The 264,151-nt window shown below is 42.0% G+C and overlaps 2 protein-coding genes across 2 annotated transcripts; one reads left to right on the top strand and one right to left on the bottom strand.

The window, feature by feature from the left end:
• The first annotated feature begins 50,146 nt into the window (after positions 1–50,146).
• On the top strand, positions 50,147–68,076 carry LOC147451053 (uncharacterized). Its single transcript, XM_086520008.1, has 3 exons — positions 50,147–50,734; positions 66,973–67,349; positions 67,533–68,076. Exons 1-3 carry the CDS (start codon positions 50,453–50,455, stop codon positions 67,690–67,692), a joined length of 819 nt encoding a protein of 272 aa, XP_086376134.1. The 5' UTR covers positions 50,147–50,452; the 3' UTR covers positions 67,693–68,076.
• A 3,933-nt stretch (positions 68,077–72,009) lies between these two features.
• Positions 72,010–176,266, bottom strand: SPY (Tetratricopeptide repeat (TPR)-like superfamily protein). The gene is made up of 17 exons (XM_086520006.1): positions 175,773–176,266; positions 124,528–124,689; positions 124,253–124,428; positions 124,103–124,178; positions 123,704–123,832; positions 123,490–123,609; positions 113,374–113,442; positions 113,210–113,291; positions 112,987–113,081; positions 112,838–112,902; positions 112,079–112,277; positions 111,802–111,996; positions 111,623–111,717; positions 111,403–111,538; positions 111,108–111,325; positions 73,376–73,503; positions 72,010–73,221 (listed from the first exon to the last, which is right to left on the bottom strand). Exons 1-17 carry the CDS (start codon positions 176,226–176,228, stop codon positions 72,776–72,778), a joined length of 2,847 nt encoding a protein of 948 aa, XP_086376132.1. The 5' UTR covers positions 176,229–176,266; the 3' UTR covers positions 72,010–72,775.
• Positions 176,267–264,151: the final 87,885 nt, after the last annotated feature.

Here is a 264,151-nt window from a genome sequence, read left to right as displayed (position 1 = left end):
CTTTGATAAAAACCTAGGTTTAGTGTAATCTCACTTATAATTTTGACATTTACTATTTTATATGTGAATGTGAGAAAACCTTTAGAAATTCAGTGTAAAACCTTCATGTATATACTCAAGATACTCTCATAGTTCAAAAGTAGGTTTACCCAATATTTAGAACTAAGTTTATTTGGAGTATTATGGAAGGCTACAATGGTAGAATGTCGTTTCTTGAAACTTTATTGTTAGTGTCAACAAATATTGTCATGGCATATTGAGGCCACATCACTACAGAGTGTGTCTAGTGCACACGTGGCAAAGAGCAACTTTGGGAAGTTTGGATCTTTTATGGGGGAACCAAACAGTCAAACTTTGGTTACATGGTGAAGTTCTCTTCTAAAATCTACCCATCTTACACTCCCATTTTACGTTTTCATTGAAGGACTAGATATAGTGAGCACATGAGAGGCAATCAATCTGATCGTGCCTTTGTGTTGAACGATTACGAGAGAACGTTGAACTGCACATATAATGCCCGTTAGGTTGCCGACTTTGGCTTTTGTGTTTGATTTAGTTCTAACGCTCTAAACCAAAGAGTGTTGGACGTTAGGTTGCCGACATTGTCAAACTGGCACAGCAGCTTTTGCAGAGGGTGTTGTCGACTGCTCGCAGTGGATTTCAACCAATAAAGAACTTCCCGCCATTTCAAACGGAGGCGTTAGGATTGAACGATTCCTCACCTTCCTTAAGGATTCAATCATTGGAATCGCTTCACAATGGGAATGAGACCCATCAACTTTTTTAGCAAATTGAGCGAACAGCGCTCATGCGTGCACTACAAGAGTCTACCCTTGATGGGGAGTCCATGCTACGAAGGCATATGAATGTGAAAGTCAAGCCACAATAATGCGAGATTCAAATTGTGCGGTGAACGACTTCAAGGTTCATGTGGAAAAACATAATAGAGAAGTGGGAACGCGCATTTGACGTAGCAAATCCTTGGCGGCCTCAATGCATAGGACAAAGTGTAAGGTGTGAGCTTTTTCCTAGAGTCACTAGAGTATGAATCAAGGACGAAAAAGGTGGAATTATCCCACATGTAGTTGTGCAAGACTGTAGAGCTACTAAAAGCTCCTTTATGAATAAACATCTATTCCATGTTTGCATTACATCTCTCTTGTTCATGGTGAGCTTGTGATGGGTTAGCAAACTAATCAAGATTGTGTTTATGAGTCCAGGTTAATCTATCTTGGAACCTAATTCGCTTGAGTGATAATCTAAACTACAAATGTTTCTCTTCCATCCACCCTAGCTAGCACGATCCCATTCCCATCAAGTGGTATCAGAGCTATGGTGTGCTAACTAGGTTTGTTCTTATGCATTTGTGAGTTAGTGATTAGCATCTCCATTAGAGTGATTAGTATTTCTTAATCTTATTAATCGTTGCTTAATTACCACTTGGGTACGAGCATGCTCCACTACCCTTTGGTAATTAGGTGAGGAGGAAATTACATTTAGTTTTTTTGAATGCTTGCATAATCTTTCTTTTATTAGCCTTTGCACTTAGTAAGGTTTTTGCATAATTTATATCTCCAATGAATCCCTTCAACGTCATAATCTCTTTGCATTAGAGGTGTGTGTGCATCGGCATTATCGAGAGCTACCTAACGACCATTTGTTTGCTCTAATCAGGTTTCGGCTTTGTACCTAATTGCCCAATAAATTTTACAAGATTAGTGGTTCCATTTGCTCTCTGGAATTCCTTTCCTGTAGAAGCTTACAATTGTGTGTGTGTGTGTGTGTGTGTGTGTGTGTGTGAGAGAGAGAGAGAGAGAGAGGGGAGCATTTAATGCTCAAAAGCACTTTTGGGAGGAAGAGATTCATAAGTTCTCAAAGTCTACCTTTAGAGCACATGGGAACACCCTATTTATAGGGCTTTTACCATTTTTTTGAAGGGCCACATGCCCACTGGGTGGACGTGGAGGGGTGGATAGACATGGAAAAGGCTCCCAAATTCCAACTTACTATTCAAATCGGGTCCAAGGGGGGTATTCCCACGCCGCTACCCGGCTCTAGGCTATCCTACCCGAACTGACCCTGGCCTGCTGACCCCGGCCTGCCCACGCTTGCCCACCGCCCGTGCTTGCCTGCGTTGCCTGGTGAATCATCCCGTGCAAGGGCACCTTCTCACGCCACCAGCCTTACCCTTGCTCCTCTAAGCTTAAGCCTCTATTGGACCCCATTCCTGAGAGCAAAGGCATAAAAGCCTCGAGCCTACAAACATAGAGGATATTCCCACGGTCAGGCTTGCAACATAGCCTACCATCGGCTCCACTAGAGTTGATACTTGCAGGTAGGACCTCTAAGCTCTTGAGCCCCAAACACCAAAGGCTCGAGCACTTCAAGGATTGAAGGATCCACAAGTCGAGCTTCTCCATGAGCTTCAAGAACAAAGGCATCAACAAAACTTCGAGCATTCAAAAGCTAAGGGAGTTCAAAGCATCTTCAAGGCTTCAATTTTTTAAGGCAATTCAAAGCAACCAAAGATTGTGAAGAGGAGCTTCATGAAGTTCAAAGGAACTCTCTTTCTCTCTCTCTCTCTCTCTCTCTCTCTCTCTCTCTCTCTCTCTCTCTCTCTCTCTCTCTCTCTCTCTCTCTCAACCCTAAAATTTTGCAACCAAGCACAACAACTTTTGCAATGTATATCGTAATCCACATTTATGGTGATGATTTCATAGTCATGCCCGTGTAAAGAGGTAGACACTAACTAGGAGAGTCTCCTAAGCTAAGACCCCTCTATTAGCACGATGGGGGAGAAGGGAATAAAATTAAATGGGGAAGGGTTCCGCACATGGCAGACGAAGCTTAGGGGCCACTTGATGAAGAAGACACTATGGGGAATGGTCAAAACGTCACTATATAAACAAAAGGGAGTGCATACTAGGTCATTTAGTGCACAAGCTATAGAAAAGAACGAGCAAGCACTAGGGATCATTATCATCGCACTTCATGATAACTATGTTCACTTCATTGATGAATATACTAGTGCACATAAAGCATGGGTTGTTCTCGAAGAAAACTTTGGACCTAGAGCTAAAAAGAGTAAAGTGAGCTTGAAAAGACAACTTTACAAAACCGCAACGTATAAAAGAGAGGTCATAGCTAGCCTTGTGAATAGACTTAAAAGCATCACAACCCAGCTTACTTGCATACAATGTAATATACAATAAGATGACAAAGTGGTCGTTCTTTTAAGTGCACTTCCACCCTCCTATGACCACTTAGTCACCATCCTTAAAGAGAAAGAACCGGGTCCAGCATTGCAAGACGTCATCAATTCTCTTCAAGCAGAACAAAAGAAGCAAAAGGGCACATCAACACCATCACGAGGAGCCTTTGTTGTATCATCACCGAGAGAAGGGTATTCATCATCCTCATTATCAAATGTAAAGAAGTGGTATGATTGTGGGAGAATGGGACATGTAGCGAATGATTGCTACACTAGCAAATCTTGCAACAAATGTGGTAAGAAGGGGCATCCTCCTTCTTGATGCTTACTCAAGTGGAGGCAACAGCAATGGCAATGGCAGCAACAACAACAGAAACTACAAAGGCAAGAAACCTGTCAAAGGATCAACTTGTGTAGTGGAGGATGAAGAAGAAGATGAAGACCAAGGTGAGAAAAACCTAGTCTACTGCAACGATGTATTTTGAAGATTGTAACCTCTCTAGTTCAAGGGGAGGATTTTTTTTCATCCTTAGTGGATATGCATTGACATCCTATGTGGATATTGTGTCATCCTTAGTGGATAAAGAATCTTCATTGATTGTCTTAGTCCAAACCTCAATGGAAGGATTGTAATTTGTCCTAGAGTCACTAGAGTATGAGTCAAGGAGAGAAAAGGTGGAATTATCCCACATGTAGTGGTGCAAGATTGTAGGGCTACTTGAATAAACATATATTCCAAGTTTGCATTACATCTCTCTTGTTTATGGTGAGCTTGTGATGGATTAGCAAACTACTCAAGATCGTGTTTATGAGTTCAAGTTAATCTACCTTGGAACCTAATTCACTCGAGTAATAATCTAACCTACACACACTCAATCGTGTGCATGATGTTTCTCTTTCATCCACCCTAGCTAGCACGATCCCATTCCCATCACGCAGCAAGCTCTCGCTCTCTTTATCAGCAAAACGCGATGGTGGGTTGATCTCAAGGCCTTCCATAAGAAATATAACCATGAAACCATTTCCAATTCTTGATGTTGTGCCCTCTTTTTCAAAAAATCACTATTAGCTCAATGTGAATGTCTTTCTCGAGCATGCTTTAAGAGAGCCTAACGCATGTGGGCAATATGAACCCACTCTAACTTACACACGATTGATAGGAGTAGGCTAAGCGGGTTGGTTGTTTGAGTTCGAGCCATGAGATGTTGAGTGCAAAGATGCACCCCTTATGGTAACAAGGTTAAAGTTCACTTTACTTTTCCCTTCCTTTAAACAAAGGTATCTCCCTAGATTCTACCTAAACAATTGCTTTCAAAAATTGTGGCGTCCTTATTTTTGATGCGAAGTATTGACTTCTTGAAATTTTCTTTGATATTCAGGCTTATACAAAGATTCTTTCTATTTAAGAGACTCATGTGGGGTGGACCTTCACTTTTGAAAACATGCTATGTGATGAACCCTAGCCAAGTTTGTTATGATGTTTGCTCTAGCAGAGGTGCATGAACTGGGACAGGCTTCAAGCAATCTTGCCATGGGACAGGATCGTGGTCTTTAGCTACAGCGGTGTCAGAAATGGTGGCTTGGCTACCTATGGAGAGTGAATCTGTTGTGCAAATGAGTGAAGGTCATTCGGGGAGGATCCCTTCTCATCTATGCCCTTCTCCATGGGTGGCCTCATCACACCACCTATTTCTTGCTATGGGGTTTGGTGGAAACCCTCTCTTTGCAATGGAGAGAAACATGGTCACTTGTGTTTGGGGACTCATCTATTCTACGGTGCTCTAGTTCACACATTGGTGGCCTTTGGAGGTTGTGGATGTGGGTTCTCTTGGTGGCGGCAAGCGACCCATGGTGGGCTTCCCCATCCCCTTGGCAACATATATTCAAGATGCAATGCCTTGTTTCTGGATGAAGAGCTCGGCCTCTCATGGGCTGAGGTGGAGTTTCATGATGTCTGGGATTACAGTGGTTCATGATAGATCTCTTGACTTGCTTCGGTTGTTTCTTTCCTGATTGTACGATGGATATATGGGGGCAGGGTGATAGCTCACTCAACATGGTGGCATCCCTTTGTAGGTCTTTCCTTTGCCTTCATTGCTTTCCATAGGGTGGATCCCTTGTTATCCGTACTTTGATATATGGTAGTTATGTGATCTGTTTGGTGGTTGTTGATAGGGTGGCTCCCTTGTTAACCATACTCTATGATATGTTGCCGATGTTTTGTTTGGTGGAAGTTGATAGGGTGGCTCCCTTGTTATCAGTACTCTATGATATGCTACTTGTGTTTTCTTAATGCCCAAGCTTAAGTGGAGCAGGGCTCCTTTTGTAACTCTTTTTTACTTCTATAATCTCAGTAAGAGATTGTGTGAGTATTGCAAAAAAGGAGAAAGAGTCATTTATTTCATTAACACTAGTCTTGTACGAAGTGATCTATTTTTTAGGATTTGAATAGAATACTAAGAAAAACAAATAAGCAAAATTCCCTTTGAAGGCCTTTTATAAACTAGTGTAGTGTTTGTAAAAATTATATCCTCATACTTTAGAACTTATCATCATAAAAACATGGATACATAAAAGGGTTCTCTCACAAAATTGCATGTGATGTTCTTTTTTTAAAAGCTGTTCAAAGCTTGCTTTGGCTAGTTTTACAAGATTGCGCCCACTCACCTACACCCACATGTCTTAGGGGTTGAATCATAGTGGGTGCACTTAAAGCCCCTCACCTTTACCACTAGGCCAACTCCCCTTGATGTGATGTTTTAAAATGCATTCTATGCTTCAATTTAATCATGGGCCTATAAAAAAATAGTAGACTCATTATTACATAATTTTACAAGTTTCACATGATAGAAAAAGACTTTGAGGTTGTATGAAATTATGTTAAGTTTCTTGCATCCAATACACATCTTTCGTTTAAAGCATGCTTGAAATAAAGTGTTAAGATATGGAGCGAGCTTGACGGAGTTAGCCTAACGATAAAGGCAAAGGAATCTAAGCGTGCCCAATATGGTTCAACCTCTATGGCATGTGGGTGCGTATGTGTGGACACAATCCCATAAAAAATAACTGATGAGATTGCCCACCAAAAAAAAAATGGAACGAGCTTTTTTTTTTGGTACTGCCCGTATACCACTCGTGTTACCCTCTTTGACCATTAAATCCACCCATTGTTCTCATCCACCCTCTCTGCCTCCACGACCTCCACCCACCACCTCTTCTCCTCCCTATCTTACCCCTCCACCACCATATCTCTTTCACTCACTTCTTCCCTCCCTTCCACTCCCCCCCCCCCCCCCCCCCCCCCCCTATCTCTCTCTCACGGGAGCCCCCTCAATCGCACCACCCTATCCTTCTCTTTCTATGTATCTCTCATGCTCTCTCTCTCTCTCCCCTTTCCTCTGTATCTCTTTTTCACTTACTTCTTCTTTCTCTCTCCCTCCCTCTCTCTATTTGTCACACCACTTTGAGAATGACTGCAGTAGTACTTATACTAAGTGCTAGAAAGTAATATGCATGATCTTTGATGCTTGCTTCCTATGCATTCTTAGGTAGCGGATAGACTAACTAAGAAAGCATGGACACTACACATATGCAAATGGTTTAAAAGATGGGGAGAGGGTGCTTGGGTATGTATGGACGATTTTCAAATTACACTCTTGCAAGATTTCCAAACTAAGCTCAAAGTAAATGGGTGCAAATTGGAATACTACTATTCATAAATCAATTTGACATGTTGGGAGCACTATGTGACAAAATAAGCATACATGTAGCCATATGTATCAAACTCACTCTCATGTAATGATGTAGTATTGCTTACTTTCATACTGAATCATACACACTAGCCATTAAAACATGGGGATAGAATGGGATGCCACGAGTTGCAAGGATATGTCATGTAAGCTGAAATGTATGGAAAATGAGGTACATGCATTGATGATCTGCCCAAAGTATGCACCCATACGTGCAACCTTTGACATATGTTGAGGGACTCTTTCACTAGCTCTTTGCCAACACTACCTCCTCAAAGTCGGGTGCTTTCATCACTTGCATACTATGCCACAGAGAGAGCTATCTCTCTGTTGCATACTATGCCACAGAGAGCTATCTCTGTCCCGTACACTTTGATTGACCAACTCATATAGTTACCCCTTCCTCCACACGAGGAAGGCGACACCTCTTGTATGTTTTTTCTTGGTCCCATGGGTCATGTTTTGCCTCCTGTGGACAATAATAATCTCTCTCTCTCTCTCTCTCTCTCTCTCTCTCTCTCTCTCTCTCTCTCTCTCTCCTTGTTTCTCTTCTCCCCTCTCTCTTTATCCCACGTTTCCTGCACCAATGTTTAAAAGCACAAAGTTCACATCAAACACAAGCAATTTTCTCCTACAAATGCATGACGCAACATGCGCTTGGGCTACACTACTGCCTTTGAAAATGGATCTTGAATGATTTGCAAAGGGACCTTGGTTATTTTGAAAGTCCAAAAGTTTGGTGCATTGTATTCTTTTTATGTCCCTTATGTGAAAGAGAATTCCATCTATGTTGCCAAGCTACCTTATGTATTCTTTTTATGTCCCTTATGTGAAAGAGAATTCCGTGTATGTTGCCAAGCTACCTTCTATTAAGTTGTAGCATAGTCGGCTTCGTCATATGAGTAAAAAAGGAATGAAACGACTCTAGTATTTGGACTATTTTCCTAAAGTTAAATTATTCTTATTTTAATTTGAGTGAGCATTGTATATATGGCAACAAACTAGACTTACTTCTTTGCCATTGAATAAAGAGTTAGGAAACCCTCTAGACTTGGTACAAAGTAATCTATGTGGGCCTATGCCTTATAAGTCTCTAGTGGGGGCACTATATTTTGTAATGTTCATAGATGGCTCTACCTTTTGAAGAGGAAAGATGAAGTCTTTTCTACTTTCCAGAAATTCCTTGTGCTGGTTGAGAATTGGTCAGGCAAGAAGCTTAAGGCTTTGCGCATTGACAATGGGGGAGGATATGTCTCCATAGAGTGCAAGGATTTCTATAGCAAACAAGGCATTGGGTGGTTGTACGTTGCACCATACACACCTGCTTAGAATGGTGTGGTAGAGCTTTTGAGTAGAACCAAGAGGCACAATAATGCTATCTATGGCAAACTTACCCACAAAGTTTTGGGGAGAGGTTCTTATAGTGGTTTATATTATCAATAGATCACCTAGTATGCCATTGAATTACAAGATTCCAAGGAGATGTGGACTAGCAAGAAGCCAAAATATGATAGACTTCGTGTATTTGGGAATGAGGAATTCTCACATGTGCCTAAAGATATACGCAAAAAGTTTGACCCCAAATCACACAAATGCATCTTCATTGCTTGTGGTGTCGATGGAAACAATGTGGATCACTACACTAAGTACATGGCATAGACAAATCCATCATAGTGAGAGTCGGGTGTGGCCAAGGAGAACCCACCAGAGGAAGAGGTCTTATCCAACATCCCCACAGACAACAATGAGATTCTAGAATGGTTAGAGGGAGCACCTACCCTCACTATTTTGTAGTCCTCATTGGGATGGAGAAAGACACATGTATTGAAGAAGTAGAGTCTCTTGGTCTCGGACACTCATCACAGGCCTGGTAAGAAGTCTCCCCTACAAGGGCAACAAGAAGAAGATTTAGACCATGAAAGTGACACAGATGAGTCTTCCCTGCCCATAGGCAAGGCTTGGACTGACCCCACCCCACCCCACCCAAGAAACAACAGACTAGTTCAAAGAAAAGTAGAGAACTTCCTCCAGGATGGTCACAGGAGCACGCACAAGACTTTCCCATTGATCAGAGTTTTGCTCATGATGTGGACGCATTGACCAAAACTAGCCAAGAGGTAGCTGAAGAGTGAAACCCAAACAACTATCCAAACCAATCAAAGAAGCAACTTAGGTACTGAAGAAGAGCTCAACCCAGTATTGTTGGCTACATGGCTCTTGGATCACCCCCCGTTACTAGATTTTATGGTTTTTCTAATCACTAGTTGGAAGGATGTCTTTGCCTGGTCATACAAGGACCTCACAAAACATAACCTGAATTTGCTTTCAACTTGCTCGCACTGCCTTGCTAGCTACCTGATCATATCGATGCTCCGCCCGGACTGCCAAACCCTTTTACCTCATTCTCATCCCCTTAGCGTCCTTCCACCAGTGCCGCATTACCTACAACCTCCCCTCTCTCTATCTAATCGCCCCCCTCTTTCTCTCTCTACTCACCCCCTCTTTCTCTCTCTACTCACCCTCTCTCTCTCTTTCTAATCATCATCCTCTTTCTATCTCCACTCGCCCCCTCTTTCTCTCTCTACTCGCCTTCCCCCTCTTTCTATCTCCACTCACCCTCTTTCGCTCTCTACTCCCCCCATAACTTGCTTTCGCCCTTTTCTTTGCACTACTTGCCCCTCACCCCATTTTCTCTCTCTACTCGCCTCATAACCCGCCCCTCGCCCTTTTCTTCTCTCCACTCGCCCTTGTCTCATTTTCCCTCTCACCTCGTTTTTTCCCCTTTGCATGCACCTTCTCTCTCTACTCGCCTTCGCTTACTCGCCTCTATCCTTTGCACTCGCCCCAATTCTCCCCCCCTCTCTCTAGTCGCCCTTTTTCATTCTCTCTCTAGTTCTTCTCTCTCTTTGCTCGCCCAAACTAGCCCGCCCTTCTCCCCATTGCCTTGCCCTTTCTGGCTAGCCCGTGCCTCCCTCTCATCTCCCTCGCCCTACGCGCCAACCGCCTCACTGCCCCTTTGCCTCACCCTTTCCGGCCCGTCCCTTCACCTCGCCCTTTTTGGCCAACCCCTTCGTTGCCCCTTTGCCTCACCCTTTTTGGCCAACCCCTTGGTAGCCCCGTCACCTTGCCCTTTTCGGCCAGCACTTTCCAGCCAACCCCTTTCCCTCACCCTTTTCAGCCAGCACTTTCCAGCCAGCCCCTTCGCCTCCCTCTTTCTGGCCAGCCGAGCCCGTCCCTCTCCCGATCGCCCTTGCTCTTTTCGGCCCACCCTCGACTCGCTCCCCATCTCCCTCGCCCTACTCTCTAATCGCCTAAGCCCTCGCCCTACCGCCTCACCAGACGAACCTGCCTGCCATAGCCCCTTCGCCCATTACCTTTCCCAACCTCGCCAACCCTTGCTCACCCTCTGCTTGCCTACGGTGCTCGCCTGCCACCTTCACATTCGAGTTCATGTGCATGAGCTTCATCACGATGCCAAGGTTCAAGGTCGCCATGGAAGATTTCTAGAGAACGGGGCTAGGTTGTCAAGTTGGTAAGATCTCTACGTGGAAGGTTGCCATAGCCATGTAGTGCTCTCTCTCTCTCTCTCTCTCTCTCTCTCTCTCTCTCTCTCTCTCTCTCTCTCCCCCCCCCCCCCCCCCCCCCCAATTGTTTCCCTCCCCCCTTGCATCGTCATCTAACCCTCAATTTCACATTGCAATGCTCAAATTTCATAATTGATCAAGCATAGACGAATGCATGCAACTTAATTTCTCAAAATTTAATCCTAATTTGACATAATCAAGCAATGCACGGACTCACAATCTTGTGCACATCCTCTGACTTGATACAAATATGATGGTATCCACTCTTAACGTCTATCTTGCTCAAAATTGCAGCGCCCTCTACTCAATCAACAATATCATTAATCCTTGGGATAGGAAACCTGTTCTTGATGGTATTCTTATTCAACAAATGGTAGTCAATACACTTGCACCAAGAGCCATCCTTAATTTTGCACTAGAAGCACTAGAGAGCAAAAGGGTGAAGAACTAGGTTGAATCATCCCTTTTTCTAACAACTCCTCTACTTAGCCCATAATCTTTTAGTTGAGCCGCACTAACCTTGTACGGAGGCCTATTTGGTGGGCTACAACTTGGCACCAAATCTATTCGATGATCCTCGGGCCTCTCCGATGGCAACCGAGACGGTAATGAGTCAGAAAAACAATCATTAAACCCTGGCAAAAATGATGACCTTTCTTTATGTAGCACATGTAAATTTGACTTACACTTATCTAAAACATCACATGCAAAAATCAAGTACACAAAAAGATGATTTTTAATTAGAGAAGTGATAGTTGAAGCAAATACAATAGTAGGGACAGACTTCCCTCTAAGCTTTACATCAAGGATGTGAGTTTTGCCCCTATGTTAAAGGGTGATTTTTTTGTTGAAGACATCCATCACTCCATGTATACAAAACATCCACGAGATTCCAATAGTGCATTGCACCCTTCCAGTGGCATGGTAGAGAATTCCTATGTGTCCACATATGACTGAATATGCAGACACAACTTTCCAATGATAGGAGTATCACACTTTGAGTGGCCAGGACATGCCAACCCTGCCTCTGCTGTGTGCCCCATTTCTTTAGCTTTGATGCCCAACTTGATGGCCAACTCTTGTGTGATAAAGTTTTCTTTAGCACCTTGATCAAAGAAGATAAGTGTTGCCTGGACTCTGACTTTACCCCACACTCTGCATAACTCATCAGCATCTGAGTTTGGCCTATCACACCTGTTGGGTTTCAAGCCCAAGTTTGTGGGAACATTCCCCATGGCATGCCAGTAGAGTTTGCATAAGAAAGGGTGGATCATCCTTTATATGTAAGGTTTTTCCAACTAAAGAATAGAAGCATTTTTGTTTGTCTCGACCTCTTTCTCTTCTCATCTTCTTCTTTTCTGTATGTTGCATCTCCTCTAGCTATGGCTCCTCACCTTCACCCTCCCTAGGGAGTCTTGGCCTTCATCAACCTAGGTGGTTTTGATCGTAACCACCATCAGAAGATTCGCCATGGCCTAAAACACAACCTTCGACACTGAAGCATCTTACAGTCTCGCTTTTATTGGCGACTCTCGAGAAAAATGTCATTGTTGTTGTCTTTGTCTGCTACAGAGTTCAAATTTTCTTCTATTTTTACAATGCTTTAAAAGTATCTACCTCCTTTGGCTTTAATTATGAGCCTATTCACACCCTCGATGCTCGATGCTCAGTTGTAGATCGGCAAGTGGTCTTGAAGGCTTACTTTCAAGCTCAAGAACTGTAAATTCCATATTTGCAGCAAATCGGCAAGCCTTGGCTTAGAGTTTAAAAGACACAAATCAAACGGTATCACATCTTTAAAATATTCTAAAAACGACTCGCATTTTTCTCGCTAACGACGATGGTGTGGAAAATCCAATCGTATTCGACAATAGTCTTCAACATCAAGCTCTTATACCGATTCACTATGGCATTGAAAGTGGACAAGTTTAATGGATCTAGTTTCCACACTTGGCAAATAAACGTAAAAGGCTATCTTATGCAAAAAAAATTATGGAGTTTCGTGAAGTCGCTATCAACCGATGAAGCAGGCACATCGGTTGCCGTTACAAGAGCATTATCTGTAGAGCAACAACGCAAGCAGATGTATTATTCTCACATCTCTCGAAGATTACTTCATTCATTATTTGGATGACGTTCAATCTTCAAATACCAGGATAGAGCTAGGGAAGCTTTTTGGTGCTTAAGCTAAGTATTGGATGATGAGTCTAAAGATGGAGTTGTACTCTCTTACTATGCATGCTGACAAAAACATAACATCTTTAGCTAACAGACTGAAGAGTGTTAACACTGAACTTGTGTATGTTGAAGCCCCAGTGCCAGAAGAAGATCTCATAGCCGTTTTGTTAAAAAGTTTTCCCGATGAATTCCATCAAATTGTCACTGTTTTAAAAGAGAAAGATCTGTTGCTCTCCTTGGATGGTATCATCAATTCATTGCAAGAAGAAGAAAAAAGGGTATCTCCTACCAATTCTCCCATTATTCCCAGTGCATATGCATATATCCCCTACCATTTCTTTCGATACTCCCAGTGCTTATGCAATCAGTAATCGTGCTTCTATCTTAGCTTCATCTCGACCATCCATTGGTAGCTAGATTGTGTGCCATTTGTGGGTGCAACGATCACCAGACAAAGTATTGTTTCAAAAAGAATCCTTGTATTCACTATAGTAAGACTAATCATCCTTCAAAAGAGTGCTTCAAAAAGGGTAAAAATCATATTCATGTGGTTGATGGGGATACATAATTCCAAATACTTTCAACTGATAGTGATGTCCTTTAAATAAACTCCTTTTATGTTTTCCTAGTCAAAAATAAATGGTACGGGTTAAAGACACTACCACACACACATAAGTGGTAAGACCTCACAAAAAAACATCAATTTTGGTTCAAGTTGTATTTTTATCCAGCTTCTCATGAGGTTATTTGGTACACCTTAAACCCAAGGTTTGGTAGTCAACCAAAAACTCTATTTTTTGGTAGCTAATTTTTGACCTACACCCTATCTATGCTTAAGGGGGGGTTCACTATCATACCATCGAGTTATAGGCATACGAAAACCCTTGATTGTGGGAGAACCTAAAACTCATGGTTCACGAGTACACAAAAAACTCGAGATATCACGAGAGTGGTGTATCTAGTTCAGGCTTGAGGGGGGATTGTTTGGTATCAAGCCCAAGTTTGTGCGAACATGCCCCATGGCATGCAAACTATCGATAGAGTTTGCAGTTGAGTTTGCATGGGAAAGGGTGGATCATCCTCATATGTAAGGTTTTTTCAACTAAAGAATAGAAGCGTTTTTGTTTGTGTCGACCTCTCTCTCTTCTCATCTTCTTATTTTTTGTATGCTACATCTCTCTAGCTATAGCTCCTTGCCTTCACCCTCCCTAGCTTTTCTCTACATTACCCACCATATCTGGCACTAACCCAATCGTGGGTTTGGGCTTCTTCCCTTTCCTGTCCTCTTTGTCCTCGGAGTCAATTGGCCTCCTCCTTCGAGAACAATCTGCAGCAAAATGGCGAGTGTGCTCACATATCAAGCACAAAATTTCAATTTGGCTCAAGTGGCAATGCAATTAGGACTATCCCTAATAATTGCACACACATTCAATGCATATTCAATAATTAAAAAGCATTTAGGTGTCCCAATTGACCGTCAATCGTTGAAAATCAAGTGGTCTTGAATGGACACACATACACACTTACATTTTGCGCATTTTTTTTGCAATTGGCATATCCAATGAGTGCAATTGCCTAACACACACATCAATTACATGATTGCAAATTCACATATCATAAATTCTCTCAATTTTTATACATACACACACTCAAAATTATGTTCACACTTGAATTTTATAGCAATTTTTTCCTTTTTGGCGCTTAACACACACACACACACACACACACACACACACACACACACACACACACTGATCTTTACACACACGTGAATTCTTGTTGGAAATTAAACCACACATATGATTCATTAGTCAAAATTGACCATTAGTTTCACTCCAATTCAATCAAATTAGGCATTAAGTGTAGGTCTTTAATTACACGCCTAATTTTAGTAAGTGATTAGCACACATTGGAGCTACATTAATCAATCACATATTCAAATGAACAAGTTAGTGCACTCACATTATAGCCATATATAACGGCTATTCAAATGGAGATGGTGGCTCTACTTATGCAAGGATAAGAAGTAAAGATGGAAATCGGCCTTTCCAATTTCTCACTGTCTGTGTGGATCATGAGAGAAATTGTGACATTTTTAGGGATCATCCATGTCGACATGTGATGTTGTTTCTACCAATTGTGGCATGCAAGATGGAGAGAAAGGAGAAGGCGAGGGGATGGAAGATGTGGCAACCGCTTCTCTCAATCTATGCTCCCTTGATGCAGCAGAGAAAAACCTTGCTCTAGAGCCCGATCAATTTTCTAGCTAGCGAAAGCGTATAGAACCCGCTGCAATAACATCACATGGGGAGGATGCCTCAAAAGTTATTTTGCAATTGCCATAGCTTGTACATCCTACTATTATGGGTGTTGTAAGCTTGGTGCTTGGTTCAGAGGGCAGGCACTACCAAAGACCAGGCAAACCGGGTAGGGCATACACATTTTTCACATTGAAAGGACTTAGTATTCTATTACAATGTTTTATTGTTGCGAGAAGAAGCATGGAGAGGAAAGGGGTAAAGAGTTAAGACCAGATTGATTGCTTATAGACTGCATGCCATTGAAGACTCTGGCCAATGCTATAAAAGTTTCCTAGGGAAATGGTGAACTGTGAAACCAAGATTTCTTGCGGCTTTCTACTTTGTGGATTTCTACGTTGTGAACTATGCACAGAAGCATGCTCGTATCTTCAAGATTTTGAAGATTTGTCATGTTGATTGAGGTATGCAGGTGAGTTGTAGGAATATTTGCAAGTGTACCACTACAAAGTTGACTGATCAAGCAATGCTACATGGCTTTGAAAAGCTCTTGCAAATTGCTTAGCCCATGGAGAGAGAGTTTGTAGGATCGATGCGCAGAGCAAATGACGTGCTCATCAGTTGTGCTCCATGTGAGTGAGCCCACCAAAAGACTAGTTGGAGAACATGAGGCAGCAGATACAACATTGTTTTGGTAGGACAAATAGATCATGACAAGAGAACCTATATCGCAGTAATTTCATTGGTGTAGTCATTTGTGTGTTGGCTAGATGGGAGAGGTATCCATTGAGTTTGCTTTTGGCAAATGTCCAGTCAACAAGTGGATTACACATCACTTACATGAGTCATCGGTGCTACCTCCCTAGCCTATGTGCTCATCACAAGACTGATATGAGGCTGAAATTTTTTCTTGCCTTAGTGACCAATGCTTTCTTGGTCGAGTAATGCATTTGTACTTTATTTGAAAGTACACATCCTAGGTCTTCTTGATCTTCTAAACTTGTAGTTGTTTTAGAGATGGTTAATACGTTCAAAATTGAGTGATATTCTTGCATTTTTTCTTTGGATCGTCCCCTAGTCAAAGAAGTGAGTAGGAAGTATAGCTTGTGGTTTGTTCAATTTGCTCAGTTGCTTGCTTAGTGTTGTACTTTTAGCTTCAATAAATGTGTTAGGCTGAACATGTATGTTCGATAAAGGGGTCAGGCAATGTGTTAGGCTGAACATGTATGTTCAATAAAGGGGTCAGGCAATGACGATGCAACCAAAGATGGTAGGTGCTAGGAATGGGCATAAGCATGGTATGTACGTGGACACGTGTAAGCCTTGGCACAAAGGATGTACGAAGGTTCAGGACAACTAAGGGGATCTAGAAATGTATGTCTATGGTGGTTTTTAGGCCAAAAAGACTCCACGTAGGATAAACAAGTGGATGGATCAAGGTGTCCAAATGCTAGAAATATGTGGCAAGATGTGGTTTTTGAGGTGATTTTTAAGAAGGTATAAATGTCTCCTCAATCAAAGCTACGATGTGCAAGCTATTGTAGTTTAAAGATGGAATGCTTTGTAGATCCTTGTCGGGTTGGGCAATTGCTGATGAATGGTTAGGACTGAAAGAAACAAATAGACTTGAAGTGCTTGAGTGGTGAGTACCAATCTTTTAGAAGTGTCAATCTGAGTCCAAATGACCAAGTCATGGGCCGATGGAGTTTTCAAGAGGGTCAATTTTGGTGTGTTTTGATTGCCTCAATAGGCTTGCCATTCGTGATCTTTTGGGGCTTTCCAAGGTTCTCGAGGATTGTATGTAGTTATGAACTCAATCAAAACTGATGGCTCATTGATCAAGATCATGGGCATGGAGATATCTCTAGGCAAAGGTGAAACAAGTTGCAAGGGAGAGTGTAGCATATGACTTTTTGCAATTTTGGCACTGATGGTTCAAGGTCGCAGGGAGGCCGAAATGTGAAGCAGACAGTATGGATTGAGCCCGATAACTGAGGCTTTTGGGATGAATTTATAGCAAGTCCATAAGGCAAGGCAAGTGAGCAGGAAACAGGAGCAGTCCAAAGTTAGAACAAAAAAAAAGTTTTTTATAAAGTTTTGAGTGGAGGTTTTTGAAGGACTTTGGGGGTGATTCCATGAGGTAGTGCCATGTGGCATTTTGAGTAAACCCACATGGGGTGCCTTACTCAAGAGAAGCACAATATATATCTAGGATGGTACCTATGTCATTTGCAACACAAGGGAGAGAAAGAGAGCTCCCATGGCTTGCCCTCCCCCTTCCCGCTAGTGGCCCTAAGGACGCCGCATGGGTGGTTTTTGGCAGCAATGGGCAGTCCTTGGTGCAATGGTGGCACGTGGCTGGTGGCCCACAAATATGGTGATTCCATTGTGCCATACTTGGTGGTGCTCACACGTGAGTGTGCCCACGAGGCTTCCACCCTTTTATTGAAGATAAAGTGCTCCAAGCTTGGGGGTAGTAGCGTCAAGCGCTATTGAGGTGTATGAGGAACTCTTGTGATGCACCAAGGGGGCACCACTCTCTCAAAAAAATTAACTGTAGTAGGCAAATGGACCACTGGGGAGGGAGATGCCAAAAATGAGAAAACACCTCTAAAAAGGTTTTAAAAAAACAATTTGAGGGTATTTTGGAGGCCAAGAAGTGCTTTTGGACAGGAGCGCCTCTCAAGACAAGAGTAGAGTTTGTGAGAGTGTATGGTGCCTGTGAAGGCAAGAGAGAGTGTTTTGTTGAGGCTAGCCATGTCAATGGCACTCTGAAGCAATGTAAGTGTTTCTTTTGATCAAGATCAAGCCTGCTTCGCCCCATTTGCTGTTGATTTTCCCCTTCCCCCCTCTCTTTCTCTTCCTCTCATATTTGTTATGCGATGTTGGATGTGGATGTGTGTGCCCCTTGAACCAGCAATGTGTGTGTGTGTGTGTGTGTGTGTGCGCGCGCGCAAAGACAATGAGTAAGAAGTGTTGTGTGAGTTGGAAGTGTCAAAATCAACCATAGGGGTGCATGTGTGTGGTGTTGTGATCTTACAGGTAGTGTGTGTAGTGAAAAGTGTGCATGTGACGTCTTGCTAGTGTGATTTGTACTTTTTGAAGGTGTTTTTGAGAGGACAGGGGTGTCGTGAATACCCTGAGCTATATAGAGGCAACTGTGTGTGTTTCGAGTGTGTTCCCCATTCTGCCTCTCCATTGCCTGCAATTTAGTAAGATTTAAGGCCCAAACACATAAACAACCAGGTGAACTTTTTTGCTTTTGTTTCTCTTAGGTTTTAAGTTGCCAAAATAGGCCAAAAAGCTACATTATGCAAGCAAGTAGAGGTCTAGAGAAGAGCATAGATGGTGATTGGCCACATAGATAATCACATTCTCAATGTTAAAAGCTACTCAAATCTTGCAACCTCCTAGCATAGCTAATTTGTATCACCGGGACTTCTGGCTTTGCAAGCCCAAGATAGATCTTGAGGAGAATGACCTCTTTGACTATTGTAGACAATGTCATCGTGTCAATTGCATCATACCTTGGGGGAAAAAATTTTAGGTAAGAAAGAGAGAGCTATATAAATATTGGTGCAGATTGCATTGTCAATGTCAAATCCCATGCACTTGAAGTTGTACAAATACATTGGAGCCAACTCCACTCTTGGACACATAAATCACTAATTACACTAGCAATTATTATCATGCATTCTTTAACAGCCTACTAACTTTCCCACTTTGTTCCACCCACTTTTGCCAACTCTAGCTACACCAAGGGAGAGGCATCTTCTCCATTGTAGGTAAGGCGATAAGGTGCACTATTGGTGCTTCTTGCTCACAAGCAAGGCATAGAGATGCAAGCAAGTACCAACTTTGTGACTACAATAATGCTTATAAGAGCTCATCCCCTCACACCATGGCGACTTATCCCACTTGCATCATGGAGCTTGGTAGCATTGCTAACCCTAGGTATAACAAAAGGAGGACTGACTCTCTCTCTCTCTCTCTCTCTCTCTCTCTCTCTCTCTCTCTCTCTCTCTCTCTCTCTCTCTCAACCTTGCTCACTTCAATAGCAGAAGAGGACTCCTATTCCCATTAAATAGAATCTAGAAACTCTTATGTAATCTATGTGAGAAGCTCCCAAGCTTGGTATTAGAGGGTGATACGTTGCCTCTTGTATACCTTAAAAGTTTGTGAGAACCTATCAACACCAACAAGTGTTTTGTATCACGTTTAGAAAGGCAATGAACTATTTATGTGGAGAAATAAAGCTCTAAAATTTTTCCACCTCAAAGGGGAGACAACATTATAAGAATTATAAAGCCCATGCATTTTTTTTTTAATCCCATCAATGCGTGGATCACGTACTAGTTTATTAGATGATGGAGGTATCCATGCGTCAAATTCTACTTTCCATTTTGAAGGCCAAAAAGAAACTCCCCTTTTCATCCTAGCATTTGTTGCACCAACAACTCTCAAACTTGAAGAGTGACACCTACTTTTTAATTTTGAAGGCCTTAAAGAAATTTCCCTTTTCATCCTATTCATTTTGAAAGCTTAAAAGAAACAAGGGCATGTTGCGGGACAAGGATGGGAGTTCTATGCGAGGGGGAGCTCCCTTGGCTCATCCCTTTCTCCTCGTTGTCCCAATTTTTTTGAACCGCAAGCTCTATTGGAGCCTCTTCTTATCAAGGAAGAAACACTACACAAGCATGTACAATGTTTTCCACTAGGGCAAGTGGATACGTGCAGGTGTGTGAGACAAGAGAGAAGTGGGCAATGCCAATATCAAAGGGTGATCTCTTCTTGGCCTACCCCACCATGGCCAGGATCAAATGCAAGGTCAAAACCCCTTATAATTCGGGCTTAATGTTATCGACTCAATGATGGGATGGTGATTAGGTGAGAATTAGGACTCTTTTTGCTGGCTCTTTTGCAGGTCTTAACTACCTCGCTTGCAAAATGGCTTGGGGACATGCAGGGACCACCTTAATACTAAAAGTACAACATTGTCTTGCATTACAGGGAGCCACCCCTCAGTGAAAACATAGTAAATTCCAACTACAAGGAAGCCACCAAGGCAGCCAACTACCACCGAGCCAAACCATGCTCCCATAGAAAGGAAGAGTGAAGACAAGATCAAGGACATACCCAAGAACTCCCCTTTTCATCCTACCATGGATTGGGCAAGCAACCCTCAAATTTGAAGGGTGACTCTACTTTTCTTTTTGAAGGCCTTCAAGAAACTCCCCTTTTCATCATGCCTATTAGTGTTGTTTTGAAAAAAATACATTACCCACAAGCTTCCCCCCCTCCCTCATCTTTTTTGGCTTCCTTGACACATCCATTTTGGGCATATCGTGCAATCAACACGTTATAAGAGCTGACCTTTTAAACATACACAGATCCTCTCTTCCTTGCTCATGGCATATGCACATACACAAAAGGCCTCATGTCTACAAGGTGAAAGCAAAGGTGATTGCATCCACAAAACGGCCTTACCATTTAATACATCTACCCCGGCATGAATTTTCATCTACACGAGAGAGAGAGAGAGAGAGAGAGAGAGAGAGAGAGAGAGAGAGAGAGAGGAGGGAGAGCAAACATGTGTATCATGGGGCAAGTCACTCTCACGACCCCTGATATTTATGTATAGCATGCGATGCAATCGGACTCACAACAAAGGGGAGCACGAGACAACAAAAGAGGAGGGTCATGGCCCACACAACAAGTGGAATACCATGCAAGAAGCTCTAGATTTGAGGACGGGATGAGAGCAGGTATAAACAAATAGTTATGGCACTCAAAGGCATGTTGGTTGAGAGAGAGAGAGAGAGAGAGAGAGAGAGAGAGAGAGAGAGAGAGAGAGAGAGAGAGAGAGAGAGAGAGAGAATCTTTGTGGATTCTTTTCCTCTATTATTTTTGACATTTGTGAGGCACCTAATGGAATGGAATACAACTATTCTTTCAAATTTCCTACAATTTTTTTGAAGGTTAGCATTTTCCTAGCCCATGAGAGAGAGAGAGAGAGAGAGAGAGAGAGAGAGAGAGAGAGAGAGAGAGAGAGAGAGAGAGAGAGAGAGAGAGAGAGAAGGGGGGAGAGAATCTTTAAAGATTCTCTTGCTCTACAATTTTCAATTGTGGGGCACCTACTAGAAGTGCATATGACTTATTTTTTCAAATTTCCTGCAATATTTTTGAAGATTAACATTTTCCTAGCCCATCTCTAGAAGGGTAGAACCTCTTAAAAGTGTAAGACTGCATGCCTACAAGGCGAAAGGAAAGGTGGTTGCACCTTTGAAAGGCCTTCCATTTAATACATCTACACTAGCACAAAGCCTCATCTTTGCCACACACACACACACAAAGAGAGAGAGAGAGAGAGAGAGAGAGAGAGAGAGAGAGAGAGAGAGAGAGAGAGAGAGAGAGAGAGAGAGAGAGAGATAATTAGGAATGTGTAGCATGGGAAAAGCCACTCTCATGACCTAGCTAGTTATGCACAACATGGGATGCAGTCACACTCACAACAAAGAGGAAGATGAGACAATGGAAGAGGAGGGCCACGGGTAATGCAACCGGTGGAAGACCATGCGAGAAGCATGAGATGTGAGGATGGAGAGCATGCCTAATGGGTAGTTGTGGCACTTAAAGTGGTGTTGATATCCCTAGAGAGAGAGAGAGAGAGAGAGAGAGAGAGAGAGAGAGAGAGAGAGAGAATGTAACATTTAATGGCCTAGTAACTTGTGTGTAGCGAAAAATAACATGAACATAGTGAGCATTTCATTAGAATAGGTTCCAAATGAGCATAGCAAGAGTGCTTAGGTGGAGAGAGCAACAAAAAGCATAACACCTAGTTAGACAGCATAAACAATACTTCAAAAGAGAGAAAAATTAAGCTATTGACAACAATTGAGGACCGGATTTACATGGAGCCGGTCCCCCCTTCAAAAGTCTTTGTATTATAGGTTTCCCCATCAAGGGAGACATTTTACAATACTATCCTTTGTGTTCCTTCAATAACTAGCTAGTGCAATGAACATGGAAGCTTCAAGCACTAGCAAACACTTTAAAACACAACATCAATTCCCTCACGGTCTCAGATCCAAGACCTCACACACCTTCGAAGATGGTGAGAGCTAGCGGGGTATGAGAGCAGATTGAAAGGAAGAAGGAGTTGTCTTGCGAGAAAGATGTACATCTACCCTTGGCTCTTGGTTGGATTTGCATCACAAAGCCAAGAGTTGTTGGTGTAGGCCTCCCTTCTCACAAGCTTGGAGCATGTGATAAGCTTTCCATTAAAGCTTGAGAAGGAGAGAGAGAATCTTCTTGCTTCACACATGAGCTAGTGTGAGTGTGTGTGGAATAATGCCTTGAGAAATTCAGGCCCCCCTCTCTCTCTCTTGGTCGACCCCTCTTCCATTTTACTCATGCAAGCACCCCATTGGCCCATGCCAGGCTTAGCCAATGAAAATCGAGAGGCATAAGTGGTAGCCTTCTGACATGTGTCCCCCTTTCCCCTTTTGTGAGAGCTTTAGGTAATTAAGTAATGCAACTAAACTCTCATTGGACCCCTTTGTCTCCTGGCCATTAGGAATCAGGCAAGCCATTAGGCTATTGAATGCTCATTGGACCCCTTGGGAGACTGTCCAATAGTCTTCTAGAGAGCTTAATTCTTATTGGTTCTTTTATTAAGTGTTTTTAAATGAATTAAACTCGATTTACTCTAGCATTATTCTCATTGGTCCACTTCCATGGCCATCCAATAGGATTTGAGTGCACCTTGTGGGCATCTGGGCTAGGGAGCTGACATGTGTCCCTCATTCCCTTTGTGCAAAGGAAGCTTGTTAGTGTGTGTGTGTGTGTGTGTGTGTGTGTGTGTGTGTGTGTGTGTGTGTGTTCTTTCTCATCCCCTACTTGCAAGGCTCGCCCCCTCCTATGTAGGAATCATTGAAGACTTTTTGTACACACACAAAGCATCCAATTTTCGTAAGCTTCACCATTGGACTCAACCTTTGAATTTTGGAAGTCTTAATGGGCTGAACCTTAGGGTCTTTAAAGCCCATTGTTGCACATTGCTCTTTTGCAGATGCCCCCCCCTTTGAATCCCTATTTGCCCTCCTTTGGATCCCTATTGTGGACGGCCTGCTAGCTTAACCAATATTCTAGCTTTTTCTCCCCTGGTACTTCCCCATATTAAATGATTAGTTTAACATGAGAAAATCATTTAGGAGATTAGATATTAGTTATTATCACACACACACACACACAGCAAAGGCGGCACCATGGCATGTAGCCAAGTGGTTTTATAACACTCTAGACAATGGCTGTGTGAGTGATGAGTGCAAGAAGGTGCAAGAAGGAGAAGATACATACAACATGTGGTGGAGCACATGATGAGAAGAATACTCTTTGACTCCTTATTGCTCTATTAAACCAATACGAGAATTATGTTGGTAATGGGTTAGTGGTGTCCAACCTAGTTGGCCTAAAACCCCAACAATCTCTCACTTGCAGGCTAACATGGCCCAAGTGACCTATGCATGTACAAACTTGCACATTTGTGAAGCATGTCTATGGTGTCATTCCACAATCATCATCTCAATGAAATGTGCAAACCACTCTAAGGCTAAGCTCTTTGTAAGAGCACTTGTAGGATTGTCATGCGTATGGACTTTGACAAGATGGATGCATTTGCCAGCCAATATATCTCGCATCACAATATACGTGACCTCTATATGTTTTGACTTCAAGTAAAACATAGGGTTCTTAGCTAACACTCTAGCACTTTGACTATCACAAAGCAATAATGGAGTCTGATGAATGCCAAGATCTCCCACTAGACGAGCTAACCATATAGCTTCCTTGCTAGCACCCAAAACTGTAATATACTCTGCCTTTGTGGTGGAAGATGAATGCAATCCTAGAGACATGACCTCCACAAAAATTTTTCTCTAGCGAAGAAGAATACACAGCCACATGTGGATTTTTGTCTATCCAAACATTTTCTTGTTCTCTAGCGAACAAGAATACACAGCCACATGTGGATTTTTGACTATCCACACAACCCGCACAATTTGCATCCATGTAACCCACTAGGGACGCATCGTTATTTCTAAAGCATAAGCACTTGCTTGATGTACCCTTAAGGTATCACAAAATGTGCTCCATTGCTCCCATTTCTTTTTGTTAGGATTTTGTTAACCACTCCCACTGCAATCGGAATGTTTGGTCTAGTGGCTACCATGTCGTACATAAGACTATCCATTTGTTGAAGAGTATGGCACCTTTGCCATTTTTGCTTTCTTAGCATCAGATTTTGGAGCATCATTCTTGGTAATTTTTGCATATGCTTGCATTGGTGTACTCAATGAAGCCTTTCCCCCTTGCATATTAAAATGTTGCAAGACTTTGTGGATATACATCTCCTAAGATAACTCCCATAATCCACGCTTTTTGTCTCTCTTGATATTCATACCAAGAAAGTGATTTTCATCCAAATCTTTCATAGCAAATTGCGTTCCTAAGTAATTTTTTAGGATGGAAATCTCATCCTTAGACTTCCAACAATGAGCATATCATTGACATAAAGTATAAAGATGATTAGCGATTGTTTAGCTTCGGAGTATACAAACAATGGTCTTCTTGGCTCCTCACATAGCCTTGAGATTGCATGTTGTCAAATTCTTGGTACCACTACCTTGATTCTTGCTTAAGGTCATACAATGCCTTTTGTAGTCTATGCACCAGTTCTCCCCTGATAGGCTTGAGAGTTTTAACTTCAAAACCCTCTCGTTGCTTCATGTAAACATCCTCTTTTAGATCCCGCGAAGAAATGTCATTTTCAAGTCCATTTGGACAAGTTCCATGTCCTTAGTAGCTACTAGTTCAAGCACAAGATGTAATGTAGTCATCTCTACTATTGTAGAAAAAAACTCATCAAAATCCATGCCTTTCTTCTGCTCAAATCCCTTAGCAACCAATCTAGCCTTATACCTAGGCTCCTGATTGATTGTCATGTAGTTCTCTTATACACCCATTTGCAAGGCAAGGCTTGTTTTCCCTCTAGCAATTCTATTAGTTCCCAAGTCTCATTTGCCATAATCAATTTGTATTTTGATTGTGTAGCTTGATCCCACTTCACGCTATCTTCGATCTGAGTAGTCTCTTGGTAGCAGGTTGGCTCTCCATAGTTAGTAACTAATAGATAGTCTAACCCTCACTTAAAATGCTCAAGTGCATGAAAGTTCTTGAAGATCTCCTCATTGCCTACTGACTACTGGATATTGCTCTCTCTAGAGCACTACCAGTGGTAGGAACGTCACCATTAGATTGAGTTGTCGATATAATCTCAATTGGCTACATCTTCAAATCTAAATTTTCAATATTCAATCCATCTTTTCATTGACTCAACCTGAAGAAAATCCATCTCCCTTTTTGCACAGTAGCAGCATGGTCCTCCATGTCTACCTTGAATCATTGCACATCAAACAATTCTACTCTGAATTCTCTATCTTCAATTTGGAAACTCTAGCTCCTTCATAGAGTGGTATGTCAGCTTGATGTTTCATATCATCATAGATAATCCATTTTTAGTTCATGATTGTTTCAATCATTTTGTCAAATTTTGCCTCACACATCTCTTGCTTGAATTGTTGCTCTGTGTCATCACTCTCCAAGCTTGATGACACTTTAAACAAAGCCATGTTTTTCGCTTGAGCAGATCGCATATGAACACGCTTGTAGGTTGTAGGATTGTTGTATGATGTCCATCATTTGAGTCTGAAAGAATTGAGGACTTACAATTTTTAGTACAAAGTAAGTTCAATAAGTGAGAAAGATGTCTTTTACTACTTTCATTCACACTTATCAATGAATTGCAACTGGGAACAATTTGATCTATAATTGATTAATTGAAGTCACCATATTTGCAAGTATGTTGTTATGCAACACGTCACGCTTGACGCACAGCCTATTTGCAATGATTACAACAAGGGCATGAAACCATGGTCGAGAGGTATGCATCTCGATTGCGGATGGTCCAACACCATCATCCCTACTCATAATAATTGTAAACACAACCGTAAACATAAAGTTAATTTCAAACCTAAACTTGACTCAAAAAACAATACATAACCCTAAAACTAAACGTAATCTTATAAAAAACAAAAACAAACAAGTATATGCATTTCCCTTTTCACTATTGATGGTTTGGGCAAGCCGTACATGACGCGCAAAATTCAAACAGCAAGAGGGCAAGCCGTTTCTAAAGTCCCTTTGCGTTTCCATGAAAAAAAGTGAAAGCAGACTTCAAAAACGGCTTGCTCTCTTATTGTTTTTGGTTGCTGCATTGTATTTGACTCGCCCTCTTGTCGTTTGCTGGTTTTAGCAAGCCGTAGAGTTCTTGTTAGCACAAACAGCTAGAGTTTGTTTGCATTTTTCTCTTAAAATTGCAAGTAGACTTCAAAAACGGCTCGCACACTTGTCTATTGATGATTTGGACAAGCCATATGCAAAGCAATAAAGTCAAAAACAACAAGAGGGAAAGCCGTTTCTAAAGTTTATTTGTAATGTCATGAGAGAAAATGCAAACAAACAATCAACCCATAGAAATTTGGTGGCATTTGCAATCTCGTATGGTACAGGGCCTTAGAGACTATTTTTTCCCATTTCTAGTATTGTCAAATGTTGCATGCTCCCTATGAAAGCAAGGATGCTCCCTCTGAGCTAGTTCTTGGAGAGTAGGAGCCATTGTGTTTCAGTGTAGTTCGAGATCTGAGTAGGTACGAGACCAAAAAGTAAGTTGTTATTTAGAATGAGAAATCTCAATTTGGAAAATCGCCCTATCTCTTTAAAAATATATCGAGTGTATCACATCTCCAGGTTCAACAAACACCTGACCTCAGGAGCTATCTCACCATGAAAATGATTGAAGTTGAGGTCCACTGCATTGAGCTTGCTGCTGCAACTATTAGCGAGGGCTACTGGGATTTCTCATACAAACCCATTAGGTTAGGGCCCTTGGGGAATTCAACTAGTTGGTAGCCTCGCATGGGCAATATGGTGCAAAGGCTAGAGGTGGTTGAAAATTTGGGGAGAAACTATTGGGGCCCGTGTCTCTTGAGTAGGTTAGTACCTGCACATTCTATTAGGGCTGAGAACATCAAGACCTAGAACGATGGGCACACAATGTAGGAGTGTGTGGTGTCAAATGGAATGAATGGCGATGACAAGGGTCAAGCCTAATTGAACCCAAAAGGGGGTCTGGTCTGCGAGGTATTGTCAACTAGAGATAAGAGTAGAGGGGTTCTAAGGAGTGAACAAAAGGGGCACATGTGGCATGCTCATACAACCCTGACAAAGAGGGGTGCCAAGGCAATGAAAATTGCTTGCAGTCTCCTGCTGCACCAAAAACAAGGAAGGTTGAGGCAAAAGAGCCTCCGGAGGGCAAACTAAGGCCATAATAAGAAGCCTTCCACTAAATTTATTCAGTCACTCAATGTTGCTCGATGTCATGCTTCTATTGCACTTCTTTGCAAATGCATATGCATTGAAATGTCTCCATTCCACCCTAGTTCCCCTTGCTGCAATTATCTCTTCCTCTATGCCTGAGGTGGGTAGGGTTGTGGTTTCTAGGCTTTATAAGGAGGACATGTAAGTCTTTCATCCCATCTTTATGTTTCTTATCTCTAGGTTTTAAAGGCCCTTTTGTCTTGTCAAGCATGTTTGCCTACCTTGTATGAGCTTAAGCTCTATGGGTAGCTTCCGATGGCATAGGGTGGGCTCTATTATTACAGGTTGTTGTAACTCAAACTTTCCTTCTTTGCTTGAATACACGTGATGCACTTTTTGATTGGAATCCCAGATGCAGGCTTCAAATCTGGTTCCATGCATGGTTCTGGCCTCAAGCCTCTTTTGTTTTCCCTTGCACATGTGATCAATAGGTTCCTTGGGTAGTGAGCTATTGTTATGTGTGCACCTAATTTCATAATCATGTATTTGAGATACGGGTGTGTATGATGTGGTTATGAGCCTAGTCACATGCTCTAGGTCATGATAATGGGATGCACAATGATAACACTGAATTGTTGGCCAACTTCTTTGCAATAGAGTTTTTTATAGCAAGTAACCCACTTTTACTGTCACTTTGGTTGACTAGCGCAAAGTTCGCCCAGTAGGGGTGGTGAAACAGGTTCTGATGGTAGTCGAAGACTTCACTTTTGTAGCTTCTTACAACATCAATTTCTCACGTGGCATGGTTCGTCTTTTTTAGGTGCTTTGCTATCCATAGGCTTCACAACTCAGTTGGTGGTACGTCATTGAAGTAGCCCCACAAAGTGCACAAGTCTACGAGGGTTACAATCTCCCATCATAAAAAAATGCAACAAAAACGTAGAGAAAAATGTAGAGAAAAACGCTCCAAAGAATGTAGAGAGAAACATAGACGAGATTGATGAAGACATTGTAGGGAAAAATCAAGAGATAGAAGTGAATAATCCAAAGGATGTGTCTTTAGGAAGAGGGCTCTTCAAAATATATGGATTTATATTGAGTTGTGCCAAGATGAGAGAGAGGTTGCTTAAAGTGCAAATACATTGTGTTTGAAACACTAGATAACTAAACATGTTTATGTTTAAGTTTAAGTTCAAGATTACGTTTCAATAATAAGCTTAAAAGGTTGATGCAATTTAAAGTTGTGTTAGTTTCTCAGAGTTCAAAGTAAGATTTTCAAATTGCAGTTTACAAATCTATTATGCAGGCCTTGTATACACTCTTCATTGTTCACACACGTTCACACATAGGGGGCCTATGGTCAAGGGGCATGGAGGACTTTTTAGCATCTCTGTCATACCCACACAAAGATGATATGAGGACATTCACTCTACCCACCTCAGGGCGTTTGCCCATCACAATTACCATCCTTAGTCCCATCACATGGTGTTGGGACTTGACACCGACCTTCCCGACCTTCACACCCACCAATGGTGGGATGGCAACCACCACTACTAAGAGATAACTACGTTGTGGTACAAGGTACACACAACCTACAAAGAGTCTAGAGCCATGCTCAAGTACTGGTGACTCCCTATTATCAGGAGATGGGATGTGGTTACACAATTTCTTATGAACACATGACCTACAAGGAAGTGCCAAGTGACCATAGGCATACTCATGTCAATGGTTGTGCACCAAGAATGAGCCAACCGCAGGAGAAAAAATTTCTATGAGCCAATAGACATTGATGCTCATTGCTAATAGAGGATTTCAAAAGAAAACATATCCACCTCAACTAAATAAAGCCCAATGACCAAGAGGACCATGTTTAATTGTGAAGGTGATCACTTTCTAAGAGACTATATGCAAAATGAGATTGTTATAATCAACAAATTTTGTAACGAGTGCGGTAAGAATCATTTGATACATGATTGCCCCATGCATCCTAATTAGAAAGTGGATCAAAGATTTGACTAGTGGACCCTATCAACATCATCATGATAGTGCCAAAAAAGTAAAATAAAGTTTCTAGTAAGATTACATGAAGCAAGAGGAAGTCTTGGAAACCAAAAATGGAAAGAATAGAAACAAAAAGACAACACAAAGAGGTAGCTATCACAAGTGCGTTTGCAAAATTTGGAGAGCAAGTTGATCTCCCTAAGGAACAAATTCTAGAAGATCGATGTTGGGTAACAAAGTCTTGAAACCATTGGATCCTCTTTTGTGAGCCTATGAAGCAAGATTGAACAACAACCAAACTGTGAAACAAAGATGCATCACCTATCTTAATCCAACAGTAGAGAAGGAGAGGTTAAAGGTTTGTAAAAAGCTCACTAAGATAGTACAAGCACCAATAGAGCCTTTTCCATAGAGATTATTGGCATAAAGGCTGTAATGGTGGCTCACTGCATATGACTAACCCTACTCAATCTAACTCACATTACTACTCTCCTTCTTACACAATAAGGAAACACACACACACACACACACACACACACACACACAAACTGATTCCATAGTTTGGTTCCCCCACTCCTCATCTCAATCTCTCCTCATTAAAACTTATGGTTGACTCTGAGGTCAAGCCTTGACTACTTGCCTCCTCTATTTATCTCCTCATGATGAGCCTTGTGCAATACTATCCTTTCCATCCCTCCGCTGAAACCCTTAGTAATACCTCATTTTGGCATGCAAATTAGCTCAATACTCGGTGGTGATGGTAAGATCGATAAAAAATGTCTTTGTGGGAATTTTCCATTTCTTGCTGTGCTTTTATGTTTTTGATGTATGGATTAGCCTCACTAAATGGCCTCCTGTGTGAATCTAGCATATTGTATCTTATGGACCAATGGTTAAGATTTGTTGACAGTTCTGGCATGGTGATATTTCCTTTGGTATGATGTGACGTTTCTTTCTCTTAAGCTTATGGTTTAAAAAATGCTTTATTTTGGTTTTCCCAAAGATATCCCATTCTACTCAATCGTTGTTTGGTAAAAAAGTCAAGTAGATCTTACCTGCAAAGTTTTACTAATTGGATGATGTGAGCATAGCCTCTTACACTACAGATTTGCCTTTAGTGGGGGTGGACAACTTCAAATTTGATGTTTGGATAGGATGGGTTTATACCTCCTCCAATCTTCCACCTCTCTATCTAAGGTGAGAGATCCTTCATCCCTCACTTAGCCTTTGGTTTGGTTCATGGAGAGAGAGAGAGAGAGAGAGAGAGAGAGAGAGAGAGAGAGAGAGAGAGAGAGAGAGAGAGAGAGAGAGAGAGAGAGAGAGAGGAAAGGATCTTAGATCTACTATAAGTTTTCTCGTTTGTGGCATGTGGTTAAAGGCGTTACTCCTTTATGATCTAATTGAAAACCTTATTCTTCTTACTTCTCCAATCCTTATGGTGAATTTGTTTTAAGAAACTAAACCTTAAATAAGTTTTTGAAAAACAAAGAGGAATTTATAGTATGTGCTACATTGTAGTAATGGGGCCTCTTTCTATCATGATAAGACTAAATTTCATGCTACTGATGTTTCCTTATTGAATAAATTTTTCCTCCTTATATAGATTGGACTATTTGGTGTGGGTTTTACTTATGAATTATTGTCTTGGAGAGAGTTCCCAACTTATACAGTGATAATTGTGTTGAGGCTTTAGTTTTTTAACTAATATTTTGATTTTCTAGACCATGAGGAACTGTTGGCTCCTTGCTCTATAGAAGGATGGTTTACATATATTAGAAGCTTTAATTTTACTGATTAGTGTTGGTTGTTGTAATTCCTTTTGTTACGATGACAATAAAATCAATTTAATGGATACCGACGTGGTTATACTTCTTTCCTCATTGTCTTAATACTCTTTAAAATCTATTACTCTTTTGATACTTGCACTATTATCTACTCTGACACTAGTGCTTTTATTTTTTTGTTCCTTAGTTTTCAAAAAACCTACATGATCTTGCCATCCAAAGCTACTTAGGTACCTCTTGCTGGTTTATGCTCTTATGGACCATGCAATTTTGCTCTTACCCAAATATATACCTATGCTTTGCTCAAAACTAAGCCTTTGGTATTTTTGAAAAATGCTTTGTGAAAAAATGAAGGGCTTTGGATTCTACAAGATCTTTATGACTTTTAATTCCTTTTGACTGGTCCAAAGTGATTGATTCTACAACAATGAAAATCTGTTGATTTTAGCATTTTGGGCTCAAAAGAGTTAGTGCAATTTACTTCATATAAAAACACAAATTATGTGTGTTTTAGGTCACCTTGCTTTTAGTAAGTAATGCCAGGCTTTTGATAAAAAATTGGCTACTTGATACACTTGGTCTTGAATTTTAGCTCGATGCACTTATGCCCCTAGGGATGGAATATATGAGATTGGATAGAAACTCTAAAGTATATTTTGGATTTCTTTTCTCAATATCTGGTTTAACTGGATGGATGAATCACAAGGAGATTTTGTAAATTGCTTTTGAGCTCTTTTGTAAATTTGTAACACATTCACATATTTGTAGTACTTGACTCACATTTAGGAATGATAAATTGGTTTTCCATAAGGTTGGATGACAATAAAATTCAAAGGACGTTTTTTCGTGGGTAAAAGCATTTATGCATACGTTAATGTTGATAGTTGGCTATTGCATCATTTGGTTCCACTCGTACTCTTGGTGAGTTTGAGAAATACGGCAAGACTGTATACCTTTGGCTTATAATACTGTAGTGCCTTAAGGTTTGCCTAAACATGCAAGCCATTTATTGCTTCTGTATAGATTTGGAAAGAATAAAAAATTTGATAAATTACTAGAAAACAAGATAGTTACCTAAAGGGGTGATAAACTTTTGTTTTTGTAATAATCTCTATCCAGTTATCTAAAGCCGATTGTCTTCTGAATGTTATGTTCTTTTTTGTATATGTATTAAGTTTATCACACACACACACACACACACACACACACCCCTACATCACATGGGTAGTCAAGACAATCTCTCTCTCTCTCACTCACTCACTCACACACACACACACACACACGGCACTGGCATGTGTGGCTTAATAATGACACACCCTATACTTTGGATTCCCTAGTACTAAGTATGACCCACTTGGTGATTTTAAAGGCCTTCAAATCTCTCACCTCCAGTGGGCATATCCCCAAATCGGTCTATCTAAGCTGCCTCTTAGTTTTTGAACCTAACTACCCTGCATTATAATATAGTAAGCTTAAAATTTTGTCAATTTTAACCAATGCTTAATAATACCTTGTCGACTATTAACTTTAAACATATGCGTGACCTTCCCTTCCTCTCCCTTGGGCTCATTTGTTTGATGACCATTGGCCCTCTAAATTTTGCACTTCCCTCAAAGTGGAAATCCTGATGTTTGCTATGCATTAATGAGCTGGTGAAAATTGTGTGTTGTGGAGTGCATTTCTCTCTCCTCTATAACATGATATGATCTGAGAATTCTTTGGTTTGCTATGGTTTGGATGTCGTGAGGGATGGTTCTTTGCTATATACCATGATCTCAAATCTTTTAACTGATTGTTCTAGTTATGTGGGAATCTCCCCCATGAAGTATGCATTGGTTGCTTCGACAATAACTATTTGCTAAACACACACACACACACACACACACACACACACACACACACACACACACACACACACACATATCACTATCATCTGCTATCTAACACTGGTACCCTCACTGTGATCTAGCATATTCTCAGCATAGTAAAGATGTGGTTTTGTCGTATGGGCAATTGCCATTTCCATGTTTTATGGGTTTAAACCCTATGGGAACCTCATCCTTGTCTGAATTATATGGTAGAGGGGGTAATTATTAAATTCCATAATTGCTTCCCCAATAACCGGGTCCTTCACTACTTGCTACGAGGTATTCTTCATTTTTCCACACGGCTATTTTGGCAAAACCCACGCTGGTTGTCCCTTGCTCTATACCCAACCTCTGTCCTAGCATTGCATTTCAACTCTCCTTTCCTCTCTCTCTCTCCCTTCCTCCTTATGTCGACTTCTTGCCTAGCCTAATGGGCTGCCCCTTGGAGTTCTTATAGCTATGTTCCTTTGAGGCCTGCATGTAAGCGCGATTCTTGGGACATGGAGATCTAATCAAGTGTGACATTGTTGTTGCCCAACTCAACTTCAACATGATGATGCTACCTGTTGTGCGGATCTCGAAGCGGCTAAGAAAGACTCCACCGATGGGTTGCCTACTTAACTAATGCGAGGGTTATTTGCAAACTACAAGGAAGGGTATCTGTTGCTACCCAAATGAATTGATGTTGCCATATAAACATGTGAGAGGATCTCTTTTCCCTTGATGTGCTTGGATGTGTATTTGAATATGTATGAGAGCCATTGTATTTTTGCCTATTGATCTCGATCTGCATTGTGATGTTGATGCCTGTTACCTCACATGTTTGATTCTCATACTGTCATTGTTTACTGTTGTAAATCTAATGACTGTGGTTGATGAGGTTGGTTGTGGTTTTGGTTGAACTAACACTTTAACAGAATTCAATATGGGATGACTACTATGTCCAAAAAAAACCTTGGCATACAATATCAATTCTAATATATGATATTTGTGATAATTTGCATATTTTATTTTGATAATTTTTTAGTCGCAATCCTTTGGAGAGCCATAGCTACTAGCTATTGCATATAGTGTTTTGATGTTGTAAATAAATGATTATCTCATACATTTTACTGTAGTGATCTCTAACATAGCTTAGTATTTGGTATAAACGTGATAATATCACGTTGGCATGACCTAAACTATGGGTGTAGATTTGTTGTTATATTGTGGCCATCGGTTATTCAAAACACTACCTCTATGCTGACTGGGTTTGGTTTTTGCTATAATCTCTGATCTGATAGGCATCACATATAGGCGGATAGGAAACACTACTTTGATATGTATTTGGTTGACAAAACTGTTGCTTTGCAGTTTGAGGCCGAACTGACTCTAATGGTTTCTACCTTGATATGTATTTGGTTGACAAAAACTGTTGCTTTGCAGTTTGAGGCCGAACTGACTCTAATGGTTTTTGAATAATTATTGTGCCGAATGATATGGTATCTTGGATTATTTGTTGTAGGGTTCAACTTGATAATTTTTATTGAGCAAGCTTAATAAAACAGTATGGTGATTTTATCACTCAGCCCTTGTTGTTTACTGTAGGGTTTCAATAAAATATTATGGGATTTTATCAATCATCTCATGATGATCTACTATAGGGTTTAGGTTGTCCCACTCTTATAAATTTTTCTTGATATTGAAGAAGGAGCCTAACATCAAGTCTAAACTAAAACTTACTATTGTGATTACATTAACATTATAGTATTGGAGCAATGATTGCTATGGCATTATTGTGTTAATCCTTACCGGGGAGCTAGTTTTGGTCTTCATAGGCTGTGATACTAAAGGAGTTTGACCTGGATCTAGTTTTGACAGACCGGATTAACACTTGGGGATGGAACTTTGTTTTGTACTGATTTTTTGAGTATTACTAGTCTCCCTTATCTGCTCGTACAAATAGACACTATAGTTTTGTTTTTGAAGCTATGACTTATTTTACTTATACTTTACTTTACTAGTTTTGTTTATACTTTGTTGATTCTACTTATACTTTGCTTTATTGGTCTCTTTTGCTGTGAGTATTTGTCCAAGGGTTGGTGTTTTTCTATGACTAAACTTCACCATAAGGCTTGTGATATGGATGGCCTGAGTAATACAAGGCTAGGGCAGTTGCCTTTTGCCTGACTATAGTAAGATTTCTTTAAAACTGACTTAAATGATGTTCTTTATTGATATTTCCATGGTGTGAATACTATACCCGGGCTGCACCATTGGGGTTGGATGGGGATAAGGATGGCATGTGTGCTATCTAAATCCTGGCTGATGAATGTTTCTCGACTGCCTTCTTGTAACTTTAAACATACTGTAGACCTTTAGTAAACTTAGTGATTGGATAATATTTTCATAGACTAGTAATAAGATTAGTGATATTGGACTTACACTCGGGGGATGGCTGCTTTGCCATTTTATGATATAGTCTTTAAAGCATGATATGGTTTTAGTAAGAATTTGATCCTTACCTTAGGCTCAAAATTTGGTATTATTTGCTCGTTATATCTTGACATGAAACACATTACTATAGCGGTGCTGATAGATTTGGTATCTTCATATTTAACCATTAAAGGGATTAGCCTGATAAGTCGTAATTTTCTTAGGAGCTTTACTTATTGGTTGATGCATCTGATAATTTGATGTAAGATTATGTCATCTCTGGCATAAGGCTTTTGATATGGTTGGCCTATTGTGACTCTTTTACTACCTAGCTTGTATTAATGATTTTGACTAGGAATGATTTAACATTTGTAATTGTTACCATATACATGTGGTAGTGATGTGTGTGAACACACTAGGACTGCAGAGGCATTTTTCCCCTCTTTAGGAGGGTTTTTCCCCTGTGCATTGTATATACGCCCATCACTCTAGGGCTATCTATCTTTCCATTGCACACTAAGTAAAACACTCTCTATTGTGTGCCTTAAGCTTCCTTTGTCTTCCCCAAGCTGAGTGTGTTTTCTTGCAACCCTAATTGCAACAATTGGTATCAGAGCAGGTTGCGTCCTCCCGGGCTTAGTCGCTAGCAGCTCTAGCACTCGCCTGCTCACTTTCTCCGATTTCAGTGAGCTTTGGCAAGCGTTCGCGTGCTCAACTAGTCAAATTTTTTATCCGGGCTCATTTCGACCTCAGTTTTCACTACAAGCAGTACTACACAAGCTATTTTGTCATTTTGTGCAGAATTTTTGTTAGTGTCATTTTCTGTAGAATAGGTGCCTTACAGTCTTCTATGATTTGTGCTATATAGCACGTGTTATTCCCGCTTTGTTTCTCCTCTTTTTTTATAGTTTTCACATCAAGTGCAGCATTTACCATGGCTGACAATGACACAGATGTGTTCAAGATGTTTGCTGCTGAAGACAGATTGGATGGGGACAACTACCCTATGTGGGCTTACATGATGCAACGTGTTCTTGTGTCAAAGGGGGTTTGGAATATTGTGCAGGGCATTGATGTGCTTCCTGGTTCTGAGGATGTAGATGATGTTGAGGATGTTGCAGGTCTTGCTGCAAGGATTACTGCTGTTAGAGTTGTTTTGCCTACGGTAGAACAAGCTTGTTGGGATGTAAAGGATACGCAGGCTCATGCATTGATTGCATTTTCTGTGAGGCGCACCATTACTCCTCACATTCGTTCAACAAAATTACAAAACAGGCTTGGGATATTCTGGCAGGTCTTTATGCAAGACGCAATGAGGTAAAAATTGCATTGCTATGTAGTAAAGAGCTGGAGTCAAAGATTATGCATGAGGAAGGTGATATGGACACTTTCCTTGCTGGTGTCAAGGATATTAATGAGCAACTTATTTCTGTAGGTGAATTCATTTCAGACAGTTCCGTTGTGCAGACTATTCTTGATGCCTTGCCAGATTCTTACCAAACTTTTGCTAGTACGTAAAGACTCATGACCCAAGGAAATCCAGAAGTTGTCAAGTTTGATGCATTGTGCACGTTGCTGTTGCAAGAGTCACTTTCCATAAAAAACATTACTAGACTGCATGCAGTTGAACAGGCTTTTATTGCTATTCAAAGAAAGGGTGGTAACAACAATGCAGCCACTTCTTATGGTTCTTTTGCAAGTGGAAAATCATATGTTCCTAATGCTTCCGTTGGCAGAAATTCGTTTGGAAATTCTGGTGATAAGTGCAAAAAGAAGATGCGTTGTGATTATTGTAAAGCTAATGATTACTTGATTAAGTAGTGTCCTAAGTTGAAGGCCAAAGAGGCAAAGAAGAAAGAGGGTGGTTCCATTGCAAATGTTGGTTCCACTACAAATGCAGCTATTGTTGAGTCTTCTGTGAAAGGTGACTATGATGTTGATGTTGATGCAGAATGGGCTTTTAATGCAGATGTTGGTTCCACTACAAATGCAGCTATTGTTGAGTCTTTTGTGAAAGGTGACTATGATGCTGATGTTGATGCAGAATGGGCTTTTAATGCAGAGTCGACTTAGCATCCTATTGTCCATGATGCATGCATGTCATTTGCTGGAGATTCACATGTGTGGTATTTCGACAATGGTGCTACAAAGCACATTACCTCACATCCTAAATTGTTTACCTCTGTCCCTCATGGGAATTTAGTCACTTGTGCCAACAATGCCTCTTATCCGATTCAGGGAGTTGGAAAAATTGTGCTTACTGCTGCAAATGGCAGTTCCTTCACAGTTGTTGATGCACTTTATGTACCTGCGATCAAGAAGAGTCTTTTGTATGTATCTGCACTTGCAAGACTTGGACTTGTAGTCAAATTTGTGGATGACAGATGTACAACTCATGATCTTAGTTTTGGTGATGAGATTGTTGCATGTGGCCTCTTGTGATGTGGGTTGTATAAGCTCAGTTTGTATGACAAGTGTGGACAAAATTTTGCAGATGCAATTGCAGATTCAAGGGCCATTTTAGATGCAATATTGTGGCATGCACGTTTTGGGCATCTGAATTTTGCCAGTTTGCTGCGTTTGCAGAAATCTAATATGGTTGCTTCTTTGCCCCCGCTTGAAGCACCTGTCAAACATGTTTGTGAAGGCTGTATTTTGGGTAAATTGCAGCATTCTAAGTTTCCAAAGGATGGTTCAGTTAGGGCCACATGCAAGTTGCAGCTTGTGCATAGTGATGTTTGTGGGCCCATGGAAACTCCGTCCTTGGGAAGTTACCTTTACTTCATGAGCTTCATTGATGATTACTCCAGGCATGCATGGGTATTTCTGCTTAAAGCGAAGTGCGAAGTTTTTATGTGCTTCAAACAATTTCTGGCTATGTCTGAAAATGTTTCGAAATGTACTATGGGCACCCTCCGTTCTAATCGAGGGGGGGAGTATATGTCTCATGAATTTAATGCATTTTTGGCTAGTCGTGGGATAAAACACCAATTTACAATGCTTTATATGCCTCAACAAAATGGTGTTGCTGAGAGGAAAGTAGGTCACTTATGGAAATGGCACGACGTATGGTCAAAAGTCAAGCTTTGCCGCATTCTTTTTTGCTTAAGGCCATCATGTGTGCCACTTATGTACTAAACAGGTGTCCTATGAAAGCTTTGCAGTCTATTACTCCATATGAAGCATGGCATGATAGAAATCCTTCTATTGAGCACATGCACATTTTTGGTTGTTTGGCATATGCTTTGGTGCCACAAACACAATGCAAAATATTGGATGATAAGGCTGTCAAATGTATTTTGGTTGGTTATAGTGCTGAAAGCAAAGGTTACAATTTGTATCATCCACCAAAAAAGTGTATTTTGGTTTGACGGGATGTTGTGTTTGTGGAAGATTCAGTTCAGCCCTTGTTGTCATGTAATAGAGACAGTAATGTAAGCTCACATGACATTTATGACGCTTTGTTGCCTCTTTTCAGTGGTGGAAATATGAATGTAAAGTCCAATGAGACAAATGTACAGCCTATGGGGGTTTCTAAAAATGTTATAGATCAACCTATTTACTGATGCAGATGTACATGATGTACTTGTTGAGGAAAGGGCTGAAAATGAGCAGGCTAGAGGTATGCCAAAATGGCTGGTGCATACTTTGTGTGACAATAAACTGGATGCACCTTTGTCTAGTCGTACTCATTCAGGTTCTCACCATGCATCTTATGCATCAGATTATTATGCTTTGGCTGTGTCTAGCCTACATATAAAAAGGAACCTTTGTCTTTTGATGAAGCACAGAATTAAAAAAATTGGATGGCTGCCATGCAATCAGAATATGATGCACTTATAGAAGATGACACATGGACTTTATGTGATTTGCCTCCTGGCAAAAAGGCCATTGGTACAAAATGGGTTTACAAGTTGAAATGCAAGCCGGATGGTGAGATCGATCGCCATAAGGCTCGACTTATGCAAAGGGTTATGCACATTAAAAAGGCATATATTATGAAGAGACTTTTGCTCCCACTTGTCGTATGACTACTATTTGTCTTCTATGTGCATTGGCAACTCATTTTGGTTGGGATGTACATCAATTAAATATTGTTACTACTTTTTTGAATGGTGACATATTTGAGGAAGTTTATGTAATGCAGCCTCGCGGTTTTGTCAAGAAAGGACAAGGGGACAAAGTGTGCAGATGTAAGAAGGCTTTGTATGGGTTGAAGCAATCTCCTTGTGCTTGGTATGAGAAAGTTGACGCTCATTTGGTCAAACGAGGCTTTCGTAACAGTCCAACAAAAAGCACATTGTATGTAAAGCGTGAGGGTGATGTACTTCTCATTGTGGTTCTTTATGTAGATGATCTGCTGATCACTGGACCAAATGAGAGACATATTGTTGAATTTAAGGCTGATTTGAATGCTACTTTCAAGATGAAAGATTTGGGGCTGTTGCATCATTAGTTGGGTATACAGTTTAAGCAGTGTGATGTGTTGGAATTAGGGTTGCAGAGAAACGCACACAGCTTGGAGAAGATGAAGGAAGCTCAAGGCACACAATAGAGAGTGTGTTACTTAGTGTTCAATGGAAAGATAGATAGCCTTAGAGTGATGGGCGTATATACATTGCTTGGGGGGGAAAACCTCCTAAAGAGGGAAAAAATGCCCCGGCGGTCCTAGTGTGTTCACACACATCACTAACACATGTATATGGTAACAAATCCCCCCTGGAGTGATGGGGTGAACGAGAGCTGGCACATGAGTAAAGGGAAGTGCCATGCCCTGAGGACATGATCAGTCCACAAAGAGTAACCCAAAGCTTTGCGGAAAGCTTCGAGCTTCTCACGAGACAATGCCTTTGTGAAAAGATCTGCAAGGGTTTCCTATGTTGGCACATAAGCCAAGCTAATCTCTCCTACCGAGAGCCTCTCCTTGACATAGTGGTAATGCACCTCAATGTGCTTTGTGCGAGCATGAAAAACTAGGTTCCTCGCAACTGCCAATGCGCTCTGACTGTCAATGTAGATAGTACTGGCAGTGTCCTGTCCAACACCCAAATCAGCCATAAGCGTGAGCCATACACACTCAACCGTAGCTATGAAGATTGCCCTGTACTCAGCCTCACAACTCGAAGTGGCCACAGTAGGTTGCTTCTTGCTGAACCATGATATACGTGAACTACCAACCATGAAACAAAAACCACTTGTGGACACTCGCGTGTCAAAACAACCAGCCCATTCTGAGTCCGAGAAAGCATGTAAGTTTGGCTAAAATGATCCCCCCTTGGGATAAAACAAGCCAAGATGTAAAGTGTCATTAAGGTAGAGGAAAATCCTCTTGACAGCCTACCAATGCTTAGACCCTGGGCTATGCATAAATCTGCTGACCTGTAAGACTGTAAACTGAATATCCGGCCTCGTGTTGCATACATAAATGAGGCAACCAATAGCAGTTTGATACAGAGTGACATCAGCAGGATCACCAGCATCATGCAGACTCAACTTCAAACCTGTCTCCATGGGAGTGGCAATAGGTTTGCAATCCTCAAGTCCAAACTTACATAGCAATGTCTCTATGTAACTTTTCTGACACAAGGCAATACCACCATCACACTGCTTAAACTGTATACCCAAGTAATGATGCAACAGCCCCAAATCTTTCATCTTGAAAGTAGCATTCAAATTAGCCTTAAATTCAACAATATGTCTCTCATTTGGTCCAGTGATCAGCAAATCATCGACATAAAAAACCACAATGAGAAGTACATCACCCTTACGCTTTACATACAATGTGCTTTCTGTTGGACTGTTACAAAAGCGTCGTTTGACCAAATGAGTGTAAGCTTTCTCATACCAAGCATGAGGAGATTGCTTCAACCCATACAAAGCCTTCTTACATTTGCACACTTTGTCCTCTTGTCCTTTTATGACAAAACCGTGAGGCTGCATTACATAAACTTCCTCAAATATGTCACCCTTCAAGAAAGTAGTAACAATGTCTGATTGATGTACATCCCAACCAAAATGAGCTGCCAATGCACATAGAAAATGCACAGTAGTCATACGACAAGTGGGAGCAAAAGTCTCTTCATAATCTATGCCTTTTTGCTGTGCATAACCCTTTGCAACAAGTCGAGCCTTATGGCGATCAATCTCACCATACGGCTTGCATTTCAACTTTGTAAACCCACTTCGTACCAATGGCCTTTTTGCCAAGAGGCAAATCACATAAATTCCATGTGTCATTTTCTATGAGTGCATCATATTCTGATTGCATGGCAACCATCCAATTTTTTGAATTATGTGCTTCATCAAAAGACAGAGGCTCCTTAACATCATGTAAGCTAGACACAACCGAAGCATAACAATCTGATGCATAAGATGCATGGTGAGAGCCTGAACGAGTACGACTAGACAAAGGTGCATCCAATTTACTGTCACGCAAAGTGTGCACCAGCCATTTTGGCATACCTCTAGCCTGCTCATTTTCAGCCCTTTCCTCATCAAGCACATCATGTACATCTGCATCAGTAATAGGCTGATCTGTAACATTTTCAGAAACCCCCATAGGATGTACATTTTCAACCCTTTCCTCATCAAGTACATCATGTACATCTGCATCAGTAATAATAGGCTGATCTGTAACATTTTCAAAAACCCCCATAGGTTGTACATTTACCTCATTGGAACTTACATTCGTATTTCCACCACTAAAAAGAGGCAACAAAGTGTCATAAATGTCCTGTGAGCTTACATTACTGTCTCTAGTACATGACAACAAGGGCTGAACAGAATCTTCCACAAACACTACATCCCGTGAAACCAGAATACGGTTTGTTTGCAAATGATACAACCTGTAACCTTTGCTTTCAGCTATAACCAACAAAAATACCTTTGACAACCTTATCATCCAATTTTTTGCGCTATATTTGTGGTACCAAAGCATATGCCAAACAGCCAAAAACACGTATGTGCTCAATAGAAGGCTTTCTATCATGCCATGCTTCATATGGAGTAATAGACTGCAAAGCTTTCGTAGGCACTGTTTAGTACTAAGTGGCACACATGATGGCCTCAAGCCAAAAAGAATGCGGCAAAGCTTGACTTTTGACCATACATCGTGCCATTTTCGTAAGAGACCCATTTTTCCTCTCAGCAACACCATTTTCCTGAGGCGTATAAGGCATCTTACATTGGTGTTTTATCCCATTACTAGCCAGAAATGCATTGAATTCATGAGACATATACTCCCCCCCTCGATCGGAATGGAGGGTGCCCATAGTACATTTCGAGACATTTTCAGCCATAGCCAGAAATTGTTTGAAGCACATAAAAACTTCGGACTTTGCTTTAAGCGGAAATACCCATGCATGCCTGGAGTAATCATTTATGGAAGTCACGAAGTAAAGGTAATTGCCAGAGGACGGAGTTTGCATGGGCCCACAAAGATCACTATGCACAAGTTGCAACCTGCATGTGGCTCGAACTGAACCATTCTTTGGAAGCTTAGAACGCTGCATCTTACCCACAATACAGCCTTCACAAACATGTTTGACAGGTGCTTCACGAGGCGGCAAAGAAGCAACCATATTAGATTTCTGCAAACGCAGCAAACTGGCAAAATTCAGATGACCAAAACGTGCATGCCAAAGTTTTGCATCTGAAATAGCCCTTGAATCTGCAACAGCATTTGCAAAATTTTGTCCATGTTGTCATACAAAGCAAGCAATACAGCCCACGACACAAAAGGCCAGATGCAACAATTTGATCACCAAAATTGAGATCATGAACTGTACATCAGTCCTCCACAAATTTGACTACAAGTCCAAGTCTAGCAAGTGTGGATACATACAAGAGATTCTTCTTGATCCTAGGTACATAAAGTGCATCAACAAGTGTGAAGGACCTGCCGTTTGCAGTAGTAAGCACAATCTTTCCAACTCCCTGAACCGAATAAGAGCTATTGTTGGCACAAGTGACTGAATTCCCATGAGGGACAGACTCGAGAGAGGTGAACAATTCACGATGTGAGGTAATGTGCTTTGTAGCACCACTGTCGAAATACCTCACATGTGAATCTACAACAATTGACAAGCATGCATCATGGACAGCAGGATTGTAAGTGTACTCTGCGCTAAAAGCCCATTCTGCATCGCACAGTCTCCTTTCAGAGAAGACTCAACAATGGCTGCATTTGTAATGGAACCAGCATTTGCAGTTGAACCACCCTCTTTCTTCTTAGCCTCTTTGGCCTTCAACTTAGGACACGACTTGATCAAGTGATCATTAGCTTTACAATAATGGCAATGCATTTTCTTTTTGCCCTTATCACCAAAATTGCCAAACGAAGTGCTGCCAGCAGAAGCATTGGGAACATAAGTTTTACCACTCGTAGCAGAACCATAAGAAGTGGCTGCATTGCTGTTACCACCCTTTCTTTGAGAAGCAATAAAAGCTTGTTCAACTACACGCTGTCTAGTCCTGTTTTTTATGCAAAGTGACTCTTGCAACAGAAATGTGCATAATGCATCAAACTTGACAACTTTTGGATTTCCTTGGGTCATAAGTCTCCAAGTACTAGCAAAAGTCTGGTAAGAATCTGGTAAGGCATCAAGAACAGTCTGCACAAGGGAACTGTCTGAAATGACTTCACCTGCAGAAATAAGTTGCTCGTTGATAACCTTGACACTAGCAAGGAAAGTGTCCATGTTATCTTCCTCATGCATAATCTTCGACTCCAGCTCTTTACGCAGCAAAGCAATTTTAGCCTCATTGCGACTTGCATAAAGACCAGCCAAAATATCCCAAGCCTGTTTTGCAAATTTTGTTGAACGGATGTGAGGAACAATGGTGCGCTTCACAGACAACGCAATCAATGCATGAGCCTGCGCATCCTTTACATCCCAACGAGCTTGTTCTGCCATAGGCAAAACAACTCTAATAGCAGCAATCCTTGCAGCAAGACCTGCAACATCCTCAACATTGCCTGCATCCTCAGAACTAGGACGTACATCAATGCCCTGCACAATATTCCAAATGCCCTTTGACACAAGAACATGTTGCATCATGTAAGCCCAGATAGGATAATTGTCCCCATCCAACCTGTCCTCGGTAGCAAACATCTTGAACACATCTGTGTTGTTGTCAGCCATGGTAAATGCTGCACCTGATGTGAAAACTACCCGAAAATAGGAGAAATGGAGCGGGAACAACACGTGCTATATTGCACAAACCGTAGAAGACTGTAAGACACCTGTTATGCAGAAAACGGCACTGACAGAAATTCTGCACAAAATGATGAAATAGCCTGTGTTGTACTGCCTGTAGTGGAAACGGAGGCCAAAATGAGCCCAAATAAAAAATATGAGGCAGACTTAGCTCTACGAGCTGTCCCAAAATATTTCGTCGACCTGTGAACGCTCGCCAAACTCACTGTAATCAGAGAAAGTGAGCAGGCGTGTGATGGAGCAGCTGCCGACTAAGCTTGGGAGGACGTAACCTGCTCTGATACCAATTGTCGGAATTAGGGTTGCAAAGAAATGCACACAGCTTGGAGAAGACGAAGGAATCTCAAGGCATACAATAGAGAGAGTGTTACTTAGTGTTCAATGGAAAGATAGATAGCCCTAGAGTGATGGGCTTATATACAATGCTCGGGGGGGAAAAAACTCCTAAAGAGGGAAAAAATGCCCCGACGGTCCTAGTGTGTTCACACACATCACTACCACATGTATATGGTAACATGATGGTGGTATTGCCTTGTGTCAGAAAAGTTACATAGAGACATTGCTATGTATGTTTGGACTTGAGGATTGCAAACCTATTACCCCTCCCATGGAAATAGGTTTGAAATTGGGTCTTCGTGATGTTGGTGATCCTGCAAATATCACTCTTTACCAAACTGCTATTGGATGCCTCATTTATGTATGCAACACAAGGCCGGATATTCAGTTTGCAGTCTCACATGTCAGCAGATTTATGCATAGCCCAGGGTCTAAGCATTGGCACGCTGTCAAGAGGAATTTCCGCTACCTTAGTGGCACTGTACATCTTGGTTTGTTTTATCCCAAGGGGAAATCATTGCCGCCAGACTTACATGCTTTTTTGGACTCAGATTGGGCTGGTTGTTTTGACACGCAAGTTTCCACAAGTGGTTTTTGTTTCATGCTTGGCAGTTCATGTATATCGTGGTTGAGCAAGAAGCAACCTACTGTGGCCACTTCTAGTTGTGAGGATGAGTACAAGGCAATCTCCATAGCTACGGTTGAGTGTGTATGGCTCAGATGCCTTATGGATGATATGGGTGTTGGACAAGACACTGCCAACACTATCTACACTGACAGTCAGAGCACATTGGCAATTGCGAGGAACCCAGAAGATAGTTCTTGCCATTGATGATTTTTATTTTTTTTTAATGCTCTTGTGTAGATAGTTCTTGATGCTTGCCACCTTCTTATAGACTCTTTTCTCCAGAAGTAGGCATGTGACAAAGGGTAAGGATAATGCAAAAGTTTGATGGTCTTGTCTATGTTTTGTTGCAAGAGGCCCAATCAAGAAAAAAATGGGGCTAAGTAGCATGATGCTACACATGTATGTTTGATTGCTCAAGAAAAGAAGAATGCCACTTTTGCCACTTCTATTGGTAGCATACCTACCCTTGTAATTCTCGTGATAAAGGAAAAAAGAATCTGAAATGTAATTATCGTGAATCAAATGATCATCTCATCAAACATCGTCCTAAATTTGAGGCTAAAGAGGAAAAATGCAACCATTGCAAATGCTTCTTCTGATGTAGATTAGGCAAATGTTGTGCAAGGTACAAAATACACTTTTGGTGTGCAATGTCATTATGACCCATCTAATCATGATGCATGTATTGCAAAATCTTTGGATCATGTATAGTACTCTTACAATGTGCAAGTAAGCACATTACATCTCATCTTGATTTGTTCAATTCTCTTGAGACTCCCTAATAGGAATACCATCGTGTATGGCAACAACTGCTCTTAGCCAATTCAGGTAATTGGGAAGATTGTGCTTATTGTTAGATGGCACTACTTTACAATTTGGATGCTTTGTATGTACCTAAGATCAAAAGAATCTTTTGTTTGTGTTTTGACACTTGCAAAACTTGGTCTTGTAGTCGAGTTTGCGGATAGCAGATGTACTACGCATGATCTTAGTTTTGGTGATACTATTGTGGCATTTCAGGACAATGTGTAGTTTTTGATTCAAAGACAATCAAATGAAAACTCTAGCATGTTCGTTTAGGTAATCTTTATTTTGTAAGTTTCATATGATATGATTGCTTCATCGACTCCTCGTGAGGAATCATTGAAACATGTATGTGAAGACTATATTTTGGGCAAAATGCAAGGTTCTAAGTATCCAAAGCATGGTTTTGTGTGGCCTACTCGCACATTGCAGCTTCTACACAGTGATGTTTGTGGTCCAATACACACTCCTTTTTTGGGAATCATTTATACTTTGGGGTGTATGCACTAAAGGCAATATACAAAGTATTTATGTGCTTCAAGCAATGTGTGCTTATGGTTTAAAATGTATTTGGTTGTAATTTGTGCATCCTTTGTTATGATCAAGTGGGACAGTATATGTCTAAAGAGTTCAATGCATTTCTGGCTAGTCGTGGGATATCTCACCCATGTACAGTGCCGTATACCCCTCGTCCAAATGGTTTCCTAGATAGAAAAAATAGGTCACTCATGAAGATGGCACGATGTATAGTCAAAAGCCAAGCTTACTAAACGGGTTTCCCACTAAAGCATTGCAGCCTATCACTCCATGGAAAGAAGCCATCCATTTTTTATTTGTGTGTACTTGGTTGCTTGACTTATTTTTTTGGTACATGAACAAACATATTGAAAATTACACGATAAGGTTATGAAATGTATTTTGGTTTTTTACAGTCCAAAAGGAAAAGTTTACAGATTGTTTTTGTGGAAGATGCAGTTCAACCTTGTTAGCATGTACCAAGAAGACCAATATGATACGTTGTTGCCTCTGTTTAGTGGTGGGAGTATAAATGTAAATCATAATGAAGCACACGTGTGGCTTATGCGGGTTTCAAATGATGTTATAGGTTAGCCATTTTCTTATGCAAAATTTTCAAGATGTAATCAACGAGGATAGGGCTAAAATGAGCAAGCTAGAGGTTGCCAAGATGGCTAGTGCAAACCTTGCATTACATAAACTAGGTGCACCTTTGTCTAATCGTACTTGTTCAAGTTTTCGACATGCCTCTAATGCATCACATTGTTATGTTTTGGTTGTGTCTAGTATGTATGATGAGGAAGGGCCTCTGACATTTGATGAATCAAAAATTTAGAAAATTGGTTGTCTTTAATGCAGTATGACGCTATTGTGAAGAGTAGCGCATAATCTTTGTGTGACTTGCCATCGGATGAAAAGGCCATTGGTACAAAGTAGTTTTTTCAAGTTGAAATGTAAGCCTGATGTTAGTGTTGATCATTATAAAGTTAGATATAAAGGGTATGCTATGGGAAAGGGCATTCATTTTGATGAGACTTTTTCTCCCACTTTCGAATGACTATTATTCATAGCATTTGTGCATTGGAAACTTAAAATGGTTGGAATGTACATGAGTTGGACATAAAAACTATATTTTTGAATGGTGATTTGCATAAGAAAGTGTATGTATCATAACTTCATGGTTTTGTTCCAAAAGGGCAAGAAAATTCCGTGTGGCTTAAGAAGGTATTGCATGGTTTGTACATAAAGATTCATGCTTACTTGGCTGCACATGGTTTTTAGAATAGGCCAATCAAGAGCACTTTGTTTGTCAAGCGTGTGGAAGATATATATTTGATCATTGTGCTCTACATTGGCGATGTGTTGCTCACTGGACCAAATGAGGGACATATTGTTGATTTTTAGGCTGATTTGAATGCCTCCTTTAAGATGCTAGATTTGGGGCTTTTGCATCATTATTTAAGTATACAATTTTAGAGGTTGATAAGGTATTTCTTTATGTCAAGCAAAGTATATTGAGACATTGTTGCGTAGATTCAACCTTGAGGATTGCAAGATTATTGCTACTCTCATGGAGACAAGTTTGAAGCTTAATCTTCATGACACTAGAGATTTATATCACTCTATTAGTAGCTTGTTGGTTGCCTTTGTTATGTATGCATTACAAGAAGGCAAGATGTTCATAATGTAGTTTCACGGGTAAGCAGATTTATGCATGGCCCAACATCTATGAATTGGAAAGTAGTTAAGAAGATCTTTTGTTACTTAAGTGGCGCTATTTATATTGGGTTGTTTTATCCCAAGAGGTAATCATTACTACTTGATTTACATGCTTTTTCAGACTTAGATTGGGATGGTTGCTACGATATATGAGTGTCCACTACTAGTAGTTCTGTTTCATGCTCGGTAGCTCATTCATATCTTGGTTGAGTAAGAAGTAGCTTATAGTGGCCAATTCTAGTTGTGAGGCAAAGTATAGGGTAGCTTTCATAGCTATGGTTGAGTGCATTTGGCTTAGATGCCTTTTGACTAACTTGGATATTCGACAATGATTTGTTGTCACCACAATCTCAATAATAGTAAGAATGGTTTGGCTATTACCAGGAACCCACTTTTCCATGCATGTGCCTACATAGAAAACCTTGCTGATATTTTCACAAAGGCTTCGTCTCATGAGAAGTTTGAAGCTTTTCACAAAGCTTTGGGCTTACTGCCCTTTGTAGATTGATCATATAGGGTCTGACACTTCCGTACACATGAGTGCCAACTCATGTTCATGGCATCATTCCAAAGGGATTTGTTATAATATTATGGTAGTGATGTGTGTGAACACACTTAGGACCGTTGGAGCACATTTTTCCCTCTTCAGAACGTTTTCTTCCTCGGCCCTGTATATATCCCCATCACACTAGGGCAAAGCCTTATTTAGCAACGCACTCAGTAATGCTACACACACACGCGTACGTAGAGAGAGAGAGAGAGAGAGAGAGAGAGAGAGAGAGAGAGAGAGAGAGAGAGAGAGAGAGAGAGAGAGAGAGAGAGACGGATATTGAGGAAAATATGCAAAATGTGTGTTGATACTCCTCAAAAACCCATTAGAGATAATGTGGGGGAACATAGTGCATATCACACGGTGTTGCTCAATTAAGGTGGGGTACATATTGCATATCGTACGATTTTGTTCAATTTGCTTTTTTGTAAGAAGACTCACTCTACCCCAACTCCTTCTAGGTACGTACTGGGTACTTTTATTACCCCAAAATCTCCACAGATTCCCTACGTTCCGTGCCTTGCTATGTAAGCATAAGTAATTAGAGCACCCACATAGTGTAGAATATGAGGCAAGCTCAATTATGAATGCCCTTTCAATTTTGCAAATTGGAAGGAGACAAACTTTCTATTAAAAGAAAATAGAAGGCGAAAATAACTGGCCCCCAAAACCCCCTCCTCCCCCCCATCTCTTTCTCTAGCACGCACGCACACTCTCTCTCTCTCTCTCGAGTACGCCATGGAGCGCGACCTTGCTGTCGTGCGCTGTCTCTACAACGTTTGTGGCTACGCTCCCCGCCCCGTCATGAGAAGATTTCGAACTCCTACAGACCGCTAGGAAGAGTTTGTTGTCCTGCTCTAGCCAACTTGCACCCAAAAGTTTGTGCTTTGCAAGGTGTGCCTCAACTTAGAAAAAAAACCACCACTCCATCTCTACGCCGTACCGCTACTGCCTTTGCGTTCTGCCTTGGCTCTCTGCCTCCGCGCGAGCTACCAGCCACCCGCAAGTCGCCTGATCGCCCACCATGTTCCTCTCTCTGCTCATCGCCCACCACGTGCTTGCTTAATCAAAGACTCTAATGGGGTATTTTCCAAATCGTGTACTCGTACAAAATTCAAATGCAGCGAGGAACGGATAGAGGGTATTCTTGTGCAGCTTTTTGGCGACTTGCAATACCAAGGTACTTAGTTGACGAGGGATGGCTTTGAGGCGGACGTGGAGTGTGGGTTTACGCTCTGTGTCACGAAAAGCCGCACCTGTCGGCTACGAAAGTAGAGATTTTACTTCGTCATTCTCATCCAAAGCTAATGCAGACGAACGAGGCGATGAGAAGAAGCAGAGGAAAAAGAAACCGAAGAAGGGAGACGATAAATCTCTTCTAAAACCATCTAACTCCTTGGAATCGCATCCTGATTCTCTACTCATCAAGTCTTTAAAGAGGCAGCTCAAGCAAGCCAAGGAACTTACAGACAAGTTCCAGGTGTAGTCCTGTTCTTCTCACTTTGCTGATAAGCTCCTTTGGTTTGTTTTCTTGCTTCCTTTTTGTCTTTGTTTGTTTTACTTTTTGTTCTTGACTATGGCAAACGAGACAAGGATCATCCATTTAAAGTATCCCTGCTAAGTGTTTGATGCAGGTTCAAGTAGTTTCCGAGTTTTGGTTGTTTGATTGGTAATGGGCAGTAACATTTACCAAGTTGAAGTCACATTTGTTTCTGGTCATTGCGAAGATTGCTTAAAGCACGGATGGATTTCATAGTATTGCATCATATATTGGTACCATACATGCATTCTGTTTTGTTCTGTTCAGGTTAGCAATTGACAGATTTTGAAAGGAAAAACATTTATCTCATTGAGGTTCATGCTCTCTCTCTCTCTCTCTCTCTCTCTTTTATAGTCACGACCTGCTAGATCAAAGAGATCATTCCTATGAAGAAAGTTTTCAGGAAACAATGATGAAAGTTTCTTTTCTAAGAGAGTATGTTGTCTGTATAACAGAAGAAAAATGGGCTAACCTTTCTATCGCACAACGCGAGATTGGTAAGCACACTAATGAGTACAAGGTCTTGAGTTCCTGTCCCATCAGATATATCAATGTTGGCCTTTCAATTGCTCCTGAGCGGTTAAAAGGTTCTCCTCTCAGGTTTCTCTCTTTGTCTCTTTGTGTTTTCCTGAATTCCCACACTTAATACATATTGAATGTTCCAGTGTTTGCAATTCTTCATGGAAACATCGCTGAAACATGGACCTTACAACACGTTTTTAGTAATGTCTTTTATTACACTAAGCAACTGTGTTTGTGCTGGGTTGCTTTTGATTCGACACTTGAGTATATGTTTCCTCTAGTAGATTTTTATGAGCATTGCAAATAGATCTTGTTTAAAAGGAAATAAAACAAAAAATGTGGCTACTCTGCTTTTCTAGATTAAGGCTTATCTAAGCCTGGGGAGTAAGCTTGATACATATTGGTGGGCTTATTAACCTATTTGGTAGACTCTTTTTCAGTTGGGTTAGTTTTTGGGTTATGTGAACCATATGGCATCAGCGCAACTCGCGGACGTTTCTTGCATTAGGAATCGACCCTTTCCCTTACTTCCAAGTTTTCCCTTGGACAAGCCTTACATTATGCTTATCATGTGGGATATCTCTCTCTTAAAGCTTACAGGATTTTCTTTGATTGTTTCTAGCTTTCGGAGCATCATAATGCTCCGCTTATTGTACCTTTTTACTGTGGGTTTTCCATGTTTTGAGGTTTCCCACTTGTAAAATAAATCATGATTTACCCAAAACACACACACACACACACACACACACACACACACACACACACACACAAAGAAAAAGAAAAAAAAGAGCAAGGGAACGCGAGCTGAAAGAAAATAAAACAAACAAGGCAAAAACAAGAAGGCAAACAAAGAAAAGCAAACCCGCCCATTAGCTTGGACGGAGATTCGCCAGGTTGAGTAGCTTTTGCACCTCCTCGAAGACCAGCAATCATGCTTTGATGTAGGGCTCTTTGCTTGCAGGGTTCATTCGGCTAACGCAAGACAGGGGAGCCCCTCCAAGTGGTCTACATTGCACGGAAGAGGCCATTGATGCAACTTAATGCTTTGAGTGTCCAAGCACCAAACAAGGTGGTGAGGGCAATAACCATCTGTATTGGAGACGTAGCGCACCATAGCCTGCATTGCAGGAAAAAGCCACTTAAGCTGGCCGATAACTGAGGTAGGTAGTAGAGCAAGCAACACGAAGTGAGGGAAAGTCGTAGCAAACCACCCTCGACACCATGATCTTCACCATTTTCGAAGTGCAAGTTCTGATGATGAGCAAGCTCGGGGGAGGAAGTAGAGGCAAAAGAAATAGTTGAAAACTGACCGCTTAGCTAGTGGCAATCAGATTTAGGGTGGCAAGGTTGAGGTAGGGGCGGGCAGGGCTAGATAGCTAGGGTAGTGCACAGGCAAGCGGGTTGAGCGCCAGGCTCCAGCAGCTAGGGCATAATGTAGTCTAGAGGAGCTTGGTTGTCACGCGATGGCTGGAGCTCGCAAAGCAGCACACACCACATAACAACAATGTGGGAAAGAGCAGTCGTGGTTTTCGCGCGAGGACAGGTGTCACAAACTGTTGACGTGTCAAGCCAATGAAGACCTAGAGGGTTAGGCCCTAGCCAACCTGCCAAGGACATAAATCCTAGCAGAAGTAGAAGAAGATGAAGTCCTCACCAACTCACAAATCCTCGCTGATTGGCCTATTATTATAATAGGGTTAGGATGAAAATCCTAGCCCCCAACAACTTATGGGACTTTGTTTGATGGGGCCTAAAAATAAAGCGCACACACACACACACACACACCAAATTGCGCTTACATGTCGATGACGTGGCTGCTGTACAGATGCATGCATATTACGTTGACATGCTGACGTGGTCATTGTACAGACACGCACATTATGTGGCATGCGTTGACATGCTGATGTGGCAATTTTATGGATTTTCGTCTCTTTCGAGGCTGTCCCTCATGGGAATACAATCACTTGTGCCAACAATGCCTCTTATCCGGTCAAGGGAGTTGGAAAGGTTGTGATGATTGCTGCGAATGCCAGTTCTTTCACACTAGTTGATGCACCTTATGTACCTGGGATCGAAAAGAACCTTTTGTCTATATCTGCATTTGCTAGACTTGGTCTTGTTGTGTAATTTGTGGATGACAAATGTATAGTTCATGATCTCAGTTTTGGTGATGAAATTGTTGCATTTGGCATTTTATGACGTGGGCTGTATAAGCTCACTTTGTATGCTAAGTATGGGAATTGTTTTTGTAAATGCAGTTGTGGATTCAAAGGTTGTTTCAGATGCAAAACATTGGCATGCACGTTTTGGGCATCTGAATTTTGCCAATTTGTTGCGTTTGCAAAAATCTGATATGGTTGCTTCTTTGCCACCTCTTGAAGCACTTGTGAAGCATGTTTGTGAAGGCTGTATTTTGGGTAAGATGCAGGGTTCGAAGTTTCCAAGGATGGTTCAATATTACTCCAGGCATGCATGGATGTATCCACTTAAAGCTAAGTCCGAAGTGTTTATGTGCTTCAAGCAATTTCTTGCTATGGTTGAAACTGTCTCTAAATGTACTATGGACACCCTTTGTTTTGATCGAGGAGGGGAGTATATCTCATGAGTTTAATGCATTTCTGGTTAGTCATGGGATAAAACAAAATGAACAGTGTCGTATACACCTCAACAAAGTGGTGTTGCTGAAAGGAAAAACAAGTCGTTTACGGAAATGGCACGAAGCATGATCAAAAGTAAAGCTTTGTCACATTCGTTTTGGCTCGAGGCTATCATGTGTGTTACTTATGTACTTAACATGTATCCTATGAAAGCTTTGCAGTCTATGACTCCTTATGAAGCATGGTGTCACAAAGTGGTGATGTGGCTACCGACAACAGAAACCCTAATTTCTGCCAGAAACCCTAATTTTTGGAAACCCTAACTCTAACTGCTGGCTGAAACCCTAAGTGGTTGGAAAATCCTAAAAGTAGGCGCCAATGCCACGTGGTACCAGTGTATGGATATCCGGAAATCACGGAGATGCTTTTTCTCAGCCTAGCGACGCAATTTTTGGCATGCTTTTGGCTACGCAAGGGAAATTGAGAGAGAGAGAATTTGCTTTATTTTGCTTTCTTGAGAGAGAGAGAGAGATTTCTTTTGGACTGGAAGCTTTTGGGGCTCTGCTTTTGGGCATCTCTTGTAATCTTTATATACGCGGTGAGGGCCTCACTTCTCAGAGCATGTGGACGCAGAGTCTAAGAGTGAAACCCTAACCGCTCTTTGTACTTTGACATTGATTTTAATACATAAAGAAATACTGAAAGGGGGGCCAGTCTCTGGGGCCAATATCTCTAGGCACAGAACTCCGCCGGGCCAGTGCAAATCTACGGTGATTTGTGAATTGTTTTGACGTGGTTATTTGGTGCTGTGGTGATTGATTCTTGACTTGGAGTGTGCAAGTCTGTTACAGTGGTATCAGAGCACGGCCGATTTCTCTTCTACGGGAAATCCGATGCCTAATTTTTTTTCCGCGGCACCTATGGCTTCACGCAAGGATCAATCGACTCCCTCTGCATCTGGAGATGCGGGCAGGGATCACAACAAAGATTCCAGCAGAGAGTATGCTCTGCCTCGGCCTACTCAGGCGGAGTAAAGAGAGATGAAGCGTCGTCAATTGATCGGCGATGCAACAAAGATGATGCTCAGTTTTGCGAAGGATCCGAAATTGGCAAAATATATGAGCGAGACTTTTTTCAGGAAGTGCATGCGCAGTGGGGCAGAAAACCACTACACCACCCCTGAAACCCGCTCTCAAGAAACCTTCTGATCACAAACAGTATTCAGAGAAGGAATTACAAGAAGTGGTTGATGCATAGATTGCTCAGCTTTTTGACGCGCAAAAGAAAGCCAAAATCACGGTAAAAAGCAGAAGAAAGGCACTGACTTCCGGGGATATTTGGATCGTCAGTCGACATTTGACAAGGCAAAGAAACAGAAGAAGCGTGTTGGATTTGAAGGAGTACCCAATTCTTCTTCTTCTTCTTCTTCTGACAGTTCTTCTAGCTCTTCAGATTCGAGCGAAGAAGACAGAAAAGATAAAAAGCGAAGCAAGAAACAAAGCTTCGGAAAGGGCAAGAAAAAGGCAAAGAAGGCTAAATCTCGCCCAGAGACTGATAGTTCTACTGAGGACTCGTCTACAGACAGCTCAGATTCCGATGACGGGAACTTTTATGCGAACAAGAAGAATTTTTACAAAGCCAACCAATATGACTTTCCCGAAGATAAAATCAAGAAAGTCAGAGAGTTTAAGGAAGGTGGCCACTCGATCAAGTTTGATACTTTTTCAGGATACTCAGATGCTTCGAAGGCTTTGTCTTTTATACAACAGTTTGACATCGCTTTCACGGGAGGACGTTACTCAGAGCACTCCAAGATTCGGAGAGCTGCCTCTTATTTTAAGGGGAATGCTCGTACTTGGTGGTCCACGCTTCTTTTAAACAAGATTGCGCCAGTTAAATGGCTGAAATTTAAGAAGCTTTATATCTTCTTGGTTGACGCAAGAGTATGAACGAGATATATGAGTTGCTTGGAACCATCTTCGGATGACCAAGAAAGATACAATCAATGCTTACTGTGAAAGATTCTGGAGCTCTTTTCTACCCGCCTCTTCATTCAAGAAGATCTCGTTCAGAGAACAGATTGAGCGGTTCACCTTGGGTCTACCTACAGAGATCCGAGATCACTGCTTGGAGCAGAAGTCAGCTTCTATTCAGGAATTGTTGAGTCATGCGAAGCGGGGCTTTGCCATTCACTTTGATAGTCTGACCTACCTCACAGATGTGGCCATGACACAACGAGCTGAACAGACTTCTCGGAATGAAAGTAGAAAGGAAAAGAGCAACCAAGAGAAAAAGGATGCACGACCCAAGCTTACTTCTCAAGAGCGAGCTCGATTCATCCAGGAGGGGAAGTGCTTTGGATGCGGGGAACATGGAACCATCTCCGCGAAGTGCCCTAAAAAGGCACAGAAAGAAGAGAATGATAAGGACGACGACAGGCTTGAGAGTTCGAGAGCAGCTGAGGAACGTGGACAAAAAGGCAAGATGAAAACAGGACTGGTTCCAGATTGTGTGGGTACCGATCCCGACACCATGGACGAGAGTACAGAACTTTGCCGAGCTTGGGGCAAAGTGAAAGATCAAGAGGCCTTGATCTTCTTTGATGGGGGAGCCAAGGCCAACTTCATTTCACCGGAATTGGCGGCGCAGCTCGAGATCACTCCCGATCGGATGGGACCACTTGCGGAGGCAGTTCTAGCGGCATCAGGCAGGGACATAGCCATTACACCTGTCATTGGCAAACTTCGGTTGCATTGTCAGGGGTATTTGGGGCATGAGGACTTCTTCATAATGCCTTTGGAGGGTTGTGATGTTCTCTTAGGGATTCCCTGGTACCACAAGAACAACGCCGTGGTCGAATATCAGGGGCGAGAAAATCGACTTTGACTACAGAAAAGGGCAGAACAGTTGTACTTGATATTAAACTAAAGGGGGAGTCTGTCCCTATCTGGATGATTACAATCGGAAGTTTTAGAAAGCTATACTTCCAGTAACTTCCTATAGGTTTGTGCCATTGATAGAACAGATTGAAAAATACTGTTGTGGCCTACCTGAAGGATTGAGAAAGTATTGTACGAAGACCAAAGTCACTACTTTGACGCAGCTCATCGAGGTAGCAAACACTGGCAATGGTTTGCTCAAGGGAGAAGATTGTGAATTTAACACTTGCGTCAAGGCAGGATCAGGCAAGAAAAATTCAGCCAAGAAGCACGTTCCCAATGAGGCTCCTAAAGGGACTCAGGAGTCAGCCAATGCAGGGAAAGATAAAGCTACGGCTGAATCAGAAAAGGGACGAGCGAAGAAATGGAAAAGACGTTTTCCTCGCAAGTCAGAAGAGCAAAAGAAGGTCCTGAGGACAGAGAACAAATGCTTTATATGTGAGCAGCCTGGCCACATTGCTTACAATTGTCCTACAAAGAAAAGGCCAGCTGATTCTGATGACAAGGAAGACAAGAAAGGAAAGAAGCCCATGGCTGGTCTAGTGCCAGATATGGTGGGCGATAAGCCAAATTCAGATGCAAGTGAGCTTTGCAGAGCATGGGGAAAGGTCAGGGATCAAACAGTGCTTATCTTCTTTGATCCAGGTGCCAAAGCCAACTTCATTTCTCCAGAATTGGCTTCAAAGTTGGGAATCAGACCTGAAGAGATGGGGTATACAGCAGAGGCAGGTTTGGCATGTCCTGGCCATACAGAGGCTGTGACGCCCATCATTGGAAAGTTGCGTCTACATATCCAGTCCTATGTAGATGCTGAAGAATTTTACATCATGCCACTGTACGGATGTGATGTGTTGTTAGGTATTCCTTTGTTGTTTCGTGTACAAGGAATCACGGATGCCTACAACAAAAAGATCACTGTACAGAGCAGGGGAAAGACTCACATTCTGGATGTAAAGCTTAAAGGAGAGTCTATTCCTACTGTATCAGCTTCTGCTATTACTTCTGTAATGAAAAAGCATCTTTCTGCGTACTTGGTTTTTGCACGTGAAGTGTCAGATTGTGATGAATCAAATTTATCTGTGCTAGATAAAGAAAGGTCAATGTTTTTACAACAGTATAGTGACTGTTTTTCCGATTCATTACCGTCTCAATTACCGCCAGAGAGACCCGAGGACCATGCGATAGATTTGGTGCTAGGCAGTAGCCCACCAAATAAGCCTCCATACAGGGTTAGTGCGGCTCAGCAGAAAGAGATAATGGGCCAAGTACAGCAGCTGTTAGAAAAGGGGCTGATTCAGCCCAATTCATCTCCATTCTGTTCTCCAGTGTTGTTGGTGCAGAAAAAGGATGGCTCGTGGCGTATGTGCATCGACTACCGTGCACTGAACAAGAATACCAACAAGAATAAGTTCCCTATACCTAGAATTGATGATATTATGGACAAATTAGAAGGAGCAGCTATATTTAGCAGGATAGATCTAAAGAGTGGGTACCATCAGATCCGCATTAGATCAGAGGATGTGCACAAGACTGCTTTTAGAACGACGTTTGGCCTTTACGAATTTTTAGTGATGCCCTTTGGTCTCACAAATGCTCCTGCTACGTTCAATAGGATGATGGACAGAATGTTCCGTCCACACCAGCAGTTTGTTGGTACATTCTTTGGTGACATGATAGTCTACTCAAAGAATGAAGAGGAGCATAGGCATCACTTGGCCATTGTGTTCAAAGAGCTACGCAGTCATAGGTTGCTCACCAATGCAAAGAAAAGTGAGTTTTTTCTGGAAGAGATTCACTTTCTGGGACACATTGTCTCAAAGGATGGTGTCAGAATGGATCCTGCAAAAGTTGAAGCGATCAAGTCATGGCCAAATTTGAAGACGGTGCATGATGTCCGAAGCTTTTTGGGACTATGCTCCTATTACAGAAGGTTTATCCGAAATTTCGCTGAGATTGCTTCACCTTTACATGCTCTTCAAAAGAAGGCAGTCACCTTCAGATGGACACAAAAAGAGATTTCAGCTTTTAATCTCTTAAAGGAAAAGATGACTTCAGATCCAGTCATTGTGTTGCCAGATCTTAGGAAGTCATTTGTGGTCCAGTGTGACGCCTGCGGTAGTAGCATTGGTGCAGTGCTAATGCAAGATGGCAGGGTAGTAGCCTATGAGAGCAGAATTTTGCAAGGGCCAGAGATGACCATGCAGGTCTATGAGAAAGAGTTACTGGCTGTGATTCATGCGCTCTTAAGTTGGAAACACTACCTGCTAGGTGCAGATTTCGTTGTCCAAACGGATCATTAGACCTTGCGATACTTCTTGACACAAACAAAGTTATCTGAGAAGCATATGCGATGGGCAAATATCTTGTCCATGTTCCATTTTCAGATTGTGCATGTGGAAGGCAAGAAGAATGTTGTGGCTGATGCCTTGTCAAGGAAGCCACAAATTTCAGCTGTGTCGATTCCTTATCATCATGAACTTGATGATATGAGAGAACAATATGCAAATGATGAAGATTTTGCAAGGGTCTTCGAGCAACTAATGGATGGACAACGTCATGAACACTATCTTCTTAGAGACGGGTTCATGATGATGCATGGCAGATTGTGTGTCACAAAGCCATTGCGACGCAAAGTTATGGAAGAGAGTCATGTCTCACCGTATGCAGGGCATCGTGGTATCGATGCTACAGTTAAAGCGGTTGAGACATTCTTCTATTGGCCTACATTGAGAAGGGATGTGGATGCCTTTGTGCGAGAATGCCTAATATGCCAAAAGGTCAAGTTTGACAGGCAAAAGGCACCAGGGTTATTGCAACCACTACCTATTCCAAATAAACCATGGGAAAGTATTGCTATGGATTTTATCTTTGATCTTCCGAGAACGCAGACAAGAAACGATGGTATTTGGACCATTATTTGCAGATTCAGCAAACATGCTCATTTTATTCCTGTCAGGAAGAAGATAAAGCCAGATCAGATGGCACGCTTGTTTATGAGCAATATTTTCAAGTATCATGGCATGCCACAGTCGATTGTTAGCGACCGTGATCCACGCATGACAAGTTTGTTCTGGAGAGGCTTGTTTGAGAATATGGGCACCACGCTCAAATTCTCTTCGTCATTTCATCCTCAAACAGATGGGCAGTCAGAAGAGGCAAATTCTATTGTCCTAGATCTGCTGAAGTGCTATGTGTCAGAGCATAAAGGAAAGTGGGAGGAGTATTTGCCATTGGTGGAGTATGCATACAATAATACAGTGCATTCATCAACTGGCAAGGCGCCGTTTGAGATAGTTGAAGGTGGCAAGAAAGTTCCTCCGATATTGCATACAAAGGACAAGATATTTGAAGCAGATAAGTATGTTCAGGACATGGATGAAATGTACAAGAAGGTCAAAGTGGCCTTAGAAAAGACTCAGGCAAAGCAAAAGAAAGCAGCTGATCGTCACCGTCGTGAAGTGGTATATTCACTTGGTGATTGGGTGCTTTTACGCTTTGAAAAGGCAAGGTTAAAGAAGATGAAGGGCAAGGAAAGACTGTTTCCAAAGCTCAGCATGCGCTACTATGGGCCTTTTCAAGTGTGCGACATAATCAGTGATGTTGCATATAGGTTGAAATTGCCTGACAGTTGGAAGATTCACAATGCGTTTCACGTGAGTCTTCTCAGACCCTAGGTGGGTGATATGCCAGAAGATATGCCAGCTGAAGATCAACCGGAAGTCGAGGAACTTGACGAGATCTTGGTCCCTGAACAGATTTTGGCACGTAAGGAAAGGAAAGTGAAAGGCAAGGTTGCTAGGCGTTACTTGGTAAAGTTCAGAAACTATCCACCAATGGATGCTAAGTGGATGGAAGAAGGTGAACTTGCAGAGTCACCAACTGTGTTATCACTTTACCTGGAAGCCTTCGATTTGCAACCTACCTTGACCCCTTGTGTCAGTGTGACAATGGCTTCTGAAACAAATGATGTACAAGGTATTTAAAGTGAGCTCAAATGAAATACCTGTTACATGAATGTTAGAGCTGTACAGATTGTCAGTTTGGCAATTGCTCTTATGGAATGTCCAAAAGTCTTGTTAGTGCTATAGAAGTGAGTATTTCTTGTCAGTTTGTCAAGGATACAGTGATTGCTTCTATTAAAGAGTACATGTGTAACTGCATTCTTAAATTGTCGGTTTGGGTATGCTCGAAAGTGTTACGGGATCCAACGTGTACTATAAGACAGTGGCAAAATGTGCAGCTACCATTTTGTCATTGGAAAGTTAGTGACTCAAAGCAATGGCAGAGTGCGCAGCTACCACTATGTCATTGGGACAGGGTTCACACGCAGGCAATACATGAGTCGACGAGGTGTTGAATACACCAGGGTTGACAATGAGCATGTATGTGTCGTATATGTGTCGACAGGTGTTGAATACATCAGTGTTGACAGTAAGCATGTACGACATAGATGCAAACGAGGATGTTTGAGATTTCAAGAGGGGGGTATGTCACCAGCGTGTGACTACTATCTATCCTTTTTGTTGATTTCTTTCTTATTATCTATTTACTTTCACTTTTTGGAAACACCCCTCGGGAAATCTAATTGCCCTGCATTGCATAGCTAGTGTGGAACTGTCCAGAGGGAGTCCAGGCCTGAGGGCAAGAGAGCACTAAGGTTGGACAAGGACTATGGTTAGCCAAGTGTGGTCATTGACTAGCCAAAGTGGAATCCTTTGCTACAGAGGCTACATTTCAGTTCTGGATGTGGCCGCAATGTACAAAGAGGGTCGGATGACCTAGAAAGATACAATGGCAGCATCTCCTAAAATTTAGGGAACTGCTATTTTGGGACCTGAAAATGTCTTCGCGTCATTACGTGCAGTTTGACATGGGGATCATTTTGTTACTCTGTGGCCAAGTCAACAGAGGCTGCAGGTGAGATATTTTTAGACCGGAGGGTCTAAAGCGGGAAAATGCACAAATGAGTGACACTTGGCACTCTGAGGCCAGTTTACTACTTATAGAGAAGGCAAAAACGTGATTTATAGCTGGGAGGCTCATTCTGCAAGTTCCTGTCACAGGTTAAGAGCTATGGAGTGCTTGCTTTCCCTCCTATGTACAGTGCGGTGCCAGGAGTGATGCCCTGCACGCTACGCACTGCCCTCTCTCTCCCCTTTGGCAGTATGTTATGCCCCTCTAGTGGGCTTTTCATTTGACCAATGTACAGTTGTGTGGGTTCATGCGCGATTGCCGAGGCAAGAGCCTCTTGCACAGGTACTGGATTAGCTAGCGGCTAATCCCCCCGCAGGTACAGGTGAATTCGGAGAGGTTTCACGCCAGAAATCTCGTCCGATTCAAAGGGCAAGTAGCCCTACAGGTGCGGGAGCTCGAGGACTTGCTACGGATGCGACCGGCACGCGAAACGGAGCCCGAAACAGTAAATTACAGCCTGCTGTGTATTTTTGCAGGTTTAGGGTTTTGGCCCTAAACGGACCCTAATACCCCCAGGAGGTTCGGGGACGCAAGGGGACCGCTGTACAGGTGATCTGGCGCATTTTCAGGGCTGAAAACAGAGAATTCAGCGTGCTGCAGATTCTCGCCAGGTTTTGCAAAGTGCCCGTATGCGTCGGGAAAGTCGGCCAATGCGTGGGAATACTGACTGTGAAGGGTTCTAGTACAGTTATGCTGCCGAAATCGGGCTGGAACAGTGGAAATTCAGCCGAGTTTGTGCGGGGCAGCTTGTAGGGAACCATAGCGTTTATTCCCTCTTTTGAACAATAAAGAAATACCGAAAGGGGCGCCTAAGTTAGGGGCCAATCTGGTGTTGGTCTTCTCATACAGGTGCATTCTAGCATCTGTATCCCATTCCCCTCTCTTGTGTCACTATAGCGCAGGTATAATAGACGACTAATAATGGGTGAAAGCTAAATCAAGGTTTAAAGTAAAGTCTACCGCCCTTTTTGGATTGAACAGGCCGGTTACACTGACCATTTCTTTTCAGTTTAGTAGCACACAGGCTACGGGCAGCAGCCCCTACTCGCTACACCTTCACGCGGGAGACGGACTCTGTATACATAGCCAGGGCGACCTCTGGAGGAGCTTACTACTAGCATAGACACTACATGATGCAGCAGCAGAGGCATACCCACATACCCAGCCTGAGCAGAGACGCCGTTCGGGGAGCATGCCCCAGAACAGTTGGTATGATGAGGAATGCCGGGACACTAGAGCTAGCCTTCAGAGGGAGGTGCTTTTGGGGGACATCACTCATAGGCAGTCACAGATTGACTTCCGACGCCTAGTGCGGTGGAAGAAGAGGGCATTTATGGCTTGCCTAGAGCAGGCATAGTTACGCGGAACGGGAACGGCAACGGGATCCCCGCGGAACAGGGGAACGGCTAGGGGTCCGGAACGGGAACGTCGCGGAACGGGAGGTATAAAAAACACCCAAATAGTGCAATTTTTAGCTCCTTGTGTTTAAATACAAGGAGTATTAGAGTGCTTTGACTCTAATACTCACAAAAAACTCGTTTTGAAGACCATTCAACCTTGCTATGACTAGATGATGAGAGAGAGAGAGAGAGAGAGAGAGAGAGAGAGAGAGAGAGAGAGAGAGAGAGTGAGTATAGCGGCTTAGTACTTGAGAGTGAGAGGGAGAGAGCTTGAGCCTTGAGGGTTAGCTTGTGAAGAGAAAGGGGGAGGGGGGTGCATTTTATGAGTCCTTGAGGCCTTGCACACTTTCAAAAGAAGCCCAAACATTTACTTCAATTTTTTCAATTTTTGCCAAATTTGTTTGTAGCCGTTGGCCGTTCGAGGGGCATTCCGGAACGGTCCGGGGGCGTTTCGGAACGTTCCGGAACGGCCGTTCCGGTTTGCATTGGCCACCCGGAACGTCAGACATTCTGGGACGTTCCGGAACGTTCGAGAAGGGAACTGCCCCCCTGAACGCCGGAACGGGGTCTAGGGGGCGTTCCCCGGTAACTATGAGAGCAGGATCTATACCAGCTATTCTTGAGTCAGGACTCACGTGAGGCGTGGAGGCTCTTTCATGAGCACTCCCCCCCCCTGCCACATCACGTCTACAGAGGCTTGGGGCCAATATGCATCATCTTTGTACACAGTTCCTGAGCAGCCCCCCCTTCCTGACCCCCCCCCCGATCCATGCCCACACACGTGTTCTCTTCACCGCTGAGATGGTGAGGAAGGCCATTGACAGGATGAGGACTGGGAGAGCATATGATCATGATGGCTTAGTGGCTGAGCATTTCATGCATGCCAGAGATTTACTAGCAGAGCTTCTAACAGTTATGTTTAACCGTGCCATGTGTGAGGGCTTGTCTGATACTTGGAGCCTATCTACTATTTACCTATCTTCAAGTCGGGAGACCCTATGGAGCCTGGGAACTATCGCACTATCATGATTGGACACACATTGGCACGGTTGTACGCATCTATTCTTGAGCAGCAGCTGAGTAGATTGGCAGAGAGGGAGCGGATACGCGCAGCCAGGCAGGCAGGTTTCAGGAGGGGTTTTTCTACTCTTGACCATATCTTGACACTCAGAGCCATCATTGAGGAGGGCAGATCGCGTGGGAGACGGATCTATTGCAGCTTTGTGGATTTCCGCAAAGCATTTGACACAGTGCCCAGAGCTAGATTGATGCGCAGATTACAGCAGATGGGAGTACCCACAAAGCTCATTTGGGGGGTCATGGCATTATACAGGTTAGTAGTGGGGCATGTACGCACCCCAAAGGGTCTATCCACACCGGTTTACTCCACTATTGTGTTGAAGCAAGGCTGCCCGCTCTCTCCTACTCTATTTGGTATGTATGTAGATGAGGTTTCTGACTACATTGAGAGAGATGGTGATAGAGGTGCATAGCTGGCAGGGACATGGATTCCACTATTGTTATATGCTGATGATACTGTGTTGATCTCTGACTCTCCGGAGGGGATGCAACGTCACTTGGATGCTTTGCATAGGTTTGCCCAAGAAAGTGGTTTGTCCGTCAACCTTGGTAAAACCAAGGTCATGGTATTTAAGACCACCCCACAGTGGATCAGTAGGTCAGCGCCCGCCTTCACATACGGCCAGGAGAAGGTGGAGTATACAGATGCTTACACTTACCTTGGAGTGGTTTTTAGTGGGCCAGCATTTTCATTGAGGAGGGCAGCAGAGACTAGATTGACTAGAGCCCATGCAGCATTGGGTAGATTGGAAAGGATGTGTTCACAGGTTTAGTTTCAGGAGCCTCGGACGAAGCTTTGGCTCTTTGACACTTTGGTGGCTTCTGCATTGCTTTATGGAGCTGAGATTTGGGGACCTTCACTGGATCATCACGGGAGGACAGGCCGCAGTGATGGATGGGGGGACATGGAGAAGCCTCTGGTCTCTATGATCTCGCGGCTCATTAGAGCCAAGGCTTCAGTACCACGTGCTATTGTACGAGTAGAGCTAGCTGCCCCCCCACTGGTGGTTGAAGCGCTCACCAGATCTGTCTCCTTCATACACCGCATGTGGGAACTTCCCAGAGACAGATATGCACGCCTTGCACTGAGTCCTCTCAACAGTTAGCCATGCAGGGAGATATAGCCTGCTGGTACGGGGAGATGACATCATGGTTTTAGGCGCATGGGTTCAACACATAGTAACAGGGAATGGCCGTTTTCAGGTCTCCGTTCCCCGTTCCCATTCCAAGTTCCCGTTCCGAATCCCCGTTTCGTGTTTCAAACGCGAGTACCCGTAACAGGGAATGGCTGTTTCCCGTTCCCGTTCCGGTTTCCCGTTCCTGGTAACTATGGAACTTCAGCATAGACAGATTGCCTCCCTTCCAGTACTCAGTGGATGCGCCCTCTCTGACTCTTACACAGTCCGAGATCACCAGGCTCATTCGCCAAGAATTGACTCAGCTAGACACCAAGAGGACATGGATACAGCCAGTACAGGAGCTGGGCACGAAGATGGCTTTCTACAGAGAGCATCTCCTCCAGCTTATGGAGGATGGTTTTGTGACGAGGCCCAGATACATGGACACCCACTTGTCTCATGGGATATGATGTGTTATTGGCCAGATACGCACATCTTCACACCAGCTGCGGATCGAGATTGGGATATACAGCGGAGTACCAGCAGAGGCCAGGACATGCCCCCTGTGTGACATCGAGCCTGAGACAGAGTTGCACTACACATGCCATTGCCCCGTCTACTACGAGATACGAGGCCGCTTCCATTGCTTGTTCAGAGAGGGCTTTGGACCATTCTCTAGAGTCATGCGGTACGAGGATCAGAGATACCTGGGTTTGTTTTTGCTCGAGCTGCGCAGACACAGAGAGAGCCTGATGAGAGGAGAGGCTAGCCAGTCTCAGAGACAGATCACAGACTTCTTTAGAGCTGCCACTGGACACCCGGAGGAGTTACTACCACAACAGAGCTTGTCGCTTTACACTGGAGGCATGCTGATCGACCAAGCGACTGAGCTGGGGAGATCCAGACCCCCATGACTGCGGAGGACTACACAGCATCGACCGAGGCTGCATCAGAGGATTCGGGTCACTTTGGCTCGACATGCACGACGCCCGGTCAGACTACTGACCATGGAGGAGATTGATGAGATCCGCCAGCGACGGATGCTGGATCTCCTGTGATCTAGCTATCCCAGCTAGCTGTTTAGCTGCTTAGTCCACACTTAGCAGTGTAGGATTCCATAGTATTTTATTTTGTCATTTTGTCATCTTGTTACTCGTGACTTTGTATCAGATCCACCACATTGTAACTTTCTGGTCTCGTAGGTCACTTTGGCCTTTTGAAGACGTTAATATAACATTTCATTTCATTTCGCTCTCTCTCTCTCTCTCTCTCTCTCTCTCTCTCTCTCTCTCTCTCTCTCTCTCAGTGCTTTGTGAAGTTTGCGATTGTCCTGTCCCAAGTCTAGTTTGATCAGGCGTTTCTTCTTTGTGTTGATACATTATTGTGACAAGCAGTTGGATGCTGTCTGTAGTTTTTCCTGTTTGTCTATGAGCATAGATGTGGCCCTCTTGTGGAAGGCTTTTTTCAAGTAAATCTGTTTCCTGCATGCTTATTTACTCCTTTCTTCAATCTGCATTGATTGAAAGGGACTCTTGCACACTGTTTCAGATAGAGGTGCGAGGTTCATTCAAACCTTTCGAGGTTGTGCCAAACGATCGTGCTAGTGATCTCACGTTGCGCAGGGTTATTGGCAACGAAGAAGTCTTGGTGAAATGCCTTTTAGACCTAGAGAATCCAAGTGTGGAAGGTCATGTGGAAAATGCTTCTGACAGTGATGCTGCTAGTAGCGAGGACTTGGATGACCTCGGGATTTCACGTCGTGTAATAATGAATGTCCAGATCTCCAAAAACTCTTCGAAAGAGGACCAACCGAGAGTAGCGTTTGTGTGTTCATATGCAAAGGGTGAACAAGTATCTATAGATGATATCGCATATTTTGGAGAGTCAGTTGCTAAGGATTATCCATACTCGGGCCCTTATTTCGCGTAAGCTTCTCTTCTATTTAATGTGGTATCAGAAAGTATTTGATTGGAGAATCTGACAATTTTTATATCTGAATTCACTTTGTCATCCTTCCTAATAGCATAGCAAACATCTAGACCATATTTTTGGTCAAAATTCTTCAGTTTTTGGCTTTAACTGGTGTTCCTCCTCATTACTTTTTTCAGAGATTTGGACAGTAAGTTGAAACAAGTCTTTCAGAATGTCATCAAGACTAGAGGGATCAATTCAAGCCTTGCAGATACAATAATGGAGCATTTAACTGTTCAGTATCAAAATGAGTATCTTGACTGGCTGAAAAAGATTGGGGAGTTTTTGGTACGATGATTTTTGTTAGGTTAAGCCATAAATGGAGGGTGCAGTGTGACTCTTTATCTGAATACAAGTCTGTAGCCTGTGAACATTAGATTAGAGAGCAATCGATATGATGAGCTGACTTTCTATGGTAGGTTGGATACTCTTGAAATGTGCGACGCTGGCTGTCACTAAATATAAGCATCTAATGCAAACAAGGGACAGGATCTCAAATCTTCACTGTCCTAGTCCAAAGTAGCTTTGCTGTTTTGCTGGTTGTCTGCCAGTACTCTGAATTAACTTTTCTTCTGATTTTGCGAGGAAATCAGTGCCCTTTGTACTGGGGGCATAATTTTCCATTGAGGAATTCATGTCCTTTTCTTTTATACATGCTGCTTTCTTGGTTCTTTTGAGTTACTTTTATTGACGAGCTGGAGCATCGGCAATTCGAGTTGAGTTCTATCTTTACAAGCAGTATGGTAGTGTGGAATATCTTGTCTTTTGTTGTGTACATGCCTGCTCATTTGGTGCTTTGGCATCAATTGACTTGTTAGATTCAGTGTTGGTATTGTAGAATGCAGAATCAAGGTGTGTGTTTGAGGGCCAAGTCGAACCTTGTACGTGTAAAGCTTCAACATGAGATTTAGGTATATCCTTGAGCTCTATGGAGTCATCAAAGAAGTACCTCAGAGCAGCATCTTTCCATCTCTGACGGTGACATGTTGTGCTTGCTAGACTGATTATCTGCTGGTAATACTTTTGTCTTAAGTTATTTGTGGGATACAAAACTTGGTGTGGCTTAACGAAAGGAGTGCAGTTTCTAGGTGGAGTCTTTGCACATAGCATCCATGTGTTCTTTGGGTTCTAATTCACAAAATCTCTTTGGTATTGTCCAAGGCTCCTTGCTGGCTCGAATACTTTCTTGCTCTGCAAGAAACTACCAGCGTACTCATCTTCTGCACAGGAAAGAATGTTTTGTACTGATAAAAGTAACCTAATTTTGCTAGTACAGGAGATGTAAAGTGCTCAATAAAGTGCGTGCGTGTGATGAAGCAAAAGAGAACGAGAGTGTGTGTCTTATTAAGTGATGCTCTAGAGGATGTAAAAGGTGCAATTACACTAGGAGCTTTGCCATGCCATTATGCTACAGTCACTATTCTAGAGGAAAAGGGGAATTTGCATCTACACTAGAAAGTGAATCAACTCTTTACAAGATGAAGAGAGAAAGCATAGGAAAGAAGCAGAATCCAATGCAAGGGAAGTCGTCTACCTAACCTCAACATCAAAGGCCAAGTATGACATTGTTTTTGGTGGAGGTTGGTTCTCAGGTTGGTTGTGGAAAAATGGTCAAGGGTGTGCGCCTTGTTGTATTGGTATTGATGATATTAGCCTGGTGGTGTTTCTATGATGCATGGATTGTTCTATTATGGCACTGTTTGCCTTACACTATTGCACAGCCAGCTTATATCTGCGGTATCCGACTTAGCCTTAATTAATTTTCCCATTTACAATCTCCAAATGTTGTGTCTTCACTACTCAATTGTTTGAGCTCTTTATTTGCCTTGCTTTCCCTCATTCCAGCCCTTGGGCTTGGTTGATTGTTGCCACATGCACAAGCCCTTGCTGTATTGTTCTTAGGCTATAAAGTGAAGAGTTTCTTTCCTCCGCAAAATGTCACTTTGTTGGGGTTTCATAGCCTGTCAGCCACTTATAGATATTTTTTGTTAGTTTCTTCTTAAGCTTGAAAATAGCAACATTGGATATCCTTTTAGCTTACCCGTGTTGGTGTGTTCCAAAGGAGTTGGTTGACAGTTTAATGATGGTCCATGAATAAACAAAACGGGTTACAAGACAACATAAAGCACGTACTTAGATGGTTGTATTTGCAACCATGAAAAGCAGAGTTTTACAAATCTCTCTCTCTCTCTCTCTCTCTCTCTCTCTCTCTCTCTCCCCCGATAGTTCTGTAAGTGTGGGCTGTCTTCTGACAAGGGCTGTATATTTTTCCACTATGCTCTCATATGCAAGGCACTTCCATACATAGTACGATCTCTGCATACCTTAGTCTTTGTCATTGACTGTGAGATGAAACCACAAACTAAATGTGGACATGTATCCTAGTTGTTGGATGAAGCCATCCTTTAGAATAGTTATGAAGCGATCTATGTGATTCTACATCTTTGATGAAAGAGGTTGCCTAGATGTACCAAAGATGTTAGAGAACCTGGTTACTCTCACTAAGTGAAAGTGAATAAATGGTGAGTCTTGGTCGTATCAAAGGTGGAACTTCTCTTTATGCAGACCATGTGTGTCGAAGCATTAGGTCATCTATGCGTACCCTAATCTACTTACCTGCCTTTGTGAGTTGCTTGGATGCCTCAACACCTTTCTATCCTGCTATAGCTTCCTAAGTGTCTAAATGAAACATACTACTCGAAACATAGCCTCCACTCACATGGAGTGGTGACAAGCTCTGCTCCACTTTCACTCACCATGGAGAGACAGGTTGTGGCCCGTGGAATACACATTAGTTGACCATCTCAGTTGGCCCCCCATCTATTGTGAATAGGAATGTAAAATGGGACCCTTGGTCTCTCCAAGGTTCATTATGAGGCCTCTACGCGTGTAACTTATCCAAAACTTGTAGATAGTCCCTTCTATGACTCGGATGCTAAGACAATACTTTCAGTATATAGCATAATATGAACTCCAGTATGTGCCAAATTCACACATAAATTGGAGTACCTGCCAACTCCACACTCTTGTGTGAAGGTGCTTTGATATCTTTAGGTAGAGGTTAAACACAGTTAAAGCGTACACACCAAAAAGTGCTTACAATGGGTTCTGAGTTCCCTCGTGGGCATCGTACTTGGCTCGTCACATGCTCACTACAAGAGTAGATCCCCCAATCATCTTTGATGACACATCATAAACTTGTGGATTGCTTGCTACAAGAGTACATTCCTCAATAATCTTTTATGGCACATCGGCTTGTCATGTCAGAACTGTGCCAAAGCTTTGTGCAAATCCACTAAGCAACCTTTTGATCGTCCCACTTTTTTGCTTGATCAACTAGAGCAAGAATGTGGCTGGTGAAGATTGTTTTAAACTGATTGATGTTAGAAAAAAACTCATATGAATTTGGGCTTACCTAGGGTTTTTAGGCCCTTGCTCTCTGCACATGAGCTCAACTGTGCCTCTTACACACTTCCACAAGGTTTGGCCAATGTGTGGCCAGTTGCCCCCCGTCAAGAGTACCCCCCAAACTTGTGCATACGCACAATGGTGTGCCTGGTCTACTATGGTAGTAATCCATTGAAAAGAAGGCAATGAAGGGGGTGAGGGTGCTTGTAGCAGATATGAGGTGCTCACCTTGCATACTAAGTGCTATATGAGGAACAACCATGCTACATGCAGCAAATAGCTGTCTATACCATCATGGCTGTACTTGAACTCAAGACCTTTTGAAAGAGAGAGAGAGAGAGAGAGAGAGAGAGGATGCAATTAACAAAAGAAAGGACAACCACCATTTTTCATAAGAGTAAGCATTGCCAAAGCTCTTGTTGTTTAGCTTGTACTGCTCACTAGATTCTGGTCTCCTTTAGTAGTCATAAATTTGGCCAATTGTCTCCTAATTACCTTGCGTTGGCAGAGTCTTCTTTTTTGTCTTTGAACGGTTGGGATTGAATCTTTGCTTTGTTTCGGAATTCAAAGGCTTTTTGTACAAAATGGTCGAACTCTAAAACAAGTATGTCTTTTTATTCTGGAGGGGGCAAGTCAATATCTGAGATTTTCAGTAGTGACTTAATTGTCTACACACCTTAGCCATTCTCAACCATCAATACAAAAAGCACTTTAGGAACCACCGCAATGCTATCTCAATATGTACGTGTATCACACACAGACAAAACAACTGCATACAACTTTCTCACGTGTAAAAAGTGTAATCATCAAATAAAGGGGCTTAGAACCTCCGTATGGAAAGCCTGCTAGTGTCCATAGGCACAATGCATCTTTTACTCGCACTGACTTTTGGTCAATATTTATTTGCCTACTGCCAGTCCTATCCCCCCCAAACAGGCAGCAACTTGATCATACTGCTGATTGACAATTGGCCCCTTGAGTTTCTGCTTTCTGCTCTTTTGTACCCTTGCTAGCTTGTGCAATCAATAACCCATGGCTTCAATCATCTCCATGAGGCTCCCCTTTTCAAATGCACTCAAACATGCACGCGCCTCTTAGTACAAAAAGCTGCAGAGCCTCTCAAAGATCATATACTAAAATCCTCACATGAAACAGCTGGTACACATACTCACTTCATGATCGCGACTAATTTAGCTACCTTGACAATACTGCCAGTAATACATCAGTTAGTTTGCAGAATAAGTAGTTACAAAGAATGTCAGAAATATATAGAAGGTAAGCGACAGTATCTCACACTATTGAGGCCACTTAGCAATGACCCCTTATAATGAAACCAAGTAATAAGATGGTGAATACAGTTGAAGCAACTGCTCATTAAACCTTTTTAATGAGACAATCAATAAACAAAGCCTCGATAATTGCAGGCCTTCCATATTTGCTTATCCAGGCACTCCAGTTCTTTACAAATATACCCATCTGGGCTGGGCGGGCAATGTTGCCCAAATCATTAAAACTTCTCAAGGTGATGTGTGTATATGTAACCTTGTGTTAAAAAGTGTGGTAAAATCCATCTCCACCCTTGCAGCCTAAGTAACCCCCCACAAATATCGGGTAAAGAGAAAGGCCACTGCTTTTTTTGCATTGGGCACAGGCGCTATAGCATTGGAGCCATGAAAGCCCTCTCTCAACAAATCCAGGCCTGTCTAGTCACTTGAGTTTCAAGCCTCAGAGGATCAGCAGCATGTACTGTGACGTAAGTGGAGCATGCTCTACAACTTCCTCTTTGTGTAGACAGTTGCATAAGAAATCCAGCAATCCCTCTTCAACCTGATACACACTGAGCTATCCACCTTCGAAAGCTCTTTGCATCCAGCTGGTTAGCAATGACTTTCAGCATCCGAGATTTAATGCTGCAAGTGGCTCTTCCCACATCAGGAAAGCATGTAGTTGTTAGCTGATCCTTGGTAAGGACTTAACTTGGCTGGCTGCGATTAGTTTTAAAACCTGCAACAACACTAGAATCTTCAGGAGTTTCTTCGGGTGAGATGGTAGATGGCTGTTGACCTGTGGCACATGCTAAACCATTTGGAAGACTGGAGGTGTTGAAAGGGAGCTCTTTTGAGCTTGTATCACTCTTCAGGTCTTCAGTTGCACCCCTTGCTGATAGCCTCTCATCAGAGGATTCTGATCCCCTGGGCCTAAGTAAAGAGGGTACATCCCCTTTGCAGTATCTACGCCATAGCTTTCTATATATGCCTTCCAAATTTTGTACAAAATTGTTGCCATTGCAAAGGTATGACTTGAGCATACGCTCCCGTAAACTCATTCTTGTATTGGCAAGCATAGGTGTATCGGATGCAAGATCTAGCGCTTTGCTCACATATTCATCTTCACTTCTGGCAATAAGCCTCTCCAACCCTGTCAATATTAAGAAAAGAAGATTCTTATCACCTTTCAAATCCTGGTAGGGCAGGAGTATCACAGGAGATACTGCAATGGACGTGGGTATCTGGAGTTATTAAGCTTGCATAGAAAAAATTCTCAAATAAAAATCAATCAAATGTTGCATTACCAACTTGATGCAAGAGGGTCACTCCCACGTTGTTTGCATGAACGGTCCCTGCCATGGTTACACAAGGTACTCCCATGTAAAGAGACTCGCAAGTGGTAGTTGTCCCAGCATATGGAAAAGTGTCCAAACTGTACAATGATGTCAAAGTTACAACACAAAAGTTGCAGAGTATCTTGGAAGTAAAGTGGAAACAAACAGGAAAGACCAGGTGTTCTACATCATTTGATTCTGCTACTACAAGAAATCCATTTGTGCTCAAACATACTGTTAGGGGTGGGGTATCGCTTGGCACTAAGGATGCTTCAAGACTCAGAAGTGCATGTATGCTACTATGTGGCACCTATCCTGTCAGTGAAAACATAGGCTGCTTCCCACTCCCACTTAATTGTCATTTGCTATTACCACGGCTGGCTGCACAGCTGGGCAATCTCCAAGCTGTCCCCGCCCCTGTTTCGTTTTGTTTCCTTTGTTTGCTGCTTGCAAAGTGATGGTTTTTGTTTTCGTTTGCTTTTTGCTGATTGTTAGCTTGTTGCATGCTTGCAGTGTTATGTTTTGTGTTGTGGATTGCTTTTGCTTGTGGAAGTGTGCGCGCGTGTTTGCATGCTTGTCAGTGTTTTTCTTTTTGCTGATTGTTAGCTTGTCGCATGCTTGCAGTTTTATGTTTTGTGTTGTGGATTGCTTTTGCTAGTGGAAGTGTGTGTGCATGTTTGCATGCTTGTCAGTGTTGTGGACTTGTGGTGTGGGTAAGTGTATGTGTGCTTGTTTTACCGCTTGTTCCTTGCTTTTCCCATTTTTGGGATTTGTGAATGCTTGAAAATGAGATGATAGGAGGATCGAAGGAGGGTTCATGGTAGCTTCAAGGCCTCTTTCGCAACCTTTTGCCCTGGCAAATGCATATTTCTTGCAATTTGCAGTTCCCACAACCCTCTTTGATGCAAATATGGAGGCTAATGCAAAAATTTCAGCTTCAAGCTTGGGGTTAGGCTTTGGTCTCAAAAAGGCAGACACTGCTTTAGTTGGTACCCGTCACAAGCTTGGGCACCCCAAGTCGGGAATCTGACACGACACACCACAGAATCACTTAAAATACTTCAAAACTGTAAAATTTGAGTCGACACGCCCCGGCGTAGTTCTGAGCACATAGGTATTGGCCCCAAAATCTGGTGCCCCTTTCTATATTTCTTTTTATATTAATGCTTGAGCAAAGTACAACACCCACGTCAGACTCTGCATCTAGATGCTTTGCAGAGTGAGGCCCTAAGGGTCTATTTATTCTTGCAAGGGATGCCCCAAAATAAATTAAACTCAAAAGGTCCCTAAGGGTCCAGATGCTCTGTAGAGTGAACCCCCTAAGGGTCTATTTATTCTTGCAAGGGATGCCCCAAAAGCAACCAACTCCCAAAAGCATCTGGCCTAAAAACTGCCAAAAAAGCAGCCAACGCAATTGGCGGAAATCCGTACAGCAGCCACGTCAGCATGTCAATGCATATTGCAAAAATCCGTATTGTTGCACGTGGCACCTGTCAACGGAAATTCCGAGCATGTCTGTATAGCCTGCCACATCAGCATATCAATGCAAATTCCAGAAGATCCGTACGGTAGGTGTCCACGTCATGGGCTTTGGTCCTCCGGTGGTCATGCCATGTCATCCGTTTGTGACATAACCCCCTTTTGAAAGAATTGTAATCACCCTCCATTACGCCTCCAAAATCAAACACAAGCCATAAGCCAGTTCAATAGACGCCGACTCTAAGTACCGACGCACTAGAGTCTAGACGACCCAATTCCAGCAATTGTACACAGACAACAGTCACATCACATTCATACCATATCACAAAGAATCCATTTTGATCTAGGATCATGATTCCTGGCAACATATTTAGCAATCGCATGTAGATCCACACAGGACCTCACTGATGTCGGATTAACTAATCCTTATTGCGATCATGTCTGTAGATTTCTCAAGACCGAAATGCTGCAGTCATTTCGTCAATCATTCGATCTGCACTTAAACACAATCACATGTGAGTGTTGGGGTATACAGCCCAATGTGGTCGCCCAGGTAAGTGGGCGGGCCGCCAGGTATGTACACATATTCTTTTGTAAAAACCTAATAAGAACTCACTATACTCTACACATTACAGTAGAGTGAGTTCACCATATCGTCGTGCTCTTCTTCGCACACTCTCTCTCGCGTCGCACTTCCGCTCGTACTTCTTCAACTGGTATCAGAGCTCAGATCGAGGCTCGGGGCAGCACTGCAGGAGGCTAGAGTCACCAGCTCATATTGGAGTGAAATTCGACAGGCAAAGACACGGCCCCAAATCTTGTGGGAGTGCCCGTAGGGCTAGGTGTGCTCAGAATTTCATTCTGAGGTCATCTTGGTCACCGTTCGGCTTCGACAAAGTTCTGCACAGGCCATTTTCGAATACGTGGTCTCAGCGGGTGCAGATCCGACTCTGCAAATTTGGGGTTTTCGGCCTACGACTGCAGGTGCTGAGGATATCGACACTCCTAGAGTGTTGATTTGTGGCTATCTACACATCGAAGGACAGCTCACAGTTCTTGGAGGCGTGTCACATACGACACGGGTGCATCTACACACAGACTGTAGGCGACATCCACTAGTTCATCAGGTAGCTTGTGTTTGCTGCTTGATATTCCATATTTCATCCTGACATTGCAGGTACTTCCACATGGGATGTATTGTCAGAGATGATGTATGTCTGTTGAGGGTTTGCTGGCTGTGAGTCACGCAGCAAACAACCGCCGCAACGGTTACAGCATACAGTGGGAAATTTGTGGATGTATGACTTTGTGGGAAGTCTATGTACTGTCAGATTTACTGCAGCCTTTGTTGAGGGTCGAGTGAGGTTTTATTGAGCTGGGGGATTCTCGAATGTTGAGATCCTTTCGGTGATACAAGTCTTGGAGCGATCCCTCGAGCACCCTTAGATAGGCAGCTAGGATGTATTGACTGTGAGTTAGACAGTTGGGATTGCATCTTTGCTTTACTGCCGTTGAGGCATTGTCGCAGTCTATGCTTACAGGACAGTGACAGGACAGTCAGAGACAGTACAGGTACAAGACAGGTTTACCCACAGCTTACAGTGTTAGAGAGACAGTGGTTTTTTCAGCTATTTTTTGGTCTGTTTTTAGTACACCAGAGCCATTTTACAAAGGAGACTCTGCCAAAATTTCTGCAGAATCTGAAGCTTTCTTGGTTCATTTGATAGGTTGATATTGGTTCAGAGGTCAGTTTACAGGGGAAACTCTGCCGAATTTTTCCCAGGAAAGTAAACTACTGTGAAGCGTAGCTATGGCTGGATCACAGGACACTGCTCTTTACAATATCAAGAAGCTGGATGGAACCAATTTCCCATTGTGGAAGAAGCAGATTTGGCACGTGTTGGTACAAAAGAAGCAGATAAAACCTATAAAGCTCAAGGGGATAAAACCAGAAGATATGGACGAAGATGAATGAAGCGAAATGGATGAATTGACACTTTCTACCATTATGCTGACTTTGGCAGAAAGCGTTTACTTCAATGTAGCAGACGAGATGTCTGCTTATCAAGCATGGTTAAAGCTGAGTGATCTTTATGAGAAGCCGAGTACAGCTTCACAGGTATACTGGCTTAAGAAGCTTGTTGACTTGAAGATGAAAGAAGGGACACCTATGTCCAATCATCTGAATGAATTCAACACAATCTATAGTCAGTTGTCAGCTCAAGGTGTCAAGTTTGATGAACCTGTTAGAGCTATGTTCCTGTTGATCACATTGCCAGAAAGTTGGAACACTTTTCGCACAGCTTTGAGTAATTCTGCACCTCCAGATGGTTTGAACATAGCAGGTGTAGAAGGAAGTCTGCTTACTGAAGAAACCAATAGAAAGACAATGGACAAAGGCAAAGGAACAACCTTAGTTGTCAGGGGAAGGACCAAAGAAAAGTACAAAGGTGGAAAGAGGAATCAGTCTCGTAGCAAGTCCCGCAATGCTAAAGGCAAGAGTGACATAGAATGCTACCATTGTGGCAAGAAGGGTCACATGAAAAGAGACTGCAGAGAATGGAAAGCAGAAAAAGGCAAAGAGAAAGCTGAAGACCATGGTGAGAAGAACAAGTCCTCAGTGAAGATTCAAGAAATAAATGTGACAAACACTGTTGCAAAGGATGACAGTCTAGTGTCAGGAGACATCTACTTCTTGAAGAATACAATGGACTCAGCTCTTCTTACGGCATCTGATGGAAATGCACTGAGTGACTGGATTATAAACTCAGAACATCACTTCATGCGTCTCCAAACAAGGAGTGGTTTACCTCTTATGTGACCACTAAAGATCATGTTCGGCTAGGCAATGGGCAGACATGTGAGATCTTAGGTGTTGGAGATGTTCAATTGAAGTTTCAGAATGGCTCTTCTTTCACGCTGAAGAATGTGAGACATGTTCCCGCAATTACAAAGAGCTTGATCAGCACAGGTTTACTTGATGATGCTGGCTACGTCACCACTTTTCGACAGAACATGTGGAAGATATCCAAGGGTTCTATGACAGTAGCACATGGAGTAAATTCTGGAGGACTTTACATGATTATGTATCAAATGTCTCTAAAAATGTAATCAATGTAACCGAGCAGCCGAACATTTCTTTGTGGCATAACCGGTTAGGACATATGTCCAAGAAGGGAATGGAAATCTTGTCTCGTTCTGGTTATTTGCCTGGCTTTTCATTTAATGATTTTGAATTCTGTGAACATTGTCTGTATGGTAAGCAAACACAACAGCCACATAAGCATAGAAGCAGTAGAAGAGATACACAGTTGGCACTTGTTCATAGTGATTTGTGTGGACCTATGCCTAACCTATCTCTAGGGGGAGCTTCTTACTTTATGACATTTATAGATGATTACTTGAGGAAAGTATGGGTTTACTTTCTCAAGCACAAGGATGAAGCGTTTAGTGTTTTCAAAACGTTTGTGACACTTGTGGAGAATCAGAGTGGCAAGAAGCTTAAATGCTTACGCACTGACAATGGTGGAGAGTATGTTTCAAATGCCTTTCAGGACTTTTGTGAGTCAAAAGGTATAAAACGTGAACTTATTGCTCCTTACAATCCTCCTCAAAATGGTGTTGCTGAGAGGATGAATAGGACCATACAAGAGAAGGTCAGAAGTATGTTGCCTAATGCACAGCTGCCAAATGGGTTTTGGGCTGAAGCTGTATCAACAGCTGTTCATCTTGTAAATAGATCTCCTAGCAAGGTTTTGCAGAAGGATTCAGTGCCAGAGATGGTATGGTCAGGCAAAATGCCCTCATACAAGCATCTCAGAGTCTTTGGCTGTGAGGCATATACTCACGTTCCAAAGGAATTTAGGAACAAACTTGAACCAAAGAGTAGAAAGTGCATCTTTCTAGGCTATGGTAATTCTGGTGAGATGGGGTACAGACTTTGGGATCCCGAATCTAGAAAGGTTGTCCGCAGCAATGATGTTCACTTTAATGAATCCAAATATCATTCTAAACCAGAGAGGGTTGAGGAGATTAGAAGAGTTGTCTTCCAAGAAGATGGACCTGCACGTGCAAGACAAAATGTCAGGGCTCAAGAGGAGCAAGGACAGGATAGAGTGGAACCACAGGTTGTGGCTGAGCCTGAGCCGCCTGTTGTGCGTAGATCTGGACGTGTCACGCGACCTCCTGATAGGTTTGTTCCATCTATGAACTATGTCATGTTGACTGATTGCAATGAGCCTTCATGTTACAAGGAAGCAGTGCAAATGAAGGACTCTGGGAATTGGCAATTGGCCATGCAGTCAGAGATGACAGCTCTGCATAAAAACAAGACATGGAAGCTAGTTAAATTACCACAGGGCAAAAAGGCTCTACCTTGTAAATGGGTTTACAAATATAAGATCACCGCTCATGATAGTCAGCCAAAGTACAAAGCAAGGCTTGTTGCCAAGGGCTTTAAGCAAGAACAAGGCATTGACTTTGATGAAGTCTTCTCTCCGGTGGTCAAGATGACTACATTGAGATGCTTTCTTGCATTGGTTGCCATATTAGATTTGGTGTTGCACCAAATGGATGTCAAGACAGCGTTCTTGCATGGTGATTTAGATGTGGAAATTTACATGCAGCAGCCAGAAGGGTTTGTTGAGAAAGGCAAGGAAGATTGGGTATGCCAGTTGTTAAAGAGTCTTTATGGCTTAAAACAATCACCGAGGGCATGGTACCATAAATTCCACAAGTTTATGCTTTCTCAAGGCTACAAACGTAGTGAGTTCGATCACTGTCTATATACAAAGAAGGCTAAAGATGGTAGTTGGCTGATCCTTATTTTGTATGTGGATGACATGTTGATTGCTGGCAAGCACTTGGAAGAAATTTCAGCTTTGAAGTCAAAGATGGCAAAATCGTTTGACATGAAAGACATGGGTGAGGCAAGTCATATACTTGGTATGCTCATTGAGAGAGACAGATCAAAGAAGTTGATTTGGTTATCTCAAACAGAGTATATTGACAAGGTTTTGCAACGTTTCAATATGGAGAAGGGAAAGGCACTGAGTGTTCCATTGCCACCATATGTGAAACTTAGCAAACAAGATTGTCCTGTGTCTGAGGAAGAACAGGCTGAAATGGATAAGATTCCATATGCGTCTGCAGTGGGTAGTTTGATGTATGCAATGATTGCTACTCGCCCAGACATTGCATTTGCAGTGGGAGTAGTAAGTCGATACATGTCAAACCCAGGCAAGAAACATTGGGAGGCAGTGAAAGGAATATTGAGATACCTGAAAGCTACAAAGAGTATGCGTATATGCTATGGGAGTCAGGAGCTAAGTGTAAAGGGTTTTACAGACTCAGATTATGCAGGTGACTTAGACAACCGAAGGTCTACGTCAGGGTATGTTTTTACATTGGCTGGTGGAGCAGTATCATGGCGTTCTAGATTACAAGATTGTGTTACTCAGTCTACTACAGAGGCTGAATATGTTGCAGCATGAGAGGCATGCAAAGAATCAATTTGGCTTAATCGACTAGTAACAGATTTGGGAATCAAAGAAGAGATGCCTGTGTTATATTGTGATAGTCAAAGTGCTATACAATTGGCTCGCAATCCAGTTTATCACTCAAAGACAAAGCATGTGGATGTGAAGTATCATTTCATCAGGGAAATGCTCGAGGATAAGCGACTTCAGCTTGTCAAAGTTCACACCACAGAAAATCCTGCTGATCTACTTACAAAAGGACTTCCCTCAGAGAGCTTTGCGCATTTTCGCAAGCAATTAGGTGTAGGGTAGTACATCACTTCTCTACATCTCTTGTATATTAGCTTGTATAGTAGCTTCTTTCACACTTAAAGTATCACATTGGACTTTAAGTGGGAGGTTGTTGGGGTATAAAGCCCAATGTGGTCGCCCAGGTAAGTGGGTGGGCCGCCAGGTATGTACACATATTCTTTTGTAAAAACCTAATAAGAACTCACTATGCTCTACACATTACAGTAGAGCGAGTTCACCATATCGTCGTGCTCTTCTTCTCGCACTCTCTCTCGCGTCGCACTTCCGCTCGTACTCCTTCAGTGAGTAATCATTTCTGGGAATTCCAATCCATCAATCACGACACTGAGTTCATACTGAATAGAGTGTTTCAATCATTTAGTTCTAGTCATCTTTTCGCTGTGTGGCCACCTAATCCCTTGGAAACTCTTGATGGGCTCACCATAGTTTCATTCAGTCATTCGTCATGATTCAAAGTTCATGATTCTTATCTTGAATCCTGATCGGATTCAGTCTGGAGCTGTCATTGCTTCAAATTGCATTTAAAATCATCAATTTCACCTGCTATCTGCACACAAATATCAAGTTCTTCCAAAAACATTAGTTTCATACATAAATCAAAATCATCTTCGGGAATTCCTATATCAAAGTTCTTCATTCATACACTCAGTTCATACCGAACACAATGTTTCAATCATTGAATCTAGTCATCTCATCCGTCCAGAAGTCTTGATGCAGCTAGATCCCTGTGTAGCCATCTCATCTTGCAAGAACTCTTGATGCACTCACCATAGTATCCAATCATTTCATTCATATGGGAATCTTGATGTACTAGAATCTTATTTCATCATTCATCATTTCTCATGCACAATCCTTCAAATTTCAAAACAAAATTCATCATTTTTATCTTGAATCGACAAATTCATTCCTGAGTTGCAGTTGCTCTCGATTGCTTTTAGATGCAAATTCCTTGCCGTGTCATCCTCAATTTCACTTGCAAAACAGGTAAAATTTCAAGCAAATGGTTCATCTCATTGCAAAGGAGTCGATATCCAACTCCATGCTTCCAAATGCTTTCATATGCATGTTTCTCGCTTCTAGTAGTTATTTGCACATAGATAACAAGAGCTTCCAAAACCATTAATTTCACACATATTGAGTTTTTTTGCAAAACCCCTAATTTTTCAAAGTTGTAGGATAAAAGATCTGTTCGTGTCAATGTGTAGAGCTTGTTGAGAGGATCAACTTTGCGTTCTGTCGCATATCCAAATTCTCAACCATCAAAGAGATTCTTTAAGGTCTTCTGGCAGACTTTCTTGCTGAAAATTTGTTATATTCTTCATTCTTTTCTTCAGTTCTCGCACCGAATTTCAACTTTTCTTTTCCTTCCCACCGAGAGATGTTACCTTTGTCAGATTCTCTACGAGAATGCATGTGTAATCTGGGATTCTTTATGGCTTATGCCCTGTAAGACATAGCGATGAAGGTAGGAGCGTGCCCAATGCGCAATGAAGTAAGGATGGCAATGGCTAATAAGTCCGGGGTTGGGGCACGAAGATTCTTCAATGACAATTTCCAAAGTGTCCTGTCTACTCTTTGATAGGACCGGTATGCTTTGAGAAAGGGGTCAGGGCACGAAGATTCTTCAATAACAATTTCCAAAGTGCCCAAGTGTCCTGTCTGCTCTTTGATAGGACTGGTATGCTTTGAGAAAGGGGTCGGGACACGAAGATTCTTCAATAACAATTTCTTTAAGTGTGTTATTTCCTAAAGTGCCCAAGTGTCCTTGCTCTTTCATAGGACCGATATGCTTTGAGAAAAGCAAAAGCTTGATGCTCTGATACCATTGTCACAAACTTGGGCACCCCAAGTCGGGAATCTGACACGACACATGAAAGAATCACTTAAAGTACTTCACAACTTTAAAATTTGAGTTGACACGGCCCGACGTAGTTCTGTGCCCAGAGGTATTGGCCCCAAAATCTGGCACCCCTTTCGGTATTTCTTTTTATATTAATGCTTGAGCCAAGTACAACACCCGCGGGACCTCTGCTCTCAGACTCTGCGTCCAGATGTTCTACAAAGTGAGGCCCCTAAGGGTCTATTTATTCTTACAAGGGATGCCCCAAAAGCAATCAATTGCCAAAAAAGCAACCAATGCAATTGGCGGAAATCCATATAGCAACCACATCAACAAGTCAGTGCATATTGCGGAAATCCGTACTGTTGCCACATGGCACTTGTCAACGTTTCGGGCCTGTCCGTATAGCCTGCCACATTAGCATACCAACGCAAATTCCGGAAGATCTGTACGGTAGCAATCCACGTCATGGGCTTTGGGCCTCTGGTGGTCATGCCACATCATCGGTTTGTGACAGTACCAGCCTACCGTCGCTCAAGGAGATATTCTAAGCAATAGGTACCTTCACAACGTTATCTGCTCTCTCGGTGATATTTTTTGAGCAGTAGGTACCTTCACAAGGTTATCTGCTCTCTCGGTGATATAACTTAAACTGCTCCATGGGTACGTCTGAAATGAGTCATCTATTCACCTCCTTCAAGCTTGCTGCATGGAAACCGGAAGTGCCATGGTCTTGTGATTTGAGCACCTCTCCAAATCAGCTCGTACTACAAATGAGCACCAAATCAGAGATATGAATGAGCAATCAGCCGACAACCTCCACATTGGACAGCCTAAAATCTCTCGTAGGTGCACAATCAAGATGACCCCCCTGAGTCTGAAAAAACTGCAGCTAGTATGTCTCCTCTCCAACCTTGCTACAACCGCTCAGATCCTTAAGAACTCACACACAAGGCCACCAATCAAGATATGATGCAAAATCAGCCATGTATCTACTCTCCATAGCTGCTACATGTGCACTCGAAACTTGACCAAGAGAACCCAAAGTCGTCCCAACTGGGTACGCACTAAATCAGCCAATCAAACCTCTCAAAAACCGGATATGCACTAAATCAGCCCATCAAACATCTCAAAATCAGCCCACTAAATCAACCGGATACACTAAATCAGCCCGTCAAACCTCTCTCAAACCCTCCAAACAAGCACTGAAACAAGCTGCGACACGAGTCCAAGATCACTAGAACTTGGTGTCCCAAAACGAGAGCGTATACAAGCAATTAATAAGCTGAAAAAAATAGAACTTGACAAAGAGATAGAAGGGAGAGGACCAGAAGATGGGCTGGTCCCCTCCCTTAGAGAGAATCTTTATTACGGGGAAAATCTGTTTACAAGCACAAGAACCTGAGTAAACCCCTCCGTTCTAGATCTCATACTCGATGGTCGTTTCCTTGGAACCTGAGAGGCTAGCTCTCAACTCACATACCTTTCGGATTGTTCTTAGAGCATAAAAGCTCTACAAACCATGTTTCCGGAATCCTCGAGCGTAGGCCGAAGCCTCCTTGCTCCGAGATGGAGACTTGCAAAACACAAACACAATAGCAAAGAATCATAGATCTCATGTACAACCATCACGTGTTGCTCCCTGCACGGAAAACAACCTCTGTACGCATATTGGTTGCAAACACTTGTAGATTTGTCGCAACAGAGTCTCCTCTTGCTTAGCACTGGCAATTCTCTTGAGAGTGGGGGTGCTCCTGCTGCTTTTATAGGCTCCAGAGGTTGGCAAGAATAGCAGAGGGACTGGTGCTTTTTCTCCCAACAATAGCAAGTGGGGAAAGGCGGCAAAAATAGAGAGAGGAGAGAGAAAAGGGATGGCGGAAGATACATATACAGAGGAGTGAGAGATCACTATTTGTTTGCTGTTTTTAGCCAGACAAACGGTGCCTTCTTTTTTAATGCTTTTTATCAAGTGGGCAGCCGGACATCTTTTTAAAAACGGTGCAAACTTGTTCAAAACTCATTTTAAAACTTTGAGCTGAAAATCAATCCAAGCTGGATGCAACCTCATGCATAGATGCAAATGCAAATATAGACTCCCTCGCGAGAAAGCATTTGCTTTCCTAGAAAGCACTCAAAAACAACCTACTTTTCTTCAAAGCTTCTTAGAACCCATCTTTATTCAAGTGCTTGCATCTTTACGCGCGATTCTTACCCAGTTGGGATTTCCTCCTCAAATCAACGGAATATTCCGTATCTGACGGTGCCGTCACCCATCCTATGATGCACCGGGAAGACGGTCTCTCCCACCGAACTTATGAAACAACTCCTTTGTGATGCTTAATGTCACCCATCATATGACACATCCGAGATGTTTGTTCCCGATGGCTTTTATTAGTTCTTGTAGATCCACAGTTTCCAACTTAATAGTTCAAGTGCACACATTAAATAACTTGATTTCATTGAATACAAGATTACTAAGAAAATAAAATAATAGTCAATTTAGCAACATCCCTTTGGCTTCAGTCTTCTAAACAATTGTCCTCAACTATTGTGCTTGTACGTATCCTTCCAGAATCAAGGGATAAGGTGCTAATTCTTGCTTGGTCATCCATTGAGCATCCAAAGTAGAATAGTTCTTGAACTTTACCAAATACTTTCGTGTAATCTTTCCGGACTTTAGTGGCCACTCCTGATGATAAATGATCTGCTCCGGTTGAAGTATCTCTGGGGTTCCTCAACTCTTTCCGGACTTTAGTGGCCACTCCTGTTGATAAATGATTTGCTCCGGTTGAAGTATCTCTGGGGTTCCTCAACAATAGCCTTACTTAAAGGCGACCCCACATATGGCTGAAGTAAACTAACATGGAAATCATTATGGATCCTTAAACTAAGCCGTAGCTCTAATCGGAGTGTAACATCGTTCACTTCATCAATAATATTAAATGCCCATAGTAACGGTTGGAAAGTTTTACCACCTTTCCCTCGTGAGTCACTTTGTCTCACCTTCTTAAACTTGAGTAAGACCAATTGACCGATTGTCAAATCCACATTCCTTCTTTGCTTGTCAACAACTTATGTTTTTCTTGAGAGCGCAATATCGCTCTCTTGACTTGCCCATAGCAGTGTCCATATCTTGAACAAAGTCATTTGCTGCAAATATCTTATCCTTGAGTTAAAGGGATTGGTGGAAGCGAAGGCTTATCACAAAGAATCTCAAAAGGAGCTTTTCCTCTAGAGAAATGTACCGTATTGTTATACATGTACTCGACAAGAGGCAAATACTTTTTCTAGTCAAACTGCCTGTCTTACACATCGGATTTCAACATATCCAACAACATGGAATCGGCAATCTCACTCGGCCATCCGTTTGAAGATGATATACAAAAGAAAAATTCAACTTCGTACCAAGGTTATCAAATAAGGCACACCAAAAATTTTGTGTCATGCGCGGATCTTGATCACTGACAATAGACTTGGGCATCCCATGATCCTTAAACTATGCTAGAAAACCCTAACCATATAATTTGCGTTGATTGTTTTCTTGACTGGAGCTTGCTTACTAAATCTGTCCACAATGGTTCAGATTGCATCATTTCCACTCTGAGTCTTAGGGAGATTCATAATAAAATCCATGGCAATACTGTTCTCTAAGGTTGATTAGGCACGGGAAAGGGTTGGAGTAACCCAAGCGTCTTATGCTAATCGTACAAACTAAGCATTCCTTGACATACTGATCGATGTCTCCTCTTAAGCTTGGCCGAAAGAAATACCGTTTCAATGTTAAGATCGTAGGGAGGATACCCCGATAACCTGCATACGGCGAAGCATGTGCTTTATCCATGATTCCCTTCCTCAATGGTGCCACCACACAAATTGCTTGGCGGTGGTAGAGTAACCATCCAGAATTGATAGGACATTCATTCTCTCCATTTTGTAGCATTATCCAAATGGAGGAGATGCCTGGCTCATCTGAATAAAGGTCGGGAAGTGATTCCGGTTCTTGGTAATACAGAGAAGTGATTGCATTCACCCTCAACGATCTGTAGCCACATTCCTACTTCTAGCCGTATCAAGGATTTGGAAATGAAACATAGACAAGAAGATTGCCCATTTCGTCTGCTTCTCAAATTATTTCCGTTGTGTAAGGAAATACCGTAGACTTTGATGATCGGTTTTGATCACAAAATCCACTCCTAGAAGATAATGCTTCTAGGTAGACAAGGCATGAATCACATCAATAAGTTACTTCTCGTAGATCGAGACCTGCAATTCAATATCCTTGAGTTGTATAATCTCATAAGCCACTGCATGGGCTTCTTGGTTAAGCATTGCACAAATGCAATCACCTGAGGCATCGCAATGCATCTCAAGTCTGACACTATTAGGAATAGGACCATGGCTCAATAGGTACTTCAGCCTGTCAAAGGCAACTTGTTCTCTCGTTCCCATTTAAAAAGGATCTTCTTCCAGGTTAGGTCATGGAGTGGTCTTGCTACATGAGCAAAGCCTCACATGAATCTTCGATAATATGAACACAGTCCGAGAAAGCTATGTACATCATATACAATAGTCACTAGTAAGAGTTGACTAGTCTTGAACAACTTGGATCTTTGCTCGATCCATACTCACTTGATTGTAAGAGACTATATGGAGTAAGTAGTGAATCTCCATGAGAAAGAACTCACCTTTCTTTGCATTGATATGCAACTCATGCTTATGCAGTTCCTGAAACACTATATCCAGGGGCTTCTCACGTTCCTCTTCTGAGAGAAGATTAGTCCGTCATCGAAGAATACTCCCGTAAAGGCTCGGTATGGACTGAAGATATGATCCATCATTCGATTGAATATTGCAGGAGCATTAATTAAGCCGGAAGGCATGACCACACATTCATGAAGTCCAAAAGTAGTGCGGTAAACAGTGTTATGGACATCTTCACAGGCTATGTGTATTTGATGATACCCACTCTTGACGTGTATGCGACTAAAGATGCTTGCACCCTATAACTTATAGAGAATGTCATCAATTCAATAAATCGAAAGCAATTCTTGATTGTGATCTTGTTTAGAGATCAATAATTTATGCACATTCAGAACGTGCTATCTTCCTTTTGCACCAGTAGAGCTTGAGAGTAGTAGGGCAAAGTACTTGGCCATACTAGATCTTTCTCTAGAAACTCCTTGACTTGCTTCAAAATTACCTCTTGCTGAGCAAGACTTACTCTATAGGGGGGTTGGTTAGGAGGAGAGCTACCCAGTATGAGATCAATGCGATGATCTTCTGTTCATCTCGAAGGCAGCTTATAAGGAAGAGTTTCAATGAAACAGTCCCTGTACCTTTCAATAAATTGAAAGCGTTTTATATCAAGACTTGAAAGCGAACTCTCCTTAGACTTATCGCTCTCTTGCATGCAATCAAGTAAAATTGCACTTCTTCATTCCTTTTTAATAGAGATATAGCTTATAATAGGGAATAGCCAATCCCCAGCATCAACAAAAAAAGAAAAACTTTCTTGCCCTCAAAGTCAAAGGTGAGGGACTTTTCTACATAATCTAAAGACTAGTTACATGTGGACGTGCCTGACATACCCAAGATAATGTCACATCCTTTGATGGGTGCCATCACAAATCATTCTAGGTCCTACTTGCCAATTTGAAGATTCAGATGTCCTTGCACAAGAGTTGCATTGGTAGTCAACCGTTCAAATGCAGGTCCGGATGTGTTAAGAGAACCCAGCCCTTAGAAGCTGGCGCTTCCCTTTCTTTGTTTTCGTATTCCATTCTACATCAAGAATATAATTAGAGCTTGGTGGAGCGGGTTCAACAAGCAACAGACACAAATGCTAAGATGAGCAACACCTAGAAGCCGAAGAGGGAGCTTTGCAGCAACAAGCTACAAGCAGGCTTGCTCTCTTGCCAACCCCCCTGACTCGTCGGACTCTGTCTTTCCTTGCCTTACTGACATCATTTCTGGTATACCTCTATTTTTACTTCCGTTTTTAGTTTTTTGTTGCTTTTATGCATCTTTTGTAAAGCTGACTTGAGTTCAATATGTTTACTGTGTGCCTGAATCAAAATTTCCATCTTTGTTTGCATGATTCAGTAAGATGAATGCACCCAGTCATCCCACGACGAAATACCGTGCTCTTTAACCTGCTGCTTCTTTGTTCGCCCCCTCTTGAAAGAAACGTAATTGTCATCGATTATGCCTAAAAAACAGACATAGGACAAAATAGAGTTCAATAGACACTCAATCTCAGTAACAACATACCACACCACAAGTATCTAGCACTTGCACCAAGATGACAGTCATTGAACATTCACATCACTATCCTTGTCGCGACCTTAGATGAGAATCGTGATCATTGTAACTTATTTAGCAATCGCATTGAACCGCGATGATCTTTCATGGATGTCTTGATTTATTAAATCTCCTTACTATCATATTCGCATCACCCCTCAAGTGAGTAAGACAAAATGTTGCAGTCATTTCATCTTTCAGACACATGCTCAAACAATACACACATGTAACAAATTCATTTCAAGAATTCCCATTTCAAAGTACTTCTTTACATAACGTTATTAAGTAAAATACTGTTAGCTTGTCAATATCCCTAAAATCTAAAAAGAAATTAGTGACTTTATTTCCATCGAGATTGCCTGTGACAAAGGATGGAGTGACTCCTCTCTTGTGCAGCCCCACTGCACTAGATTCAACTTGCTGATTCATTGGTAACTTTTGGAATAGTCAATGCTAAACCGAAAGCTTCAAGTAACGTTCTAGTATCTAAAGAGTATCTGCCAAGTCCTCCTTCTCCATCCTCTTGGCATCAAAAGCCGGATAATTCTTGAACATGACCTTTCACTTTCCTTTCTTGCGAGCTAGGACCTATTTTGGAATGAGTATCCCTTCCGTCTCTTCCACTTCTGGTTGGCTCGTTTGGCTCCTTGTCCACTCGCATCTCACCTTTGAAAGGTCTCAGTAGACTCACATGAAATGCATTGTGAATCTTCCAAGTATTTGGTAACTTCAATCTGAAGGATACATCATTTTATCTTTTCTTGTACTTGGAAGGGTCCATAGTATCATGTACTTAGCTTTGGGTAGCACCCAATCATTTTCCTTCTGCTGCAAGTCATGTCAATGTAAGCATCTGCTGCCTTCTTATGCCATGCTTCAGACTTGGACACTACAAGCGAGAAATCAATAGCAACACATGAACAGAAATTGCAAATAATTGAATTGAACTTCAATAGAGATAGAGAGAGAGAAGAGGAGATAGAGAGAAAGAAGAGGAGAGTCGACACGGAACGACGGGGTTTCATCCCCAAACACATTGGCCCCAAAGACTAGCACCCCTTTCAATATTTCTTCATTATTACTTCGCCAAAATACACTTCCTGAGGGTCCACTTCTCCAAGACTCTGCATCCAGCTGCTCAGAGTGAGGTCCCAAGGGTCCTTATAAACGATACAACGGGTGCCCAAAAGCAGAGCCCCAAAAGCTTTTCATCCAAAAGCATTAATCCCCAAAAGCATTTGCTCTCAAAAAGTCTTGCGCAAATCTGCCAGACCAGCATAGATCACAGAAATCCATACAACAGTGCCACATGGCAATCAACGCAATTTGTGGAAATTTGAGATTTCGTCGTGATGCTTTTGCCACCTAGGGTTTAGGCCCCTCGGCTGGTGCTCCTTAAGATGGGAAGGGTAAGGTTTGAAAACTCTAGCTCCCTCTATTTTAGGCCCCTCAGCCACACTTTTTGGGTTGAGTTCCCTTGTCCTACCGACCATTTCAAGTTGATCATGCCACGCCATCACTTTGTGACATACCCCTCTCTTGAAAGAATCGCCCTCGATTACACCAGCAAAACAACCAAAGGAAAAAAACTTTCTTCAGTAGACACTGACTCTATGTACCCAAGCACCTGACTCCACAGATCCAACACTCCTACAAAGACATCAGTCACTGATCAATCACATTTCTATGAGGGTCTCAGATACAAATCATAATCATTGTAACCTATTTAGCAATCACATCCAAACCACGCTGATGTTTTTTCGGATGTTGTCACAAACTGCTGACGTGCCAAGCCACTAAAGAAGGAAGCCAACCTGCACATCCCGATCGAGGAGTTGAAACCCTAAGAAGAAGCAACATAAGAAGTAGAAGCGGCAATTTACCAACTTGTAGTCTTGCTGAGCGGCCTATTTTTTAAAGAAGAGTTCCCACCAACTTATGGGACCCCATCCGATGGGCCCAAGGGACCTAAAGACAATAAATAAAGCAGCACCAACACACACACACACACACACACAAAAGCCTGGCATAAAAACTTGATGATGTGGCAGCCAATACCGACTTCCCCGAATTGCGCTACTGATGTGGTAGGCGTAATTAGTGCTGGCAGCTTTGGGCGCCAAGCATTCTTTGGCATGCTTCCGCGTGAAGGTGCATAGCTAGGGTTGGGGGCCAGTGCTCTCTCGAGGTGGTGCTCCGCCACTCCCTGTCTCGTGTGTTGTGCATCTCTTTCAATTCAATTGTTATTTGAAGTGCTTAAAGATGTTCAATCTATTCTTTTCCATTGGCACATGGTGCCCGTCCCTGTGACAGATGTCTTGATCTACTAAATCTTGTTACTATCAGATTCATATCCTTTCTTTCACATTTCAAGCAAACCATGCCCATGACCATCCCCATACATTCACATAGCATGCAATTCACAAAAATCACACACTATTAATACCACTCTTAAAGGCTTGGACACTCTTAAGCGAGAAATCAATAGCAACACACAAACAAAAACTAATAACTGAATTGGACTTCAATTAAGATGGAGAGAGAAGAGGAGAGTCAACATGGAACGACGGAGTTCCAGCCATACTGGCTGTAACGGGGACGCGCGCCACGTGCCAACGAAAAGGAACAAATTGAACAACTTTAAGAACTTCAAATAACAACGAAACTCAAGAGATAGACACACGAGACGGGGAGTGGCGGAGTTTTACCCCAAGAGAGACTGGCCCGAAACATTGACACCCCTTTCAGTATTTCTTTATATTGCTCACTACAATGCCGGTACTCCAATCCTTGCACCTTCACACAGAAGCATGCCAGAGATAGAGCCCTTGGCTCATTTTTTAAGGCCATTGGCCTCTCAAAAGCAGTTACATGAAAAGCATCAAACTCTAAAAGCATTTGGCCTCCAAAAAGCAGCCAGCGTAAGTAATTTCAGGGATTTTCGTACAGCTTGCCACATCATCATCCACCAACGTAAAACACGGAATTCCATAAACCTGCCAGGTAAGCATGTCAACACAAATTGCGAGACGTCCGTACAGTTACCAAGTCGGCACTTTTTTTATGCAAGAAATACTTTGTGTGTGTGTGTATGTAGGTCTTGCTTTATTTTAATGGCTTTAGGTCCTCTTGGACCCCATCAGACGGGGTCCCGTAAGTTGGTGGGAACTCATCTTTAAAAATAAGCCACTCGGCAAGACTTTGCAAGTTGGTAAAACTTCTTCTTCTGCTACTTCTTAGGTTTCATGCCCCTCGGCCGAGATCTACAGGTTGGCTCCGTTCTTCAGTGGCTTGACACGTCAACAGTTTGTGACATCCCCCCTTCTTGAAAGAAAGTAATCATCCACGATTACAGCATATCTGCAAAACAATTCAAGTTGGCTCAAAAATTTCCGAGGGTCATTTCGAGGGACAATCAATTTTCTCATTCCAAATTGGAGCTCTTGATATCCTAGGTTGTCGGTTGACCAAAAAAGTCTAACCCAATAAGTATTCAGTGGTTGGCACATCACAATGCAACACAAATGCTCACATATGAATATTACAAAACATAAAAACATAAAGCCGCCAATGAACATTCGCCCCACAAATAACCATCCAGGTCTGGGCCATGAATTGTTCAACGAGTCCCTCGTCACTCCTCCCACAAATAACCTAAAAAGGTCCGGGCCATGAGATATAGAGGCCTTTTACGACCAAATGCCCCCCCCCCCCCTTAGACTGCAAAATGCGTCGTTTGGAGGTGCTGAGAGTAACCACTGCTCAGACTTCTTAATCCCCACCCCGTAAATAATCAAAAGGGTCTGGGCCATGCGTAAAAACAACACTTTTCAAACATTCAATACTCCCCCTGCAAATAACCACAAGGGTCCGCACTATGAATATGTGCAAGCATTCTCAAACATCATTTCTCAATACTCTACCTGAGAGTAAATCACCAATCATTGAAACCAGTATGAAAACCAGAGTCAAGCAATTCAAATCGGCACCAAGACAGGTTTAAAACAAATACCATCCATTATAAACAAATTTCAAACAGTACTTCCTCAAACAGAGTTCAAAAGTATTGAACCAACTAGATAATTCATTAAGGTTTTTGTTCGGACAGCCGAACTTTGAGGACGACTGGCTTCTCCTTCTGCATCACGGTAATTGTACGGTTCCGGAGCTGAAGTGTCACGTCATTCTTGTCATGCCAAGGCATGCCCAGGAGAACGTCACAGTTGCCCAACTTCATAATGTGAAAATCTGCTTTTCCGTGATATCCTTGGACGGTCACTGGAAGAGCACCAATGAGAGGTACCACCTTCTAGGTCTGACCGGTGGGTAACTAGGTTTCGATTTCGCCGCCCTGTGGATCATAATCAAATTTCATTTGAATTCTGGATGATGAAGTTTTCGGTAGCTCCTCGGTCAAAGAAAATTAGGGCTTTGAAGCCGTTGACTTTGCCATATGCTCGACACAATTCATTTGTACTTCCAAGGCGTATGCCATAGATGTCAAGTACAAGTCCAATGGTTGTTTTAGCTTGTTTGGTTGGAGATGGTCCTGGGATTCTATCGACCGTCGGCGGGGGCGTCAACTTCGCTGGTCTGCCAGTGCGTTGGGGACAACCAAAATAGTTATACCCTGTTTGAAAAGCATCCAAAACATTGGCCTTCTTGTAATAGGGTGTCTCGTTGTTGAGGCGTCACAGGAGGCATTTGTAATTGACTTTCACGAGAATCTCCAGAATTTTTGCGTGGTTGCCTAGAGTTCAGGTTATTGGCCGGAGTTGCTTCTGTAGTAAACTCTAGCTTGACTTTCATCAATTTGTAGCCGACTACGGCATGGTCCATAAGCTCTTGCATACTCGACACTTGCTTGGAAAAGCAATATTCCTGCAATAGTGATGGTAGTCCAATAGTGTATCGCTCGCACTAGTCCTCCAAGGATATGAACTTAAAGAAGGACACCAGGAGGTAGACATCAAGAAACCTTTGGTATAATCGTCCATAGTCTCTGTGGCAAGCATTTTTAAGTTGCCCCATTCCGCCAAGATCCGAACTTCAAAAGAAAAGTCATATTACTCCACGCAAATATTGTCTTGAAAGCTTGCCAAGTCCTTGGAGCATGCCATTGTGTCGTGATTGAACTCCACCACTACATCGCATTATCTTTAAAAATATCCCATTGCTCCAGAAATCTTGGATTCTTTTGTATAGTTCCCCAAAGCATAGATGTTGTCAAATTTCTGTATGAACTACAATGCTTTCTTTCGATCTTTCATTCCGGAAAAGGTGAAAAATTTGACTGTTGGTGCTGCCATCATTGAAATCTTTTGGTTGATTAGGCGCGTATCTTGGGTACGGATAATATAGAGCTGTGAAGATGGGAGCGCGCCCAATGCGCAATGGAGTAAGGGTCGGAGTGGCTAATAAGTCTCCGAAGGGTACCCTTCATGCTCTTCTGAACCTATGGTTGTAGGCCTCCTTCAGACTTTCGCATCTTTTCCTTGTCGGAAATCTTCATAAAAGGGATGATTTTCAAGAAAACCGACGAAGACTTGTCAGCATAGGTTGTGACTTTCTCATGTTTCTTTTGGGCGAGCTAGTCCCATTCTTGCCGGATATCCTTCTCGCAGTAGGACGGAAGGAATTGTTTATAAATTTAGCTTTGAACTGAGTCCATGTTCTGGCTTGAGTACCTTCCAGAATCTTTGCCAGCTACCAATTGCTTGCCGTCTCCTTGAGATACATCCTAACATGACGCAACTTGGAATTTTTGGTGAAGTTTCCATTTGCAAACCAATTTCAAACTGTCCGATAAAAGATAGTGACTTGGAGATCTCTCTATGTCCAATGTAACTGTCAAACTTGACGTCCTTGTCACCAAATTTGAAAGCTGGCATCTTATGGTGACACTTGCGGTTGTCCTTTTTGAACTTGGGCTTCTCTTTAGTGTTATGTAAAGAAGTAGTAGGCGCTTTCCTCCTAGAAGAGGGTTTAGAAACTATATGAGAAGTAGAGGTAGTATAATCAGAGAGAGTTCTTTTCTTAGCCTTTTGCTCTTGGTAGGAATTCTGATGAGTATGGAAGCCTGTGTGTGCCAAATGGAATTTGGGCCACTCGGCAAGTCACTTACAACTTTAATAGTTGGTGGGAACTAGGGAACTAACTCAAAAGAGGTAAACTAGACACTTGGCGCTCTAGAGGGTTTTTGCCAGATCCATCCCAAGAGGGGATGCCAATTTTTGAAGTGGAGTCTGATTCTTTATCACAAGTGGCCTACAGAGTGTGTGAGTAGTGGTGCAGGTTCACAGCTTTAATAGAAAGCTTGCCTTCTCCTTTGTCTCATGTAGCGCGATGATTTGCTCTCGTGCATCTCTCTCTCCACTTTGCACATATCGTAATACCCCACTAGTTGGCTACTTGGATGATCATGTACAGTTCTAAGGGTTTTATGCACGTGTTCCACAGCAAGAGCCTTCTGAACAAGTACTGGATAAATTAATTGCCAATCCCACACAGATAAAAAAGTTCCATCGCGAAAGATTGCGAATTTGAAGAGATTTCTCACATGAAAACTCGTCCAAATTACAGGGGAATTGTCCCATTGCGTGCGAGAGCTCCGCTAAAAACGATCCAAAATAGAGAATTATAGCCTATTGTGTTTTTCTTCAGGCTTAGGGTTTCGCACCTAAACTGCAAGAGAAAATACCAGGGGAGCCTCGGCATGCTTAGACAGGGCTTTGGGCACCTAGCAGTGCCAAAACAGGGACTTACAACGCGCTGAGATTCTGTTACAGCTCACCGAAAAGATTCTAAAATGCGAGGGAATCCGTCCTAGGGGTGTACTCTTGACCCACAAGGGTTTTGGCGTCGTTATACTGCCAAAATTGGGTAAAAAATCTGCAATTTCAGCTCTCGCTAGGTTGAACAGCTTTGTGAGACTTGATCTACGTATTCGAATCGTCTCTTCTTAATTGAATAAAGAAATACCGAAAGGGGCGTCAATCTCTGGGGTCTACAAGGTGTCAGTCTTTGTGTGCGCAGTGACATTCTAGTCGTTGGACACATCTGTGCTCTCTTTTCTTCTCAGTGCTATGTAAAGTTAGTAGGTAATTGAATTAGTACTGCCCTATACTGTGTACAGGCCGGTTATATGGCTCCATCGACAAGATAGCCACTTTTTCGTCAAAGTGGATTGTTGTGGGTGAAAGCAACACAGAGCTTGTCGTTATGGCAGAAGAGAGACTGAAACCGGCTTGTTCAATCCAAAAAGGGCGGTAGACTTTACTTCAAACCTTGATTTAGCTTTCACCCATTATTAATCGTCTATTCTACCTGTACTTTCAAGACACAACACGGGGGAAAGGGATGCAGGCTGCTAGAATGCACTTGTATGAGAAGACCGACACCAGATTGGCCCCTAACTTAGGCGTCACTTTCCGTAATTCTTTATTGTTCAAAACAGGGAATAAACGCAGTGGTTCCCTACAAGCTGCCCCGCACAAACTTGGCTGAATTTCAACTGTTCTGGCCCGATTTCGGCAACATAACTGTACTAGAACCCTTCACAGTCAGTATTCCCACGCATTGAATGACCTTCCTGACGCATACGGGCACTTTGCAAAACCTGGCGAGAATCTGCAGCACGCTGAATTCTCTGTTTTCAGCCCCAAAAATGCGCCAGATCACCTGTACAACGGTCCCCTCGCGTCCCCGAACCTCCTGGGGGTATTAGGGACCGTTTAGGGCCAAAACCCTAAACCTGCAAAAATACACAGCAGGCTGTAATTTACTGTTTCCGGCTCCTTTTCGCGTGCCGGTCGCATCCGTAGCAAGTCCTCGAGCTCCCGCACCTGTAGGGCTACTTGCCCTTTGAATCAGACGAGATTTCTGGCGTGAAACCTCTCCGAATTCACCAGTACCTGCGGGGGATTAGCCGCTAGCTAATCCAGTACCTGTGCAAGAGGCTCTTGCCTCGGCAATCGCGCATGAACCCACACAACTGTACATTGGTCAAATGAAAAGCCCACTAGAGGGGCATAACATACTGCCATAGAGGAGAGAGAGGGTGTTGGGATCGGAGAGCACACACACAGAGAGCCAGCACGAAGAAGGAGATAGACGCAATGTGTGGTGGGGCGGTACTCGCACTACAATGTGTAGTTGTGAGTATAGTTATTATGAATGAGTAAATGAATGGCTGTACATGGGCGGCTGAACAACGGGCAGCCGGGCACACGGGCCTTTAACCCAACAATCTCCCACTTAAAGGCAGTGTGCCTTTAAAGTGGCCAAAGTACAGCAAAAGAAGTCAAGCCATATCCATCAGCGATCTGCAGTGTGCAAACCGCTGTGAGGCTAATGACTTCGTGAGTAGATCAGCAGGGTTATCGTCAGTGTGTACCTTGACAAGCTCTATGCGCTTGTCCTCTAGCACCTCTCGTATGAAGTGATACCTCACCTCAATGTGCTTTGTCTTCGCATGGAAGACAGGATTCCGTGCCAACGCTATGGCACTCTGGCTATCACAATGTAGAATCGGAGCATCACCAGCCATACCAAGATCTCCCACTAGTCGTGAGAGCCATACGGCCTCCTTGGCAGCCTCAGTGGCAGCCATATATTCAGCCTCTGTAGTGCTCAAAGCAACGCATGGCTGTAAACGTGATGCCCACGAAACCGGTCCACCTGCAACTGTGAACACATAGCCGCTAGTAGACTTCCTCGAGTCCACTGACCCTGCATAGTCTGAATCTGTATATCCGCAAACAGACATATCCTTCTCACCATAACATAGGGACAACTCTGAAGTCCCTCTCAAGTATCTGAGAATACCTCTCACTGCATCCCGATGACGCTTGCCCGGGTTAGACATGTACCTGCTAACCACACCAACTGCATGAGCAAGATCTGGACGCGTAGCCACCATGGTATACATCAAGGAACCAACAGCTGACGCATAGGGAATCTGAGACATCTCTGTAGTCTCCAAATCTGTCTGAGGGCAGTCATCATGGCTGAGTTTTACATATGGAGGCAACGGGGTACTAATGGCCTTCCCCCCTTCCATATGAAAACGCTCAAGCACCTTGTCAATGTACTCTTTCTGACTAAGAAAGAGCATCTTGCGAGAACGATCACGAGTGATCCGCATACCCAAAATATGACTGGCATCCCCAAGATCCTTCATGGAAAAGGTCTCATGTAGCCTATGTTTCAAGGCATCCACATCAGAAATACACTTCCCTGCGATCAGCATGTCATCCACATACAAAACCAAAACAATAAGACTACCATCTGCAGCCTTGCGAGTATAGAGGCATGGGTCCTCATAACTGCGTACATAACCCAATGAACTCATGAATGCATCAAACTTACGATACCATTCACGAGATGATTGCTTCAGCCCATACAAGGTCTTAAGAAGCCGGCATACCATCTTCTTTGAACCATGAATAACAAACCCACTTGGTTGCTCCATGTACAAATCCTCGTGCAAGTCCGGATGTAAGAAAGCTGTCTTTACATCCATTTGCTTCAACTCCATGTCTTCTGTAGCTACCAAGGCAAACAACATACGCAAAGTAGACATCTTCACCACTGGGGAGAAGATCTCGTCAAAATCAATGCCCTTCTGTTGCTTGAATCCTTTAGCCACAAGCCTTGCTTTGTACCTAAGCTTTGCATCCATTGAACACAATTTTATCTTGTAAACCCACTTGCATGGTAGTGCCTTCTTACCCTTTGGCAAAGGAGTAAGCTCCCACGTTTCATTTTGGATCAACGAATCCATCTCTGACTGCATAGCCTGCTCCCACTTGAGCTTGTCAACACTAGACATGGCCTCATCATAACATGATGGCTCCCCGCAATCAGTCAACAATACATAATCCATAGAAGGCACAAAACGCTGAGGCTGTCTTGCACGCCGCTCTGAACGCCTCAAAGACTGTGCAGGAGGTGCATCTGGCTGTCCCACATCTACATGATCTCCCAACAAGGGCTGATCTCCCACTTGAGGGTCAATGGGCTGCCCACGAGCAGCCATGGGACCATCATACCGATGACCATCCTCCTCAAATATCACACGCCGAACCTCAACCGTTCGCGGTGATGCTCTATACATAGAGTCCTCATGAAAAACAACATCATGGCTGCGCACAATCTTCCTGTCAATAGGATCCCACAATCGATAACCCATCTCACCAGAGCTACCATAACCCAAGAAGATACATCTCTTGCTCTTTGGATCCAATTTGCTGCGTTTTGCCTTAGGTACATATATATAAGCTTCACAGCCAAAAACACGAAGGTGACCATACGAAGGTGGCAAACCTGTCCATACCTCTTCAGGCACTTTGAAGCCCAAAGGAACACTAGGTGAACGATTTATCAAATGCACAGAAGTGGCAACAGCTTCAGCCCAAAATCCATTTGACAAACCAGCCATAGAAAGCATACTACGGACTTTTTCCTGTATAGTCCTGTTCATGCGCTCTGCCACACCATTTTGAGGAGGTGTATAGGGAGCACTAAGCTCGCGCCGTATACCCTTCTCAACACATAATGTTGTGAAAGCATGAGACATAAATTCACCCCCATTGTCTGTACGTAAGCACTTCAACTTACAACCTGATTGGTTCTCAACAAGAGCCAACCATTGCTTAAATATATCAAACACCATATCCTTCTTACGAATGGGGTATGCCCATACCTTCCTGCTAGCATCATCAATGAACGTAACAAAGTACATAGCACCTCCAAGAGAAGCATTGGGCATCGGCCCACATACATCACTATGCACCAAAGCTAGCTTTTCCAAAGATCTGTGTGGAACACTTTTCTTATGAGAAGACCGAACATGTCGACCATAAAGGCAATGCTCACAAAACTCAAAACCACCAAAATCTGAAACGGGAATGTAATCCGCACGTGCCAACAACTTCAAACCTTTTAGTGACATATGCCCCAAACGCTGATGCCATAAAGAAGCAGGAGGTTGCTCAGTGATCCCCACAATGTGATCAGCCACACTAGCTACACAAAGGGAATACAACGTATTCCTCTTAGCACCTTTAACCAAAACAAGGCTGCCCTTAGTGATCTTCCAACCTCCATCACCAAAAGATACATTGAAACCAAGTGAATCCAATTGACCCACACTAATCAAGCTTTTTGCAAGAGCCGGCACATGACGCACACGCTGCAAGACAAACGTAGTAGAGTTTGGCATAGCCAAATGAATATCCCCAATGCCATGAATCTGCATAGAACGCCCATCGGCAATCCTGACAGTACCTATGCTCGAAGCATCATAGTCATGAAACCACGACCTATGAGGCGTAACGTGAAAAGAAGCACCACTGTCAATGACCCAATCCATAGGCATAATACGCTCATGAGTGAGAAGAAAAGCGTCATCAAAATAGGATGCAAGCAACACATCACCAAGCTCTTCACTAGTAGCACTAGTCGGAGCACATACATGGTCATCTTGAGAGCTACACTCTCCCTGTGTTGCATTTAACTCCTCAATCTTGACATTGGATTTAGGCTTGTCCTTAGCATCATGGTCTTTCTTCTTACCATCTCCATTTTCCCTTTTCCACTTGTAGCAATCCTTTTTGAAATGGCCTTTTCTACCACAATGGAAACATTCCACATCCTTTTTACTTGTGCCTGCACGGGACCTGCTTCTAGATTTACCCCTGTTGGACTTATACTTGTCCATAGTCCTGCCTCTGACAACCATTGCACTAGAAGACTTATTACCTGCATTATTCTTTCGATTAATCTCTTCCGTGAGAAGACTAGACTCCACATTAGTACTTGTCAACTCATTCGCAGGAACCGAGTTACTTATGGCTGTCCTAAATGTGTCCCATGACTTAGGCAACGTGACAAGTAAAAACATAGCTTTTACATTTTCCTCAAACGTAATTTCCTGCGTAGCAAGTTGGCTGAAAATTGTATTGAACTCATTCAAATGCGCATTCATGGAAGCACCTTCCTCCATTCGCAAATCAATAAGCTTTTTAATCCAATACACCATAGAAGCAGCCGAATGCTTATCATACATATCGCAAATCCGCTGCCATAGCTCATAAGCTCCACCCTGTGCATCTTTCACATTGTAATAAACAGACTTTGAAAGAGAAAGCCTAATGGTAGACCTGCACATCTCATCCAACTCCTCCCAATCATCCCTCTCCATGTTCTCTGGCTTAACTTCCCGCAACTTTAGAGGTCGAATCTGTTTCTTCTGCACTCTCTTGCCCTTAGGCCTGGACTCCCTCTGGACAGTTCCACACTAGCTATGCAATGCAAGGCAGTTAGATTTCCCGAGGGGTGTTTCCAAAAAGTGAAAGTAAATAGATAATAAGAAAGAAATCAACAAAAAGGATAGATAGTAGTCACACGCTCGCTGGTGACATACCCCTCTCTTGAAATCTCAGACGTCCTCGTTTGCATCTATGTCGTACATGCTCACAGTCAACACTGATGTATTCAACACCTGTCGACACATGTACGACACATACATGCTCATTGTCAACCCTCGTGTATTCAAGACCTCGTCAACACATGTATTGCCTGTGTGTGAACCCTGTCCCAATGACATAGTGGTAGCTTCGCACTCTGCCATTGCTTTGAGTCACTAACTTTCCAATGACAAAATGGAAGCTACACATTTTGCCACTGTCTTATAGTACACGTTGGATCCCGTAACACTTTGAGCATACCCAAACCGACAGTTTAAGAATGCAGTTACACATGTACCCTTTAATAGAAGCAATTACTGTATCCTTGACAAACTGACAAGAAATACTCACTTCTATGGCACTAACCATACTTCTGGAATTTCCATAAGAGCAATTGCCAAACTGACAATCTGTACAGCTCTAACATTCATGTAACAGGTATTTCATTTGAGCTCACTTTAAATACCATGTACATCATTTGTTTCAGAAGCCATTGTCTCACTGACAATCCATGTAGCTTTGAAACTCAAGGGGTCAAGGTAGGTTGCAAATTGAAGGCTTCAAGGTAAAGTGATAACACAGTTGGTGACTCTGCAAGTTCACCTTCTTCCATCCACTTAGCATCCATTGGTGGATAGTTTCTGAACTTTAACAAGTAACGCCTAGCAACCTTGCATTTCACTTTTCTTTCCTTATGTGCCAAAATCTGTTCCGGGACCAAGATCTCGTCAAGTTTCTCGACTTCCGGCTGATCTTCAGCTGGCATATCTTCTTGCACATCACCCACATAGGGTCTGAGAAGACTCACATGAAACGCATTGTGAATCTTCCAACTGTCAGGCAATTTCAGCCTATATGCAACATCATTGATTATGTCGCATACTTGAAAAGGCCCATAGTAACGCATGCTAAGCTTTGGAAACAGTCTTTCCTTGCCCTTCATCTTCTTTAACCTTGCCTTTTCAAAGCGTAAAAGCACCCAATCACCAAGTGAATATACCACTTCACGACGGTGACGATCAGCTGCTTTCTTTTGCTTTGCCTGAGTCTTTTCTAAGGCCACTTTGACCTTCTTGTACATTTCATCCATGTCCTGAACATACTTATCTACTTCAAATATCTTGTCCTTTGTATGCACTATGGGAGGAACTTTCTTGCCACCTTCAACTATCTCAAAAGGTGCCTTGCCAGTTGATGAATGCACTATATTATTGTATGCATACTCCACCAATGGCAAATACTCCTCCCACTTTCCTTTATGCTCTGACACATAGCACTTCAGCAGATCTAGGACAATAGAATTTGCCTCTTCTGACAGCCCATCTGTTTGAGGATGAAATGACGAAGAGAATTTGAGCGTTGTACCCATATTCTCAAACAATCCTCTCCAGAGCAAACTTGTCATGCGTGGATCACGGTCGCTAACAATCGACTGTGGCATGCCATGATACTTGAAAATATTGCTCATAAACAAGCGTGCCATCTGATCTGGCTTGATCTTCTTCCTGGCAGGAATAGAATGAGCCTGTTTGCTGAATCTACAAATAATGGTCCAAATACAATCGTTTTCTGTCTGCGATCTCGGAAGATCAAAGATAAAATCCATAGCAATACTTTCCCATGGTTTATCTAGAATAGGTAGTGGTTGCAATAACCCTGGTGCCTTTTGCCTGTCAAACTTGACCTTCTGGCAAATTAGGCATTCTCGCACAAAGGCATCCACATCTCTTCTCAATGTAGGCCAATAGAAGAATGTCTCAACCGCTTTAACTGTAGCATCGATACCACGATGCCCTGCATACGGTGGGACATGACTCTCTTCCATAACTTTGTGTCGCAATGCCTTTGTGACACATAATCTACCATGCATCATCATGAACCCATCTCTGAGAAGATAGTGTTCATGACATTGTCCATCCATTAGCTGCTCGAAGACCCTTGCAAAATCTTCATCATTTGCATACTATTCTCTCATATCATCAAGTTCATGATGATAAGGAATTGAGACAATTGAAATTTGTGGCTTCCTTGACAAGGCATCAACCACAACGTTCTTCTTGCCTTCCACATGCACAATCGGAAAATGGAACATGGACAAGATATTTGCCCATCGCATATGCTTCTTAGATAACTTTGTCCGTGTCAAGAAGTATCGCAAGGTCTGATGGTCCGTTTGGACAACGAAATCTGCACCTAGCAGGTAGTGTTTCCAACTTAAGAGCGCATGAATCACAGCCAGTAACTCTTTCTCATAGACCTGCACGGTCATCTCTGGCCCTTGCAAAATTCTACTCTCATAGGCTACTACCCTGCCATCTTGCATTAGCACTGCACCAATGCTACTACCACAGGCGTCACACTGGACCACAAATGACTTCCTAAGATCTGGCAACACAATGACTGGATCTGAAGTCATCTTTTCCTTTAAGAGATTAAAAGATGAAATCTCTTTCTGTGTCCATCTCAAGGTGACTGCCTTCTTTTGAAGAGCATGTAAAGGTGAAGCAATCTCAACGAAATTTCGGATAAACCTTTTGTAATAGGAGCATAGTCCCAAGAAACTTCGGACATCGTGCACCGTCTTTAAATCTGGCCATGACTTGATCGCTTCAACTTTTGCAGGATCCATTCTGACACCATCCTTTGAGACAATGTGTCCCAGAAAGTGGATCTCTTCCAGAAAAAATTCACTTTTCTTTGCATTGATGAGCAACCTATGACTGCTCATGTCATCAAAGAATGTACCAACAAATTGCTGGTGTGGACGGAAAATTCTGTCCATCATCCTATTGAACGTAACAGGAGCATTTGTGAGACCAAAGGGCATCACTAGAAATTCGTAAAGGCCAAACGTTGTTCTAAAAGCAGTCTTGTGCACATCCTCTGATCTAATGCGGATCTGATGGTACCCACTCTTTAGATCTATCCTGCTAAACATAGCTGCTCCTTCTAATTTGTCCAGAATGTCATCAATTCTAGGTATAGGAAACCTATTCTTGATGGTATTTTTGTTCAGTGCACGGTAGTCGATGGACATACGCCATGAACCATCCTTTTTCTGCACTAACAACACTGGAGAACAGAATGGAGATGAACTGGGCTGAATCAGCCCCTTTTCTAACAGCTCCTGTACTTGGCCCATTATCTCTTTCTGCTGAGCCGCACTAACCCTGTACGGAGGCTTATTTGGTGGGCTACTGCCTGGCACCAAATCTATAGCATGGTCCTCGGGTCTCTCCGGCGGTAATTGAGACGGTAATGAATTGGAAAAACAATCACTATACTGTTGTAAAAACATTGACCTTTCTTTATCTAGCACAGATAAATTTGATTCATCACAATCTGACACTTCACGTGCAAAAACAAAGTACGTAGAAAGATGCTTTTTCATTACAGAAGTAATAGCAGAAGCTGATACAGTGGGAATAGACTCCCCTTTAAGCTTTACATCCAGAATGTGAGTCTTTCCCCTGCTCTGTACAGTGATCTTTTTGTTGTAGGTATCCATGATTCCCTGTACACGAAATAACCAAGGAATACCTAACAACACATCACATCCGTCCAGTGCCATGATGTAAAATTCTTCAGCATCTACATAGGACTGGATATGTAGGCGCAACTTTCCGATGATGGGTGTCACAGCCTCTGTATGGCCAAGACATGCCAAACCTGCCTCTGCTGTATACCCAATCTCTTCAGGTCTGATTCCCAACTTTGAAGCCAATTCTGGGGAAATGAAGTTGGCTTTGGCACCTGGATCAAAGAAGATAAGAACTGCTTGATCCCTGTCCTTTCCCCATGCTCTGCAAAGCTCACTTGCATCTGAATTTGGCTTGTCGCCCACCATATCTGGCACTAGACCATCCATGGGCTTCTTTCCTTTCCTGTCCTCCTTGTCTTCAGAATCAGCTAGCCTTTTCTTTGTAGGACAGTTGTAAGCAATGTGGCCAGGCTACTCACAGATAAAGCATTTGTTCTCTGACCTCAGGACCTTCTTTTGCTCTTCCGACTTGCGAGGAAAACGTCTTTTCCATTTCTTCGCTGGTCCCTTTTCTGATTCAGTCGTAGCTTTGTCTTTCCCCGTGTTGGCGGGCTCCTGACGCCAGTATTGAATTCACAATATTCTCCCTTGAGCAAACCATTGCCAGTGTTTGCTACCTCGATGAGCTGCGTCAAAGTAGTGACTTTGGTCTTCGTGCAGTATTTTCTCAATCCTTTGGGTAGGCCACAACAATATTTTTCAATCTGTTCTGTCAATAGCACAAACCTACAGGAAGTTACTGGAAGTAGAGCTTTCCAAAACTTCCGATTGTAGTTATCCAGATTCTTGCAAGTAGCAGCATTAAGCTGGTGCCATTCTGTCATGACATCTGCTTCAAAGTCATCAGATAACCATGCTGCTACAAAAATCTGCTTGAAGTAAATCCATGTGGACGGAGCTTGCCCTTGAAGCAATAAAGTTGTCCACCATTGTCCCGCATTCCCTGTTAAGAAAGTGGCTGCCTTGCGGACCTTTGAAGCCTCTGTAAAGTTTCCCCCTGCATACGCTTTGTCAAACTGCTGGAGGAATGAGAGAGCCTTCTTCCTGTCATCAAACCCTGTAAAGGTCATGAAAGTCACACCTTTGCCACCTTCTTTGTACGGAGTTGGCCTCTCCAGCGGCGTTAAATTGTCATATGGAAGTGACTGAAACATGGGAACACTATTAGGGTTCATTTGTGTTCCCTGACCGCAATTAAGTTGACCTGGAAATGCCATATTTGGCTGCTGATTTGTAATTCCAGCCATACCAAAATTTGCTTGTGGCATCCCAATTTGGCCCTGAGTGCTTTGAAACCCTGGTAGCATGCCCGTGACACCATACATGGGGTTAGGCATCATCGTTTGAGCACCCCCAAACACTGTTCCAGGCGTGTAAAACCGATTTCCAGGTGCATGACCAACCATGCTCTGGAATACCGATCCACCTCTAAAATAGCCAGGGTGTACTGAAGGTGGTGGGAAGACTTGTTGCATAGCCTGTAGGTTGCTTCCCTGCCCATTAGAACCAGCTATAGGCTGTTGAAAGGTGGCTGGCTCAACTGGTACACCTTGAAAGACTGGCACCTCAGCCATCTGTTCTTGCACCTTAGGCACAGGTTGTGGAGACTGCATGTTCTCCGTCAAGTGTACAGGTGTTTCCATTGACTCTGCAGTGTGAATCACCTGTGCTCGAGCCTTAACAGGCTTTTGAATATGATCCAGTGACCCAACTTGCTAAGACGGAACAGGAGGTTGCAGAAAGGCTAAAAACCTCGGGTTCTGCATTACTTGTGTGAACATAGCCACAGCAGTAGCCAACTGGGTCCTGAATATATCATCATCCGTGTGTGGTGGTCTTGAAGACTCATCCAATTCATGTGTCTGTTGACCCTGTGAAGAAGAAACCTCTTCAGTCACATCATCTCGTCTGTCAGCCATAATTGCAATTCCCTGTGTCTGGTCTACGATCCTCTGTGTCTTCAAGCCCAACCTGAACAAGGCTCACTTCTATGGGAAAAAGTTGATGGAACCATGAAACCGGCCTGTTCAATCCAAAAAGGGTGGTAGACTTTACTTCAAACCTTGATTTAGCTTTCACCCATTATTAATCGTCTATTCTACCTGTACTTTCAAGACATAACACGGGGGAAAGGGATGCAGGCTGCTAGAATGCACCTCTATGAGAAGACCAACACCAGATTGGCCCCTAACTTAGGCGTCACTTTCCGTAATTCTTTATTGTTCAAAACAGGGAATAAACGCAGTGGTTCCCTACAAGCTGCCCCGCACAAACTTGGCTGAATTTCAACTGTTCTGGCCCGATTTCGGCAACATAACTGTACTAGAACCCTTCACAGTCAGTATTCCCACGCATTGAATGACCTTCCCGACGCATACGGGCACTTTGCAAAACCTGGCGAGAATCTGCAGCACGCTGAATTCTCTGTTTTCAGCCCCGAAAATGCACCAGATCACCTGTACAACGGTCCCCTCGCGTCCCCGAACCTCCTGGGAGAATTAGGGACCGTTTAGGGCCAAAACCCTAAACCTGCAAAAATACACAGCAGGCTGTAATTTACTGTTTTGGGCTCCTTTTCGCGTGCCGGTCGCATCCGTAGCAAGTCCTCGAGCTCCCGCACCTGTAGGGCTACTTGCCCTTTTAATCGGACGAGATTTCTGGCGTGAAACCTCTCCGAATTCACCTGTACCTGCGGGGGATTAGCCGCTAGCTAATCCAGTACCCGTGCAAGAGGCTCTTGCCTCGGCAATCGCGCATGAACCCACACAACTGTACATTGGTCAAATGAAAAGCCCACTAGAGGGGCATAACATACTGCCATAGAGGAGAGAGAGGGAAGTGCGTAGCGTGCAGGGCATCACTCCTGGCACCGCACTGTACATAGGAGGGAAAGCAAGCACTCCATAGCTCTTAACCTGTGACAAAATCTGAAAATGAGCCTCTCCCAGCTTCAAATTCAGCGCCACTTCTTGTTGCATGAGGAAAGTGCACCAGAAGGTGCCACTTGGCGCATTTACAAGCATTTTCCCGTTTCGGGGTTGCCGCCTAAAAATCTCCCAACCGGTTGCCCAGTTGACTTCACGGAAGAGTAAGAAAATGTTCTCCTTGTCATTCAGGAGGTAATGATGCAAACACATTTTCAAGTCCCAAAATAGCAGTTCCCTAAATTTTAGGAGATGTTGCCATTGTATCTTTCTAGGTCTGCTGACCCCCTTTGTACACTGCAGTCACACCCAAAACTGAAATGTAGCCTTTGTAGCAAAGGATTCCACTTTGGCTAGTCAATGACCCCACTTTGGCTAACCATAGTCTTTGTCCAACGTTAGTGCTCTCTTGCCCTCAGGCTTGGACTCCCTCTGGACAGTTCCACACTAGCTATGCAATGCAAGGCAGTTAGATTTCCCGAGGGGTGTTTCCAAAAAGTGAAAGTAAATAGATAATAAGAAAGAAATCAACAAAAAGGATAGATAGTAGTCACACGCTGGTGACACAGACCAAGTACCGGTCTCGTGATGCTCGGGGGGAAGCCCATGTGATCGAGCATGTGATTGACGCTATGAAACGAAACATTTCAAAACCTCGAAACGACCGAAACCACAAAACGTTTCATGTCACACTAGTGTGTGCATTGCATCTGTGCATGTGGTTGCATCCAAGGACGCCTGGGAAGTGTGTGTGTAAGCATTGTTTTCAGCTTCTAAGGTTTTATGGAAGTTTTGGGCAGGTTCATACCATTTTTAAAGTGACCGGCCACCCACTTAATAAGTGGGCAGCCATCTAATGAAAAAAGCAGCAATAACAGCCAGAGCTTTCTCTCTCCGTCTTTTTTAGCAGATGCAAAAGCGATCTGTTCTCTTTCAGCCCTAGGTGCCCCGACCTTGCCCTATTCCTGCTGAGAAAAGCGGGAGGAACTCCGTATTCTTGCTGGGCTGCCATAAACTATAAAAGCAGACTCTCTCTCTCATTCCCGGGTTTGGAAAAAACAGCCAGTGCTAGCTACAAGGGGATGCTGCCGCAGATTGATAGCCCCAAAGATGACGCCACCTGGCTGCCCCGCATGTACCACATGTCGCCAAGACCCAGTGCGTGAATTCCATTGCGAAGAAGTGCCCACGGAGCGTGTTTCCATCACGACAAGTTGCTGTTTTTCTCTGCTTTTCAGCCTGTAAACGTTGTAGACGTGGCTGATTTACGAGAAGGAACCCAAGAGCAGACCTCTTGTATGTGTGGGATTGGAAGAGAGGATCCTCTGTGCAGAGATCTCTTCCAAGAAGTTGATTTTTGAGAACAGAATTGCCTTTCGAGCGTCGAGACTTTGAAGGTAACGATTTCCATGTTATGATCTCTGAGTGTTTGTTTGCAGGTGAACTTCCTCCACGTGAAGGAATAGGAGCAGAGGAAGGCATGAGCCTCTGCAGGAGAAAAGCGCTTGTCACATGCCTTGCGAGCTGCCTCAGAGGTCATGCGCTGCTTCACCTCCGCCTTGCCTCATCGCCCTACCTGCCACCTTTTCCCCTGTCAATCAGAGCATCGTTGCCGCCTTTCTTTGCCATAATTGCCACCACGTGCCATTGCCAGCAAAACCTAACCCTGCACAACCCACTTCACAATAGGATGTCGGTATAATCTTCCCCGACTCTGCTTGCCGCTTCTTGAGCCACACATGCCTTACCGATCTGCCGCATTAACCAACCTCTCTTTTCATCTTACACTCTCAAACACGCGCACTGTGTCATACTTTCATGGGTTTTGAGGTGTGAGGTGGGAAAGGGTCATTGGGTTTCACGATTGGGTAATCGTTAAATTTCTCCTTCAGTGTCTCTTTCTCAAGTATAATGGCACCTTTGTTTGTTATATCAAAGGATCTAGCGGACAAGCTAGGTGACCATTTTGAGGTTCTCTCTTAGAGAGGCGTCGTTGGCCATCTGGTTAGACGCACCTAAGCTCAGGTCAAGATCCGAAAGTGGTTGAGGTGTAGTCTAGCTGCTTCGGATGAAGGCACAATGGAGGACATCATCCTCTTGGACAGAGGTACTTTAGTCTTTCAATGCTATCTTCTCATCACACAAGCTTGTGTCTAGGCCATTAGTCACACTTCTCTTGCTTTTGGGGACAAGCTGATTTTTCAAAATTTGTGGTTTTTAGTTGTTGCTTTTGAGAACAGATGCGAGGTCCCGATGTATCCTTTAAAATTGCTTTTCCAGAGCTACTTGCATAGTTTTGGTTGGCAAATATAAAGAGGCAGATGGGTTCTATCTTTGGCATACCTTTCATGTGCTCTGTACAAACCCAGACATTTGTGCCATCTTGAAAGGTGCCTACACCCCTCCCACAAAGTTTACAGGTACCATCACTTTTGAGTGTAAAGGAGTGCTACACTCGCAGGAGATCGTGGTTATGAGCACACGAAGCCATTGCCTTGACTGTCATGAGATGGGACATCTAGTGAGGGATTGCCTTATAGGGCAACAGCAGAGACAGACTGGTCACAGAAGGAGACGGCCCTCACAGCCACAATTGACCCGGCAGATTTCTGTATAGCACCCAGACCCTCTGTGATAACATGATAGAGATGAGAGGGGTCAAAGTCAACAACAGCAAAGTGCTCATTAACAAAATAGTGTTGATCAGGCACAGACATAGAGACAAAGATAGGCAGGTAGACAAGGGAAAGTGCAACCTATCCTTGTTTACATACAGGTAGTGAGACAGAGGTTGAATGAGGCAGAGCAACACCCCCAGATAGACCTCCTGAGGAGAGGTTACGGATCAGGATTGAGACGATGCTCCAACGTAGTTGGACAAACAAAGAAAGCATGAGGAGCAGCAATCGAAGACACCTTAGAATCAGCCTAAGGTGCCCTATGATAGGCTAGTTCAGTAGCCTTTGGATTCTTTGAAGATCCAATTGCAAGTGCCTCTTATAATGAACACTATTGGGCTTAAGCAAAAGAGTGAGTCTTTTCACTTTGATGAGGAGTTTGACCATTCAACAGGTCCATTTCTTTTTGTGTGGTCCATGGAGATTTCTAGATGTTTCTTTGATAAGTGGGCAACTATGTGTCGACATGTTTTTCCTGCAGTTGGCAAGAGGATGTTAAATCTTTCTGGGTCCAGAGAGAGAACCCATGATCAGATTCAGAGTGCGAGTTTTTTTCATGAGCTTGAGGCAATTTTGGATCAATGCACCCATCACACTCGGCATGGTGCCTATGACAAGTATTTAATTAAGTGGAAAAGTCAACTAGAAAATTTTCTACGAAATATAACATACTCAATTTACCTGATATCCATCAACGAGTACGCCTGCATGTGATCATGGTTAAGTAAAATCAATGGTAAAAGGTCAACTCGAAGCGCTTCCACCCCAAGTTCTTCTAGCTTTGTAAGGAAGGTCTCCCTCACACTCTCACAACAAAATGGTTTGCATTTGACTATGAGCCTTGAAGTTGGAATTGCACACAGTATTCTGGCCCAGACCCGAAGCACCCGCGATGTGATCTGGCCACATCAAAACAAAACAGTCAAGGGCATGAGGCACACAAACAAGAATGAAAACCACTAAAATTGACTAGTACCTTTGCAAGGTTGTTAAAACTTCCAAATGTCACAAAACCATTCATGAGAGCTGGTGCTTGTACTACTGGGCCAGCTTCTGGAGATGGTGTGTAGCAGAGAAAACATCCAGGCAGTCTCACAAGCTCTTCAACATGTCTGCACTAGAATGGAAAAGAACTGTTTCTAACCAAACCATAGTAAGCACTCATAAGCACTTGAAATGCAAGAAAACTCAATCACTTTTGTCTTGTTGTTGGAGAATCTGCTAATGCATCAGTAAAACGATAGTCTATGGTTGGAAGCCCAGTTGTATTTGGATAGCCAATCCATGTGGCCTGTTAAAAATAACTCCTGTGAGGAGGTTGAAGACATAAATTTCCTTTTTTTTTAAAATGGTTCATAGATTGTGCACAATATACCTGAACAGGAGCAGGATGGCAAGCAAGGACGCCAAGCTTATTATTTGCTGTGTGCCCAGTTAATTCAACTAAAATGTCAACTTGATCTTCTCTCACAAGGTTGGCTACAATTTTCTCATCTACCCCATAAATGTCTCTCCAAGCTCCACCCTTCTTTAAAACTGTATCCTTCAATCTTAATGTTTTAGCATCAGCCTGCAGCAGTAAAAAAACACAGCATGTTTCTTTGATATATCTAAATATCAGCTCAAATGTTGACACATGATCACATTGATACCTTCACGACCGCAGAGTAGACTACTACTCTGCAGTTTGAATAATTATGATAAACTAGCGGTGCCTCCACAAAGTACGAAACAGAATGTGTGAAATAATCTGGCGATATATAGCCGATAATAAGGGGGCGGTCAGGTTCCTTCTTGTTGCTCCACGTTGTGAACTCTTGAAAGAGACGGCTGAACTGTTTGCCCCAATCCCTGCCACAGAATGACAAAACAACAATACTCTACTATAAATTTGAGTGCCATGCATTACATTAAATACAACCATATCTACTGATGAAACCATGACCTGTGATTTCACTAATGAAACAAACCATGAGTATAATCTGTCAATCTCCCAACTCCCCTCTCACTTCCCCCTCTCTCCTGCATTTCTCTTACATTGGCCATTTCTGAGTTTATCTTGTCAAATCTACTTCTCTGCTCCGCACCTCAGAATCTCTTCAACACCATAACCGCTCTATTCAGACTTGCTCATCGTTTTTATCAATCACAATCAATCATGCCATGCTTCATGTGATTTTCTGATTGTCATTGTATGTTGATGCTATAAGATTTATCACAGCAGTCCTAGACACAAGGCTGTCAAAAAAGGAGTCTCCAACAGTGCTAACCTGTCTCGACATTCAATAACTTGACATACTTAAGAAATTTATCCATCAAGCCAAAACAGTTTTGCTAGTAAGTAAATCTACTGGCAAAAAATGTTTTGCAGTCTTCAAAAAGTTTAGAAGAAAAGGGAGGCGAATTACAACCTGTGTGCATTGAATAGCCTGTCATCCTCGCCTTCATAGATATAATTCATTGCCAATAAACGATTCTGCAATGATCAGCATGGGCTTTCTCAATTTGAAATATAAGAAACTATCTGCTTGTGTTGAAAACATCATGTAGCACAACAGACCTGACCAGCATTACGTGAGTCGGGATCTATTTGTAGACACCGCTCATATGCTTCTATGGCAAGAGAGATGTTTCCTGCATCTCTATGGAGAACACCTACCAATACAAAAACCTCACAATGGAGTCATCTAAATACACAAAAGGGCGAACTCTTCTCGCCTCTCCGATAGTGACATCTAGAAATGATAAAAAGCTAACACTTAACAACACCACCTTGCACTGACCTAAATTATTGTAAGCCTCAGCATAAGAGGAGTTCGCTAGTATGGCCTTTTCAATCATGCTTGCCGCGGCATCCATCTTGCCCTGCACATAAAACAGCCTCTTCAATCATCACTAGTCCTTCAGGAAACAACTTCCTAACCAGAGGGGCCCTATCTTGCAATACCTGAACAGTGTAAACAACCCCAAGGTTATTTAACGACTGAGAAAAATTTGGCTTGATCGACAAAGCCATCTGCGATTGCATATACCCCAAAAAAAAACTCATCAGCCAACTTGTGATTAACCTGGAACAAAACACAATGCAATCTAGAAGCAAAAGCTTATATAAATCTTGAAAGGAGGAGTGATGTTCCATCATATTCCTGGGGCCCAAAGGCAAATAATACAACCAAAACAGGTCAAATAACAAGATACTCTGGCAGTGGAAAACCCCTAAGATATTGATAAATACAAGCCATAGACTAAAAACCACCAGTGATACTGAATAGAGGTTACAACCATAAAGCCAGTGGTGAATGGGAAAAGTGGAAAATTGCTATCTTGTGGAGCTGTTACATAAGCCATGAAGGCCACCTACACAATCAAACGAAAGCCTAGTAAAAATCAAACGAAAGCCTAGTAAACATAGAGTCGTCCAGAACAACAGCATCTGTCACTCTGAGACCGAAGTCCTAACCAACCAATACCGGCCGAGCTTCTGCTATGAAACTGAGAAACTCGCTTCAAATCTGTACACGAGAGATAAAAAGGCTATACACCTGCAACCACCAAACAAGAAAAACAAACCCAAACAATAACACAAACACATAGCCATATGGCCATGCATACACCCACACCAGAATCCACAAGAAAAGGGCGCAAGCATAATAGGCAAAAAACAAACAAAATCAGCACACAAAAAGCAATACTGCAAGCATATCAAAAACAAAAGGAAACATGCAAAACACAAACAAAAGCGGGCGTAAAACACCCCTGGCACAGACAAGAAACAAATGGTGAAAGAAATTAAATAGGTGCTCAATAGTACATGCCCTCCTTGTGGGAGGCAACTTGCTTGCCGATCTTCACAGCATCTTTGGGGGCGTCACTGGACGTGAAGGAAGGCGGGGGCAAGAGGCTGCATAGCAATGGCGACATGGATCATATCTTGTGCATGACACACACGAGGGCAGCACCTCTCTCCCCCCCCAGAACCATGCCCACACACATGTGCTTTCTTTACCGTCGAGATGGTAACGAAGGCCAATGACAGGATGAAAACCAGGAGAGCATACGATCATGATGGCTTAGTAGCAGAGAGCATTGTATGCATGCCAGAGATCTGCTTGCAGGACTTCATTCGTCCAGATCAGAACTCTTGATATTCCGGCGTAGTAAAATTAGCCATCACACCCACACTGCACTAATCTTCACGGGTGTCTTGATGCACTAAAATTACATACCCAGGCAATCTCATCCAATTAGGAATATTCAGTGGTTGGCACATCACACTGCAACACAAATGCTCACATATGCATGTTACAAGACATAGAAACCTAAACCCGCTGATGAACACTCCTCCCGCATAACCTAACCGGGAGATATTCAACGACTCTCTCATCACTCCTCCTGCATAACCTAAAAAGGTTCGGGCAAAGGTCCGGGCCAGGAGATATAGAGGCCTTTTACAACCAAACGCCCCCCAGACCGCAGCCTGTGTCGTTTGGAGGTGCTGAGAGTAGCCACTGCTCAGACTTCTTAATACTCCTCGCGCATAACCATCCATGTCTGGGCCGGGAGTCACAACAACACTTTTCAATCATTCAATACTCCCCCCGCAAATAACCACAAGGGTCTGGGCCATGAGTATGAACAAGCATTCTCAAACATCATTTCTCACTACTCCACTCGGGAGTAAAATCATCAAGCATTGAAACCAGTATTAAAAGCAGAGTCAAACAATTCAAATCGGCACCAAGACAAGTTCAAAACAGATACCATCAATTTCAAACAAATTTCAAACAAATTTTCAAACAATACTTTCTAGCTATAAAGAAAAACAAGTAGAGAGTTCATTCGAGGTTTTTGTTCTGACAACCGAACTTTGAGGACAACTCGCTTGTCCTTTTGCATCACAGGGTGATGGTTCGGTTCCGAACCTGGAGAGTCGCATCATTCTTGTTGTGCCAAGGCATGCCCAAGAGAACGTTGCAATTGCCCAACTTCATGATGTGAAAATCGACTTTTCCATGATAATCTTGAATAGTCACTAGAAGAGCAGCAATCAGCGGTACCACTTTCTCAGTTTGCCCTATGGCTAGCTCAGCTTCAATTTCTCCACCCTCTGCATCATATTCAAAGTGCGTCTGCTTTAAGAATTCTGGATGGAAGAAGTTCTTTGTAGCTCCTCGGTCAAAAAAAATAAGGGCTTTGAAGCTATTGACTTTGCCATATGCTAGACACAATTCATTTGTACTCTCAAGGCGTATGCCATAAATATCAGGAACTAGTCCAATAGCCGATCTAGCTCTCTTAGCAAGAGGTGGCACAGGGGTTCTATCGACCGTTAGTGCGAGCGACGGCTCCTTTGATCTATCAGCGCGTTTGGGACAACTAGAATGATTATGCCCTATTTGAAAGCATCCAAAGCATCGGCCTTCTTGTAGTAAGGTGTCTCATTGTTGAGGCGTCAAACGAGGCCTTTGCGGTTGATTTTCACGAGACTCTTGAGAATTTGTTCGTTGTTGCCGAGAGTTGTGGTTAGTGGCCGGAGATTCTTCTGAGGTAACTCTAGCTTTCCCTTCATCAGTTTGTAGCCGACCGCGGCATGGTCCATAAGTTCTTGCATGGTAGAGACTTGCTTGGATACACAATATTTCTGCAATGGTGATGGTAGTTGAATGGTGTATTGCTCGCATTGGGCCTCCAAAGGAACAGATCTAAAGGACACCGAAAGGTACACGTCGAGAAACCTTTGGTTATATTCGTCCATGGTTTCGGTGGCAAGCATTTTCAAGTTGCCCCATTCTGCCAAAATCCGTACTTCAAACATAGAAGTCATGTAACCACGTGCAAAAACTGTCTTGAAAGCTTGCCAGGTCCTTGGAGCATGCAGTTGTGTCGTGATTGAACTCCATCATGCTGCTCGAGAAATCTTGGATTCTTCTGTATAGCTCCCCAAAGAGTAGATGTTGTCGAATTGCTGTAGAAACTGCAATGCTTTCTTGCGATCTTTCACCCTAGAAAAAGTGAAAAATTTGACTATCATGCCGCCATCTTTGAAATCTTTGGGTTCGTTAGGCGCATATCCCGGGTATGGATAATAAGGGTGACCATATGGGCTCCAATCATTGTAGCCTGGTGGCGGCGGTGGTGGTGGAGGTGGGGGCAACAGCGGTGGCAAAGGCGATTGCACTGGACCAGGGTCAGATGGCTGCGCACCATATTCCTAAAAACTCCCCCGATTGGAAAAGACGGCTAAGAAGGTTGCCAGTTGGAAGCTCTCGTACTTTCTGTTGCCGGAGGAGGTACCACCTGGGGCATCAGAGGGGGTAACATGTAGTTCAAAAATTGTTGAAAACTTTGCAACATCGGAAGATTTTGCTAAGGATGCCACGAAAGAATGTCGTCGAGTTTGTTGAGCAGAAACTGCAAATATTCTGCTGAATCCATGTCTTGGGTTCTTTATGGCTTATGCCCTGTAAGACAGAGCGATGAAGACAGGAGCGTGCCCGATGCGCGATGAAGTAAGGGTGGGAGTAGCTAATAAGTCCGGGGTCGGGACCCGAAGATACTTCCAAGTAAAATTCCAATAGCTCTGTCTGCTCTTTTGTAGGACCGGTATGCTTTCAGAAAAGCACACGCCTGATACTCTGATACCACTGTCACAAGACGGGCACCACGTGCCAATAGAAAAGAACAGACTAAACAGACTTTTAGCACTTCAATAACAACTGAACTAAAAGAGAGAGACGACACGCGACACAGAGTGGCGGAATTCCACCCTAGAGTGTATTGGCCCCAAACCTTGGCGCCCCCTTCGGTATTTCTTTATATGGCATCAACACAGTACAAGCCGGTACTCCAGACTCTGCACCTTCTCCCAGAAGCATGCTAGAGAATGAGCCCTTAGCACATATTTAATGGCCCTTGGCCTATGAAAAGCAGTTTACATGAAAAGCCTTCAAACTCAAAAGCTTCTGGTCCAAAAGCAATGCCCAAAAGCTGTCAGTGCAAAATGCGGAAATCCGTACAACTGCCACGTCAACAGTCGGTGCAAAATGCAGAAATCCGTACAGTGCCACATCATATGTCAACGGAGCATCATCAACTTTTCAAGGGTCATGCTTTATTTTAATTCCATTATGTCACTGGGAGCCCATCGAACGGGGTCCCCATAAGTTGGTAGGACTTCTTCTTCTATTACTTGTTCTTCTTAGGGTTTAGGCCCCTCGGCCGGCAACTGTAAGTTGGCTCCATTTTTCAAGGCTTTGACACGTCAGCAGTTTGTGACAACAGAGACCAAGGACGACTATGACCAAAGGTTTCTCCACGTATACCTTCCAATATCCTTCTTTACGTTCGTTCCCTTGGAGGCCCAGTGCAAGCGATACAACATTGGACTACCATCACCATTGCAGGAATATTGTCTCTCCAAGCAAGTCTCCATCATGCAAGAGCTTATGGACTATGCCGCGGTCGGCTACAAACTAATGAAGAGAAAGTTGGAGTTTACCATAAAAGAACCTCCGGGGACTAACCACAACTCTCGACAATAATGAACAAATTCTATGGAGTCTCCTGACACCCAACCTCAAAGGCCTCGTCTGACACAACAAACCCTTTTACAAGAAGGCCAATGCTTCGGATGTTTTCGAACACAGCATACATTTACTACATGTCTTGAGTGAGCCTCAACGTCTTCAAAGCAACCTTCTGCTCCCACAACAGAACCATCCTCAAGGCCACCTCCAGCTAAGAGAGCTAGATCCGCTATTGGACTAGTTTCTGATATCTAAGGCATACGCCTTGAGAGTACAAATGAATTGTGTTGAGCATATGATAAAGTCAAAGGCTTGAAAGCCCTTATTTTCTTTGACCCCGGAGCTATAGAGAACTTCATCCATCCAAAAGTCTTGAAGCTATGCACTTTGATTATGATGCACAAGGTAGAGAAATTGAAGTTGAGCTAGCCACGGGGCAAACTCAAAAAGTAGTACCGCTCATTGGTGCTCTTTCAGTGACCAAGATTATCATGGAAAAGCCAATTTCCACATTATGAATTTGGGCAATTGCGACGTTTTCTTGGGCATTCCCTAGCACAACAAGAATGACACGACTCTCCAGGCTCGAAACCGAACCATCACCGTGATGCAGAAGGACAAGTCAGTCGTCCTGAAAGTTCGGTTGTCTGAACAAAACCGTGAATGAGCTCTCTAGTTGTTTTTTAGTTAGATACTTTTGAACACTGTTTAAGAAAGTACTGTTTGAAATGGATGCTATCTGTTTTAAACCTGTCTTGGTTCCAATTTGAATTATTTGACTCTGGTTTTATTATTAATTTCGTTGATTGGTGATTTACTCCCGGGACCTTTTTAGGTTGTTTGCGAGGGGAGTGACGAGGTAGTCATTGAGTAGCTTCATACCGCAGACCGTCTGTCTCAGGGGAGTGCTCAGTGGCACTGTTCGTTGTGTCTTGTAACATGCATATGTGAGCATTTATGTTGCATTGAGATGTGCCAACCACTGAATACTCGTTATTGGATGAGATATGTCTGGGAAAGTCAACGACCCAGGATATCAAGAGTTTCGATATGGAATGAGACTCCTTATTGGATGAGATTCTTTTGGGAAGCCAACGACCCAGGAAATCAAGAGCTTCAATTCGGAATGAGAAAACTGATTGTCCCTCAAAATGACCCTCGGAAATGTTTGAGCTAACTTGAGTTGTTTTACAGATATGTTGTAATTGCGGACAAACTGCTGACGTATCAAGCCACTAAAGAATGGAGCCAACCTGCAGATCCCGACCAAGGGGTCTAAACCCTAAGTGAAGAAGCAGAAGCAGCAAAAGAAGTTTTACCAACTTGCAAAGTCTTGCCGAGTGGCCTATTTCTAAAGAGGAGTTCCCGCCAACTTACGGGACCCCATCCGATGGGGCCCAAGAGACCTAAAGGGATTAAATAAAGCACGACCAGACACATACTCGCACTCTATTTGCGTAGCAATTGATGACGTCGTAGAGCTATACGGATTTCCGAATTTTGCGTTGATGACATGGCAGCTTGTACAAATTTCCACGTTTTACGCTGAATGTTGACGTGGCAAAGTTGTACAGATTTACATAAAACGCGCTAGCAGTTTTGGATACTAGTGCTTTTGAGTTTGACTACTTTTCACGTAACTGCTTTTCAAGGCCAAGGGCCTTTAAATATGTGCAAAGGGCTCATTCTCTGGCATGCTTCAATGTGAAGGTGCAAGGATTGGAGTACCGTTATTATACTCAGTTGAAGTAATATAAAGAAATACCGAAAGGGCAGTCAATGTTTGGGGCCAATATTCTCTGGGGTGGAATTCCAATTTTCGCCACTCCGTGTCGCGTGTGCTCTCTCTCTCTCTCTCTCTCTCTCTCTCTCTCTCTCTCTCTCTCTCTCTCTCTCTCTCTCTCTCTCTCTCAGAGTTCAGATGTTATTGAAGTGCTAAAGTCTGTTCAATCTATTCTTTTCTGTTGGCACGTGATGCATGTATTGTGACACAATACTTTTCAACACCCTGTCTCTCCGTAGTTAGCCGACGGGTGTCTAGATCACCATTCCTTTAATCCCTCTTGGACTCGTTGTCAAATTTCACCAAAGTGAGGATCTCTCTGGCAACGCCCCTTGAGAGAAGGAAATCAACTGAGATTTCACTCAAAAGAACATTCACCTCCAAGATCCTACTAAGGGCATCGACCACCGTATTGGTAGCGCCCTTACGGTAGCGTATCGCAAAGTCAGACTCTTGCATGAGCTCAGCCCACCTTGCCTTGTTACCACGAAGGTCAGGCTGCCATCTTGATAGCGAACAACACTCATCGCATAATCCCTGGCATTTGTTTCCACCACAAAGGGTTTGTTCAGATCCACTATTTGCAACATCCGTGCAAATGTGACAAGTTGCTATGATGTTTGAAAACATTAATCAAGCCCATCGGTCCACGTGATAGATGGACTAACACTACGCTTTTTGCTTTTGACACCCTTTAACAAACACGTAGAGAGTTCAACAATTTTGGTATAGTCGTCGATGAATTTCTTTAAAAAACCGATGAAACCTAAGAAAGATTTCACTTGCCGTATGGTTCATAAAACACTCCACTATGGGACTACTTATACCTTTTCAAGATCAATGCACATGCCCTCAGTCGAGATGACATGGCCAAGATACAACAACTTCATGCGGAAAAATTTGCGCTTAATTTGTTTAGAATACAACTTCTCTTGTCGTAAAATACGTAAGACGAGGCGAAGGTGTTGCATATGCTCTTCAAGCATCCGACTTAATAAGTATGTCGTCGAGGAACACGACAATCCACTTTCTCAGATACGGACGAATGAGGTCAAACTTCATCTGCTGGAAAGTTGCGGGAGTGTTGGTCAATCCAAAAGGTAAGACCAAAAATTAGAAATGACTATACCATGTACAAAATGCCATTTTCGGGACATCACACGAGTATATCCATATTTGATGGTGTCTAACCTGAAGATCAATCTTGGTGAAGTATCTCGCACTGGAGAGTCAATCCATACGATCATTCATCCAAGGCACCGAATACTTATTCTTGACGATGACTTTATTGAGACCTTTGTAATCTACCTAGAAACGCATCCCGTCGTCCTTTTTAGCGAGAAGGATAGGAGCGCCCCACGAAGACTTACTAGGCTCAATAAAACCTTTCGCAAGATAGGCTTGTAGTTGCGTAGGGATCTCGTATTCCTCTTTCGGGTTGAACCTATAAGGTTGCCAAGAGACGGGGTGGCTTCCATGCGGACCAAACACGGTCTTACCGAATAGAACAAAGACAAACTACCTAGTCTATCGATAATATATCTAAGACGATGTGCAAGTCTTAAGGACTACAATGACGCCGTCACGATAGCTCTCAAGCAAGAAATGAAGCACAACAAAGGTAAGCCTAAGGAGAGCAAATCATCTTCAAGTGCCCCGCAAAACCCTCAGAACCAACAAAATGGTAAGAACAATGGTAATTCTTCTTATTCTCAATCTTCTACTACACCTAGAGCACAAGGATTCTTCACCTAACAATGATAATAAAGGAAAGACTAAAACTCAAGAAACCCCTAAGTTGACACCTGATGAAAAGTCTGCTCAAGGAATAGTAGGCGGCTAGTTTAGTCTTGAAGAAAGCACCAAGTAGGAAAAGGAAGGAAGATGTTTTAAGTATCACACTAAAGGTCACATAAAATCAAGCAATGCATCCTGAATCCTCCACGGGGTTCCCCTCATTGTAGAGAGGTCAGGGAAAACAAGGGTAGAAGGTGGGGAGTCGTAGATGAGGGTGTGATAAGCCCGAGAGACTATCACCGCACTCTCAAAGTGAATTCGGAGCATGCATCCAGTAAAAAAGTACACATCAATACTGAGACCCCCGATAACATGGCAAGATCAAGAGACCCTACACCCAAGCTCTTCGAGTGAAGGACAAGGTGCTAAAGAAAGCCACCAGGTATACATGGAACCACAAGATCTGCAAGGAAGTAGTCCCAAAAACATACTCCCAAGTTGGCTCCACAACCCCCTCTAAAGAGAGAACAAACAAGGAAAGCTGAACGGTTGGGTGGAGATGAAAGGCAGGGCTGAAATCCAAGCTGAGCCGTGGTCAATAAGCGGATGGAAGCAAACGGGATGCAGGTTGAGCAGATCCCTTCTCATGAACGTATATGTGGCAAGAGCTAAGGGCCTCCTTCCATCAGCTAGAGATCGAGACGGGGAGAGCATATGCTGATATCAAGAGCAGATACGAGGTTCGTTTTTCACGGCAGCCCAACCTCCGCTATATACAAAAGTCCGAGGAAGTCCGAGGACCAGAGCCGATTTGGTAACTTCTTACTTGAGATATAGAGGCACCAAGAAGCCCTATTACCTACCAGAAAATGCCCCCCCCCCCCCCCCCCCCCCCCTCGATTTCTTCTAACAGACCACTACCATGCCACCTCCCACCATATAGAGAGGGACATTACAACAAGTTGAGGAGGTCACAGGCCAGAAACATCCACATGTGTAATGGGCCGGACACAGAGCGCCACAACTACATCAAAGGGAGATCCTGGAAATCCAAACACGCTACTACAATGCCGAAGAGGTGCGACAAGCCCAAGCCTTCGCCGACCCCACTGCAATGATACACGGGCTCTTCCCTCCATACCCCCCCATGAGTACTACACCCAGATTTGGTCAGGTGAGCAGGTGTCATGCCTATTTAACCGCTGGCACATCTTAATCCATCTGAGAGATGCATCTTCATATACATGATGTGAATGGTGAATCCGTCTTCAGTAGTACAAACAAGATGCTCTCTATAGAAAGACATCTTCATACCTAGCTCCTCTGGATGTGTAAGCCACGTCCTGATAAAATCTAGCTATGTGATATACTGCCTCATGAGCTGGCTGATCCCAATTCGGCTCAAGGTGAGGGAAGGCCAAAGATATATATATATAGAGAGAGAGAGAGAGAGAGAGAGAGAGAGAGAGACCTCTCAATAAGTTTTAACACATACTCAACCAGGTCCAGAAACGATCTTGCAATTTTGAATTTACATGCCCAAACAAGAAACGACTCTGCTCTTTGTAATCTCCCTCTATTTGAAAGCAGTCAAGATAGATTGCACATTGTCAATTCTATTGAAACGCACTATGTTGCTGAGGATATACTTTCTTTTCTTTTCTTTTTGCAAAAAAACTGGGGCTTGGTACCCTTTCGTATTATGTAATCAAAAAATACAGACTCAAAGGCACTACATGGATTTGATAGTGAAAAAACCCTTGAAATTATTCAATGATTACAAACCATAGGGGAAAAACTACCGGTGATGCAAAGTTACAAAAGATGGGTGATACAACAAAAGCTAGGAGCAAGGGAGGATATACTATTGAAACGCACTATGTTGCTGAGGATATACTTATCAAGTTAAGAGAGACGTATGAGCTTTAAGACATATGGGACAGCAGACGAATGAATTAAGCAGAAAATTTGTTCAGATGCAAACAGAAATCTCAGAAGCCAATAACAAACTCCAGACCTGATAGCACTCAACTGCCTTGTCAAGGTTGTCTCTATCCTTGTAAATAACACCAAGATTGTTGCATGCCTCTGCACAATGTGGGTTAAAATGCAACGCAAGCTCATACATGACAATGGCCTGAAATCCACGAGTCAGCTATTGAGTAAAAGTAGTCCCATTTCGGTAAATTTGTCAACCCTTAACAATGTTGAAGAAGCCACTGCAGTCTCACCATATCAAATTTAAGCATTTCGCCATAAGCAACCCCTAAGTTGTACAAAGAATCGGCATAGTGCCAGTTGTAAAGAAGAGCTTTTTTGTAATATACAATCCCCTGATGAATATCTCCTTCAAGCTTAACCTGCAAGATACGTGGGAAAGCCTTTTACAGAGCAGCCTGGAAAGAATTCAGCCCTACGTCCGCATTGTTGTTGAGACACCATATAGGCTGAAAATTTAGTTCAAACTATGAGAAGACTTGTAAGAAGTCTTTGCAAGTCGTCAACAAAAGTATGCTATAGGCTTTGTATTAAACCACTAATATTTGCCTTGAGCGAAGCCTTGCATTGTCGTCTCTTGCTTGGCGCACTTACACCATGTTCAAACTTACTTGACAAGGGCAAGAGCATACCTTGGTACCCAAATCTGTAAGAGCTATCGCCATGTTGTTTTTAGCAATTTCGAAGTTTGGGGAGACAGCCAGGCATCTGTCCAAACATTGCCTAAGCAATAAGTTACCATAAAATAAAATCAGAAAACAGCCTCCTTGAGTAGAACACACCTCTCATAGCAAGCAACAGCTGCATCCAAGTCTCCACGATTCTTGTAGATCACACCCATGTTGCAATATGCTTCAGCATACATGGGCCTATGATGGGCTGCTTTCTCATAGCATTGAAGAGCTAAATCATACTGCATCATTTCGGAGTACACCACTCCTAAATTATAATAAGCAGGCTGCAAGGGACAACTCTTATATGTTGAGAGAGAATACATCATCCATGTTAATACAGCCAAAAAAGAATGTGATGTCCACCTTGCGCTCTTAATACTTACTGCATAACCAGCATCAGCTTTCAAGGCTTCATAATACTTTTGAAGCCCTTCCTGAACATTCCCTGCCAGCTTCAGGCTTGTCCCTAGATCAGTTAGAGCCATTGCAAGGTTCTCTGCAGCCGGTTTATAACTTGGATCCGCTAGTAAAGCCTTGTGGCATGCCTGAAATAATAAAGTTCTCTGTAAGAACCATTACCCTAACCTCCACAAAAAGTAAATGCCGTGACTTACTTCATTTGACACAACAAATCTTCCAAACCTACTCCTATTTAAAAAAGGTGCCTTGATTGATAGACTTGGAAGTAAGAGAGAGCCTAACAATTAATTTTGCTCTAACAAGCCATTAAATTTGAGCTTGCAAAAAAAAAAAAACATGGTTCAAAACACTCAACTTTATAGACACAATTAAGAAGAATTTAGAAAGCACACGTCACGTGATGCATCTCACTGGCAAATTGCTACCAATCTAGTAAAATTTCAAGATTCAAGCAAACACAAGTTCACAGCTAGAGCACAACTACAATCTCCACCATTTTGAATAATAGTTTGATACAACATGGAAAAAAAGATATCTAAGCTATCATCCAATGAGAATTCAAATGCTCAAAATCAGAACGATGTGACTCCAAATTATACAAAACAATTGGGCACAGATTTCCACATTAGAAACCCCTTTCAAGTAAAGTAGGGTTAAGGTATATTCTTTATCTTGGCCTCGACTAACTCTGTAAGGTGGCCGGTTCGGTACTACCACGAATCAATCGTGTGATCTTCACAACGTAAAGGAGGTAACTCGCTTTGTACGCCTTCAGAGAAACATTCAGTCTTTATTGCAAAAAATGTAAGGTGCAGCGGAATGAATGTTGAACTTTGCTCAAGATGAGTGCTCCGAACTGTGCTCAAGGTTCCTTTTAGTTACGGAAGGAAGTGCCTTCCCTTCCTTTAGTGAGAGAGTGCAATGGACACAAACAAAGTGGATAAACATTGTGAATGAAGGTGCATGAGACTGAGAGATAGAGAGAGAAGAATACGACACCAGAATGTTGTCAAACCCTCCTCCGAAGGCCCCACTCTCTATGGCGAGAGCGGTCTACTTATGATTGCACAAATCTCTAAAATGCTTGGACTTGCCGACGATATCGATGACGCAAGACGGGCTGAAATTTGAGAATGCTAAGGGCTGAAATCTGCAAATCTTTATCTGCTGAATTCTGACTCTATGTCGGTGACGATGTCGATAGCGACGATGCGACAACGATGCGACGACGACTGAAATCTGCGTTTTCCAGGCTGAAACTGCAAACTTCGATGGATCCCATCGTGCGGCGAGGGATTGCTGCGGGAAGGTGAGATCTGCGAGGTTTGGGGATTCTACTACGGAGTCTGACTCCTGAAAACTAAAAACGTTGGTCCTAGGCCTGATTCCGTCGCAAAGATCTACAAAAACGCTAAGGTGTCTGGCAGATCCAAAAACGCTAGGGCTGAAAATGGTCCTGCTGCTACCGGTTGTCCTACAAGTGCAAAACGCTAGGCTTCTTGATTGGTCTTGCTGTGCCGGGGCTGATCTACTGTGCAACTAACGCCAGGGCTGCTTGTAGATGAAAACGCTAGGTCCTTGCAGATGCAAAAACGCTAGCCTTGCTGATGGGGGGGGGTCTTGCTGAGAAGTTGCCTGTTGAGCGGTGCTCCTACTACCTCTTCTGCTTGAAAGTGCTAGCGCTAGGTTTCTAATTATACGAACTTAGCAAAATTGCCTTACCTACTTTCCAACAAAAGTCACTTAAAAATAATGAGTCGAAAATGCCAAAAATAGGGAAAATAAGTTTGTGCACTAAAAAAATGCTACTTATGGGATCTGATTGGAATTTGATGGTCATGCTGTGTGCAACCAGAGGATATGCATCTAATATAAGTGTTTGGACATGCACGGTCTGCGAACAGACTCACAAAAGTGCCAGATCACTTCTTATTATAGACTGACCTAACTGAACTGAACCCTGGTCATGTTGTAGCTTGTCCACGGACACATAGGGTTGGATGTGTCACGTGACAAAAAATGTCACAAGACGGACACCACATGTCAATAGAAAACAACAGACTGAACAAACTTTTAGCACTTCAAATAACAATTGAATTGTGAGTGTCACAAACTGCTGACGTATCAAAGCCCTGAGGAAGGAAGCCAACTTGCATATGTCGGCCGCTGACAAGCCTAAACCCTAAGAAAAACAAGTAACAGAAGAAGTCCTACCAACTTATGGGGACCCCATCCGATGGGGCCCCAAGTGACATAAAGGATTAAAAAAAAGAAGGTCCCGCACACACAGAGAAAAAGCTGGCGGAGCAACTGATGGCGTGGCAGCTGTAGGGAAATTTCGAAAATTGCGCTGACATGATGAAGTGGCAAACTATACGGATTTCCGTCTTTTACGCTGACTACTGTACGGAATTCCGTGATCTACATTCGCAGCTTTTTGGCTTTGCTTTTGAACCAGATGCTTTTGAGTTTGAAGGCTTTTTACTGTAAATATGAGGTTAGGGCTCATTCTCTGGTATGCTTCCTGGAGAAGGTACAGAGTTTGGAGTACTGGCTTGTACTGAAGTGATGCAATATAAAGAAATACCGAAAGGGGCGTCAAGGTTTGGGGCCAATACTCTCTGGGGTGGAATTCCGCCACTCCATGTCACGTGTCGTCTCTCTCTTTCAATTCAGTTGTTATTAAAGTACTAAAAGTCTGTTCAGTCTGTTCTTTTCTATTGGCACGTGGTTCCCGTCTTGTGACGGAGAGAAAACACACAACACGGAGTGGCAAAATTCCACCCCAGAGAGCATTGGCCCCAAACCTTGGCGCCCCTTTCGGTATTTTTTTATATTGCATCAACACAGTATAAGCTGGTACTCCGGACTCTGCACCTTCTCCAAGAAGCATGCCAGAGAATGAGTCCACGGCCTCATATTTATCGGCCCTTGGCCCCAAAAGCAGTTTACATGAAAAGCCTTCAAACTCAAAAGCTTCTGGTTCAAAATGAAATGCCAAAAACCTGTCAGCGTAAATCACAGAATTCCATACAACTGCCACGTCAGCACTGTCAGTGCGTTTTGTGAAAATCTGCCACATCAACATTGTCAGCGCAAAATCCAGGCTGTCCATTCAGCTGCCACGTTATGATGAGCGCGCGGCGGTGTGTGCAAGTGATAGAGCACGCGAAGATGTGCAGGCCTTGAGGCTTGAAGCGGAGGCATTGTGCTGCAGAAGGGAAGCGCTAGCAAAACGAAGTGGGAGAGAGAGAGAGAGCTCACGTTTTTGGGGAAAACTCAATAAGTGAGTTTTGGGTTTTCTCACTTTTATTATAAGTGACCTTTAAAAAATGTGTCCAGGTTCAATATGAACATGGACAAAGTATAAAAATGTACAAAAAGGGGTTATTTAGGCTTTTAACCCAACAACCTCCCACTTAAAGGCATAAATGACGCCTTTAAGTTAACCAACTCCCACCAGCTGTATGCAATGCTCATGTTGAGCCTTAGCAAGACTCTTGGTGAGAACATCTGCAGGGTTATCCTGTGAGTGAATCTTAGTCAAGGTGACTAGACCATCCTCCAATACCTGTCGTATGAAGTGGTATCGCACATCAATGTGCTTTGTCCGTGTATGAAACATAGCATTCTTGGCCAAATAGACAGCACTCTGGCTATCACATCCCAAGACAAGAGTACTAGCAGGCATACCAAGCTCTTTGACAAGTCTGCCTAACCATATGGCCTCTTTAGAAGCCTCAGTGGCTGAAATATATTCAGCCTCAGTAGTACTCAATGCCACAATTTTCTGCAGTCGTGAACACCAAGAGACAGCACCACCAACAATAGCAAACACATAGCCACTAGTGGACTTCCTGGTATCCAAGTCACCTGCCATATCTGCATCACAATAGCCCTGCAACTTCATGTCACTTTTGCCATAGCATATACACCTAGATTGTGTACCTGACAAGTATCTCAGAATGCATTTCACAGCTTCCCAATGTGCTTTGCTGGGATTGGACATGTATCTTCTAACAACTCCCACCGCATGGGCAATGTCAAGACGAGTAGCAACCATAGCATACATAAGAGAACCACAAGCTGATGCATAAGGGATTCCCTTCATAGCATTCACTGCCACGTCATCCTTTGGGCAATCGGCTTTGCTAAGTTGTGTGTGGAGGTAAAGGTACTCCAAGTGACTTAGCTTCAGCCATGTTAAACCTGTCAAGTACTTTAGCAATGTACTTTTCTTGAGATAAAAAGAGCAATTTCAGCTTTCTATCTCTCTTGATTCTCATGCCCAAGATGTGCTCAGCATCACCTAAATCCTTCATTGCAAGAGCTGAATTCAGCTGACGTTTAAGAGCATCAATGGTAGACTTATGCTTTCCAGCAATCAACATATCATCTACATATAGCACAAGGATTATACGACTTCCATCATTATCCTTCTTTGTATACAAACAATGGTCTGAATGGCTGCGTTTAAAGCCTTGAGACAGCATAAAAGTATCAAACTTTTTGTACCACTGACGTGATGACTGCATCAAACCATACAGTGCCCTTCTTAGTTTGCATACAAGTTCCTTTCTATCAGGAACTACAAAACCCTCAAGTTGCTTCATGTAGATATCTTCATCAATGTCACCATGAAGAAAAGTTGTTTTTACATCCATTTGATTCAATTCTAAGTCAAGCACTGCAGCGAGAGCAAAAAGGACACGCAATGTCGTAAGCTTTATAACAGGAGAAAATATCTCTTTAAAGTCAATCCCCTCTTTCTGTGCATACCCTTTGGCAACTAACCTTGCTTTATATTTGGGCTTTCCATCAACACATTTGACCTTGTAAACCCATTTGTTAGGAAGAGCCTTTCTTCCTTTAGGCAATGGCACAAGATCCAAAGTATTGTTTGCATGCAAAGATTTGATTTCCTCTTGCATCGCAAGCTCCCACTTACTGCTTAACTCACATGATTTTGCCTCTTTAAATGTAAGAGGCTCACCCTCATCTGTCAACATAACATGATGCAAAGAGGGGTCAAAGCGCTGTATCAACCTTCTGACACGAGTAGACTTGCGTACCCAATGATCTACATTCTCAGGCACAGGTTCTACATCAAGAGGCAGCTCATTTTCAGCATGCTCATGCTGCTGAAAATCATTTTCAGCCATGACAAGTGGCTGTCCATCCTCATTTGGAGCATCTAAATCATGTCCTACCTCTTCTGGCTCAAGGTTAATCGGTTGATTATCAATTTCAGTTTGCGGTAATGCATCCTAAGGCTCTTTTTCAACATCAATAGGTGGCAAGAGAGGCTGAAATTTGACCGACTTCTTGTCAATTTCATAAGATGTAGCATTTTTCAGCAATTTAGCCTCATTAAACACTACATCTCGGCTGCGTACAACCCTCTTAAACTAAGGCAACCATATCCTGTAGCCCATTTCACCCTCTTCCCCATAACCTAGGAAGAGTCCTTGGATGGACTTGGCATCTAGCTTTGTCCTCAAGTCATTACGAACATGGACAAAAGCCTCGCAGCCAAACACTCTCAAATGATCATAAGAGGCAGGTTTGCCATACCAAACCTCTTCTGGAATGTCATTTTTCAGCGTACTGTTAGGAGAGCGATTGCATACATGAACTGCAGTTTTCAAAGCCTCTCCCCAAAACCCATGAGGGAGATTAGCCATGGACAACATGCAACGCACTCTCTCACATAAAGTACGGTTATACCTCTCAGCCACACCATTAGAAGATGGATTATAAGGGGCTGTCAACTCCCATTTAATCCCATATTCTTCGCAATAACGCTGAAATTCAGCAGACATGTCCCCCATTGTCAGATCTCAGACATTTAAGCTTACTACCCTTTTGCGTGCTCACAAAAGCATGAATAAATGTCACTCTTATTCTTTAACAAATATGCCCAGCCTTTCCTAGTGCAATCATCAATGAATGTAACAAAGTATAATGCACCACCAAAAGACTTAATAGGCATTGAACATACATCGGAGTGAATTAAATCAAGAGCATTAGCTTTGCGCGAGACACCAGAATAATAAGAAGATTTCTTTTGTTTACCATACAAACAATCATTACAAAAATCTAACTTGGTGCCCTTTACATCAACCCTCTTCAAAGAGGAGAGCACATCAAGTCCCTTTTGGCTCATATGGCCAAGTCTTTTGTGCCACAACTCCAAATGAGAAGCAACTTCGGCCACTGCAAGAAACTTGCCAGGCAAAGCTTTGCCATGTAAATAGTACAATGTACGGCCATCATTTGCACTTAGCAATGCATCAATGACATCTCTACGTGAGATAAGCATGTCTTTTGCATTTGCTACAACAAAATCTGAGGGGCATGAAGCTGCAACCAAGATCTCCTCACTGTCGGATAACTCTGTGATAACCACACTAAAGGATACATTGACAGTCTCCGAATCCTTGGAGGAGGTACCTGCTGATTTTTCCCCTTTCTTATCCTCTGTCTTCTTCTTCACCTGTGATTCCTTCTTTCTTTCTTGCTCTTTCTTGAAATACCCGCAATCTGGCTTCTTATGGCCTTTTCTGCCACACTGGTAACAAGTCACATCCTTATCCCTAGACTTGCTTTTGCTCCTGTTTTGAATCTTGGTACCTGTATTTTGCTTCTGACTTCTGCCTCTCGCATTGTAAGCAGAACTGCCACCTTCCCCACCAGTAGACTTGCGTCTAATTTCCTCATTTAAGATGGAGCCTTGTACTCCATCATATGTGAGGTTGGGACTATTACTCAAAGAAACAAGCGTTTCCCAAGAGTCTGGCAAAGTCATCAACAAAAATATGGCTTTCAACTTGTCATCAAAAGGTTGAAGCCCAGTATCCTGTAGCTGACTCATAACACTGGTGAAAGCACTTAAGTGCTCAGAAGCCGACTTGGCTTCGTCAAGCATCATGTTCACCAGTTTGCGCATCAAATGCACCTGATTCACAGGGGTGGCATTCTCATAAGTGGCCTTCAACTTATGCCAAATTGCATGTGCACTGTCCAAGCCATTTATGTCCACCAGAATGTCATCGGTCACAGCCATTTTGATATAGGCCTTTGCCCTCTTGTTGAGCATGGCCCAATCCTCATCCGGCATACCCACAGGCTTTACAACCAAAAGTGCGTCCTCACAATCCTTGAGGAACAAAATCCCCTGCATCCTATCCTGCCATAGGTCGAAACCTGTACTGTCAAATCGCTTGATTTCCATCAAGCTCTTGGCATCAGACCACGAGGAAGTAGAGGCCATTTGCACGGATAAAAATGCAACAGAAAGTGTCTACACAAAATTTGAAAATTTCCAGTGATCACAATGTACCGCACGTTGCATACAATGTGCTGAAAATTTCAGCAATTAACAAGTATCCCCAATGCATACTTGCATAAACCCACAAAAGGCGTACATAAACCTCAATTTGTGTACATAAAAACAATCCAATTCTGAATTTTCTGCAAATTTACTGTTTTGGCACATCAATTTGCATCAAATGGACCTGTTTTGAGTGGGAAAAGCAAGGGGCATTCATGGGAATCGATTTAGAACACTTGCGTTTTGCTGTTTTGACCTGTAATTTTCTGGTTTTTACCTGTTTTGACCTAATTTCAACCTGTTTTAGGCTGTTTTGGAAACCCTAATCACCCTAGGTGACACCGAAAGCAAGGGGCTTCGCGATGAAAGCGGAAATTTGACGCGAGAGTAGCCTTTCGCCTGCTCTCCAGCCACCTGCGCAAAGCTTCTGAAACCCTAATCTGGCTCTGTTACCAGTTGATGAGCGCGCGGCGGTGTGTGCAAGTGATAGAGCACGCGAAGATGTGCAGGCCTTGAGGCTTGAAGCGGAGGCACTGTGCTGCAGAAGGGAAGCGCTAGTAGAACGAGGAGGGAGAGAGAGAGAGCTCACGTTCTTGGGAAAAACTCAATAAGTCAGTTTTGGGTTTTCCCACTTTTATTATAAGTGACCTTTAAAAAATGTGTCTAGGTTCAATATGAACATAGATAAAGTAAAAAAATGTACAAAAAGGGGTTATTTAGGCCTTTAACCCAACACGTTATCAGTTTTTGGCGCAAGTCTTTCTTTGTGTGTGTGTGGGTCCTGCTTTATTTTAATCCTTTATGTCACTTGGGGCCCCATCGGACGGGGTCCCCAGAAGTTGGTAGGACTTCTTCTTCAGTTACTCCTTCTTAGGGTTTAGGCCCCTCGGACGAGATTTGCAAGTTGGCTCCATTCTTCATGGCTTGATATGTAAGCAGTTTGTGACATTGGCTCTGATACCACTCTCACAAGACGGGCACCACGTGCCAATAGAAAAGAACAGACTGAACAAACTTTTAGCACTTCAAATAACAATTGAACAGAGAGAGAGAGACGCGACACGGAGTGGCAGAGTTCCACCCCAGAGAGCATTGGCCCCAAACCCTGGCGCCCATTTCGGTATTTCTTATATTGCATCAGCACAATACAAGCCGGTACTCCAGACTCTCCACCTTCTCCAGAAAGCATGTCAGAGAATAAGCCCATGGCCTCATATTTAAAGGCCCTAGGCCCCAAAAGCAGTTTACATGAAAAGCCTTCAAACTCAAAAGCTTCTGGTTCAAAAAGCAATGCCAAAAAGCTGCCAGCGTAAATCACGGAATTCCGTACAACTGCCACGTCAGCACTGTGAGCGTGTTTTGCAAAAATCAGCCACATCAACATTGTCAGCGCAAAATCCGGGATGTTCGTACAACTGCCACGTCATCAGTTTTTGGCGCAAGTCTTTCTTTGTGTGTGTGGGTCTTGCTTTATTCAAATCCTTTATGTCACTTGGGGCCCCATCGGATGGGATCCGCATAAGTTGGTAGGACTTCTTCTTCTGTTACTTCTTCTTCTCAGGGTTTAGGCCCCTCGGCCGGGATCTACAAGCTGGGTTCAAAACAGATACCATCATTTCAAACAAATTCCAACAGGATCACCAAACAAGTTCTCAAAACAGATTTCAAACTTAAAAAGCAATCTCGATATCAATCGAGCTCGAAAAGTCGACTGACTTTCCATCCTGAAACCTGCACCAAAAGTTAGGGTTAGGTTCATTCCATAAGGTCGTAGCCAAGCATAGCATGGTCCATCAGCTCTTTGGCAGACGGTGTTTCTTTGGCGACGATGGTAGTCCCAAGATAGCAATCACATTGGACCTTCAAGCCAATGGTGTGCTCAAGAAGCCATGTGTCCTTGAGACCTTGTGTGCACCTCTTGAGCTGGGCTGCATTGTCACCCACATCATTTGTTTTAACTCCATCGTCACCCAATATCCATTTTCATCTTGTACATTGCTGCATGAAATGGAGTCAATGACACTCCTAGGTCGTTGAGTACCTGATGATACCATGGGAAATAGTGGCACAACCTGCACACAAACACTTATAATAAGACATTGCACATCCCATGTTCTCAATTGTATAAAGAGCAAGAATCTTGATGGTACACAAAGGTGAAGGATGCCACTTACCACTATACTGTTCCACTTGCTTGTTGTCTTAATGTGGAAGAAATGTTGGAAATCTTGAGAGGGAAGTAGATCCTCTCTAGAGAGCTTAATGGAGAAGAAGCAAGAAACCTGTTGAGGAAAGAAAGAGGGATGATCTAGCAAAAGGATATGTTGTAGACTTCAGCTTTAGCTAGAGGTGTTTAGTGAAGCCCATGGAGTAATGGAGAACTTCAGTCTGAGGAGAATGCATCCCTCAAGAATGCAGTAAGCTTGAGGAGGGAAAGGAGGTTCAAACTTTTGCTGCAGAGCTTTTGGGAGGGAAAACTGAAAGGAAGGAAAGAGAAACAAGGTGAAGTGAAGAGAAGTGAGAGATGGTACAATAGAGAGAGAGGGAGGGAATGATCAGCACGTTTTTGGAGGGGACCCCTTTTAGGAGAGAGGGGGGGAGAAACTGGCAACCAGTAGAGAGAGAAAGGATTGATTTTTACTCGACTATTTAGAGAAAAGTTCATTGTTTTGAGTTTATAAGAGATTTTCTCTTTGTATTTTATAAAAGAGTACAAGTTTGACTACTTACTTTTAGGCCTTGCCATACCCACCATTTCAGTCCACATGGCATCCACCCATTGGCCCCTTCCATAATCTCCTTTTTAATCCCATGGCAAATAAAGAGGCCCCCTTAGACCCCATTCCCTTCCTAATGTGACCATATATGTTTCTTGGAACCATTTTTGGACACATGATTTGCCTGATATCTGTTATTGCTTTGATTGCAGATGATTTGTGCCTGTAATTCACAGCTTTGCCTAGCTCCTTGTCAAATTTCACTAGAACCTGAATCCATTTCTTCAAGGTCATCTACTCGTGAAGAGACATCTACTGAGAGATGTCGAGAAATTTCAAGTTATAATCTGCTAGAATTTCCATGGCAAGCATTTCAAGATACCCCTCTCCCAGAAGTTGCACTCCGAAGGAAGATGTCAAAACCATATAACTTCGGGCAAAAATTTTCTTGAAAGCTTGCCAAGTCCTTGTAGCTATAGACATCGACATCTGATCGCACTGCTTTTGAGAAAAACAGTGACTCGAAACAAATCTTGGACCCTTCTCTTGCAATTGATCTTTATGGCTTATGCCCTGTAAGACATGAGCGGTGAAGATAGGAGCGCGCCCGATGCGCGATGAAGTAAGGGTGGAGTGGCTAGTAAGTGCGGGATAGGGACCCGAAGCTAAAATTTCCAGTGAACTTTGGAAGTGCGATCTTGCTCTGTCTGCTCTTTGGTAGGACCGGTATGCTTTCAGAAAAGCACACGCCTGATGCTCTGATACCACTGTCACAAGGCAGGCACCACGTGCCAATAGAAAAGAACAAACTGAACAAACTTTGAGAGAGAGAGAGAGACGACACGGGACACGGAGTGGCAGAATTCCACCCCAAACCTTTGCGCCCCTTTCGGTACTTCTTTATATTGCATCAACACAATGCAAGTCGGTACTCCAGTCTCTACACCTTCTCCAGGAAGCATGCCAGAGAATGAGCCCATGGCCTCATATTTAAAGGCCCTAGGCCCCAAAAGCAGTTTACATGAAAAGCCTTCAAACTCAAAAGCTTCTGGTTCAAAAAGCAATGCCAAAAAACTGTCAGTGTAAATCACGGAATTTTGTACAACTGGCACGTCAACACTGTCAACGCGTTTGCCGAAATCTGCCACGTCAGCATTGTCAACGCAAAATCCGGACTGTCCGTACAACTGCCACGTCATCAATTTTTGGCCCAAGTCTTTCTTTGTGTGTGTGTGGGTTCTGCTTTATTTTAATCTTAAAGTCACTTGGGGCCCCGTCGGACGGGGTCCCCATAAGTTGGAAGAACTTCTTCTTTTGTTACTTGTTCTTCTTAGGGTTCATGCCCCTCAGCCGGGATTTGCAAGTTGGCTCCATTCTTCAGGGCTTGACACGTCAACAGTTTGTGACAGAAAATCTAGCCGTTCCTTTTCAAGGTCAAACATATTTGACCTTCAATCATTATTCACTTCTCTCAAGATAAAAGGAATAAAGAAACTAAATTTCATCAAGTACAATCTCTTTGCCCTTCATTTGTCAAAGACGCTTTCTTAGACCGATAGTCAACCATGGCGTTGTTCTTGTGGTACCAAGGGATTCCTCGGAGGACATCACACCCTTCCAAAGGCATGATATAACAGTCCTCGTGCCCTAAACACCCCTGACATTGCAAACAAAGTTTGCCAATGATCTGTGTAATGGCAACATCCTGTCCGGGCGCCGGTAGAACTGCCTCGCCTGTGGCCTCAACCTGTCGGACGTAATTCTAAGTCGAGCGACCAATTCAAGTGAAAAGAAGTTGGCCTTGGCTCTTCCATCAAAGAAAATGAGGGCTTCCTGATCTTTCACTTTGCCCCAAGTGCGGCAAAGTTTTATACTTTCATTCGTCTGATTCGGGTCAGGCCCCACACAATCTGATACCAGTTCTGCTTTCATCTTTTCTTTTCTTCCGCACTCGGCTGCTGCTATGTAACTCTCAAATTTATCTTCTGGTGGTCCTTTGGTTCATCTTCTTTTCAAGAGTTCTTGTCCGTCTCTTTCTGCGAGTACAGGTTCTACTTATCTGCATTGGTCTGTCCTTTCGGCTTTCCTCCTGACCTGATGTTATGTCCCGTCCTTGGGAGAGGGGATCTAGCCCAGACGTCGTCGGGATGGGAGTCCAGTGTTCGGGCGGACGTAGTGTGAACACGGCTAGTGTGGCCGGCCATTATTATAAAAGAGATGCCAAGGCCTCATTTGCAGTTATCGACCCCCACTGGCAGAGTGCCAGTGGTTAGCCCGGGAGGCTAGGAGTGCACGAGGTCGCCTCGAGGAGGTGAGGCCGGGAGGTATGGGACGCTCGATCTTACAGGGGCATGCCTACATCCTCGGACGCTGGCCCCAGCACGAGGGAGTTGCCATATGGTGGCTATGGTTGGGTGGTTTGTTCGACGCGTGTCTGTAGGCGGTCCGTGTAGCCAGTCTGGGATTACATGAGGATTACCGTTGGGCCTTAATTAAGGACAAAGCCCCGACTGACGCAGAGGATGCAGTGGCAAAGGCCAGGACGTTCCATTTGATAAATGGAGCGAACTATGAGAAGAAAAGAACTTCAGACCATCAATCCAGTGAGGGCGCTTCGAGGAAGCGACCCCGATTCCAGCATAAGTCCAAATCACTGCCGAGATCTTCTCAAGAGAAGAAGAAGGCCAAAAATGATGCAGTGAAGAAGGGAGCTTGCTTCGGATGTGGCCAGACAGGTCACCAATCAAGGATTGCCCCAAGAAGAAGACAAAGAAACCGCAAGGTCGTCCTTCGGCTTAGATTCATGAGATCTCAGGTAACTCTGATGTCATTCAAGTTGAAATCCATCATCTAGCACACAGTTCATGCACTAATTGTACTTTACACGATCTTCTCCGTTTCCCCGGGAAGATCAATGGTCACGACGTGACCGTACTCCTTGATAATGGAAGCTCACACAACTTTGTGGATGCAAAATTGGTGCGAAAACTGAGCCTGCAGACGCAGACAGTGACCATGAGTATCACGTGAAGACGGCTCGTGGCGAGGATACGGATGTATGGAATCGGATGGTTCCAGATTTGTCGCTCGAGCTAGTTGGTTACAAAGAGAACCTGGATTTCCACATCATGCGCCTCGATAGAGCAGATGTTATTTTAGGAATTCCATGGTTTTATGATAAACAAGACTCATTGTATATAGACTATGTACATCACTCTCTTGTTTTTGTTAAGCAGGGCATCCCTCGTGTATCTATGTTGCTTTGTAATCAAAATTTTGTAAATAATGGTTTTGCAATACCAGTTGTTACTGCTTTGGAAATGTATAAAGATATAAAGTCTTCTGACTTTTATCAATGTGTACCATCTGTTTGGTTTGATTCATTAGTGCTTCGTACTTCTGTCACTGAATTTTGTAAAAATGTTTCATATTCTTCTGTTGAACTTGGGGATTCGGACGAATCCAACCTTATCCGAGAAATCATGACTGATTTCAAGGATGTTTTTCCTGATGATCTACCTCTTGGCTTGCCGCTTTCGAGAGGAGTAGATCATGGCATTGAGTTGGTGGCTGGTAGTCAGCCCTTCTCAAAGCAACCCTATCGGTTTAGTAAAACAGAAGAGGACGAGATTCAACGACAGCTAAAAGATTATCTCGACATGGGTTTTGTCCGGCTAAGTAAATCCCCGTGGGGAGCGCCACTGTTACTTTCTCCAAAGAAGTATAACACTATGCGCTTCTGCGTGGATTACAAGGGGTTGAATAAGCTCACTGTCAAGAACAAGTATCCGCTCCCACGCATGGACGATCTAATAGATCGGCTCCATGGAGCGTTGTATTTTACAAAGATACACCTGCGATCAAGTGTCATGGATGCTTGAGAGTCAGTCGCTGTCTGCATTATCGCATGTGTCATCGCCTACATAAACGCTAGAAGGCTCTAGAAGAATCTAGAAGGATCTAGAAGATTCTAGACGGTTCTAACAGTATCATGGAGATTCTAGAAGTTTATAGAAGCATGGAGAAGATTCCGAAAGAATCTAGAAGTTTTTGGAAAGCTCTAGAAAGTTGAAGAAGGATCTCGAAGGTTCTAGAAGGTGCTAGAAGGACTAGAAGGATCAAGAAGTTTCTAGAAGCTTGGAGAAGATTCCGGAAGAATCTAGAAGTTTCTGAAAAGCTCTAGAAAGTTGAAGAAGGATCCAAAAGGTTCAAGAAAAACTAGAAGGATCAAGAAGGTTCTAGAAGATTCTAACCTCCTTAAGAAGAACCTAGAAAGTCCTAACCTCCTCAAGCACTAATATAAATAGGGGTCTTGGGCCACAAGCCCCTCAATCTTGCCAAACTGTTATGAGTGCGTATAGAGCTAGAAGATGATGAGTGCGCACCAATGTGTGCAAGTGATAGAGATGTGCAGGACTTGAGCCTTGGAGAGGAGGCGTTGTTATGTTGAGATGGGGCGTGAGAAATCGAAGTAGGAGAGAGAGAGAGGCTGCACGATTTCTTGAAAGGGGAATTAGTTGAGAGGGTGAATTGGACTCTCATTCCCTTTATTAAAGTATAGGACCATTTTTAAGTTATTGGCCAAGTTCAATGTGAACTTGGCCAAAGGTTAGTAACCTTTAAAAATATGCACAAAAGGGGTCATTTGGGCCTTTAACCCAACAACCTCCCACTTAAAGGTCGAAATGGCGCCTTTAAGCTACATGACTCCCACCATTTGTATGCATAGCTGATGTTGTGCTTTGGTAAGCACTTAGTGAGAGCATCTGATGGATTTTGTGATGTATGGACCTTAACCATTGTCATAAGGCCATCCTCAAGCACTTCTCGAATGAAGTGATACCGCAAATCAATATGCTTTGTGCGTGCATGAAACATGGCATTCTTTGCCAAACATATGACACTGTCGCTATCACAACCAAGCATAGGTGCCTTGTCAGACAAACTAAAATCACTACATAGACGTGCTAACCAAACGGCTTCTTTGGAAGCCTCAGTGGCTAAAATATATTCAGCCTCTGTAGTAGACAATGCAACGATCACAATCTAGAACACCATGAAACAACACCTCCTGCAACAGTAAACACATAACCACTTGTGGATTTCCGTGTATCCACATCACCAACCATGTCAGAGTCACAAAATCCCTTCAACTCCAATGGTCCTTTACCATAGCAGAGGCATTTGTTTTTAGTCCCTTTCAAGTACCTCATAATGGACTTCACTGCATCCCAATGCAACCTGCCTAGATTAGCCATAAACGGGCTCACAACTCCCACTGCATGGGCTATGTCAGGCCTAGTAGCAACCATAGCATACATAAGTGCACCACAAGCTGAAGCGTAAGGCACAGTTTGCATGTCATCGGCTTCTTCCTTTGACTTGGGGCAATCATCCTTGGGATTTTGACATATGGCTGTAATGGCACGCCAAGAGGCTTTGCTTCAACCATGTTAAATCTGTCCAGCACCTTTTCAATATACTTTTCTTGCGACAAATACAATACACGTTGGTCCCTTTGCCTTCTAACCCTCACTCTAAGTATATGTTCAGCTGCCCCAAGGTCTTTCATTGAAAATGCAGATTTCAGCTACTCTTTAAGAGCATCAACAGTGCTTCTTTTCTTTGCAGCTATCAACATATCATCCACATAGAGCACAAGAATGATAGGGTTGCCATCCTCATCACGTTTGATATACAAACAATGGTCTGCACGCCATGTTTTGTTATTCCTGGCAAGAAACATTTGGTATGTATGCTCAATAGAAGCTTGTATGGGCTGAAACAATCATGTAGACATTGGTACAAGAAGTTTGACCGCTTCATGCTCGGGTTGCTTCATGTAAAGCTCTTCCTCACCATGCAAGAAAGCGGTATGTACATCCATTTGGTCCAATTCCAAATCAAGGGCAGCCACTATGGAAAACAATCCACGCAAAGTGGTCATCTTCACTACAGGAGATATACAAACAATGGTCTGCACGCCATGTTTTGTTATTCCTGGCAAGAAACATTTGGTATGTATGCTCAATAGAAGCTTGTATGGGCTGAAACAATCATGTAGACATTGGTACAAGAAGTTTGACCGCTTCATGCTCGGGTTGCTTCATGTAAAGCTCTTCCTCACCATGCAAGAAAGCGGTATGTACATCCATTTGGTCCAATTCCAAATCAAGGGCAGCCACTATGGGAAACAATACACGCAAAGTGGTCATCTTCACTACAGGAGAGAACACTTCCTGAAAGTCTATGCCCTTGGTTTGAACATATCCCTTTGCAACCAGCCTTGCCTTATACTTGGGTTTTGCATCAACTGTCTTGATTTTATACACCCATTTTTTAGGAATAGCCTTCCTACCTTTGGGCAATTCCACCAAATCCCAAGTATGATTAGCATGCGAAGCTTTAATCTCTTCCTGCATAGCAAGCTCCCACTTGTCGCTGTGCTCACATGTCTTTGCCTCTTTATACGTAAGAGGCTCTCCCTCATCTGTCAACATAATGTAATGCAAAGAGGGATCATATCTACTCACAATCTGTCTTGGACGAGTAGATCACCTCACCCAATGATCCATATTATCCGGTAATGGGTCTACATCAGGTGGCATGATAAAATCATCAACAATGGGCTGCTGTACATCATTTTCAGCATTGTTTCGTGGCTGCAAATGCCCTTCAGGAGCCTCAATTTGCTGCCCAACATCATCTGGCTCAAACGCCACTAGATCATCTACATTTTCAGCCATATTTGGTGCATCCTGAGGGTCAAGAATAGGCCTAACAGGTGGCTGGTCATGCTGAAATTTGACCATTTTATGGTCATGCTTTGAGGCACAATTGTTTTGAAGCAGCCTTGCCTCATTAAAAACAACATCCCGGCTCCGTACAACCCTTTTGAGCTGAGGTAACCAAATCCTGTAACCCATTTCGCCTTCTTCACCATATCCCATGAAGAGGCCTTTAATGGACTTGGCATCTAGTTTGCTTCTCAACTCAGGTCTAATATGCACAAAAGCTTCGCAACCAAAAATGCATAAGTGATCATATAAAGCAGGCTTGCCAAACCAAACCTCTTCAGGGATGTCACCTTTCAAAGACATGTGAGGGGATCGATTGCATATATGCACTGTAGTTTTCAAAGCTTCTCCCAAAAATCCATGAGAGAGATTAGCTGTGGATAGCATACATCTCACCCTCTCACAAAGTGTCCTATTGAATCTTTCAACCACACCATTAGAAGAGGGGCTGTACGGCACAATAAGCTCCCTCTTAATGCCCAAATTTTCACAAAATTTGTTAAATTCAGCACTTGTGAACTCCCCACCATTGTCCGTACGCAAGCATTTCAGCTTTCTACCTGTTTGGGTGGTCACAAATGCATGAAATTTCTTAAACACAGCAAAGGCTTCATCCTTAGATTTAAGGAAATAAACCCAAATTTTCCTAGAATGATCATCAACAAAGGAGACAAAATAGCATGCACCTCCCATAGACTTAGTAGGCATGCTACATACATCAGAATGTACAAGATCAAGCACACAAGATTTACGAGAGACACCGGAGTAATAAGAACGCTTTACTTGCTTGCCATATTGACATTCATTACAAAAGTCAAGCTTTGCGCCTTTAGCATCAAGTTTGTTCAATCATATGGCCAAGCCTCTTGTGCCATAACTCCATGTGAGATAATTTCAGCCAACGCAATAAACTTGCCCAACATAGCCTTTCCATGCATGCAGTAAAGCGTCCCTTTCTTTGTGCCCTTTACAATCAGCCTTGAGTCTTTAGTCATTTTCCATGATCCTCTCTCAAACAAGATGTTGTAACCATGCATATCCATCTGACCAACAGAAAGCAGACTCTTCTTGATTCCTGGAACATATTTAACATCATGCAAGACAAGCTCATTTGTGCCATCTATGGAGAGATGCACAGTGCCAATACCCTCAATGGAACATGCATGATTGTTTCCAAGGTATACATGGCCATGCTTGCCAGCATTAGAAGTAGAGAAACACTCTTTGATAGGAGTCACATGAAATGAAGCACCGGAATCAACTATCCAAGTCTAAGATAATGCATCAGTGACAGTCAACAAAGCATCAATAAGATCACTCTTGGTGATCTGCATGTCCTGTGAATGAACAATTAGAAGAGGCATCAAGGTCATAAGCATCATCATCTGACAAAGTGGCACACAAGATGTCCTCTACATCTGACAGCTCCTCAATCACAACACTAGAAGCCACATTGGCCTTCTCTTTTTCCTTTGAGCTGTCATGTGCATCTGTCTTGACTTCCTTCTTCTCTTGCTTTTTGTCTCCGCCATTCTTTTTCCGTTCTAACTCGGCTTTGTAGTACCTGCAATCGGGTTTCTAGTGACCTTTCATGCCACACTGATAGCAAGTCACATCACCCTTGCCTTTGCTAGCATTTCCCCTTTCCTTACTCTTACTCTTACTCCTTTGTGCATAGACATTCTTCTTCTCTGTCCTCCTTCTAACCATGTTGGCATAGCTGCCTCCCTCTCCACCTGCTTTCCTCTTGATTTCCTCATTCAAGATAGAACCCCTAACACCATCAAAGGTCATTGGGGTTATTCGACAATGAAACCACCAATGTTTCGCATGAATCAGGTAAGGTCATGAGCAAGAAGATAGCTTTCAGCTTATCATCAAAAGGAGGCAAACCTGAATCCTGTAACTGCGACAAAGTGTCTGTGAACGACGACAAGTGCTCTTCAGCGCTCTTGGACTCATCTAGCTGCATACCAACACGTTTTCGCATTAAATGCGCTTGGTTGACAGGCGTTGTATTCTCATACATCGCCTTTAACTACTCCCAAACATCAAAAGCATTTGTGAGACCTTTCAAATCAATGATTGTCTCATCGGTCATGGCCATTTTGATGTATGTAACCGCCTTCCTGTTCAGGCTAACCCATGCTTCATCCGACATATTTTGTGGCTTTACCTGTTCAAGTGTCCCTTCACAATCCTTAAGAAATAGGATTCCCTGATCTTGTCTTTCCAAAGGTCGAAATCTGTTCCATCGAACCTCTTAATCTCGAAGAGATTCTTCACATCCGAAGAAGATGAGGCCATAGATGCACGAATAAGAGGGCTAATACGCTGAATTTTTGGGCAAAATGCACCAAAACCGGAGTATAACCTCACAGAAGTGTGCACTACAGCTCCAAATGGTCACAGGAGCAATTTGGGGCAAAATGGGTCAATTTAGGCACAAAAAAACAATTTCTGAAATTTATGCACAGGGAATTTCAGCGAGTGAATTTGTGCTCAAAAACAACAATTTTAGTTGTTTTTAACCTAACAGGACATACATAAGGCTAATGCACAGTCTTTAGTAGCATGTACGAGCAAAAGCCCCAATTTGTAGCATCAAATTGCAGAAAATTGAGCCACAAATGGTCATACATAGCCAAAACTTGTCAAGTGTCATAAATTGCATCAATTTGCACTTTCCTCAATGTAGATGCATCAAAATTACACTTACAAAAACCTGAGTAAATCTGAAATTTGCTGAAAACGCCTGTTTTGGGACCTGTTTTTCAGCAATTTCTTTGTTTTCGGGTAGCGGGGACCTAGTAAAGATGTTCCCTCACCTTAATACATGATTTGCAAAACTTGTATTTTCCTGTAATAACCTGTAATTTGCTGATTTTGACCTAATTTCAGCCTATTTTATGTCAATTTGACTAGCCGGGATCCCTCTAGTATCCGGCGATGAGTCCTTTGGCGATAAAATTGCAAAACCTCGCGTGAAAGTTGACCTCCTTGGCTGAAAATCAACGTTTGCAGGTTTGGAAGCAAACCCTAAATTTGCTATGATACCAGTTGATGAGTGCGCAACAATGTGTGCAAGTGATAGAGCACGAGGAGATGTGCAGGCCTTGAGCCTTGGAGAGGAGGCGCTGTTATGTTGAGATGGGGCGTGAGAAATCAAAGTTAGTGGCCAAGTTCACCAAGGTTAGTGACCAAGTTAGTGGCCAAGTTCAATGTGAACTTGGCCAAAGGTTAGTAACCTTTAAAAATATACACAAAAGGGGTCATTTGGGCCTTTAAACCCAACAGAAGAGAGCAAGAGGAGACACTCACAATGTACAAGAACTTGGACTTGATAATAAGCTTAATATTGATTACAAGACTTAATACTTTATTAAGAGAGCTAGATACAAGACTTGGATTACATGACTTGAGTACAAGACAAGGCTTGATTGCAAGGACAAGACTTGAACATAAGAACTAGAAGAGCCATGAACTTCAATTACTTTATAAAATTTTTAATGTTGCACAGAAGAAGAAGCTTGATGTTAAACTGCCGGAACCATACACTAGTCGCCGCGACAAGCGTGCGCTGGACCAATGGCTATTCAAAACGGAGGTCTACTTATCGAACACAAATTTGGTCGAGAGTAAAAAAGTTGCACTTGCTAGTTCTTTGCTCAAGGACACAGCATTTCTTTGGTGGCAACGACGGGTTGCTGATGGTAAACACACACACCTTGGGATAAATTCCGATGTGCTATTCGCAAGGCGTTCGAACCTGCCAATGCGGATTTTCATGCCCGGTCCTCTCTTCGCCGCCTGAGCTAGACAGGTTCCTTGGCCGCATACATAACAGAGTTCCAAAGGCTAACTCTGGAGATAGAGACCCTTAGTCCCTCTGATAAACTTCACAGCTTTATCGACGGACTCGAACCCAACCTGAAATACGATGTGCACAAATACAACCCTACCACCTTGGATGCTGCAATTGCCTATGTGGAGCGTCTTGGCGATAATCGACGCTCTACACAGAATTTTTTTCCTGGTGATAGATCTTCAAATAGCGCTCGCTTTTCACAGCGAGATCGCAGTGAACAATATAGCCAAAGTCGACAGCAATAGTCTCAGTTCAGATAGCAAACAACAGCGCCCAAAGAGACCAAATCTGTCTAATTTGAAAAGAAATTCAAACGCGGAGACATCATCGAATGTTGAAGAACCAGATTCTGCCAAGGATAAAGGAAAATTTGTGGTCAATACGATTCGTGTCTCAGAGGATACGAGTATTCTTATGAAGCATGCTCAAAGCAATTCTTCCGTTTAAGAGCCTCTCTCAAAGCAAGTTTTGAGCCTCCTTGGAACACTCAATGGTCGCTCCATCAATATTTTGGTGGACAGAGGATGCTCGAATAATTTCATCACACTCAGATAGTTCAACAGCTTGGCTTACCAACTCAGAAGACATCTCACTTATATGATGTGGAATTAGCAAATGGATCAATTTTGACTTGTGATCAAACAAGTAGACACTTGCAGTTCGAGATTCAAACTTATGCAGATCAATTGGATTTCGAAGTCATGCCTTTATCTTATTACAACATGATTCTTGGTCAACATTGGTTATTCCAATATGATCTAGCAATTAGCTTTCGAGGACATACTATCAATTTGTTTAAAGATGGACGTGAATTGACTTTACACGGGCTTTCTCATGCAGAAAGAGTGATTCAAGCCTCACGTGTACTAGTCAAACGACATGATACAGTGGATTATGAAGAGAATATGATTTTCGATGTAGATGCAAATATTATTATTGATGAATTTTTGAATTCATTAACTTCTCCTGAATCAATTGATGAGACAAAGATGATTTCAAGCAAGAAGTTTTTCCAAGTGATACTTCGTTACCATACAAAGATAAGGACATAGTTGCAGATTCTGAGTCTAAAGACGACTATGCTTTCTTTGATTCTTTGTTGGATGATGATATGCCAATTGCAAGTCATGAAGTGACAGTTCCTGAAGATGATTCTGAAGAATTTTTAGATTCATTCTTGGAAGATGATTACAATCTCAAGCCAAAATCCTCTCCGGTGATTACTAAAGTTGAAGTTACCCCATCTGAAGAGTACCTTGAGAAGATTTCGTCTTCCCCAGATATTTCGCAGTTACTGGAAAATTTTGAACCAGAAATCTTACATCGCATGAAGAATTTTGAAGATCAACCTCTACAGTTAACCTGATTATGCCAGATTCCTCTAAAAAGTCTTTGAATAATGCAATGACATGGGATTTAGCAATCAAAGCAAAAAGGTTTCACAAGAAGCAATGGTTCAAGACAAAGGTTTCCAATAACTCAAAGATTGAAGATTTTCAAAGATTCAATGCTTTTCCAGAGTTCTATCAACATCAAAAGTCATTTCTTTGACATGGGCTCTCATTTTAAATGGGAGGGAATGTCACGATTGTGACTATGTTAACAGCAATACATCTACTCCTAGTTGCAGATACGCGAAGTGCCATGCCAAGGAGGACCCCTATGCTTGGATGGTCACACCCCTTCGCCCAAGAGACGTGCCTCTTCGCCAAAAGCCACACTCCTTCGACTGTTCACACCCTTCGCTCTACGGGTGCGACTCTTCGCCCAATAATTGCATCTCTTCGCCGAAAGGATGTGTCTTTACATCTAAAGTCATGTCTCTTCACCAAGAGATCTGTCTTTGCATTTGTGTCTCTTCTTCTCCTATATAAGGAGCCCTTTTATCACACTTTCAATCAATCAAACACACAGCCTTTTGAGTCTTGTTTCTGAGTTCAGTTCAAGTTTCTTAAGTCTTAATCATGAGTTTAAGTGCTTAATAAAGGATTAGTACCTAGAATCCTCACATTATTTGTCTATCAGCTTTATAAGCTATATGGTCTGCCAGAAGATATCGTCAGTGATCGAGATACTAAGTTCACTGGCCGATTTTGGCGAGATGTGTTTACTCATCTTCAGACGAAGCTAAGTATGTTGTCTTCTAACCATCCTGAGTCCGACGGACAAACTGAGAGGATGAATCAGACGTTAGAGGACATGTTGAGAGCCTATGTCTCTCACAGGAAGTCTGATTGGGAAAGGTATCTTCCATAGTTAGAGTTTGCCTATGATAGTGGCAAGCATTCTGCTACTGGATTTAGCCCATTCATGTTGATGTATGGACTTGAGCCTAAATCCCCGATTGCTATTGGCTTAGAGAAAGTCAAGGAACGCAAAGCTCGTGATTTCCTATATGACATGCAAGAAATGCTCGGATTGGCTAAGGATGGTATAAGAACGGCTCGTGATCGAATCACTACTCATGCTAATCAAAAGAGGTCTCCAAGGACTCTAGCTGTGGGACAATGGGTCTTACCCAAGGATTCCAAGACTACGCGAACAGGAAAGCATTATAAGCTTTCAGCTAGATATTGTGGTCCGTTCTTGATCACAAAGAAAATGAAGATACCCAAGGATTCCAAGACTACGCGAACAGGAAAGCATTATAAGATTTCAGCTAGATATTGTGGTCCGTTCTTGATCACAAAGAAAATTGGCCAAGTTGCCTATAAACTGGCTCTTCCTTCGGACGTTAGTGTACATCCAGTGTTTCATGTCAGCCGCCTTAAAGTAAAATTAGACGAAGCCGACGTTGTTGTGCCTATGGAGGAAAATGTATGGCAAGATATGCAAACTGAGTATATTCCTCAAGAACCAGAGACAGTTTTAGATCATCGTGCCCGTCATTGACACCAAAAGGCTTATGACGAGTACTTAATTAAATGGAAGGGACAATCTGAAAGGTTTGCTACTTGGGAACCAGTTAGAGCTCTAAAAGCTCAGTATCCCCACTCCATTGATGAAGACACCAATGGTTCTTAAGGAGGGAAGTATGTTATGTCCTTCTCTTGAGAGAGGGGATCTAGCCCAGACGCCGTCGAGATGGGCGTCCAGTGTCCGGGCGGACGTAGTGTGAACCCGGCCAATGTGGCCAGCCATTATTATAAAAGGGAGGCCAAGGCCTCATTTGTAGTTATCGACCCCCACTAGCAGAGTGCCAATGGTTAGCCCCGCGAGGCTAGGAGTGCACGAGGTCACCTCGAGGAGCTAAGGCCGGGTGGTATGGGACGCTCGGTCTTACAGGTGCACGTCTACGTCCTCGGACGTTGGCCCCAGCACTAGGGAGCTGTCGGATGGTGGCTATGGTCGGGTGGTTTGTCCAACGCGTGTCTGTAGGCGGTCTGTGTAGCCGAAAGATCCACTCCTGTCGTTCGTTTCACCTGAGAGGAGAAGCAATGGCCACACACCAACTCGAGTAAACCTTATCAATCGGATAATTCTTCAGGTGTTTCGCAAGTCTCGGTCTGTGGAGTACTTGATCAATCAGATGTGTCAACCTGCAGTTGACGTTTGTACACCGTTTTGGCAAAATTTTCCACCAAGAATCTATCCAAATCTTCATTCTTTTCTTCATTTCTCGCGCTGGATTTTCAATTTTTCTTTGCCTTCCCACTGAGAGGTGTCATCTCTGTCAGATTCTCCACGAGAACCCATGTGTAATCTGGGATTTTTTATGGCTTTATGCCTTGTAAGACAAAGCGATGAAGACGGGAGCCTACCCGATGCGCGATGTATGAAGGGTGGGAGTGGCTAAAAAGTCAGGGGTCGGGCCACGAAGATTCTTTCACAAAAACTGTGTGCATTGCAAAAAGGATCGGATCCTCCATAGAAGAAAAATCTTTCTGTGCTCTCATACCACTGTAAACAGCTTGGACACTCCAAGTGAGAAATCAATAGCAACACACAAATAGAAACTTCATAATCACGGAACTTTAATGGAGAGAGAGAGAGAGAGAGAGAGAGAGAGAGAGAGAGAGAATCGACACGGCTCGGCGGAGTTCCGTGCCCAAAGGTATTGGCTCCAAAGACCGGCGCCCTTTTCGGTATTTCTTTTTATATTAAATCTTTGAGCAAAGTACACTTGCCCGCAGGTCCTCGCTCTCAGACTCTGCGACCAGATGCTATGCAAAGTGAGCCCCCTTGGATCACTTATAAACATTACAAGGGATGCTAAAAGCAGAGCCCCAAAAGCTTCAAACCCAAAAGCAATAATCTCTCAAAAGCAACTGGCCCAAAATCTGCCAATAAAATCAGCCAGTGCAAAAAGCGGAATTCGGTACAATTTTCTCACGTCCGCCTGTCAGCAGAGCCCCAAAAGCTTCAAACCCAAAAGCAATAATCTCTCAAAAGCAACTGGCCCAAAATCTGCCAATAAAATCAGCCAGTGCAAAAAGCGGAATTCGGTACAATTTTCTCACGTCCGCCTGTCAACGCAAAAAGCGGGATTTCCGTACAACCTGCCACGTCAGCAGCTGTCAGCACCCAACGCAGAAATCCGTACTGTCTGCTGTCAGCTGCCGCGTAAGCAATCCGTATTAGGCACTGCCACGACATCAGTTTGTGACAGCAGTTGGCAGCTAATTAGATTCCAATGAATCATTCAACCATCACACCTAGCTCTCACCGGTCTAGCGGATGTCAAGATGCATTTGGGACCAAGGGCCTTTTAATATGAGCCTTGGGGGACTCACTCGCATTTGAAACTGTGATTCCAAAGAATCATTCAACCATAACACCTAGCTCTCACCTATCTAGCGGATGTCAAGATGCATTTGGGGCCAAGGGCCTTTAAATATAAGCCTTGGGGGACTCGCTCTTGCATCTTGGCACGTCCCCTGGCAGTTGTACCTTGTGAAGCAATAGAAATGCAATACCAAAAGTGGCGCCAAGGTTTCAATGCTCTAGGAGTGGGAGCTCTGCCACTCGATACCATGTGGATCTTCTCTCTCTCTTTTTGGTCACTTTGTTTTGAAGTGCTAAAAGTCTATTCCAATCAATTCTTTTCAGTTGCCATGTGGTGCCCTTCCATACAGTGATATCAGATTAAGCGTCTGCTCTTCTAAAGAGCTCATCGATCCTCCTTGGAACAAACAAAAAAGATGGCGTTTCTTGATTCCACAAAGTATTTGCAGGTCCTCCTCGACGAACTCGCCGATATCCTCTCAAAGCATCCTCAACGGAACCTACCTACTCTACAGAACTTCGAGCAATTTCTGACTGTCTTCTATTCACATCGGGAGTTTTCAAAAAAATGGTTCAACCATCTAGTTTTTATCCGATGCATATAACGGTTGGAGCCCGCATATAATGGTTGGAGCCCGTATGCCTATCCCCATTCACCTCTAGGACTGACATCAAATCAGCCCAAGGCAATAACAAGTACATACTACAACTTGCGCATAATCTGAGCAACAGGAGCCTGGCAAGATGGCCGTAGAGCCCACTCTTGCACCTAGGAGATCACCCGAATAAAATCGGACAGTATGTGAGAGGTTGGTACCCTCAAGGACAATCCGCTTGTTGGAGTTCAGGCATCTCTCTTGGTTCATCCAGTCGGTCCCAATATCTTCCAAGGACACGTGTTGGGGAGTGAGGGCTGTTTTGTGGCTGTGTTCGGTCAGCGTGAGGTAGGTTTCTCATGACGGGTTGTGTTTAGCCATGTTTAGCCTTGGGTTTTGGTTTAGTTCCATGGACATTAGGCTCTTGCAGGCTGGTCCCACCCTTCGCAATATTTTTCCCTATGCCCTCCTTAGGCATTTTGTGCCTCTTTCCACTCCTACCCTATTTATCCCCATTTATTCCTGGTCATGAGGGCTGGCTGGCTGGCTAGCCGACCTGTTTATTGCAGGGTATATATGTGTGGGCACGGCACTAGGAGATAGCAGTTGTGTGCGGCCTCTCGGGAGCACACGCCCCTAAGGGGCACCCTAGCAGGGGCAGTGGGCAGAGGGTGCATGCAGCCCTAGCGTTTTTTCCTTTCAGCCCAGAGTTTTTCTCCCCAGCCAGAGGGCAGCACTCAGCCCTAGCATTTTTGGTTGGCAGCATTAGCAGAGCTCGGGGATCATCTCCTTGGTGCAGCGCCTTCTCAGGACAGCCTCTCATAGGCCCTTGTAACCCCGCAGTTGTCACAAGACGGGCACCATGTGCCAATAGAAAAGAACAGACTGAACAGACTTTTAGCACTTCAATAAATACAAAACTGAGAGAGAGAGAGAGAGAGAGAGAGAGACGACACACGACACGGAGTGGCGGAATTCCACCCCAGAGAGTATTGGCCCCAAACGTTGGCGCCCCTTTCGGTATTTCTTTATATTGCATCAACACAGTACAAGCCGGTACTCCAGACTCTTCACCTTCGCTAGGAAGCATGCTAGAGAATGAGCCCTAACCTCATATTTAAAGGCCCTTGGCCTAAAAAGCAATTACAATGAAAAGCCTTCAAAACTCAAAAGCTTTTGGTCCAAAAGCAATGCCAAAAAGCTGCCAACGTAATTTATGGAAATCTGTACAACTGCCACATCATCAGCCAGCGCAAAACACGGAAATCCGTATAACCTGCCACGTCCTCATGCCATCGCAATTTTCGGAAATCTGCCACGTCATCAGTTTTTGCATGTGGATCCTGCTTTATTTTAGTTTCTTTATGTCACTAGGGCCCCATCGGACAGGGTCCCCATAAGTTGGTAGAATTTCTTCTTCTGTTACTTGTTCTCCTTAGGGTTTAGGCCCCTCGGCCGGCATTTGCAAGTTGGCTCCCTTCTTCAGGGCTTTGACACGTCAACAATTTGTGACATCTCTCTTCTTGAAAGAGAGTAATCGTCCGCGGTTACAGCATATCTGCAAAACAACTCAAGTTAGCTCAAAAATTCCCGAGGGACAATCACTTTGCTCTTTTTGTTAAGGAGGTAGCTTCTCCTTTCGGCTCTTTTGATCAAGGAGTTGGCTTCTCCTTTCGTCCAGATCGAAAATCTCGATATTCCAGTGTAGTAAAATTAGCCATCACACGCAGACCGTACTGATCTTCCACGGGTGTCTTGATGCACTAAAATTACATACCCAGGCAATCTCATCCAATTAGGAATATTCAGCGGTTGGCACATCACAATGCAACACAAATGCTCACATATGCATGTTACAAAACATAGAAACATAAAGCCGCCAATGAACACTCCTCCCGCATAACCTAACAAGGTCCGGGCCGGGAGATATTCAACGACTCCCCCATCACTCCTCCCTCATAACCTAAAAAGGTCTAGGCCGGGAGATATAGAGGCCTTTTACAACCAAACGCTCCCCAAACCGCAGCCTACGTCGTTTAGAGGTGCTGAGAGTAACCACTAAGACTTCTTAATACTCCTCCCGCATAACCATCCAGGTCCGGGCCGAGAGTCACAACAACAATACTCCCCCCATAAAATAACCACAAGGGTCCGGGCCATGAGTAAAACCAGCACTTTTCAATCATTCAATACTCCCTCCGTAAATAACCACAAGGGTCCGGGCCATGAGTATGAACAAGCATTCAAACATCATTTCTCACTACTCCACCCGGGAGTAAAATCACCAATCATTGAAACCAATTTTAAAACCAGAGTCAAACAATTCAAATCGGCACCAAAACAGGTTCAAAACAGATAACATCCAATTCAAACAAATTTCAAACAAGATCACCAAACTAGTTCTCAAACAGATTTCAAACTTAAAAAGCAATCTCGACATTAATCGAGCTCGAAAAATCGATTGACTTTCCATCCTGAAACCTGCACTAAAAATTAGGGTTAGGTTCATCCCATAGGGTCGTAGCCGAGCACAGCATGGTCCATCAGCTCTTGGACAAACAATGTTTCTTTGGCAGCGATGGTAGTCCCAAGATAGCAATCGCACTGGTCCTCCAAGGTCATCTGATCGTGAAGAGACATCTACTGGGAGACGTCGAGAAACTTCAAGTTATAATCTGCTAGGGTTTCCATGGCAAGCATTTCAGGATACCCCACTCTGCCAGAAGTTGCACTCCGAAGGAAGATGTCAAAAACCATATCACTTCGGGCAAAAATTTTCTTGAAAGCTTGCCAAGTCCTTGGAGTGTGCTGCTTGGTAGATGTAGACATCAACATCTGCTTGACACTGCCTCTGAGAAAAACAGTGACTCGAAACAAATCTTGGATCCTTCTTTTGCAAGTGATCTTAATAGCTTATGCCCTGTAAGACATGAGCGGTGAAGACGAGAGCGCGCCCGATGCGCGATGAAGTAAGGGTGGGAGTGGCTAATAAGTCCGGGTTGGAGGGCGAAGATACCTCGAATAAATTCCAAAAGTCTCTGGTTTGCTCTATCTGCTCTTTTGTGGGACCGATATGCTTTCAGAAAAGCACACGCCTGATGCTCTGATACCACTGTCAGAAGACAGGCATCACGTGCCAATAGAAAAGAACAGACTGAACAGACTTTTAGCACTTCAATAAATACAGAACTAAGAGAGAGAGAGAGAGAGAGAGAGACGACACGCGACACGGAGTGGCAGAATTCCACCGCAGAGAGTACTAGCCCCAAAGTTTGGCGCCTCTTTCGGTATTTCTTTATATTGCATCAACACAGTACAAGCCGGTACTCCAGACTCTGCACCTTCGCCAGGAAGCATGCCAGAGAATGAGCCCTAACCTCGTATTTAAAGGCCCTTGGCTTGAAAAGCAGTTACAATGAAAAGCCTTCAAAACTCAAAAGCTTCTGGTCCAAAAGCAATGCCAAAAAGCTACCAGCGTAATTTATGGAAATCCGTACAACCTGCCACGTCATCATGTCAGCGCAATTTTCGAAAATCTACCACGTCATCAGTTTTTGCGTGTGGATCCTGCTTTATTTTAGTTTCTTTATGTCACTGGGGCCCCATCGGATAGGGTCTCCATAAGTTGGTAGGATTTCTTCTTCTGTTACTTGTTCTTCTTAGGGTTTACGTCCCTCGGCCGGCATTTGTAAGTTGGCCCCCTTCTTCAGGGCTTTGACACGTCAGTAATTTGTGACAGCAGTGGTCGGTTTCCTCGACCGAGATCTAGATCCACATCTAGATCTAGCCAGGAGGAGGCACCAGATCTATGCTCCCAGAGCATGTTGGAGGAGATGTCCATGACGAGACCGTGTCAATGGTCTCCAGTGCACGAGCAGTTGGCAGAGTCAGTAGCAATCGCAGTTGTGTGTATCTTGGGTCTATCCATTGGGCATGTCAGTTCATGCTGGACCACCCTTGGTCACTTGGATGAGCAGATTGTTATCAGCATGGAGAGTCTCTCTCTCTCTCTCTCTCTCTCTCTCTCTCTCTCTCTCTCTCTCTCTCTCTCTCTCTCTCTCTCTCTCTCTCTCTCTCTCTCTCTCTCTCTCTCTCTCTATCACAAAGTGATGACATGGCTACCGAGAGCAAAAACCCTAATTTCTGGAAACCCTAACCCTAATTGCTGGCTGAAACCCTAAATGTGGTGGAAACCCTAATATTGGCGGCTAAAATGCCACGTGGCAAGCAATACGGATTTCCGGAAATTACGGCGGATTTTACGGCATTGAAAATCAGCTTTCTAGCGACACAAATTTGATGCATTTCTCTACGCATTGGAGAGAGAGAGAGAGAGAGAGAGAGAGAGAGAGAGAGAGAGAGAGAGAGAGAGAGAGAGAGAGAGAGAGAGAGAATACTCTGCTTTATTTTACAAAAGCCAGAGAGAGAGCTTGTGAGAGAGAACAAGTTTGCTTTTGATCTGAAGCTTTTTGGGGCTCTGCTTTTGGGCATCCCTTGTAAATCAATAAATAAGTGGTTTAGGGCTCACTCTGCAGAGCATCTAGACGCAGAGTCTGAGAGTGAAACCCTAACCGCTCTCTTGTACATTGACATTAATTTAATACATAAAGAAATATCGAAAGGGGCGCCAGTCTTTGGGGCCAATATCTCTAGGCAAGGAACTCCGCCGGGCCAGTGCAAGTCTATTGTGATCTGTGAATTGTTTTGAAGTGGTTATTTGGTGCTATCGTGATTGATTTTTGACTTGGAGTGTCAACTCTCTCTCTCTCTCTCTCTCTCTCTCTCTCTCTCTCTCTCTCTCTTTCTCTCAGATGTCCTGACTCCTACCTCAGTAATCTCTCTTCTCCACAGGTGTGCCTTGTTCATGTGTTTGGCATTGCAGATGTTCTAGATCAAAATCAAGGTGCCCACCGCATCACGAGCCAATTCTTGTCTTCATTGCATCTTCCGTTGCCACCTTTGACATGGTATCAGAGCCCTAGGTGTTACAACCACCCTGGTTGCTCGCATGTGGCTGATCCGGTACAGTTTTGGACATGATTGAGAGAGAAGAAGCTTGCTATTTTTTCTTGGTTTTATCCAAGTTTGAAGCAAATTTAGGTATGTGGAGGCCTTGGATCCTCATCTACGACTTCCCTGTCTTCACCCTTCATTACCCCGACCTCTCTTCACCGAGGGGAACCCAATGGAGGCTTCAAGATGTGTAGCACTGCTGGATTGCTTTGAATTTCCCAGATAAAGTCATGTTACCGTGCCTTCCCGCAAGGGGAGCTGGCATGCGGTTCCAGAGGGGGAACTATTCAATTCCAGCTGCTTCTTCACAGAAAAGTGTTTGGACAACAGCAGGATCTTCTTCCTCACTTCTATAGGTCTCTATGGCCGTGTTTTCTTTGAGGAGATGGATTGGTAGATTTGCTTTGCCTTTTGCAAATGCACATCTTTCTTGGAATTGTTAACGAGTAGCGCACTTTTGTACCATATGGATGAAGGAGGGAGATCTCTTCCCTTCTTGAAGCAAAGGATGTACTATCATTTTCCATCGTCCATCTAAGGATGGAAGTTCCAGTTCCGGCTTCAGTTGACTCTTGTTCTTTCAGTATGCAGCAGTTTAGGTGCATGTTCCAATGCATGTGCAGTAGTTGGCTTTGACAAAAAAAGGGGGATACTTTTTATCGCAAGAACCACTTCTTGTTTGATCATCCGGCTTTGTTGGTGGAGGAGGTGGTACCAGACCCTTATAGCCAACAATGACAACAGTTTTAGAAGGCCTTGATGGAGTGTGGACTCCTCCTTTCCCCATGTTCACTCAAGTGTGGCCCTACAGATTTGGTCACTTCTTTGCCCTTTTGTGATCTTGTCAGTGTCAATTGTGGGACAGTTTACGACTCCTTGGGAGCTAGTCTACACCAGTTTTGGGACATGTTTGCAACCTCTAATGGACAGTTTTCTTGATGATCAACTGCAAATTTGTCAAGATCCTTTGGATGACAGGTTTGCACGTAGTATCAACAATTGGTGGCCCCTACTCCCGCAGTCAACAACATTTGGATGCTTCTTCCACACATCCCTTGGAGAGCTCCAACCTTGGGTGCGAATTTGGCCACACCTTTCTAGTATAGCAGGTTCTTCCCTTGCAGTCTTTTGCCCAACTTTCTAGCATGCTGCAAATCAGCCCCAGCATTCTCACATGCTTGTTCTCCAAGCCAGTTCCTTTACTCTCCCTTGAGTATTGGAGTCATGTTGTGTATTAGATATTAATTGCATAGTTAAGTCGTGGGTATGTTCTCTTCAGCTCAAGTACAAAGGACAATTTTTGTTGAAGATTTTATGGAAGCAAGTTACAACAGTGGGAGTATATGTGTTCTTCCAAGTTTGTATGCAGTTTGTCATATTGTATTCGATTGTACCTACAGGTTTGATCTTGGAAGATGCAGAGAACTGGCGGACATTTGGTTCAATCTCAGGGAGTTTTGCTTGAGTAGCTAGGTTCTTTTTGGACCCTGACGACTTCTTTGGAAAACATGACCCTCAAGCGATGACCTTTCAAGTCTTCCTATTCTTAGTAGTCAGAGTTTAAAGATGGTGAGATTCTCTTTGAGTCTCGAGTTCCATGAGATTCAAGTCTTGCTATTCAGTTACAAAGGACACAGTTTTACTCCAGGTTGTCTCAAATTTCTTTTTGGCTGTACTCATTCTCTTTTCCCAGGATTGAGCGGGAGGGGGACTTCCTATCATGGGAGGAATTCACAGCTTTAGCACTAGAGCCTTCACTGACAATGTTTGCTCTGTTCAGACATGGGGTTGAGTAAGTAGTTACCTCAGAGCGTACTTTTGAGGATACTTCTCTTTCAGAGGGGGCTTCTAGGTTATTATCTTCAGTTGACTTCCGGTGCTCCATTCAACAGAGTACCATGCATGGCGTCTTCCAGTTCTTGGTTTCCTTGCCCATTTCTTGCGGCTTTGGATTGTGTACTTTAGCCCACAGTGCAGTTAGTATCTTGGCGGATGTTGCCATTTTCGTGGTTGCCTCATCTTTCGGATTTGTGGTGTGACGGTTCCTCTTCCCAGTGCATCCGAGCAGTAGTTCCTATGCCTCCTCTTCCGGATTGATCACTAGAGGCTGTACCATTCAGGACACGCCTACTTTCCTTATCCTTAGACTGGCATGTTATCTTCGTACAGGTGGATAGTGGTCCTTCTCGAACTCGAAACCAATTACAATTAGCTCGAGCGTTCTTTATAGTGGAGACAGTCTTCTTGCTTCTCCCAGATTTGGTTCCAGGTTCCACATGTATATTTTCTTTCAGATTTACCTACCCAGGGTGATCCAGTTACACAGGCAAAGACTGTTGAACAGTCATGACAGCTATTCATGGTTCGGGTATTCTTCCGTTCGGAGGGGGATGTGAAGCCAGCTTGGGAGTCAGTTTGTCCACACTACTTCCATACAGTTCTTGTGGTTCCATGTGCAGTGGACAGAATTGACAGTCTATTTGGTGGTGTTTCTACACCTTGTTCTTCTCTTGCACAGCTTGTCGTGTTAGATGCAGTCTCAGTATTGATGTGTGTTTCTTTCTGCTGGATGTTTGTTCCCGATTCGCTCTGAGAGTGGGGTGATATTCTCTAAGGATGGGGTTCCAGACGGTCAAAGATCAGTTATAGTTTCACTCTCACTTCCAATGGAGTTCCTTCAAATACAGTTAGCAGTTCTTTGGTTCTTTGCCATTGGAGATATAGTTCCTTAGTAGCCTCGGTAGTCCCTTTCGTTCGACTTCCGTATCAACTTGAAGTTTCTGGCATGTGGTATATCACCAAAGATGTAGATTTCCGACTCTTTTCCTCGAGAGTGGAGCACTTTAGAGTTGGGAAATGATCCGGATACCCGTAGTTTTATTGTATACTCTTGGAGCGGTCAGTAGCAGTACCTTCTGCAGATGCTGGTTGTGCGACTTGTGAGTCTTCTGGTCTTCTTTCAAGTTGCCAAACCTGTAATGCAAGAAGATCTTCTCTAGTCATATTTTCTTCACGGGGTAACACATTCCATATGAGAACCACGTACTCTATAGGCATCACAGGTTTTTGACAATACATCAATTCAGCAGGCAATGTGACTTGTGACTGAACTATGTGTTGTACAGTCGACCCACAAGGCATACGGTAACAGTCTTCGCCATTCACAAACTCTACCTTTGCTAGCCTTTGCTAGCGCCTTGATGATTGGGGAATGGCCTCGTTCACTTTTCCCGTTTCCTTTGGGTTATAAGCAAACGTGAGAGAAAGTCTAATGCCCAACATATTGAAGAAATTCCTTGCTTTGTCAGCATCTAGCTCACCCCTATCTGCAGTTATCTTTCCACCACATCCATATCTACAAATCACATCTTCTAAGAGGAACCTACACATTGCTTATGTTGTTTGTCCTTAATGCACGACCTTCAACTTGATTAGACAAGTCCTCTCTTGCAAGCACTAAGTATCTCGTTTGCCATGTAATAGAATATGGCTAATAACATTGATTGTAGCGGAATTAAAGTAACAATAGTAAGCATTTTCCTTAAGAGAATCCTTAAAGCGCATAACGAGAGTACTTGATTAAAGGTAGCAAAATGAACATTATACCTAGTTAGCTTGGCATGAACAATACTTGCAAAAGAGAGGGAGAATTAGAGAAATTAACAATTGAGGACCGGATTTACTTGGAGTCGGTCCCCCCTCCAAAAGGCTTTTGTATTATAGATTCTCCCTTGAAGAGAGACTTGGTATAATACATACTGTGTTCCTTGAGACCTTGTTGATGCCATGAAGATGGTAAGCTTCATTCATGCACCAACTTGTAAAAGCACTAACTTGTCCCCAGCCTTAATCCCAAGACCTCAAACACCTTCAAAGGTGGAGAGAGCTAGCAAGGAGTGGGGGAAGGGAAGAGGAAGAAGAAGTAACATACCAGAAAGAAGTACTTTCATCACCATAGATTACTCTTGGAGCTTAGCTTAGCATAGTAATATAGATGGTAGAGAAGATGAGCATGCCATTGAAGCTTGACTCTTGGTTGGATTTGCATTCATAGCCAAGAGGTGTTTGTGTAGACTCTCTACTTCTCAAGCTTGGAGAAGGAGATGGAGTTCTTGCTCAACACAAGGAGAGAATGTGTAAGTGTGAGTGAATGAAACAATGAGACCCCTAGCATGCCTTGATCGACCCCCCTCTCTCTCCTAGCACTAGCTTGCACCCTATTGGCTCATGCCAAGCTTAGCCAATCACAGGCTTTGGTCATTTCAACCAGTAGGGATAGCATTTGGACAAGTGTCCTCCTTTCCCCCTTTGAGAGAGAGAGAGAGAGAGAGAGAGCTTAATTAATTATTTTCATTTATCTAAATTCTCATTGGACCTCCCTAAAAGCCACACCATGAGGGCAGCATGGGTAGGGTCTTGACATGTCATTAATGCGTCTTGAGTCTTAGGCTTGCCTTGGGAGAGAGTGTGTGTGTGTGTGCACGCGCGCTCTTTCATGCTCCTACCTTTAGGGCTCGCTGTCACGAGGACGTGGCAGCTGTTAACTATGTCACGAGGACGTGGCAACTGCTAACCTTAGTTGTTGGTTTCTTTTGAATGATTTTTGTTTTATTTTTGAGGCCCTCTTTTTGAAGTTGCAAATGGTCAGACATTGTATGGCCAATGTGAACGGTAGTTTCACTCACAGATGGGAAGTTGGTCAGCATTGGAATTCGTATAGTAAGAGGATGTCTAGGCTCAGTGCAAGATCATGTAGGTCTCCCCGTCGGACTTAGCAAGTTGGTGAATACTAGGAAGTGAACTCAATAAAGGCATAAAGTCAAGGTGGGATCACCAACAGAACGTATTCAACAGTTGGGCCACATTGCACTTTTGGATGCGGTCCCAATGAGGATAGACGGTCAGATGACCAATGGGAGTCCAACAGAAGCATCCCCTAAAATTTAGGAAACTGCTATTTTGGGTTACAAAATCTATTCGCGTCATTAGCTTCAGAATGACAAGGGGAACATTTTATTACTCTGCTGCAAAGTCAATTGATGCACCAATTGAGAGATTTTTAAGCAGGAAGCCCAATGTGGGGAAACTGCATGCATGAGTGCCAAGTGGCACTGTTTGGCCAATTTACCAAGTTTGGGAGAACAGAACTCGTAACTGACTTTTTGGAGCAGTTTTGGAGGCTGATAACTCTTATTTTCAACCATTTCTTTGTATTTTTGAGCTTCCCATGACTTTACCTAGGACCAAGGAGCTCATTTTCAGCATTGAAGACATCAAATGCGTGTTTATAGGGCTGTTTTACGGCGTTTTCAGTGATACACAGGTTTTGACAGCCATGGAAATCTTCCCTTTTTGCATCTATTTGTTCACAGATGCATTACAAGTCAAGGGCAAAAGAGGGGACGCTCGATTTATGCTCGGGGGATGCTTCATTGAGAACCTGTCACACAGGTTAAGAGCTATGGAGTGCTTCCTTTCCACTCTATGTACAATGTGGTGCTAGGAGTGATGCCCTGCACACTACACACTGCTCTCTCTCCCCCCTACGTGCAGTTATGTGATGCCCCACAAGAGGGCTCTTCATTTGACTGATGTACAGCTGTGTGGTTTCATGCTTTTGTGCTGAGGCAAGAGCCTCCTTGAGCAGGAACAGGGGTAGCTAACTGCTACTCCAAAGCAGGCACCGGTGAGGGTCATAACCTCACCGTACAAGTGCATTTTCAATGTTGTGTATGCGCTGTAAATTGACTGTTTTTCAGCCATACGGACGCCAGAACCATTGGGAATCGTGCCCCCACTGGCAGAGGACAGTTAGGGGACTGTTTGGGGCTGAAAACAAGGCAAAAACCAATAAATACAGCGTGCTGAATCTACTGTTTTTGGGCAGGAATCAGAAGGTTTATGCCAGTGGAAGTGAGTTCCAACAGGGGAATTGGTTTCGCGCAAGTTTCGGGGCTGTTATGCTGCCGAAATTTGGCCAAAACAGGTGGTATCTAGCTGGATACAGGTAAAGGATTCCCAGGACTCCACTTTGTAATTTACCCTCTCAAAGTATAAAGAAATACCGAAAGGGGCGCCGATTTTGGGGCCTACAGGTTGTCGACGTCTGCTCGGAGCATTCTAGCTTCCGAGCCGTGTGTGTGCTTAAGTGTTAATTCGCGTCGCAGGTTTCCTTTGCACGTTCTCTCTGTGTGTGTCTAAAGTAAAGAATTTCGGGTGAAAGTCGAAGCCTACCGCCCTACAGGCCGGTTTCAAGGTTCCATTGCCAGGATATCAATCACTTTTTCCTCAAGACGTGAACCTCGGTTGTTTTGGGTAAAGGCAGAGAGTACAGGAACGCGGAATTATACTATGGCCAACAAAGGGAAGGGCATTATGGAAGAGGGTTCCTCTTCATAGGACAAAGAGGAAATTCCATATGTTCGCGCTGCCAAAAAGTGGTCAAATTAGGACTGATTTTCTGCTGCGTATTTAGGGTTTGCAAGTATGAACCAAGATGAGATAGAAAGAGGTCTCACGGTGGTAGATTGGCCACTAGACCTCTTGCGGGAGTGATGTGGGTCTGCAAGGTGACACGCTGCTCGTCGAGTCTCTGAGGGGATTGCTTGGATTCTTTGACGCATTGGTAAATCATCTTGAAATTTGTGTACTTGGTCGTGGGTAGTACGCTACAGTGTTGTGGAATTATGCTCGTTTGCAGAGGCAAGAGCCACTTGCCGAGGTAAAAAGTTAAGGGATAGGTTGCAAGATGCTATGTGGTGAAGTTCAAGAACTATCCACCTATGGATGGAAAGTGGATGGAAGAACATGAACTGTCAGAGTTACCAAATGTATTTGCAGCTTTACCTTGAGGTCTTTGGGTTACAGCCTACTTATGCCCCAACCCAACGTGTGCAAAGGAGGGGTAATGATAGAGCTAGCACATCATATGTACATACGAATTCAGTATAATAGACGGAAATGAAAAAAGTATGAAGGTCTCATTAAGTCATTTGTATCTATGTGTTACGACCTTTCTTGCGGATACATGCAATGATAAAAGACTGCTAACAACACAAGATTATCACTGGCATGTATTTATGGTATGCAATCAAGGACGTTTGCGATTTCAAGAGGGGAGTATGTCACGAGGACGTGGCAGTTGTTAACTATGTCACGAGGACGTGGCAACTGCTAACCTTAGTTGTTGGTTTCTTTTCAATGATTTTTGTTTTATTTTTGAGGCCCTCTTTTTGAAGTTGCAAATGGTTGGACACTGTTTGGCCAATTTACCAAGTTTGGGAGAACATAACTCGTAAACTGACTTTTTGGAGCAGTTTTGGAGGCTGATAACTCTGATTTTCAGCCATTCCTCTGCATTTTTGAGCTTCCCATGACTTTACCTAGGACCAAGGAGCTCATTTTCAGCATTGGAAGGCATCAGATGCGTGTTTAGAGGGCTGTTTTACTGCGTTTTCAGCGATACGCAGGTTTTGGCAACCATGGAAATCTTCCCTTTTTGCATCTATTTGTTCACAGATGCATTACAAGTCAAGGGCAAAAGAGGGGGCGCTCGATTTATGCCCGGGGTATGCTTCATTGAGAACCTGTCACACGTTAAGAGCTATGGAGTGCTTCCTTTCCACTCTATGTATCAATGTGGTGCTAGGAGTGATGCCCTGCACACTACACACTGCTCTCTCTCCTCCCTACGTGCAGTTATGTGATGCCCCACAAGAGGGCTCTTCATTTGACTGATGTACAGCTGTGTGGTTTCATGCTTTTGTGCCAAGGTGAAACCATACGTGTTGTACGGTACGTGGACGTACGTACTGTACGTGGTCCCGTATGGGTAATTTTTTTATGTATGGCAAAATATGTGGCATTGGTAAAAAAGAATAGAAACCACAAAAATAGCTGTCAATTTCAGAGACAAAGCTATAGAATTTGTCAATTTGATGTTTTACAACTTTGATTATGTCTAAATTCTATATACAACAGCTAGAGACTCAAGAATCGCATACCTGACGTGCGATATGCGCTTGCGGGCACTGAAGTTTGAACTTGTACGATGTACCTGTTTACCTATTAGACTCGTCACTTATAGACTGCTATCATGAGTCATGACATCAAAAGAGCAAGACAATTATGAGTTAAGACAACTGGACAGTCACAAGACAATGAACAAACAGAGTCCATACTAATGTGAATGTCACAACTGACAACAGCTGTCAGGACTCAGCTACAAGTCACAAATCACAAATGTGGAGTCAATAGTCAAGATAGCTCCTAATAGAGCATACATCAAATGAAAATAACTAGTTGGCTGCTGCCAACTAAAATGTCAAGCAAATGGTGACCTCAAAACTCATCATCAGAGGCAGAGGATGAGGAAACTGAAGAAGGCATGTCTCCATCAGTCAAGACATTGCCCTCCTCATCATACTCTGGCTCTACCATTGCAGGGCAAGGTGCCTGCAAGTCTGGATCAAAATCCTCCTCCTCCTCCTGAGTGTGAATGAAAGGAACTGCCTCATTCGCACGTCGCCGAGGTGTACGAATAGGCAATTTCCCCTTGCGAATCATCTGCCGCGCCGTGCAATCCCTGGACCTGCAGCTCTCTCACGGAATGGAATACTATAAGCACGTGCGCGTGATCTAGTCACACGCCTATCCACACTCTCCAACTCCTTGTGAAGCATGCGAAGAATATCCTCCTGCTCGTTCCGAATCTGCTGATCCAACGTCTCTGTAGTCGGATCATCCATCAGCTTCACTTTTGTAGGGTCAACCTATTCAACATTCAAACTTCAAAGTATAAACAACTGTGACCATTGACTTGTATACAACATTATACATACTAATACTACATTGAGCAATGAGAACAAAGCTCAACAAACCTGCTTGAGTGTCCCCAAAGCATGGTAGGAACGTACAAGCTTCATGTTGGCCCTACAATATACTAGCTTCTCTAGCTGTGAAGTGCTAAGCCGATTGCGGATTTTCGTATGAATCAAGGAGTAGGCACTCCAATTGCGCTCACAAGCGCCTGCTGAGCAATCCTACAATGGCAAGTGCAATGGTAGCATCAATACCATCAAACTTGAAGTCAGTCACCAGTGACCTCTGTGTGTCAAAATCATACCTGTGAGAGCAAGCGTAGAGCAATAGTAGTGAGATGTGAAAGGCCCTATCTACCATAGTTTTGCCACCTTGTGAGAAGAAGCTTGGTGGCCTCTAGACGTAGCGCCATTGCTCGTGTGAATGACGGCCCCAAGTTATTCATGAAACTGCTCATCTCCGCATCTATCTGCAACTGCTCCTCAATGCTAAACATGCGGTTGATGTACTCGTCCTTCAAGGCCAAGAGACTACTCTCATGAAACAACTCTGGGATCTTGTAGAAAGGATAGAGTATTGCAGCCATCCCATGAATGGGACGACTCATAAACTCCCATCGACTCTCTACAAGAGCTAGGACATCATCTTGACTGCAAAAAACCCAAGCAAACATGTGTCAGGACTCAGGAAATTACAAGTAGAGATTATGAGTATAATGTATTTAAGCATTAAGCTCAGCTTACCGATCTTGTGACAAGGATTGGCAAGCCATGATATGCCCCTTCATTTGCATGAAGAGGTGATAAACCAAACCCAATGTGGATCCCTCCATGTCGGTGACCCGCAGCAACACGTAGATGGGCTGCAAAGCCACTGTCAAACTCTGCACTTCAGTCCACAATGCATCATCTAGCACCCGTCTTTGAATGGCTTTGCATTTCTCATTTTGTGAGTCATGCATCTCTCTCCACTTTGAGTCCACAACAGTTTGGAGAAGTGGATCCCTCAGCTTCAAGAGTCTCTGCAAAAGTATGTACATGTATGCAAATTTGGTCTTGGATGGCCGCATCATGTCAAGAGCACTGTGGCTGCGAAATATGGCTAAAGCCTGATGCTTCTTTCGGAAAAATGTAGTAATCCGAGTAGCATCAATCACTGCGGGCTGCACCCAAGGTAGTTTCCCTATATCCTCCATGAGCAAATCTAGACAATGGGTTGCACAAGGAGTCCAAACAATACCTGGAAACTCAGCCGACACCATTTTCCCCATTGCTACACACTTGGATGCATTGTCTGTAACCACCTGTACCACATTATCTCTACCCACATCCTCAATGGCTTTCTTGATATGCTTGTAAATGAACTCTGCTGTAATCTTCTCTCTTGCTTTCCCTGCATCCACAGCGCATAAGAAATAGGTACCAAGGCAAGAGGAGACAAGAATGTTGATGATATGGCTCTGCGTATGTCACTCCAGCCATCGGAAATAATAGTGCAACCAAATTGCTGCCAACCTGCCTTTACTGGGACCAATGCCTTGTCTGTCAAGGCTTTCTGCTCGTCAAGCATAGTGGTGCGCATCTTCTTGTACTCAAGTCCTGACCAAGAATCTGTCGCACCAACCTGTGCAATGGCTCTAACCAGCCTCTTCCTGTCACAAAGTGATGACGTGGCGGACAGCAAAAACCCTAATTTCTGCCAAAAACCCTAATTTCCGGAAATCGCGGAGGCTGGAAAAAAAAAAATTTGAAAAATGATGAGCGACGCGAATTAGAGAGAACTGATGCTTTTTTATTTTAAAAGCTTTTGGGGCTCTGCTTTTGGGCATCCCTTGTAACCTTTAAATTAGTGGTGAGGGCCTCACTTCTCAGAGCATCTGGACGCAGAGTCTGAGAGTGAAACCCTAACCGCTCTCTTGTACTTTGATGATTGATTAATACAAAAAGAAATATTGAAAGGGGCGCCAGTCTTTGGGGCCAATATCTCTAGGCACGAAACTCCGCCGGGCCAGTGCAAATCTATTGTGATTTGTGAATTGTTTTGAAGTGGTTATTTGGTGCTGTCGCGGTTGATTCTTGACTTGGAGTATCCAAGTCTGTTACAGTGGTATTAGAGCACGGCCGATTTCTCTTCTACGCGAAATCCGATCCCCGAATTTTTTTTTCCGCGGCACCTATGGCTTCAGGCAATGATCAGTCGACTCCCTCTGCATCTGGAGATGCAGGCTGGGATCACAACGAAGATTCAGACAGAGAGTATGGCCCGCCTCGGCCTACTCAGGCGGAGCAAAGAGAGATGGAGCGTCGTCGATTGATTGGCGATGCAACAAAGATGATGCTCAATTTTGCCAAGGACCCGAAGATGGCAAAATATGTGACCCAGACCTCTTTGGAAGAGGTACAGATGGAGTGGCAGAGAACCACAACACCACTCCTGAAACCCGCTCTCAAGAAACCTTCTGCCTCCAAGAAAATATACGGAGAAGGAACTGGAGAACGTGGTTGATGCACGGATTGCTCAGCTTTTTGACGCACAAAAGAAAGCCAAAAAGTACGACAAAAAGCAAAAGAAAAGCACTGACTTTCCAGGGTTATTTGGGTCGTCAGTCGACTTTTGACAAGGCAAAGAAACAGAAGAAGCGTGTTCGATTTGAAGGAGTACCCATTTCTTCTTCTTCTTCTTCTTCTTCTTCTTCTTCTGACAGTTCTTCTAGCTCTTCAGATTCGAGCGAAGAAGACAAAAAAGGTAAAAAAGCGAAGCAAGAAACAATGCTTCGGAAAGGGCAAGAAAAAGGCAAAGAAGGCTACATCTCGCCCAGAGACTGACAGTTCTACTGAGGACTCGTCTACAAACAGCTCAGATTCCGATGACGGAAAGTTTTATGCGAACAAGAAGAATTTTTACAAAGCCAACCAGTATGACTTTCTCGAAGATAAAAGCAAGAAAGTCCGAGAGTTTAAGGAAGGTGGCCACACGATCAAGTTTGATACTTTTCAGAATACTCAGATGCTTCGAAGGCTTTGTCTTTTATACAGCAGTTTGACATCGCTTTCGCGGGAGGACACTATTCAGAGCACTCCAAGATTCGGAGAGCTGCCTCTTATTTTAAGGGGAATGCTCGCACTTGGTGGTCCACGCTTCTATTAAACAAGACTGCGCCAGTTAAATGGCTGAAATTTGAAAAGCTTTTTATTTCTTCTTGGTTGGCGCAAGAATATGAACGAGATATACGAGCTGCTTGGAACCATCTTGGGATGACCAAGAAAGATACAATCGATGCTTATTGTGAAAGATTCTGGAGCTCTTTTCTACCCGCCTCTTCATTCAAGAAGATCTCGTTCAAATACCACTATAACAAACTTGGACACTCCAAGTCAAGAATCAACCGCGACAGCACCAAATAACCACTTCAAAACAATTCACAGATCACAATAGATTTGCACTGGCCCGGCGGAGTTCCGTGCCTAGAGATATTGGCCCCAAAGACTGGTGTCCCTTTCGGTATTTCTTTTTATATTAATCAGTTCAAAGTACAAGAGAGTGGGTCGAGATTCACTCTCAGACTCTGCGTCCAGATGCTCTGAGAAGTGAGGCCCTCACCACTAATTTAAAGGTTACAAGGGATGCCCAAAAGCAGAGACCCAAAAGCAGAGACCCAAAAGCTTCAAATCAAAAGCAATTGCTCTCTCTCTCTCACAGAGAGTCAAAACATGAAAGCAAAAGCATTCTCTCTCTCTTTCTCATTAAGTAGAGAAAAAGCGAAATTTGCGTCCCTCATCATTTTCCCCAAAAAAAAAAAAATGATAATAATAATAATAATAATAATAGCCTCCGCGATTTCCGAAAATCAGGGTTTCTGGCAAAAATTAGCGTTTGCAAAGAAATTAGAGTTTCTGGCAGAAATTAGGGTTTCTGCTGTCCGCCACGTCATCACTTTGTGACATACCCCCCTCTTGAAAGCATTGTAATCGACCGCGATTACGCCTGCAAAACCAACAAAAGCTTCAAGAGGGGGGTATGTCACAAAGTGATGACGTGGCGGACAGCAGAAACCCTAATTTCTGCCAGAAACCCTAAAATTACAACAAACCCTAATTTCTGCCAAAAACCCTAATTTCCGGAAATCGCAGGGACTGGAAAAAAAAAATTTGGAAAATGATGAGCGACGCGAATTTTGCTTTTTTTTTTAATTAAAAAAAAAAGAAAAGACTCTCTAAGAGAAAGAGAGAGAACTGATGCTTTTTATTTTAAAAGCTTTTGGGGCTCTGCTTTTGGGCATCCCTTGTAACCTTTAAATTAGTGGTGAGGGCCTCACTTCTCAGAGCATCTGGACGCAGAGTTTGAGAGTGAAACCCTAACCGCTCTCTTGTACTTTGATGATTGATTAATACAAAAAGAAATACCGAAAGGGGCGCCAGTCTTTGGGGCCAATATCTCTAGGCACGGAACTCCGCCAGGCCAGTGCAAATCTATTGTGATTTGTGAATTGTTTTGAAGTGGTTATTTGGTGTTGTCGCGGTTGATTCTTGACTTGGAGTGTCCAAGTCTGTTACACTTCCACTAATCAGTTCTCAAGACATTGAAGCTAATGTTGCACTCGATTAGAGTGCGCGTAATCTCCATCTCAGCCACTCTCTACCGCTCCTTTACCCAAGATTGGGAATTCATCCGTGAAGGCAAAGTAGTCTGCCTCGACGCATCAACATCACTGTCCTCTTCATCCTCGTCTATTTCGATGATCCGTGCTCTCTTTCTATTACCAGATGGCTGTCCCATAGGTGTGGACTGAGACTCAAAAATGTCATCTCCCTGTACACCGAACTCTCCAAGAAGAGCATCTTGCAGCGCATCCTGTGTCTGCTGAGTCCCTTTAACAGAGTCTGTTGCCAACTCTTCTGGAAAGTTCTCAGCAATTAGCTTATCTTTCACAGCTTTGGGCACTTTCTTGCACGCACTACAGTTATTTGTTCACTTAATCCCTGTCAAATGCCTCACAACACGTGTGATTGTACTTGTGAGAGAGAAACCACAATACTTGCATGACCATTCGCAACAACCGGAACCCTTTTGGGTTGGAGTGTTCCTTCCAATAGGGATTGGTCGGCTTCAGCATTCTTGCTCCTGTTGCAAGATTCAAGAGCATTGAGCAAGAATCACGCGAACAAAAAGTGTGTGTGAGAGAGAGAGAGAGACGGAGGGAAACGCGAGAGGGAAGCTCAGACGAACGTGGGGTAGAGAGCAACACACACCAGAGAGGGAAAGAGGCACTTACCTTCCCTGTGTAAGCCACTATAGTGCTTTTTCTCTCTCTCTCTCTAAGAGTTTCTCTGTTCTCTGGTTCATACAGTAAGTCTCTGGTTTCTTAAAATTTAGGCTTTGGAATTCGGGCCTAAGGTAGGCAAATTTAGGCCACGCATGAACATATGGGCCCCAAGCGAAGACAACCAGCTGAAAAAATCCGAAAAAAAATAAAAATAAAAAATGATGCACGTACGGTACGATCTGGACGTACACAGTACGTTGTGTATGGAATGTCCATACGGATCCGTACTGTACGTACGTATTGGTCCAACCTTGTTTTGTGCTGAGGCAAGAGCCTCCTTGAGCAGGAACAGGGGTAGCTAACTGCTACTCCAAAGCAGGCACCGGTGAGGGTCATAACCTCACCGTACAGGTGCGTTTTCAGCGCTATGCATGCGCTGTAAATTGACTGTTTTTCAGCCATACGGACGCCAGAACCATTGGGAATCGTGCCCCCACTGGTAGAGGACAGTTAGGGGACTGTTTGGGGCTGAAAACAAGGCAAAAACCAATAAATACAGCGTGCTGAATTTACTATTTTTGGGTAGGAATCAGAAGGTTTATGCCAGTGGAAGTGAGTTCCAACAGGGGAATTGGTTTCGCGCAAGTTTCGGGGCTGTTATGCTGCCGAAATTTGGCCAAAACAGGTGGTATCTAGCTGGATACAGGTAAAGGATTCCCGGGACTCCACTTTGTAATTTACCCTCTCAAAGTATAAAGCAATACCGAAAGGGGCGCCGATTTTGGGGCCTACAGGTTGTCGACGTCTGCTCGGAGCATTCTAGCTTCCGAGCCGTGTGTGTGCTTAAGTGTTAATTCGCGTCGCAGGTTTCTTTTGCACGTTCTCTTTGTGTGTGTCTAAAGTAAAGAATTTCGGGTGAAAGTCAAAGCCTACTGCCCTACAAGCCGGTCTCATCACCCCCTCCTTTGTAGAACACATCTTTGACTTGAACACCTCAAGCACCTTGATCATCAAGCATGACAAGCACCTTGGTCATGAAGCACGACAAGCACCTCAAGCACCTTAGTCAGCTTAAGCACGACAAGCACCTTGGTCATGAAGCACGACAAGCACCTCAAGCACCTTAGTCAGCTTAAGCACGACAAGAACCTCAAGCACCTTAGTCAGCTCAAGCACGACAAGCACCTCAAGCACAAGCCTAGCTTGCCTAAGGACTTTTAACACTAACCTTTGGAGGTCTTTAATGAAGCTAACCCTAAGGTCTTTTAAGCTCCATTACCTGCTCATTGCTCTTTGGTAGACCATCTCCCTTTTGGCCCTTCATAAGATGTAGCCTTCTCTCCCTTTGGTCCCGTGCTGAGATAGGTCTAAAAGCACATATCTATATTCTTACCCTTGTTTCCATTCATTTTCCCACATTAAATGATAAGTTCAATATGAGAAAATCATTTGGGATAGGTAGATATTAGATTTTATGGCATGTCAAATTCCCAAAGGCATTGTGACCAAATCCACCACCCACTTGTAATGCATGACCAATGGATTAGTAGGATGTAATCCATCTCAATGACGTACATTTGAGTACATTTGACATGTCACACAAGACTCCACGAACAAAGATACCTCCTTATACATGCCTTTCCACCAATACCTCTCCTTGACCTTAGCAAAAGTAGCCCATACACCACCATGTCCTGCCCATAGACTTTAATGAAACTCCTTGATGAGCTTTTGTTGAGTGTCCCTATCACAAATAACCTTCAATGGTATCCCATTCCTCTGTTTGGGATGCTTCCACAAGTAACCAGATTGCTAACTCCTGCTTCTTGGTCCGACTTCCTTGCCAAGAGCGAAGAGGGGGAGTTTGAGAATCGCTCTCCCAGGGACGGGTGTTAGGAAGTGAGGGCTGTTTTGTGATTGTGCCCAGCCACTGTGAGGTAGGTTTCTCATAACGGGTTGTGTTTAGCCATGTTTAGCCTTGGGTTTTGGTTAAGTTCCATGGCCATTAGGCTCCCACAGGCTAGGGGCATTTTTCCCCATTATTTTTCCATGTGCCCTCCTTGGGCATTTTGTGCCTCTTTCCACTCCTACCCTATTTATCCCCATTTATTCCTAGTCGTGAGGGTTGGCTTACAGGCTGGCCAACATGGTTATTGTTGGGTATATATGTGTGGGCATGGCACTAGGAGATAGCAGTTGTGTGCAGGCACTCAAGAGCACAAGGCGCCCCTAAGGAGCACCCTAGCAGGGGCAGCGGGCAGAGGGTGCATGCAGCCCTAGCGTTTTTCCCTTTCAACCTAGAGTTTTTCTCCCCCAGCCAGAGGACAGCACTCAGCCCTAGCATTTTTGGTGGGAAGGGACAGCAGAGCTCAAGGATCATCTCCTTGGTGCGACCCCTTCTCAGGGCCGCCTCTCATAGGCCCTTGTGACCCCATAGTGATCGGTTTCTTCGACCGAGATCTAGATCCACATCTAGATCTAGCCAAGAGGAGAGGAACCAGATCTATGCTCTCAAAGCATGTTGGAAGAGATGTCCATGACGAGACCGTGTCAGTGGTCTCGAGTGCAGGTGCAGTTTGCAGTGTTAGTAGCAGTCGCAATTGTGTGTACCTTGGGTCTATCTATTGGGCATGTCAGTTCTATGTCGAACTACCCTTGGTCACTTGTATGAGCAAATTGTTATCAGCATGGACTCTCTCTCTCTCTCTCTCTCTCTCTCTCTCTCTCTCTCTCTCTCTCTCTCTCTCTCTCTCTCTCTCTCTCTCTCTCAAACGAACGAGGAGAGAGGATCTCCCGGCTACACATACCGCCTACAGATACGCGTCAGACGAACCACTCGACCATAGCCACCATCCGGCAGCTCCCCCGTGCTAGGGCCAGCGTCCGAGGACGTAGGCGTGCACCTGTAAGACCGAGCGTCCCATACCACCCGGCCTCACCTCCTCGAGGTGACCTGGCGGAATCCTAGCCTCGCGAGCTAACCACTAGCACTCTGCCAGTGGGGGTCGAAAACTGCAAATGAGGCCTTGGCCTCCCTTTTATAATAATGACCAGCCACACTGGCCGTGTTCACACTACGTCCGCCCCGACACTGGACGCCCATCCCGACGGCATCTGGGCTAGATCCCCTCTCCTATGAGCGGGACATACTTCCCCCCTTAAGAACCATTGATGTCCTCATCAATGAAGTGGGGATATTGAGCGTTCAAGGCTCTAACAGGTTCCCAAGTAGCAAACCTTTCAAATTGACCCTTCCATTTAATTAAGTACTCGTCATAAACCTTTTGACGTGAATGACGGGTACGATGATCTAAAACTGCTTATGGTTCTCGAGGAATATGCTCAGTTTGCATATCTTGCCATACATTTTCCTCGATAGGCACAACAACGTCTTTCACTTTAAGGCGGCTGACATGAAACACTAGATGTACACTGACATCCGAAGGAAGAGCCAGTTTGTAGACAACTTGGCCAATTTTCTTTGTGATCAAGAACAGACCACAATATCTAGCAAACCACAATATCTAGCTGAAAGCTTATAATGCTTTCCTGTTCGCTAGTCTTGGAATCCTTGGGTATCTTCAGATAGACCCATTGTCCCACATCTAGAGTCCTTGGAGATCTCTTTTGATTAGCATAAGTAGTGACTCGATCACGAGCCGTTCTTATACTATCCTTAGCCAATTCGAGCATTTCCTGCATGTCATACAGGAAATCACAAGCTTGGCGTTCCTTGACTTTCTCTAAGCCAATAGCAATTGGGGATTTAGGCTCAAATCCATACATCAGCATGAACTGGCTAAATCCAGTAGCAGAATGCTTGCTACTGTTATAGGCAAATTCTAATTGTGGAAGATACCTTTCCCAATCAGACTGCCTGTGAGAGACATAGGCTCTCAACATGTCCTCTAACGTTTGATTCATCCTCTCAGTTTGTCCGTCGGACTCAAGATGGTCGAAAGACGCCATACTCAACTTCGTCTGAAGATGAGCAAACACATCTCGCCAAAATCGGCCAGTGAACTTAGTATCTCGATCATTGACGATATCCTCTGGCAGACCATACAGCTTATAAAGCTGATCGACAAATAAAACCGCAAACTCGTGGCTTTTTACTGTCGACTTCGTTGGTATAAACTTTGCCATTTTTGTGAGTCTATCAACCACAACCCAAATAGCGTCATTGCCCCGACTAGTATTTGGCAAACCAACGATGAAGTCCATGGAAATACTCTGCCACTTGGCATCTGGGATTTCCAATGGATGTAGCAGGCCAGCTTTTCTAACGCGCTCTGCCTTATTGACCTGACACTGAGCGCATCTCTTGACATAGCTCTCTATGTAAGAGCGCATCCTTGGCCAATAGAAATATCGCTTGACCAAAGCCAAAGTTCTCTGGATGCCTCGGTGCCTAGCGCTAGGAACATCATGGCATTCGCACAAAATCCTTTGTCGAATCTCATCGATTTCCGGCACGCAGACTTTACCATTTCTGAACCATAGTCCACCTCTAATGGAATATTGTCAATGTCTCGTCTCTCCGGCACGACTCACTTGGGTCTCCAGATCACCCAAGCCTGTATGCGAGTCATGCCCCGCTTCGACCTCGTTCCATATCTTGCCAAAATGGCCATTGGAACGGCATAGCCCTCAAAGAGAGAGATAGAAATGCGTCGAGATTTCAACCATAGACAAGGCCTTAACCTCAGGAATCCTGCTGAGCGCGTCGGCAACCTGATTGTTGAATCCTTTTCTATAACGGATCTCAAAGTCAAACTCTTGCATAAGCTCGACCCATCTAGCCTTCCGGCCTCTGAGATCACCCTGATCACAGATACAACGCAGGGAGTGGTGATATGTCCATGCAACAAATGTAGAGCCATACAAGTAGTGCCGCAATTTCCTTAGAGCGTGGACTACGGCGTAAAGCTCCTTCTCATACGTTGGATAACGCATCTCAGCGTTAGAAAGCTTCTTACTTTCAAACAATTCGCGCTGACAGACTGTATGGACGGCTAGAATTTGTGTTGACATGCTGATGTGGCAGCAGTATGGATTTTCGCGTTTTGCACTAACATGTGCTGACGTGGCAGGTTGTACGGATTTACAGAAAATACGCTCATAACTTTTAGGCCAGTAGCTTTTGAGTTTATTGCTTTTGAACAAATTGCTTTTTGGGACTCTGCTTTTGGGCATCCCTTCTAAGAATAAAAGAACCCTTGGGGAGCCCTCACTCTTCAGAGAGCAGAGGACTCGGGAGTTGGCTTTGCTCAAAGATTTATACAAAAAGAATACCAAGAGGGGCGCCAAACTACGCCGGGCCGTGTTGACTCAATTGAACTATGATTTGTTTGTTAAGTGTTTCAAGTGAATCTCTCTATCGTGTTGCGACACATTCTAGACTTAGGGTGCCCAAGTTTGTTACAACCAAACTCTTTCTCGACATGTTGAAGTCCAACATCCATTTTGAAGAGGTGTTGGGGATTGCGTTGTTTTGTGTTTTTTGTTTGAATGGCTATTTTAATCAGGCATTTACGCAAGCTATGATTATTGTTCTAGCGTTTGTCCTCTCTCTCTCTCTCTCTCTTTGTAAATGTCACCAAATTTTGTGAATATGTGATCGTCTCATCTCTCCACCCACCTCCTCGGTCTTTATCTTAACTAGGATAGGTAAAAAGGAATGGCACAATACTTGAGCATCTCTCACATGCCAATTATGTCATGTCCACAAGGAAAGATGTCATAAGAGTGTCGAAGGTTCCTATTTAGATTGTAGATCACACAAGGCTTTGACCTACACACTTTCTTCAAGTAAGCCATCCTAATTTCTAAAGAATTCTTTAATTAATTTCTTAAGTGAACCTACCAAGCAAGGGTTCCCATGTAAGTGTAAAAATTAACGATTTACAGTACAAAGGATAGAAACCCACAACAAACTTTCCAAGGTAGATGTGCTTCAATTTTTACCCTAGATTCTTCAAATAAAAACGCATATACAACCTTTTAAAATTATTATCACCGTCATAAGTTCAAGAGAAAACGCTACACATGGACTGAGAATTCAGTTGAGACATACCTCAGCCGCTTCCAACAAATGGCCCTCTTCTCGGTACAATATTCCGCAGTGCGTAAGAGCACAGGCATTCTTGGGATCAAGTGTCAAGGCTCCAGAGAAACTTTCGAAGGCCTGCCTGGAGAAGCCCTGCATTTGAAGGCAAATACCCTTGCCAACACGAGCCTCCACACTACGGGGATCAACCTCCAGGATGCTCTCATAAAGGGTAAGGGCATCAGAAAATTTGTTGCGTGATCTGAGAATCTCAGCATAAGAGAGGCCATCTTTGCCGCCCAGCTTGTGGGCTGGCGGAGATATAGTGCCATTGGTGTTGATGGCTATGGAGGGAGAGCTCCTACGTTTCAGCCTCTGTGTGTCTACGCCCGCTGCGGAGCTGCTAGCCCCCTCCCTCTCCCTCTCGCGGCTTATGTGCGACTCTGGCCACGCCATGACGGGCCCCTCGCTGCTGCCCTTCATCGTCTCTCACTTGTTGTTCTTAGAGAGAGAGAGAGAGAGAGAGAGAGGGGAATTACAAAAGTTACTTCTCTTGATTTAAGTGACGCATATGACACAAGCCTTTATTGGAAAAAAATGAATTTATAACTCCTTTAGATTCTTAATTACCAGAATGGTTTTTTAAGAGAAGTTGACCTTTGAATTGGCAGAAGATGGAAAAAGAAATAGTACCCTCAGGTAGGGAGAAGTTAAACCGTAGCTATAGGTCCTATAAAATCTACTAACATAATATGGCGGAAGGGCTCCCCTTTACGCGTGTCGCAATCTGCGACCTCAAGGCTAAAGTCCAAAATGAAAAAAAGCCCAGTTGCACGCAATAAAGAGGGAGAGAGGGGAGAGAGAGAGAGGCCGCCGAAGGCACCTGGCCGTACTAGTATACAAAACATCTTTCATCTTGAATCTTACACCAAAATAAACATTGGGAATCTTTGTCCTCCATTGAGACCACTTACAGAGTTTCTACATTGTAGATATTGGTTGTGAGGAGTTTGAGGGCTCCTTGATTTCCTTACATAGTGTAGCTCAAGATTTCCTTAATTCAATCAAAAGAACATGGGGGTGTGGGAAGGATTCTTGGAAATCCATAAAGACAAGAGGATAACTCCTCTCCATATAGTCCAAAGTGGAATATCCAACCCTTTACAATTTCCCAACAAAAGATCTTTGACACCAATGTTGCTACATCTGATGGCCATCACACAAAAGTGGACAAAAGAGAGAATTTTCCTGGAAGCTTGGACAGTTGTAGAAGATATGAGGAATATTCTCCATGTATTGTTTGCATCTAGTACATATACCTTACAACAAAATAAACATTGGGAATCTTTGTCCTCCATTGAGACCACTTACAGAGTTTCTACACTGTGCATATTGGTTGTGAGGAGTTTTAGGGCTCCTTGATTTCCTTACATAGTGTGGCTCAAGGTTTCCTTAATTCAATTAGAAGAACATGGGGTGTGGGAAGGATTCTTGGAAATCCATAAATGCCAGAGGATAACTCCTCTCCATATTGTCCAAAGTGGAATATCCAACCCTTTACAATTTCCCAGCAAAAGATCTTTGACACCAATGTTGCTAAATCTGATGGCCATCACACAAAAGTGGACAAAAGAGAGAATTTTCCTAAAACTTTGACAGTTGTAGAAGATACGAGGAATATTCTCCATGTATTGTTTGCATATTGTACATATACCTTACAACAAAATAAACATGGGGAATCTTTGTCCTCCATTGAGACCACTCACAGAGTTTCTACATTGTAGATATTGGTTGTGAGGAGTTTGAGGGCTCCTTGATTTCCTTACATAGTGTACCTCAGGATTTCCTTAATTCAATCAGAAGAACATGGGGGTGTGGGAAGGATTCTTGGAAATCCATAAATACCAGAGGATAACTCCTCTCCATATAGTCCAAAGTGGAATATCCAACCCTTTATAATTTCCCAGCAAAAGATCTTTGACACCAATGTTGCTACATCTGATGGCCATCACACAAAAGTGGACAAAAGAGAGAATTTTCCTGAAAGCTTGGACAGTTGTAGAAGATATGAGGAATATTCTCCATGTATTGTTTGCATCTGGTACATATACCTTACAACAAAATAAACATTGGGAATCTTTGTCCTCCATTGAGACCACTTACAGAGTTTCTACATTGTAGATATTGGTTGTGAGGAGTTTGAGGGCTCCTTGATTTCCTTACATAGTGTAGCTCAGAATTTTCTTAATTCAATCAGAAGAACACGGGGGTGTGGGAAGGATTCTTGGAAATCCATAAATACCAGAGGATAACTCCTCTCCATATAGTCCAAAGTGGCATATCCAACCCTTTACAATTTACCAGCAAAAGATCTTTGACACCAATGTTGCTAAGTCTAATGGCCATCACACAAAAGCGGACAAAAGAGAGAATTTTCCTGGAAGCTTGGACATTTGTAGAAGATACGAGGAATATTATCCATGTATTGTTTGCATCTGGTACATATAGTAGTGTTGACTCAAGCCTTGAAAGCTTTGTAACCAGACCATAAGCCTTGGTGCATTATCAACCATAGCAAGAAGCTGCGTTTGATATTTGCACGAGATGCCAAGTTACACTTAAATTTATAAGTCCATTGTTTACTATTGCACTGAAGCTTCCATTTTGCACGAGATGCCAAGTTACACTTAAATTTATAAGTCCATTGTTTACTACTGCACTGAAGCTTCCATTTCTAGTTCAATTGTTTATTCAGATCATCATCCACTCCAGCCCTATGGGAAAAACTGGAATAGATATCCTTAGCTAACCTCCCTAGTTGAGCTTTAGTGCAATCAACCCTTGCAGGTATTTGCACTTTGGAGAGGATGGTTTGTAGCCTAGAGATACACCAAGCTGCAACCTGTTGAGTGATGTTAAATTGATCTTGCATAATCCCTAGAAGACATCCCCCCACTTATTCATTCCAGATTTAAAGAATTTGCGGGCCCTTCTAGATAAAGGGAGTTTGCAATAATCTTCAAAACAGCCAGTCCATGGAGAATCGTGAAGAAAATAGAGCAAGTTAGTCAAAAATTTAGAAGCCCATTATTGCCTTATGGTTTTCCAGGACTGCCAAAATCTACACATAAGCTTAGAACCAATTGGGGTAAACTTCATAGGGGACACAATCATATCTCTAAACCGGGCCTTGTCACGTCCTGCAGCTTGATTGCTCACATTTTTTTTTAGAAGCAGAGCCCAAAAGTCATCTGAATGTATACTTCTCGTTACCCATTTACCTGCCAATTCACAGGAAATCACATTAAGATTAAGCAATCCAAATTCACTCTTGACTTTAGGTAAGCAGCAAATCTCCCAAGTGAAGGGGAGGAGCCAGGAGCACAGCAGAAGAGGAAGATGAATCTCACACACACACTCACGCACTCATCACCATAGCCACACACAGAGGTTGGAGGGGGAGAGCCAGCATGTACTGTGTGCCCCCTTTATTTCTTCTCTACCTTATGCACTAAGGCGCAATACACAATGTACTTAGTGTTAGTGGCTCACAAAAGTGTATAGCTGTACACTTAGGGTTAGTAGCAGTTAGTGATGGACGGTCGGCCACATGGCCATTAAACATAACATTCTCCCACTTGATGGCCAATGTGGGAGACCATAAGAATGGAAGAGAACACTTCTTCACCCAATGCCCATCAACTCACGACAGTGCTGAAACTGATGGCTAGAGAGACTTTTAGTGAGTGCATCCATTGTGTTCTCTGACATAGGAATCTTCACTAAATCAAGGCTCTTGTTTGCCGGGCATTCACGATTGAAGTGATAACGCACATCAATGTGTTTCATTCTGGAATGAAACACTGGATTGTTAGCCAAGGCAATAGCACTCTGACTATCACAATGAAGAACTGGTGTACACTGCTCCAATCCAAGATCTTTCAATAGGTGAGCAAGCCAAATAGCTTCTTTGCACGCCTCACTCAATGCAACATACTCTACCTCTGTGGTAGAAATGGATGTACAGTCTTGAAGAATGGATCTCTAAGAAATAGCAGAACCGGCAAATGTGTAAATCCAACCTGTTTTTGATTTACAACTGTCAACACAGCTTGCATAATCACTATCTACAAATCCTTGAATGGATGACTCTCCACGACCATAGCATAATTGTCTATCTGCAGTGCCACTCAAGTATTTGAGAATTGACTTGACAGCATCCCAATGCTTTTTACCAGGGTTCGACATAAATCTATTGACAACTCCCACTGCATGTGCAATGTCATGTCTTGTAGCCACCATGGCATACATGAGACTACCACAAGATGAAGCATAAGGAACCTTAGCCATCGCAGCTTTTTCTTCAACAGATTTGGGACAGTCTTTCTTGCTAAGTTTCAAATATGCAGGTAATGGAGTACTCAAATCCTTCCCCTTCTGCATGTTGAAACAATCAAGAACCTTGTGCACATACTCTTTTTGAAAAAGGTACAACAACCTCTTCTTACAGTCATGAGTAATGTGCATACCCAAAATGTGATTGGCTTCACCCAAATCTTTCATGTCAAATTGACTTTTCAGCTTGGTTTTCAAGTCAACAATGTCCTTCTTGGAATGATGAGCAATAAGCATGTCATCTACATAAAGGATAAGAATAATAATTTGTCCATTGGGTTGTCTTTTCACGTAAAGACATGGATCCTCATTACTATGCTTATAGCCTAGGGAACACATAAATGCAACTTTTGATACCATTTTCTAGATGATTGCTTCAAGCCATAGAGACTTTTCAGAAGCTTACAGACCAAATGTTCAGTGCCCTTTAGCACAAACCCTTCAGGTTGTTGCATATAAATCTCTTCCTCGAGATCACCATGTAAGAAAGGTGTAATGACATCCATCTTATCAAGTTCCATATCTTCAAGGGCAACCAAAGCAAGCAACATTCTCAGTGTGGTCATCTTGACCACTGGAGAAAAGATTTCCTGAAAATCGACATCATATTCTTGCTTGAAACCTTTGGCCACTAAACGAGCTTTGTAATTGTCAATCTTCTTCTTGTAAACCCATTTACAAGGCAATGCTTTCCTACCTTTTGGCAATGGAACAAGTTCCCATGTTTTGTTCTTTGCAATACTGGACATCTCCCTCTTCATAGCATGTTCCCATTGAACCTTATCATTGGCTAGCATAGCCTCTTTGAAACAAGAAGGCTCACCACTATCTGTTAGCAAAACAAAATCCACGCCTGGAACAAAAGGTTCTAGTGGATGTGAGACTCTTTGAGATCTCCGTGGTGGCTGATCAGAACTCGTACTAGCATGTGTAGTAAGTGGCTCGGGAGCTGTTTGGATAGGAGGTGATACATCGAAAAACGTCACTATCCAAAATTCAACCTCTTTCACTGGTTGTCTATGCATCTTAGTCTCATTAAAGACAACATCACTGCTACGGTTCACTGATCGACTTTTTGGATCCCATAAATGATAGCCAAATTGACATCTACACCATAGCCAATGAAGATGCATTTCTTGGACTTAGGATCTAGCTTAGCACGCAACTCCTTGGGTGCATGTGCATAAGCTCCACAGCCAAATGTGCGGAGGTTTTCATAAGACAATTTATGTCCCGACCATAACTCCAAAGGTACACAAAACTGTAATGAAGCATGTGGTGATCTATTGATCAAGTATACGACTGTGTATAATGCTTCAGCTCAGAACGCTAGCGGTAAATTAGCATGTGATAGCATAGACATAATCTGCTCTTGGGATGGTCCTATTCATTCATTATGCAACACCATTTTGTGCAGGGGTATAAGGAGTTGTAAACTCACACTTAATTCCTCTACTTGAACAGAAGTCTGTGAACTCTTTGGAGACATATTCTCCATCATTGTCTGAGCACAAAGCTTTCAACTTATGTTCAGACTGAGGTTCAACACTAGATAATAACTTCTTGAAGCAAGAAAATGTTTCATCTTTATACTTCATGGCGTAGGCCCAAACATGCCGTGTTGCATCGTCAATGAATGTAACATAATAGGATGCATCACCATGGAATTAAGAAGGCATATGCCCACATAAATTACTGTGCACAAGCTCTAAGGGTTTTCTTTCTTTGTCAAAAGAATGTGCACGATGTGTCTGCGTTTGCTTTCCATAATGATAGTGCTCACAAAAGGGAAAATCAGAAAACGACAAAGACGGAAAGTAGCCCAAATGAGAGAGTGTTTCCATTCCCTTCTTTGACATATGTCCTAACCAGCTATGCCACAAAGCAATGGTTTGCATCTCGGTTACAGAAAGAACATTGTTTTTATCAGATACATAAAGAAGATAAAGTGAACCAACTTTAGAACCATGGGCTATAATAAGATGACCCTTTGCAACACGCAAAGACTGCTGATGAAAAGTGACTTTGTAACCCAAGTCATCAAGACGTCCAACTGAAATCAGATTGTGTGTCAAGGTTGGAACATGACTCACATTATGGATGATAAACTTCACCCCATTTGCCATAACCATGGTAGTATCACCTACGCCAACAAAGTCACGAGTAACTGTCACCAAGTGTAACAGAGCCAATGGTTTCCTCGTATGTCGTAAACCAATGCCTATGAGGTATGACATGCAAGGAAGCACCCGAATCAAGAATCCATGTATGGGATACTTCACCTCTAACAAGGAGTTCCGTTGGCATAGAACTTTGCAAAGGTAGAGTTTCATGTGCATCATAAAAGACATCATTATTTTCAGTCAACATATTAATGTCTTGCACATCATTGTCATCCTGAACTATGTTCAGTTCTTCAATCTTAACCGAACTCTTGGCTAAGTTTGTAGTTGAAAACATTTGTTGCCATTTTGGCACTCCTCTTGAAATAATTTCTGACAGGGGACCACGTTTTAGAGGAGACCTGGTAGGAGAGCTGATGGAGAAGCTAGGTATCTCACAATGACACTCAACTCCGTACTACCCACAATGCAACTGTTTGGTGGAGAAGGTGAATGGTATGATCTGCAACATCATCACTAAACAGGTACAATCACAAAAGTGATTGGGACAAGCATCTTATGACTGGAAGAAGAAACAAATGGACAGAGGTATACGGTTTAAGATATTCACAGGAGGTGAGCTTCTGTTGACGTTTAATCTCAGCAAGGGAGGCAAAAAGGGAAGTTGAAATTGCAGTGGACAAGACCCTAATATGTTCATGAAAGTGCAGAGCCAAATGCGTTCTTATTACAAAAGTTGGACGGAACTATGGTTCCAAGTCCAGTAAATGGATTCAAGTTGTGGCATTACCTTAGGGTGGTGCCCACTCATCATGATGAGGAGATTGAGGCGGCAACTCAAGTCCCAAAAACTCACATTAATAATTGTGACGTACAATGATGAACATGTCATCGTCTCTTTTGGGGTACTTGAGGAAGGATGGTCACGAAATTGCAATGAGTAGGGTAATCTTGATAGGGGATACTGATTCATTAACTATCACATGTGTGAACTCAAGACCCTATGCATGGTGTTTGGTATGGAACATGCAAGGGTTTACTATATTAGCGAGGCAATTTCTTGGGTTTCACTTGTACTTCACTTTCATACTTGTGTTCCCCTTTCATACTCTCTTTTGGGGTACTTGAGGAAGGATGGTCATGAAATTGCAATGAGTAGGGTAATCTTGATAGGGGACAATGATTTATTAACTATCACATGTGTGAACTCAAGACCCTATGCATGGTGTTTGGTATGGAACATGCAAAGGGTTTACTATATTAGCGAGGCAATTTCTTGGGTTTCACTTGTTCTTCACTTTCGCTCTTGTGTTCCCCTTTCATACTCGTCACCTGCTCTAGCTTACTCTCTCTCGTTGCCAAGCTCTATGCAACCTGCTATTGCCTTCTTTGCAATCCTGTTCAAGCTCTACATGGACACTAATGTGATGACACCATCTATTGGATCACCAGTATGAAGGTCCTCACTCCGCTCAACCACTAGATGTGGAGTGTACGTGTTTACTCAAGTACATGCTCATCGATTAGGCGTAGGTACAACCTCACCCTCACACTCTGTTAATTCTGCAAGAACCAGCTGCAAAGAATAGCCAAGGAGCGGTGTATCTACATGGTGAGCCCCACTAGCTCAATGCTCAAATAGTGCAAGAACAATGCCATCTTTCATGCACATGCACCACAAATCCTACAGAGAAAACTAGTATGCAAGACATGGTAGCAGTGTATGGAAATCTGACTAGTATAACGAATTGAGGTTACATGGTTGTGTGGATGTTGAAGTGCGTGAATGCCTATGGTGGGTGCTAGAGAGGGTTTGGTTAATGGCTAAAGTATAAAACATTCCTCGTACTTCTCACTCCATGATTATGACTATCAAATTGTCAGGTGGAGTTAATTGGGTTGAGGTTTTGATCAGGCAACTATTTATCAAACCCTAGAGGGTGGTCAAAACAATTGACAGAGGTCAAGTGTACTAAAGTGGAACATCAGCATGTCACTCATTGACTCCAATTTATGTACCAAGTAAATCTACCATGGCACGAGCACACGAAGCAACTAGAAGTAATCTCGTGCCAACAATAACAAATTTCAAAATTGACGGCCCAAAACCATTCACTAACGGACAAGATTTTCGAGCTCGAAGGGCATCTGCAATGGGTGAAAGCACACGCAATGTCAGTAGAGAAACAAGAAGAGCTGGTATGATGGACAAGATTTTAGAGCTTAAAGGGTTTTTGCAATGGTCGGAAGCGTAGGCAATGTCAGCAGAGCAGCAAGAAGAACAAGCCCGATGCCAGGTTGGAGAAGCTACACAAGCAGCCACTATGGCTGAAGAGTGGCATGTGAAGTTTGCGTACAGCGTCTTCAAGGATCTATCCCAACATCAATACATTACTCGATGAACATGGCATACCAACAAGCCAGCTCCAACCTTCTGTCACTAATGGAGGATGACTTAAACGTTGTGGTTTCACTCATGAAGGAGGACATCCAAGTGCACTACGAGAGCTAGATTTAGAATTGGCAATTAGCATTGAAGCCCTTCACTACGGTTCCTTCACTCCTTGCACCAGAGGGCCATTTGGGTGGGGATTCCAATATGGCCAATTGGGGTAAGCAGGTCTCTCATGAATATCTCCCATTCACCCAACCCAATGTTTTTACAACTGTTGTAATTGATGATGTCATGGATCCTTATAAATGGTTGCAAAATTTACAGATGGCCCTCCGAGCGATAGAGACAAAAGTGGAAAATTTAAAGACACGGTTTTGCTGAGCAAGGAGGAGGAGGAGCAGTTGTGGGAAGAGGTGGCAAGCTAGAAACATAATAGGAAGAGGTGGAGGAGCAATTATGGAAAGAGGTGGCAACCTAGAAACATAATACTACAAAGTCTATAAAAGTCTTCCAATGCACTACATTTTTCCTTAATCAATGTGTAAAATTGCTCAGTTTGTAAGAATGATCCTTTGGATCCTCCCTAGTGGACTGAAGTAGTTGCTCTTCTTCGAAGATATTATTCCAGTTAGCAGCCATTTTCTCAGTTCTGGCCTTATGCTAACCCCAATCAACCTCTCGTTGGAAATCCTCCTATTGATCCTTTGATGGGGAATAAAGTTTTGTAAATTTTGGTGGATTTGGGTCATCCATGCATGCCATATGTTAAAGCCAAAGTGACCTTAGTCTTGAATGTCTGAGGGCATGCATCTGGATATGGAAAGGCATAATTGTTCAATTCGGGTTGTGGGTTTGGATTCTATCTAACAAGCTCTACTTGAACAATGTATATGTGTGCATTCTATGTTATGAACTTTGAATACTAGTTGATCTTCTCTTTGTATGTGAGATGTTGTTTCAATCTTTTGAATCGTACCTTGTGTGTGATGTTTCCAAGTTTTGTGTTTGTATTCAGACATGACACATGATTACCAAATCCCCAGCCTTAGGAAGGCTATCAAACACGATATTGATTTTATTCAACTTTGAAAAATAGGATGGATGAGTTGTTGAAGTTGGATGAGATAACATAGAGGGCAATGTTGGAACAGGAAGTGGTCCAATAGAGAGGGAAGTTTTGGCATGATATTAAGTTGAAGGTTTGAGAATTCAAGAATGGAGACTTGGTCTTGTTATACGAGTCAAAGCTAGGCCTAAGAAACCTAATCTAAAAGTAGCCTTGATGGGACCATATGAGGTAGATTAGGTCTTCTCAAATAATACAATTAGAATTAAAGATTTATGTGGAGTACTATTGCCAAGGGTCTATAATGGGTCTAAGATCAAGTTATATTACTCTAGATCATGCATTAGAGGAACACAACAAACACAATTTTGAGTGTGAAAACCAACCATTGGATATGTTCATAAGCATACCAAATGTAGTGGGATTCTCTAAGGGACAGGATAGTGTGACGACTTAATGAGTGTTAGATTTTGGAACTAGATGAGAAAGAATCCAAAGGTGTTTGATTTCTATAGCAGTACCTAGTGGTGCATTAAAGACAAAATCTTTTGGGTATCCTGCCAGTCATCATTAGCAGGATGGACCAATGCATGCAAGACACGTCTTATACGGCAAGCATAAGATCGAGGGGCCAAAGTAGTGGGGCATTATGGCTAGAAATAGGATTACTATGAGGAGGGTGCATGACCCTAAGTTTATTCCTTTACCTCATGTGTGCCTTGAGCCTTGTCCTTGAAATCTTTCTCTTGCATCACTTGCGCCATCATTGTTGCACATCTTGACACAACAACCTACTCTTGGTTTGCATCCCCTTCATTGTCAAGGGAGTTTTTGTTTTCCATGCAAAGTTTTTCACAAAGATCAACCATGAAAAAGAAGGGGCAGTTGCTGTCGCAAGTTATGTAGGCTAGTATAGACGCAACAAAACTTAAAGAATTGCTCCAACCAGTCAAAGAGGAATGTTTTGTACCTCATCAAAACATTGGTAAGTACATCTTTCAATAAAATGAAGGGGCTTTACTGAAAATATGGTGTATGGAAGTAGTGGTGGAGGCCACTAAAATCTTTTTTGATGCTATTGTTATCCAATAGGTCATTGAAACCTTTGATTCTGATACTGGTTGGCAGAGCACTACAAATGACTGTTGTAGCATTTGCACACATTTTTTGTTTAGCATTTAAGTCAAAACCACAACTTTGTTGGGTAGATAAGATTAGCAATTTTTTGAAGGAAACATCATAGATTAAAAAAAACAAAAGGATGGAGGCTAGAGTAATCAAGCGTCAGCCTTGGAGTATAAAGCAACATATAGGTTTTTTTTGTTGAAGCAATTAGTTTAAGAAAAACTTTTTAAGAAAAACTTCTACGTGTGTATCAAAAAAATTATTCAGCATGCTACTTGCACAAACAAAGAACATTCAGGTGCCCATCAACTTGAGCTCCATACTATTTAGCAATGTAATGATCTAGACTAGAAAAAGAAAAACTAGAATTTGTTTAAGCATGGTACGTGTGACAGTTCAGAACCAGATGGAGGATCTCAAAAATCATAAAAAACAAACTACTAAATAGATGGCTTTGCTAATTGTGGGTCTCCACCAGAAGCCACAATGAAAATCCCAAAGAAGCCTGATAGGCTACCACATTTAAATAGCATATTGTAGTAAGCTCTTCCATAAGGGAGACAACACTTGACAAGCTATAGGATTTGTAGAAGAAACCTATGGTGGGCAATCTGGAAAATTATCAATTTCCTACCAGACAACTGTCATTACATATGAGGCGGGTTAGATGGATAGGGATACAATAATAGATGGATGTGTGGCCACCATTCAAACCGGGTGGAACACCATAATGCATGTGATAGGTAAGATGATGGAAGCTCAGAGCTCAATTTAGCAATCAAACATCCACCATCTGGAAGCTGAACTTCAAAAGGAGAGATCACAACCAAAGCAAGGATAAGAAAATCTACGCATCAATGACATTGTGCTCAAGATGGAAATGCAATAAGAAAAGAATGGGAAGACGATTAAAGCATTGCAGCAACAAATAGAGAAATTGAAAACACAAAATTTAGTCCCGGTGTAGATAAAAGCCAACTAGCCATCCATTTTAGACAAGTATACCTACCAATCCTTGGTGGATATATCTGATCAAGATGGCAAATCAATACTCAACTATGAAGACCTCCAAACTTATAAGCACCATCAAGACCAACCAGGAAAAAAAGATAAAAGTCTGCACAGCTACACTAGCCAATCAAGTGTTGATGGAGCACCTTATTCATGACGTGGATGACAATGAGGATGAAGATTTTGTTGAGCCAAAACAGAACAAGGATACTGGAGAGGGGACCACCGATAAGAAGGATGATGATGACCAACTCCCTCCACCTTGTCCAACATCAGGGTCAGCCGCTCCTCTAGCAACTCGATGAGTTTCACACAAGGAGCAAAGGGAGCTGGTGACCAATATGTGAATCAATGCTAGGATCAAAGTGATCGAAACCAATCTGCCTAGACTGATCAACAAATGGATCGAGCAGCAAACAACCAAACAAACAGCAAGTCGAAGCTCTGAGCAGGGCTAATAAGGGAAAAGTTATAATGATTAATCTAGAATTAGAAGAGGATCTAGAGCATTATACTCAGTGCCTTAAGTATAAACAAGAATCTATAGGGAGAAAAGGCCCTTCAAATCCAAAATTTTATCCATGTGATGATGATGCATACTCGAATCTGGAAAGATCTCAAACGTTTTATGTTGGTGCTAAATGGATGAACGATCAATGGAAGCTAATCATCTACCATATACAAGCCACTTGCAAGAGTTTCAAAGTATCTGCTCACTTCATATGATGTGTTGATCAACCCTCAAGTGCAACAACTCACAACAATGAATATTCAAAGTTTAGGGTTGCAACTAGAAATGCTTTTGGTGGGGAATCATCCTCCCTACCAATGTATGAAAGACATCAAACTAGAAATGCATGTACTGATCACAAAAAAATAGATTTCCAGAAGAATACTGGATCAAAAGGTAAGGATGTTGTTGGAAAACGATGCATCCAGCAGCAAGGGACTCAAAACCAGGATGAGCCTTTGGGAATAAGAGATGGCTTAAAAAAATTTGTTTCACCAGGATTGAATCCTACAAAGATGATGATGTAGGAAAATTAGATAGTTCTAAACTTCATAGAAATAGTTCTTCTCGATTTGCCAATACTTATGTATGCCTTACCGATGAATATTGATGCACTTCCTAGATTTGACCCTACCTGTATCTAAAATCTAATGAACCAGCACATCAACAAAGGTACCTTTGAATCATAAATCAGATCAAGGAATGGTATAAACAAAGTAAGGTGGTTTGGGTTGCTTGGAGAATGTTCTTAATGACACTTGATTAACTTCAGAGGCATGATGACGCAATGGAGGGACCATATCTGCACATAAATTAGGTGCACCAATGAGCTACTCCAATTGTATATTGAAGCATCTAAGATTCCAAAAAAGGAGTTGGCCAACAAAGCAACCTCTAAACCACAGTTCAAGAAAATGGATGAAATTCTCTTGGAGGCTCGAATCAAGGCTAATTAAACACATCTAGATGGCTAGATTCATACTGCATCAATTTTGCATAAGCTAGCCACAACCAGACTCACTATGGGAAAGAAGACTCTCTATGACAATGAAACAAAGACATGGTACACACCGTACGAAGTCAAGATGGTGATTGATCGTGCAAGGATCAGTTGGAGCAGGAAGCCATCTATCAACTCATTCAAAAGGAGAATGTTAAGACTAGTGATCAAGGAACAAAGTCAACTAGAGACACTTCAAACCTCACCCCAGATGATTCAAAAGACAACATGAAAGAAGGCTCTAGATAAGAGAAAGCAATGACATTGTAAAAAGCTTAAGTTCAGTTGTAGAAGAGGAAGCTGGAAGTAAAGTGGGTGGATTAACAGTCACCATCCCCATGGATATCAGCTATTGTCAGATCGAATTTTGGAATATGCCAATATTCAAAAAAAGGGGAGAGGAATATAGATGGTGGGAACAAGCCTTAATCCGGTGCTAGTGCATAGTCAGGTCACTTAGTCAAATTTGGCAATTATTGAATGTAACTACCATCTTAATTGTATAGTACATAGTCAGTCAGAGCCCAATCTGCGTACCTATAAAAAGGATCCACTACTCCATTTTGTGGACTGTCATTCCATAATCTGGAGTTGACCCTTGTAATCACTGAGCAATTGCTCTTAGCAATCATCGCACTCTCTTGTAGCTTCATCAATTGTACTATTTTCACTAGAGCAAGATATCAGTTCTAGTCGCATGTTTAATCTTCGTCTTTGCATTTCCATTCCAATTTTTTTCTGATTCTTATATTATCTGAAGTCTGATCTGATCTGATAATTTACTCCAAGTCTTCAACCTGGAATAGCTATAAAAAGTGACCAACTCATTTCAAATCCAAGAATGTGCGTTTAGTCTCTAATGACCCAGCCTACAAGTTTGGTGAAGATTGGTCTTCATTTGCTTGGTGATCGTCAAGGTTGGCTTGTGGATGTTACAATTAGTTTTTGTCATCTGACATACAGTTGACAATGCATTGAGTAGATAAGGATTAAGTGTGTTTTCCAAGGGATCGACAATCTCTTGTAGCCTCCATACACTAGTTGTGTCTACCTTGTTCCACGGTATGACATTTATGTGTGTGGTTCTCGCTATCTCTACAGTAAGATAGAGTAAGGTTCGTAACTCAGTTGCATTGTACATTATATGGGGTACATATAATCTACTTTAATCGGACGTATTATATAACAATCCAAATTAAATGGATGTATTATACAATGCAACATCAAAAAAAGCACCATTTTGTATAATTTCCTAGCAACTCGATTGAATAATATTTCACTCAAATTATATTTCAATCAAAATATAGTTTAATTGAAATAAATACTTCTATATTAGAGACATATGCGAGCCTTTCACCATTGTGTACATCTTTTTTGAAAGGTTTGCCTTGAGTTCACCCCAAAGGTGAACTCTAAACCTCTCCCCCCCCCTCCCACACACACACAAAGAAAAAGCCATTGAGCTCTTAATTAGAATGAAAGTTTATTTTAGTAAAAAATAAAAAGTTTAAAATTCACTTTAAAGTGTGATATTTAGAAATAGTGTAGCGAATGAAGTGCGCGTGCAAGAGCGTGTGTGTGCGTGCAACAATGGAGAAGAGATGAGACACAGGTTTGGGTGGACTCCAGACACAATAGTGTTAGGGTTATGAGTCCTTATTCTTTTATGTAGAATGAATGGTCAGTGTTAGTTCTCGGTCGTCTCCGGCCGCCCAACACTCAGGCGCGGCACATTGGGCTTTACCACCCCAACAACCTCCCACTTAAAGGACAATGTGCCTTTAAGCCGGGGTGACAATGTATATATAAATACAATACAGGTAGAAAATGACCATCATCATCTACCCAATGCCCATGAGTGCCCGACAATGTGCAAACCGCTTTGAAGGTAATCCCTTTGTCAGAAGATCAACAGGATTCAGTGGTGTGAATTTTGGCAAGCTGCAATCGCTGGTCCTCAAGCACCTCACGAATGAAGTGATACTTCACATCCACATGCTTTGTCTTTGCATGAAACACTGGATTCTTTGCCAATTGTATAGCACTTTGGCAATCACAATGTAGCACAGGCATCTCAACATGGATTCCCAAGTCTCCCACTAGCCGACCAAGCCATATAGCTTCCTTGCAAGCTTCTGAAGCTGCAACATATTCAGCCTCTGTAGTAGACAAGGTAACACAATCTTGCAAATGAGATCACCATGAAACTGCACCTCCAGTGAATTAAAAAACATAGCCTGAAGTGGACCTTCTCTTGTCCAAGTATCCTGCATAATTTGCATCCGTGTAAGCCATTACACATGCTTCCTTTCTTCCAAAGCAAATGCACATGTCTTTTGTACCATTCAAATATCGCATAACCCCTTTCACTGCCTCCCAATGTTTCTTGCCTGGATTTGACATATATCTGCTAACAACTCCCACTGCAAAAGCAACATCAGGACGTGTAGCAATCATAGCATACATCAAACTCCCAACTGCAGATGAATAAGGCACTTGTGCCATTTCAGTCTTTTCCTCTTTAGACTTAGGGCAATCATTTTTAGAAAGTTTCACATATGGAGGCAATGGAGTACTCAATGCCTTCCCCTTGTCCATATTGAAACGCTTGAGCACTTTAGCAATGTACTCAAATTGAGACAAATAGACCAATTTCTTGCATCTATCTTGCTTAATGCGCATGCCAAGGATATGGCTTGCTTCACCCATGTATTTCATTGCAAAGTTTGCATGTAACTCTGACTTCAAGGCTGAAATCTCATCCTTGTATTTCCCGGCAATTAACATATCATCCACATAAAGGACCAAAATCAACAAACTACCATCTTTAGCTCGCTTAGTGTAAAGGCAATGGTCCATATCGCTACGTTTGTAGCCTTGATAGAGTTTGAACAAGTAGAATTTACGATACCACTCCCTTGATGATTGTTTTGGAACATAAAGAGTCTTTTCTAACTGACACACCAAGTCTTCATTGCCCTTCTCAACAAAACCTTCTGGTTGCTGCATATAAACTTCTTCTTGAAGATCACCGCCATCTTGACATCCATCTGGTCAAGTTCCATGTCGTCTTTAGCAACCAATGCAAGTACACACCGCAGAGTAGTCATCTTGACAACCGGAGAAAAGATCTCATCAAAGTAATACCTTGCTGCTGCTTAAATCCTTTAGCAGCAAGTCGTGCCTTGTACTTTGATTTATTATCCGGAGGTGTAATTTTTTTCTTGTACACCCATTTGTATGGTAATGGCTTTTTACCTTTAGGCAACCGAACCAACTTCCAAGTTTGATTCTTATGCAACGAGTCCATTTCTGATTGCATAGCTTTCTCCCACTTTGCTATGGCTTCCTTATAGTAGGAAGGCTCTCCACAATCTGTCAACAAAGTGTAGTCCAATGAGGGAGTAAATTTATCACGAGGCCTTGAAACTCTTGTATACCTTCTAATAATTGCTTGAGCCGGTTGTCCCTCATCAACATCTTGTACTACAGGAGGATTTTGCACTTGTTGTGTGACATTAGGCACTTCAGTCCTATTGTGGACAATTCCATCTTCTTGGAAGATAACTCTCCTAGCCTCCACTGTATGCACAGGCTTCTTATGCATCTTTTCTTCATTGAAGTATATGTCATTACTGCGAACTATCTTTTTAGCTTCAGGATCCCATAAGCAAACTCCCATCTCGCCAGGATTACCATAGCCAAGAAATATGCATTTCTTTGACTTATGAGCCAACTTGCTTCGAAACTCCTTTGGAACATGGCAATATGCTTCACAGCCAAAGACTCTAAGATGCTTGTAAGAAGGTGGATTCCCATACCAAAGCTCTTCATGTACCTTCTCATCTAAAGCCTTGTTAGGAGATCTATTAATAAGATGGATAGCAGGTACTAACGCTTCCGCCCAAAATCCATTAGGAAACTCTGCATTAGACAACATGCTACATAACTTCTCTTGTATGGTACAGTTCATCCTCTCAGCAACACCATTTTGTGGAGGGTTATATGGAGCAATCAACTCTCTTTTGATGCCTTTGGAATCACAAAAATTCTGAAAGACTTTAGTGACATACTCACCACCGTTGTCTGACCTTAAGCACTTGACTTTTTTGCCAGACTGATTCTCCACTAATGCCACAAAATTCTGAAATTTTGAAAGAACTTCATCCTTCTTCCTGAGAGGATATACCCACACTTTCCTTGAGAAGTCATCAATGAATGTAACAAAGTACAATGAACCTCCCATGGATACGTTAGGCATAGGTCCACACACATCACTATGCACTAACTGTAATGGCTCACTTTTCCGAGTGCTTCCCCTTTTGTGTGGTGACTGTGTTTGTTTACCATAAAGACAATGCTCACAAATTGAAAAGTCTGAGAAATTGAAGCCACGCACATAACCAAAACGAGACAAGATTTTCATTTCCTTTTGAGACATATGTCCTAAACGACGATGCCACAAAGAAACACTTGGTTGTTCGGTTACACAAATTACATGGTTTTTAACATTGAATACATGTAGCATGTACAAAGTCTCAGACTTTGAACCATGTTCTACCACTAAAGAACCTTTTGTGATCTTCCACGAACTATCACCAAATGTGCAGTAATATCCTACATCATCCAATTGTCTTGTACTATCAAGCTTTTGGTAAGCTTCGGTACATGTCTCACATTCTTGAGCATGAATGAAGAACCATTCTGAAATTTCAGATGCACATCGCCAACACCAACTATGTCGCAAGCAAAATCATTGCCAAGACGAACACGACCTTTACGGGCTACATAATATGTACTGAACCAGTCTCTGTGAGGAGTCGCATGAAATGATGCACCTGAGTCAATAACCCAATCCTGTAAAGCATAGTCATCAGTGGCAACCAAAAATGCTGAATCCATGGAAGATGTGAGATAAATGTCTCCATGAGAATCTTCAACAAAAACATTGTTGATCTCTTCAATCTTTATACTGCTTTCCTTAGTATTGCCTTCTTCCGACTTCTTGTCTTTACCTTTCTCTTGTTTCCACTTTCGACAGTCTTTCTTCATATGACCCTTTTTGTGAAAATGATAGCACTCAATGTCTTTGCTGCCACGTGATTTGCTACGAGATTTTCCTCTCTGATTCTGCTTGCCATTTTCTTGTGATCGACCACGAACAACGAGAGCATTGCTAGTACCACGAGAAGTATCAAGATTCTTCCTACTAACCTCTTTAGTAAGCAAAGTGCCCTCAACATCAGCACATGTTAAACCATCAGGAGGTGCTGAGTTACTTATGGCCGTGCAAAAAGTATCCCAACTTTCTGGCAACGTAACTAGCAAGAACATTGCTTTGACCGAATTGTTGAAATTGACTCCCTGTGCAGAAAGTTGACTGAAAATTGTGTTGAACTCATTGACATGGTTTCACATGGGTGTGCCCTCATCCATCTTCAAATCAACTAACTTTTTCAGCCAATAAACCTGTGATGCTGCACTTTGCTTCTCATACAGGTCACATAACTTCTTCCACAGCTCATAACTAGTCTTTTCCATGTTCACATTGAAGTACAAATTCTTTGACAAAGTCAGCATGATGGTGGACCTGGCAAGCTCATCCACCTCTTGCCAATCATACTCATCCATATCCTCAGGCTTTATCGCTTTCATTTTTATCGACCGTATCTGCTTCTTCTGTACTAAGACATTGTAAATTTGTTCCTTCCAAAATGGGAAGTTAGTGCCATCTAACTTCTCAATGTTGAACAAAGAGTTCTCCAATGATGAAGCCATCACTCGACAAGGAACAAAAATAATAGATCCGCTACACTAAAGAAGATGATAGAAAACCTGCAAAATTTCGACAAAGTCTCCCCTGCAAAACTGACTTCTGAACCCAAAACAAATGTGTACAATGACTGAACCGTTGAGCAAAGTGGCTAAACCGGCAAGATAGAATCTCAAAGAACTATCACTGTCAATGTCTCCAACCCTAGAAGAGTGTCTTTGTCCAACTGAACACTGTCAACTGCATACGCATAAAGATGACAGCAATGCCAACAATGGCAGGTCAGCAGATGCATACCAATACTACACTAACCGCATAAACATACATCCTATGTTGATGCCGAAACTATGGGGATGTCGGGGGATCGCTCCAAAACCTGTATCACTGAAAGGATCTCCACATTTGAGAATCCCCCAGCTCAATAAAACCTTACAACGACCCTCAACAATAGGCTTTGCATATTTCCATCACAATACATAAACCGCATAAGATCTTACATAACCACACAAACCCTTTTCTGTAACCGCTGCGGCGGTTTGTTTGATTTAACAGACCCTCAAGACTTTACATCAAATATGCATGTAACAGAGATTGTAGAAAGAGTCTGCAACAAAAACCTGTACACAGAAGAACCGATCAAGGTAGACCACCCTGCTGTCTGAACTGAATATCTCTCAAACTGTGCAAAATTTGTAGAAACTTCCTTCTGCAAAGTTGTAGACCACGCGAAAACGGGTGAGAAACATGAGAATGGACATGAAATAAGTTGTTTTATAGGTCAAAACAAATATGTGAAAATCTGCAGCTTATACTTCACGACCTACAGGCAGTCTGAGTGACGTATCTCAAAATTGGTGAAGATTTTGAGAAAACTTTCTTCTGCAAAGTTGAAGAGGCCAAAAAACCGGTCAGGCAAGTGGAGAATCGGCTTGAATGAAGACGTTTTGGTAAGCTAAAACAGATATGCAAAAACATGCTGCAGTTTTTGTTGCTTCTCCGTTTGCCTCTCCGCTGAACTCCAATGGTGCTCCCAATCCCTGAGCTGTGTTACCAATTGAAGTGCGCGTGCGAGAGCGTGTGTGTGCGTGTGTGCAGCAATGAAGAAGAGAGGAGAAGAGATGAGACACAGGTTTGGGTGGACTCCAAACACAATAGTGTTGGGGTTATGAGTCCTTATTCTTTTATGTAGATGAATGGTCAATGTTAGTTCTCTGTAGTCTCCGGCTGCCCAACACTCAGGTGCAATACATTGGGCTTTACCACCTAACAGCGAATAGAAAATTTGGTTAATATATCTCGTGTAGAGTTTTACTTACAATTGGAAGTAAGTTAGTTAGAGTAAATTTATGATTGCTTACCATGTGTTAAAAAAATCCACGTTTGGAAGTGATTTAATTTAACTTAAATTAATAGTTTCTTCTTTGTATATAGCCATGCTCACACATAATAGTAATTTAGGTACGTAGAGTAGTAATCTCTTGCCTTGTGTAGAGTCTGACCCACATTCGAAAGTAATTTAGGTAGGGTAACGAGAAATTACATGTCATGTGTAGAGCTTGACTCACACCTAAAGGTCATTTAAGTAGATTTAGGAGATTGTTTTCCATGTGTAGAGTTTACTTATACTTGAAGGCTATATAGATATAAATTAGGTGATTCCTCATCATGTGTATCATGAGAACTCACAATGCAAATGAATTTTTAAAATTCAAATAATAATATATTATGAAATGAAACTCAAGAACTAAGATTTAAAATTTAGGAAATGATAGAATTGTTAATGTCTATGCTTGTGGACGTTATAAATGGATTTTTAGATAAGAAATTAATGGTAATTATTTTATTTTTAAATAAAATTGCAATGATTTGTATATATTGAAACTAATTTGAGCTAATATGTTGATAGATAGTTTTGTTGATGTTGTTCAAATATCCCTTTACAATATGGTGAAAGGAAATGAGTGGAGGTACGTAGATGAATTGATAGCAGGAAACACCTCATCAAGGTTGAGGTTAAATCTTGTGGTCATAAATTTAGTGAGAAAGCACACGAGATAAAAGAACATGTGTTCAAAATTCTTGGAATTGTGCTAGCTTGCATAAAACCTCCCAAAGGTATTCAAGAAAAATTTCCTGAATGAGTGCTCAAGGCAAAGAGAATACTTGCCGAAGAAAAAAGAGGGCTCAATCCGAAAGTGACTAGTTCACTACTACAAGAGGCATGGAGATGACTTTTGAAGATGAAGTAAACGAGCACACGTGTGCACAAGGAGGTGGAAAATGCTCCCTTGCTACTATTTCATACAATCAAGGATCTGGTGGCTCAAACCCCACACCTTCCACTTATCATTTAAAAGGATGCAGCATAGCATCGATTGATTGTCAATAGGCACATAGTGGTTCTGTTTTGCATCAAAAATTTGACAAGCAATGGTTGCTTGAGCTACATCTCAAGTGGACCCAAGATATTGTTGCATGGAGAATCCCCTTTAATGTAATTTGTAATCCTATCTTGAAGGATGCTTTGATGAGCATAGAGAAGAGAGGATTTGTAGCATCTGAATACAACAAGATGCATACAAAATACCTAGATAAAGTGAAAGCTTCATCAGAGAGTATTTTGAAGTACACAATTCTTGAGTACTTGCCACAATATGGGATGTACACTCTCTCTTGATGGATAAACATATTGTCAAAAAAACCCTTAATAAATTTGATGCTAATTTGTTAGAGGGGATCCATTTTCATTGAAGCAATTGATGCATCCTTGAAAGAAAAACAACCAATTTTCTGGCAGGCATATATGAGCGTGCAATTTGAAAATCTGGTGGACCCAAAAATGTTATTGCCATTGTCACCAACAATGCATCTAACTACGAAGGTGCAAGGCCTCCAATCAAAGGCAAGTATCCTAAGCTTACCCAGGTTCCATGTGTTTCTCACACTTTGAATTTTCTTCTCAAAGACTTTGGGAAAGTATCGTCAATGCGGCAAACATTTATAGATTTTAATCATGTTGTCAATATCATTAGAGAGCATGCTTTTACTTAAGCTCTATTTATAACTAAATCACCTAGCAAGAATCTATAGATAATTTATGAGACACAGTTTGCAACTGCGTACCGCGTTCTTGAAATGTTGTAGCAAGTTAAGCTAGCCCTTTGTAAAATAGTCGTAGACAATAGATGGGATATTTGGATTGACAAGTATTCCCACTATGAGCCTGCAACCACCCAGAGCTTTCAGCTTGTGAACTCTCTAGTGTTTCAGAGAGATGTGGAAATAATTGTCACTATTACAGAGCCTTTCGTGCATCGAGTGCGCTTGGTTGATAAAGATATGTTTATATTTGGGCAGGTCTATTCGTACATGCATGAGGCTGTTTGCAAGTTGAAGGAGAGTACGTCCTTTGAAGTACGAGAGAAAAACATGACGGTGACCTTTGTTGAGAAACATTGGGATCAATTACACATCCCTTTACATGAGGCAAGCTTTGTGTTGGATCCAAAGTTTCAAACGCACAAGGGTAAAAGCATGTTAGTGTGACATGCTTTTTGTGATAATTAGCATATTCAAATTAGCACATCTAGAAAAACTTGGGGGCACGATAAAATTTTCACAAAAAATATTAAAATTTGTTTCAGGAGATTTTTATTGATATATCATGCATCATAGATGTTAGAGATCTAGTGCGTGTTATTGTACTAGTTAACATATGTCAAAAATGTGCTAATCAACACTGTCCAGGATAGTTTAAAGCATGTCACTTTGACATGCTTTTAGCCACAATAAATATACTAATAATGAGGTCATCAATTATTTTATGAAAGTGCGTGCACAATTATTAGGTGATGCAAATGGCAAGGTAGCTTACACGCAGAAGATAACCTACACCAAAAAAGAAGGAAAGTTTGGGGATCCATGTCACATAGATGAAATCAAGACATCCACTGCACGTGTTTGGTGGAAGGAATATGGAGGGGAGAAAGTGGAGCTACAACATATGGATGTTAAGTGGCCACCTCTAGTGGAATCTATGAGCAAAATTGACAGAATTTTGTTTTTGTACACACTAAGAAAAGAAACTGATTGACTCCTAAAAGGACAGTAAATTTTGTGTACGTCTTTTGTAATATGCGACTAATGCAAAAACTGGCAAGGATAGCTACACGAGCTACAAAGCAAAGCTTCACATGTTTTTAGACCCATAAAGCCATTGCAAGTGGAGCCCACTCTAATGATGAAATTGAGTGGGATTTAGAGATGTGGATCCAAATTGTTCAGATGTGGAGGAAGTGGATGATATGGTCTCTATGATTGATGCTCCATATGACGTATAAGCACTTTGTTTTTTATAATGACTAACACTTTTGTATACGATGGTTCAAATTTCCATGACCATTTTTGTAACGATTGTAGAGCTGTTTGTGGGTGAGAAATACAACATACCTTTAATCAAGTAAAGCCCTTGGGTGTCAGAAATCTCTCTCTCTCTCTCTCTCTCTCTCTCTCTCTCTCTCTCTCTCTCTCTCTCTCTCTCTCTCTCTCTCTCTCTCTCTCTCTCTCTCAGAGACATCATGTAGTTTCATTAAGTTGATTATTACAAAGAGCGGGCTTTTACAAAAAGAGTAGTTACAAACATATGGCCTTTGCATAAAAAAGATCTAGCTTAGATCTTGGGTGTAATCACCCATGATCTCTCATAGGCAAAACTCATGTGTTCCCATGGATCTGCTTATCCATGCTTCCAATATCCTCTTCCATGTGACCAAACTTTGCCTTGTGAATTGTATCTTGCTAGTTTTTGCTTCAATCCAACATTCTTAGCTTTTTGTGCCTCACAATGAGCATGCAATAATTGTGCAGTCTCTCCTTGGCTGGCTAGTTCTAGGCCTTGAGTAGCCAGTTGCTCAAGGATTGTTGTCTCTTTGGGAAGATAGGTGGAGCCCTTTTTGCGCAAAGGCTCTCCCTTATTTTCCTCTTGAGCATGAACTTGTTATGATGGGCACCCCTTGCCAACCCCTCATATGCTAGGTTGATCATTCTAGTCTACTTTATGTCCCAAAACATAATAATAGTATCATTGCTTCACAAAGTAAATGATGAACTCGTTGTTGTTGGGTTTTGCCCATACACTTGTAAGAATGTGGTGTGCATATGCTGCACCAATATTGTGTGTTGCAAATCAGATATTTTAAAAGAGATTATCCCTTTGTGCTTCTAGTGGCTCCGAAAGTGTGTGCCGTGTAAAATGAATTTGACACAAATTTTTGCATTCCTTGTAGCTCAACAACTCTCCATCATGGTTTGACTCATCCTGTTGGGGGACCTTGACAAACCTCTTGAATTGTCTTAATCTCCTTCTCTTTGTAGATTTTTTGCGCTCGTTCATGGTTGAGATAGGGATCTTCATTTGCATTTTGATCGTGTTGAGGTGGTATGTCATCGTATTGAGGTAAATTTCCCATCTATATGTAGCAAGAAGCACATGTTAGTGACATAAAATGTGCAAGCCCTTTAAATATTTGAATTTTTTTGTCAAAATGCCTTTAAAAATTAAATTTGAAATAATTTAAAGCTTACGCTTGAATTTTTTAAAAGATCTAACTTGAAAAAACTTACACAATTGAAACAATGGCACAAAACTTATGATTCATTGATCAGTCAATCATCGATTGGCCATAGGCCACAATAAGTAACAATATTGTCGTTATCATTATGGGCTCCATTCACACAAAGAAATAAATCCCATGCCTTAGGCCTATTTAAGGGATTCCTCTCTTTTCCTTGGGCGATATGTTGCACCACATTGTGCAAAAATCTTGTTTCTCACATTCAGAAGGTTGTGGAATACACAAAATCAAGCATTTAAAAACCAAACATAGACATAGGCTTTAGTGAAAGGAGGGGGGTTTGTGCTAATGTTTTCAAGAGTTATCCATGGATAATCTCTCTCTTGTTGTGCTCTTGCTTCTAGAGATAGCTGTAACAAGTGAGGAAATAGCTCTTTGGTGTTTTCAAGAGTGATTGATCCCCCACCCCAATCAGCGATGTTGGCATATACACCTTTGGTGCCAAAGTGTATCAATATGTTGCAAGCATGCATATCATTTTGTAGGAAGTTGTGGCTATGAAAAAACTTCAGCGTCTACAAGAGGACATTTGTGATTGACACAATATTCTCAATAAATTGCTCCAAAGTTCCAGAGGTATATTGGAACACTCTTATAGTTGTTTTGCTTCCATCATGGTGGCAAGCTTGTATCCACTGCTTCAAGTGGCCACTATTCCACATTTTGAAGACAAGCATTGGACTAATGCTATGACGTACAAACACTTTGGCAAGGATCATGTCACGGTGCTGAATAGTCATGGCGATACCCTCTTCTAGTGACATCTATATGGGGAATTTGTCGTGCAGCATGAGCTTGTAGATCTTGGCTGCATACAATGCATCCCTAAATTCTAGATGCATCACTTTGACATGCTTCACAACAGTAAAGTGACCTTCACCAAGTTGGGGAGCCTGTAGGTGAAAAACTAAATTTCGTATGCCTTTGTGATAGAGAGACATGTAGAAGATGCAACGTTACTAGAGTTTGGGCTACATATTGAAAACAATTGCTTCATGAGAAATTGGTTCTTTCTCTTTAGTCCTTGGACATTTAGAGGAGTCTTATTTTTTGTTTTTTCCCTTGAGCTTTGATTGTAGCTGCAAAATAAGGTGCATCCAATCTAGAATCCCTAAAGTAGTCCTGATCTCAAGATGCTGGATGTTATTGAAACATCCTAACAATTTGCTCTAGAAGCTGCTTGATTGCTATATGAATGACTCCATTTTTTTAAAACATGATTGGGTCAAATCGCGCGGAAGAAAATGAGGTTAGATTGTTAAAAAAGTGTCTCACAAGCTCTATAATGAAGTCCTCAAACTTTGACGCAAGCGGACTAAATGCTTGTCGTACATTATCCTCTATAACATGATATAGGTAGAGTACATGAGCATCAATAATGACATTACAATGAGCACGTGATAGGTTTGTCTATACCATGATTGGAATACTAAAAAGCAAGTTAGAGAACGCAACAAATCAAAAGCAATTGCTCTCTCTCTCTCTCACAGAGAGTCAAAACATGAAAGCAAAAGCATTCTCTCTCTCTTTCTCATTAAGTAGAGAAAAAGCGAAATTTGCGTCCCTCATCATTTTCCCCAAAAAAAAATAAAAAATAATAATAGCCTCCGCGATTTCCGGAAATCAGGGTTTCTGGCAGAAATTAGGGTTTCTGCTGTCCGCCACGTCATCACTTTGTGACATACCCCCCTCTTGAAAGCATTGTAATCGACCGCGATTACGCCTGCAAAACCAACAAAAGCTTCAAGAGGGGGGTATGTCACAAAGTGATGACGTGGCGGACAGCAAAAACCCTAATTTCTGCCAGAAACCCTAAAATTCCAACAAACCCTAATTTCTGCCAAAAACCCTAATTTCTGAAAATCGCAGGGACTGGAAATTTTTTTTTTTGGAAAATGATGAGCGACGCGAATTTTCCATTTTTTTTAAATAAAAAAAAAGAAAAGACTCTCTAAGAGAAAGAGAGAGAACTGATGCTTTTTATTTTAAAAGCTTTTGGGGCTCTGCTTTTGGGCATCCCTTGTAACCTTTAAATTAGTGGTGAGGGCCTCACTTCTCAGAGCATCTGGACGCAGAGTCTGAGAGTGAAACCCTAACCGCTCTCTTGTACTTTGATGATTGATTAATACAAAAAGAAATACCGAAAGGGGCGCCAGTCTTTGGGGCCAATATCTCTAGGCACGAAACTCCGCCGGGCCAGTGCAAATCTATTGTGATTTGTGAATTGTTTTGAAGTGGTTATTTGGTGCTGTCGTGGTTGATTCTTGACTTGGAGTGTCCAAGTCTGTTACACTTCCACTAATCAGTTCTCAAGACATTGAAGCTAATGTTGCACTCGATTAGAGTGCGCGCAATCTCCATCTCAGCCACTCTCTGCCGCTCCTTTACCCAAGATTGGGAATTCATCCGTGAAGGCAAAGTAGTCTGCCTCGACGCATCAACATCACTGTCCTCTTCATCCTCGTCTATTTCGATGATCCGTGCTCTCTTTCTATTACCAGATGGCTGTCCATAGGTGTGGACTGAGACTCAAAAATGTCATCTCCCTGTACACCGAACTCTCCAAGAAGAGCATCTTGCAGCGCATCCTGTGTCTACTGAGTCCCTTTAACAGAGTCTGTTGCCAACTCTTCTGGAAAGTTCTCAGCAATTAGCTTATCTTTCACAGCTTTGGGCACTTTCTTGCACGCACTACAATTATTTGTGCACTTAATCCCTGTCAAATGCCTCACAACACGTGTGATTGTACTTGTGAGAGAGAAACCACAATACTTGCATGACCATTCGCAACAACCGGAACCCTTTTGAGTTGGAGTGTTGACAATACGAATGACAATTGTGTGTTACTTCCAATAGGGATTGGTCGGCTTCGGCATTCTTGCTCCTGTTGCAAGATTCAAGAGCATTGAGCAAGAATCACGCGAACAAAAAGTGTGTGTGAGAGAGAGAGAGAGACGGAGGGAAACGCGAGAGGGAAGCTCAGACGAACGTGGGGTAGAGAGCAACACACACGAGAGAGGGAAAGAGGCACTTACCTTCCCTGTGTAAGCCACTATAGTGCTTTTCCTCTCTCTCTCTAAGAGTTTCTCTGTTCTCTGGTTCATACAGTAAGTCTCTGGTTTCTTAAAATTTAGGCTTTGGAATTCGGGCCTAAGGTAGGCAAATTTAGGCCACGCATGAACATATGGGCCCCAAGCGAAGACAACCGGCTGAAAAAATCCGAAAAAAAAAAATAAAAAAAAATGATGCACGTACGGTACGATCTGGACGTACACAGTACGTTGTGTATGGAACGTCCATACGGATCCGTACCGTACGTACGTATTGGTCCTACCTTGTTTTGTGCTGAGGCAAGAGCCTCCTTGAGTAGGAACAGGGGTAGCTAACTGCTACTCCAAAGCAGGCACCGGTGAGGGTCATAACCTCACCGTACAGGTGCGTTTTCAGCGCTATGCATGCGCTGTAAATTGACTGTTTTTCAGCCATACGGACGCCAGAACCATTGGGAATCGTGCCCCCACTGGTAGAGGACAGTTAGGGGACTGTTTGGGGCTGAAAACAAGGCAAAAACCAATAAATACAGCGTGCTAAATTTACTATTTTTGGGTAGGAATCAGAAGGTTTATGCCAGTGGAAGTGAGTTCCAACAGGGGAATTGGTTTCGCGCAAGTTTCGGGGCTGTTATGCTGCCGAAATTTGGCCAAAACAGGTGGTATCTAGCTGGATACAGGTAAAGGATTCCCAGGACTCCACTTTGTAATTTACCCTCTCAAAGTATAAAGAAATACCGAAAGGGGCGCCGATTTTGGGGCCTACAGGTTGTCGACGTCTGCTCGGAGCATTCTAGCTTCCGAGCCGTGTGTGTGCTTAAGTGTTAATTCGCGTCACAGGTTTCCTTTGCACGTTCTCTTTGTGTGTGTCTAAAGTAAAGAATTTCGGGTGAAAGTCAAAGCCTACTGCCCTACAAGCCGGTCTCATCACCCCCTCCTTTGTAGAACACATCTTTGACTTGAACACCTCAAGCACCTTGATCATCAAGCATGACAAGCACCTTGGTCATGAAGCACGACAAGCACCTCAAGCACCTTAGTCAGCTTAAGCATGACAAGCACCTTGGTCATGAAGCACGACAAGCACCTCAAGCACCTTAGTCAGCTTAAGCACGACAAGAACCTCAAGCACCTTAGTCAGCTCAAGCACGACAAGCACCTCAAGCACAAGCCTAGCTTGCCTAAGGACTTTTAACACTAACCTTTGGAGGTCTTTAATGAAGCTAACCCTAAGGTCTTTTAAGCTCCATTACCTGCTCATTGCTCTTTGGTAGACCATCTCCCTTTTGGCCCTTCATAAGATGTAGCCTTCTCTCCCTTTGGTCCCGTGCTGAGATAGGTCTAAAAGCACATATCTATATTCTTACCCTTGTTTCCATTCATTTTCCCACATTAAATGATAAGTTCAATATGAGAAAATCATTTGGGATAGGTAGATATTAGATTTTATGGCATGTCAAATTCCCAAAGGCATTGTGACCAAATCCACCACCCACTTGTAATGCATGACCAATGGATTAGTAGGATGTAATCCATCTCAATGACGTACATTTGAGTACATTTGACATGTCACACAAGACTCCACGAACAAAGATACCTCCTTATACATGCCTTTCCACCAATACCTCTCCTTGACCTTAGCAAAAGTAGCCCATACACCACCATGTCCTGCCCATAGACTTTAATGAAACTCCTTGATGAGCTTTTGTTGAGTGTCCCTATCACAAATAACCTTCAATGGTATCCCATTCCTTTGTTTGGGATGCTTCCACAAGTAACCAGATTGCTAACTCCTGCTTCTTGGTCCGACTTCCTTGCCAAGAGCGAAGAGGGGGAGTTTGAGAATCGCTCTCCCAGGGACGGGTGTTAGGAAGTGAGGGCTGTTTTGTGATTGTGCCCAGCCACTGTGAGGTAGGTTTCTCATAACGGGTTGTGTTTAGCCATGTTTAGCCTTGGGTTTTGGTTAAGTTCCATGGCCATTAGGCTCCCACAGGCTAGGGGCATTTTTCCCCATTATTTTTCCATGTGCCCTCCTTGGGCATTTTGTGCCTCTTTCCACTCCTACCCTATTTATCCCCATTTATTCCTAGTCGTGAGGGTTGGCTTGCGGGCTGGCCGACCTAGTTATTGTTGGGTATATATGTGTGGGCATGGCACTAGGAGATAGCAGTTGTGTGTAGGCGCTCAAGAGCACAAGGCGCCCCTAAGGGGCACCCTAGCAGGGGCAGCGGGCAGAGGGTGCATGCAGCCCTAGCGTTTTTCCCTTTCAACCTAGAGTTTTTCTCCCCCAGCCAGAGGACAGCACTCAGCCCTAGCATTTTTGGTGGGAAGGGACAGCAGAGCTCAAGGATCATCTCCTTGGTGCGACCCCTTCTCAGGGCCGCCTCTCATAGGCCCTTGTGACCCCATAGTGATCGGTTTCCTCAACCGAGATCTAGATCCACATCTAGATCTAGCCAAGAGGAGAGGAACCAGATCTATGCTCTCAAATTATGTTGGAAGAGATGTCCATGATGAGACCGTGTCAGTGGTCTCGAGTGCAGGTGCAGTTTGCAGTGTTAGTAGCAGTCGCAGTTGTGTGTACCTTGGGTCTATCTATTGGGCATGTCAGTTCTATGCCGGACTACCCTTGGTCACTTGTATGAGCAGATTGTTATCAGCATGGACTCTCTCTCTCTCTCTCTCTCTCTCTCTCTCTCTCTCTCTCTCTCTCTCTCTCTCTCTCTCTCTCTCTCTCTCTCTCTCTCTCTCTCTCTCTCTCTCTCTCAAACGAACGAGGAGAGAGGATCTCCCGGCTACACAGACCGCCTACAGATACGCGTCAGACGAACCACCCGACCATAGCCTCCATTCGACAACTCCCCCGTGCTAGGGCCAACGTCTGAGGACGTAGGCGTGCACCTGTAAGACCGAGCGTCCCATACCACCCGGCCTCACCTCCTCGAGGTGACCTGGCGGAATCCTAGCCTCGCGAGCTAACCACTAGCACTCTGCCAGTGGGGGTCGAAAACTGCAAATGAGGCCTTGGCCTCCCTTTTATAATATGACCAACCACACTGGCTGTGTTCACACTACGTCCGCCCCGACACTGGACGCCCATCCCGACGGCATCTGGGCTAGATCCCCTCTCCTATGAGCGGGACATAACATACTTCCCCCCTTAAGAACCATTGATGCCCTCATCAATGAAGTGGGGATATTGAGCCTTCAAGGCTCTAACAGGTTCCCAAGTAGCAAACCTTTCAAATTGACCCTTCCATTTAATTAAGTACTCGTCATAAACCTTTTGACGTGAATGACGGGTACGATGATCTAAAACTGCTTCTGGTTCTCGAGGAATATACTCAGTTTGCATATCTTGCCATACATTTTCCTCGATAGGCACAACAACGTCTTTCACTTTAAGGCGGCTGACATGAAACACTAGATTTTTAACTGACATCCGAAGGAAGAGCCAGTTTGTAGGCAACTTGGCCAATTTTCTTTGTGATCAAGAACAGACCACAATATCTAGCAAACCACAATATCTAGCTGAAAGCTTATAATGCTTTCCTGTTCGCTAGTCTTGGAATCCTTGGGTATCTTCAGATAGACCCATTGTCCCACATCTAGAGTCCTTGGAGATCTCTTTTGATTAGCATAAGTAGTGACTCGATCACAAGCCGTTCTTATACTATCCTTAGCCAATTCGAGCATTTCCTGCATGTCATACAGGAAATCACAAGCTTGGCGTTCCTTGACTTTCTCTAAGCCAATAGCAATTGGGGATTTAGGCTCAAATCCATACATCAGCATGAACTGGCTAAATCCAGTAGCAGAATGCTTGCTACTGTCACACTAACATGCTTTTACCCTTGTCATAATTGAAAATGCACACAAATCTGCTTAAAGTGATGCACAAGTGGTGATGCAACCCATTAAGTAAGGTTGTATGTGAGTGTAAATATGACAGATTTGCACATTGAGCACAACTTTTATTTCTCACCGATTTCCTAATGAATCGTATTGGACAAGTAATCAATTACTTCATTGCAGGTAAGTAAGTCTGTATCACTCCTTAAGCCCTCTCTATAGTGCGACATGATGGTATGAACAATCAAAGATAGAGTGTTTGTATATATTTAAGCCGGCCCTACAATGAAACACAATAGAATCCACAATTAAGGACAAGGCTTTCTTATCTCAACTCTGGAGTAAAGCCACTTGTTCAAAATGAACGATCCTAAACTCAATGCAAAATAGAAAATGTGCACGATTGGCACATCTGTCATATTTGAACACACAGACATGAACATGCTTAAAGGGTTACACATCTTGCTATGCAATCGTTTAAGTAGATGTGTGTATGTAAACATGGTAGATGTGACGATAGTACAACTCTCTTATTTCTTATTGAGTTTGTAATGAGCTATATTGAACATGTGATCAATTACTTCACTACAAATAAGTTTATCATTCATAAAGCTCTCTCTATAATGCAACATGTTGGTCTGCATTGCCAAAGATAGAGCGATTATTCAAACCCGAACCCTCCTTGTAGTGTGACACAATGGTTTACACAGCTAGAGACAAGGAACCTAACACTCCCTATATTCTCCCTACAATGTGACATGATGGTTTCCATAGCCCCAGGGACAAATTGTGTAGTTTTTTAACCCCCTTGTAGTGTGACACAAAGGTCTACATGACTACCAAGAAAAGATACCTAAGCTAAACCCTCCTTACAGTGTGATGCTTTGGTCTACATAGTAGTGTACTAACTTGCAAACTAATCCCAAAGTGTGATACTATACTCTATAACAATAGGACTATGAAAAAGTTCAATGATCACCTCAAGTAGGAGAAGAGCATTCTGACAACAATAGGAGTATGAAAAGTTTAATGATCACCTCAGGTAGGAGAAGAGCACTCTGACAAGCTGATAAATTCTCTATAAGTGCTTTAGAAGTGCTTTGCAAGTACTCTGACAAACCGAAAAATGAGGGAATCCGACAGTTCGTTCGAACTATTGATGCCCTTCTTTTTAATGTAAAAATATGAGTTTGATTGAAATATAGTTAGATCAAAATATATTATTGATTAAAATATACTTTATTTGGATAAATGCGTATAATATAGATATACAGTATTTAATTGCCTTTTACACGTATAAAAATGATTATACAAGTGTATAATGCAACTTAGCTTGGCAACCCCAAACTTATAGTGGCAAGCAACATTGGATAACAATGAAACATATCCTTAGGTACTTGAAGGGTACAACAACCGATGCATCTATTGTTGGTTACACGGATGCAAATTATGTGGGTTGCAAATACAATAGGGCATTTACATCTGGATACATTTTCATATTTGTAGGCATAGCCATTTCTTGAAGATCATCTCTCCAATTTTGTACGTCTTCTTCGACTACGTAGGTTGAGTACATTGCAGCATTGGATGCCAGTAAAAAAGATATATGGTTGGCACATTTAGCGGGAGAACATTCAATAGGTTCTAGTTTTGTTATGTGATAGTTAGAGTGCCATTGCTTCGACAAGGAATCCCGTGTATCACTCCAAGTCAAAGCACATTGTGGTGAGATATCATCTCATTTGGGGGTGCATTGACGGATAAACAGTTGGAGTTTATCAAGGTCCATACACATGACAACCTAGTGGATGCTCTTTCAAAAAGTCTGGCTACAGAGTGATTTTACATCAGATTGCTTTAACGTGTGTAGCGTGAACATAGTTGTACAAGGGTGAAGTTGTTGTGCATCAAGGTTATACATACTAAATTTAGTCATAGCCACTTGCGGCCACATTTTCCTTTAAGTGGGAGATTGTTGGGACAAAGGTGGTAGTGGCCACTCACTATATACAACTAACCCTACTCACTCTAACTCACATTACTACTCTCCTTCTTATACAATAAAGGAACACACACACACACACACACATACAAACAACTTCCATAGTGTGTTTCCCCCACTCCCCATCTTGATCTCTCCTCTTTCTGTTCTTGCATGCATGTATGCACCCATGCAACACGTGCACCGTGCCCTTAGAAAGTACCTCAAAGAACAATAGTACTTCCAGAGTTTGTTTCCCCATCTCGCCATCTCTATCTCTCATCTTTCCCTTTCTACATGCATGTACACACACATGCAACACACTCATCGTGCCCATAGGAACAATCTCATAGAAGAGTAGTATGGAAGTCACAATCTAAACAACCTCACAAAAAAACATAGGGAAAATGAAATTCACCCATGAACAACAAGATTGAGTCAAGATTGAACAACAACCAAATAATGAAACAAAGATGCATCACATATCTTGCTCCCAATGGAGAGAAGGAGAGGTTAGAGATGTGCAAAAAGCTTGCTAAGATAGCATAAGCACCAATAGAACCTTCATTATAAAAACTACCTCAGAGAAGAGTAGTACAAAAGCCACAAGTTGAATCTGAACAACCTCACAAAAAACATAGGGAAAATAAAAGTCACATGTGGGATGGGACCAAAATTTCATCGAAAAAGGCTAAAAAGGAAGAAAGACGAAAGGACCCAAGGTTGGTTGAGATCATGACTAAGAACCCTCAATATGATGTCATATGATTTTATCAAAAGTGGAAGATGTGTGGCCTAACAAAATTTGGGAGGGTATATAAAACACAAAGGATGGTAGCATCACGACTACAACTCTCGATTAGAGTGTCATAGATAGTATCAAAAGTGGAAGATGCATGGCCTAGCAAAATTTGGGAGGGTATATAAAACACAAAGTATGGTAGCGTCACATTTGATTCTACACCTGTCTCACTCCTATTCTGCAAGTGGACTTAGACCACCAAACTATGGACATGCAACTTAATTCATTGTATGGTAATGTAGGTTCCAATTGTTGGGTATGTGGCATTTGCATAACACGTTGGTATATACCATTTCCAGCCTAGTCAGCATCCAATTAGCAGGAAAACATGTGATAGCATGCAGGCTTAGGTGAGTTGCACAAGGAGCCAAAAGAGTGCCCTTTGGATCCTACATTGGGAAGTTGATCGTTTTCCTTTGGGGATATAGCCCTTGAGAGGTGCACTTAGCTGAATTACTACCACTTGCACTAGCCTTCCTGCTTCAATATAAGTAGCCATATCACTCACTAGTAGGGTTGCTATTTCATTTCATAATCAAGTTATCATTATTGATTATAACTTTGTGCATTGTCCAATTGCTATCTCTAGTCTCTCATTATGAACGCTACTCTAATTATGCCACCCTAACCTAATCCTAGTTCTAGAGCTCATTAATGATAGCACCTTCCTAATCACATTAGTTGCATTAAATTTCTCTACTCTCTAGTCAATTCATTGATCAATATATGTGTGGGCACGTTCATGGTGCAAGTGTATCGAGCCACTACCTTTCATAGCTATGTCATGGTTTGATCTAGGGGTTTAGGCTTTGACTGCATTGCGATTAGGGTATGCATTATGCAATTCTCTACTAGTGGATTGGCCAAGAACTTTCTCTCTACTTCTCAAATCAATTGCCATTCAATTTCATCGTCATTTAGATTTGCAACACATCATTTTTTTAGCATGCTTAAGTGTCCAAATTGATCCACTTTTATGATCACAACTCTTGCATTGCAAGAGCTTTCTAAAGCACCATTAAGCTCCCAAATCAAATTCCATTTAACCCAAGTAATTACATTCCTATTATTTAGTGTATTTATGTTTTGTGTGTAGGTGTTTTTTAAAGTAATACTTATACACAAAAGAACATATCAGTTCAAAATACAACTAGCTTTTGTTGGGTTCAAGCCCTTTGTTGGTGTGTCTAAGTCGTATGGGATCAAGCTCCATGGTTAAACCACAAGTTCATGTGGAGTTTTTATGGGTAAGTCTGCATGGCAAAGCAACTTTATATATGATATATGTATCTTTTTTTTTACTCAATCAAAGAAGCGTGTTATTTTTGTTGAAGTCTGTGTGTGTGTGTGTGTGTGTGTGTGTGTGTGTGTGTGTGTGTGTGTGTGTTGCACACCTAAGGTCTCCATGGATCCATACCACCAACATCCACCCTAGCTGTGAACCTTTTAGCTTTAGACAAAGAACAATGATTAGCACAAAAACAACTTAGTCTTTGATTTATTTTTGTACATAATAGTGAGAACGAGGTATCATTCTAGTGTTTTATACATAAGATAGTCAAGAACAACTTATTCTAAAGTGAAAGAGGCTAGGTTCAACAGTGATGGACATCAGCTTAGCCAAAACGATCCTGAGTAAAGATAGAGTCATCACTTGCATCCATATAAACAAGACAACATATTTGTTAGCCTTGAATACGTATTACAGGTGTCAACAAACCTATCAGTTGTTATCCATGTCCTACTTAAAACCTTATTTACTTATACCTACCATGCATGTAGTGTTAAATATCAGCAAGTATCCATTCTCAGAATAGTAAGACACAGATGAAAGTAACATATTCACCAAAGAATCCTTTCAGATTACAAAAGACAATAGAAACTATGTCAATGAAAAGGAGGTATAATTCCCATTCATAGTACAAAAAAATCTTTATACACAAGTGCTGAAATCAAGCCAGAAGGTATAATAGTTCGTATCTTCAAACCAAGGAACTTTGAGAACCATAGCTAAGAAGGTAACCCTCACCTGCACACATGGAAACAACACAACATTTAGTTAGCATTAGTACCATATGTAGGTGATGCATGGGTATCCCACATGTTATAGATGTCACCCAACTAGATTGCTATCAAAGATAAATAATAAGAAAGGTCAAGCTAATCATATATTCAGAGATGAAATCATTTATAAGGGGAAAAAAACCATATGAAGTCCCTTGTGTTTTACAAGCTTTCATGAGAAAAGCGAGCTTTTTAGGGTGGCCATTGAGAGAGCTTTTTGTCATTTTCTGACAAGTGAAAGTGTTTCCCAAAAAAGCTCTCTCTAATTCTTGCTCAAAAAGCTCCCTCTAAAGCTCAATTCCTTGTGTTTGACCAACCCTCTTTTGGGAGGAGTTGAAAAAATAGATGAAAAGTAATCTTTGGCAACCACTAGATTTTCCTTGTGAGACATAACAATATTTCCCACACTATTCTTGAGAAAAGGGATAAATTCCTTAGCCTTTTTCCTTTTGAGAAGGTTGAACATATTCTTGTTAGGAGTGTCAAGTTTACCAACCTAATATTATTTGGTCCAGGACATAAAATCCATTGCAGTTAGGAGCTCCTCTCTTCTAAGCCAATCCTTTGTCTACTATAAAAGGGCAAGGGGACAAGGACTATCAGGAGGGACATAAATTTCTAAAGTAGAAATCCTATTCTTAATCATCACTCTTCTGCTTTTTCTAATAGCCGTAACTCTAGATTTAAAATCTGCAACTCTTTCCTCCGGTGAGTGTGGTATATGGACCGGCCACACAATAGGTGCCCTGTGTAGTGCTCAATGTTCAGAGCTTGAGAGAGAGAGAGAGAGAGAGAGAGAGAGAGAGAGAGAGAGAGAGAGAGAGAGAGAGAGAGAGAGAGAGAGAGAGAGAGAGAGAGAGAGAGAGAGAGAGAGATGGACATATCATTAAGTTTGCCGGCTCAAGGAGAAGAGGCTCGTTGGTACACAACAATTAGAGATCGCTACCATTATGAGTAATGAAAAAGTAGCTTCCCATGCGAGAATGCATGAGCAGTCTTTAACCCACAGAGCATAAAAGAAGAGCGTACTCAGCCTAGGAGTTATCTAGCAAGGAGGTTGCGTCAATGGTTACTGAACTGCGTTTTGCAAAAATCAATTTCGCAAACATATAACACTCCTTTTAGAATAGATCCACTGACAAAAATTTTCCAAAATAGCCAGCATATTTCAATAATTGAACTCTATTTTCTTAAATTTTCCAAGCAAATTTTCTCCTTCTTCCCCTCCCTTCAAGTCAATGTTTTGAATTTTCAACCAGCTTAGGGCTAAATCAAGGAACACTTTTCGCGAACATTGCTGCTGAAATACGACCAACACCAATTACAGTAGTAGGAGGGTACTGGGTAGAGGTGGCGTGATTATAAACGATAGTGCTCGCATTTTATTTTTCCAATAACTTGACAAACCTTCTTGTGAGAAATTTCAAAGGTAAATCGACTAAATTTGAAGGTTTTTACACTATATTTATTTTAATTTTGTAGGTTTTTTGGCCTTCAAATTTCAAATTTAGAGGTAAATCTCAAAATTTCAGGTGGGATTATACTAAACCTAGGTTTTTTTCAAGCAAGGATAAGCGGGTTTTCATGGTTTGATGAACTCCTTCAAAAGTGGGCATCCCAAGAAGACATTGAGACATTCATTTTAGGGAACTTTTCTCACTTTAAAATCACATATGAGACTAAATTCACATCTAACTGGCTCTGCACATCTATGCAAAAAGCCTTAATGTGCAGGAAAGCGAGAAACAAGGAAAAGGCGACTATAGATGGGATATATGTGTGTGTGTGTGTGTGTGTGTGTGTGTGTGTGTGTGACACACACACATACACACGGAGAGAGATGTGGCATGTTTTGAATTTTCAAATGGCTTAAGGCTAAGCTGAGGCACACTTTTCCCGAACATTGCTATTGAAATACGATCTACACCAAGCATAGTAGGAGGGTACTTGGGAGAGGTGGCGTGATCATAAGCAATAGTGCTCGAGTTTTTTTCCAATAACTTGGCAAACCTTCCTATGAGAAATTTTAAAGGAAAATTGACTAAATTTAAATGCTTTTACACTAAATCTATACTATGTACAATGGAGGGAGGGATTTCGGCCCTCCCTCCCTACCACGTGGTGACAGTTGCTTGCTCCGACAACTTCAGACAGTGTGCGTACATGAATAGTGAGACAACGAGCGAGAGAGGTGCCGTTGGAGTTATTGAGGTGTAGCCTAGAGGGATTCCAGCTCTCCCTCCCTGCAAAGTGGTGACAATTGCTTGCTCCGGCAACTTCAGGCAGTGTGCCTGCGTGAATAGTGAGACAACAAGTGCGAGAGGTGCAGTTGGAGTTACTGAGGTGTAGGCTAGAGAGAGAGAGAGAGAGAGAGAGAGAGAGAGAGAGAGAGAGAGAGAGAGAGAGAGAGAGAGAGAGAGAGAGAGAGAGAGAGAGAGAGAGAGTCAACATCCTCAGTCAAAAGTGGCAGCAAGCTATCGCCTCTCACCTCCACACACACACATAAAGATTCTTTATTTTGGATGGCTTTTCACTTACTGCTTTCTCTGTGGAGAGAGAGAGAGAGAGAGAGAGAGAGAGAGAGAGAGAGAGAGAGAGAGAGAGAGAGAGAGAGAGAGAGAGAGAGAGAGAGAGAGAGAGAGAGAGAGAGAGAGAGAGAGAGAGAGAGAGAGAGAGAGAGAGAGAGAGAGAGATGTAGACTCAACAGCCTCAGCTGTCGTGGAAGTGGCAGCAGCTACCTCTCACCTCCACACACACACACACACACACACACACACACACACACACACCTTGATCATTATTCCTAAGTTGAAACATAAACTATCGTACGGGTCGATGTTTTTGTAAGAAAAATGGGGGGTAACCCTCCTCCTTCTATCATCTCATGGGTACCCACCCCTAAGGAACTTATGTAAAGATCGTGGCCTTCATTTCCTTAAACTTCACACCCGCTGGCTCTCTTTCTCCCCCTTGACTATACTACAACACGCAGTAGCCTATGATAACTCCTGCACATGCTCTCTCTCCCTCTCAATTCCCCGTATGTGAGCAGGAGTGGCCATAGAGGCGGCTTGGGAAATTGTAGCCACTAAATAATCGATCGTGGGTCATCTTCGCACTTGGAGCAAACAAGATGCACTATAAAAGGTGAGGGTGCTTTGGCCCCTCACTTAGTCTGTGGTTGTATCTCTCTCTGTGTGTGTATTGTAAAGCAAGGTGTGAGGCTTTAACACAGTGCAACTATGAAGGTGGTTGAACTCCCGTCAAAAGTTGGTATTCTTCTTGATAAGGGTAAGTTGATGACTTAAACTAATGTTGTTGTACATACTGCATAAAAACTTCTTGTTATTGTTACACATATTGCACATGCTTAACCTAGTTTTTTTGTTGGGAATTCTACCGTGACTGCATACTGTGCATAAACTGATAGTTTAAGGGAGGGATAGTGAAACACTTTGATTTGTGGTACCCATTTTTTCTGATAAAACCGGAGATAAATATTGAGGGGATTAAAGATTTTCTAACCCATACTCCTCACGCTAATTAGTACTAGTTGGTTTTTAATGGTAGGATGTTGGTTTTTTATACAAAGGGTTTTGAACCAAAAAAAGCAATTGATAATTTGTATAGTGCCTTAAATACATTGTGGTTGAGGATTCAGGAAACCCATGCATAATCAGAGTAGTGGTGCTTGATCTGACAGTATTTAGACAATAAAAAAGTGGGGAATCTTTTGGTACTTGGTACTAGCGTTTGTCTGGTCGATCATGATAATACGCAGCCTAATGTTGGGGCCTTTTACTCTGTATCTGACGCATGGAAAAATCTGCACACTACTGCGTGGTGTAATGGGGTTTTTCTTCCCTTATGCCATTTTTGGGATTGTTATACTTGCTAGTGATCTGTCTTATTGTCTTATATAGCATGATGCTGACAGAACCATAAACAAATATGGGTTTTTTCTTTTTTGATAGACAAGCTGTAAATAGGTTCTTTTTGGCTTTGGCTCATTAGTGTGTTTTCTTTTCATTTGGCATACAAACTGAGGTAAGATGAATTTCATAAGCTCAAATGGGCATGAGGAATTTGAGTTGGCTTGATAACAAGCCGAGTTTTGATACGGAATATTTTTTTGTTGTTGAGAGGTATCTATAGCCATTGTTTTGGATACTTTATGGCTTCATGGTACTTAAAAAAGCTAGAGAAATTGGAGCCTGACATAATTGGCAAAGTACTTCTGGTATTGAAAGACTGATCTATGAGATGATATGGGGATTAAGACACTTGGTTCAGAAGGGGTGGTGGCTTTTTTGATCAAAATGATATTTATGCTAATATCTATCCAGGGTCTAATTTAAAAAAATTGGGGATATATAAATACCATACTTATAAGTACTTCTTTTAAAATCTTTGGGGTAACAAAAAACCAAAGGAGTGAAATACATGAACGCTTTGGATAGTGGTTTTAAGTTTTTTTTTTTAAAAACGTTGTAAGTTGGACATGAATAACAACTAATATAGTCCATTGACACCTGCAAAACACATCCAAGACTAACGTATTTGTTGTCTTGTTTGGATGGATGCAGGTGAAGAATCTATCCTTTCTTGGATTTTTTTTGGCTTAAAGCTATTGTCTGTCTGATATTACACTTGCTCATACCACTTAAGAAGTAATTCTTTATTGGATCACTATCATTGTATACTAAAATGTGGCTTCATTCTCATATGCCATGTACAAAGATAATTCTAAGACTTAGTTGTTTTTGTAGTAATTTTTTTCTTTTCTCTAAAGCCAACTATCTTTTGAATGTAAAAGTTCATTTATGTCTTATTATATAAGGTAAAATAGCTACACATACGTCCTATACAGAAGGGTTTTTTCATTGCATTTTTGAAAAGACCAGGACACTGGCTTTATAAACTTTCTTGAATCCTGGTTGTATGTTGGACCCACTGCCTGTAAATCCTTGATTGGTTGGATGGTGTTAGGTGGTCCTTCATAGGCTAAGATTCTGGTTTCCTGCTCAAGGCTATCATGGTCTCTAACTTTGTCAATTTAAGGATTGTAGGTCCAACCTACTAGACTAATCATATATATACTTTCTTTCAGGATCACAAACATTTTAAGTTGATAGCTCGCATGAGGGTAAACCACGACTGGAGAAACATACAAGGATTTTAGAACAGATTACGTTTTACCTAAAGGACCAGTCTCCTAAAAATGCCCTAGCTATTAGAATTAGACCTTTTCTGGCTACACGGGCCAAACACTGTGTTACATATTACCAAAAATAATCCATGACTTACTAACAGATTTTTCTATTGCAAACCCTTGCTCTCTTGTAAGGCCTGGAACTATCTTCTGAGCCCCTCTCTGTGGCTTCCTCTCTTGTCTTCAGATGTATTGGCAGTTTGGATGCTTCTCAATTACTATATGATTCGGCTCTATCTTCAGATAAAAAGCTGGCTATCTTACACATGCTGTCTTTTAATGATAGGGTCAAGATTTTGGCTACCTTGGACAAGGACTCGAAAGATGGGGTGAATATGATTTTTCAGTACATAGCACAATTGCCTATACTGTGGGACATGTGTCTAACCTCACTCCTATTTTATTGCAGGTGTAGTGAGAACCACGAATATAATTGTCAATCCATGGGACAAACTTGACTCGACTAGTGCATAGAGGCTACAAGAGGTTGTGAATCTCTTGGAAAACAACAAACAACTTGTATCTAACTCAAGCTACACTCAAATGGCTGAAATCACCAAAAGCTAATCGCTCATCGATAAACAAATCACATTCGTTATAGCATCAAACGACATCCAAACGTTACGAAACTTCTAGGGCATGTTTACCTAAGCACACATGCTTATGGTCTCAAATCTCACTTTAGGTCAAGTGCAAAAATCACAATTATTAACAACAGTGAGTTTTTGACCTAGTCGTTTTCAACCCAGAATGCATCTAAATGCTCATCAATGATGCCCCAAAACCCCGCCTATACTTAGTTTATGATTTTGAAGCTTAAATTCCTACTTATGATGAAATTAGGCCGTGGGTCGGCGACGCCAAAAGCTACGGATTACCATGAAATGCTTACATCAATGCGTAGAGCTCTTATTTGTGGTTGGAACACAACAGACGGCATTGCAATGTGACAACTGGGAAGGGAGTAGGAAGCGCGAGAAGGAGAGAAGTGAGTGCCGTTAGCCACGCTGTGTTTATATTATCCAAAACTTATGAAAAACTTACAAAAATTGGCTTTTATACCTTAGCCAAGGTTTTTGTGGTCAAAACTAATAATCTAGGAGCTCTAACTAAAGACAGGTTGATAGAATCTGGAAGCTTGTAGCCCCGGCTCATCAATTACAATGTTTATCTAGAAAGTAGGAGTTATAATATTCCCGATTCATAAAAATAGTAAGTGTTACAACAAAAGCTCCAAAAATGTGCTCCGAGTTATCCGAGTTAGCTTGCTACTAACATTCCTCCCCTCCTCGACTGTGTCGTCCCTTGACACAACTTCATGGGCTGAAGTAGTCTTTGTGTTGATGGCTGGCGAGGCGGTCTTTAAGCGCGTGGAGTGCTTTCTCATATCTCGGTCTTCTCTCTTTGGCAAGAACCTGAAAAGGTACTGCATGGTGATCCTGTTCTTAAGCTCAATGGCTGAGTAGCCAACAAATCTGGATTTTAGGTTGCTTATCACTGCCCCAAATATCTTGCTCGCTAAGTGAAGAACCTTGTATAAAATGCTTCCTCAAATGCCAACATATTGCTTGAGGGCAAAAACATGCATCGAGCGTAGAAGCCGTAAAAGACTTCTTCGGAAGGCTGGCCACTTAAGTCATAGCAGAGGCCCTTATTGCCTTTGAGGAACGACATCCATGGTGCTCCCACCTACTCTGGCTCGTGAAAAGCTTGAATACATGTGAGCACTATTCTACAAATCTTATATAGCATGACACATGAGAGGTCAGGAACCTTTTGAAGAAAGTCATGGCGCCCGTTAGGGTTTTCACCATGTATTCCTCTATTATTGGTCCCTGCTCTGGAGCTGACAATCGTGGATAATTTAGCCATGTAGGCCACTTCTTTCTCAGTGCTTCATATGCTTGCCATGTCCTTACCCATGGTACATGACAAAATGTTGGGTCTTTTTGTTGTGCGGCAGGTGCTCTTGTGAACAGAATGAGATATCTTGGGTTCTTGTTCAACCAACTCTTTCTCCACTTGGGGTGGACATCCTCTGTGCCTTCTGCCTACATATCCTTGTATAGTCTTTCTTTTACCTGTAATAGCTCCACTTTGATCAAGGGGTATGGCAATGATTACTGATGCCATTGTGCATTGATTTGGTTGGGAGTGAGTTGAGTGACATCGAATGAGTGGAGAACTCTCAACTCCCAATTCATCGCTGCTTTCCATTTTGCATCTGTTTCCTGAGCAACCTGTTCTTTGAGTGCATCTTCCTCAGCTTTAGAAAGCTAGACTATGGGCACTTGCTCAACATCTATGAATGGTACCTGGAAATATTCTTCTCCTAGCCCTTTTGTCGGATGTGTTTCCATCTCAGCAAAAGAGACTAAGGGAATGTTGACAGTTGGTTGCTCTGAGGTACCTGCTTCTTCTTGTGTCTCTGGTTGTCCCTCTCTCAGCAGTTGATTGACGCTTTTTAGCTCGACAATCTCTTTGAGCAGTTGCTCTTCTCGTTGTACCCGCATCAGTGTAAGGTCTCTTCTCTGTGATTGCTCTAGCTTTAGCTCTAGCTCGAGATCCTTATTCCTCTTTTCCAAAGCCTTATAGACTTCATCTGTACCTTTGATCGAGGCGACAATAGGATTTTTCCTTATCTGTCTCAAAAATGCTTCTTGATCATTAATTCTTTGCTCAAAGTATTGCAGAGAAGCATTCGTTACATCGAGATGCACTTGGATCATCTGTACTGACAGAGTTGTGGTTAGGAGTTCAATTGTTACCTTTGTCAGTTGTTGATCTTTGGTCTTGCATGCATCAAATAACTTGGTTAGAAGTTCTCCCAGCTTCTCCATTTCTGTTTGCTGCTTCTCCTTGGCCAACTGTGCTGTTCTGTCTCATCTTTCAGCTCTTTGATCTGTCTCTACAAATCTGAAATGATATTCATCCTTTCATCCAACTCTCCTTGGAGATCATTGATGACGAGTTCCAGCTCTCTAGCCTTAGCACTGCGGCTAAGTGCTGTTGTTCGCATTTTTGCAGTCATCTGCTGCTTCTGCTTGGCATATTCATTTACTTGCATGATGACTTCATTGTTTGTCTCCCATTCTTCAGACTTTGTAGGTTGCCTAGATGTTTCAGCAGTTTCAGCTTGTGGCTCCTTGGGTGGTTCTGTGGTGGCTGCTTGTGGTTGCGGCGAGGGTTCTACCTCTCCTTGAGGCATTGCATTGCCTCGACTGATTTTGTTGCTTGAGGCTTTATGGATGCCTCGGTTGTTTCTTGTTGGGTGGTCGTAGATGGTTTTGACTCTCTTTGTTCAGTTGGCCTTGGTTGTTCAAAACTTGTTGCTGCTTGTTCCTGGGGTTCATGCTCTTTTTCTTTGGCTTCCTCACCCTCATTGGGTTTAACTGTTGGTGAAGGGCGAGGGCTTGGCATTGGATGGTCTGCCTGTTCCATAGCGGGTGAAGTGGGCTTCAGAGACATCTCCTGGTAGTGCTGTGTCTTGCTTTGTTTCGTAGCCTCCGCTTGTCTTTTTTGCTCTGTTGCATCTTCTTTTGGTTTCTTTCCAGTCTCTTCAGCTGCTTTTAACTTAAGGCTTTTGCCTATGCGTACATGCGTTCAAGAAAGTCTGTGGGGTCCACTGCTTCTTTCCTTGCAGAGTTTTTGGTTCTGGGTCCCCTTATCTCTCTTGAAACCCACCTTTCCGGGTCCTCATCTGTAGCTTGACAACTTCTTTCGTAAGTTTGTTTTCCTCTTTCAAACCTTGCCTTCTTTTGCTGAGGTTTCTCTTGGTGTTTAGCTACAGCATTTAGGTGCTCTGAGTGAAGTGTGGGCTCATTTGAGTACACTGGGTGGAAGTGGTGCCAGATTCAGGCTTTCAGTATGTAAAACAGTAGATATAAAGGGATTTTGAGATTTTGAGATCCAAACTTGCTCAAATTTGTTCAGTGGACTTGGGACATCATGTGCTTTGGTCCCATAAGGTCAAAGTTGCAAATTTTCCCTATTTTGGCAAGAAAGTAAATAATCGTTGATTATTAACTTTTTCATCAAAATGTACATTTTTTGGTGCAACTTGGTTCTAGGAATGATGTAGACTCTGTGTGAGATATGGGGTGATTTGTATCAAAAAATGTGACAGATAACTCAAAAATTGGATTGGAAAAACTTCTTTGCGTTTTTTGAGAATTTCCAAGTTTTTCTTGATTATTTTGGCTCATACTTGAAATGTGGCATGTAATAGGTGTGGACAAGTGATAGGTGAAGTGAAGGTACCATTTTCAAGCCAAAAAAGTACAAAAGTAGATAATCACGATTATTTATAGCAGTCAATTTTTTTGCTAAACTTGACAATTTTTTGACCTAGACATATTCGATACATCTAAAACAAGTCCTAAATTGAATTTGGTAAAGTTTTGTCGTGTCGGTATCACTTCATGCTTTGGCGAATCTGAAATCACCGATTTTTGTGACTAAATGGCCTGTGGAGTTGGTTAGTCACTTTTGAGGCTATGGACTTGTCCGCTACATAGTCCTGAAGCTACCTATCCAGTTTTGGCCCAATTGGAGTTAGTTTGACTTCGCATGTCAAATTTGACGCTTTGTAGCCTTCGAGCTGTTTTCTGCTTTTCGAGAGATTGCCTTGACCGTCATGAAACCATCCATGTACATTGTGTATAGACCCAGTCTATAAGCTGTCTATGGAGTCAGAATCCAATTCTGGCATCTGTCAAAAACCTAACTTTTCTACTTGGGATCCCCCTCGATCCTTATTGAATGGTCATCTGGTGATATAGAAGTGTTCTATTATATAGGGGCATGCTACAATTCAAGTCTCGTCCAATTTGGTTGAGTTGAGAAGCTATGGTCAATTTGAGAGCTCTCTTCTCCAAGGGTGACTAGTGGAAATGATGTGATTTTGGACTACCTTGGATATCTATACTCGGACTTCCCAAACTATATTTTCCCAAATTCTCCTATTAATACTACTAGGCCGTGAAATCTATGTTAGATTCAAAAAATTTCCTCAATCGGATTCTGGTAGCTCATTCTGCAAGAATTTGCGAAAGTAGGCCTTGGCAGCTTAATTTAGGCTTCCCGCTTCCATCTGCAGATTTGATTGAAATTTTTTGTGCCTGTCCTCCTTGTCCATCTCATATCAGCGTATCTTCAAAAAGCAAAGTGAAAATCCAATAATTAAGAAAATCCATTGAAAACACAGCTTTATTGTTTTTTGGTGGATTTCTTTATTTTTTTAAGTCGCAATATTAAGAAAAATAACCAAAAAAGATTAATTTTTGATGATTTCTGATAGTATATACACTACTTACACTCATCGGGGAGATGTTATCAGTTAAATTTTCCCTGTTGATGACTTGTTAAGGGTATTATTAGGTAATTTTGCAAAAAATCACACGTTAACATCAAACTTTTTCCTCGCTCTTCAAACATTTCCCTTAATCACTTAGTTCCCTTCCACCCCTCCTAGATGGCGTACTCCGGGACGACTGTGTGCATAGGTTGAACAATCGTGTCTATGCATAGCCTTGGTTGGCTCTACCATGCTTTGAAGATCAATGCAGTTAAAACCATTATGATGTGCAAGAGTTGGATCTTGAGTAATTAACTCAAGGGTTTCTGATGTCGAGGTTTTCTTTTGCTGTCTCCCAAAGAGCAAATTTTTTTGCTTGTGTGCTCTTTGCTTGATTGTACCATCAAGATACTTTGGTACACTGATTTTCTAAGCTGTCGGTATCACTAATGGTTGTTGTCGAGCTTTTACCCGCCATTGGTATCTTGGTTTGTGTTGGTTAGAATATTGTGGTTGAGTCTTTTGAGACTTAACTCTCCATTGCTTGATTGGTTTTACAGTTTGTGGAGAAGATAAGTGTTCCTTTTTCTTCCAAATCCATTTTGTTTTAGGTTCCCTGCTCGAAGATGCTCCTCTTTGTGTTTTGAACCTTGAAACCGTCTTTGGTACAATAGATGATGTTTTGGGCACCCAGATTTGAATCGGCTTGTCCTTAAGCTGTGCTTTTGGTACCCAAATTTTCCTGACTCCTTGCATGCTACTTGTAGCATTTGCTTGTCTGTAGGATAGAGAAGATTGATTGCTTCGTGGTTTTCTTTGCTGGTAACCTCCTTTCCATTCCTCTTTGCTTGGTGCAATTAGAACAATGAGTTGTTCGTCTTTAGGCGATAGCTTGAGCCGATTGGTATCCCAATCTGGTACTGCCTTGTAAGTCTGCATCCATAAGATTCCAAGAATCATTGTCTTATTCATGTATTCATCTGGTAAGCATACAAGTTGATGAGGGCATGAACATCCATATACTATCACATTTAAGTTGACTACTCCCAATGTTGGTGTTGGATTCTTGTTGCATCCTTAATAGTCGCTATTCCTCCTGTCAAAGACTTACTTGTTGCTTTCTTGTACATGGAATAATTGACTGCATTTACTCGAGCTCTTGTATTGACCAATGCATTTGTGCTATGATTGTTCACTTGTACTTTGATGCGAAGGTCCATTCCATCTAACCATTAATCATCTGTTGGCAGTGCATCTTTCTGTAATTCCCGTAGTCAAGTATCTAGTTCCAGAGTGTTGATGGGAATAGGTATTTGTTGATTTTTGAGAGCAGCTTTCTTTTTGAGTACTCGAAGCTGAGCTTCCTCTTGGGCTTCATCAATAACCTGCTGTCGTTTTGTCTTTCTTTGCTTTGCTGTATGCATCCTTTCTAGCAATTCATTGGTTAGTGGCAAATTGTACTTCTTTAAACAACATCCACTAAACCAATTAGCCATTGGTTCACTATCTAGGGTGGACAACTTAACTACTCCACTTGGAGATACATCTTCAATGATAAACGGTCCGTTTCCCTTTTTCTTAAACTTAGGAATGTGTTGCTTAAGGGAATAGACTAAAACTAAGTCCCCTTTTTTGAAGATTTTTGTAACTAGATGGGAATCAAAAAACTATTTTTGTTTCCACTTTTGTGCATAGATGTGAGCTACAACAGATAGCCTTTGATCATCAAGCTTTTCTAAATCTTCAAGCCTCTTTGACAGTTCATGTCCAGTCCACTCAAGATCCTTAGCTACCCTTAGGGTCAACAATAGCAACTCTATTGGCAGTATGGCATCAAGACCATAAACAAGGTTAAAGGGTGTAGCATTTGGGCTATTTTGAATGAAATTCTATAAACCCATAGAGCAGCATGGAGATTCATTTCCCAATTTGTCCGTCCTAAAGTAACCACTTTAGTGAATACCGAGCTAAAAATTTTATTCATATGCTTAGCTTGTCCATTTACTTGTGGGTGATAGGGAGCTGATTTGTTATGGTTGACCATAAATTCATTAAGCAAATACTCAATTATCTCATTGAGGAAATGAGTTTCCCTATCACTAACAATTTCTATTGGCAGTCCATATCTTGTGAACACATACCCATATAAGAATGCGGCTGTGGTTCTGGCATCATTCTTTTCAGTTGCTTTAGCCTTTGCCACCCTGGTCAAATAGTCCATAGCTACAATGATATATTGAGCTTGGGTTTTATAAGCAGGTGGCTGTATTGGCCCAAGAAATTCTATACCCCATTTTGCAAAAGCTCTAGCCCCATCATTGGTCTTAAGGGCATGCTATCTACACGGGTTGGCATTTTAGCTCGTTGACATGCATCACACCTTCGAACATATTCCTTGGCATCAGGAAAAAGTGTTGGCCACCATATGCCTGCCATTAAAATTGCTTTTGCAGTGGTCTCACTAGAAAAGTGACCTCCAGCTAATCCAGCATGTGCTTGTTCTATAATGGGAATATATTCATCTTCATTTGCACAAAGACGCAGATGTTGATTTTTATCTGTCCGATACAATTGGTTCCCAATAAGAGCATAGTCTCTTGCTTTAGTTTCAATTGCTCTTTGACAGGGTTTACTCATATCTTCAGAAAATGTTTGATCTGATAAGTAAGTAACTAGATAGTTACTCCACTTAGGAACAAGTGATATTCGGGAGAATGTCACATGAGGTATGGGTGCTTGTTTCTGGCATTGAGGAAAATTTTTCACAAATGAGTGCACATCACTCCTCATAGTTGGCCAAAATACTCCAAGTCTCACAATCCGTTGCATAGTTTGGTCTTTTGCAAAGTGAAGTCCTACTACGGTAATACGTGTTAGGTATTGGGTTTTCTCCTCAGGATTAATGCACAACATCAATATTCTATCTCGATTTCTTTTGTACAACCTTCCAGCTAGTAATTGATATATAGCCGATTGCTCAATTAATCCAAGAAAGCGCTATTTGCAAATCCACTTGAGCTATGGTCATCAATGATACCATATTTTCCGACCATCGAAGTATCATTTCAACGGAGAACAAATATGCATTTGGTAGATCATCATCTACTTCCTTAGGTGGTTCTCCTGATATAATCCTAATCCTTGACAAATGATCTTCTCTTTGATGAGTGGTTCCCTTTTTTACAACTACAGTGAAATCAAATTCCAAAAGAATGATGAACCATCTCACTATTCTTCCTGTGTTGCATGGCTTGTTGACCAAGTACAATAAGGTTTGGTGGTCCACAAAGAACACATTTGTTAGCTAATAGGTAATATCTATACTTTTTTGTGGCATAGATCATCCCTAATCCTTTCCTTTCGGTGGTTGTATAGTTTTTCTTTGCCATATTCAACTGTCTGCTAGCATAAGAAATAGGAAAATCAATTTTCTCGTCTCCTAGTTGAGCTAGTATACACCCAATGGAAAATTGGAAGCATCTACATGTATGCGGAATATCTTATCCAATTTGGTGCTTTTAATATTGGAACTGAAGTGAGAGCTTGCTTAAGCTTCATGAAGGATTCTTCACACTCATCAGTCCATTCAAAGAGTGTAATCAAGCTGTACATTGGTTTTGCAATTATAGCGTACATGTAAATGAATCGTCTGTAATATCCACAATGTTCCATGAAAGCTTGAACCCCTTTTACTGTTGTCAGTCTAGGCAAATCAACAATAACATGAATTTTATCCATATCAATAGCTATGCCATTTTTAGACACTATATGTCCAATAATTTTTTCTTGTCTATCCATAAATGTGCACTTTTTAAAATTTAAGCAAATCCTATAAAGTCTACATTTTTTGAATAGCTTTTTGAGGTGTTCAAAATGATCAACTCGGATTGATGAATGGACGCATAGATCATCCATATATACTTCCAAGAAGTTCCAAAGATAATCTTTAAAAGCATGGCTCATCAATCTTTGAAAGGTGGCAAGAGCATTAGTTATCCTAAAAGGCATAACCTGATAGGCAAAAATACCCCATTCAGTTGCAAAGGTAGTTTTATGTTGATCTTTGGGGTCAACCAAAAGTTGATTGTATCCTAATAAGCCATCTAAAAATCTATAAGCTTCTTTTCCTATAACTCGTTCTAAAACATGCTCAGTGATTGGAAGGGGAAAGTTGTCTCTAATGGTAGCTTCATTCACTTTCTTGAGATTGACACACACTCTTAATTTTCCATTTTTCTTGGGTACTACCACAATTGGAGTCACCCAATCTGTGTGTTCAATTTCATAAATGAATTCCTTTAGCTTTTCAATCTCTTCTTTGATCTTTCTGGTAACTGTTTCATTATATGTGTATGGCCTTTGTCTACTTGGTTTCACATCATCTCTCATCAGTATGGTATGTTGACAGATTTCTCGATCAACACCCTTGAGATCCTTACAAGACCAAGCAAAGATATCTCGGTATTCTTTCAGTAAGCTTGAAAAAAGCTCTTCCTCTTCTTCTGCCAGGTCGTTTGCAATGTAGGTTGGTCTAGGCTCTTTTCTTAGTTCGGCAAGATCTGTCTTTTTTGCGTTTCCAAGTCCTTCGTAGGACTCGCCTTGTTTTTGTAATTCCTTACAAGTTGTTCGACTATGAGTTTTTGGTCTCGGGAGAGTATAATTCTTGTAATGGGATGGAACACTCATTACATCTTTATCATTCTCCTCATTGGTTTCCATTTCAGTTGTGTAGAGCTTTCTCCAACTCTTGATATTTCTTTCTCCGTTCAACTTGTGTCATGGTTGAATTCTTGTCCTGAGATTTAGGTTTTGCTTGAGTTTCTGTTCTCGTTTTTCTCAATGTTTTTGACATTTCTTGCTTTTTGTTTAAAGAATATCTACCAGTTATTTTGTCTTTGACACAATCATGTGCATCTATCTGCATAAGAAACTGTGTTCTAAAAGAAACTGATGACATAGGTCTAGCTTTCAAGTTTCTCGTGTCTCTTTTTCTTCTATACCATTTCTGTCTTCTCGGTTTCTGGTTTGAAAAGTCAAAAAACTTTTCCTTTCCTCCTTTCATGAGTAGTTTAGCTCTCACATGTTCTTTTTCTGACCCCGAATTGTCTGAGGTAGCCGAATGTTCTTCCAACTCATCAGTTACATCATAGTAGAGGTCTGAAAAGACTTGTTGAGCTTTCATCAAGTCCTTGGATTCTTGAATTTTGTCTTCAATGTGAAGGGTTGAAATCATTTGTATGGGAATTATGTCATAGCCGTCCTCATTGCAAAATTGAATAGGCATAGATTTACACATACATCCATTGTTGCTAAAATTTTGAGTCCACTCAAATGGCTTGAACAAATGCTCTGGAAAGGGTTCAGTACATACGCTTCATCTGTGCAATCCCTTTTTAAGATACATTCTTCTCATTTTAAGCTCCCTTTTTCTTAGGCTCACACATCCAAATAGGTGTCTATGTTAAACCAAGATGGAAGCTTAGTTTCAGGCGAAGAGACCGAATCAAATTCTTGAATGGGCATTTTTATGAAATCTCTATAAGTTGATCTTTTAGATTAACCCTTGTTATTGACCCGTTATTGATTCCACTTGCTTTAAGTACAGATAATCGTTCCCCAATCCTGGATGAGTTATACTTGTCGCATGAAAGGTCTTCCCAAGATGATTCCGTAATTGAGTTTCTTTCCAAAGTCCACTATGGAAAAAGTGTGTTGATATTCAATCCCACATGAATTAACTATCACTTTTTCAAGCAGTCTTAAGGGTCTTTCGATGTGTCCATCAACCAATTGCAATTTCATTCGAGTTTGTCTAATGGCTAGTTGTCTCCATGATTCCCATACTGCTTTTGTGGCTATGGCTATCCCTGCCCCACTATCCAATAATACCATGGTTTCTATATCATTGTATCTCACCGGAAGGGTTGTGTTTCCTTCTTCCCCTTCGTAGTATTCTCCGACTTTGTTCATTGCAACATATCTAATCTCTTTGTTTTCCATTCGTTTTTCAAATTTCTCAAATTTTTTGCGATTAGCCCTGTTATTCCCATCTTCTCTAGAGTTTTTGTAGATCATTCCATTAATATGTTCTAATTTTTAACAATTATCATAAAGTAAGAGTGCATTGAATGGGTGTAGACATGATTGAATGAATGTTGTCTACTTCTAGGGCCTGTTCCGCTTTTTTTATCTGAGTGGTTTTACACACTATGGATTCATCTTCGTTATCTCCCAAGTAAGAGGGTAATATTTTCAAAATCAATGGTTTAGACATTCCTGAAGCTTAAAGAATGCAATCCCCATACAAGGATTGTACATCCATGTCCACATCAGGAGGTAGATTGTCTAACCAAACTTCCTCTATAGGGGCCGACTTCAGAGTTAGGCTCCCATCATTAATCCCTCTAAATTTTTCCCACAAGTGTCTTGGCCAGTCTTCTTCTTCTACGAATGTAATTCCATCTAATCACTTTCAGGCACTATGACTTCTAGCTCTTTAATTTCAAGGTGGGGTTCTAGCACCACGTCAGGTTTCTCTTTACTGGTTTCTACCACAGGCTCCTTAGGTTTTGCCATACTCTCGACTTTGGTTTTTGTTTTTCTAGTATCTCTTGAGTAATTCTTACCAAATTTTGATAAGCTTCAAGCTTAGATGCTTCCATGTCTGGAGAAGGATAGTTTTTTCATTTGTTTTCCATATTTTGGATTGCTTTAAGTCCCGCTTGGTAAGCTTCCAAGGCTGCATTAATTGGTTCAAAAATTTTGTCTACCAAAACTGATCCTCCAGATTTCGCGATGGTTTCCTTAATTTCACTTCCAGTCTCTCTCACTTTTTCCTGGAATAGCTTCTTTGCTTTCTCCTTGATTTCAACCCTTTGTTTTTGTTTCCTCATCTCATACCTTTTGTTCTGCTTCTTTTGGTCTTTGGAGAAAATTTTTTAGTATTCTTCGAATCATCAGAGGAGTTATGTTTCTTTTTCTTAGCCTGGGCTCTAGTACCTTGATTGAAACAATCGGTTTACTCTCAGATGAGCTACTAGGTATCACTTGGACTACGTTCACTACTTTTTTACCTTTGTTTAAAGGATTTTTTGGACAATCTTCAGGGATGTGTTCTCCCTTTTTGCAACATTGTATGCAATAAGCTTCAACTGGCTTAATGTTTTTGTCAGGCTCTGGGCATTCATTTTTCCAATGATCAACTGCACCATAATTATGACAGTTTTCAATTCGTGGCTTAATTATAAGTCTTACCATAGGAGGTCTAACACCTTGATTAGCTACATAGTACATCGGTGCAAGTTGTGGTGTAGTATAAGTCACAGGTTCTTCCATTGGTGGTGGATGTGAATTATACCACTCTCTTTCTACCATTAATGTAGATGGACTAGGCTCAACATAGGGTGTAACAGGCACTAGTGCTTGTTCATCTATGACTCCCTTTAAATGCATGTACTTTACACATACTGCATTATGTCTAGGATATGGAGGTTGTTGACCCAACACGGGTTGAGGTCTTTCCATACCCATGGGTGGTCTTTGAGTTGGGGCCATATTAGGTTGATATCTGTACATGGGTTGTCCTTGTGGCCTCATAGGCACGTATTGAACATTTCCACCATACTTTGATCGATAATAGCACTCATTGGTCTTCCTCAATTGCACACCATTTTTGAGGCCTAATTGGTTGTCCTTGTTGAGGTATCCCTTGCCCCAGTCCCCTCATAGGTGCTTTTTGCATGTTATTCAATCATCATGTCATTCATCCTTTTGAGCATGTCTTCTATGACTGTAAGCGGTGCTGTAGCAGCCATTCCCACTTGTGCTGGTTTGGTGGATGCTGTTTTCTTGCTTTGGTTATCCTTAGGGACATCTTCTTCATTGAAAATATCACAATTGTCTCCTAAGTCAATAGCATCTGACACACACTCTTCTAGGGTCGTATGCTTCTTACTGTATAGTATAGCATAAAGTCCTTTGTTTGGCAGTCCTTCTAGCAACAATGATACTAGTCTTTCTTCTGTAGGTATCTCTGGCTCTAGGCATCTTGCAATGTATTGCTTCATTCTAGTTGCACAATCCCTAACAGACTCACCTTGTTTCTGTTTGAAGCTATAGATTTGAGCTACCATATTGTGTTTGATCCCCGTTTTGGAACAAGCAGCTACAAATCCTTGAGCTAATGTATTTAAGTCCATGATTGACCTTGATGAAATGTTTTGGAACCATGTCACTACTTTTTCTTCTAATGTCATTCCAAATCCCTTGAATTGAGTATGGAAATCAAATATGCGTTTTGATCTTAGCACTTGCTTAAAGCTTGCTAAGTGGTTATATGGATCCATAGATCCACTGTATTTTTTGATCCATTTTTGAAAATCAGCTGGTCTGGCACGTCTATTTGGTTCAACTCCCGGTCTCCTGGCAGTTGGTCCTGTTCCGGTCCTTCAAACCAGTCTGTTGGAAATAGTGACTCATGTAGCCCTGGACTGGCTTTGGTGTCACCCGATTTTCTTTGTGATGAGGTGGTTTCTGGTATTCTGCAACTGCACATAAATAACTCACAATTGATTCCTTTGGAGAGAGCAATGTTATGAGATTCCACTTCAGATTCTACTTACCCTACTCCTAGGTTCTACTGCAATGGGGTTGTGAAAGTGTCCACAAACACTCGTTTTCTTGTTTTTAATGATTTTCTGAGCCTTGATCTTAAGATTTGTCTCGTCCATCAATCATTCTCAAAATCCTAATCTAATTCTACAATCCTACAATTATAAAAGATACTTAGCAAGTACAACCTACTTCCAAGCTACCTCTATACAGCAAAAGACGACAATCTTAAGCTATGCGGTTTTAAAAAAGAAAGTTTTGACTCTAGGTGATCCTAAAGGAAGTTAAAGTATAACTTCACAATATGCTCATGTCTTTTCCTAGTTTAGGTCTCTTCGATCCCCGACAGCGGCGCCAAATGTGGGACGGGTGTCTAACCTCACTCCAATCTTATTGCAGACGTAGCGAGAACCACGAATATAATTCTCAATCCATGGGATGAAGCTGACTTGACTAGTGTATAGAGGCTACAAGAGGTTGTCAATCTCTTGAAAAACAACAAGCAACTCGCATCTAACTCAAGTTACACTCAATTGACTGAAATCACCAAAAGCGAATCGCTCATCGGTAAACAAATCGCATCCATTACAACATCAAACGACATCCAAACGTTACAAAACTTCTAGGACATGTTTATAAGACCTAAGCACACATGCTTATGGTCTCAAATCTAACTTTAGGTCAAGTGAAAAAATCACGATTATTAACAGCAGCAGCAGTGAGTTTTTTATTGACTCGTTTTCGATCCAGAATGCATCTAAATGCTTAGCAATGATGCCCCCCCGCCTATACTTAGTTTATGGTTTTGAAGCTTAAATTTCTACTTATGATGAAATTAGGCCGTGGGTCGGCGACGCCAAAAGCTACGGATTACCATGAAATGCTTACGTCAATGCGTAGAGCTCTTACCTGTGGTTGCAACGCAACAAACGACACTGCAATGTGACAACCGAGAAGGGAGTAGGAAGCATAAGAAGGAGAGAAGTGAGCGCTGTTAGCTCACGCTGTGCTTCTATTATCCAAAACTTGTGAAAAACTTACAAAAATTGGCTTTTATACCTTAGCCAAGGTTTTGGTGGTCAAAACTAATAATCTGGGAGCTCTAACTAAAGACAGGTTGATACAATCTGGAAGCTTGTAGCCTCGACTCATCAATTGCAATGTTTATCTAGAAAGTAGGAGTTACAATATTCTTGATTCATCAAAATAATAAGTATTTCACAAGAAAAGCTTTGAAAAATGTGATTCGAGTTATCCGAGTTAGCTTGTTGCTAACATATACTTTCTATACAATATCAACAAGAGCTTGCCTTATTTTCTTCCTCTAGAGCAGAATTATCTAGCTTTTTGAAAAAATTATGTGGACTCAATCCATCTTTTATTAGTACCCCTACTTCCCCATCTATTCCTCAAACTGGTGGAATATTTTGCAGAGATAGTGCAACACTTGAGACTATCAAGGAATTCCAAAATAATATTTTCTCCCTAAGTGAATCTAACCTTTTAGAGATGGTACCCAAGGTATCCAATGTTTTTCCTTTCCTACCTGCTAGATAGATTGAAATTGAATCCTTTGGAGTGGACCATCAGCTTTGGATTCTACCTAACAAAGCTTTTCTGGTACCTATTCTTAGCGGAACATAAGTATATCTGGCTAACCTCCCGACTGCCACTGTTTAAGGATTGTAGACTCAAAATTTTGAAAGGAGGTCAGTTCTTAGACAAAGGAGAAGTCATAAAAGATCCCTTCAACCTTAACCTGATAGACCACTCCAAGTGCTCCTCTAATACAAGTCTACACATACGGACAAAAGGGAACATGGAGTTTGCTAAAAGCAATCCTGATTTCTATACAGAATCCATTTGGAATGTTTTTTTGACCTTATGTTAAATGTGCTTGTGAATTTCTTGACCCTAAAGCTTCATGTGAATCCAACACTATGTGGTTTGACCATGCTATCTGGTTTGTCCTGAAACATTTGGATTAGCTCTTTCCTAAAAATCCGGTGGACTTTCATCTGTCTCTCATTTACTCTTGGCTAGGTGGCTAGGCTAAACAATTAGTAACTGCTAAGATTGCTTTAACCTTTTTTGTGGGCTTATGCTAGAGAACTGAAAGCTGATGAACACGGACTTATTTAACTACCTATGCAAATTACGAAGGTGTTAAGATCTTCACCAGTCTTCTCATGCCTTGTATTGATGATGATGATTCTCGCTCACTAAAAAGACCTAACTCTCTTGCCACCCCCAATTCTTTCACTTCTTTCCTGAGACCCAGCTCCTCCTCTAATTTTACTAGAGGAAAATCTCGTAGCTTCACTAGAGGAAAAGGAAGGAACACCTCTATCAGGCACCTTCTTGAATTATGATCACTTATGATTGTGCAGGTTGCCGTTGGCCCTTGTGGAAGATTGTCTCTCACCAAAAAGAAATCTGGCAAAGAATATATTTACTAACATTGTCTTTTTCAAAATGTACTTCTGGATTAGGAACACCCTAAAACACTTTTTTGTGAATGTTTCGACTTAATGTTTGGAAACCATGAGATACATGATAATGTTCTTATTGGTTGAAAATATCAACAATCTATTAAGAATGTGGTCTACAGTAATGATTTCTTATAACACAACACTATGCCTGATTGTGACTGTGATAAATTTATCCCATACTGCAAAGGTTTTGATACTTATGGCATACATGTCTGCACTTGTAATCTAGATCTTATTGAAATTACCACAATCTGGAAAATCCTTGCTAAGGGACTTAATCACATACCCACTTTTCCTAAAAACCCATATCTTGATTTAACAACTTGGCTTAGCTGTTTAATTGACCTTGTCAGTATCTCTGATTGGAGAAGACAATCCTACTAGACTTAGTTAAATTGGTTGAAAAATGCTTCTTTCAAAAGATCACATATACCTTTTTATGGTTGTCTACTGATAGCTCTTGGATCACACCACAACTAGCTACTGTTGATTTCCAAAAAACTTTCACAAAACTGGTTCATTATAGGACTTGATAAAAGCTCCAATTGTCCCACTCTTATATGCAAAAACTTGACTTGGAATGCAGCTCACTCTAGGACTTTTGGGAGGGAATTCACACCATTTAATACTTCTCCTTATAGGTCACCTATAATATTTCAAAACATCTAGAAAATATAGGATATCTTATTCAAGATACCAAACTTCCAGTACTTTTTCCCACCTATAAGTTACACAAGCATAAGTCTAGATGGATATATGATGCCTCCAGTACGGTTTCCTCTTTCAACGAAGGACATGGTTTTGTAGTTTGTATGAAGCGTCTTGCAACATTATAAACAACTTGCAACTGTCGACTTGGTTGTATTGAGTTTAAAAAAGGGAAAAGATGACAATGATATTGTATATGGATTTTTCCTGGCACTTTGGAGACTATTATGGGAATACTTCTGCTCACAGATTCTATATTTTACTCAAAATCTTAGTTTTTTGATAATCTATTGCTCTGTTGGGTGATTATGATAGGTTTTTTTGACTTAGATTATTAAAAGAGATATTTTCTATCCATTGATGAATACAAAGAAAAAAATACAGGTTTTAATCTGAGTTTGGAAATTACAGGTTCTAATATGGTTATGTAAAATACATTTTGTAGATAATACCTTTGTTATCTGGCTTAAGCTCTCTAATGAGGTGGGGGTGCTTGTTTGCTTTGATTTACCTACAGCTTGTCTACTGATTACTGGTTGGCTTTTTTTGATCTTGGATATCTAGCTTAGTCCTAAACCTTTTTTTCTACGATAGCTAGCTCACACTGGTTTGTATTCTGGTCACAAAAATCCTCAGGTCAAATCTGACCTACAACCTGTTGCTTGGATGGCTGGCTTAGATCTAGTTTTTATTAACCATATTCATACATATTCCACTACAGCTAGTTCTTGGTGGTGATGTTGCCATAAAATATATGTAAACATTATACATAATCTGGCTTTGTTACCGATCTGGTTTTGATACTACTCTGGTTTTGATAAACATATAGGTACTGATCTAGTTTTTTTGGTGCTTTACTACCTGGTTTTGGTGCACTGAGGAATTGAAGTTTTACTTGAAATTTTTGAGAAAATATCTTTTATGATGTAGGTAGATCTGCTCACGTGGTCTCTATGGTTTAACAAAAATAAAATATTAAATAATCGAAATTTGCTTCAACACAAAACAGGTTGGAATTTTTCTGGCTAAATATGGCATAATTCTGGATAGTTGTACTTCTGTCCTGCTCACTGAGCTTGAGAATGTACTATCTAAAAACTTTGGTTGTTATCTAAATAATACCTTATCGATGGATCATTTTGGCACTGATTAAGAGGTGACTTGAATGTATTTTTTACCATAAAAAAACTAGCTCCATTTTTTTTTTGGCTCTGGCTGATACTTCCCTAGGCAGATAATCCAACTGCTATTTTGATACTGAAGAAAATCTCTTTATGGTACTTAATGTGTGCTGATAGGTGAATAGGCCTGTTGCAAATTAGAAGATTACTCATTAAACTCAGGTTCTTGATGGCTAACCTAAACCTGGGGTTTTTTCCATACAATGTTCAGCTAAAGAAATACATATAATGATATGAAGTAGTTGACTTTTTTTAGAGTAAATGGTTATTATAAAGAAGAAGTCCTTTTAAAACATATGGAGCAATTCTGGTAGGATTGATTTGTATGTAGAAAAACCTTGAGATATTATCTACTTTAATGTATAGGACAATAGCTAGTGTAATAATTTTTAAGTTTGACATGGATAACAAGTGATAGGTTCTTTGAAGCCTGCCATACATAGCCGAGTCTAACATATCTGTCTTGACTATATGGATGCAGGTGAGAATTATATCTTGTCTTAAAAAGTTTTAGCATGCTACAGTCCGACCTTGATAACACTTAATGATTCAACTGGGATACTTATGATACCTTTGTATAAACTCATTTGGAATGATACCTCATTCTTATTATGCTGTATAGTCATGAATCTAAGACTGAGTTGTTTTTGTACCAATCACTACCTAGACATCTTTAGCCAGTCATCTTTTGAACATTTTGTTCCTTGGTGTGTATTTATTAAATTCAAAACAACTACACACACCCCTAAAACACCAGGCCCTCCCAAGAAATTGGGAGGACCAGGACACTGGCTTTGGATACTTCTTGTCTATAGGCTTTTATTGACCCACTCTCTATAATTCCTTGACAAGTTGACAGGTGTTAGGTGGTCTTTCCTTGACTTTAGACTGGATTCCTACTCATGACTATTGTAGTATTTTCGCTCAGTCGGTTTTAAGTAGCAGGTTAATCCAATTTTACTCACCCATGCTTTTATGAACTTTATTTTGATGATTACAGGAACATGCTACCTACTACACATATGAGGACATGGCATATATCATCTAAATAGTACCAATGACAACCATACTTTTTTCAAACTAGCTGACAAAGTCTTAAAACTCCTACAGGAGTAATGTCTTCCTTGAAGACAGTATCAGACATTGTATCAAAACAGATACTTTTTACCCTCTTCTAAGACATTTTGACTTGGCACTTCTCTACTAAAGACTTTTTTAACTCATCGTCTTGATGAGGCAGTAGGCCCATACACAATGGGCCTACTGCCAAAACCCATTGTGTATGATGCCTGGGATAGGGCGGGTACACACACACACACACACACACACACACACACACACACACACACACACACACACACACACACACACACACACACACACACACACACACACACACACACACACACACACACACACACACACACAGTTACAACTCACACTTAGATAAATCATTCCCCCATAATTTTTTAGTTTCCGCCCCCCCCCCCCCCCCCCCCCCCTTTCTTTTGCCCGGACCTGATTGGGTCACTTTAAGTGATATAATATTCAAAATATGCCATTAGTTGCTATAACCATGGGGCATAGCCCTTGAATTAATTATAGTACTCATAACTCCTGGACAACAGGGCATGTTCAATGGTCTCTTCCCTCATGATGTTGTGAAGGTGGCCTCCTCCCTGGCTTTGGATCTCCCCATTCATGGGTATCTGTGTGCCGTTCTGTGCAACGACACACTCACAAGGGAGTGCGGCCAGACTCACTCATTATCCTAACACAGTGGACGTGTAGACCATCCTCCTCCTACTATATAAACAGGTGAGGGCGCATCTCTGCCCCTCACTTAGCCATTGTGGTTCTGTTGTGTTTTTTTAAAGAGGTCTTACTGCCTGCTTCACAAACAAAGAGAGATGGAGCTCACCACAAAGGTGACGCACGTTTCTTTTTTACCCTAGCTTGCTTCGTTACTGGCTTTATTGGTTTACTGCACAATATGCTTTCATTTGACATTGTAAATTTAACATTAAAATGTTTTAGCTTAGGGAAGGTTGTCCTACCTTGGGCTTATTCAACACACGTTCATAATAGGCTTTGTGCATAAGTCGAGGACTGTCGGTTTTTTCACTGTATACAGATGGTATTTTTTTGTTGTTGTTGTATCAATAGGCTCAGCATGGAAACCATGGGCATAATATGCCTTCTTCTGCTATGTGTTGACAAGGTAAGGTTAAACATTATATATGGTGATATAATGGCATGTGTTTTTTACCTTAGACAATTTTTGCCACGTTTATGGTAAGATTTACAGCCGTCGGGGTTTGTCCGTTCTTCATACTGTGTACAATTGGCACTTCTATTGCCTTGGAAGGACAAGTTCTATCAATATTGGGAAATATTGGCAAGAATGTCTTGGCATACATTGGTAAAAGCAAAAATGGGGTTTTATTCTTGGCTTGTTCAAAACTGGAATTCAAAAAAAGGGGTATTTTTCCTTCCCTGAGTGATAATCGAACTGGTTTTTTTATAAAAAGGGGGCTATGGTTTAGGAAATTTAATTGATAAGCATAAAGGCTCACTGGTTATTTGGGGCTTCACAAGCCTATTAAACTCATAGTTTTGGCTTTTAAAGGAGTACTGTTACTTGATTTTTCCGGATGCTAAACAATGCTATATGAGTTCACTTCTGGAAAAACACATCATTTTCTGCTCTATATAAGGGTACATGATTGGCTTTGCACGGTGTGCACGCTTGTTTGGGTTGGTTGCATATGTTTGCTGTATAAAATTTGGTTTTAGGGTTGTCTATTACCTCTGTCTCATTCGCTGGACAATTATATAAATTGGTGTATAAGTACTCCTTGACCTATCGCACCCATTGCTTTGTAACATACCCCGTTTTTTCTTGTAAAAAAACCTCGACCTGGTTAAGGTAAGTATGCACTATGGGATTAGTTTTAGCTACATATCAAACACCCCTTGGTTTGGCATAAGGAGGATATGGTACCGGATATCTTCTTGTGTAGTAATAGATGCCAGATCTATGGATTGGGCTGCTGGCTACATATGGTTTTCTTGAAAATTACTTGGTTACTTCAAGGGCTCCTTGCCACTTAAAAGAGCTGAGAGATGTATCTGATGAAAGTCTTATACGCCATAGGATATTTTTAATGAACATTTATTTTAATTAGTCTAAAAACAAAACATACACTAACGTATTATTGTGGGCTTAAAAAGAAGTCTTTTTGAGCTTCGGATAAAATTCATTAAAACTTGAAAGAAATATTGATAGGGGACTATGACACTTGGATTAGAAGGGGTGGTGGCTTGCTAATCATAATGATAGTTTTTTAGCTAATAAACTAAAAAGAAGTACATTTTTTTGTCACTAAGCTTGTTGAAATGAAAAAAGCTTATGAGATGGACATGGATAACAACTGATATGGTCCATTAATACAAGCATAACTAAATTGTTGTCTTGTTTGGATGGATGCAGGTAAGGACTCTATCTTATCTTGGAAGGTTTTTCTACTTTGGCAAGCTACCCTACTCTGGATAAAGCACTCACAGATGATTTGAGAAGTTTTTTTATACTTTCTGCATACTGAAAGGGGATCTCTTTCCTACAAACATTGTACTTAAATGATTCTAATACTGAATTGTTTTTGTACATTTCTATTCCTTGTTCCATTGCCAGCTGTCTTTTGAATGTAAAAATTCAATTATGTCTTATCTAAGATTTAACAGCTGCACACACATCCTATACATAAGGTTTCTCTTTCCAAGAGAAACCGGGATGCTGGCTTTGAAAATTCTCTTCGGAATTGAGTTCTAAGTTTGACCCACAATCTATAATCCCTTGACCGGTTGACTGGTGTTAGGTGGTCCCTTTTAGACTCTTTTTTTGGTTCCGTGCTCATGGCTACTATAGTCTTTGACTTTGCCGGTTGAAGGTTTGTAGGCCCAAAAATGTTACATTTACTGCTTCTACCCCTATTTATGTTTACACTGTTCCCTTTTCATGACTGCTTACCCTATAGAAAGACAGCTCGCATGAGCACTAATCACAACCTTAAGATTCATGCAAAGATTCTTGAACAGATTAAGCTTTACCTTAAGGACCGTAAACCAAAGAATGCCTTGGCAGTTAGAACTAGACCTTTGCTCTCTAGGAAGGCCAAAAATTGTATTACCTACTATGGCAAGTATAAGTGAACCTCACCTCAATGTTTTTGCAGACACTTGCTCTTTCGCAAGGATTGGAACTAACCTCGGAGCCCCACTCAGTGGCCAGTTCTCTTGTTCTCAAATGTATTAGCAGCTTGGATGCTTTGCAACTAATTTATGATTCGGCTCTTACCTCTGACAAAAAATTATATGTCTTACATATGTTATGTTTTAACGATTGGGTCAAAATTTTAGCAACTTTGGATAAAGACTCCATGGAAGGAGTAAATTTAATTTCCCAATACATTGCCCAACTCCCTCTATTATCCTCACAATATCAGCAAGAGCTTTCTCTGTTCTCCTCCTCTGGTGCAGATCTATCTAACTTTCTTAGGAAGCTATGTGGACTAAATCCCTCCTTTGTCTGTGCGCCTGCCACTCCTTTAATATTCCACAAACTGGTGGAATCTTCTGCTGGGATAGTGCGGCCCTTGAAGCAGTTAAGGAATTTCAGAGTAATCTTTGCTCTCTCAATGACTCAAACCTCCTAGAGATGGTGCCCAAAATCTCCAAAGTTTTTCCTGTCTTGCCCGTGAGACAAATTTATATTGAATCCCTCTGGGTTGACCATCAGCTTTGGGTCCTGCCCAACGAAGCTTTCTTAGCTCCTATTTTGAGTGAGACCTGGGTTTACCTTGCCAACCTCCCTGCCTCTACTGTGGAAGATTGCAGACTCAAGATTCTTAAAGGAGGGCAATTCTTGGACAAAGGTGAGCTTATCAAAGCACCCTTCAATCTCAATCTCATTGATCACTCCAAGTGCTCCTCAAATACAGGCCTGTACATCCATACCAATGGAAACATGGAATTCACCAAAGAGTAACCCTGATTTCTACACTGAGTCCTTCTGGAATGTATTTCGTCCTTATGTGAAATGTGCTTGCAAAGCCTCTTGTGAATCCAACATCATGTGATTTGATCATGCCATTTGGTTTCTTCTCAACTATTTGGACTTAGTTTTCTCGGAAAAACCGATGTATTTTCATCTTCCCTCATTTGCTCTTGGCTTGGTGGACAAGCTAAGAAAATTGTAATTGCTCAGATTACCTTCAACATCTTCCGTGGACTTATGCTTGATATTCTGAAAGCTGATGAACCTGGCATTTACTTAACTACTTATGCTAACTTTGAAGGTGTTAAGCTCATCACTAGTCTTATTAGACCTTGTATTGATGAAGATGACTCCCCTGCTCTCAAAAGGGCTAACTCTTTGATCACACCTAATTCCTTCACTTCCTTCCTAACACCTAGTTCTTCCTCTAACCGAGGAAAAGTTCGTAGCTTTATAAGAGGAAGAGGCAGATCTCCCCCATAAGGAACTTCCCTGAATTTTAAACCCTGGTTATGTTGCAAGTTGCTACAAGCCCTTGTGGAAGAAGAACTCTCAACAAAGAGGATCCAAAAACTGGTTTCATCTACATACACTGTCTATTTCACAATGTATTCCTCGATTGGATTCAACCAAAATTTTTTTTTTGGTGAGTGTTCTGATCTATTTTTTGGCAATCACAAATTGCTCGAAAATCTACTCATAGGATGGAAATATCATCATCCCATAAAAAGGTTGATCTATATTAATGAATTTCTTCGGCAGGATTCTGTCCCTCATTGTACATGTGTTAAAGTTCTCACTTTTTTGTAGAGATTTTGAGGCTTTTGGCAACCACGTTTGCACTTTTGATCTTAGCATTATTGAAAGTACTAAAATACGTAGAATTTTAGCCAAAGGGCTTAATCATATACCTAACTTTCCTAAAAACCCATACCCTGCCTTATCAGCTATACTAAGCTGTCTCACTGACCTGGTCAGTGCTCTTAGACTGGAGATGACAGTCCTACCAGACTTAAGGGAAGTAGTGCTTCCTTCATAAAATTCACAACTTCCTAGTAAATGGTTATCTTCTAAGGAGTCTTGGCTTACTTCTTAGCTAACTCTTGATTTTCAAAAGATCTCTGATAAATGGTTTGTTGTTGGGCTTGACAAAAGCTCTAATTGTTCCACTATCGTTTGCAAATACCTGGCTTGGAAGGCCTCTCGTAATCGAGTATCTGGTAAGGAATTATGTCACATTAATGCTACACCTCAAACCATTTCCAATAAAATTGCTAAACACTTAGGGTTGCTAGGATATTCTATGCTGAACACTAAGCTACCAGTGGCATTTCCCACTTATAAAATCCATAAGCATAAGTTCAGGTGGATATTTGATGCCTCCAATTGTATTTTTACTGATATCACCAAGGATATTACTTTTTGCCTTGACCTTATTCTATGCGAATTTGAGCTTATTTGTGCCACTAAATAGAAAATCTGCCAGGACGTCTTACATGTTCATTATAATCCCTTCTGGCTTACAAAAAATTCTACAGAGGTCTCGCTTAACCTTCCTCAGTAGATATTCCACATCTTTACTGCCGACATCACACAATGTTACAAAAACATTCCCCTTGATGGGGATCTTGGCCTTCAGGCTGTTCTTACCAAGGTGATTAAATTGCCTTTCTCCAATGCTAGAAAGAAAAAGTTTTTCTACATCTCTCTTTCCAAAAAACCTAGATGGATTCACTTATCTCACTCCATACATTCCCAACACTTTGATGAAGCTAAGATTTTCTCCTACATTTCTTGGCTGCTGAACAACTACACTATTGTTTCAGGTGGTCTGTGCTTTAACCAATGCCTTGGTATCCCCATGGGTTTTTCAAGCTCTCCACTTATGTGTAATATTTACCTTGCTTTCTTTGAATACAAGTGGTGTCTCAAGACCATGGAAACTTACAAGAATAAACTTCCACAATTCAGACATACTTATAGACACACGAATGACCTACTTAGTGTTAATAATAGGGACTTCCCCAAGGAAATTTGTATGATATACCCTCACTGCTTAAAAATTGAACCTACCTCTCTCCATGAGACCATCACACCCAATGGGGCCTTCTGCACATCTGTACAATTTCTTAACCTCTCAATTTCCCTTCATACCCCTTCTGTTGGTGGGTATGATCTTAGGTTTTTATGGAAAAGGGATCTCCTAAAATTGCCACTAATAGAATTCATAAAAAAGAATAGCAATAGGCCGTACAAGGCTGCTATTAGCTCTTGGCTCAAGCTACACTTAATTTGCTATTCTTCCTCTAACCCTTCTCTTGCCTGGGAGGAGGTCTTTTTGCTTATTAAAAAGTATTGCCTTAACGGGTTTAATAGAAATCAGATCTGCAACACTATCATACAAGCTCTCACTCAACATAACTGGCCTGGGTTACACTTTAAACAAGAGAATCTCATTTCTCTTATTTGGTAGTAGGCCCATACACAATGGGCCTACTACCAACCCATTGTGTATGGCACCTGGGATAGGGCGGGTACACACACACACACACACACACACACACACACACACACACACACACAGAGAGTTATAACTCACAGTTACATAAATCATTCCCCCAAACAACCCCGGAATTTTTTTGTTTTTGCCCCCCCCCCCCCCCCCCCTTTTTTTTCTTTTGCCCGGACCTGATTGGGTTACTTTAAGTGATATAATATTAAAGATATGCCATTAGTTGCTATAATCATGGGGCATAGCCCTTGAAATAATTATAGTACTCATAACTCCTAGTGAGTTGAGCGTGTTCAATGGTCTCTTCCCTCATGACGCTGTGAAGGCGGCCTCTCCTCCCTGGCTTTGGATCTCCCTATTCATGGGTGTCTGCGTGCTGTTTTGTGCAACCACACACTCACAAGGGAGTGCGGCCAGACTCACTCATTGTCCTAACATAGTGGACGTGCAGACCATCCTCCTCCTACTATATAAATAGGTGAGGGTGCATCTCTATCCCTCACTTAGCCATTGTGGTTCTATTGTGTTTTTTTAAAGAGGTCTTACTGCCTGCTTCACAAACAAAGAGAGATGGAGCTCACCACGCTGGTGACTCAGGTTTCTTTTTTACCCTAGCTTGCTTCGTTACTGGCTTTATTGGTTTACTGCACTGTATGCTTTCATTTGACATTGTAAATTTAACATTAAAATGTTTTAGATTAGGGAAGGTTGTCCTACCTAGGTCTTATTCAACACGCGTTCATAATAGGCTTTGTGCATAAGTCGAGGACTGTCGGTTTTTTCACTATATACATATGGTTTTTTTTTTGTTGTTGTATCAATAGGCTCAACATGGAAACTATGGTCATAATATGCCTTCTTCTGCTATGTGTTGACAAGGTAAGGTTAAACATTATATATGGTGATATAATGGCAGGTGTTTTTTACCTTAGACAATTTTTGCCACGTTTATGGTAAGATTCACAGCCGTCGGGGTCTGTCAGTTCTTCATACTGTGTACATTTGGCACTTCTATTGCCCTGAAAGGATAGGTTCTATCAATATGGAAAAAGAGTGGCAGGAATGTCTTGGCATACATTGGTAAAAGTAAAAATGGGGTTTTATTCTTGGCTTGTTCAAAACTGAAATTCAAAAAAAGGGGGATTTCCTTCCCCGGGTGATAACTAGTACTGGTTTTTTATAAAAAAGGGGGCTATGGTTTAGGGAATTTAATTGATAAGCATAAAGGCTCACTAGTTATTTGGGGGTTCACAAGCCTATTAAACTGATCGTTTTGGCTTTTAAAGGAGTACTGTTACTTGCTTTTTCCGGATGCTAAACAACGTTGTATGAGTTCACTTCTAGCAAAACTCATCGTTTTTTGCTCTATATAAGGGTACATGATTGGCTTCGCACGGTGTGCAGGCTTGTTTGGTTGGCTGCATATGTTTGCTGTATAAAATCTAGTTTTAGGGTTGTCTATTACCTTTGTCGCATTCGCTGGACAGTTATACAAATTGGTGTATAAGTACTCCTTGACCTGTTGCACCCATTGCTTTGTAACATACCCCGTTTTTTCTTGTAAAAAACCTCGACCTGGTTAAGGTAATTATGCACTATGGGATTATTTTTAGCTACATATCAAACACCCCTTGGTTTGGCATAAGGAGGATATGGTACCGGATATCTTCTTGTGTAGTAATAGATGCCAGCTCTATGGATTTCGGAGATTTGGCTGCTGGCTACATATGGTTTTTTTGAAAATTACTTGGTTACTTCAAGGGCTCCTTGCCACTTAAAAGAGTTGAGAGATGTATCTGATGAAAGTCTCACACGCCATAGGATGTTTTTAATGAAACGTTTAACTTAATTAATCTAAAAACAGAACATAAACTAGCACATTATTTTGGGCTATAAAAGAAGTCTTTTTGAGCTTCGAATAAAAATCATTAAAACTTGAAAGAATTATTGATAGGGACTATGATACTTGGATTAGAAGGGGTGGTGTCCTTCTGATCATAATGATAGTTTTTTAGCTAATATACTGAAAAGAAGTACATTTTTTTGTCACTAAGCTTGTTGAAATGAAAAATGGATATGGATAACAAGTGATATGGTCCATTAATATATGTAAAACACATCCAAGTCTAACTAAATTGTTGTCTTGTTTGGATGGATGCAGGTAAGGACTCTATCTTATCTTGGAAGGTTTTTTTACTTTGGCAAGCTACCCTACTCTGGATAAAGTACTCACAGATGACTTGGGAAGTTTTTTTGTACTTTCTGCATACTGAAAGGGGATCTCTTTCCTACAAACATTGTACTTAAATGATTCTAATACTGAATTGTTTTTGTATATTTCTATTCCTTGTTCCATTGCCAGCTGTCTTTTGAATGTAAAAGTTCAATTATGTCTTATTATCTAAGATTTAACAACTACACACACACACACACGCGCACGCGTGCGCGCGCGCACACACACACACACACACACACACACACACACACACACACACACACACACACACACACACACACACACACACACACACACACTTGGTCACAGTATCTGACTTGATATCTAGTTCTAACACAACCTAGTGGTAATGCTACCCAAACTATGTATATAGCTCTTGCTTTACCCAACACACTTCTAACAATTGACTAATTATTTTGTTGCATAATTACAAGTAGTCTACTCTTAGCATAAGGTTCTCCACATTAAGTTTAGAGTTACTAAATTGAGATCCTTGTTGTTGGCTCACTATGCTGTCTTGGTGAGCATGGTTGAATGAGTACCTCTTGTAAGCTCCTCCTGGCATAAACCAATGCAAGGTTTTTTATTCAATATCTGTTTCCATACTTATAATTACCTTATAAGGTGATTTTAATTAGGTCCTTGATACCGATTATTACTTATACGGCTATCTTGATTGGCATGGTTTAATATGGACCAATTTTTTTTTAATGGGCTTAGTGGGAGCAATCCGCTAAAAAATCTTTTAACCCATAAAGGAAATAAAAGTTTAGGTTTCCCTCCCTTATGGCATAAAGGTATTATACTTTGGTTAAAAAAACTTTATTGCGACGGGACTCTGCACTCATGATACTTCACAATCTCTCTCAATAGTGGGTAGCTTGGCACGAATTTTTTGCCTCCATCTCTTGATATGATTCTTAGCAGAAAAACTGGTTTCAAGTTCGAGGCTAGGCTATTGTGGCACATCCATAAAGAAGGTACTATGCTAGGAGCTTGCATGGTGTGGCCTTACCATGCATACTCTTTTGGGTGTCGATCGCTGACGTGCCGACACATACCCATCGTCTCCCCTATATTAAGGTGAGGGGCTCTTCTCCCTTCACTTAGACTTGGGTTTATTTTTGTCGTTTGCCTTTTACCATACAGGATAAGCTGATTGGCTTTAGGTTTTGGGCTTTGAGTTTTTTACACTGTTCCTTGCAACATTATAAACAACTTGCTACTATCTACTTGGTTGTATTGAGTTTAAAAAAAGGAGAAAAATGACAATGATATTGCACTTGGATTTTTCCTGGCACTTTGGAGATTATTATGGGAATACTTTTGCTCACAGGTTCTATATTTTACTCAAAATCTCAATTTTTTGATAATCTATTGCTCTGTTGGGTGATTATGACAGGTTTTTCTTGCCTTAGATTATTAAAAGAGATATTTTTTGTCCATTGATAAATACAAAGAAAAAGATACAGGTTCTAATCTGAGTTTGGAAATTACAGGCTCTAATCGGGTTATGTAACATACATTTTGTAGATAATACCTTTGTTATCTGGCTTAAGCTCTCTACTGAGGTGGGGGTGCTTGTTTGCTTTGATTTACCTACAACTTGTCTGCTTATTCCTGGTTTGTATTCTGGTTACAAAAATCCTTAGGTCAAATCTGACCTACAGCCTGTTGCTTGGATGGCTGGCTGGCTTAGATCTGGTTTTTATTAACCATATTCATACATATTCCACTATAGCTAGTTCTTGGTGGTGATACTGCCATACATTATATGTAAACCTTATACATATTCTGGCTTTGTTACCGATTGGGTTTTGATACTGATTTGGTTTTGATACTTAAACATATAGGTACTGATCTAGTTTTTTTTGTGCTTTACTACCTGGTTTTAGTGCACTGAAGAGTTGAAGTTTACTTGAAATTTTTGAGAAAATCTCTTTTATGATCTAGGCAGATTTGCTCACTTGGTCTCTATGGTTTAGCAGAAATAAAATACTAAATAACTGAAATTTGGCCTCAGCACAAAACAGGTTGGAATTTTTTGGCTAAATGTGGCATAATTTTGGATAGTTGTACTTCTAGCCTGCTCACTGAGCTTGAGAATGTACTATTCAAAAACTTTGGTTGTTATCTCAATAATACCTTATTGATGGATCATTTGGCACTAATTAAAGGGTGACTTGAGTGTATCTTTTACCATAAAGAACTAGCTCCATTTTTTTGGCTCTTGCTGATACTTCCCTAGGCAGATAAACCCCTGCTATTTTGATACCAAAGAAAATCTCTTTATGGTGCTTAATGTGTGCTGATAGGTGAACATGCCTGTTGCAAATTAGAAGATTACTTGTTAAACTCAGGTTCTTGATGGCTGACCTAAACTTGGAGTTTTTTTTCTACAATGTTTAGCTAAAGAAATACATAGAATGATATGGAGTAGTCGACTTTTTTCACAGTAAATGGTTATTAAAAGAAGAAGTCCTTTTAAAACATATGGAGCAATTTTGGTAGCATTGATTTGTATGTAGAAAAACCTTGAGATATTATCTACTTTAATGTATAGGACAATAGCTAGTGTAATAATTTTTAAGTTTGACATGGATAACGACTAATAGGTTCTTTGAAGCCTGCCACATAGCCAAGTCTAACATATCTGTTATCTTTACTATATGGATGCAAGTGAGAATTCTATCTTAGCTTACAAAGGTTTAGCATGCTGCAGTCCAACCTTGATAACACTTAATCATTCAACTGGGATACTTATGATACCTTTGTATAAACTCATTTGGATTGATACCTTATTCTTATTATGCTGTATAGTTATGAATCTAAGACTGAGTTTTTTTTGTACGAATCATTGCCTAGTCATCTTTAGCCAATCGTCTTTTGAACATTTTGTTCCTTGGTGTCTATCTATTAAATTTAAAACAGCTACACACACACGCACACGCACACGCACACACACAGAGTTTCGAATATAGTGATCTTTTGACACCATGGAAGCAGATTGAGCGGTGATCGTCCTACTTGCTCCCAATTCCTTCTCCCCTCCTCAAGTCACCAAGGCGACCCTCTATTGTTCCATGCTATGCTCGCACCTTTGGCTGTGGCTTCAATTGTCCACAATAATCATCAAAACTTCCACATCCATAGCGTTGCCAGATGCAGAGAGAGGACATCTCTTCACACGCAATCACGTACACTTGCCCCTTGAAGGAATGTGACACTACACAAGATGTTGATATGGGCAAACATTTCACAATCACTTTCATGATTTTCTCTATTAAGTTGCTAGTTACAATTATAAACATGCAAAATTAACTCATGCAAATATCTCCCTCTCTCTCTCTCTCTCTCTCTCTCTCTCTCTCTCTCTCTCCCTCTCCCCATCAAACTCATCATGAGTCTGAGAGACTCATGATGAGTTTGATGGGGAGAGGGAGAGAGAGAGAGAGAGAGAGAGAGAGAGAGAGAGAGAGAGAGAGAGAGAGATTTTCTTGAGTTATTGAGTTAATCTCATTTGAGAGTTGGGATCCGGTCTTGCGTGCTTGGCAAGTAAATTGTCATAAATTAGCTAGCCAGAAAAGGCAAAATTAAGGAGTTGAAAATATCTCCCTCCCTCTCTCTCCCTCAAATTATTTGCATGAGTTATTGGGTTGACCCTATTTGATACTTGAGATCCGTTTTTGAGTGCTTGGCAAGTAATTTGTCACAAATTACCTGCAAAAAAAGAACACCTAGCCTAGAAGCAATGAAGAAATTCATCTCCAATACTTATATAACCAACCCAAATCCTACTTTAAGGATCTTGTATTGATAGATAACCAGTCCTCCCTAGGCCCAGCCTACTATCAAAATGTATATGAAGCTTTCTCTCCTCCCTCATTCTTTCACCCGACTCTCTTCCTTGCCTCTCTCCCTCTTTCTCTGTATCGCTCTCTCCCTCAAGTCCATCATGAAGGATGAGCGCTAGAGGGTAGTAGGGCTCAATGTCAAGGGTGGTTGGGATCTAGATTTGGTAAATGCAAGAAAAACATAAGAAGCACAGGTGCAACTGCGGTTGTGCCATCCTTCTGGGGAATCTGTAAATGGGAAAGAGGGGATTATACTGGTCAAGGTAGCGCTTTGAAGGCACAATTCATGTGGTTCTACAATAATAGTGTGGATCACACATGGAAAATCTGTAATACAATGACTCAATGTCCTACAAGGGTACCCGAACGGCCTGTGGGAGAGAGGAACAAACATAAATGCCTTGGAGCTATTGGATTTGGAGACAGGGGGCTTCATCGTAAATAAGATCGTAGCAAGGGAAACCAACAATGTGCATCATCAACCAAGAGTATCGATTCATGCCTCTAAGAGAATTGAATCGGCTGTAACCATGGAGGCACTTGTTGTTCAACACATTGTTGTGAAGGCAGGCATGCATGAAAAATTCTTGGTGGAGACATCTTCTTCTCAAGTTCGAGGAGAGAGATATGAAGTTCATGTTGCCAGTAGTCCGATGTGTACTTGTGGAGACTTTGTAAAATGAGTGGCACAGAATAAACCATATATGGCTTGCAAGCATATATACTACATATTCCTCCGCTATTTTGGCTTGGATTTGAACCACAATATGTTCGTCCATCAGAGTAAGGTGACAAATGAAGATCTGCTGCGTGTATGCAATTGTCAACATGCAACATAATTGTCCTTGAGCGCTTGCAACTTTGTATGTAGTTGCAAATGATTTGGTATTGAAACTCTTTTAATGAGAATTCCTGCTTTGGGAAGATGTAGTGTCTTTTGTTTTGAATTCGTCTTAGTAAAAATTGTTTTGCAGTTTTTCTACTTTGAGCATATCATGCATCTTTGTTTGTAGATGCTATGTACTGGATTGAAGTTGTTTTACAGTTCATCTACTTTGTTCATAACATATTTCTTTGTTAGTGGATGCTATGTGCTGAGTTAACATCGTGGTTTGTGTCGGGGCTCACATGTCCTAAAAGTGTAGATTGTATCTTATTGTCCCTCAATATGTTTCAAGCATAATATTTATCAAAGACAATGGTAGTTTGAATATTCTAAGGGATTGATATATAGCAAAAAAAAACGTCCTCCAACAAGCTCTCTTCAGCCATAGCGTGGAGAGCTTTTGGCTAGAAAATATTGCCCAAGTAAAGGAATAGAAAAAAGCTCCCTCAAAAGCTTCCTTCAAAAGCTCTCTCTGTACTCGTCCCTGAGAAGGACGAGACCAATCCCGAACACCCAGAGCCACCCCATTTAGACATCCCAAGGGCAATTAAGCTAATAGCACACTGGAAACTAGTAGATGTCATCTACTTGAGACCAGTGTACTTTTTAGGAAACTTTGGTTATTATACGGTTCCTAGGCTTAGTATTCCCATCGTGAAGGTGACCTTTGAAGAGTTCAAGAAGTATCTTTCCTTGAGCGTAGGGGTACCTATTGTACATGATTAAGGAGTATAGAGATAACTAGGACCGATTAATCAAAATATATGAGGAAGAGGCCAAACTGTTTTAGGTGTTAGAATAGAGAAATCTTTAAGAAGATTTTAAGAGTGAATGGTGATAGACCCACTTTATATTACAAAGACAGAGGGAGCGCGAGATAGAAAGAGGGAGGGCGGGAGATAGAGATAAAGAAGGGGAAAGAGGGAGGGAGAGATAGAGATAGAAAGTGGGAGGGAGAGATAGAGAGAGGGACGTAAGTTCCACTCCCTTGGTGCCTATTTCAAACCATATAGGTTTTTATTTAACGTGCACAAGAATGTCTCCTTGCTCTTCTCAACAAACCCTTCTAGCTGCTGCGTGTACACATCCTCATGAAGATTACCATTCAGGAACACTGTCTTGATATCCATTTGGACAAGTTCCATGTCCTCTCACAACTGACAACCATGAACAGTGACTGGATCATTGATTCAGGTGCATCCTTTCATGTTACTCCTCACAGGAAGTGGTTCAACACCTATGATGCTTTGAGGAAAGGATGTGTACGACTCGAGAATGACTATGCATGTGAGATTGTAGGGGTTGGAGATGTGTTGTTGAAGTTTCAGAATGGTACTTTGCTCACACTCAACGATGTCAAACATGTACCAAAGTTGACAAAGAGCGTGATCAGTGTTGGACAGTTGGATGATGCGGGCGACCACTGCTTGTTTGATGATCACTCTTGGAAGATCTCCAAGGGTTGTCTAGTCATAGCTTGTGGGTAAAAGTGTGGTACTCTATACACACTTTATGTGTTAGTTGTCAAAAAACACGTAATTTGTGTAACCGAGCATCCAATGTTTCTTTGTGGCATCACCGGTAAGAACATATGTCTGAAAGGGAATGAAAGTGCTGTCTTGTTTTGGTTATGTCCCTGCCTTTGACTTCTTTGTTTTTTCTACGTGTAAGCATTGTATTTATGGTAAGCAAACTAAGTCATCACATAGAGTAGGGGGTAAACATAAAAGTAAACCCCTACAACTGGCTCACAATGACTTTTGTGGACAAATGCCTAATGCATCTTTGGGTGGTGCATCCTATTTTGTCATGTTCATAGATGATTTCTCACTCAAGGTGTGGGTCTCTCCTTTGCGTAAATAGGCTGATGTTTTGACAGTGTTTCAGAAGTTTGTTGTTGAGAATCAATCAGGCAAAAGTCTGAAATGCCTTAGAACAAACAATGGTGAGGCATATGTTTCCAATGAGTTTCAATCATTCGATAATTTCAAGGGAATCAAGAGAGAGATGACTGCTCCATATACTCCTCCACAAAATGGAGTGGCTAAAAGGATGAACTGTACCATCCAGAGAGGATAAGTAGTATGTTGTCCAATGCTAGTTTTCCTAATGGATTTTGGGTTGAAGCAGTGTCCACTGGTGTTCCATCTTATTAACAAATCTCCCAATAAGGTTTTGTATGAGAAGGTGGAAGATGAGATATGGTATGGCATGAGATCTTCTTATAAGCATCTTAGAGTCTTCGGCTGTGAAGCATATTGCCATGTCCCTAAGGAGTTTCGTGACAAGCTGGCTCCAAAGTCTAGAAAATGCATTTTTTTGGCTATGGTGATTTTGGCAAAATGGGATACCGTTGTTGGGATCTAGGGGCTAGAAAGGTTGTTTGCAGCAATGACATGTACTTCAACAAAGAGAAGATGCATAAAAATCCTACTCCTAGTGTGGAAGTACGGAGGGTTATCTTTCAAGAGGATGGACAAGAGCATAATGGGCAGCATGCTGATCATAATGGTGAACAAGTAGTTCTTGATGTTCCTCCAGTTATGGAAGGAGAAAGAGTGGAACATGCTCCCATAGAGCTACCTATGTTACGTAGGTTGATAAGGGTACCACGTCCCCCTGACATGTTTGTTCCATCTCTTGATTATGTCATGCTGACAGATTGTGGAGAGCCCTCTTGTTATAAAGAGGCCCCATTAGTGGATGACAAGGTAAAGTGGGAGAGGGCAGAAATGGACTTGCTACATAAGAATCAAACACAGGAGCTAGTTCGGTTTCCTAAGGATAAAAAGGCATTACCATGCAAATGGGTGTACAAGGTGAAGATCATACCTCATGATGGCAAACCAAAGTACAAAGCATGGCTTGTTGCAAAAGGGTTTAAGCAGTAATAGGGTGTAGAATTTGATGAGATTTTCTTGCAAGTAGTCAAGATGACAACTCTATGATGTGTGCTTGCATTGGTTTCCAGAGAGGACATGGAACTTGTCCAAACGGATGTCAAGAGAGTGTTCCTGCATGGTGATCTTCATGAGGATGCGTAAATGAAGGAACCAGAAGGGTTTGTTGAAAGAGCAAGGAGACATTGGTGTGCAAGTTGAAGAAAAGCCTATATGGTGTGAAAAAGGCACCAAGAAAGTGGTATCATAAGTTCCATTCGTCTCTCTCAAGGTTATAAATGGAGTGACGTGGATCATTGCCTCTACACAAGGTGAGCTAAAGATGGTAGCTTGTTGATTTTGATCCGCTATGTGCATGACATGTTAATTTCTGGGAATAGTGGTGATGAAATTTCAGCCTTGAAGTCAAAGTTGAATGCACTTTGAGAGACCAACCATATATTTGGCATGCGCATTTGGAGAGACATATGTAATAAGTTGGCAGAATACATTGGCAAGGTTCTTAAACGTTTGAATATGGAGAGGGGGAAAGCATTGAGTACTCCATTGCCTCCATATGTGAAACTCTCAAGCAAGGATTGCCCAAGTTCTGATGAGGAAAAGGCTGAAATGGAAAAGGTTCCATACTAGTCAGCAGTTGGAAGCTTGATGTATGCTATGATTGCCACACATCTTGAGATTGCATTTTTAGTATGTGTAGTTAGTAGACTTATGTCAAACCCTAGCAAGAAACATTGGGAGGCAATGAAAGGGCGTATGAGGTACTTGAATGGTACAAAGGACATGTGCATTTTATTTGGTAGTGAAGAAGCACTTGTGATTGGGTACACATATGCTGTGATTATGCAGGGGATATGGACAAGAGAAGGTCCACTTTAGGTTGTGTTTCCATGCGCACTAGAGGTGCAGTTTCATGGGGATCTTGTTTGCAGTCTTGAATTACTTTCTCTACCATAGAGGCTGAGTATGTTGCAACATTAGAGGCATGGAAGGAAGCTATATGGCTTGCTCATCTAGTGGGAGACTTGGGGATCAATGTTGAGATGCCATTGTTGCATTGTGATAGCCAGAGTGCTATACAATTGGCAAAGAATTTGGTGTTTCTTGTGAAGACAAAGCATGTGGATGTGAAGTATCTTTTCATTCGTGAGGTGTTGGAGGACAAGACAGTAGAGCTTATCAAAGTCCACACTAGCATGAACCCTGCAGATCTTCTTACCAAGGGGTTTTCTATAGAGCAGTTTGCACAGTGTTGCACACTGATGGGCATTCTCTAGATCTTTGTTCTACCATGCATGTATGTACATAAACACATAGACACCTTGTACATGTATACTCCTTAAAGGAAAATTGGCCTTTAAGTGGGAGGTTGTTGGAGTGGTAATGCCCAATGTGCCAGCCCTAGGTAAGTGGGCGGTCGGACACCATTCATTCTTTGTAGTCTATACTAATAAGGACTCTCAAACCCTAGTCACACATTGTGATAAGAGTCCACTATTGTCTCTATCTTCTTCTCCAAGCTCCTACTTTGCATTGCACACACATGCATTGCTCTAACATGCATTCTTCACTAGATCCATCCTCCTCTTTGTGGTATTATAGGCCTACACTTGGATCATCGTTAGAATTTGTTTGATCAAAAAGTGATTTACCTGTCTAAGCCTATCATGGATAGGCATCGGTGGCATCTATAGATAGCTCATTTTCCCATGTGTTTTTACCAATTGACGTAGGATATTTACTACAAGTGGGTTTTCCCTTATTAGGTACATAGTCCCATCCAGCCTAAAGTACCTACCATTTAGGCAATTTACCCGAGGTTCTTGCATTAGATCATATCATATGATCCTCAACACACATTGTATATCTATCAAGAAAATCCCAATATGTGTGTGTTCACATATTTAAATCTGAGTGAGTATTGGAATCCACTTATGTGGCCTATCACGATTTTGATTTTTCCCACCCTTTGTTTGGTTAATACCAATCTCGATCCAGATACTTGTTGGAATAATCCCAATTACCCAATCAAATTTTATCGTGTGTAATTTTACCCAGTTGTAATACACATGATAAGATTATACTCGATAGAATTTATCTGATTGGTCTACACCTGATATGAATTCACCTGATTGGGATATACCTGATAGAAATATGTCGATAGAACGTTAATTAGTCAAATTTTATCCCGTAAGGTTATACCCCATATTGATATACCCAATGTGGACTTACATGATTGAGTTTTCCCCAATTGTATTTTACTCGATATTAACTTACCCGGTAATTGTATCTGATATTGATATACATGATATGAATATACACGGTAAGGATTTACTTGATTTCAAAATTTCTCTGATATCGATGTTACTTCCATATCAAGAGTTTCCAAATTTTGAACCCGATTTCAATTTTTTTCCAATACCGATATTGTTTTGGTACCAAATATAGAAAAATTCCTTGGTCCATTTGCACACAATTTGCATAGATTTCACTTGTAGGCCAGTGCGTAGAAGTCTATGGAATTTCACAACTCATGTTGTAGGTCGGATACTCTCTTAGACCGCTAACAAATCGATATTGTTCTAAGACAACTACAAAAGATGGCAAGTTGAGTCCTCATGGCATGTGTGCAGATGCAATTGTGCCTATGTGAGCATGCATGCATGTGTATATGCTACGTGCATGTATTTTTCATATCTAGTTGGATGTGTGTATGTATGTGAGTATGCGATGATTCCATCATGCACACACATGTGTGGCTCTTCCAATTTAGCCCAAAAATTGACCATTGTAGGCCAAAAATCAACAATCAAATCATCAAATTAGGCATGGATTAGCACAAAGAACTTGATAAAAGTGTCGATTCCACCTCTTATAAGGGGATTGAACATACATTACACATCTAATGTTAGCAGTTAGGCTATCAAAGTTAGTCAAAAATTAGTAAAATTTAGCATGGAAATGAAGCGAAATTAGTAATGGTTAGTGAGAAGTTAGTGAAATTGGGGTTTGGGGTATTCATAACTCAATTAGCTTCAATTACTTGCACAAACATCATGAAATCAAACCAAAATTGAGTTACATACACACAAAACCAATGAAATTAGCAGTGAAATTACTCTATTGTAAACATCCTATACTCACTTAGGTTATCGATCCCCGATAGCAGTGCCAAATGTTGGGGGCAATCGTAGCATAGCCTAATCAACCCAACACCAACAAAATTATCAATCCTAGGATCGGAAACCGGGCTAGGGTATGGAAGCACGAGCATTGGATGTATCAAATGAGAGGATTCAAGAGAATGCTCATCCAATGCAATAGAGATTAGCCATGAATCACTAACTCTAATCACATCATCAATTAAGCATCACCTACACACATTAGGAGAATGCTCATCGAATGCAATAGAGATTAGCCATGAATCACTAACTCTAATCACATCATCAATCAAGCATCACCTACACACATTAAGCCCACCAAGGTCCGACTTGCCATAGACTAGAATCTCAAAGCACACCCTTGATAAGCACACACTAAATGCATTGGTGTTGGCCTCTCCGATCACCACATGCCAATCAAGGCACTTCATCAAAAGCTACACAGGTGAATGATGCTAGAGTTTCATAAAATCCATCCACACACAAGTAAACAATAAGCACATAAACTAATCACAAGATTAAGAACCAACTTAATCAACCTAATTAGAGATGTTTAATATTACAAATCGAGTGCTCACAAAAGGATAAGAGTGGTTAATAAGCAAGAAGTCATCACGCACACTCAAATCTAGAATAATGAGAAGGTGAAACTACTTCATGACATAACAGAATAGAAGAATGGTTGTTGTCCCAATATTGACTGAGCTTTATCACCTCTAGTCGTGGTTTGCACCTGCTCAGATTGATACCTTGGTGGTGGTGGCAATTGGAATTGCACTCCAAGTTTTTGTTAATGATGATTTTTGTCTTGGTATAGTAGCAATCACTTGCCTCATGGCTCATGTATTTCCTACAGTTGGAAAACCATTTACTAGCATGAGGGTGTGGAGTATTTGTATCGGATATGCAATACATTGAAAAGCTGAATGCTCTCCTCCACACATACTACATCTTTAATGTTATATTTGACTTTTGTTTTGTATGTGAGAAGGAGACAAGTTGCTGTTCTTTTCTCTCGACAATTTGGTTAAAAAAAAAAGAGCATCTACTTTCAAAGCATGCTAATCTTATCTATGAACTTATATAATATGTTTTGATGAACTTATATAACACACACACACACACACACACACACACACACACACACACACACACACACACACACACACACACACACACACACACACACACACACACACACACACACACACACACTCTTTATGATGATGGTGGTACACAGATCGCCATTTGAGGTAGTGTACGATACACAAAATCACCGATTGAGGCAATGTAGGAGTTAAATTTATACAAAAGTGCCGATTGAGACAATATAAAGTTTATAAATGGTGCACAAAATCGCCGATTAAGGTAGTGTACGAGTTGACTTTACACAAAAGCGCCAATTGAGGCAGTGTAAAGTTTATTAATGGTGCACAGAATCGACGATCGAGGAAGTGTATGAGTTGAATTTACACAGAAGCGCTGATTGAGACAGTGCAAGGTTTATAAATAGTGCACAAAATTGCCGATTGAGGCAGTGTTCGAGAACTGATTTACACAGAAGCGCCCATCGAGGTAGTGTAAAGTTTCTAAATGTTATATAGATCATTGATTGAGGTAGTACAACTGAGGAAAATTGCTTTTCAACCTCAGAGGATGTTATAGAAATGAGAATTAAATAATACAAAGATATTTCTTTATGAAAAGAATTAATAAAGTTAAGCTATTTTTAGATAACATGCTTTAATCTCTTTATGTTAAGTGGTTTTTGGTAAGAAAAAGCAAGAATCACGACTATTTCAAAAAGTGGTCGAGAAAGTGTTTTTCTCCATTCTCGCGCCTGAAAAGTCGGAAATTAGGGTTTTGGCACCTAATGGAAAGGTGACATTAAAAATTATATATTCCATACCCAACAGATTTTGTAGCAAAAATTCTATGTCTCGGAGTCAGAGTAATATAGTTTTTGTGAATTTATTTTCAATATCTTTTGTATAGATTAGTATATACATCTCTCTATATGTAATTTATCTATAGTTCCATAATGGAGGATGGCAAACCATGGCTTTGTCATGGGGGAGGTTGGCCCAAGACTTCTCTGTTTTTTAAACCTCTTTATGTGTGTGCTCATATAATTTATGTGATTTAATTAAGTTTGATAAGTGATTTCTTCTGGAGATTAAGTTGTATTGCTCAACCTTAATTTTGTTTGAAGAATCATGTTCGAGTTTTTGTAACAATGGTAATAGAGCATAGGTTGTTCCAAAAAAGTGACAAAAGCTTGTACATGATTAGAACATGTATGACTTTGAATATTACTGAAAGTTGATTTTATGTTTGACTTTTGTTTTGTAGGAGGAGGAGACAAGTTGCTATTATTTTCTCTAGATAATTTGGTAAAACAAAAAAAAGAGCATCTACTTTCAAAACATATTATATAAGTTATAGATAAGATTAGCATGCTTTAATTTGTTTTAGACAGGCACACACACACACACACACACACACACACACACACACACACACACACACACTCGCTCTCTCTCTCTCTCTCTCTCTCTCTCTCTCTCTACTTTATGATGATGGTGGTATACAGATCGCCAGTTGAGGTAGTGTATAAAACATAGAATCACCGATTGAGGGAGTGTACGAGTTAAATTTACACAGAAGCACCAATTGAGGTAAAGTAAAGTTTATAAATGGTGCATAAAATCGCCAATTGAGGTAGTGTACAAGTTGAATTTACACAGAAGCACCGATTGAGGCAATGTAAAGTTTATAAATGGTGCATAGAATCACTGATCAAGGTAATGTACGAGTTGAATTTATATAGAAGCGTCGATTGAGAATGTGTAAGGTTTATTAATAGTGCACCAAATCGCCGATTGAGGTAGTGTACAAGCAATTCACACATAAGTGCTGATTGAGGCATTGTAAAGTTTTTAAATGTTATATAGATCGCTGATTGAGGCAGCACAAATGAGGACAATTGCTTTTCAACCTCGGAGAATGTTATAAAAATGAGAATTAAATGATATGAAGTTATTTATTTATAAAAATATTTAATAAAGTCAAGCTATTTTTAGCAAAAATGCTTTAATCTCTCGGCAAGAAAAAGCAAGAATCGCGACTATTTCAAAAAGTGGTCCCGAAAGTGTTTTTCTCGGTTCTCACACCTTGAAACTCGGAATTTGGTGCTTGAAGAGTCGTTATTAAGGTTTTGGCACGTTTCAAATGCAATGGTGATGTCAAAACTTCTATATTCCATACCCATCAGATTTTCCAGCAGCAATTTTGCATCTTGGAGTCATAGTAGTATAGTTTTTGTGGCTTATTTCAATCTCTTTTGTATAAATTAGTATTTACTACTCCCTATATGTGATTTATCTGTAGTTCCATAATGGAGGATGGAAACATGGCTTTGTCATGGGGGAGGTTGGGCCCTGCCGTGAGTCTTCTCTGTTGTTAGTCTCTTTATGCGTGTGCTCATATCAGCTATGTGATTTAATTAAGTTTGGTAAGTGATCTTCTAGAGTTTAACCCTAGATTAATTTGTGTCGCTCAACCTTGATTTTGTTTGAAGAATCTTGTTAGAGTTTCTATAAAAATTTCCTCCTACCAACCCCAGTTTTTTGAGTAGGTAGTCTCGTATAGCCTTTGCATCCATTTGGGTTGGATTGGGCTCATCTCCAGCCCAATCCAACCTCCAGCCTCACTTTTGTTGCTTTGGATCATTGATCCAAATTTATGATAAGATTCCTCCTCATTGTAGATGTCGCAATTATCCACTAAATCAATGGCCCCTTTGGTATAGGTCTCAATCGTGGTACACCTTTTGAGATATACATCCTTTTTTAGGTGTGAATATGTAAGTCCTTCTACAAAGAGCGAGACTAAGCGTTCTTATGTTGGCAACTAATTCTTGGACATTTGGTGATGTATTCTTTGAATCTTTTGGTGGCATCCTTAATAGTTTCCTTTTTAGCTTGTTTGAAGCTGTGGATCATTGTAACTGTGTTGTGCTTGATTTCACTTTTAGAAAATTCCTCAACAAATTCCTTAGTGAGTTCATCTATTTGTTGGAATCTACCACGATCTAAGGTATTAAACCAGGTTGAGGCCTTGCCTTTGAGTGTCAGTCTGAATCCCTCATACTGTACTCAATAATCCGTAACTTGCTCAACCCTTACTACTTGTGTAAACAAGGCCACATGGTTGTATGGATCTCCAGTTTTCTTATACATTTTCTTGACCCATTTTTGCACTTGCGAGGGCCTACTCATCCGTGGCATGTTTGGCATGGGATAATGCCCATAAGAATGAATGTACCCTGTTGGTGGATGGATCATATTTGGTGCAATCATTGGTTGTGGTTCAACTGGCATAGGTTGTACCATAGTAGGCAGAGCTTGCCTAATCTTGCTCAGAAGCAATCCACTTGTTGATCTAGCTATCTGCAACTAGGTTGCACAACCGTAGGGTTTGCAAATCAAACTACTGGGTGATCTAGAAATTGCTATCCCTCATGAGTCAATGGCTTTGAACCTTTCTTCTAAATTACCTGGCATGATTTATGAAACATGTGTTGCATGAAATGTTCCTTTCAATGTCAGTAAGGACTTGATCGCAAGGGCCCCTGGATATGAATAACTAAGGGTTTTGCTCTCTAGTATGGCTTGAAAATTTTGTTTGTGCCTATCCTAAAACATCACATAGAGAATCGGTGAATCATCAACATACACATACAAAACCTTGGTATATGTTAAGTGCTTATGATGGGTATAAGACTCGATAGAAAACTATGTCTTGAGCTTTCAGATCGTCCATGTAGTAGAGCCCTTCGGAGGTGTCATCAGTCATTGCACATTTAATATGTATGGTATTGATAAATTTTGCATGTTGACCAATTGGGGTGGGTGGTTCCACAACTTGGTACATATCCAATGTTTTCGTAATCGCAAGCTATTTTGAAACCATTTTTTCCAAACTATCGACGTCCTCAGGTTTCATGGTTACTAAGTACATAGCACCATCTCTACCTATATACCAATCACCCTAATAATTGAGTTGAGGTTTAGGATGAAAATCAATCTGATTATTCTCAAATTTCATATAGTTTCTATCTAATGTATCCCCATAAATCTTTGCTCCATGCACTATTAACTGAGTCAATGTTAGTTAATAGAAGCTGGTAAAGACCGAAGACGTACGAATGCACATCGAAGATCAACATGAAGAAGCAGTGAAGATTGGAGTTACACATTTTCAATATTTTCCCAAAATGGTAATGTATTGTAAATTCCTAATTTATTTCAAGCCATTGTAATGTTTTAATGTGCTACGGGCTCAATGGGAGTTCCAAGCTATAAAGAACAGGTCAGTTAGTGTGCCTAGGTAGTAGATTTAGTAAGTGGTGGAGCCCTAAAGGCCTTGGGCGCCCGGACATTACATATTTTTACCCTAGGTATATAAGGCAATGTGTAAAAGAAATTAGGGTTCTCAAGCTCATTTGTTGAGAGCAGTGTTTGGTGAAAACCCTTGAGATGTGTGGCTATGGAGTCCTTGAGCTTGTCCTTGCTCATATGACTTGATTAACACTAATCAATGCTTAATTCTCTTTCACTATGCCTCTCTCATGCTTCTTGTGATTGCTAATGATGCTTTGATTAGCTAGATTGTAACTAATTAGTGGTGAATCCCTCTCTAATCTTGTGTGATTGCCCTATTTTTCTTGTGTGTGCATGTAGGTTTGTGTGGTGCTCGATAGATCTATGTGTGTGTGCTTACGATCAGTGTGTTGCATAATAAGATTAGTGTTGTGTGTGTCTTGTAATCGTTAGTGTGTGTGATTGGGTTGATTGGAGGTGAAGGAAAGTAGATGTGGAGATTGCCCATCATTGTGGCTTAGCTCCTTCATAGGCCGAGAAGCTCACCTCGTAGAGTCAACCATTCGTGTTGCCATGATTAGCTCACTAATCGTGTGAGTGTTTCCATGCCCTAGCCGGGTAGCTCATCCCTCCGGATTGATAATTTTGTTGGTCATTGGATCTATGCAACGATGGGACCCCCAACATGCGCATTAGTAAACAAATACGTGAGCATCATCTTGAAAGCACGTTGTTGGGTATTTTTGCGTGGTACCGAGAACACATCGGGTGTATGGCTATGGGAGTGTATGAGAGTAGCAATGAAAAAAAGGTGTATGAGATATCAAGAAGTGAAATTGAAAGGTTCAAATTTGGAAGGAGAGAAGATGATGAAGTTTCCCCAAAGTAGTCACCAACAATAAGAGAAGAAACAAAACACTTGTAAGAGATTAGAGACTCAAAGTAACCCAAAGTAGTCACCTAAGAGAAGAAACAAAACACTTGAAAGATATTGGAGACTCAAAGTAACCCAAAACCAAACCTTGATTGAGAAAACCTGTTTACAATGAGTCACCCCCTTTGCCGGGTCTTGTTTTTCCTTTTTATACCCAAACTAGCTTGCGCGACCCGCCTACTGGTGGGTCTCGCTCGCTCTTACTATGACACAAATTAAATTAATTTAATGAAACTCGTTTACATGCTTCAAAATGTTGGTTACTCCATGTTGGGTGCGAGAGAGAGAGAGAGAGAGAGAGAGAGAGAGAGAGAGAGAGAGAGAGAGAGAGAGAGAGAGAGATTACACATGAGCACATCAATAAAGAGAGAGATTTCAAACCAAAAAATATTTTATAACTTTTCAATCAAAAAGATTTCAAAAGTTACATCATTTCCAAAAAAGCTCTGGAATATATCTACATAGCACTCTTAGTCGTGCTATTTCAACAGGATCAAGATATTGACCTGGAGCTCGGCATACTTCTCTCAAATCTATTTTTTAGATCCAACTCAAGTAAATCTTGTAATGACGAATCAACCCAAGCTCTTGCTTTAAGACCATGAGCCTAAGATTGGGAAAGAAATAGGGATCAAGCAACCTAATGTAAATGTAGCCAACTCTTCATCTATATGTGACCCCCATGCAGTGCAATTGTGTTCGATCACTTCCCATGCCCATTGCCATCCCCACTCAGCATGTAACAAACTTTCTTCAAAGGAATCAATAATAAGAGTTTTTACACTTGGAAAAATATTCACAATTTTGTGAGCCATTTTTTTGACTGCAAGAAAAGAGGACAACATTAGTGTCGACGCTGAAAAGTGTGGAGAGAGAGAGAGAGAGAGAGAGAGAGAGAGAGAGAGAGAGAGAGAGAGAGAGAGAGATTTATTAGCATGACCACTTGCAAAACATACAATTAAATATTTGGAAAAAAACATAAGCACAATGTTAAAAAATGTACAAAGCTCCATCATGTCAATGTTTACAATTATCTCAGTGTATATGTTTACACTGACTCATATTCTACTCTAGAGCTGGATGGTTGAGGATCACTCCAATAAATCTCATTAATAAACTTTACAATTAATTTCAAACTCTTCATCTGGAATATAAGACTGATGATTGTGATATATCTTTCGTAATGGAATATCACAACCATAA

This window comes from Adiantum capillus-veneris, chromosome 9 (genome assembly GCF_014529385.1).
Source record: "Adiantum capillus-veneris isolate H3 chromosome 9, ASM1452938v2, whole genome shotgun sequence".
Lineage (NCBI taxonomy): Eukaryota > Viridiplantae > Streptophyta > Polypodiopsida > Polypodiales > Pteridaceae > Adiantum > Adiantum capillus-veneris.
Note: the sequence above shows the minus strand (reverse complement) of the source record. Positions and strands in the feature narration are given on the sequence as shown.

Excerpts from the sequence above, each read along its gene's own strand:
- SPY (XM_086520006.1), bottom strand. The coding sequence starts at position 176,228 with ATGAAGGGCAGCAGCGAGGGGCCCGTCATGGCGTGGCCAGAGTCGCAC. Across the intron at positions 113,082-113,209 it reads TGAGGCTTACAATAATTTAG|GTGTTCTCCATAGAGATGCA; the intron begins GTCAGTGCAAGG and ends TTGTATTGGTAG. Across the intron at positions 112,278-112,837 it reads AGGCTATTCAATGCACACAG|GGATTGGGGCAAACAGTTCA; the intron begins GTTGTAATTCGC and ends ATTCTGTGGCAG.
- LOC147451053 (XM_086520008.1), top strand. The coding sequence starts at position 50,453 with ATGGCTTTGAGGCGGACGTGGAGTGTGGGTTTACGCTCTGTGTCACGA. Across the intron at positions 50,735-66,972 it reads AACTTACAGACAAGTTCCAG|ATAGAGGTGCGAGGTTCATT; the intron begins GTGTAGTCCTGT and ends ACACTGTTTCAG. Across the intron at positions 67,350-67,532 it reads TACTCGGGCCCTTATTTCGC|AGATTTGGACAGTAAGTTGA; the intron begins GTAAGCTTCTCT and ends TACTTTTTTCAG.